Source organism: Macaca fascicularis, chromosome 15, assembly GCF_037993035.2.
Source record: "Macaca fascicularis isolate 582-1 chromosome 15, T2T-MFA8v1.1".
Taxonomy (NCBI): Eukaryota; Metazoa; Chordata; class Mammalia; order Primates; family Cercopithecidae; genus Macaca; species Macaca fascicularis.
In genome coordinates, this window is record NC_088389.1 from 31,286,336 (window position 1) to 31,574,693 (window position 288,358).

Genomic DNA, 288,358 nt, shown 5'->3' on the forward strand with positions numbered 1-288,358 from the left:
TGAGTGTTCTGTTAATTCATCTCACAGAGTTACAACTGTATTTCGTGGATTTCTTTGGTAGCCTTATTTCTGTGGATTCTGAGAACAGGTAATTCGGATCCCTTTGAAGACGATAGGGCCAAAGGAAATATCCTCCATTAACAAAGAGAATGAAGCTTTCTGAGAAACTTCTTTGTGTTCTGAGATATCTTCTCACAGAGTTACACCTTTCATCTCAACAAGCCTTTAGCTAAGACAGTTCTTGTGGAATTGGCAAAGTGATATTTGGAAGCCCTGAGAGGGCTATGGTGAAAAAGGAAATATCCTCAGATGAAATCTGGAAAGAAGATTTCTGAGAAACTGCTTAGTGTTCTGTTAATTCATCTCACCGAGTTACATCTGTATTTCGTGGATCTCTTTGCTAGCCTTATTTCTGTTGAATCCGAGAACAGATATTTCGGATCCCTTGAAGGCTATAGGGCCAAAGGAAATATCCTCCGATAACAAAGAGAAAGAAGCTTTCTGAGAAACTTCTTTGTGTTCTGTGAAATCATCTCACAGAGTTACACCTTTCCCCTCAAGAAGACTTTCGCTAAGATAGTTCTTGTGGAATTGGCAAAGTGATATTTGGAAGGCCATAGAGGGCTATGGTGAAAAAGGAAATATCCTCAGATGAAATCTGGAAAGAAGCTTTCTGAGAAACTGCTTAGTGTTCTGTTAATTCATCTCACAGAGTTACATCTGTATTTCTTTGATCTCTTTGCTAGCCTTATTTCTGTGGCATCTGAGAACAGATATTTCGGATCCCTTTGAAGACCATGGGGCCAAAGGAAATATCCTCCGATAACAAAGAGAAAGAAGCTTTCTGAGAAACTTCTTTGTGTTCTGTGAAATCATCTCACAGAGTTACAGCTTTCCCCTCAAGAAGCCTTTCGCTAAGACAGTTCTTGTGGAATTGGCAAAGTGATATTTGGAAGCCCATAGAGGGCTATGGTGAAAAAGGAAATATCCTCCGATGAAATCTGGAAAGAAGCCTTCTGAGAAACTGCTTAGTGTTCTGTAAATTCATCTCACAGAGTTACATCTGTATTACGTGGATCTCTTTGCTAGCCTTATTTCTGTGGAATTTGAGAACAGATATTTCGGATCCCTTTGAAGACTATGGGGCCAAAGGAAATATCCTCCGATAACAAAGAGAAAGAAGCTTTCTGAGAAACTTCTTTTTGTTCTGTGAAATCATCTCACAGAGTTACAGCTTTCTCCTCAAGAAGCCTTTCGCTAAGACAGTTCTTGTGGAATTGGCAAAGTGATATTTGGAAGCCCATAGAGGGCTATGGTGAAAGAGGAAATATCCTCAGATGAAATCTGGAAAGAAGGTTTCTGAGAATCTGCTTAGTGTTCTGTTAATTCATCTCACAGAGTTACATCTGTATTTCGTGGATCTCTTTGCTAGCCTTATTTCTGTGGAATCTAAGAACAAATATTTCGGATCCCTTTGAAGACTATAGGGCCAAAGGAAATATCCTCCGATAACAAAGAGAAAGAAGCTTACTGAGAAACTTCTTTGTGTTCCGTGAAATCATCTCACGGAGTTTCAGCTTTCCCCTCAAGAAGCCTTTCGCTAAGACAGTTCTTGTGGAATTGGCAAAGTGATATTTGGAAGCCCATAGAGGGCTATGGTGAAAGAGGAAATATCCTCAGATGAAATCTGGAAAGAAGCTTTCTAAGAATCTGCTTAGTGTTCTGTTAATTCATCTCACAGAGTTACATCTGTATTTCGTGGATCTCTTTGCTAGCCTTATTTCTGTGGAATCTGAGAACAGATATTTCGGATCCCTTTGAAGACTATACGGCCAAAGGAAATATCCTCCGATGACAAAGAGAAAGAAGCTTTCTGAGAAACTTCTTTGTGTTCTGTGAAATCATCTCACAGAGTTACAGCTTTCCCCTCAAGAAGCCTTCCGCTAAGACAGTTCTTGTGGAATTGGCAAAGTGATATTTGAAAGCCCATAGAGGGCTATGTTGAGAAAGGAAATATCTTCAGATGAAATCTGGAAAGAAGCTTCTGAGAAACTGCTTAGTGTTCTGTTAATTCATCTCACAGAGTTACATCTGTATTTCGTGGATCTCTTTGCTATCCTTATTTCTGTGGAAACTGAGAACAGATATTTCGGATCCCTTTGAAGACCATAGGGCCAAACGAAATATCCTCCGATAACAAAGAGAAAGAAGCTTTCTGAGAAACTTCTATGTGTTCTGTGAAATCATCTCACAGAGTTACAGATTTCCCCTCAAGAAGCCTTTCGCTAAGACAGTTCTTGTGGAATTGGCAAAGTGATATTTGAAAGCCCATAGAGGGCTACGTTGAGAAAGGAAATATCTTCAGATGAAATCTGGAAAGAAGCTTTCTGAGAAACTGCTTAGTGTTCTGTTAATTCATCTCACAGAGTTACATCTCTATTTCGTGGATCTCTTTGCTATCCTTATTTCTGTGGAATCTGAGAACAGATATTTCGGATCCCTTTGAAGACCATAGGGCCAAACGAAATATCCTCCGATAAAAAAGAGAAAGAAGCTTTCTGAGAAACGTCTTTGTGTTCTGTGAAATCATCTCACAGAGTTACAGCTTTCCCCTCAGGAAGCCTTTCGCTAAGACATTTCTTGTGGAATTGGCAAAGTGATATTTGGAAGCCCATAGAGGGCTATGGTGAAAAAGGAAATATCCTCAGATGAAATCTGGAAAGAAGCTTTCTGAGAAACTGCTTAGTGTTCTGTTAATTCATCTCACAGAGTTACATCTGTATTTCGTGGATCTCTTCCCTAGCCTTATTTCTGTGGTATCTGAGAACAGATATTTCGGATCCCTTTGAAGACCATAGGGCCAAAGGAAATATCGTCCGATAACAAAGAGAAAGAAGCTTTCTGAGAAACTTGTTTGTGTTCTGTGAAATCATCTCACAGAGTTACAGCTTTCCCCTCAAGGAGCCTTTCGCTAAGACAGTTATTGTGGAATTGGCAAAGAGATATTTGGAAGCCCATAGAGGGCTATGTTGAAAAAGGAAATATCCTCCGATGAAATCTGGAAAGAAGCTTTCTGAGAAACTGCTTAGTGTTCTGTTAATTCATCTCACAGAGTTACATCTGTATTTCGGGGATCTCTTTGCTAGCCTTATTTCTGTGGAATCTGAGAACAGATATTTCGGATCCCTTTGAAGACCATAGGGCCAAAAGAAATATCCTCCGATAACAAAGAGAAAGAAGCTTTCTGAGAAACTTCTTTGTGTTCTGTGAAATCAGCTCACAGAGTTACAGCTTTCCCCTCAAGAAGCCTTTCGCTAAGACAGTTTTTGGGGAATAGGCAAAGTGATATTGGGAAGCCCATAGAGGGCAATGGTGAAAAAGGAAATATCCTCAGATGAAATCTGGAAAGAAGCTTTCTGAGAAACTGCTTAGTGTTCTGTTAATTCATCTCACAGAGTTACATCTGTATTTCGTGGATCTCTTTGCTATCCTTATTTCTGTGGAATATGAGAACAGATATTTCGTATCCCTTTGAAGACCATAGGGCCAAACGAAATATCCTCCGATAAAAAAGAGAAAGAAGCTTACTGAGAAACTTCTTTGTGTTCTGTGAAATCATCTCACGGAGTTTCAGCTTTCCCCTCAAGAAGCCTTTCGCTAAGACAGTTCTTGTGGAATTGGCAAAGTGATATTTGGAAGCCCATAGAGGGCTATGGTGAAAGAGGAAATATCCTCAGATGAAATATGGAAAGAAGCTTTCTGAGAATCTGCTTAGTGTTCTGTTAATTCATCTCACAGAGTTACATCTGTATTTCGTGGATCTCTTTGCTAGCCTTATTTCTGTGGAATCTGAGAACAGATATTTCGGATCCCTTTGAAGACTATACGGCCAAAGGAAATATCCTCCGATAACAAAGAGAAAGAAGCTTTCTGAGAAACTTCTCTGTGTTCTGTGAAATCATCTCACAGAGTTACAGCTTTCCCCTCAAGAAGCCTTCCGCTAAGACAGTTCTTGTGGAATTGGCAAAGTGATATTTGAAACCCATAGAGGGCTATGTTGAGAAAGGAAATATCTTCAGATGAAATCTGGAAAGAAGCTTTCTGAGAAACTGCTTAGTGTTCTGTTAATTCACCTCAAAGAGTTACATCTGTATTTCGTGGATCTCTTTGCTATCCTTATTTCTGTGGAAACTGAGAACAGATACTTCGGATCCCTTTGAAGACCATAGGGCCAAACGAAATATCCTCCGATAACAAATAGAAAGAAGCTTTCTGAGAAACTTCTCTGTGTTCTGTGAAATCATCTCACAGAGTTACAGATTTCCCCTCAAGAAGCCTTTCGCTAAGACAGTTCTTGTGGAATTGGCAAAGTGATATTTGAAAGCCCTTAGAGGGCTATGTTGAGAAAGGAAATATCTTCAGATGAAATCTGGAAAGAAGATTTCTGAGAAACTGCTTAGTGTTCTGTTAATTCATCTCACAGAGTTACATCTGTATTTCGTGGATCTCTTCGCTAGCCTTATTTCTGTGGTATCTCAGAACAGATATTTCGGATCCCTTTGAAGACCATAGGGCCAAAGGAAATATCGTCCGATAACAAAGAGAAAGAAGCTTTCTGAGAAACTTCTTTGTGTTCTGTGAAATCATCTCACAGAGTTACAGCTTCCCCTCAAGAAGCCTTTGGCTAAGACAGTTCTTGTGGAATTGGCAAAGTGATATTTGGAAGCCCATAGAGGGGTATGGTGAAAAAGGAAATATCCTCAGATGAAATCTGGAAAGAAGCTTTCTGAGAAACTGGTTAGTGTTCTGCTAATTCATCTCACAGAGTTACATCTGTATTTCGTGGATCTCTTTGCTAGCCTTATTTCTGTGGAATCTGAGAACAGATATTTCAGATCCCTTTGAAGACTATAGGGCCAAAGGAAATATCCTCTGATAACAAAGAGAAAGAAGCTTTCTGCGAAACTTCTTTGTGTTCTGTGAAATCATCTCACAGCGTTACAGCTTTCCCCTCAAGAAGCCTTTAGCTAAGACAGTTCTTCTGGAATTGGGAAAGTGATATTTGGAAGCCCCTAGAGGGCTATGGTGAAAAAGGAAATATCCTCCGATGAAATCTAGAAAGAAGCTTTCTGAGAAACTGCTTAGTGTTCTGTTAATTGATCTCACAGAGTTACATCTGTATTTCGAGGATCTCTTTGCTAGCCTTATTTCTGTGGAATCTGAGAACAGATATTTCGGATCGGTTTGAAGACCATAGGGCCAAAGGAAATATCCTCTGATAACAAACAGAAAGAAGCTTTCGGAGAAACTTCTTTGTGTTCTGTGAAATCATCTCACTGAGTTACAGCTTTCTCCTCAAGAAGCCTTTCGCTAAGACAGTTCTTGTGGAATTGGCAAAGTGATATTTGGAAGCCCATAGAGGGCTATGGGGAAAAAGGATATATCCTCAGATGAAATCTGGAAAGAAGCTTTCTGAGAATCTGCTTATTGTTCTGTTAATTCATCTCACAGAGTTACATCTCTATTTCTTGGATCTCTTTGCTAGCCTTATTTCTGTGGAGTCTGAGGACAGATATTTCGGATCCCTTTGAAGACTATAGGGCCAAAGGAAATATCCTCTGATAACAAAGAGAAAGAAGCTTTCTGAAAAACTTCTTTGTGTTCTGTGAAATCATCTCACAGAGTTACAGCTTTCCCCTCAAGAAGCCTTTCGCTAAGACAGTTCTTGTGGAATTGGCAAAGTGATATTTGGAAGCCCATAGAGGGCTACGGTAAAAAAGGAAATATCCTCAGATGAAATCTGGAAAGAAGCTTTCTGAGAATCTCCTTAATGTTCTGTTAATTCATCTCACAGAGTTACATCTGTATTTCGTGGATCTCTTTGCAAGCCTTATTTCAGTGGAATCTAAGAGCAGATATTTCGGATCCCTTTGAAGACTATAGGGCCAAAGGAAATATCCTCCGATAACAAAGAGAAAGAAGCTTTCTGAGAAACTTCTTTGTGTTCTGTGAAATCATCTCATAGAGTTTCAGATTTCCCCTCAAGAAGCCTTTCGCTAAGACAGTTCTTGTGGAATTGGCAAAGTGATATTTGGAAGCCCATAGAGGGCTATGGTGAAAAAGGAAATATCCTCAGATGAAATCTGGAAAGAAGCTTTCTGAGAATCTGCTTAGTGTTCTGTTAATTCATCTCACAGAGTTACATCTGTATTTCGTGGATCTCTTGCAAGCCTTATTTCTGTGGAATCTGAGAACAGATATTTCGGATCCCTTTGAAGACTATACGGCCAAAGGAAATATCCTCCGATAACAAAGAGAAAGAAGCTTTCTGAGAAACTTCTCTGTGTTCTGTGAAATCATCTCACAGAGTTACAGCTTTCCCCTGAAGAAACCTTTCGCTAAGATAGTTCTTGGGGAATTGGCAAAGTGATATTTGGAAGCCCATAGAGGGCTATGGTGAAAAAGGAAATATCCTCCGATGAAATCTGGAAAGAAGCTTTCAGAGAAACTGCTTAGTGTTCTGTTAATTCATCTCACAGAGTTACATCTGTATTTAGTGGATCTCTTTGCTAGCCTTATTTCTGTGGAATCTGAGAACAGATATTTCGGATCCCTTTGAAGACCATAGAGCCAAACGAAATATCCTCCGATAACAAAGAGAAAGAAGCTTTATGAGAAACTTCTTTGTGTTCTGTGAAATCATCTCACAGAGTTACAGCTTTCCCCTCAAGAAGCCTTTCGCTAAGACAGTTCTTGTGGAATTGGCAAAGTGATATTTGGAAGCCCATAGAGGGCTATGGTGAAAAAGGAAATATCCTCAGATGAAATCTGGAAAGAAGCTTTCTGAGAATCTGCTTAGTGTTCTGTTAATTCATCTCACAGAGTTACATCTGTATTTCGTGGATCTCTTTGCTAGCCTTATTTCTGTGGAATCTAAGAACAGATATTTCGGATCCCTTTGAAGACTATAGGGCCAAAGGAAATATCCTCCGATAACAAAGATAAAGAAGCTTACTGAGAAACTTCTTTGTGTTCCGTGAAATCATCTCACGGAATTTCAGCTTTCCCCTCAAGAAGCCTTTCGCTAAGACAGTTCTTGTGGAATTGGCAAAGTGATATTTGGAAGCCCATAGAGGGCTATGGTGAAAGAGGAAATATCCTCAGATGAAATATGGAAAGAAGCTTTCTGAGAATCTGCTTAGTGTTCTGTTAATTCATCTCACAGAGTTACATCTGTATTTCGTGGATCTCTTTGCTAGCCTTATTTCTGTTGAATCTGAGAACAGATATTTCGGATCCCTTTGAAGACTATACGGCCAAAGGAAATATCCTCCGATAACAAAGAGAAAGAAGCTTTCTGAGAAACTTCTCTGTGTTCTGTGAAATCATCTCACAGAGTTACAGCTTTCCCCTCAAGAAGCCTTCCTCTAAGACAGTTCTTGTGGAATTGGCAAAGTGATATTTGAAAGCCCATAGAGGGCTATGTTGAGAAAGGAAATATCTTCAGATGAAATCTGGAAAGAAGCTTTCTGAGAAACTGCTTAGTGTTCTGTTAATTCATCTCACAGAGTTACATCTGTATTTCGTGGATCTCTTTGCTATCCTTATTTCTGTGGAATCTGAGAACAGATATTTCGGATCCCTTGGAAGACCATAGGGCCAAACGATATATCGTCCGATAAAAAAGAGAAAGAAGCTTTCTGAGAAACGTCTTTGTGTTCTGTGAAATCATCTCACAGAGTTACAGCTTTCCCCTCAGGAAGCCTTTCGCTAAGACAGTTCTTGTGGAATTGGCAAAGTGATATTTGGAAGCCCATAGAGGTCTATGGTGAAAAAGGAAATATCCTCAGATGAAATCTGGAAAGAAGCTTTCTGAGAATCTGCTTAGTGTTCTGTTAATTCATCTCACAGAGTTACATCTGTATTTCGTGGATATCTTCGCTAGCCTTATTTCTGTGGTATCTGAGAACAGATATTTCGTATCCCTTTGAAGACCATAGGGCCAAAGGAAATATCGTCCGATACAAAGAGAAAGAAGCTTTCTGAGAAACTTCTTTGTGTTCTGTGAAATCATCTCACAGAGTTACAGCTTTCCCCTCAAGAAGCCTTTCGCTAAGACAGTTCTTGTGGAATTGGCAAAGTGATATTTGGAAGCCCATAGAGGGCTATGGTGAAAAAGGAAATATCCTCCGATGAAATCTGGAAAGAAGGTTTCTGAGAAACTGCTTAGTGTTCTGTTAATTCATCTCACAGAGTTACATCTGTATTTCGTGGATCTCTTTGCTAGCCTTATTTCTGTGGAATCTGACAACAGATATTTCGGATCCCTTTGAAGACCATAGGGCCAAAAGAAATATCCTCCGATAACAAAGAGAAAGAAGCTTTCTGAGAAACTTCTTTGTGTTCTGTGAAATCATCTCACAGAGTTACAGATTTCCCCTCAAGAAGCCTTTCGCTAAGACAGTTCTTGTGGAATTGGCAAAGTGATATTTGAAAGCCCTTAGAGGGCTATGTTGAGAAAGGAAATATCTTCAGATGAATTCTGGAAAGAAGATTTCTGGGAAACTGCTTAGTGTTCTGTTAATCCATCTCACAGAGTTACATCTGTATTTCGTGGATCTCTTTACTATCCTTATTTCTGTGGAATCTGAGAACAGATATTTCGTATCCCTTTGAAGACCATAAGGCCAAACGAAATATCCTCCGATAAAAAAGAGAAAGAAGCTTTCTGAGAAACGTCTTTGTGTTCTGTGAAATTATCTAACAGTGTTACAGCTTTCCCCTCAGGAAGCCTTTCGCTAAGACAGTTCTTGTGGAATTGGCAAAGTGATATTTGGAAGCCCATAGAGGGCTATGGTGAAAAAGGAAATATCCTCAGATGAAATCTGGAAAGAAGCTTTCTGAGAATCTGCTTAGTGTTCTGTTAATTCATCTCACAGAGTTACATCTGTATTTCGTGGATCTCTTCGCTAGCCTTATTTCTGTGGTATCTGAGAACAGATATTTCGGATCCCTTTGAAGACCATAGGGCCAAAGGAAATATCGTCCGATAACAAAGAGAAAGAAGCTTTCTGAGAAACTTCTTTGTGTTCTGTGAAATCATCTCACAGAGTTACAGCTTTCCCTTCAAGAAGCCTTTGGCTAAGACAGTTCTTGTGGAATTGGCAAAGTGATATTTGGAAGCCCATAGAGGGCTATGGTGAAAAAGGAAATATCCTCCGATGAAATCTGGAAAGAAGGTTTCTGAGAAACTGCTTAGTGTTCTGTTAATTCATCTCACAGAGTTACATCTGTATTTCGTGGATCTCTTTGCTAGCCTTATTTCTGTGGAATCTGACAACAGATATTTCGGATCCCTTTGAAGACCATAGGGCCAAAAGAAATATCCTCCGATAACAATGAGAAAGAAGCTTTCTGAGAAACTTCTTTGTGTTCTGTGAAATCAGCTCACAGAGTTACAGCTTTCCCCTCAAGAAGCCTTTCGCTAAGACAGTTCTTGGGGAATAGGCAAAGTGATATTGGGAAGCCCATAGAGGGCAATGGTGAAAAAGGAAATATCCTCAGATGAAATCTGGAAAGAAGCTTTCTGAGAAACTGCTTAGTGTTCTGTTAATTCATCTCACAGAGTTACATCTGTATTTCGTGGATCTCTTTGCTATCCTTATTTCTGTGGAATATGAGAACAGATATTTCGTATCCCTTTGAAGACCATAGGGCCAAAGGGCATATCCTCCGATAACAAAGAGAAAGAAGCTTACTGAGAAACTTCTTTGTGTTCCGTGAAATCATCTCACGGAGTTTCAGCTTTCCCCTCAAGAAGCCTTTCGCTAAGACAGTTCTTGTGGAATTGGCAAAGTGATATTTGGAAGCCCATAGAGGGGTATGGTGAAAAAGGAAATATCCTCAGATGAAATCTGGAAAGAAGCTTTCTGAGAAACTGCTTAGTGTTCTGCTAATTCATCTCACAGAGTTACATCTGTATTTCGTGGATCTCTTTGCTAGCCTTATTTCTGTGGAATCTGAGAACAGATATTTCAGATCCCTTTGAAGACTATAGGGCCAAAGGAAATATCCTCTGATAACAAAGAGAAAGAAGCTTTCTGCGAAACTTCTTTGTGTTCTGTGAAATCATCTCACAGCGTTACAGCTTTCCCCTCAAGAAGCCTTTAGCTAAGACAGTTCTTCTGGAATTGGGAAAGTGATATTTGGAAGCCCCTAGAGGGCTATGGTGAAAAAGGAAATATCCTCCGATGAAATCTAGAAAGAAGCTTTCTGAGAAACTGCTTAGTGTTCTGTTAATTGATCTCACAGAGTTACATCTGTATTTCGAGGATCTCTTTGCTATCCTTATTTCTGTGGAATCTGAGAACAGATATTTCGGATCGCTTTGAAGACCATAGGGCCAAAGGAAATATCCTCTGATAACAAACAAAAAGAAGCTTTCGGAGAAACTTCTTTGTGTTCTGTGAAATCATCTCACTGAGTTACAGCTTTCTCCTCAAGAAGCCTTTCGCTAAGACAGTTCTTGTGGAATTGGCAAAGTGATATTTGGAAGCCCATAGAGGGCTATGGGGAAAAAGGATATATCCTCAGATGAAATCTGGAAAGAAGCTTTCTGAGAATCTGCTTATTGTTCTGTTAATTCATCTCACAGAGTTGCATCTCTATTTCTTGGATCTCTTTGCTAGCCTTATTTCTGTGGAGTCTGAGGACAGATATTTCGGATCCCTTTGAAGACTATAGGGCCAAAGGAAATATCCTCTGATAACAAAGAGAAAGAAGCTTTCTGAAAAACTTCTTTGTGTTCTGTGAAATCATCTCACAGAGTTACAGCTTTCCCCTCAAGAAGCCTTTCGCTAAGACAGTTCTTGTGGAATTGGCAAAGTGATATTTGGAAGCCCATAGAGGGCTACGGTGAAAAAGGAAATATCCTCAGATGAAATCTGGAAAGAAGCTTTCTGAGAATCTCCTTAGTGTTCTGTTAATTCATCTCACAGAGTTACATCTGTATTTCGTGGATCTCTTTGCTATCCTTATTTCTGTGGAAACTGAGAACACATACTTCGGATCCCTTTGAAGACCATAGGGCCAAAGGAAATATCCTCCGATAACAAAGAGAAAGAAGCTTACTGAAAAACTTCTTTGTGTTCTGTGAAATCATCTCATAGAGTTTCAGATTTCCCCTCAAGAAGCCTTTCGCTAAGACAGTTCTTGTGGAATTGGCAAAGTGATATTTGGAAGCCCATAGAGGGCTATGGTGAAAAAGGAAATATCCTCAGATGAAATCTGGAAAGAAGCTTTCTGAGAATCTGCTTAGTGTTCTGTTAATTCATCTCACAGAGTTACATCTGTATTACATGGATCTCTTGCAAGCCTTATTTCTGTGGAATCTGAGAACAGATATTTCGGATCCCTTTGAAGACTATACGGCCTAAGGAAATATCCTCCGATAACAAAGAGAAAGAAGCTTTCTGAGAAACTTCTCTGTGTTCTGTGAAATCATCTCACAGAGTTACAGCTTTCCCCTGAAGAAACCTTTCGCTAAGATAGTTCTTGGGGAATTGGCAAAGTGATATTTGGAAGCCTATAGAGGGCTATGGTGAAAAAGGAAATATCCTCCGATGAAATCTGGAAAGAAGCTTTCTGAGAAACTGCTTAGTGTTCTGTTAATTCATCTCACAGAGTTACATCTGTATTTAGTGGATCTCTTTGCTAGCCTTATTTCTGTGGAATCTGAGAACAGATATTTCGGATCCCTTTGAAGACCATAGAGCCAAACGAAATATCCTCCGATAACAAAGAGAAAGAAGCTTTATGAGAAACTTCTTTGTGTTCTGTGAAATCATCTCACAGAGTTACAGCTTTCCCCTCAAGAAGCCTTTCGCTAAGACAGTTCTTGTGGAATTGGCAAAGTGATATTTGAAAGCCCATAGAGGGCTATGGTGAAAAAGGAAATATCCTCAGATGAAATCTGGAAAGAAGCTTTCTGAGAATCTGCTTAGTGTTCTGTTAATTCATCTCACAGAGTTACATCTGTATTTCGTGGATCTCTTTGCTAGCCTTATTTCTGTGGAATCTAAGAACAGATATTTCGGATCCCTTTGAAGACTATAGGGCCAAAGGAAATATCCTCCGATAACAAAGAGAAAGAAGCTTTCTGAGAAACTTCTCTGTGTTCTGTGAAATCATCTCACAGAGTTACAGCTTTCCCCTCAAGAAGCCTTCCTCTAAGACAGTTCTTGTGGAATTGGCAAAGTGATATTTGAAAGCCCATAGAGGGCTATGTTGAGAAAGGAAATATCTTCAGATGAAATCTGGAAAGAAGCTTTCTGAGAAACTGCTTAGTGTTCTGTTAATTCATCTCACAGAGTTACATCTGTATTTCGTGGATCTCTTTGCTATCCTTATTTCTGTGGAAACTGAGAACAGATACTTCGGATCCCTTTGAAGACCATAGGGCCAAACGAAATATCCTCCGATAACAAAGAGAAAGAAGCTTTCTGAGAAACTTCTCTGTGTTCTGTGAAATCATCTCACAGAGTTACAGCTTTCCCCTCAAGAAGCCTTTCGCTAAGACAGTTCTTGTGGAATTGGCAAAGTGATATTTGAAAGCCCATAGAGGGCTATGTTGAGAAAGGAAATATCTTCAGATGAAATCTGGAAAGAAGCTTTCTGAGAAACTGCTTAGTGTTCTGTTAATTCATCTCACAGAGTTACATCTGTATTTCGTGGATCTCTTTGCTAGCCTTATTTCTGAGGAATCTGAGAACAGATATTTCGGATCCCTTTGAAGACCATAGGGCCAAACGAAATATCCTCCGATAAAAAAGAGAAAGAAGCTTTCTGAGAAACTTCTTTGTTTTCTGTGAAATCAGCTCACAGAGTTACAGCTTTCCCCTCAAGAAGCCTTTCGCTAAGACAGTTCTTGGGGAATAGGCAAAGTGATATTGGGAAGCCCATAGAGGGCAATGGTGAAAAAGGAAATATCCTCAGATGAAATCTGGAAAGAAGCTGTCTGAGAAACTGCTTAGTGTTCTGTTAATTCATCTCACAGAGTTACATCTGTATTTCGTGGATCTCTTTGCTATCCTTATTTCTGTGGAATCTGAGAACAGATATTTCGTATCCCTTTGAAGAGCATAGGGCCAAACGAAATATCCTCCGATAACAAAGAGAAAGAAGCTTTCTGAGAAAATTCTTTGTGTTCTGTGAAATCATCTCACAGAGTTACAGCTTTCCCCTCAAGAAGACTTTCGCTAAGACACTTCTTGTGGAATTGGCAAAGTGATATTTGGAAGCCCATAGAGGGCTATGGTGAAAAAGGAAATATCCTCAGATGAAATCTGGAAAGAAGCTTTCTGAGAAACTGCTTAGTGTTCTGCTAATTCATCTCACAGAGTTACATCTGTATTTCGTGGATCCCTTTGCTAGCCTTATTTCTGTGGAATCTGAGAACAGATATTTCAGATCCCTTTGAAGACTATAGGGCCAAAGGAAATATCCTCCGATAACAAAGAGAAAGAAGCTTTCTGAGAAAATTCTTTGTGTTCTGTGAAATCATCTCACAGCGTTACAGCTTTCCCCTCAAGAAGCCTTTAGCTTAGACAGTTCTTGTGGAATTGGGAAAGTGATATTTGGAAGCCCCTAGAGGGCTATGGTGAAAAAGGAAATATCCTCCGATGAAATCTAGAAAGAAGCTTTCTGAGAATCTGCTTAGTGTTCTGTTAATTCATCTCACAGAGTTACATCGTATTTCGTGGATCTCTTCGCTAGCCTTATTTCTTTGGAATCTGAGAAGAGATATTTCGGATCCTTTTGAAGAATATAGGGCTAAAGGAAATATCCTCCGATAACAAAGAGAAAGAAGCTTACTGAGAAACTACTTTGTGTTCTGTGAAATCATCTCACAGAGTTTCAGCTTTCCCCTCAAGAAGCCTTTCGCTAAAACAGTTCTTGTGGAATTGCCAAAGTGATATTTGGAAGCCCATAGAGGGCTATGGTGAAAAAGGAAATATCCTCAGATGAAATCTGGAAAGAAGCTTTCTGAGAATCTGCTTAGTGTTCTGTTAATTCATCTCACAGAGTTACATCTGTATTTCGTGGATCTCTTTGCTAGCCTTATTTCTGTGGAATCTGAGCACAGATATTTCGGATCCCTTTGAAGACTTCACGGCCAAAGGAAATATCCTCCGATAACAAAGAGAAAGAAGCTTTCTGAGAAATTTCTCTGTGTTCTGTGAAATAATCTCACAGAGTTACAGTTTTCCCCTCAAGAAGCCTTTCGCTAAGATAGTTCTTGGGGAATTGGCAAAGTGATATTGGGAAGCCCTTAGAGGGCTATGGTGAAAAAGGAAATATCCTCCGAAGAAATCTGGAAAGAAGCTTTCTGAGAAACTGCTTAGTGTTCTGTTAACTCATCTCACAGAGTTACATCTGTATTACGAGGATCTCTTTGCTAGCCTTATTTCTGTGGAATCTGAGAACAGATATTTCGGATCGCTTTGAAGACCATAGGGCCAAAGGAAATATCCTCCGATAACAAACAGAAAGAAGCTTTCTGAGAAACTTCTTTGTGTTCTGTGAAATCATCTCACAGAGTTACAGCCTTCCCCTCAAGAAGCCTTTCGCTAAGACAGTTCTTGTGGAATTGGCAAAGTGATATTTGGAAGCCCATAGAGGGCTATGTTGAAAAAGGAAATATTCTCAGATGAAATCTGGAAGGAAGCTTTCTGTGAAACTGCTTAGTGTTCTGTTAATTCATCTCACAGAGTTACATCTGTATTTCGTGGATCTCTTTGCTAGCCTTACTTCTGTGGAATCTGAGAACAGATATTTCGGATCCCATTGAAGACTATACGGCCAAAGGAAATATCCTCCGATAACAAAGAGAAAGAAGCTTTCTGAGAAACTTCTTTGTGTTCTGTGAAATCATCTCACAGAGTTACAGCTTTCCCCACAAGAAGCCTTTCGATAAGACAGTTCTTGTGGAATTGGCAAAGTGATATTTGGAACCCCTAGAGGGCTATGGTGAAAAAGGAAATATCCTCAGATGAAAACTGGAAGGAAGCTTTCTGAGAAAATGCTGAGTGTTTTGTTAATTCATCTCACAGAGTTACATCTGTATGTCGTGGATCTCTTTGCTAGCCTTCTTTCTGTGGAATCTGAGAACAGATATTTCGGATCCCATTGAAGACTACAGGGCCAAAGGAAATATCCTCCGATAACAAAGAGAAAGAAGCTTTCTGAGAAACTTCTTTGTGTTCTGTGAAATCATCTCACAGAGTTACAGCTTTCCCCTCAAGAAGCCTTTCGCTAAGACAGTTCTTGTGGAATTGGCAAAGTGATATTTGGAACCCCTAGAGGGCTATGGTGAAAAAGGAAATATCCTCAGATGAAAACTGGAAGGAAGCTTTCTGAGAAAATGCTGAGTGTTCTGTTAATTCATCTCACAGAGTTACATCTGTATGTCGTGGATCTCTTTGCTAGCCTTATTTCTGTGGAATCTGAGAACAGATATTTCGGATCCCATTGAAGACAACAGGGCCAAAGGAAATATCCTCCGAAAACAAAGAGAAAGAAGCTTTCTTAGGAACTTCTTTGTGTTCTGTGAAATCATCTCACAGAGTTACAGCTTTCCCCTCAAGAAGCCTTTCGCTAAGACAGTTCTTGTGGAATTGGCAAAGTGATATTTGGAAGCCCATAGAGGGCTATGGTGAAAAAGGAAATATCCTCAGATGAAATCTGGAAAGAAGCTTTCTGAGAAACTGCTTAGTGTTCTGTGAATTCATCTCACAGAGTTACATCTGTATTTCGTGGATCTCTTTGCTAGCCTTATTTCTGTGGAATCTGAGAACAGATATTTCGGATCCCATTGAAGACTATAGGGCCAAAGGAAATATCCTCCGATAACAAAGAGAAAGAAGCTTTCTGAGAAACTTCTTTGTGTTCTGTGAAATCATCTCACAGAGTTACAGCTTTCCCCACAAGAAGCCTTTCGCTAAGACAGTTGTTGTTGAATTGGCAAAGTGATATTTGGAAGCCCATAGAGGGCTATGGTGAAAAAGGAAATATCCTCAGATGAAATCTGGAAAGAAGATTTCTGAGAAACTGCTGAGTGTTCTGTTAATTCATCTCACAGAGTTACATCTGTATTTCGTGGATCTCTTTGCTAACCTTATTTCTGTGGAATCTGAGAACAGATATTTCGGATCCCTTTGAAGACTATAGGGCCAAAGGAAATATCCTCCGATAACAAAGAGAAAGAAGCTTTCTGAGAAACTTCTTTGTGTTCTGTGAAATCATCTCACAGAGTTACAGTTTTCCCCTCAAGAAGCCTTTCGCTAAGACAGTTCTTGTGGAATTGGCAAAGTGATATTTGGAAGCCCATAGAGGGCTACGGTGAAAAAGGAAATATCCTCAGATGAAATCTGGAAAGAAGCTTTCTGTGAAACTGCTTAGTGTTCTGTGAATTCATCTCACAGAGTTACATCTTTATTTCGTGGATCTCTTTTCTAGCCTTATTTCTGTGGAATCTGAGAACAGATATTTCGGATCCCAATGAAGACTATAGGGCCAAAGGAAATATCCTCCGATAACAAAGAGAAAGAAGCTTTCTGAGAAACTTCTTTGTGTTCTGTGAAATCATCTCACAGAGTTACAGCTTTCCCCTCAAGAAGCCTTTCGCTAAGACAGTTCTTGTGGAATTTGCAAAGTGATATTTGTAGCCCATAGAGGGCTATGGTGAAAAAGGAAATATCCTCAGATGAAATCTGGAAAGAAGATTTCTGAGAAACTGCTGAGTGTTCTGTTAATTCATCTCACAGAGTTACATCTGTATTTCGTGGATCTCTTTGCTAGCCTTATTTCTGTGGAATCTGAGAACAGATATTTCGGATCCCTTTGAAGACTATAGGGCCAAAGGAAATATCCTCCGATAACAAAGAGAAAGAAGCTTTCTGAGAAACTTCTTTGTGTTCTGTGAAATCATCTCACAGAGTTACAGCTTTCCCCTCAAGAAGCCTTTCGCTAAGACAGTTCTTGGGGAATTGGCAAAGTGATATTTGGAAGCCCATAGAGGGCTATGGTGAAAAAGGAAATATCCTCACATGAAATCTGGAAAGAAGCTTTCTGAGAAACTGCTTAGTGTTCTGTTAATTCATCTCACAGAGTTACATCCGTATTTCGTGGATCTCTTTGCTAGCCTTATTTCTGTGGAAGCTGAGAACAGATATTTCGGATCCCATTGAAGACTATAGGGCCAAAGGAAATATCCTCCGATAACAAAGAGAAAGAAGCTTTCTGAGAAACTTCTTTGTGTTCTGTGAAATCATCTCACAGAGTTACAGCTTTCCCCTCAAGAAGCCTTTCGCTAAGACAGTTCTTCTGGAATTGGCAAAGTGATATTTGGAAGCCCTTAGAGGGCTATGGTGAAAAAGGAAATATCCTCAGATGAAATCTGGAAAGAAGCTTTCTGAGAAACTGCTTCGTGTTCTGTTAATTCATCTCACAGAGTTACATCTGTATTTCGTGGATCTCTTTGCTTGCCTTATTTCTTTGGAATCTGAGAACAGATATTTCGGATCCCATTGAAGACTATAGGGCCAAAGGAAATATCCTCCGATAACAAAGAGAAAGAAGCTTTCTGAGAAACTTCTTTGTGTTCTGTGAAATCATCTCACAGAGTTACAGCTTTCCCCTCAAGAAGCCTTTCGCTAAGACAGTTCTTGTGGAACTGGCAAAGTGATATTTGGAACCCCTAGAGGGCTATGGTGAAAAAGGAAATATCCTCAGATGAAAACTGGAAGGAAGCTTTCTGAGAAAATGCTGAGTGTTCTGTTAATTCATCTCACAGAGTTACATCTGTATGTCGTGGATCTCTTTGCTAGCCTTATTTCTGTGGAATCTGAGAACAGATATTTCGGATCCCATTGAAGACTACAGGGCCAAAGGAAATATCCTCCGATAACAAAGAGAAAGAAGCTTTCTGAGAAACTTCTTTGTGTTCTGTGAAATCATCTCACAGAGTTACAGCTTTCCCCTCAAGAAGCCTTTCGCTAAGACAGTTCTTGTGGAATTGGCAAAGTGATATTTGGAAGCCCATAGAGGGCTATGGTGAAAAAGAAAATATCCTCAGATGAAATCTGGAAAGAAGCTTTCTGAGAAACTGCTTAGTGTTCTGTTAATTCAACTCACAGAGTTACATCTGTATTTCGTGGAACTCTTTGCTAGCCTTATTTCTGTGGAACCTGAGAACAGATATTTCAGATCTCATTTAAGACTATAGGGCTAAAGGAAATATCCTCCGATAACAAAGAGAAAGAAGCTTTCTGAGAAACTTCTTTGTGTTCTGTGAAATCATCTCACAGAGTTACAGCTTGCCCCTCAAGAAGCCTTTCGCTAAGACAGTTCTTGTTAAATTGGCAAAGTGATATTTGGAAGCCCATAGAGGGCTATGGGGAAAAAGGAAATATCCTCAGATGAAATCTGGAAAGAAGCTTTCCGAGAAACTGCTTAGTGTTCTGTTAATTCATCTCACAGAGTTACATCTGTATTTCGTTGATCTCTTTGCTAGCCTTATTTCTGTGGAATCTGAGAAGAGATATTTCGGATCCCTTTGAAGACTATAGGGCCAAAGGAAATGTCCTCCGATAACAAAGAGAAAGAAGCTTTCTGAGAAACTTCTTTGTGTTCTGTGAAATCATCTCACAGAGTTACAGCTTTCCCCTCAAGAATCCTTTCGCTAAGACAGTTCTTGTGGAATTGGCAAAGTGATATTTGGAAGCCCATAGAGGGCTATGGTGAAAAAGGAAATATCCTCAGCTGAAATCTGGAACGAAGCTTTCTGAGAAACTGATTAGTGTTCTCTTAATTCATCTCACAGAGTTACATCCGTATTTCGTGGATCTCTTTGCTAGTCTTATTTCTGTGGAATCTGAGAACAGATATTTCGGATCCCATTGAAGACTATAGGGCCAAAGGAAATATCCTCCGATAACAAAGAGAAAGAAGCTTTCTGAGAAACTTCTTTGTGTTCTGTGAAATCATCTCACAGAGTTACAGCTTTCCCCTCAAGAAGGCTTTCGCTAAGACAGTTCTTGTGGAATTGGCAAAGTGATATTTGGAAGCCCAAAAAGGGCTATGGTGAAAAAGGAAATATCCTCAGATGAAATCTGGAAGGAAGCTTTCTGAGAAACTGCTGAGTGTTCTGTTAATTCATCTCACAGAGTTACATCTGTATGTCGTGGATCTCTTTGCTAGCCTTATTTCTGTGGAATCTGAGAGCAGATATTTCGGATCCTATTGAAGACTATAGGGCCAAAGGAAATATCCTCCGATAACAAAGAGAAAGAAGCTTTCTGAGAAACTTCTTTGTGTTCTGTAAAATCATCTCACAGAGTTACAGCTTTCCCCTCAAGAAGCCTTTCGCTAAGACAGTTCTCGGGGAATTGGCAAAGTGATATTTGGAAGCCCATAGAGGGCTATGGTGAAAAAGGAAATATCCTCAGATGAAATGTGGAAAGAAGCTTTCTGAGAAAATGCTGAGTGTTCTGTTAATTCATCTCACAGAGTTACATCTGTATTTCGTGGATCTCTTTGCTAGCCTTATTTCTGTGGAATCTGAGAACAGATATTTCGGATCCCTTTGAAGACTATAGGGCCAAAGGAAATATCCTCCGATAACAAAGAGAAAGAAGCTTTCTGAGAAACTTCTTTGTGTTCTGTGAAATCATCTCACAGAGTTACAGCTTTCCCCTCAATAAGCCTTTCGCTAAGACAGTTCTTGTGGAATTGGCAAAGTGATATTTGGAAGCCCATAGAGGGCTATGGTGAAAAAGAAAATATCCTCAGATGAAATCTGGAAAGAAGCTTTCTGAGAAACTGCTTAGTGTTCTGTTAATTCAACTCACAGAGTTACATCTGTATTTCGTGGAACTCTTTGCTAGCCTTATTTCTGTGGAACCTGAGAACAGATATTTCAGATCTCATTTAAGACTATAGGGCTAAAGGAAATATCCTCCGATAACAAAGAGAAAGAAGCTTTCTGAGAAACTTCTTTGTGTTCTGTGAAATCATCTCACAGAGTTACAGCTTGCCCCTCAAGAAGCCTTTCGCTAAGACAGTTCTTGTTAAATTGGCAAAGTGATATTTCGAAGCCCATAGAGGGCTATGGTGAAAAAGGAAATATCCTCAGATGAAATCTGGAAAGAAGCTTTCCGAGAAACTGCTTAGTGTTCTGTTAATTCATCTCACAGAGTTACATCTGTATTTCGTTGATCTCTTTGCTAGCCTTATTTCTGTGGAATCTGAGAACAGATATTTCGGATCCTATTGAAGACTATAGGGCCAAAGGAAATATCCTCCGATAACAAAGAGAAAGAAGCTTTCTGAGAAACTTCTTTGTGTTCTGTGAAATCATCTCACAGAGTTACAGCTTTCCCCTCAAGAAGCCTTTCGCTAAGACAGTTCTTGGGGAATTGGCAAAGTGATATTTGGAAGCCCATAGAGGGCTATGGTGAAAAAGGAAATATCCTCACATGAAATCTGGAAAGAAGCTTTCTGAGAAACTGCTTAGTGTTCTGTTAATTCATCTCACAGAGTTACATCCGTATTTCGTGGATCTCTTTGCTAGCCTTATTTCTGTGGAAGCTGAGAACAGATATTTCGGATCCAATTGAAGACTATAGGGCCAAAGGAAATATCCTCCGATAACAAAGAGAAAGAAGATTTCTGAGAAACTTCTTTGTGTTCTGTGAAATCATCTCACAGAGTTACAGCTTTCCCCTCAAGAAGCCTTTCGCTAAGACAGTTCTTCTGGAATTGGCAAAGTGATATTTGGAAGCCCTTAGAGGGCTAAGGTGAAAAAGGAAATATCCTCAGATGAAATCTGGAAAGAAGCTTTCTGAGAAACTGCTTCGTGTTCTGTTAATTCATCTCACAGAGTTACATCTGTATTTCGTGGATCTCTTTGCTTGCCTTATTTCTTTGGAATCTGAGAACAGATATTTCGGATCCCATTGAAGACTATAGGGCCAAAGGAAATATCCTCCGATAACAAAGAGAAAGAAGCTTTCTGAGAAACTTCTTTGTGTTCTGTGAAATCATCTCACAGAGTTACAGCTTTCCCCTCAAGAAGCCTTTCGCTAAGACAGTTCTTGTGGAATTGGCAAAGTGATATTTGGAACCCCTAGAGGGCTATGGTGAAAAAGGAAATATCCTCAGATGAAAACTGGAAGGAAGCTTTCTGAGAAAATGCTGAGTGTTCTGTTAATTCATCTCACAGAGTTACATCTGTATGTCGTGGATCTCTTTGCTAGCCTTATTTCTGTGGAATCTGAGAACAGATATTTCGGATCCCATTGAAGACTACAGGGCCAAAGGAAATATCCTCCGATAACAAAGAGAAAGAAGCTTTCTGAGAAACTTCTTTGTGTTCTGTGAAATCATCTCACAGAGTTACAGCTTTCCCCTCAAGAAGCCTTTCGCTAAGACAGTTCTTGTGGAATTGGCAAAGTGATATTTGGAAGCCCATAGAGGGCTATGGTGAAAAAGAAAATATCCTCAGATGAAATCTGGAAAGAAGCTTTCTGAGAAACTGCTTAGTGTTCTGTTAATTCAACTCACAGAGTTACATCTGTATTTCGTGGAACTCTTTGCTAGCCTTATTTCTGTGGAACCTGAGAACAGATATTTCAGATCTCATTTAAGACTATAGGGCTAAAGGAAATATCCTCCGATAACAAAGAGAAAGAAGCTTTCTGAGAAACTTCTTTGTGTTCTGTGAAATCATCTCACAGAGTTACAGCTTTCCCCTCAAGAATCCTTTCGCTAAGACAGTTCTTGTGGAATTGGCAAAGTGATATTTGGAAGCCCATAGAGGGCTATGGTGAAAAAGGAAATATCCTCAGATGAAATCTGGAAAGAAGCTTTCTGAGAAACTGCTTAGTGTTCTGTTAATTCATCTCACAGAGTTACATCTGTATTTCGTGGATCTCTTTGCTAGCCTTATTTCTGTGGAATCTGAGAACAGATATTTCGGATCCCATTGAAGACTATAGGGCCAAAGGAAATATCCTCCGATAACAAAGAGAAAGAAGCTTTCTGAGAAACTTCTTTGTGTTCTGTGAAATCATCTCACAGAGTTACAGCTTTCCCCTCAAGAAGCCTTTCGCTAAGACAGTTCTTGTGGAATTGGCAAAGTGATATTTGGAAGCCCTTAGAGGGCTATGGTGAAAAAGGAAATATCCTCAGATGAAATCTGGAAAGAAGCTTTCTGAGAAACTGCTTATTTTTCTGTTAATTCATCTCACAGAGTTACATCTGTATTTCGTGGATCTCTTTGCTAGCCTTATTTCTTTGGAATCTGAGAACAGATAATTCGGATCCCATTGAAGTCTATAGGGCCAAAGGAAATATCCTCCGATAACAAAGAGAAAGAAGCTTTCTGAGAAACTTCTTTGTGTTCTGTGAAATCATCTCACAGAGTTACAGCTTTCCCCTCAACAAGCCTTTCGCTAAGACAGTTCTTGTGGAATTGGCAAAGTGATATTTGGAAGCCCATAGAGGGCTATGGTGAAAAAGGAAATATCCTCAAATGAAATCTGGAAGGAAGCATTCTGAGAAACTGCTGAGTGTTCTGTTAATTCATCTCACAGAGTTACATCTGTATGTCGTGGATCTCTTTGCTAGCCTTATTTCTGTGGAATCTGAGAACAGATATTTCGGATCCTATTGAAGACTATAGGGCCAAAGGAAATATCCTCCGATAACAAAGAGAAAGAAGCTTTCTGAGAAACTTCTTTGTGTTCTGTTAAATCATCTCACACAGTTACAGCTTTCCCCTCAAGAATCCTTTCGCTAAGACAGTTCTCGTGGAATTGGCAAAGTGATATTTGGAAGCCCATAGAGGGCTATGGTGAAAAAGGAAATATCCTCAGATGAAATGTGGAAAGAAGCTATCTGAGAAACTGCTGAGTGTTCTGTTAATTCATCTCACAGAGTTACATCTGTATTTCGTGGATCTCTTTGCTAGACTTATTTCTGTGGAATCTGAGAACAGATATTTCGGATCCCTTTCAAGACTATAGGGCCAAAGGAAATATCCTCCGATAACAAAGAGAAAGAAGCTTTCTGAGAAACTTCTTTGTGTTCTGTGAAATCATCTTACAGAGTTACAGCTTTCCCCTCAAGAAGCCTTTCGCTAAGACAGTTCTTGTGGAATTGGCAAAGTGATATTTGGAAGCCCTTACAGGGCTATGGTGAAAAAGGAAATATCCTCAGATGAAATCTGGAAAGAAGCTTTCTGAGAAACTGCTGAGTGTTCTGTTAATTCATCTCACAGAGTTACATCTGTATTACGTGGGTCTCCTTGCTAGCCTTATTTCTTTGGAATCTGAGAACAGATATTTCGAATTCCTATGAAGACTATAGGGGCAAAGGAAATATCCTCCGATAACAAAGAGAAAAAGGCTTTCTGAGAAACTTCTTTGTGTTCTGTGAAATCATCTCACAGAGTTTCAGCTTTCCACTCAAGAAGCCTTTCGCTAAGACAGTTCTTGTGGAATTGGCAAAGTGATATTTGGAATCCCACAGAGGGCTACGGTGAAAAAGGAAATATCCTCAGATGAAATCTGGAAAGAAGCTTTCTGAGAAACTGCTTAGTGTTCTGTTAATTCATCTCACAGAGTTACATCTGTGTTTCGTGGATCTCTTTGCTAGCCTTATTTCTGTGGAATCTGAGAACAGATATTTCGGATCCATTTGAAGACTATAGGGCCAAAGGAAATATCCTCCGATAACAAAGAGAAAGAAGCTTTCTGAGAAACTTCTTTGTGTTCTGTGAAATCATCTCACAGAGGTACAGCTTTCCCCTCAAGAATCCTTTCGCTAAGACAGTTCGTGTGGAATTGGCAAAGTGATATTTGGAAGCCCATAGAGGGATATGGTGAAAAAGGAAATATCCTCAGATGAAATCTGGAAACAATTTTTCTGAGAAACTGCTTAGTGTTATGTTAATTCATCTCACAGAGTTACATCCGTATTTCGTGGATCTCTTTGCTAGCCGTATTTCTTTGGAATCTGAGAAAAGATATTTCGGATCCCATTGAAGACTATAGGGCCAAAGGAAATATCCTCCGATAACAAAGAGATAGAAGCTTTCTGAGAAACTTCTTTGTGTTCTGTGAAATCATCTCACAGAGTTACAGCTTTCCCCTCAAGAAGCCTTTCGCTAAGACAGTTCTTGTGGAATTGGCAAAGTGATATTTGGAAGCCCTTAGAGGGCTATGGTGAAAAAGGAAATATCCTCAGATGAAATCTGGAAAGAAGCTTTCTGAGAAACTGCTTAGTGTTCTGTTAATTCATCTCACAGAGTTACATCTGTATTTCGTGGATCTCTTTGCTAGCCTTATTTCTTTGGAATCTGAGAACAGATATTTCGGATCCCATTGAAGACTATAGGGCCAAAGGAAATATCCCCCGATAACAAAGAGAAAGAAGCTTTCTGAGAAACTTCTTTGTGTTCTGTGAAATCATCTCACAGAGTTACAGCTTTCCCCTCAAGAAGCCTTTCGCTAAGACAGTTCTTGTGGAATTGGCAAAGTGATATTTGGAAGCCCATAGAGGGTTATGGTGAAAAAGGAAATATCCTCAGATGAAAACTGGAAGGAAGCTTTCTGAGAAAATGCTGAGTGTTCTGTTAATTCATCTCACAGAGTTACATCTGCATGTCGTGGATCTCTTTGCTAGCCTTATTTCTGTGGAATCTGAGAACAGATATTTCGGATCCCATTGAAGACTATAGGGCCAAAGGAAATATCCTCCGATAACAAAGAGAAAGAAGCTTTCTGAGAAACTTCTTTGTGTTCTGTGAAATCATCTCACAGAGTTACAGCTTTCCCCTCAAGAAGCCTTTCGCTAAGACAGTTCTTGTGGAATTGGCAAAGTGATGTTTGGAAGCCCATAGAGGGCTATGGTGAAAAAGGAAATATCCTCAGATGAAATCTGGAAAGAAGATTTCTGAGAAACTGCTTAGTGTTCTGTTAATTCATCTCACAGAGTTACATCTGTATTTCGTGGATCTCTTTGCTAGCCTTATTTCTGTGGAATCTGAGAACAGATATTTCGGATCCCTTTGAAGACTATAGGGCCAAAGGAAATATCCTCCGATAACAAAGAGAAAGAAGCTTTCTGAGAAACTTCTTTGTGTTCTGTGAAATCATCTCACAGAGTTACAGCTTTCCCCTCAAGAAGCCTTTCGCTAAGACAGTTCTTGTGGAATTGGCAAAGTGATATTTGGAAGCCCATAGAGGGCTATGTTGAAAAAGGAAATATTCTCAGATGAAATCTGGAAGGAAGCTTTCTGTGAAACTGCTTAGTGTTCTGTTAATTCATCTCACAGAGTTACATCTGTATTTCGTGGATCTCTTTGCTTGCCTTATTTCTTTGGAATCTGAGAACAGATATTTCGGATCCCATTGAAGACTATAGGGCCAAAGGAAATATCCTCCGATAACAAAGAGAAAGAAGCTTTCTGAGAAACTTCTTTGTGTTCTGTGAAATCATCTCACAGAGTTACAGCTTTCCCCTCAAGAAGCCTTTCGCTAAGACAGTTCTTGTGGAATTGGCAAAGTGATATTTGGAACCCCTAGAGGGCTATGGTGAAAAAGGAAATATCCTCAGATGAAAACTGGAAGGAAGCTTTCTGAGAAAATGCTGAGTGTTCTGTTAATTCATCTCACAGAGTTACATCTGTATGTCGTGGATCTCTTTGCTAGCCTTATTTCTGTGGAATCTGAGAACAGATATTTCGGATCCCATTGAAGACTACAGGGCCAAAGGAAATATCCTCCGATAACAAAGAGAAAGAAGCTTTCTGAGAAACTTCTTTGTGTTCTGTGAAATCATCTCACAGAGGTACAGCTTTCCCCTCAAGAATCCTTTCGCTAAGACAGTTCGTGTGGAATTGGCAAAGTGATATTTGGAAGCCCATAGAGGGATATGGTGAAAAAGGAAATATCCTCAGATGAAATCTGGAAACAATTTTTCTGAGAAACTGCTTAGTGTTATGTTAATTCATCTCACAGAGTTACATCCGTATTTCGTGGATCTCTTTGCTAGCCGTATTTCTTTGGAATCTGAGAAAAGATATTTCGGATCCCATTGAAGACTATAGGGCCAAAGGAAATATCCTCCGATAACAAAGAGATAGAAGCTTTCTGAGAAACTTCTTTGTGTTCTGTGAAATCATCTCACAGAGTTACAGCTTTCCCCTCAAGAAGCCTTTCGCTAAGACAGTTCTTGTGGAATTGGCAAAGTGATATTTGGAAGCCCTTAGAGGGCTATGGTGAAAAAGGAAATATCCTCAGATGAAATCTGGAAAGAAGCTTTCTGAGAAACTGCTTAGTGTTCTGTTAATTCATCTCACAGAGTTACATCTGTATTTCGTGGATCTCTTTGCTAGCCTTATTTCTTTGGAATCTGAGAACAGATATTTCGGATCCCATTGAAGACTATAGGGCCAAAGGAAATATCCCCCGATAACAAAGAGAAAGAAGCTTTCTGAGAAACTTCTTTGTGTTCTGTGAAATCATCTCACAGAGTTACAGCTTTCCCCTCAAGAAGCCTTTCGCTAAGACAGTTCTTGTGGAATTGGCAAAGTGATATTTGGAAGCCCATAGAGGGTTATGGTGAAAAAGGAAATATCCTCAGATGAAAACTGGAAGGAAGCTTTCTGAGAAAATGCTGAGTGTTCTGTTAATTCATCTCACAGAGTTACATCTGCATGTCGTGGATCTCTTTGCTAGCCTTATTTCTGTGGAATCTGAGAACAGATATTTCGGATCCCATTGAAGACTATAGGGCCAAAGGAAATATCCTCCGATAACAAAGAGAAAGAAGCTTTCTGAGAAACTTCTTTGTGTTCTGTGAAATCATCTCACAGAGTTACAGCTTTCCCCTCAAGAAGCCTTTCGCTAAGACAGTTCTTGTGGAATTGGCAAAGTGATGTTTGGAAGCCCATAGAGGGCTATGGTGAAAAAGGAAATATCCTCAGATGAAATCTGGAAAGAAGATTTCTGAGAAACTGCTTAGTGTTCTGTTAATTCATCTCACAGAGTTACATCTGTATTTCGTGGATCTCTTTGCTAGCCTTATTTCTGTGGAATCTGAGAACAGATATTTCGGATCCCTTTGAAGACTATAGGGCCAAAGGAAATATCCTCCGATAACAAAGAGAAAGAAGCTTTCTGAGAAACTTCTTTGTGTTCTGTGAAATCATCTCACAGAGTTACAGCTTTCCCCTCAAGAAGCCTTTCGCTAAGACAGTTCTTGTGGAATTGGCAAAGTGATATTTGGAAGCCCATAGAGGGCTATGTTGAAAAAGGAAATATTCTCAGATGAAATCTGGAAGGAAGCTTTCTGTGAAACTGCTTAGTGTTCTGTTAATTCATCTCACAGAGTTACATCTGTATTTCGTGGATCTCTTTGCTTGCCTTATTTCTTTGGAATCTGAGAACAGATATTTCGGATCCCATTGAAGACTATAGGGCCAAAGGAAATATCCTCCGATAACAAAGAGAAAGAAGCTTTCTGAGAAACTTCTTTGTGTTCTGTGAAATCATCTCACAGAGTTACAGCTTTCCCCTCAAGAAGCCTTTCGCTAAGACAGTTCTTGTGGAATTGGCAAAGTGATATTTGGAACCCCTAGAGGGCTATGGTGAAAAAGGAAATATCCTCAGATGAAAACTGGAAGGAAGCTTTCTGAGAAAATGCTGAGTGTTCTGTTAATTCATCTCACAGAGTTACATCTGTATGTCGTGGATCTCTTTGCTAGCCTTATTTCTGTGGAATCTGAGAACAGATATTTCGGATCCCATTGAAGACTACAGGGCCAAAGGAAATATCCTCCGATAACAAAGAGAAAGAAGCTTTCTGAGAAACTTCTTTGTGTTCTGTGAAATCATCTCACAGAGTTACAGCTTTCCCCTCAAGAAGCCTTTCGCTAAGACAGTTCTTGTGGAATTGGCAAAGTGATATTTGGAAGCCCATAGAGGGCTATGGTGAAAAAGAAAATATCCTCAGATGAAATCTGGAAAGAAGCTTTCTGAGAAACTGCTTAGTGTTCTGTTAATTCAACTCACAGAGTTACATCTGTATTTCGTGGAACTCTTTGCTAGCCTTATTTCTGTGGAACCTGAGAACAGATATTTCAGATCTCATTTAAGACTATAGGGCTAAAGGAAATATCCTCCGATAACAAAGAGAAAGAAGCTTTCTGAGAAACTTCTTTGTGTTCTGTGAAATCATCTCACAGAGTTACAGCTTTCCCCTCAAGAAGCCTTTCGCTAAGACAGTTCTTGTTAAATTGGCAAAGTGATATTTCGAAGCCCATAGAGGGCTATGGTGAAAAAGGAAATATCCTCAGATGAAATCTGGAAAGAAGCTTTCCGAGAAACTGCTTAGTGTTCTGTTAATTCATCTCACAGAGTTACATCTGTATTTCGTTGATCTCTTTGCTAGCCTTATTTCTGTGGAATCTGAGAAGAGATATTTCGGATCCCATTGAAGACTATAGGGCCAAAGGAAATATCCTCCGATAACAAAGAGAAAGAAGCTTTCTGAGAAACTTCTTTGTGTTCTGTGAAATCATCTCACAGAGTTACAGCTTTCCCCTCAAGAAGGCTTTCGCTAAGACAGTTCTTGTGGAATTGGCAAAGTGATATTTGGAAGCCCAAAAAGGGCTATGGTGAAAAAGGAAATATCCTCAGATGAAATCTGGAAAGACGCTTCCTGAGAAACTGCTGAGTGTTCTGTTAATTCATCTCACAGAGTTACATCTGTATGTCGTGGATCTCTTTGCTAGCCTTATTTCTGTGGAATCTGAGAGCAGATATTTCGGATCCTATTGAAGACTATAGGGCCAAAGGAAATATCCTCCGATAACAAAGAGAAAGAAGCTTTCTGAGAAACTTCTTTGTGTTCTGTAAAATCATCTCACAGAGTTACAGCTTTCCCCTCAAGAAGCCTTTCGCTAAGACAGTTCTCGGGGAATTGGCAAAGTGATATTTGGAAGCCCATAGAGGGCTATGGTGAAAAAGGAAATATCCTCAGATGAAATGTGGAAAGAAGCTTTCTGAGAAACTGCTGAGTGTTCTGTTAATTCATATCACAGAGTTACATCTGTATTTCGTGGATCTCTTTGCTAGACTTATTTCTGTGGAATCTGAGAACAGATATTTCGGATCCCTTTGAAGACTATAGGGCCAAAGGAAATATCCTCCGATAACAAAGAGAAAGAAGCTTTCTGAGAAACTTCTTTGTGTTCTGTGAAATCATCTCACAGAGTTACAGCTTTCCCCTCAAGAAGCCTTTCGCTAAGACAGTTCTTGTGGAATTGGCAAAGTGATGTTTGGAAGCCCATAGAGGGCTATGGTGAAAAAGGAAATATCCTCAGATGAAATCTGGAAAGAAGATTTCTGAGAAACTGCTTAGTGTTCTGTTAATTCATCTCACAGAGTTACATCTGTATTTCGTGGATCTCTTTGCTAGCCTTATTTCTGTGGAATCTGAGAACAGATATTTCGGATCCCTTTGAAGACTATAGGGCCAAAGGAAATATCCTCCGATAACAAAGAGAAAGAAGCTTTCTGAGAAACTTCTTTGTGTTCTGTGAAATCATCTCACAGAGTTACAGCTTTCCCCTCAAGAAGCCTTTCGCTAAGACAGTTCTTGTGGAATTGGCAAAGTGATATTTGGAAGCCCATAGAGGGCTATGTTGAAAAAGGAAATATTCTCAGATGAAATCTGGAAGGAAGCTTTCTGTGAAACTGCTTAGTGTTCTGTTAATTCATCTCACAGAGTTACATCTGTATTTCGTGGATCTCTTTGCTTGCCTTATTTCTTTGGAATCTGAGAACAGATATTTCGGATCCCATTGAAGACTATAGGGCCAAAGGAAATATCCTCCGATAACAAAGAGAAAGAAGCTTTCTGAGAAACTTCTTTGTGTTCTGTGAAATCATCTCACAGAGTTACAGCTTTCCCCTCAAGAAGCCTTTCGCTAAGACAGTTCTTGTGGAATTGGCAAAGTGATATTTGGAACCCCTAGAGGGCTATGGTGAAAAAGGAAATATCCTCAGATGAATACTGGAAGGAAGCTTTCTGAGAAAATGCTGAGTGTTCTGTTAATTCATCTCACAGAGTTACATCTGTATGTCGTGGATCTCTTTGCTAGCCTTATTTCTGTGGAATCTGAGAACAGATATTTCGGATCCCATTGAAGACTACAGGGCCAAAGGAAATATCCTCCGATAACAAAGAGAAAGAAGCTTTCTGAGAAACTTCTTTGTGTTCTGTGAAATCATCTCACAGAGTTACAGCTTTCCCCTCAAGAAGCCTTTCGCTAAGACAGTTCTTGTGGAATTGGCAAAGTGATATTTGGAAGCCCATAGAGGGCTATGGTGAAAAAGAAAATATCCTCAGATGAAATCTGGAAAGAAGCTTTCTGAGAAACTGCTTAGTGTTCTGTTAATTCAACTCACAGAGTTACATCTGTATTTCGTGGAACTCTTTGCTAGCCTTATTTCTGTGGAACCTGAGAACAGATATTTCAGATCTCATTTAAGACTATAGGGCTAAAGGAAATATCCTCCGATAACAAAGAGAAAGAAGCTTTCTGAGAAACTTCTTTGTGTTCTGTGAAATCATCTCACAGAGTTACAGCTTTCCCCTCAAGAAGCCTTTCGCTAAGACAGTTCTTGTTAAATTGGCAAAGTGATATTTCGAAGCCCATAGAGGGCTATGGTGAAAAAGGAAATATCCTCAGATGAAATCTGGAAAGAAGCTTTCCGAGAAACTGCTTAGTGTTCTGTTAATTCATCTCACAGAGTTACATCTGTATTTCGTTGATCTCTTTGCTAGCCTTATTTCTGTGGAATCTGAGAAGGGATATTTCGGATCCCTTTGAAGACTATAGGGCCAAAGGAAATGTCCTCCGATAAAAAAGAGAAAGAAGCTTTCTGAGAAACTTCTTTGTGTTCTGTGAAATCATCTCACAGAGTTACAGCTTTCCCCTCAAGAATCCTTTCGCTAAGACAGTTCTTGTGGAATTGGCAAAGTGATATTTGGAAGCCCATAGAGGGCTATGGTGAAAAAGGAAATATCCTCAGCTGAAATCTGGAAAGAAGCTTTCTGAGAAACTGATTAGTGTTCTCTTAATTCATCTCACAGAGTTACATCCGTATTTCGTGGATCTCTTTGCTAGTCTTATTTCTGTGGAATCTGAGAACAGATATTTCGGATCCCATTGAAGACTATAGGGCCAAAGGAAATATCCTCCGATAACAAAGAGAAAGAAGCTTTCTGAGAAACTTCTTTGTGTTCTGTGAAATCATCTCACAGAGTTACAGCTTTCCCCTCAAGAAGGCTTTCGCTAAGACAGTTCTTGTGGAATTGGCAAAGTGATATTTGGAAGCCCAAAAAGGGCTATGGTGAAAAAGGAAATATCCTCAGATGAAATCTGGAAAGACGCTTCCTGAGAAACTGCTGAGTGTTCTGTTAATTCATCTCACAGAGTTACATCTGTATGTCGTGGATCTCTTTACTAGCCTTATTTCTGTGGAATCTGAGAGCAGATATTTCGGATCCTATTGAAGACTATAGGGCCAAAGGAAATATCCTCCGATAACAAAGAGAAAGAAGCTTTCTGAGAAACTTCTTTGTGTTCTGTAAAATCATCTCACAGAGTTACAGCTTTCCCCTCAAGAAGCCTTTCGCTAAGACAGTTCTCGGGGAATTGGCAAAGTGATATTTGGAAGCCCATAGAGGGCTATGGTGAAAAAGGAAATATCCTCAGATGAAATGTGGAAAGAAGCTTTCTGAGAAACTGCTGAGTGTTCTGTTAATTCATATCACAGAGTTACATCTGTATTTCGTGGATCTCTTTGCTAGACTTATTTCTGTGGAATCTGAGAACAGATATTTCGGATCCCTTTGAAGACTATAGGGCCAAAGGAAATATCCTCCGATAACAAAGAGAAAGAAGCTTTCTGAGAAACTTCTTTGTGTTCTGTGAAATCATCGCACAGAGTTACAGCTTTCCCCTCAAGAAGCCTTTCGCTAAGACAGTTCTTGTGGAATTGGCAAAGTGATATTTGGAAGCCCCTAGAGGGCTATGGTGAAAAAGGAAATATCCTCAGATGAAATCTGGAAAGAAGATTTCTGAGAAACTGCTGAGTGTTCTGTTAACTCATCTCACAGAGTTACATCTGTATTTCGTGGATCTCTTTGCTAGCCTTATTTCTGTGGAATCTGAGAACAGATATTTCGGATCCCATTGAAGACTATAGGGCCAAAGGAAATATCCTCCGATAACAAAGAGAAAGAAGCTTTCTGAGAAACTTCTTTGTGTTCTGTGAAATCATCTCACAGAGTTACAGCTTTCCCCTCAAGAAGCCTTTCGCTAAGACAGTTCTTGTGGAATTGTCAAAGTGATATTTGGAAGCCCATAGAGGGCTATGTTGAAAAAGGAAATATTCTCAGATGAAATCTGGAAGGAAGCTTTCTGTGAAACTGCTTAGTGTTCTGTTAATTCATCTCACAGAGTTACATCTGTATTTCGTGGATCTCTTTGCTAGCCTTATTTCTGTGGAATCTGAGAACAGATATTTCGGATCCCATTGAAGACTATAGGGCCAAAGGAAATATCCTCCGATAACAAAGAGAAAGAAGCTTTCTGAGAAACTTCTTTGTGTTCTGTGAAATCATTTCACAGAGTTACAGCTTTCCCCTCAAGAAGCCTTTCGCTAAGACAGTTCTTGTGGAATTGGCAAAGTGATATCTGGAACACCTAGAGGGCTATGGTGAAAAAGGAAATATCCTCAGATGAAATCTGGAAAGAAGCTTTCTGAGAAACTGCTTAGTGTTCTGTTAATTCATCTCACAGAGTTACATCTGTATTTCATGGATCTCTTTGCTAGCCTTATTTCTGTGGAATCTGAGAACAGATATTTCGGATTCCTTTGAAGACTATAGAGCCAAAGGAAATGTCCTCCGATAACAAAGAGAAAGAAGCTTTCTGAGAAACTTCTTTGTGTTCTGTGAAATCATCTCACAGAGTTACAGCTTTCCCCTCAAGAATCCTTTCGCTAAGACAGTTCTTGTGGAATTGGCAAAGTGATATTTGGAAGCCCATAGAGGGCTATGGTGAAAAAGGAAATATCCTCAGATGAAATCTGGAAAGAAGCTTTCTGAGAAACTGCTTAGTGTTCTGTTAATTCATCTCACAGAGTTACATCTGTATTTCGTGGATCTCTTTGCTAGCCTTATTTCTGTGGAATCTGAGAACAGATATTTCGGATCCCATTGAAGACTATAGGGCCAAAGGAAATATCCTCCGATAACAAAGAGAAAGAAGCTTTCTGAGAAACTTCTTTGTGTTCTGTGAAATCATCTCACAGAGTTACAGCTTTCCCCTCAAGAAGCCTTTCGCTAAGACAGTTCTTCTGGAATTGGCAAAGTGATATTTGGAAGCCCTTAGAGGGCTATGGTGAAAAAGGAAATATCCTCAGATGAAATCTGGAAAGAAGCTTTCTGAGAAACTGCTTATTTTTCTGTTAATTCATCTCACAGAGTTACATCTGTATTTCGTGGATCTCTTTGCTAGCCTTATTTCTTTGGAATCTGAGAACAGATAATTCGGATCCCATTGAAGTCTATAGGGCCAAAGGAAATATCCTCCGATAACAAAGAGAAAGAAGCTTTCTGAGAAACTTCTTTGTGTTCTGTGAAATCATCTCACAGAGTTACAGCTTTCCCCTCAACAAGCCTTTCGCTAAGACAGTTCTTGTGGAATTGGCAAAGTGATATTTGGAAGCCCATAGAGGGCTATGGTGAAAAAGGAAATATCCTCAAATGAAATCTGGAAGGAAGCTTTCTGAGAAACTGCTGAGTGTTCTGTTAATTCATCTCACAGAGTTACATCTGTATGTCGTGGATCTCTTTGCTAGCCTTATTTCTGTGGAATCTGAGAACAGATATTTCGGATCCTATTGAAGACTATAGGGCCAAAGGAAATATCCTCCGATAACAAAGAGAAAGAAGCTTTCTGAGAAACTTCTTTGTGTTCTGTTAAATCATCTCACACAGTTACAGCTTTCCCCTCAAGAATCCTTTCGCTAAGACAGTTCTCGTGGAATTGGCAAAGTGATATTTGGAAGCCCATAGAGGGCTATGGTGAAAAAGGAAATATCCTCAGATGAAATGTGGAAAGAAGCTATCTGAGAAACTGCTGAGTGTTCTGTTAATTCATCTCACAGAGTTACATCTGTATTTCGTGGATCTCTTTGCTAGACTTATTTCTGTGGAATCTGAGAACAGATATTTCGGATCCCTTTCAAGACTATAGGGCCAAAGGAAATATCCTCCGATAACAAAGAGAAAGAAGCTTTCTGAGAAACTTCTTTGTGTTCTGTGAAATCATCTTACAGAGTTACAGCTTTCCCCTCAAGAAGCCTTTCGCTAAGACAGTTCTTGTGGAATTGGCAAAGTGATATTTGGAAGCCCTTACAGGGCTATGGTGAAAAAGGAAATATCCTCAGATGAAATCTGGAAAGAAGCTTTCTGAGAAACTGCTGAGTGTTCTGTTAATTCATCTCACAGAGTTACATCTGTATTTCGTGGGTCTCTTTGCTAGCCTTATTTCTTTGGAATCTGAGAACAGATATTTCGAATTCCTATGAAGACTATAGGGGCAAAGGAAATATCCTCCGATAACAAAGAGAAAAAGGCTTTCTGAGAAACTTCTTTGTGTTCTGTGAAATCATCTCACAGAGTTTCAGCTTTCCACTCAAGAAGCCTTTCGCTAAGACAGTTCTTGTGGAATTGGCAAAGTGATATTTGGAATCCCACAGAGGGCTACGGTGAAAAAGGAAATATCCTCAGATGAAATCTGGAAAGAAGCTTTCTGAGAAACTGCTTAGTGTTCTGTTAATTCATCTCACAGAGTTACATCTGTGTTTCGTGGATCTCTTTGCTAGCCTTATTTCTGTGGAATCTGAGAACAGATATTTCGGATCCCTTTGAAGACTATAGGGCCAAAGGAAATATCCTCCGATAACAAAGAGAAAGAAGCTTTCTGAGAAACTTCTTTGTGTTCTGTGAAATCATCTCACAGAGGTACAGCTTTCCCCTCAAGAATCCTTTCGCTAAGACAGTTCGTGTGGAATTGGCAAAGTGATATTTGGAAGCCCATAGAGGGATATGGTGAAAAAGGAAATATCCTCAGATGAAATCTGGAAACAATTTTTCTGAGAAACTGCTTAGTGTTATGTTAATTCATCTCACAGAGTTACATCCGTATTTCGTGGATCTCTTTGCTAGCCGTATTTCTGTGGAATCTGAGAAAAGATATTTCGGATCCCATTGAAGACTATAGGGCCAAAGGAAATATCCTCCGATAACAAAGAGATAGAAGCTTTCTGAGAAACTTCTTTGTGTTCTGTGAAATCATCTCACAGAGTTACAGCTTTCCCCTCTAGAAGCCTTTCGCTAAGACAGTTCTTGTGGAATTGGCAAAGTGATATTTGGAAGCCCTTAGAGGGCTATGGTGAAAAAGGAAATATCCTCAGATGAAATCTGGAAAGAAGCTTTCTGAGAAACTGCTTAGTGTTCTGTTAATTCATCTCACAGAGTTACATCTGTATTTCGTGGATCTCTTTGCTAGCCTTATTTCTTTGGAATCTGAGAACAGATATTTCGGATCCCATTGAAGACTATAGGGCCAAAGGAAATATCCCCCGATAACAAAGAGAAAGAAGCTTTCTGAGAAACTTCTTTGTGTTCTGTGAAATCATCTCACAGAGTTACAGCTTTCCCCTCAAGAAGCCTTTCGCTAAGACAGTTCTTGTGGAATTGGCAAAGTGATATTTGGAAGCCCATAGAGGGTTATGGTGAAAAAGGAAATATCCTCAGATGAAAACTGGAAGGAAGCTTTCTGAGAAAATGCTGAGTGTTCTGTTAATTCATCTCACAGAGTTACATCTGCATGTCGTGGATCTCTTTGCTAGCCTTATTTCTGTGGAATCTGAGAACAGATATTTCGGATCCCATTGAAGACTATAGGGCCAAAGGAAATATCCTCCGATAACAAAGAGAAAGAAGCTTTCTGAGAAACTTCTTTGTGTTCTGTGAAATCATCTCACAGAGTTACAGCTTTCCCCTCAAGAAGCCTTTCGCTAAGACAGTTCTTGTGGAATTGGCAAAGTGATGTTTGGAAGCCCATAGAGGGCTATGGTGAAAAAGGAAATATCCTCAGATGAAATCTGGAAAGAAGATTTCTGAGAAACTGCTTAGTGTTCTGTTAATTCATCTCACAGAGTTACATCTGTATTTCGTGGATCTCTTTGCTAGCCTTATTTCTGTGGAATCTGAGAACAGATATTTCGGATCCCTTTGAAGACTATAGGGCCAAAGGAAATATCCTCCGATAACAAAGAGAAAGAAGCTTTCTGAGAAACTTCTTTGTGTTCTGTGAAATCATCTCACAGAGTTACAGCTTTCCCCTCAAGAAGCCTTTCGCTAAGACAGTTCTTGTGGAATTGGCAAAGTGATATTTGGAAGCCCATAGAGGGCTATGTTGAAAAAGGAAATATTCTCAGATGAAATCTGGAAGGAAGCTTTCTGTGAAACTGCTTAGTGTTCTGTTAATTCATCTCACAGAGTTACATCTGTATTTCGTGGATGTCTTTGCTAGCCTTATTTGTTTGGAATCTGAGAACAGATATTTCGGATCCCATTGAAGACTATAGGGCCAAAGGAAATATCCTCCAATAACAAAGAGAAAGAAGCTTTCTGAGAAACTTCTTTGTGTTCTGTGAAATCATCTCACAGAGTTACAGCTTTCCCCTCAAGAAGCCTTTCGCTAAGACAGTTCTTGTGGAATTGGCAAAGTGATATTTGGAAGCCCTTAGAGGGCTATGGTGAAAAAGTAAATATCCTCAGATGAAATCTGGAAAGAAGCTTTCTGAGAAACTGCTTAGTGTTCTCTTAATTCATCTCACAGAGTTACATCTGTATTTCGTGGATCTCTTTGCTAGCCTTATTTCTTTGGAATCTGAGAACAGATATTTCGGATCCCATTGAAGACTATAGGGCCAAAGGAAATATCCTCCGATAACAAAGAGAAAGAAGCTTTCTGAGAAACTTCTTTGTGTTCTGTGAAATCATATCACAGAGTTACAGCTTTCCCCTCAAGAAGCCTTTCGCTAAGACAGTTCTTGTGGAATTGGCAAAGTGATATTTGGAAGCCCATAGAGGGCTATGGTGAAAAAGGAAATATCCTCAGATGAAATCTGGAAAGAAGCTTTCTGAGAAACTGCTTAGTGTTCTGTTAATTCATCTCACAGAGTTACATCTGTATTTCGTGGATCTCTTTGCTAGCCTTATTTCTGTGGAATCTGAGAACAGATATTTCAGATCCCATTGAAGACTATAGGGCCAAAGGAAATATCTTCCGATAACAAAGAGAAAAAGGCTTTCTGAGAAACTTCTTTGTGTTCTGTGAAATCATCTCACAGAGTTTCAGCTTTCCACTCAAGAAGCCTTTCGCTAAGACAGTTCTTGTGGAATTGGCAAAGTGATATTTGGAATCCCACAGAGGGCTACGGTGAAAAAGGAAATATCCTCAGATGAAATCTGGAATGAAGCTTTCTGAGAAACTGCTTAGTGTTCTGTTAATTCATCTCACAGAGTTACATCTGTGTTTCGTGGATCTCTTTGCTAGCCTTATTTCTGTGGAATCTGAGAACAGATATTTCGGATCCCTTTGAAGACTATAGGGCCAAAGGAAATATCCTCCGATAACAAAGAGAAAGAAGCTTTCTGAGAAACTTCTTTGTGTTCTGTGAAAACATCTCTCAGATTTACAGCTTTCCCCTCAAGAATCCTTTCGCTAAGACAGTTCTTGTGGAATTGGCAAAGTGATATTTGGAAGCCCATAGAGGGATATGGTGAAAAAGGAAATATCCTCAGATGAAATCTGGAAACAATTTTTCTGAGAAACTGCTTAGTTTTATGTTAATTCATCTCACAGAGTTACATCCGTATTTCGTGGATCTCTTTGCTAGCCGTATTTCTGTGGAATCTGAGAACAGATATTTCGGATCCCATTGAAGACTATAGGGCCAAAGATAATATCCTCCGATAACAAAGAGATAGAAGCTTTCTGAGAAACTTCTTTGTGTTCTGTGAAATCATCTCACAGAGTTACAGCTTTCCCCTCAAGAAGCCTTTCGCTAAGACAGTTCTTGTGGAATTGGCAAAGTGATATTTGGAAGCCCTTAGAGGGCTATGGTGAAAAAGGAAATATCCTCAGATGAAATCTGGAAAGAAGCTTTCTGAGAAACTGCTTAGTGTTCTGTTAATTCATCTCACAGAGTTACATCTGTATTTCGTGGATCTCTTTGCTAGCCTTATTTCTTTGGAATCTGAGAACAGATATTTCGGATCCCATTGAAGACTATAGGGCCAAAGGAAATATCCTCCGATAACAAAGACAAAGAAGCTTTCTGAGAAACTTCTTTGTGTTCTGTGAAATCATCTCACAGAGTTACAGTTTTCCCCTCAAGAAGCCTTTCGCTAAGACAGTTCTTGTGGAATTGGCAAAGTGATATTTGGAAGCCCATAGAGGGTTATGGTGAAAAAGGAAATATCCTCAGATGAAAACTGGAAGGAAGCTTTCTGAGAAAATGCTGAGTGTTCTGTTAATTCATCTCACAGAGTTACATCTGCATGTCGTGGATCTCTTTGCTAGCCTTATTTCTGTGGAATCTGAGAACAGATATTTCGGATCCCATTGAAGACTATAGGGCCAAAGGAAATATCCTCCGATAACAAAGAGAAAGAAGCTTTCTGAGAAACTTCTTTGTGTTCTGTGAAATCATCTCACAGAGTTACAGCTTTCCCCTCAAGAAGCCTTTCGCTAAGACAGTTCTTGTGGAATTGGCAAAGTGATATTTGGAAGCCCATAGAGGGCTATGGTGAAAAAGGAAATATCCTCAGATGAAATCTGGAAAGAAGATTTCTGAGAAACTGCTGAGTGTTCTGTTAATTCATCTCACAGAGTTACATCTGTATTTCGTGGATCTCTTTGCTAGCCTTATTTCTGTGGAATCTGAGAACAGATATTTCGGATCCCATTGAAGACTATAGGGCCAAAGGAAATATCCTCCGATAACAAAGAGAAAGAAGCTTTCTGAGAAACTTCTTTGTGTTCTGTGAAATCATCTCACAGAGTTACAGCTTTCCCCTCAAGAAGCCTTTCGCTAAGACAGTTCTTGTGGAATTGGCAAAGTGATATTTGGAAGCCCATAGAGGGCTATGTTGAAAAAGGAAATATTCTCAGATGAAATCTGGAAGGAAGCTTTCTGTGAAACTGCTTAGTGTTCTGTTAATTCATCTCACAGAGTTACATCTGTATTTCGTGGATCTCTTTGCTAGCCTTATTTGTTTGGAATCTGAGAACAGATATTTCGGATCCCATTGAAGACTATAGGGCCAAAGGAAATATCCTCCAATAACAAAGAGAAAGAAGCTTTCTGAGAAACTTCTTTGTGTTCTGTGAAATCATCTCACAGAGTTACAGCTTTCCCCTCAAGAAGCCTTTCGCTAAGACAGTTCTTGTGGAATTGGCAAAGTGATATTTGGAAGCCCTCAGAGGGCTATGGTGAAAAAGTAAATATCCTCAGATGAAATCTGGAAAGAAGCTTTCTGAGAAACTGCTTAGTGTTCTGTTAATTCATCTCACAGAGTTACATCTGTATTTCGTGGATCTCTTTGCTAGCCTTATTTCTTTGGAATCTGAGAACAGATATTTCGGATCCCATTGAAGACTATAGGGCCAAAGGAAATATCCTCCGATAACAAAGAGAAAGAAGCTTTCTGAGAAACTTCTTTGTGTTCTGTGAAATCATCTCACAGAGTTACAGCTTTCCCCTCAAGAAGCCTTTCGCTAAGACAGTTCTTGTGGAATTGGCAAAGTGATATTTGGAAGCCCTTAGAGGGCTATGGTGAAAAAGGAAATATCCTCAGATGAAATCTGGAAGGAAGCTTTCTGAGAAACTGCTGAGTGTTCTGTTACTTCATCTCACAGAGTTACATCCGTATTTCGTGGATCTCTTTGCTAGACTTATTTCTGTGGAATCTGAGAACAGATATTTCGGATCCCTTTGAAGACTATAGGGCCAAAGGAAATATCCTCCGATAACAAAGAGAAAGAAGCTTTCTGAGAAACTTCTTTGTGTTCTGTGAAATCATCTCACAGAGTTACAGCTTTCCCCTCAAGAAGCCTTTCGCTAAGACAGTTCTTGTGGAATTGGCAAAGTGATATTTGGAAGCCCCTAGAGGGCTATGGTGAAAAAGGAAATATCCTCAGATGAAATGTGGAAAGAAGCTTTCTGAGAAACTGCTTAGTGTTCTGTTAATTCATCTCACAGAGTTACATCCGTATTTCGTGGATCTCTTTGCTAGACTTATTTCTGTGGAATCTGATAACAGATATTTCGGATCCCTTTGAAGACTGTAGGGCCAAAGGAAATATCCTCCGATAACAAAGAGAAAGAAGCTTTCTGAGAAACTTCTTTGTGTTCTGTGAAATCATCTCACAGAGTTACAGCTTTCCCCTCAAGAAGCCTTTCGCTAAGACAGTTCTTGTGGAATTGGCAAAGTGATATTTGGAAGCCCATAGAGGGCTATGGTGAAAAAGGAAATATCCTCAGATGAAATCTGGAAAGAAGCTTTCTGAGAAACTGCTTAGTGTTCTGTTAATTCATCTCACAGAGTTACATCTGTATTTCGTGGATCTCTTTGCTAGCCTTATTTCTGTGGAATCTGAGAACAGATATTTCGGATCCCTTTGAAGACGATAGGACCAAAGGAAATATCTTCCGATAACAAAGAGAAAAAAGCTTTCTGAGAAACTTCTTTGTATTCTGTGAAATCATCTCACAGAGTTACAGCTTTCCACTCAAGAAGCCTTTCGCTAAGACAGTTCTTGTGGAATTGGTAAAGTGATATTTGGAATCCCTTAGAGGGCTATGGTGAAAAAGGAAATATCCTCAGATGAAATCTGGAAAGAAGCTTTCTGCGAAACTGCTTAGTTTTCTGTTAATTCATCTCACAGAGTTACATCCGTATTTCGTGGATCTCTTTGCTAGCCTTATTTCCGTGGAATCTGAGAACAGATATTTCGGATCCCATTGAAGACTATAGGGCCAAAGGAAATATCCTCCGATAACAAAGAGAAAGAAGCTTTCTGAGAAACTTCTTTGTGTTCTGAGAAATCATCTCACAGAGTTACAGCTTTCCCCTCAAGAAGCCTTTCGCTAAGACAGTTCTTGTGGAATTGGCAAAGTGATATTTGGAAGCCCATAGAGGGATACGTTGAAAAAGGAAATATCCTCAGATGAAATCTGGAAACAAGCTTTCTGAGAAACTGCTTAGTGTTCTGTTAATTCATCTCACAGAGTTACATCTGTATTTCGTGGATCTCTTTGCTAGCCTTATTTCTTTGGAATCTGAGAACAGATATTTCAGATCTCATTGAAGACTATACGGCCAAAGGTAATATCCTCCGATAACAAAGAGAAAGAAGCTTTCTGAGAAACTTCTTTGTGTTCTGTGAAATCATCTCACAGAGTTACAGCTTTCCCCTCAAGAAGCCTTTCGCTAAGACAGTTCTTGTGGAATTGGCAAAGTGATATTTGGAAGCCCATAGAGGGCTATGGTGAAAAAGGAAATATCCTCAGATGAAATATGGAAAGAAGCTTTCTGAGAAACTGCTTAGTGTTCTGTTAATTCATCTCACAGAGTTACATCTGTATTTCGTGGATCTCTTTGCTAGCCTTATTTCTTTGGAATCTGAGAACAGATATTTCGGATCCCATTGAAGACTATAGGGCCAAAGGAAATATCCTCCGATAACAAAGAGAAAGAAGCTTTCTGAGAAACTTCTTTGTGTTCTGTGAAATCATCTCACAGAGTTACAGCTTTCCCCTCAAGAAGCCTTTCGCGAAGACACTTCTTGTGGAATTGGCAAAGTGATATTTGGAACCCCTAGAGGGCTATGGTGAAAAAGGAAATATCCTCAGATGAAAACTGGAAGGAAGCTTTCTGAGAAAATGCTGAGTGTTCTGTTAATTCATCTCACAGAGTTACATCTGTATGTCGTGGATTTCTTTGCTAGCCTTATTTCTGTGGAATCTGAGAACAGATATTTCGGATCCCATTGAAGACTACAGGGCCAAAGGAAATATCCTCCGATAACAAAGAGAAAGAAGCTTTCTGAGAAACTTCTTTGTGTTCTGTGAAATCATCTCACAGAGTTACAGCTTTCCCCTCAAGAAGCCTTTCGCTAAGACAGTTCTTGTGGAATTGGCAAAGTGATATTTGGAAGCCCATAGAGGGCTATGGTGAAAAAGAAAATATCCTCAGATGAAATCTGGAAAGAAGCTTTCTGAGAAACTGCTTAGTGTTCTGTTATTTCATCTCACAGAGTTACATCTGTATTTCGTGAAACTCTTTGCTAGCCTTATTTCTGTGGAACCTGAGAACAGATATTTCAGATCTCATTTAAGACTATAGGGCCAAAGGAAATATCCTCCGATAACAAAGAGAAAGAAGCTTTCTGTGAAACTTCTTTGTGTTCTGTGAAATCATCTCACAGAGTTACAGCTTTCCCCTCAAGAAGCCTTTCGCTAAGACAGTTCTTGTGGAATTGGCAAAGTGATATTTGGAAGCCCATAGAGGGCTATGGTGAAATAGTAAATATCCTCAGATGAAATGTGGAAAGAAGCTTTCTGAGAAACTGCTTAGTGTTCTGTTAATTCATCTCACAGAGTTACATCTGTATTTCGTGGATCTCTTTGCTAGCCTTATTTCTGTGGAATCTGAGTACAGATATTTCGGATCCCATTGAAGACTATAGGGCCAAAGGAAATATCCTCCGATAACATAGAGAAAGAAGCTTTCTGAGAAACTTCTTTGTGTTCTGTGAAATCATCTCACAGAGTTACAGCTTGCCCCTCAAGAATCCTTTCGCTAAGACAGTTCTTGTTAAATTGGCAAAGTGATATTTGGAAGCCCATAGAGGGCTATGGTGAAAAAGGAAATATCCTCAGATGAAATCTGGAAAGAAGCTTTCTGAGAAACTGCTTAGTGTTCTGTTAATTCATCTCACAGAGTTACATCTGTATTTCGTTGATCTCTTTGCTAGCCTTATTTCTGTGGAATCTGAGAACAGATATTTCGGATCCCTTTGAAGACTATAGGGCCAAAGGAAATGTCCTCCGATAACAAAGAGAAAGAAGCTTTCTGAGAAACTTCTTTGTGTTCTGTGAAATCATCTCACAGAGTTACAGCTTTCCCCTCAAGAATCCTTTCGCTAAGACAGTTCTTGTGGAATTGGCAAAGTGATATTTGGAAGCCCATAGAGGGCTATGGTGAAAAAGGAAATATCCTCAGCTGAAATCTGGAAAGAAGCTTTCTGAGAAACTGATTAGTGTTCTCTTAATTCATCTCACAGAGTTACATCCGTATTTCGTGGATCTCTTTGCTAGTCTTATTTCTGTGGAATCTGAGAACAGATATTTCGGATCCCATTGAAGACTATAGGGCCAAAGGAAATATCCTCCGATAACAAAGAGAAAGAAGCTTTCTGAGAAACTTCTTTGTGTTCTGTGAAATCATCTCACAGAGTTACAGCTTTCCCCTCAAGAAGGCTTTCGCTAAGACAGTTCTTGTGGAATTGGCAAAGTGATATTTGGAAGCCCAAAAAGGGCTATGGTGAAAAAGGAAATATCCTCAGATGAAATCTGGAAGGAAGCTTTCTGAGAAACTGCTGAGTGTTCTGTTAATTCATCTCACAGAGTTACATCTGTATTTCGTGGATCTCTTTGCTAGCCTTATTTCTTTGGAATCTGAGAACAGATATTTCGGATCCCATTGAAGACTATAGGGCCAAAGGAAATATCCTCCGATAACAAAGAGAAAGAAGCTTTCTGAGAAACTTCTTTGTGTTCTGTGAAATCATCTCACAGAGTTACAGCTTTCCCCTCAAGAAGCCTTTCGCTAAGACAGTTCTTGTGGAATTGGCAAAGTGATATTTGGAAGCCCTTAGAGAGCTATGGTGAAAAAGGAAATATCCTCAGATGAAATCTGGAAGGAAGCTTTCTGAGAAACTGCTGAGTGTTCTGTTACTTCATCTCACAGAGTTACATCCGTATTTCGTGGATCTCTTTGCTAGACTTATTTCTGTGGAATCTGAGAACAGATATTTCGGATCCCTTTGAAGACTATAGGGCCAAAGGAAATATCCTCCGATAACAAAGAGAAAGAAGCTTTCTGAGAAACTTCTTTGTGTTCTGTGAAATCATCTCACAGAGTTACAGCTTTCCCCTCAAGAAGCCTTTCGCTAAGACAGTTCTTGTGGAATTGGCAAAGTGATATTTGGAAGCCCCTAGAGGGCTATGGTGAAAAAGGAAATATCCTCAGATGAAATGTGGAAAGAAGCTTTCTGAGAAACTGCTTAGTGTTCTGTTAATTCATCTCACAGAGTTACATCCGTATTTCGTGGATCTCTTTGCTAGACTTATTTCTGTGGAATCTGATAACAGATATTTCGGATCCCTTTGAAGACTGTAGGGCCAAAGGAAATATCCTCCGATAACAAAGAGAAAGAAGCTTTCTGAGAAACTTCTTTGTGTTCTGTGAAATCATCTCACAGAGTTACAGCTTTCCCCTCAAGAAGCCTTTCGCTAAGACAGTTCTTGTGGAATTGGCAAAGTGATATTTGGAAGCCCATAGAGGGCTATGGTGAAAAAGGAAATATCCTCAGATGAAATCTGGAAAGAAGCTTTCTGAGAAACTGCTTAGTGTTCTGTTAATTCATCTCACAGAGTTACATCTGTATTTCGTGGATCTCTTTGCTAGCCTTATTTCTGTGGAATCTGAGAACAGATATTTCGGATCCCATTGAAGACTATAGGGCCAAAGGAAATATCTTCCGATAACAAAGAGAAAAAAGCTTTCTGAGAAACTTCTTTGTATTCTGTGAAATCATCTCACAGAGTTACAGCTTTCCACTCAAGAAGCCTTTCGCTAAGACAGTTCTTGTGGAATTGGTAAAGTGATATTTGGAATCCCTTAGAGGGCTATGGTGAAAAAGGAAATATCCTCAGATGAAATCTGGAAAGAAGCTTTCTGCGAAACTGCTTAGTTTTCTGTTAATTCATCTCACAGAGTTACATCCGTATTTCGTGGATCTCTTTGCTAGCCTTATTTCCGTGGAATCTGAGAACAGATATTTCGGATCCCATTGAAGACTATAGGGCCAAAGGAAATATCCTCCGATAACAAAGAGAAAGAAGCTTTCTGAGAAACTTCTTTGTGTTCTGAGAAATCATCTCACAGAGTTACAGCTTTCCCCTCAAGAAGCCTTTCGCTAAGACAGTTCTTGTGGAATTGGCAAAGTGATATTTGGAAGCCCATAGAGGGATACGTTGAAAAAGGAAATATCCTCAGATGAAATCTGGAAACAAGCTTTCTGAGAAACTGCTTAGTGTTCTGTTAATTCATCTCACAGAGTTACATCTGTATTTCGTGGATCTCTTTGCTAGCCTTATTTCTTTGGAATCTGAGAACAGATATTTCAGATCTCATTGAAGACTATACGGCCAAAGGTAATATCCTCCGATAACAAAGAGAAAGAAGCTTTCTGAGAAACTTCTTTGTGTTCTGTGAAATCATCTCACAGAGTTACAGCTTTCCCCTCAAGAAGCCTTTCGCTAAGACAGTTCTTGTGGAATTGGCAAAGTGATATTTGGAAGCCCATAGAGGGCTATGGTGAAAAAGGAAATATCCTCAGATGAAATATGGAAAGAAGCTTTCTGAGAAACTGCTTAGTGTTCTGTTAATTCATCTCACAGAGTTACATCTGTATTTCGTGGATCTCTTTGCTAGCCTTATTTCTTTGGAATCTGAGAACAGATATTTCGGATCCCATTGAAGACTATAGGGCCAAAGGAAATATCCTCCGATAACAAAGAGAAAGAAGCTTTCTGAGAAACTTCTTTGTGTTCTGTGAAATCATCTCACAGAGTTACAGCTTTCCCCTCAAGAAGCCTTTCGCGAAGACACTTCTTGTGGAATTGGCAAAGTGATATTTGGAACCCCTAGAGGGCTATGGTGAAAAAGGAAATATCCTCAGATGAAAACTGGAAGGAAGCTTTCTGAGAAAATGCTGAGTGTTCTGTTAATTCATCTCACAGAGTTACATCTGTATGTCGTGGATTTCTTTGCTAGCCTTATTTCTGTGGAATCTGAGAACAGATATTTCGGATCCCATTGAAGACTACAGGGCCAAAGGAAATATCCTCCGATAACAAAGAGAAAGAAGCTTTCTGAGAAACTTCTTTGTGTTCTGTGAAATCATCTCACAGAGTTACAGCTTTCCCCTCAAGAAGCCTTTCGCTAAGACAGTTCTTGTGGAATTGGCAAAGTGATATTTGGAAGCCCATAGAGGGCTATGGTGAAAAAGAAAATATCCTCAGATGAAATCTGGAAAGAAGCTTTCTGAGAAACTGCTTAGTGTTCTGTTAATTCATCTCACAGAGTTACATCTGTATTTCGTGAAACTCTTTGCTAGCCTTATTTCTGTGGAACCTGAGAACAGATATTTCAGATCTCATTTAAGACTATAGGGCCAAAGGAAATATCCTCCGATAACAAAGAGAAAGAAGCTTTCTGTGAAACTTCTTTGTGTTCTGTGAAATCATCTCACAGAGTTACAGCTTTCCCCTCAAGAAGCCTTTCGCTAAGACAGTTCTTGTGGAATTGGCAAAGTGATATTTGGAAGCCCATAGAGGGCTATGGTGAAATAGTAAATATCCTCAGATGAAATGTGGAAAGAAGCTTTCTGAGAAACTGCTTAGTGTTCTGTTAATTCATCTCACAGAGTTACATCTGTATTTCGTGGATCTCTTTGCTAGCCTTATTTCTGTGGAATCTGAGTACAGATATTTCGGATCCCATTGAAGACTATAGGGCCAAAGGAAATATCCTCCGATAACATAGAGAAAGAAGCTTTCTGAGAAACTTCTTTGTGTTCTGTGAAATCATCTCACAGAGTTACAGCTTGCCCCTCAAGAATCCTTTCGCTAAGACAGTTCTTGTTAAATTGGCAAAGTGATATTTGGAAGCCCATAGAGGGCTATGGTGAAAAAGGAAATATCCTCAGATGAAATCTGGAAAGAAGCTTTCTGAGAAACTGCTTAGTGTTCTGTTAATTCATCTCACAGAGTTACATCTGTATTTCGTTGATATCTTTGCTAGCCTTATTTCTGTGGAATCTGAGAAGAGATATTTCGGATCCCTTTGAAGACTATAGGGCCAAAGGAAATGTCCTCCGATAACAAAGAGAAAGAAGCTTTCTGAGAAACTTCTTTGTGTTCTGTGAAATCATCTCACAGAGTTACAGCTTTCCCCTCAAGAATCCTTTCGCTAAGACAGTTCTTGTGGAATTGGCAAAGTGATATTTGGAAGCCCATAGAGGGCTATGGTGAAAAAGGAAATATCCTCAGCTGAAATCTGGAAAGAAGCTTTCTGAGAAACTGATTAGTGTTCTCTTAATTCATCTCACAGAGTTACATCCGTATTTCGTGGATCTCTTTGCTAGTCTTATTTCTGTGGAATCTGAGAACAGATATTTCGGATCCCATTGAAGACTATAGGGCCAAAGGAAATATCCTCCGATAACAAAGAGAAAGAAGCTTTCTGAGAAACTTCTTTGTGTTCTGTGAAATCATCTCACAGAGTTACAGCTTTCCCCTCAAGAAGGCTTTCGCTAAGACAGTTCTTGTGGAATTGGCAAAGTGATATTTGGAAGCCCAAAAAGGGCTATGGTGAAAAAGGAAATATCCTCAGATGAAATCTGGAAGGAAGCTTTCTGAGAAACTGCTGAGTGTTCTGTTAATTCATCTCACAGATTTACATCTGTATGTCGTGGATCTCTTTGCTAGCCTTATTTCTGTGGAATCTGAGAGCAGATATTTCGGATCCTATTGAAGACTATAGGGCCAAAGGAAATATCCTCCGATAACAAAGAGAAAGAAGCTTTCTGAGAAACTTCTTTGTGTTCTGTAAAATCATCTCACAGAGTTACAGCTTTCCCCTCAAGAAGCCTTTCGCTAAGACAGCTCTCGTGGAATTGGCAAAGTGATATTTGGAAGCCCATAGAGGGCTATGGTGAAAAAGGAAATATCCTCAGATGAAATGTGGAAAGAAGCTTTCTGAGAATCTGCTGAGTGTTCTGTTAATTCATATCACAGAGTTACATCTGTATTTCGTGGATCTCTTTGCTAGACTTATTGCTGTGGAATCTGAGAACAGATATTTCGGATCCCTTTGAAGACTATAGGGCCAAAGGAAATATCCTCCGATAACAAAGAGAAAGAAGCTTTCTGAGAAACTTCTTTGTGTTCTGTGAAATCATCGCACAGAGTTACAGCTTTCCCCTCAAGAAGCCTTTCGCTAAGACAGTTCTTGTGGAATTGGCAAAGTGATATTTGGAAGCCCATAGAGGGCTATGGTGAAAAAGGAAATATCCTCAGATGAAATCTGGAAAGAAGATTTCTGAGAAACTGCTGAGTGTTCTGTTAACTCATCTCACAGAGTTACATCTGTATTTCGTGGATCTCTTTGCTAGCCTTATTTCTGTGGAATCTGAGAACAGATATTTCGGATCCCATTGAAGACTATAGGGCCAAAGGAAATATCCTACGATAACAAAGAGAAAGAAGCTTTCTGAGAAACTTCTTTGTGTTCTGTGAAATCATCTCACAGAGTTACAGCTTTCCCCTCAAGAAGCCTTACGCTAAGACAGTTCTTGTGGAATTGGCAAAGTGATATTTGGAAGCCCATAGAGGGCTATGTTGAAAAAGGAAATATTCTCAGATTAAATCTGGAAGGAAGCTTTCTGTGAAACTGCTTAGTGTTCTGTTAATTCATCTCACAGAGTTACCTCTGTATTTCGTGGATCTCTTTGCTAGCCTTATTTCTTTGGAATCTGAGAACAGATATTTCTGATCCCATTGAAGACTATAGGGCCAAAGGAAATATCCTCCGATAACAAAGAGAAAGAAGCTTTCTGAGAAACTTCTTTGTGTTCTGTGAAATCATTTCACAGAGTTACAGCTTTCCCCTCAAGAAGCCTTTCGCTAAGACAGTTCTTGTGGAATTGGCAAAGTGATATTTGGAACACCTAGAGGGCTATGGTGAAAAAGGAAATATCCTCAGATGAAATCTGGAAAGAAGCTTTCTGAGAAACTGCTTAGTGTTCTGTTAATTCATCTCACAGAGTTACATCTGTATTTCATGGATCTCTTTGCTAGCCTTATTTCTGTGGAATCTGAGAACAGATATTTCGGATCCCTTTGAAGACTATAGGGCCAAAGGAAATGTCCTCCGATAACAGAGAGAAAGAAGCTTTCTGAGAAACTTCTTTGTGTTCTGTGAAATCATCTCACAGAGTTACAGCTTTCCCCTCAAGAATCCTTTCGCTAAGACAGTTCTTGTGGAATTGGCAAAGTGATATTTGGAAGCCCATAGAGGGCTATGGTGAAAAAGGAAATATCCTCAGATGAAATCTAGAAAGAAGCTTTCTGAGAAACTGCTGAGTGTTTTGTTAATTCATCTCACAGAGTTACATCTGTATGTCGTGGATCTCTTTGCTAGCCTTATTTCTGTGGAATCTGAGAACAGATATTTCGGATCCTATTGAAGACTATAGGGCCAAAGGAAATATCCTCCGATAACAAAGAGAAAGAAGCTTCCTGAGAAACTTCTTTGTGTTCTGTAAAATCATCTCACAGAGTTACAGCTTTCCACTCAAGAATCCTTTCGCTAAGACAGTTCTCGTGGAATTGGCAAAGTGATATTTGGAAGCCCATAGAGGGCTATGTTGAAAAAGGAAATATCCTCAGATGAAATGTGGAAAGAAGCTTTCTGAGAAACTGCTGAGTGTTCTGTTAATTCATCTCACAGAGTTACATCTGTATTTCGTGGATCTCTTTGCTAGACTTATTTCTGTGGAATCTGAGAACAGATATTTCGGATCCCTTTGAAGACTATAGGGCCAAAGGAAATATCCTCCGATAACAAAGAGAAAGAAGCTTTCTGAGAAACTTCTTTGTGTTCTGTGAAATCATCTCACAGAGTTACAGCTTTCCCCTCAAGAAGCCTTTCGCTAAGACAGTTCTTGTGGAATTGGCAAAGTGATATTTGGAAGCCCTTAGAGGGCTATGGTGAAAAAGGAAATATCCTCAGATGAAATCTGGAAAGAAGCTTTCTGAGAAACTGCTTAGTGTTCTGTTAATTCATCTCACAGAGTTACATCTGTATTTCGTGGGTCTCTTTGCTAGCCTTATTTCTTTGGAATCTGAGAACAGATATTTCTGATTCCTATGAAGACAATAGGGGCAAAGGAAATATCCTCCGATAACAAAGAGAAAGAAGCTTTCTGAGAAACTTCTTTGTGTTCTGTGAAATCATCTCACAGAGTTACAGCTTTCGCCTCAAGAAGCCTTTCGCTACGACAGTTCTTGTGGAATTGGCAAAGTGATATTTGGAAGCCCATAGAGCGCTATGGTGAAAAAGGAAATATCCTCAGATGAAATCTGGAGAGAAGCTTTCAGAAACACTGCTGAGTGTTCTGTTAATTAATCTCACATAGTTACATCTGTATTTCGTGGATCTCTTTGCTAGCCTTATTTCTGTGGAATCTGAAAACAGATATTTCCGATCCCTTTGAAGACTATAGGGCCAAAGGAAATATCCTCCTATAACAAAGAGAAAGAAGCTTTCTGAGAAACATCTTTGTGTTCTGTGAAATCATCTCACAGAGTTACAGCTTTCCCCTCAAGAAGCCATTCGCTAAGACAGTTCTTGTGGAATTGGCAAAGTGATATTTGGAAGCCCTTAGAGGGCTATGGTGAAAAAGGAAATATCCTCAGATGAAATCTGGAAAGAAGCTTTCTGAGAAACTGCTTAGTGTTCTGTTAATTCATCTCACAGAGTTATATCTGTATTTCATGGATCTCTTTGCTAGCCTTATTTCTTTGGAATCTGAGAACAGATATTGCGGACCCATTGAAGACTATAGGGCCAAAGGAAATATCCTCCGATAACAAAGAGAAAGAAGCTTTCTGAGAAACTTCTTTGTGTTCTGTGAAATCATCTCACAGAGTTACAGCTTTCCCCTCAAGAAGCCTTTCGCTAAGACAGTTCTTGTGGAATTGGCAAAGTGATATTTGGAAGCCCATAGAGGGCTATGGTGAAAAAGGAAATATCCTCAGATGAAATCTGGAAAGAAGCTTTCAGAGAAACTGCTTAGTGTTCTGTTAATTCATCTCACAGAGTTACATCCGTATTTCGTGGATCTCTTTGCTAGCCTTATTTCTGTGGAATCTGAGAACAGATATTTCGGATCCCTTTGAAGACTATAGGGCCAAAGGAAATATCCTCCGATAACAAAGAGAAAGAAGCTTTCTGAGAAACTTCTTTGTGTTCTGTGAAATCATATCACAGAGTTACAGCTTTCCCCTCAAGAAGCCTTTCGCTAAGACAGTTCTTGTGGAATTGGCAAAGTGATATTTGGAAGCCCTTAGAGGGCTATGGTGAAAAAGGAAATATCCTCAGATTAAATCTGGAAAGAAGCTTTCTGAGAAACTGCTTAGTGTTCTGTTAATTCATCTCACAGAGTTACATCTGTATTTCGTGGATCTCTTTGCTAGCCTTATTTCTGTGGAATCTGAGAACAGATATTTCGGATCCCATTGAAGACTATAGGGCCAAAGGAAATATCTTCCGATAACAAAGAGAAAAAGGCTTTCTGAGAAACTTCTTTGTGGTCTGTGAAATCATCTCACAGAGTTTCAGCTTTCCACTCAAGAAGCCTTTCGCTAAGACAGTTCTTGTGGAATTGGCAAAGTGATATTTGGAATCCCACAGAGGGCTACGGTGAAAAAGGAAATATCCTCAGATGAAATTTGGAAAGAAGCTTTCTGAGAAACTGCTTAGTGTTCTGTTAATTCATCTCACAGAGTTACATCTGTGTTTCGTGGATCTCTTTGCTAGCCTTATTTCTGTGGAATCTGAGAACAGATATTTCGGATCCCTTTGAAGACTATAGGGCCAAAGGAAATATCCTCCGATAACAAAGAGAAAGAAGCTTTCTGAGAAACTTCTTTGTGTTCTGTGAAATCATCTCACAGAGTTACAGCTTTCCCCTCAAGAATCCTTTCGCTAAGACAGTTCTTGTGGAATTGGCAAAGTGATATTTGGAAGCCCATAGAGGGATATGGTGAAAAAGGAAATATCCTCAGATGAAATCTGGAAACAATTTTTCTGAGAAACTGCTTAGTGTTATGTTAATTCATCTCACAGAGTTACATCCGTATTTCGTGGATCTCTTTGCTAGCCGTATTTCTGTGGAATCTGAGAACAGATATTTCGGATCCCATTGAAGACTATAGGGCCAAAGGAAATATCCTCCGATAACAAAGAGATAGAAGCTTTCTGAGAAACTTCTTTGTGTTCTGTGAAATCATCTCACAGAGTTACAGCTTTCCCCTCAAGAAGCCTTTCGCTAAGACAGTTCTTGTGGAATTGGCAAAGTGATATTTGGAAGCCCTTAGAGGGCTATGGTGAAAAAGGAAATATCCTCAGATGAAATCTGGAAAGAAGCTTTCTGAGAAACTGCTTAGTGTTCTGTTAATTCATCTCACAGAGTTACATCTGTATTTCGTGGATCTCTTTGCTAGCCTTATTTCTTTGGAATCTGAGAACAGATATTTCGGATCCCATTGAAGACTATAGGGCCAAAGGAAATATCCTCCGATAACAAAGAGAAAGAAGCTTTCTGAGAAACTTCTTTGTGTTCTGTGAAATCATCTCACAGAGTTACAGCTTGCCCCTCAAGAAGCCTTTCGCTAAGACAGTTCTTGTTAAATTGGCAAAGTGATATTTGGAAGCCCATAGAGGGCTATGGTGAAAAAGGAAATATCCTCAGATGAAATCTGGAAAGAAGCTTTCTGAGAAACTGCTTAGTGTTCTGTTAATTCATCTCACAGAGTTACATCTGTATTTCGTTGATCTCTTTGCTAGCCTTATTTCTGTGGAATCTGAGAAGAGATATTTCGGATCCCTTTGAAGACTATAGGGCCAAAGGAAATGTCCTCCGATAACAAAGAGAAAGAAGCTTTCTGAGAAACTTCTTTGTGTTCTGTGAAATCATCTCACAGAGTTACAGCTTTCCCCTCAAGAATCCTTTCGCTAAGACAGTTCTTGTGGAATTGGCAAAGTGATATTTGGAAGCCCATAGAGGGCTATGGTGAAAAAGGAAATATCCTCAGCTGAAATCTGGAAAGAAGCTTTCTGAGAAACTGATTAGTGTTCTCTTAATTCATCTCACAGAGTTACATCCGTATTTCGTGGATCTCTTTGCTAGTCTTATTTCTGTGGAATCTGAGAACAGATATTTCGGATCCCATTGAAGACTATAGGGCCAAAGGAAATATCCTCCGATAACAAAGAGAAAGAAGCTTTCTGAGAAACTTCTTTGTGTTCTGTGAAATCATCTCACAGAGTTACAGCTTTCCCCTCAAGAAGGCTTTCGCTAAGACAGTTCTTGTGGAATTGGCAAAGTGATATTTGGAAGCCCAAGAAGGGCTATGGTGAAAAAGGAAATATCCTCAGATGAAATCTGGAAGGAAGCTTTCTGAGAAACTGCTGAGTGTTCTGTTAATTCATCTCACAGAGTTACATCTGTATGTCGTGGATCTCTTTGCTAGCCTTATTTCTGTGGAATCTGAGAGCAGATATTTCGGATCCTATTGAAGACTATAGGGCCAAAGGAAATATCCTCCGATAACAAAGAGAAAGAAGCTTTCTGAGAAACTTCTTTGTGTTCTGTAAAATCATCTCACAGAGTTACAGCTTTCCCCTCAAGAAGCCTTTCGCTAAGACAGCTCTCGTGGAATTGGCAAAGTGATATTTGGAAGCCCATAGAGGGCTATGGTGAAAAAGGAAATATCCTCAGATGAAATGTGGAAAGAAGCTTTCTGAGAATCTGCTGAGTGTTCTGTTAATTCATATCACAGAGTTACATCTGTATTTCGTGGATCTCTTTGCTAGACTTATTTCTGTGGAATCTGAGAACAGATATTTCGGATCCCTTTGAAGACTATAGGGCCAAAGGAAATATCCTCCGATAACAAAGAGAAAGAAGCTTTCTGAGAAACTTCTTTGTTTTCTGTGAAATCATCGCACAGAGTTACAGCTTTCCCCTCAAGAAGCCTTTCGCTAAGACAGTTCTTGTGGAATTGGCAAAGTGATATTTGGAAGCCCATAGAGGGCTATGGTGAAAAAGGAAATATCCTCAGATGAAATCTGGAAAGAAGATTTCTGAGAAACTGCTGAGTGTTCTGTTAACTCATCTCACAGAGTTACATCTGTATTTCGTGGATCTCTTTGCTAGCCTTATTTCTGTGGAATCTGAGAACAGATATTTCGGATCCCATTGAAGACTATAGGGCCAAAGGAAATATCCTACGATAACAAAGAGAAAGAAGCTTTCTGAGAAACTTCTTTGTGTTCTGTGAAATCATCTCACAGAGTTACAGCTTTCCCCTCAAGAAGCCTTTCGCTAAGACAGTTCTTGTGGAATTGGCAAAGTGATATTTGGAAGCCCATAGAGGGCTATGTTGAAAAAGGAAATATTCTCAGATGAAATCTGGAAGGAAGATTTCTGTGAAACTGCTTAGTGTTCTGTTAATTCATCTCACAGAGTTACCTCTGTATTTCGTGGATCTCTTTGCTAGCCTTATTTCTTTGGAATCTGAGAACAGATATTTCTGATCCCATTGAAGACTATAGGGCCAAAGGAAATATCCTCCGATAACAAAGAGAAAGAAGCTTTCTGAGAAACTTCTTTGTGTTCTGTGAAATCATTTCACAGAGTTACAGCTTTCCCCTTAAGAAGCCTTTCGCTAAGACAGTTCTTGTGGAATTGGCAAAGTGATATTTGGAACACCTAGAGGGCTATGGTGAAAAAGGAAATATCCTCAGATGAAATCTGGAAAGAAGCTTTCTGAGAAACTGCTTAGTGTTCTGTTAATTCATCTCACAGAGTTACATCTGTATTTCGTGGGTCTCTTTGCTAGCCTTATTTCTTTGGAATCTGAGAACAGATATTTCGGATTCCTATGAAGACTATAGGGGCAAAGGAAATATCCTCCGATAACAAAGAGAAAGAAGCTTTCTGAGAAACTTCTTTGTGTTCTGTGAAATCATCTCACAGAGTTACAGCTTTCGCCTCAAGAAGCCTTTCGCTACGACAGTTCTTGTGGAATTGGCAAAGTGATATTTGGAAGCCCATAGAGCGCTATGGTGAAAAAGGAAATATCCTCAGATGAAATCTGGAGAGAAGCTTTCAGAAACACTGCTGAGTGTTCTGTTAATTAATCTCACATAGTTACATCTGTATTTCGTGGATCTCTTTGCTAGCCTTATTTCTGTGGAATCTGAGAACAGATATTTCCGATCCCTTTGAAGACTATAGGGCCAAAGGAAATATCCTCCTATAACAAAGAGAAAGAAGCTTTCTGAGAAACATCTTTGTGTTCTGTGAAATCATCTCACAGAGTTACAGCTTTCCCCTCAAGAAGCCATTCGCTAAGACAGTTCTTGTGGAATTGGCAAAGTGATATTTGGAAGCCCTTAGAGGGCTATGGTGAAAAAGGAAATATCCTCAGATGAAATCTGGAAAGAAGCTTTCTGAGAAACTGCTTAGTGTTCTGTTAATTCATCTCACAGAGTTATATCTGTATTTCATGGATCTCTTTGCTAGCCTTATTTCTTTGGAATCTGAGAACAGATATTGCGGACCCATTGAAGACTATAGGGCCAAAGGAAATATCCTCCGATAACAAAGAGAAAGAAGCTTTCTGAGAAACTTCTTTGTGTTCTGTGAAATCATCTCACAGAGTTACAGCTTTCCCCTCAAGAAGCCTTTCGCTAAGACAGTTCTTGTGGAATTGGCAAAGTGATATTTGGAAGCCCATAGAGGGCTATGGTGAAAAAGGAAATATCCTCAGATGAAATCTGGAAAGAAGCTTTCAGAGAAACTGCTTAGTGTTCTGTTAATTCATCTCACAGAGTTACATCCGTATTTCGTGGATCTCTTTGCTAGCCTTATTTCTGTGGAATCTGAGAACAGATATTTCGGATCCCTTTGAAGACTATAGGGCCAAAGGAAATATCCTCCGATAACAAAGAGAAAGAAGCTTTCTGAGAAACTTCTTTGTGTTCTGTGAAATCATATCACAGAGTTACAGCTTTCCCCTCAAGAAGCCTTTCGCTAAGACAGTTCTTGTGGAATTGGCAAAGTGATATTTGGAAGCCCTTAGAGGGCTATGGTGAAAAAGGAAATATCCTCAGATTAAATCTGGAAAGAAGCTTTCTGAGAAACTGCTTAGTGTTCTGTTAATTCATCTCACAGAGTTACATCTGTATTTCGTGGATCTCTTTGCTAGCCTTATTTCTGTGGAATCTGAGAACAGATATTTCGGATCCCATTGAAGACTATAGGGCCAAAGGAAATATCTTCCGATAACAAAGAGAAAAAGGCTTTCTGAGAAACTTCTTTGTGGTCTGTGAAATCATCTCACAGAGTTTCAGCTTTCCACTCAAGAAGCCTTTCGCTAAGACAGTTCTTGTGGAATTGGCAAAGTGATATTTGGAATCCCACAGAGGGCTACGGTGAAAAAGGAAATATCCTCAGATGAAATCTGGAAAGAAGCTTTCTGAGAAACTGCTTAGTGTTCTGTTAATTCATCTCACAGAGTTACATCTGTGTTTCGTGGATCTCTTTGCTAGCCTTATTTCTGTGGAATCTGAGAACAGATATTTCGGATCCCTTTGAAGACTATAGGGCCAAAGGAAATATCCTCCGATAACAAAGAGAAAGAAGCTTTCTGAGAAACTTCTTTGTGTTCTGTGAAATCATCTCACAGAGTTACAGCTTTCCCCTCAAGAATCCTTTCGCTACGACAGTTCTTGTGGAATTGGCAAAGTGATATTTGGAAGCCCATAGAGGGATATGGTGAAAAAGGAAATATCCTCAGATGAAATCTGGAAACAATTTTTCTGAGAAACTGCTTAGTGTTATGTTAATTCATCTCACAGAGTTACATCCGTATTTCGTGGATCTCTTTGCTAGCCGTATTTCTGTGGAATCTGAGAACAGATATTTCGGATCCCATTGAAGACTATAGGGCCAAAGGAAATATCCTCCGATAACAAAGAGATAGAAGCTTTCTGAGAAACTTCTTTGTGTTCTGTGAAATCATCTCACAGAGTTACAGCTTTCCCCTCAAGAAGCCTTTCGCTAAGACAGTTCTTGTGGAATTGGCAAAGTGATATTTGGAAGCCCTTAGAGGGCTATGGTGAAAAAGGAAATATCCTCAGATGAAATCTGGAAAGAAGCTTTCTGAGAAACTGCTTAGTGTTCTGTTAATTCATCTCACAGAGTTACATCTGTATTTCGTGGATCTCTTTGCTAGCCTTATTTCTTTGGAATCTGAGAACAGATATTTCGGATCCCATTGAAGACTATAGGGCCAAAGGAAATATCCTCCGATAACAAAGAGAAAGAAGCTTTCTGAGAAACTTCTTTGTGTTCTGTGAAATCATCTCACAGAGTTACAGCTTTCCCCTCAAGAAGCCTTTCGCTAAGACAGTTCTTGTGGAATTGGCAAAGTGATATTTGGAAGCCCATAGAGGGTTATGGTGAAAAAGGAAATATCCTCAGATGAAAACTGGAAGGAAGCTTTCTGAGAAAATGCTGAGTGTTCTGTTAATTCATCTCACAGAGTTACATCTACATGTCGTGGATCTCTTTGCTAGCCTTATTTCTGTGGAATCTGAGAACAGATATTTCGGATCCCATTGAAGACTATAGGGCCAAAGGAAATATCCTCCGATAACAAAGAGAAAGAAGCTTTCTGAGAAACTTCTTTGTGTTCTGTGAAATCATCTCACAGAGTTACAGCTTTCCCCTCAAGAAGCCTTTCGCTAAGACAGTTCTTGTGGAATTGGCAAAGTGATATTTGGAAGCCCCTAGAGGGCTATGGTGAAAAAGTAAATATCCTCAGATGAAATCTGGAAAGAAGTTTTCTGAGAAACTGCTTAGTGTTCTGTTAATTCATCTCACAGAGTTACATCTGTATTTCGTGGATCTCTTTGCTAGCCTTATTTCTTTGGAATCTGAGAACAGATATTTCGGATCCCTTTGAAGACTATAGGGCCAAAGGAAATATCCTCCAATAACAAAGAGAAAGAAGCTTTCTGAGAAACTTCTTTGTGTTCTGTGAAATCATCTCACAGAGTTACAGCTTTCCCCTCAAGAAGCCTTTCGCTAAGACAGTTCTTGTGGAATTGGCAAAGTGATATTTGGAAGCCCTTAGAGGGCTATGGTGAAAAAGGAAATATCCTCAGATGAAATGTGGAAAGAAGCTTTCTGAGAAACTGCTTAGTGTTCTGTTAATTCATCTCACAGAGTTACATCCGTATTTCGTGGATCTCTTTGCTAGACTTATTTCTGTGGAATCTGAGAACAGATATTTCGGATCCCTTTGAAGACTGTAGGGCCAAAGGAAATATCCTCCGATAACAAAGAGAAAGAAGCTTTCTGAGAAACTTCTTTGTGTTCTGTGAAATCATCTCACAGAGTTACAGCTTTCCCCTCAAGAAGCCTTTCGCTAAGACAGTTCTTGTGGAATTGGCAAAGTGATATTTGGACGCCCTTAGAGGGCTATGGTGAAAAAGGAAATATCCTCAGATGAAATCTGGAAAGAAGCTTTCTGAGAAACTGCTTAGTGTTCTGTTAATTCATCTCACAGAGTAACATCTGTATTTCGTGGATCTCTTTGCTAGCCTTATTTCTGTAGAATCTGAGAACAGATATTTCGGATCCCATTGAAGACTATAGGGCCAAAGGAAATATCTTCCGATAACAAAGAGAAAAAAGCTTTCTGAGAAACTTCTTTGTATTCTGTGAAATCATCTCACAGAGTTACAGCTTTCCACTCAAGAAGCCTTTCGCTAAGACAGTTCTTGTGGAATTGGTAAAGTGATATTTGGAATCCCATAGAGGGCTATGGTGAAAAAGGAAATATCCTCAGATGAAATCTGGAAAGAAGCTTTCTGAGAAACTGCTTAGTTTTCTGTTAATTCATCTCACAGAGTTACATCTGTGTTTCGTGGATCTCTTTGCTAGCCTTATTTCTGTGGAATCTGAGAACAGATATTTCGGATCCCTTTGAAGACTATAGGGCCAAAGGAAATATCCTCCGATAACAAAGAGAAAGAAGCTTCCTGAGAAACTTCTTTGTGTTCTGTGAAATCATCTCACAGAGTTACAGCTTTCCCCTCAAGAATCCTTTCGCTAAGACAGTTCTTGTGGAATTGGCAAAGTGATATTTGGAAGCCCATAGAGGGATATGGTGAAAAAGGAAATATCCTCAGATGAAATCTGGAAACAAGCTTTTTGAGAAACTGCTTAGTGTTCTGTTAATTCATCTCACAGAGTTACATCCGTATTTCGTGGATCTCTTTGCTAGCCTTATTTCTGTGGAATCTGAGAACAGATATTTCGGATCCCATTGAAGACTATACTGCCAAAGGAAATATCCTCCGATAACAAAGAGAAAGAAGCTTTCTGAGAAACTTCTTTGTGTTCTGAGAAATCATCTCACAGAGTTACAGCTTTCCCCTCAAGAATCCTTTCGCTAAGACAGTTCTTGTGGAATTGGCAAAGTGATATTTGGAAGCCCATAGAGGGATATGGTGAAAAAGGAAATATCCTCAGATGAAATCTGGAAACAAGCTTTTTGAGAAACTGCTTAGTGTTCTGTTAATTCATCTCATAGAGTTACATCCGTATTTCGTGGATCTCTTTGCTAGCCTTATTTCTGTGGAATCTGAGAACAGATATTTCGGATCCCATTGAAGACTATAGGGCCAAAGGAAATATCCTCCGATAACAAAGAGAAAGAAGCTTTCTGAGAAACTTCTTTGTGTTCTGAGAAATCATCTCACAGAGTTACAGCTTTCCCCTCAAGAAGCCTTTCGCTAAGACAGTTCTTGTGGAATTGGCAAAGTGATATTTGGAAGCCCATAGAGGGATATGGTGAAAAAGGAAATATCCTCAGATGAAATCTGGAAACAAGCTTTCTGAGAAACTGCTTAGTGTTCTGTTAATTCATCTCACAGAGTTACATCCGTGTTTCGTGGATCTCTTTGCTAGCCTTATTTCTGTGGAATCTGAGAACAGATATTTCGGATCCCATTGAAGACTATAGGGCCAAAGGAAATATCCTCCGATAACAAAGAGAAAGAAGCTTTCTGAGAAACTTCTTTGTGTTCTTTGAAATCATCTCACAGAGTTACAGCTTTCCCCTCAAGAAGCCTTTCGCTAAGACAGTTCTTGTGGAATTGGCAAAGTGATATTTGGAAGCCCTTAGAGGGCTATGGTGAAAAAGGAAATATCCTCAGATGAAATCTGGAAAGAAGCTTTCTGAGAAACTGCTTAGTGTTCGGTTAATTCATCTCACAGAGTTACATCTGTATTTCGTGGATCTCTTTGCTAGCCTTATTTCTTTGGAATCTGAGAACAGATATTTCGGATCCCATTGAAGACTATAGGGCCAAAGGAAATATCCTCCGATAACAAAGAGAAAGAAGCTTTCTGAGAAACTTCTTTGTGTTCTGTGAAATCATCTCACAGAGTTACAGCTTTCCCCTCAAGAAGCCTTTCGCTAAGACAGTTCTTGTGGAATTGGCAAAGTGATATTTGGAAGCCCTTAGAGGGCTATGGTGAAAAAGGAAATATTCTCAGATGAAATCTGGAAAGAAGCTTTCTGAGAAACTGCTTAGTGTTCTGTTAATTCATCTCACAGAGTTACATCTGTATTTCGTGGATCTCTTTGCTAGCCTTATTTCTTTGGAATCTGAGAACAGATATTTCGGATCCCATTGAAGACTATAGGGCCAAAGGAAATATCCTCCGATAACAAAGAGAAAGAAGCTTTCTGAGAAACTTCTTTGTGTTCTGTGAAATCAGGTCACAGAGTTACAGCTTTCCCCTCAAGAAGCCTTTCGCTAAGACAGTTCTTGTGGAATTGGCAAAGTGATATTTGGAAGCCCATAGAGGGCTATGGTGAAAAAGGAAATATCCTCAGATGAAATCTGGAAGGAAGCTATCTGAGAAACTGCTGAGTGTTCTGTTAATTCATCTCACAGAGTTACATCCGTATTTCGTGGATCTCTTTGCTAGACTTATTTCTGTGGAATCTGAGAACAGATATTTCGGATCCCTTTGAAGACTGTAGGGCCAAAGGAAATATCCTCCGATAACAAAGAGAAAGAAGCTTTCTGAGAAACTTCTTTGTGTTCTGTGAAATCATCTCACAGAGTTACAGCTTTCCCCTCAAGAAGCCTTTCGCTAAAACAGTTCTTGTGGAATTGGCAAAGTGATATTTGGAAGCCCTTAGAGGGATATGGTGAAAAAGGAAATATCCTCAGATGAAATCTGGAAAGAAGCTTTCTGAGAAACTGCTTAGTGTTCTGTTAATTCATCTCACAGAGTTACATCTGTATTTCGTGGATCTCTTTGCTAGCCTTATTTCTGTGGAATCTGAGAACAGATATTTCGGATCCCATTGAAGACTATAGTGCCAAAGGAAATATCTTCCGATAACAAAGAGAAAAAAGCTTTCTGAGAAACTTCTCTGTATTCTGTGAAATCATCTCACAGAGTTACAGCTTTCCACTCAAGAAGCCTTTCGCTAAGACAGTTCTTGTGGAATTGGTAAAGTGATATTTGGAATCCCATAGAGGGCTATGGTGAAAAAGGAAATATCCGCAGATGAAATCTGGAAAGAAGCTTTCTGAGAAACTGCTTAGTTTTCTGTTAATTCATCTCACAGAGTTACATCTGTGTTTCGTGGATCTCTTTGCTAGCCTTATTTCTGTGGAATCTGAGAACAGATATTTCGGATCCCTTTGAAGACTATAGGGCCAAAGGAAATATCCTCCGATAACAAAGAGAAAGAAGCTTTCTGAGAAACTTCTTTGTGTTCTGTGAAATCATCTCACAGAGTTACAGCTTTCCCCTCAAGAAGCCTTTCGCTAAGACAGTTCTTGTGGAATTGGCAAAGTGAGATTTGGAAGCCCATACAGGGATATGGTGAAAAAGGAAATATCCTCAGATGAAATCTGGAAAGAAGCTTTCTGAAGAACTGCTTAGTGTTCTGTTAATTCATCTCACAGAGTTACATCCGTATTTCGTGGATCTCTTGGCTAGCCTTATTTCTGTGGAATCTGAGAACAGATATTTCGGATCCCATTGAAGACTATAGGGCCAAAGGAAATATACTCCGATAACAAAGAGAAAGAAGCTTTCTGAGAAACTTCTTTGTGTTCTGTGAAATCATCTCACAGAGTTACAGCTTTCCCCTCAAGAAGACTTTCGCTAAGACAGTTCTTGTGGAATTGGCAAAGTGATATTTGGAAGCCCATAGAGGGATATGGTGAAAAAGGAAATATCCTCAGATGAAATCTGGAAACAAGCTTTCTGAGAAACTGCTTAGTGTTCTGTTAATTCATCTCACAGAGTTACATCCGTGTTTCGTGGATCTCTTTGCTAGCCTTATTTCTGTGGAATCTGAGAACAGATATTTCGGATCCCATTGAAGACTATAGGGCCAAAGGAAATATCCTCCGATAACAAAGAGAAAGAAGCTTTCTGAGAAACTTCTTTGTGTTCTGTGAAATCATCTCACAGAGTTACAGCTTTCCCCTCAAGAAGCCTTTCGCTAAGACAGTTCTTGTGGAATTGGCAAAGTGATATTTGGAAGCCCTTAGAGGGCTATGGTGAAAAAGGAAATATCCTCAGATGAAAACTGGAAAGAAGCTTTCTGAGAAACTGCTTAGTGTTCTGTTAATTCATCTCACAGAGTTACATCTGTATTTCGTGGATCTCTTTGCTAGCCTTATTTCTGTGGAATCTGAGAACAGATATTTCGGATCCCATTGAAGACTATAGGGCCAAAGGAAATATCCTCCGATAACAAAGAGAAAGAAGCTTTCTGAGAAACTTCTTTGTGTTCTGTGAAATCATCTCACAGAGTTACAGCTTTCCCCTCAAGAAGCCTTTCGCTAAGAAAGTTCTTGTGGAATTGGCAAAGTGATATTTGGAAGCCATTAGAGGGCTTTGGTGAAAAAGGAAATATTCTCAGATGAAATCTGGAAAGAAGCTTTCTGAGAAACTGCTTAGTGTTCTGTTAATTCATCTCACAGAGTTACATCTGTATTTCGTGGATCTCTTTGCTAGCCTTATTTCTTTGGAATCTGAGAACAGATATTTCGGATCCCATTGAAGACTATAGGGCCAAAGGAAATATCCTCCGATAACAAAGAGAAAGAAGCTTTCTGAAAAACTTCTTTGTGTTCTGTGAAATCATGTCACAGAGTTACAGCTTTCCCCTCAAGAAGCTTTTCGCTAAGACAGTTCTTGTGGAATTGGCAAAGTGATATTTGGAAGCCCATAGAGGGCTATGGTGAAAAAGGAAATATCCTCAGATGAAATCTGGAAGGAAGCTATCTGAGAAACTGCTGAGTGTTCTGATAATTCATCTCACAGAGTTACATCCGTATTTCGTGGATCTCTTTGCTAGACTTATTTCTGTGGAAGCTGAGAACAGATATTTCGGATCCCTTTGAAGACTATAGGGCCAAAGGAAATATCCTCCGATAAAAAAGAGAAAGAAGCTTTCTGAGAAACTTCTTTGTGTTCTGTGAAATCATCTCACAGAGTTACAGCTTTCCCCTCAAGAAGCCTTTCGCTAAGAGAGTTCTTGTGGAATTGGCAAAGTGATATTTGGAAGCCCATAGAGGGCTATGGTGAAAAAGGAAATATCCTCAGATGAAATCTGGAAAGAAGCTTTCTGACAAACTGCTTAGTGTTCTGTTAATTCATCTCACAGAGTTACATCCGTATTTCGTGGATCTCTTTGCTAGACTTATTTCTGTGGAATCTGAGAACAGATATTTCGGATCCCTTTGAAGACTATAGGGCCAAAGGAAATATCCTCCGATAACAAAGAGAAAGAAGCTTTCTGAGAAACTTCTTTTTGTTCTGTGAAATCATCTCACAGAGTTACAGCTTTCCCCTCAAGAAGCCTTTCGCTAAGACAGTTCTTGTGGAATTGGCAAAGTGATATTTGGAAGCCCATAGAGGGCTATGGTGAAAAAGGAAATATCCTCAGATGAAATCTGGAAAGAAGCTTTCTGAGAAACTGCTGAGTGTTCTGTTAATTTTTCTCACAGAGTTACATCTGTATTTCGTGGATCTCTTTGCTAGCCTTATTTCTGTGGAACCTGAGAACAGATATTTCAGATCTCATTTAAGACTATAGGGCCAAAGGAAATATCCTCCGATAACAAAGAGAAAGAAGCTTTCTGAGAAACTTCTTTGTGTTCTGTGAAATCATCTCACAGAGTTACAGCTTTCCCCTCAAGAAGCCTTTCGCTAAGACAGTTCTTGTGGAATTGGCAAAGTGATATTTGGAAGCCCATAGAGGGCTATGGTGAAAAAGGAAATATCCTCAGATGAAATCTGGAAGGAAGCTATCTGAGAAACTGCTGAGTGTTCTGTTAATTCATCTCACAGAGTTACATCCGTATTTCGTGGATCTCTTTGCTAGACTTATTTCTGTGGAATCTGAGAACAGATATTTCGGATCCCTTTGAAGACTATAGGGCCAAAGGAAATATCCTCCGATAAAAAAGAGAAAGAAGCTTTCCGAGAAACTTCTTTGTGTTCTGTGAAATCATCTCACAGAGTTACAGCTTTCCCCTCAAGAAGCCTTTCGCTAAGACAGTTCTTGTGGAATTGGCAAAGTGATATTTGGAAGCCCATAGAGGGCTATGGTGAAAAAGGAAATATCCTCAGATGAAATCTGGAAAGAAGCTTTCTGAGAAACTGCTTAGTGTTCTGTTAATTCATCTCACAGAGTTACATCCGTATTTCGTGGATCTCTTTGCTAGACTTATTTCTGTGGAATCTGAGAACAGATATTTCGGATCCCTTTGAAGACTATAGGGCCAAAGGAAATATCCTCCGATAACAAAGAGAAAGAAGCTTTCTGAGAAACTTCTTTGTGTTCTGTGAAATCATCTCACAGAGTTACAGCTTTCCCCTCAAGAAGCCTTTCGCTAAGACAGTTCTTGTGAATTGGCAAAGTGATATTTGGAAGCCCATAGAGGGCTATGGTGAAATAGGAAATATCCTCAGATGAAATCTGGAAAGAAGCTTTCTGAGAAACTGCTGAGCGTTCTGTTAATTCATCTCACAGAGTTACATCTGTATTTCGTGGATCTCTTTGCTAGCCTTATTTCTGTGGAACCTGAGAACAGATATTTCAGATCTCATTTAAGACTATAGGGCCAAAGGAAATATCCTCCGATAACAAAGAGAAAGAAGCTTTCTGAGAAACTTCTTTGTGTTCTGTGAAATCATCTCACAGAGTTACAGCTTTCCCCTCAAGAAGCCTTTCGCTAAGACAGTTCTTGTGGAATTGGCAAAGTGATATTTGGAAGCCCATAGAGGGCTATGGTGAAAAAGGAAATATCCTCAGATGAAATCTGGAAAGAAGATTTCTGAGAAACTGCTGAGTGTTCTGTTAATTCATCTCACAGAGTTACATCTGTATTTCTTGGATCTCTTTGCTATCCTTATTTCTGTGGAATCTGAGAACAGATATTTCGGATCCCTTTGAAGACTATAGGGCCAAAGGAAATATCCTCCGATAACAAAGAGAAAGAAGCGTTCTGAGAAACTTCTTTGTGTTCTGTGAAATCATCTCACAGAGTTACAGCTTTCCCCTCAAGAATCCTTTCGCTAAGACAGTTCTTGTGGAATTGGCAAAGTGATATTTGGAAGCCCATAGAGGGATATGGTGAAAAAGGAAATATCCTCAGATGAAATCTGGAAACAAGCTTTCTGAGAAACTGCTTAGTGTTCTGTTAATTCATCTCACCGAGTTACATCCGTATTTCGTGGATTTCTTTGCTAGCCTTATTTCTGTGGAATCTGAGAACAGATATTTCGGATCCCATTGAAGACTATAGGGCCAAAGGAAATATCCTCCGATAACAAAGAGAAAGAAGCTTTCTGAGAAACTTCTTTGTGTTCCGTGAAATCATCTCACAGAGTTACAGCTTTCCCCTCAAGAAGCCTTTCGCTAAGACAGTTCTTGTGGAATTGGCCAAGTGATATTTGGAAGCCCTTAGAGGGCTATGGTGAAAAAGGAAATATCCTCAGATGAAAACTGGAAGGAAGCTTTCTGAGAAAATGCTGAGTGTTCTGTTAATTCATCTCACAGAGTTACATCTGTATGTCGTGGATCTCTTTGCTAGCCTTATTTCTGTGGAATCTGAGAACAGATATTTCGGATCCCATTGAAGACTACAGGGCCAAAGGAAATATCCTCCGATGACAAAGAGAAAGAAGCTTTCTGAGAAACTTCTTTGTGTTCTGTGAAATCATCTCACAGAGTTACAGCTTTCCCTTCAAGAAGCCTTTCGCTAAGACAGTTCTTGTGGAATTGGCAAAGTGATATTTGGAAGCCCATAGAGGGCTATGGTGAAAAAGGAAATATCCTCAGATGAAATCTGGAAAGAAGCTTTCTGAGAAACTGCTTAGTGTTCTGTTAATTCATCTCACAGAGTTACATCCGTATTTCGTGGATCTCTTTGATAGACTTATTTCTGTGGAATCTGAGAACAGATATTTCGGATCCCTTTGAAGACTACAGGGCCAAAGGAAATATCCTCCGATAACAAAGAGAAAGAAGCTTTCTGAGAAACTTCTTTGTGTTCTGTGAAATCATCTCACAGAGTTACAGCTTTCCCCTCAAGAAGCCTTTCGCTAAGACAGTTCTTGTGGAATTGGCAAAGTGATATTTGGAAGCCCATAGAGGGCTATGGTGAAAAAGGAAATATCCTCAGATGAAATCTGGAAAGAAGCTTTCTGAGAAACTGCTTAGTGTTCTGTTAATTCATCTCACAGAGTTACATCCGTATTTCGTGGATCTCTTTGCTAGACTTATTTCTGTGGAATCTGAGAACAGATATTTCGGATCCCTTTGAAGACTATAGGGCCAAAGGAAATATCCTCCGATAACAAAGAGAAAGAAGCTTTCTGAGAAACTTCTTTGTGTTCTGTGAAATCATCTCACAGAGTTACAGCTTTCCCCTCAAGAAGCCTTTCGCTAAGACAGTTCTTGTGAATTGGCAAAGTGATATTTGGAAGCCCATAGAGGGCTATGGTGAAAAAGGAAATATCCTCAGATGAAATCTGGAAAGAAGCTTTCTGAGAAACTGCTGAGCGTTGTGTTAATTCATCTCACAGAGTTACATCTGTATTTCGTGGATCTCTTTGCTAGCCTTATTTCTGTGGAACCTGAGAACAGATATTTCAGATCTCATTTAAGACTATAGGGCCAAAGGAAATATCCTCCGATAACAAAGAGAAAGAAGCTTTCTGAGAAACTTCTTTGTGTTCTGTGAAATCATCTCACAGAGTTACAGCTTTCCCCTCAAGAAGCCTTTCGCTAAGACAGTTCTTGTGGAATTGGCAAAGTGATATTTGGAAGCCCATAGAGGGCTATGGTGAAAAAGGAAATATCCTCAGATGAAATCTGGAAAGAAGCTTTCTGAGAAACTGCTTAGTGTTCTGTTAATTCATCTCACAGAGTTACATCTGTATTTCGTGGATCTCTTTGCTAGCCTTATTTCTGTGGAATCTGAGAACAGATATTTCGGATCCCATTGAAGACTATAGGGCCAAAGGAAATATCCTCCGATAACAAAGAGAAAGAAGCTTTCTGAGAAACTTCTTTGTGTTCTGTGAAATCATCTCACAGAGTTACAGCTTTCCCCTCAAGAAGCCTTTCGCTAAGACAGTTCTTGTTGAATTGGCAAAGTGATATTTGGAAGCCCATAGAGGGCTATGGTGAAAAAGGAAATATCCTCAGATGAAATCTGGAAAGAAGCTTTATGAGAAACTGCTTAGTGTTCTGTGAATTCATCTCACAGAGTTACATCTGTATTTCGTGGATCTCTTTGCTAGCCTTATTTCTGTGGAATCTGAGAACAGATATTTCGGATCCCTTTGAAGACTATAGGGACAAAGGAAATATCCTCCGATAACAAAGAGAAAGAAGCGTTCTGAGAAACTTCTTTGTGTTCTGTGAAATCATCTCACAGAGTTACAGCTTTCCCCTCAAGAATCCTTTCGCTAAGACAGTTCTTGTGGAATTGGCAAAGTGATATTTGGAAGCCCATAGAGGGATATGGTGAAAAAGGAAATATCCTCAGATGAAATCTGGAAACAAGCTTTCTGAGAAACTGCTTAGTGTTCTGTTAATTCATCTCACAGAGTTACATCTGTATTTCGTGGATTTCTTTGCTAGCCTTATTTCTGTGGAATCTGAGAACAGATATTTCGGATCCCATTGAAGACTATAGGGCCAAAGGAAATATCCTCCAATAACAAAGAGAAAGAAGCTTTCTGAGAAACTTCTTTGTGTTCCGTGAAATCATCTCACAGAGTTACAGCTTTCCCCTCAAGAAGCCTTTCGCTAAGACAGTTCTTGTGGAATTGGCCAAGTGATATTTGGAAGCCCTTAGAGGGCTATGGTGAAAAAGGAAATATCCTCAGATGAAAACTGGAAGGAAGCTTTCTGAGAAAATGCTGAGTGTTCTGTTAATTCATCTCACAGAGTTACATCTGTATGTCGTGGATCTCTTTGCTAGCCTTATTTCTGTGGAATCTGAGAACAGATATTTCGGATCCCATTGAAGACTACAGGGCCAAAGGAAATATCCTCCGATGACAAAGAGAAAGAAGCTTTCTGAGAAACTTCTTTGTGTTCTGTGAAATCATCTCACAGAGTTACAGCTTTCCCCTCATGAAGCCTTTCGCTAAGACAGTTCTTGTGGAATTGGCAAAGTGATATTTGGAAGCCCATAGAGGGCTATGGTGAAAAAGGAAATATCCTCAGATGAAATCTGGAAAGAAGCTTTATGAGAAACTGCTGAGCGTTCTGTTAATTCATCTCACAGAGTTACATCTGTATTTCGTGGATCTCTTTGCTAGCCTTATTTCTGTGGAACCTGAGAACAGATATTTCAGATCTCATTTAAGACTATAGGGCCAAAGGAAATATCCTCCGATAACAAAGAGAAAGAAGGTTTCTGAGAAACTTCTTTGTGTTCTGTGAAATCATCTCACAGAGTTACAGCTTTCCCCTCAAGAAGCCTTTCGCTAAGACAGTTCTTGTGGAATTGGCAAAGTGATATTTGGAAGCCCATAGAGGGCTATGGTGAAAAAGGAAATATCCTCAGATGAAATCTGGAAAGAAGCTTTCTGAGAAACTGCTTAGTGTTCTGTTAATTCATCTCACAGAGTTACATCTGTATTTCGTGGATCTCTTTGCTAGCCTTATTTCTGTGGAATCTGAGAACAGATATTTCGGATCCCATTGAAGACTATAGGGCCAAAGGAAATATCCTCCGATAACAAAGAGAAAGAAGCTTTCTGAGAAACTTCTTTGTGTTCTGTGAAATCATCTCACAGAGTTACAGCTTTCCCCTCAAGAAGCCTTTCGCTAAGACAGTTCTTGTTGAATTGGCAAAGTCATATTTGGAAGCCCATAGAGGGCTATGGTGAAAAAGGAAATATCCTCAGATGAAATCTGGAAAGAAGATTTCTGAGAAACTGCTGAGTGTTCTGTTAACTCATCTCACAGAGTTACATCTGTATTTCGTGGATCTCTTTGCTAGCCTTATTTCTGTGGAATCTGAGAACAGATATTTCGGATCCCTTTGAAGACTATAGGGCCAAAGGAAATATCCTCCGATAACAAAGAGAAAGAAGCGTTCTGAGAAACTTCTTTGTGTTCTGTGAAATCATCTCACAGAGTTACAGCTTTCCCCTCAAGAATCCTTTCGCTAAGACAGTTCTTGTGGAATTGGCAAAGTGATATTTGGAAGCCCATAGAGGGATATGGTGAAAAAGGAAATATCCTCAGATGAAATCTGGAAACAACCTTTCTGAGAAACTGCTTAGTGTTCTGTTAATTCATCTCACAGAGTTACATCTGTATTTCGTGGATCTCTTTGCTAGCCTTATTTCTGTGGAACCTGAGAACAGATATTTCAGATCTCATTTAAGACTATAGGGCCAAAGGAAATATCCTCCGATAACAAAGAGAAAGAAGCTTTCTGAGAAACTTCTTTGTGTTCTGTGAAATCATCTCACAGAGTTACAGCTTTCCCCTCAAGAAGCCTTTCGCTAAGACAGTTCTTGTGGAATTGGCAAAGTGATATTTGGAAGCCCATAGAGGGCTATGGTGAAAAAGGAAATATCCTCAGATGAAATCTGGAAAGAAGCTTTCTGAGAAACTGCTTAGTGTTCTGTTAATTCATCTCACAGAGTTACATCTGTATTTCGTGGATCTCTTTGCTAGCCTTATTTCTGTGGAATCTGAGAACAGATATTTCCGATCCCTTTGAAGACTATAGGGCCAAAGGAAATGTCCTCCGATAACAAAGAGAAAGAAGCTTTCTGAGAAACTTCTTTGTGTTCTGTGAAATCATCTCACAGAGTTACAGCTTTCCCCTCAAGAAGCCTTTCGCTAAGACAGTTCTTGTGGAATTGGCAAAGTGATATTTGGAAGCCCATAGAGGGCTATGTTGAAAAAGGAAATATTCTCAGATGAAATCTGGAAGGAAGCTTTCTGTGAAACTGCTTAGTGTTCTGTTAATTCATCTCACAGAGTTACATCTGTATTTCGTGGATCTCTTTGCTGGCCTTATTTCTTTGGAATCTGAGAACAGATATTTCTGATCCCATTGAAGACTATAGGGCCAAAGGAAATATCCTCCGATAACAAAGAGAAAGAAGCTTTCTGAGAAACTTCTTTGTGTTCTGTGAAATCATCTCACAGAGTTACAGCTTTCCCCTCAAGAAGCCTTTCGCTAAGACAGTTCTTGTGGAATTGGCAAAGTGATATTTGGAAGCCCTTAGAGGGCTATGGTGAAAAAGGAAATATCCTTAGATGAAATCTGGAAAGAAGCTTTCTGAGAAACTGCTTAGTGTTCTGTTAATTCATCTCACAGAGTTACATCTGTATTTCGTGGATCTCTTTGCTAGCCTTATTTCTGTGGAATCTGAGAACAGATATTTCGGATCCCTTTGAAGACTATAGGGCCAAAGGAAATATCCTCCGATAACAAAGAGAAAGAAGCTTTCTGAGAAACTTCTTTGTGTTCTGTGAAATCATCTCACAGAGTTACAGCTTTCCGCTCAAGAATCCTTTCGCTAAGACAGTTCTTGTGGAATTGGCAAAGTGATATTTGGAAGCCCATAGAGGGCTATGGTGAAAAAGGAAATATCCTCAGATGAAATCTGGAAACAAGCTTTCTGAGAAACTGCTTAGTGTTCTGTTAATTCATCTTACAGAGTTACATCCGTATTTCGTGGATCTCTTTGCTAGCTTTATTTCTGTGGAATCTGAGAACAGATATTTCGGATCCCATTGAAGACTATAGGACCAAAGGAAATATCCTCCGATAACAAAGAGAAAGAAGCTTTCTGAGAAACTTCTTTGTGTTCTGTGAAATCATCTCACAGAGTTACAGCTTTCCCCTCAAGAAGCCTTTCGCTAAGACAGTTCTTGTGGAATTGGCAAAGTGATATTTGGAAGCCCTTAGAGGGCTATGGTGAAAAAGGAAATATCCTCAGATGAAATCCGGAAAGAAGCTTTCTGAGAAACTGCTTAGTGTTCTGTTAATTCATCTCACAGAGTTACATCTGTATTTCGTGGATGTCTTTGCTAGCCTTATTTCTTTGGAATCTGAGAACAGATATTTCGGATCCCTTTGAAGACTATAGGGCCAAAGGAAATATCCTCCGATAACAAAGAGAAAGAAGCTTTCTGAGAAACTTCTTTGTGTTCTGTGAAATCATCTCACAGAGTTACAGCTTTCCCCTCAAGAAGCCTTTCGCTAAGACAGTTCTTGTGGAATTGGCAAAGTGATATTTGGAAGCCCATAAAGGGCTATGGTGAAAAAGGAAATATCCTCAGATGAAATCTGGAAAGAAGCTTTCTGAGAAACTGCTTAGTGTTCTGTTAATTCATCTCACAGAGTTACATCTGTATTTCGTGGATCTCTTTGCTAGCCTTATTTCTGTGGAATCTGAGAACAGATATTTCGGATCCCATTGAAGACTATAGGGCCAAAGGAAATATCCTCCGATAACAAAGAGAAAGAAGCTTTCTGAGAAACTTCTTTGTGTTCTGTGAAATCATCTCACAGAGTTACAGCTTTCCCCTCAAGAAGCCTTTCGCTAAGACAGTTCTTGTTGAATTGGCAAAGTGATATTTGGAAGCCCATAGAGGGCTATGGTGAAAAAGGAAATATCCTCAGATGAAATCTGGAAAGAAGATTTCTGAGAAACTGCTGAGTGTTCTGTTAACTCATCTCACAGAGTTACATCTGTATTTCGTGGATCTCTTTGCTAGCCTTATTTCTGTGGAATCTGAGAACAGATATTTCGGATCCCTTTGAAGACTATAGGGCCAAAGGAAATATCCTCCGATAACAAAGAGAAAGAAGCGTTCTGAGAAACTTCTTTGTGTTCTGTGAAATCATCTCACAGAGTTACAGCTTTCCCCTCAAGAATCCTTTCGCTAAGACAGTTCTTGTGGAATTGGCAAAGTGATATTTGGAAGCCCATAGAGGGATATGGTGAAAAAGGAAATATCCTCAGATGAAATCTGGAAACAACCTTTCTGAGAAACTGCTTAGTGTTCTGTTAATTCATCTCACAGAGTTACATCTGTATTTCGTGGATCTCTTTGCTAGCCTTATTTCTGTGGAACCTGAGAACAGATATTTCAGATCTCATTTAAGACTATAGGGCCAAAGGAAATATCCTCCGATAACAAAGAGAAAGAAGCTTTCTGAGAAACTTCTTTGTGTTCTGTGAAATCATCTCACAGAGTTACAGCTTTCCCCTCAAGAAGCCTTTCGCTAAGACAGTTCTTGTGGAATTGGCAAAGTGATATTTGGAAGCCCATAGAGGGCTATGGTGAAAAAGGAAATATCCTCAGATGAAATCTGGAAAGAAGCTTTCTGAGAAACTGCTTAGTGTTCTGTTAATTCATCTCACAGAGTTACATCTGTATTTCGTGGATCTCTTTGCTAGCCTTATTTCTGTGGAATCTGAGAATAGATATTTCCGATCCCTTTGAAGACTATAGGGCCAAAGGAAATGTCCTCCGATAACAAAGAGAAAGAAGCTTTCTGAGAAACTTCTTTGTGTTCTGTGAAATCATCTCACAGAGTTACAGCTTTCCCCTCAAGAAGCCTTTCGCTAAGACAGTTCTTGTGGAATTGGCAAAGTGATATTTGGAACCCCTAGAGGGCTATGGTGAAAAAGGAAATATCCTCAGATGAAATCTGGAAAGAAGCTTTCTGAGAAACTGCTTAGTGTTCTGTTAATTCATCTCACAGAGTTACATCTGTATTTCGTGGATCTCTTTGCTAGCCTTATTTCTGTGGAATCTGAGAACAGATATTTCCGATCCCTTTGAAGACTATAGGGCCAAAGGAAATGTCCTCCGATAACAAAGAGAAAGAAGCTTTCTGAGAAACTTCTTTGTGTTCTGTGAAATCATCTCACAGAGTTACAGCTTTCCCCTCAAGAAGCCTTTCGCTAAGACAGTTCTTGTGGAATTGGCAAAGTGATATTTGGAAGCCCATAGAGGGCTATGTTGAAAAAGGAAATATTCTCAGATGAAATCTGGAAGGAAGCTTTCTGTGAAACTGCTTAGTGTTCTGTTAATTCATCTCACAGAGTTATATCTGTATTTCGTGGATCTCTTTGCTGGCCTTATTTCTTTGGAATCTGAGAACAGATATTTCTGATCCCATTGAAGACTATAGGGCCAAAGGAAATATCCTCCGATAACAAAGAGAAAGAAGCTTTCTGAGAAACTTCTTTGTGTTCTGTGAAATCATCTCACAGAGTTACAGCTTTCCCCTCAAGAAGCCTTTCGCTAAGACAGTTCTTGTGGAATTGGCAAAGTGATATTTGGAAGCCCTTAGAGGGCTATGGTGAAAAAGGAAATATCCTTAGATGAAATCTGGAAAGAAGCTTTCTGAGAAACTGCTTAGTGTTCTGTTAATTCATCTCACAGAGTTACATCTGTATTTCGTGGATCTCTTTGCTAGCCTTATTTCTGTGGAATCTGAGAACAGATATTTCGGATCCCTTTGAAGACTATAGGGCCAAAGGAAATATCCTCCGATAACAAAGAGAAAGAAGCTTTCTGAGAAACTTCTTTGTGTTCTGTGAAATCATCTCACAGAGTTACAGCTTTCCGCTCAAGAATCCTTTCGCTAAGACAGTTCTTGTGGAATTGGCAAAGTGATATTTGGAAGCCCATAGAGGGCTATGGTGAAAAAGGAAATATCCTCAGATGAAATCTGGAAACAAGCTTTCTGAGAAACTGCTTAGTGTTCTGTTAATTCATCTTACAGAGTTACATCCGTATTTCGTGGATCTCTTTGCTAGCTTTATTTCTGTGGAATCTGAGAACAGATATTTCGGATCCCATTGAAGACTATAGGGCCAAAGGAAATATCCTCCGATAACAAAGAGAAAGAAGCTTTCTGAGAAACTTCTTTGTGTTCTGTGAAATCATCTCACAGAGTTACAGCTTTCCCCTCAAGAAGCCTTTCGCTAAGACAGTTCTTGTGGAATTGGCAAAGTGTTATTTGGAAGCCCTTAGAGGGCTATGGTGAAAAAGGAAATATCCTCAGATGAAATCCGGAAAGAAGCTTTCTGAGAAACTGCTTAGTGTTCTGTTAATTCATCTCACAGAGTTACATCTGTATTTCGTGGATGTCTTTGCTAGCCTTATTTCTTTGGAATCTGAGAACAGATATTTCGGATCCCTTTGAAGACTATAGGGCCAAAGGAAATATCCTCCGATAACAAAGAGAAAGAAGCTTTCTGAGAAACTTCTTTGTGTTCTGTGAAATCATCTCACAGAGTTACAGCTTTCCCCTCAAGAAGCCTTTCGCTAAGACAGTTCTTGTGGAATTGGCAAAGTGATATTTGGAAGCCCATAGAGGGCTATGGTGAAAAAGGAAATATCCTCAGATGAAATCTGGAAAGAAGCTTTCTGAGAAACTGCTTAGTGTTCTGTTAATTCATCTCACAGAGTTACATCTGTATTTCGTGGATCTCTTTGCTAGCCTTATTTCTGTGGAATCTGAGAACAGATATTTCGGATCCCATTGAAGACTATAGGGCCAAAGGAAATATCCTCCGATAACAAAGAGAAAGAAGCTTTCTGAGAAACTTCTTTGTGTTCTGTGAAATCATCTCACAGAGTTACAGCTTTCCCCTCAAGAAGCCTTTCGCTAAGACAGTTCTTGTGGAATTGGCAAAGTGATATTTGGAAGCCCATAGAGGGCTATGGTGAAAAAGGAAATATCCTCAGATGAAATCTGGAAAGAAGCTTTCTGAGAAACTGCTTAGTGTTCTGTTAATTCATCTCACAGAGTTACATCTGTATTTCGTGGATCTCTTTGCTAGCCTTATTTCTGTGGAATCTGAGAATAGATATTTCCGATCCCTTTGAAGACTATAGGGCCAAAGGAAATGTCCTCCGATAACAAAGAGAAAGAAGCTTTCTGAGAAACTTCTTTGTGTTCTGTGAAATCATCTCACAGAGTTACAGCTTTCCCCTCAAGAAGCCTTTCGCTAAGACAGTTCTTGTGGAATTGGCAAAGTGATATTTGGAAGCCCTTAGAGGGCTATGGTGAAAAAGGAAATATCCTTAGATGAAATCTGGAAAGAAGCTTTCTGAGAAACTGCTTAGTGTTCTGTTAATTCATCTCACAGAGTTACATCTGTATTTCGTGGATCTCTTTGCTAGCCTTATTTCTGTGGAATCTGAGAACAGATATTTCGGATCCCTTTGAAGACTATAGGGCCAAAGGAAATATCCTCCGATAACAAAGAGAAAGAAGCTTTCTGAGAAACTTCTTTGTGTTCTGTGAAATCATCTCACAGAGTTACAGCTTTCCGCTCAAGAATCCTTTCGCTAAGACAGTTCTTGTGGAATTGGCAAAGTGATATTTGGAAGCCCATAGAGGGCTATGGTGAAAAAGGAAATATCCTCAGATGAAATCTGGAAACAAGCTTTCTGAGAAACTGCTTAGTGTTCTGTTAATTCATCTTACAGAGTTACATCCGTATTTCGTGGATCTCTTTGCTAGCTTTATTTCTGTGGAATCTGAGAACAGATATTTCGGATCCCATTGAAGACTATAGGGCCAAAGGAAATATCCTCCGATAACAAAGAGAAAGAAGCTTTCTGAGAAACTTCTTTGTGTTCTGTGAAATCATCTCACAGAGTTACAGCTTTCCCCTCAAGAAGCCTTTCGCTAAGACAGTTCTTGTGGAATTGGCAAAGTGTTATTTGGAAGCCCTTAGAGGGCTATGGTGAAAAAGGAAATATCCTCAGATGAAATCCGGAAAGAAGCTTTCTGAGAAACTGCTTAGTGTTCTGTTAATTCATCTCACAGAGTTACATCTGTATTTCGTGGATGTCTTTGCTAGCCTTATTTCTTTGGAATCTGAGAACAGATATTTCGGATCCCTTTGAAGACTATAGGGCCAAAGGAAATATCCTCCGATAACAAAGAGAAAGAAGCTTTCTGAGAAACTTCTTTGTGTTCTGTGAAATCATCTCACAGAGTTACAGCTTTCCCCTCAAGAAGCCTTTCGCTAAGACAGTTCTTGTGGAATTGGCAAAGTGATATTTGGAAGCCCATAGAGGGCTATGGTGAAAAAGGAAATATCCTCAGATGAAATCTGGAAAGAAGCTTTCTGAGAAACTGCTTAGTGTTCTGTTAATTCATCTCACAGAGTTACATCTGTATTTCGTGGATCTCTTTGCTAGCCTTATTTCTGTGGAATCTGAGAACAGATATTTCGGATCCCATTGAAGACTATAGGGCCAAAGGAAATATCCTCCGATAACAAAGAGAAAGAAGCTTTCTGAGAAACTTCTTTGTGTTCTGTGAAATCATCTCACAGAGTTACAGCTTTCCCCTCAAGAAGCCTTTCGCTAAGACAGTTCTTGTGGAATTGGCAAAGTGATATTTGGAAGCCCATAGAGGGCTATGGTGAAAAAGGAAATATCCTCAGATGAAATCTGGAAAGAAGCTTTCTGAGAAACTGCTTAGTGTTCTGTTAATTCATCTCACAGAGTTACATCTGTATTTCGTGGATCTCTTTGCTAGCCTTATTTCTGTGGAATCTGAGAATAGATATTTCCGATCCCTTTGAAGACTATAGGGCCAAAGGAAATGTCCTCCGATAACAAAGAGAAAGAAGCTTTCTGAGAAACTTCTTTGTGTTCTGTGAAATCATCTCACAGAGTTACAGCTTTCCCCTCAAGAAGCCTTTCGCTAAGACAGTTCTTGTGGAATTGGCAAAGTGATATTTGGAGCCCCTAGAGGGCTATGGTGAAAAAGGAAATATCCTCAGATGAAATCTGGAAAGAAGCTTTCTGAGAAACTGCTTAGTGTTCTGTTAATTCACCTCACAGAGTTACATCTGTATTTCGTGGATCTCTTTGCTAGCCTTATTTCTGTGGAATCTGAGAACAGATATTTCCGATCCCTTTGAAGACTATAGGGCCAAAGGAAATGTCCTCCGATAACAAAGAGAAAGAAGCTTTCTGAGAAACTTCTTTGTGTTCTGTGAAATCATCTCACAGAGTTACAGCTTTCCCCTCAAGAAGCCTTTCGCTAAGACAGTTCTTGTGGAATTGGCAAAGTGATATTTGGAAGCCCATAGAGGGCTATGGTGAAAAAGGAAATATCCTCAGATGAAATCTGGAAAGAAGCTTTCTGAGAAACTGCTTAGTGTTCTGTTAATTCATCTCACAGAGTTACATCTGTATTTCGTGGATCTCTTTGCTAGCCTTATTTCTGTGGAATCTGAGAACAGATATTTCGGATCCCATTGAAGACTATAGGGCCAAAGGAAATATCCTCCGATAACAAAGAGAAAGAAGCTTTCTGAGAAACTTCTTTGTGTTCTGTGAAATCATCTCACAGAGTTACAGCTTTCCCCTCAAGAAGCCTTTCGCTAAGACAGTTCTTGTGGAATTGGCAAAGTGATATTTGGAACCCCTAGAGGGCTATGGTGAAAGAGGAAATATCCTCAGATGAAAACTGGAAGGAAGCTTTCTGAGAAAATGCTGAGTGTTCTGTTAATTCATCTCACAGAGTTACATCTGTATGTCGTGGATCTCTTTGCTAGCCTTATTTCTGTGGAATCTGAGAACAGATATTTCGGATCCCATTGAAGACTACAGGGCCAAAGGAAATATCCTCCGATAACAAAGAGAAAGAAGCTTTCTGAGAAACTTCTTTGTGTTCTGTGAAATCATCTCACAGAGTTACAGCTTTCCCCTCAAGAAGCCTTTCGCTAAGACAGTTCTTGTGGAATTGGCAAAGTGATATTTGGAATCCCCTAGAGGGCTACGGTGAAAAAGGAAATATTATCAGATGAAATCTGGAAAGAAGCTTTCTGAGAAACTGCTGAGTGTTCTGTTAATTCATCTCACAGAGTTACATCTGTATTTCGTGGATCTCTTTGCTAGCCTTATTTCTGTGGAACCTGAGAACAGATATTTCAGATCTCATTTAAGACTATAGGGCCAAAGGAAATATCCTCCGATAACAAAGAGAAAGAAGCTTTCTGAGAAACTTCTTTGTGTTCTGTGAAATCATCTCACAGAGTTACAGCTTTCCCCTCAAGAAGCCTTTCGCTAAGACAGTTCTTGTGGAATTGGCAAAGTGATATTTGGAAGCCCATAGAGGGCTATGGTGAAAAAGGAAATATCCTCAGATGAAATCTGGAAAGAAGCTTTCTGAGAAACTGCTTAGTGTTCTGTTAATTCATCTCACAGAGTTACATCTGTATTTCGTGGATCTCTTTGCTAGCCTTATTTCTGTGGAATCTGAGAACAGATATTTCGGATCCCATTGAAGACTATAGGGCCAAAGGAAATATCCTCCGATAACAAAGAGAAAGAAGCTTTCTGAGAAACTTCTTTGTGTTCTGTGAAATCATCTCACAGAGTTACAGCTTTCCCCTCAAGAAGCCTTTCGCTAAGACAGTTCTTCTGGAATTGGCAAAGTGATATTTGGAAGCCCTTAGAGGGCTATGGTGAAAAAGGAAATATTCTCAGATGAAATCTGGAAAGAAGCTTTCTGAGAAACTGCTTAGTGTTCTGTTCATTCATCTCACAGAGTTACATCTGTATTTCGTGGATCTCTTTGCTAGCCTTATTTCTTTGGAATCTGAGAACAGATATTTCGGATCCCATTGAACACTATAGGGCCAAAGGAAATATCCTCCGATAACAAAGAGAAAGAAGCTTTCTGAGAAACTTCTTTGTGTTCTGTGAAATCATCTCACAGAGTTACAGCTTTCCCTTCAAGAAGCCTTTCGCTAAGACAGTTCTTGTGGAATTGGCAAAGTGATATTTGGAACCCCTAGAGGGCTATGGTGAAAAAGGAAATATCCTCAGATGAAAACTGGAAGGAAGCTTTCTGAGAAAATGCTGAGTGTTCTGTTAATTCACCTCACAGAGTTACATCAGTATGTCGTGGATCTCTTTGCTAGCCTTATTTCTGTGGAATCTGAGAACAGATATTTCGGATCCCATTGAAGACTACAGGGCCAAAGGAAATATCCTCCGATAACAAAGAGAAAGAAGCTTTCTGAGAAACTTCTTTGTGTTCTGTGAAATCATCTCACAGAGTTACAGCTTTCCCCTCAAGAAGCCTTTCGCTAAGACAGTTCTTGTGGAATTGGCAAAGTGATATTTGGAAGCCCATAGAGGGCTATGGTGAAAAAGGAAATATCCTCAGATGAAATCTGGAAAGAAGCTTTCTGAGAAACTGCTTAGTGTTCTGTTAATTCATCTCACAGAGTTACATCTGTATTTCGTGGATCTCTTTGCTAGCCTTATTTCTGTGGAACCTGAGAACAGATATTTCAGATCTCATTTAAGACTATAGGGCCAAAGGAAATATCCTCCGATAACAAAGAGAAAGAAGCTTTCTGAGAAACTTCTTTGTGTTCTGTGAAATCATCTCACAGAGTTACAGCTTTCCCCTCAAGAAGCCTTTCGCTAAGACAGTTCTTGTGGAATTGGCAAAGTGATATTTGGAAACCCATAGAGGGCTATGGTGAAAAAGGAAATATCCTCAGATGAAATCTGGAAAGAAGCTTTCTGAGAAACTGCTTAGTTTTCTGTTAATTCATCTCACAGAGTTACATCTGTGTTTCGTGGATCTCTTTGCTAGCCTTATTTCTGTGGAATCTGAGAACAGATATTTCGGATCCCTTTGAAGACGATAGGACCAAAGGAAATATCCTCCGATAACAAAGAGAAAGAAGCTTTCTGAGAAACTTCTTTGTGTTCTGTGAAATCATCTCACAGAGTTACAGCTTTCCCCTCTAGAATCCTTTCGCTAAGACAGTTCTTGTGGAATTGGCAAAGTGATATTTGGAAGCCCATAGAGGGATATGGTGAAAAAGGAAATATCCTCAGATGAAATCTGGAAACAAGCTTTCTGAGAAACTGCTTAGTGTTCTGTTAATTCATCTCACAGAGTTACATCCGTATTTCGTGGATCTCTTTGATAGCCTTATTTCTGTGGAATCTGAGAACAGATATTTCGGATCCCTTTGAAGACTATAGGGCCAAAGGAAATATCCTCCGATAACAAAGAGAAAGAAGCTTTCTGAGAAACTTCTTTGTGTTCTGTGAAATCATCTCACAGAGTTACAGCTTTCCCCTCAAGAAGCCTTTCGCTAAGACAGTTCTTGTGGAATTGGCAAAGTGATATTTGGAAGCCCATAGAGGGATATGGTGAAAAAGGAAATATCCTCAGATGAAATCTGGAAACAAGCTTTCTGAGAAACTGCTTAGTGTTGTGTTAATTCACCTCACAGAGTTACATCCGTATTTCGTGGATCTCTTTGCTAGACTTATTTCTGTGGAACCTGAGAACAGATATTTCGGATCCCTTTGAAGACTATAGGGCCAAAGGAAATATCCTCCGATAACAAAGAGAAAGAAGCTTTCTGAGAAACTTCTTTGTGTTCTGTGAAATCATCTCACAGAGTTACAGCTTTCCCCTCAAGAAGCCTTTCGCTAAGACAGTTCTTGTGGAATTGGCAAAGTGATATTTGGAAGCCCATAGAGGGCTATGGTGAAAAAGGAAATATCCTCAGATGAAATCTGGAAAGAAGCTTTCTGAGAAACTGCTGAGTGTTCTGTTAATTCATCTCACAGAGTTACATCTGTATTTCGTGGATCTCTTTGCTAGCCTTATTTCTGTGGAACCTGAGAACAGATATTTCAGATCTCATTTAAGACTATAGGGCCAAAGGAAATATCCTCCGATAACAAAGAGAAAGAAGCTTTCTGAGAAACTTCTTTTTGTTCTGTGAAATCATCTCACAGAGTTACAGCTTTCCCCTCAAGAAGCCTTTCGCTAAGACAGTTCTTGTGGAATTGGCAAAGTGATATTTGGAAGCCCATAGAGGGCTATGGTGAAAAAGGAAATATCCTCAGATGAAATCTGGAAAGAAGCTTTCTGAGAAACTGCTTAGTGTTCTGTTAATTCATCTCACAGAGTTACATCTGTATTTCGTGGATCTCTTTGCTAGCCTTATTTCTGTGGAATCTGAGAACAGATATTTCGGATCCCATTGAAGACTATAGGGCCAAAGGAAATATCCTCCGATAACAAAGAGAAAGAAGCTTTCTGAGAAACTTCTTTGTGTTCCGTGAAATCATCTCACAGAGTTACAGCTTTCCCCTCAAGAAGCCTTTCGCTAAGACAGTTCTTGTGGAATTGGCCAAGTGATATTTGGAAGCCCTTAGAGGGCTATGGTGAAAAAGGAAATATCCTCAGATGAAAACTGGAAGGAAGCTTTCTGAGAAAATGCTGAGTGTTCTGTTAATTCATCTCACAGGGTTACATCTGTATGTCGTGGATCTCTTTGCTAGCATTATTTCTGTGGAATCTGAGAACAGATATTTCGGATCCCATTGAAGACTACAGGGCCAAAGGAAATATCCTCCGATAACAAAGAGAAAGAAGCTTTCTGAGAAACTTCTTTGTGTTCTGTGAAATCATCTCACAGAGTTACAGCTTTCCCCTCAAGAAGCCTTTCGCTAAGACAGTTCTTGTGGAATTGGCAAAGTGATATTTGGAAGCCCATAGAGGGCTATGGTGAAAAAGGAAATATCCTCAGATGAAATCTGGAAAGAAGCTTTCTGAGAAACTCCTTAGTGTTCTGTTAATTCATCTCACAGAGTTACATCTGTATTTCGTGGATCTCTTTGCTAGCCTTATTTCTGTGGAACCTGAGAACAGATATTTCAGATCTCATTTAAGACTATAGGGCCAAAGGAAATATCCTCCGATAACAAAGAGAAAGAAGCTTTCTGAGAAACTTCTTTGTGTTCTGTGAAATCATCTCACAGAGTTACAGCTTTCCCCTCAAGAAGCCTTTCGCTAAGACAGTTCTTGTGGAATTGGCAAAGTGATATTTGGAAGCCCATAGAGGGCTATGGTGAAAAAGGAAATATCCTCAGATGAAATCTGGAAAGAAGCTTTCTGAGAAACTGCTTAGTGTTCTGTTAATTCATCTCACCGAGTTACATCTGTATTTCGTGGATCTCTTTACTAGCCTTATTTCTGTGGAATCTGAGAACAGATATTTTGGATCCCATTGAAGACTATAGGGCCAAAGGAAATATCCTCCGATAACAAAGAGAAAGAAGCTTTCTGAGAAAGTTCTTTGTGTTCTGTGAAATCATCTCACAGAGTTACAGCTTTCCCCTCAAGAATCCTTTCGCTAAGACAGTTCTTGTGGAATTGGCAAAGTGATATTTGGAAGCCCATAGAGGGATATGGTGAAAAAGGAAATATCCTCAGATGAAATCTGGAAACAAGCTTTCTGAGAAACTGCTTAGTGTTCTGTTAATTCATCTCACAGAGTTACATCCGTATTTCGTGGATCTCTTTGCTAGCCTCATTTCTGTGGAATCTGAGAAGAGATATTTCGGATCCCATTGAAGACTATAGGGCCAAAGGAAATATCCTCCGATAACAAAGAGAAAGAAGCTTTCTGAGAAACTTCTTTGTGTTCCGTGAAATCATCTCACAGAGTTACAGCTTTCCCCTCAAGAAGCCTTTCGCTAAGACAGTTCTTGTGGAATTGGCAAAGTGATATTTGGAAGCACATAGAGGGCTATGGTGAAAAAGGAAATATCCTCAGATGAAAACTGGAAGGAAGCTTTCTGAGAAAATGCTGAGTGTTCTGTTAATTCATCTCACAGAGTTACATCTGTATGTCGTGAATCTCTTTGCTAGCCTTATTTCTGTGGAATCTGAGAACAGATATTTCGGATCCCATTGAAGACTACAAGGCCAAAGGAAATATCCTCCGATAACAAAGAGAAAGAAGCTTTCTGAGAAACTTCTTTGTGTTCTGTGAAATCATCTCACAGAGTTACAGCTTTCCCCTCAAGAAGCCTTTCGCTAAGACAGTTCTTGTGGAATTGGCAAAGTGATATTTGGAAGCCCATAGAGGGCTATGGTGAAAAAGGAAATATCCTCCGATGAAATCTGGAAAGAAGCTTTCTGAGAAACTGCTGAGTGTTCTGTTAATTCATCTCACAGAGTTACATCTGTATTTCGTGGATCTCTTTGCTAGCCTTATTTCTGTGGAACCTGAGAACAGATATTTCAGATCTCATTTAAGACTATAGGGCCAAAGGAAATATCCTCCGATAACAAAGAGAAAGAAGCTTTCTGAGAAACTTCTTTTTGTTCTGTGAAATCATCTCACAGAGTTACAGCTTTCCCCTCAAGAAGCCTTTCGCTAAGACAGTTCTTGTGGAATTGGCAAAGTGATATTTGGAAGCCCATAGAGGGCTATGGTGAAAAAGGAAATATCCTCAGATGAAATCTGGAAAGAAGCTTTCTGAGAAACTGCTTAGTGTTCTGTTAATTCATCTCACAGAGTTACATCTGTATTTCGTGGATCTCTTTGCTAGCCTTATTTCTGTGGAATCTGAGAACAGATATTTCGGATCCCATTGAAGACTATAGGGCCAAAGGAAATATCCTCCGATAACAAAGAGAAAGAAGCTTTCTGAGAAACTTCTTTGTGTTCCGTGAAATCATCTCACAGAGTTACAGCTTTCCCCTCAAGAAGCCTTTCGCTAAGACAGTTCTTGTGGAATTGGCCAAGTGATATTTGGAAGCCCTTAGAGGGCTATGGTGAAAAAGGAAATATCCTCAGATGAAAACTGGAAGGAAGCTTTCTGAGAAAATGCTGAGTGTTCTGTTAATTCATCTCACAGGGTTACATCTGTATGTCGTGGATCTCTTTGCTAGCATTATTTCTGTGGAATCTGAGAACAGATATTTCGGATCCCATTGAAGACTACAGGGCCAAAGGAAATATCCTCCGATAACAAAGAGAAAGAAGCTTTCTGAGAAACTTCTTTGTGTTCTGTGAAATCATCTCACAGAGTTACAGCTTTCCCCTCAAGAAGCCTTTCGCTAAGACAGTTCTTGTGGAATTGGCAAAGTGATATTTGGAAGCCCATAGAGGGCTATGGTGAAAAAGGAAATATCCTCAGATGAAATCTGGAAAGAAGCTTTCTGAGAAACTCCTTAGTGTTCTGTTAATTCATCTCACAGAGTTACATCTGTATTTCGTGGATCTCTTTGCTAGCCTTATTTCTGTGGAACCTGAGAACAGATATTTCAGATCTCATTTAAGACTATAGGGCCAAAGGAAATATCCTCCGATAACAAAGAGAAAGAAGCTTTCTGAGAAACTTCTTTGTGTTCTGTGAAATCATCTCACAGAGTTACAGCTTTCCCCTCAAGAAGCCTTTCGCTAAGACAGTTCTTGTGGAATTGGCAAAGTGATATTTGGAAGCCCATAGAGGGCTATGGTGAAAAAGGAAATATCCTCAGATGAAATCTGGAAAGAAGCTTTCTGAGAAACTGCTTAGTGTTCTGTTAATTCATCTCACCGAGTTACATCTGTATTTCGTGGATCTCTTTACTAGCCTTATTTCTGTGGAATCTGAGAACAGATATTTTGGATCCCATTGAAGACTATAGGGCCAAAGGAAATATCCTCCGATAACAAAGAGAAAGAAGCTTTCTGAGAAAGTTCTTTGTGTTCTGTGAAATCATCTCACAGAGTTACAGCTTTCCCCTCAAGAATCCTTTCGCTAAGACAGTTCTTGTGGAATTGGCAAAGTGATATTTGGAAGCCCATAGAGGGATATGGTGAAAAAGGAAATATCCTCAGATGAAATCTGGAAACAAGCTTTCTGAGAAACTGCTTAGTGTTCTGTTAATTCATCTCACAGAGTTACATCCGTATTTCGTGGATCTCTTTGCTAGCCTCATTTCTGTGGAATCTGAGAAGAGATATTTCGGATCCCATTGAAGACTATAGGGCCAAAGGAAATATCCTCCGATAACAAAGAGAAAGAAGCTTTCTGAGAAACTTCTTTGTGTTCCGTGAAATCATCTCACAGAGTTACAGCTTTCCCCTCAAGAAGCCTTTCGCTAAGACAGTTCTTGTGGAATTGGCAAAGTGATATTTGGAAGCACATAGAGGGCTATGGTGAAAAAGGAAATATCCTCAGATGAAAACTGGAAGGAAGCTTTCTGAGAAAATGCTGAGTGTTCTGTTAATTCATCTCACAGAGTTACATCTGTATGTCGTGAATCTCTTTGCTAGCCTTATTTCTGTGGAATCTGAGAACAGATATTTCGGATCCCATTGAAGACTACAAGGCCAAAGGAAATATCCTCCGATAACAAAGAGAAAGAAGCTTTCTGAGAAACTTCTTTGTGTTCTGTGAAATCATCTCACAGAGTTACAGCTTTCCCCTCAAGAAGCCTTTCGCTAAGACAGTTCTTGTGGAATTGGCAAAGTGATATTTGGAAGCCCATAGAGGGCTATGGTGAAAAAGGAAATATCCTCCGATGAAATCTGGAAAGAAGCTTTCTGAGAAACTGCTGAGTGTTCTGTTAATTCATCTCACAGAGTTACATCTGTATTTCGTGGATCTCTTTGCTAGCCTTATTTCTGTGGAATCTGAGAACAGATATTTCAGATCTCATTTAAGACTATACGGCTAAAGGAAATATCCTCCGATAACAAAGAGAAAGAAGCTTTCTGAGAAACTTCTTTGTGTTCTGTGAAATCATCTCACAGAGTTACAGCTTTCCCCTCAAGAAGCCTTTCGCTAAGACAGTTCTTGTGGAATTGGCAAAGTGATATTTGGAAGCCCATAGAGGGCTATGGTGAAAAAGGAAATATCCTCAGATGAAATCTGGAAAGAAGCTTTCTGAGAAACTGCTTAGTGTTCTGTTAATTCATCTCACAGAGTTACATCTGTATTTCGTGGATCTCTATGCTAGCCTTATTTCTTTGGAATCTGAGAACAGATATTTCGGATCCCATTGAAGACTATAGGGCCAAAGGAAATATCCTCCGATAACAAAGAGAAAGAAGCTTTCTGAGAAACTTCTTTGTGTTCTGTGAAATCATCTCACAGAGTTACAGCTTTCCCCTCAAGAAGCCTTTCGCTAAGACAGTTCTTGTGGAATTGGCAAAGTGATATTTGGAACCCTTAGAGGGCTATGGTGAAAAAGGAAATATCCTCAGATGAAAACTGGAAGGAAGCTTTCTGAGAAAATGCTGAGTGCTCTGTTAATTCATCTCACAGAGTTACATCTGTATGTCGTGGATCTCTTTGCTAGCCTTATTTCTGTGGAATCTGAGAACAGATATTTCGGATCCCATTGAAGACTACAGGGCCAAAGGAAATATCCTCCGATAACAAAGAGAAAGAAGCTTTCTGAGAAACTTCTTTGTGTTCTGTGAAGTCATCTCACAGAGTTACAGCTTTCCCCTCAAGAAGCCTTTCGCTAAGACAGTTCTTGTGGAATTGGCAAAGTGATATTTGGAAGCCCATAGAGGGCTATGGTGAAAAAGGAAATATCCTCAGATGAAATCTGGAAAGAAGCTTTCTGAGAAACTGCTGAGTGTTCTGTTAATACATCTCACAGAGTTACATCTGTATTTCGTGGATCTCTTTGCTAGCCTTATTTCTGTGGAATCTGAGAACAGATATTTCAGATCTCATTTAAGACTACAGGGCCAAAGGAAATATCCTCCGATAACAAAGAGAAAGAAGCTTTCTGAGAAACTTCTTTGTGTTCTGTGAAATCATCTCACAGAGTTACAGCTTTCCCCTCAAGAAGCCTTTCGCTAAGACAGTTCTTGTGGAATTGGCAAAGTGATATTTGGAAGCCCATAGAGGGCTATGGTGAAAAAGGAAATATCCTCAGATGAAATCTGGAAAGAAGCTTTCTGAGAAACTGCTTAGTGTTCTGTTAATTCATCTCACAGAGTTACATCTGTATTTCGTGGATCTCTTTGCTAGCCTTATTTCTGTGGAATCTGAGAACAGATATTTTGGATCCCATTGAAGACTATAGGGCCAAAGGAAATATCCTCCGATAACAAAGAGAAAGAAGCTTTCTGAGAAACTTCTTTGTGTTCTGTGAAATCATCTCACAGAGTTACAGCTTTCCCCTCAAGAAGCCTTTCGCTAAGACAGTTCTTCTGGAATTGGCAAAGTGATATTTGGAAGCCCTTAGAGGGCTATGGTTTAAAAGGAAATATTCTCAGATGAAATCTGGAAAGAAGCTTTCTGAGAAACTGCTTAGTGTTCTGTTCATTCATCTCACAGAGTTACATCTGTATTTCGTGGATCTCTTTGCTAGCCTTATTTCTTTGGAATCTGAGAACAGATATTTCGGATCCCATTGAACACTATAGGGCCAAAGGAAATATCCTCCGATAACAAAGAGAAAGAAGCTTTCTGAGAAACTTCTTTGTGTTCTGTGAAATCATCTCACAGAGTTACAGCTTTCCCTTCAAGAAGCCTTTCGCTAAGACAGTTCTTGTGGAATTGGCAAAGTGATATTTGGAACCCCTAGAGGGCTATGGTGAAAAAGGAAATATCCTCAGATGAAAACTGGAAGGAAGCTTTCTGAGAAAATGCTGAGTGTTCTGTTAATTCACCTCACAGAGTTACATCAGTATGTCGTGGATCTCTTTGCTAGCCTTATTTCTGTGGAATCTGAGAACAGATATTTCGGATCCCTTTGAAGACTACAGGGCCAAAGGAAATATCCTCCGATAACAAAGAGAAAGAAGCTTTCTGAGAAACTTCTTTGTGTTCTGTGAAATCATCTCACAGAGTTACAGCTTTCCCCTCAAGAAGCCTTTCGCTAAGACAGTTCTTGTGGAATTGGCAAAGTGATATTTGGAAGCCCATAGAGGGCTATGGTGAAAAAGGAAATATCCTCAGATGAAATCTGGAAAGAAGCTTTCTGAGAAACTGCTTAGTGTTCTGTTAATTCATCTCACAGAGTTACATCTGTATTTCGTGGATCTCTTTGCTAGCCTTATTTCTGTGGAACCTGAGAACAGATATTTCAGATCTCATTTAAGACTATAGGGCCAAAGGAAATATCCTCCGATAACAAAGAGAAAGAAGCTTTCTGAGAAACTTCTTTGTGTTCTGTGAAATCATCTCACAGAGTTACAGCTTTCCCCTCAAGAAGCCTTTCGCTAAGACAGTTCTTGTGGAATTGGCAAAGTGATATTTGGAAGCCCATAGAGGGCTATGGTGAAAAAGGAAATATCCTCAGATGAAATCTGGAAAGAAGCTTTCTGAGAAACTGCTTAGTTTTCTGTTAATTCATCTCACAGAGTTACATCTGTGTTTCGTGGATCTCTTTGCTAGCCTTATTTCTGTGGAATCTGAGAACAGATATTTCGGATCCCTTTGAAGACGATAGGACCAAAGGAAATATCCTCCGATAACAAAGAGAAAGAAGCTTTCTGAGAAACTTCTTTGTGTTCTGTGAAATCATCTCACAGAGTTACAGCTTTCCCCTCTAGAATCCTTTCGCTAAGACAGTTCTTGTGGAATTGGCAAAGTGATATTTGGAAGCCCATAGAGGGATATGGTGAAAAAGGAAATATCCTCAGATGAAATCTGGAAACAAGCTTTCTGAGAAACTGCTTAGTGTTCTGTTAATTCATCTCACAGAGTTACATCCGTATTTCGTGGATCTCTTTGATAGCCTTATTTCTGTGGAATCTGAGAACAGATATTTCGGATCCCTTTGAAGACTATAGGGCCAAAGGAAATATCCTCCGATAACAAAGAGAAAGAAGCTTTCTGAGAAACTTCTTTGTGTTCTGTGAAATCATCTCACAGAGTTACAGCTTTCCCCTCAAGAAGCCTTTCGCTAAGACAGTTCTTGTGGAATTGGCAAAGTGATATTTGGAAGCCCATAGAGGGATATGGTGAAAAAGGAAATATCCTCAGATGAAATCTGGAAACAAGCTTTCTGAGAAACTCCTTAGTGTTCTGTTAATTCATCTCACAGAGTTACATCCGTGTTTCGTGGATCTCTTTGCTAGCCTTATTTCTGTGGAATCTGAGAACAGATATTTCGGATCCCATTGAAGACTATAGGGCCAAAGGAAATATCCTCCGATAACAAAGAGAAAGAAGCTTTCTGAGAAACTTCTTTGTGTTCTGTGAAATCATCTCACAGAGTTACAGCTTTCCCCTCAAGAAGCCTTTCGCTAAGACAGTTCTTGTGGAATTGGCAAAGTGATATTTGGAAGCCCATAGAGGGCTATGGTGAAAAAGGAAATATCCTCAGATGAAATCTGGAAGGAAGCTATCTGAGAAACTGCTGAGTGTTCTGTTAATTCATCTCACAGAGTTACATCCGTATTTCGTGGATCTCTTTGCTAGACTTATTTCTGTGGAATCTGAGAACAGATATTTCGGATCCCTTTGAAGACTATAGGGGCAAAGGAAATATCCTCCGATAAAAAAGAGAAAGAAGCTTTCTGAGACACTTCTTTGTGTTCTGTGAAATCATCTCACAGAGTTACAGCTTTCCCCTCAAGAAGCCTTTTGCTAAGACAGTTCTTGTGGAATTGGCAAAGTGATATTTGGAAGCCCATAGAGGGCTATGGTGAAAAAGGAAATATCCTCAGATGAAATCTGGAAAGAAGCTTTCTGAGAAACTGCTTAGTGTTCTGTTAATTCATCTCACAGAGTTACATCTGTATTTCGTGGATCTCTTTGCTAGCCTTATTTCTGTGGAATCTGAGAACAGATATTTTGGATCCCATTGAAGACTATAGGGCCAAAGGAAATATCCTCCGATAACAAAGAGAAAGAAGCTTTCTGAGAAACTTCTTTGTGTTCTGTGAAATCATCTCACAGAGTTACAGCTTTCCCCTCAAGAAGCCTTTCGCTAAGACAGTTCTTCTGGAATTGGCAAAGTGATATTTGGAAGCCCTTAGAGGGCTATGGTGAAAAAGGAAATATTCTCAGATGAAATCTGGAAAGAAGCTTTCTGAGAAACTGCTTAGTGTTCTGTTCATTCATCTCACAGAGTTACATCTGTATTTCGTGGATCTCTTTGCTAGCCTTATTTCTTTGGAATCTGAGAACAGATATTTCGGATCCCATTGAACACTATAGGGCCAAAGGAAATATCCTCCGATAACAAAGAGAAAGAAGCTTTCTGAGAAACTTCTTTGTGTTCTGTGAAATCATCTCACAGAGTTACAGCTTTCCCTTCAAGAAGCCTTTCGCTAAGACAGTTCTTGTGGAATTGGCAAAGTGATATTTGGAACCCCTAGAGGGCTATGGTGAAAAAGGAAATATCCTCAGATGAAAACTGGAAGGAAGCTTTCTGAGAAAATGCTGAGTGTTCTGTTAATTCACCTCACAGAGTTACATCAGTATGTCGTGGATCTCTTTGCTAGCCTTATTTCTGTGGAATCTGAGAACAGATATTTCGGATCCCATTGAAGACTACAGGGCCAAAGGAAATATCCTCCGATAACAAAGAGAAAGAAGCTTTCTGAGAAACTTCTTTGTGTTCTGTGAAATCATCTCACAGAGTTACAGCTTTCCCCTCAAGAAGCCTTTCGCTAAGACAGTTCTTGTGGAATTGGCAAAGTGATATTTGGAAGCCCATAGAGGGCTATGGTGAAAAAGGAAATATCCTCAGATGAAATCTGGAAAGAAGCTTTCTGAGAAACTGCTTAGTGTTCTGTTAATTCATCTCACAGAGTTACATCTGTATTTCGTGGATCTCTTTGCTAGCCTTATTTCTGTGGAACCTGAGAACAGATATTTCAGATCTCATTTAAGACTATAGGGCCAAAGGAAATATCCTCCGATAACAAAGAGAAAGAAGCTTTCTGAGAAACTTCTTTGTGTTCTGTGAAATCATCTCACAGAGTTACAGCTTTCCCCTCAAGAAGCCTTTCGCTAAGACAGTTCTTGTGGAATTGGCAAAGTGATATTTGGAAGCCCATAGAGGGCTATGGTGAAAAAGGAAATATCCTCAGATGAAATCTGGAAAGAAGCTTTCTGAGAAACTGCTTAGTTTTCTGTTAATTCATCTCACAGAGTTACATCTGTGTTTCGTGGATCTCTTTGCTAGCCTTATTTCTGTGGAATCTGAGAACAGATATTTCGGATCCCTTTGAAGACGATAGGACCAAAGGAAATATCCTCCGATAACAAAGAGAAAGAAGCTTTCTGAGAAACTTCTTTGTGTTCTGTGAAATCATCTCACAGAGTTACAGCTTTCCCCTCTAGAATCCTTTCGCTAAGACAGTTCTTGTGGAATTGGCAAAGTGATATTTGGAAGACCATAGAGGGATATGGTGAAAAAGGAAATATCCTCAGATGAAATCTGGAAACAAGCTTTCTGAGAAACTGCTTAGTGTTCTGTTAATTCATCTCACAGAGTTACATCCGTATTTCGTGGATCTCTTTGATAGCCTTATTTCTGTGGAATCTGAGAACAGATATTTCGGATCCCTTTGAAGACTATAGGGCCAAAGGAAATATCCTCCGATAACAAAGAGAAAGAAGCTTTCTGAGAAACTTCTTTGTGTTCTGTGAAATCATCTCACAGAGTTACAGCTTTCCCCTCAAGAAGCCTTTCGCTAAGACAGTTCTTGTGGAATTGGCAAAGTGATATTTGGAAGCCCATAGAGGGATATGGTGAAAAAGGAAATATCCTCAGATGAAATCTGGAAACAAGCTTTCTGAGAAACTCCTTAGTGTTCTGTTAATTCATCTCACAGAGTTACATCCGTGTTTCGTGGATCTCTTTGCTAGCCTTATTTCTGTGGAATCTGAGAACAGATATTTCGGATCCCATTGAAGACTATAGGGCCAAAGGAAATATCCTCCGATAACAAAGAGAAAGAAGCTTTCTGAGAAACTTCTTTGTGTTCTGTGAAATCATCTCACAGAGTTACAGCTTTCCCCTCAAGAAGCCTTTCGCTAAGACAGTTCTTGTGGAATTGGCAAAGTGATATTTGGAAGCCCATAGAGGGCTATGGTGAAAAAGGAAATATCCTCAGATGAAATCTGGAAGGAAGCTATCTGAGAAACTGCTGAGTGTTCTGTTAATTCATCTCACAGAGTTACATCTGTATTTCGTGGATCTCTTTACTAGCCTTATTTCTGTGGAATCTGAGAACAGATATTTTGGATCCCATTGAAGACTATAGGGCCAAAGGAAATATCCTCCGATAACAAAGAGAAAGAAGCTTTCTGAGAAACTTCTTTGTGTTCTGTGAAATCATCTCACAGAGTTACAGCTTTCCCCTCAAGAATCCTTTCGCTAAGACAGTTCTTGTGGAATTGGCAAAGTGATATTTGGAAGCCCATAGAGGGATATGGTGAAAAAGGAAATATCCTCAGATGAAATCTGGAAACAAGCTTTCTGAGAAACTGCTTAGTGTTCTGTTAATTCAACTCACAGAGTTACATCCGTATTTCGTGGATCTCTTTGCTAGCCTCATTTCTGTGGAATCTGAGAAGAGATATTTCGGATCCCATTGAAGACTATAGGGCCAAAGAAATATCCTCCGATAACAAAGAGAAAGAAGCTTTCTGAGAAACTTCTTTGTGTTCCGTGAAATCATCTCACAGAGTTACAGCTTTCCCCTCAAGAAGCCTTTCGCTAAGACAGTTCTTGTGGAATTGGCAAAGTGATATTTGGAAGCACATAGAGGGCTATGGTGAAAAAGGAAATATCCTCAGATGAAAACTGGAAGGAAGCTTTCTGAGAAAATGCTGAGTGTTCTGTTAATTCATCTCACAGAGTTACATCTGTATGTCGTGAATCTCTTTGCTAGCCTTATTTCTGTGGAATCTGAGAACAGATATTTCGGATCCCATTGAAGACTACAAGGCCAAAGGAAATATCCTCCGATAACAAAGAGAAAGAAGCTTTCTGAGAAACTTCTTTGTGTTCTGTGAAATCATCTCACAGAGTTACAGCTTTCCCCTCAAGAAGCCTTTCGCTAAGACAGTTCTTGTGGAATTGGCAAAGTGATATTTGGAAGCCCATAGAGGGCTATGGTGAAAAAGGAAATATCCTCCGATGAAATCTGGAAAGAAGCTTTCTGAGAAACTGCTGAGTGTTCTGTTAATTCATCTCACAGAGTTACATCTGTATTTCGTGGATCTCTTTGCTAGCCTTATTTCTGTGGAACCTGAGAACAGATATTTCAGATCTCATTTAAGACTATACGGCTAAAGGAAATATCCTCCGATAACAAAGAGAAAGAAGCTTTCTGAGAAACTTCTTTGTGTTCTGTGAAATCATCTCACAGAGTTACAGCTTTCCCCTCAAGAAGCCTTTCGCTAAGACAGTTCTTGTGGAATTGGCAAAGTGATATTTGGAAGCCCATAGAGGGCTATGGTGAAAAAGGAAATATCCTCAGATGAAATCTGGAAAGAAGCTTTCTGAGAAACTGCTTAGTGTTCTGTTAATTCATCTCACAGAGTTACATCTGTATTTCGTGGATCTCTATGCTAGCCTTATTTCTTTGGAATCTGAGAACAGATATTTCGGATCCCATTGAAGACTATAGGGCCAAAGGAAATATCCTCCGATAACAAAGAGAAAGAAGCTTTCTGAGAAACTTCTTTGTGTTCTGTGAAATCATCTCACAGAGTTACAGCTTTCCCCTCAAGAAGCCTTTCGCTAAGACAGTTCTTGTGGAATTGGCAAAGTGATATTTGGAACCCTTAGAGGGCTATGGTGAAAAAGGAAATATCCTCAGATGAAAACTGGAAGGAAGCTTTCTGAGAAAATGCTGAGTGTTCTGTTAATTCATCTCACAGAGTTACATCTGTATGTCGTGGATCTCTTTGCTAGCCTTATTTCTGTGGAATCTGAGAACAGATATTTCGGATCCCATTGAAGACTACAGGGCCAAAGGAAATATCCTCCGATAACAAAGAGAAAGAAGCTTTCTGAGAAACTTCTTTGTGTTCTGTGAAATCATCTCACAGAGTTACAGCTTTCCCCTCAAGAAGCCTTTCGCTAAGACAGTTCTTGTGGAATTGGCAAAGTGATATTTGGAAGCCCATAGAGGGCTATGGTGAAAAAGGAAATATCCTCAGATGAAATCTGGAAAGAAGCTTTCTGAGAAACTCCTTAGTGTTCTGTTAATTCATCTCACAGAGTTACATCTGTATTTCGTGGATCTCTTTGCTAGCCTCATATCTGTGGAATCTGAGAAGAGATATTTCGGATCCCATTGAAGACTATAGGGCCAAAGGAAATATCCTCCGATAACAAAGAGAAAGAAGCTTTCTGAGAAACTTCTTTGTGTTCTGTGAAATCATCTCACAGAGTTACAGCTTTCCCCTCAAGAAGCCTTTCGCTAAGACAGTTCTTGTGGAATTGGCAAAGTGATATTTGGAAGCCCATAGAGGGCTATGGTGAAAAAGGAAATATCCTCAGATGAAATCTGGAAAGAAGCTTTCTGAGAAACTGCTTAGTGTTCTCTTAATTCATCTCACAGAGTTACATCTGTATTTCGTGGATCTCTATGCTAGCCTTATTTCTTTGGAATCTGAGAACAGATATTTCGGATCCCATTGAAGACTATAGGGCCAAAGGAAATATCCTCCGATAACAAAGAGAAAGAAGCTTTCTGAGAAACTTCTTTGTGTTCTGTGAAATCATCTCACAGAGTTACAGCTTTCCCCTCAAGAAGCCTTTCGCTAAGACAGTTCTTGTGGAATTGGCAAAGTGATATTTGGAACCCTTAGAGGGCTATGGTGAAAAAGGAAATATCCTCAGATGAAAACTGGAAGGAAGCTTTCTGAGAAAATGCTGAGTGTTCTGTTAATTCATCTCACAGAGTTACATCTGTATGTCGTGGATCTCTTTGCTAGCCTTATTTCTGTGGAATCTGAGAACAGATATTTCGGATCCCATTGAAGACTACAGGGCCAAAGGAAATATCCTCCGATAACAAAGAGAAAGAAGCTTTCTGAGAAACTTCTTTGTGTTCTGTGAAATCATCTCACAGAGTTACAGCTTTCCCCTCAAGAAGCCTTTCGCTAAGACAGTTCTTGTGGAATTGGCAAAGTGATATTTGGAAGCCCATAGAGGGCTATGGTGAAAAAGGAAATATCCTCAGATGAAATCTGGAAAGAAGCTTTCTGAGAAACTCCTTAGTGTTCTGTTAATTCATCTCACAGAGTTACATCTGTATTTCGTGGATCTCTTTGCTAGCCTCATTTCTGTGGAATCTGAGAAGAGATATTTCGGATCCCATTGAAGACTATAGGGCCAAAGGAAATATCCTCCGATAACAAAGAGAAAGAAGCTTTCTGAGAAACTTCTTTGTGTTCTGTGAAATCATCTCACAGAGTTACAGCTTTCCCCTCAAGAAGCCTTTCGCTAAGACAGTTCTTGTGGAATTGGCAAAGTGATATTTGGAAGCCCATAGAGGGCTATGGTGAAAAAGGAAATATCCTCAGATGAAATCTGGAAAGAAGCTTTCTGAGAAACTGCTTAGTGTTCTCTTAATTCATCTCACAGAGTTACATCTGTATTTCGTGGATCTCTATGCTAGCCTTATTTCTTTGGAATCTGAGAACAGATATTTCGGATCCCATTGAAGACTATAGGGCCAAAGGAAATATCCTCCGATAACAAAGAGAAAGAAGCTTTCTGAGAAACTTCTTTGTGTTCTGTGAAATCATCTCACAGAGTTACAGCTTTCCCCTCAAGAAGCCTTTCGCTAAGACAGTTCTTGTGGAATTGGCAAAGTGATATTTGGAACCCTTAGAGGGCTATGGTGAAAAAGGAAATATCCTCAGATGAAAACTGGAAGGAAGCTTTCTGAGAAAATGCTGAGTGTTCTGTTAATTCATCTCACAGAGTTACATCTGTATGTCGTGGATCTCTTTGCTAGCCTTATTTCTGTGGAATCTGAGAACAGATATTTCGGATCCCATTGAAGACTACAGGGCCAAAGGAAATATCCTCCGATAACAAAGAGAAAGAAGCTTTCTGAGAAACTTCTTTGTGTTCTGTGAAATCATCTCACAGAGTTACAGCTTTCCCCTCAAGAAGCCTTTCGCTAAGACAGTTCTTGTGGAATTGGCAAAGTGATATTTGGAAGCCCATAGAGGGCTATGGTGAAAAAGGAAATATCCTCAGATGAAATCTGGAAAGAAGCTTTCTGAGAAACTGCTTAGTGTTCTGTTAATTCATCTCACAGAGTTACATCTGTATTTCGTGGATCTCTACGCTAGCCTTATTTCTGTGGAACCTGAGAACAGATATTTCAGATCTCATTTAAGACTATAGGGCCAAAGGAAATATCCTCCGATAACAAAGAGAAAGAAGCTTTCTGAGAAACTTCTTTGTGTTCTGTGAAATCATCTCACAGAGTTACAGCTTTCCCCTCAAGAAGCCTTTCGCTAAGACAGTTCTTGTGGAATTGGCAAAGTGATATTTGGAAGCCCATAGAGGGCTATGGTGAAAAAGGAAATATCCTCAGATGAAATCTGGAAAGAAGATTTCGGAGAAACTGCTGAGTGTTCTGTTAACTCATCTCACAGAGTTACATCTGTATTTCGTGGATCTCTTTGCTAGCCTTATTTCTGTGGAATCTGAGAACAGATATTTCGGATCCCATTGAAGACTATAGGGCCAAAGGAAATATCCTCCGATAACAAAGAGAAAGAAGCTTTCTGAGAAACTTCTTTGTGTTCTGTGAAATCATCTCACAGAGTTACAGCTTTCCCCTCAAGAAGCCTTTCGCTAAGACAGTTCTTGTGGAATTGGCAAAGTGATATTTGGAAGCCCATAGAGGGCTATGGTGAAAAAGGAAATATCCTCAGATGAAATCTGGAAGGAAGCTTTCTGAGAAACTGCTGAGTGTTCTGTTAATTCATCTCACAGAGTTACATCTGTATGTCGTGGATCTCTTTGCTAGCCCTATTTCTGTGGAATCTGAGAACAGATATTTCGGATCCTATTGAAGACTATAGGGCCAAAGGAAATATCCTCCGATAACAAAGAGAAAGAAGCTTTCTGAGAAACTTCTTTGTGTTCTGTAAAATCATCTCACAGAGTTACAGCTTTCCCCTCAAGAAGCCTTTCGCTAAGACAGTTCTCGTGGAATTGGCAAAGTGATATTTGGAAGCCCATAGAGGGCTACGGTGAAAAAGGAAATATCCTCCGATGAAATCTGGAAAGAAGCTTTCTGAGAAACTGCTTAGTGTTCTGTTAATTCATCTCACAGAGTTACATCTGTATTTAGTGGATCTCTTTGCTAGCCTTATTTCTGTGGAATCTGAGAACAGATATTTTGGATCCCATTGAAGACTATAGGGCCAAAGGAAATATCCTCCGATAACAAAGAGAAAGAAGCTTTCTGAGAAACTTCTTTGTGTTCTGTGAAATCATCTCACAGAGTTACAGCTTTCCCCTCAAGAAGCCTTTCGCTAAGACAGTTCTTGTTGAATTGGCAAAGTGATATTTGGAAGCCCATAGAGGGCTACGGTGAAAAAGGAAATATCCTCAGATGAAATCTGGAAAGAAGATTTCTGGAAACTGCTGAGTGTTCTGTTAACTCATCTCACAGAGTTACATCTGTATTTCGTGGATCTCTTTGCTAGCCTTATTTCTGTGGAATCTGAGAACAGATATTTCGGATCCCATTGAAGACTATAGGGCCAAAGGAAATATCCTCCGATAACAAAGAGAAAGACGCTTTCTAAGAAACTTCTTTGTGTTCTGTGAAATCATCTCACAGAGTTACAGCTTTCCCCTCAAGAAGCCTTTCGCTAAGACAGTTCTTGTGGAATTGGCAAAGTGATATTTGGAAGCCCATAGAGGGCTATGGTGAAAAAGGAAATATTCTCAGATGAAATCTGGAAGGAAGCTTTCTGTGAAACTGCTTAGTGTTCTGTTAATTCATCTCACAGAGTTACATCTGTATTTCGTTTATCTCTTTGCTAGCCTTATTTCTTTGGAATCTGAGAACAGATATTTCGGATCCCATTGAAGACTATAGGGCCAAAGGAAATATCCTCCGATAACAAAGAGAAAGAAGCTTTCTGAGAAACTTCTTTGTGTTCTGTGAAATCATCTCACAGAGTTACAGCTTTCCCCTCAAGAAGCCTTTCGCTAAGACAGTTCTGGTGGAATTGGCAAAGTGATATTTGGAACCCCTAGAGGGCTATGGTGAAAAAGGAAATATCCTCAGATGAAATCTGGAAAGAAGCTTTCTGAGAAACTGCTTAGTGTTCTGTTAATTCATCTCACCGAGTTACATCTGTATTTCGTGGATCTCTTTGCTAGCCTTATTTCTGTGGAATCTGAGAACAGATATTTCGGATCCCTTTGAAGACTATAGGGCCAAAGGAAATGTCCTCCGATAACAAAGAGAAAGAAGCTTTCTGAGAAACTTCTTTGTGTTCTGTGAAATCATCTCACAGAGTTACAGCTTTCCCGTCAAGAAGCCTTTCGCTAAAACCGTTCTTGTGGAATTGGCAAAGTGATATTTGGAAGCCCATAGAGGGCTATGGTGAAAAAGGAAATATCCTCAGATGAAATCTGGAAAGAAGCTTTCTGAGAAACTGCTTAGTGTTCTGTTAATTCATCTCACAGAGTTACATCTGTATTTCGTGGATCTCTTTACTAGCCTTATTTCTGTGGAATCTGAGAACAGATATTTTGGATCCCATTGAAGACTATAGGGCCAAAGGAAATATCCTCCGATAACAAACAGAAAGAAGCTTTCTGAGAAACTTCTTTGTGTTCTGTGAAATCATCTCACAGAGTTACAGCTTTCCCCTCAAGAATCCTTTCGCTAAGACAGTTCTTGTGGAATTGGCAAAGTGATATTTGGAAGCCCATAGAGGGATATGGTGAAAAAGGAAATATCCTCAGATGAAATCTGGAAACAAGCTTTCTGAGAAACTGCTTAGTGTTCTGTTAATTCATCTCACAGAGTTACATCCGTATTTCGTGGATCTCTTTGCTAGCCTCATTTCTGTGGAATCTGAGAACAGATATTTCGGATCCCATTGAAGACTATAGGGCCAAAGGAAATATCCTCCGATAACAAAGAGAAAGAAGCTTTCTGAGAAACTTCTTTGTGTTCCGTGAAATCATCTCACAGAGTTACAGCTTTCCCCTCAAGAAGCCTTTCGCTAAGACAGTTCTTGTGGAATTGGCAAAGTGATATTTGGTAGCCCATAGAGGGCTATGGTGAAAAAGGAAATATCCTCAGATGAAAACTGGAAGGAAGCTTTCTGAGAAAATGCTGAGTGTTCTGTTAATTCATCTCACAGAGTTACATCTGTATGTCGTGAATCTCTTTGCTAGCCTTATTTCTGTGGAATCTGAGAACAGATATTTCGGATCCCATTGAAGACTACAGGGCCAAAGGAAATATCCTCCGATAACAAAGAGAAAGAAGCTTTCTGAGAAACTTCTTTGTGTTCTGTGAAATCATCTCACAGAGTTACAGCTTTCCCCTCAAGAAGCCTTTCGCTAAGACAGTTCTTGTGGAATTGGCAAAGTGATATTTGGAAGCCCATAGAGGGCTATGGTGAAAAAGGAAATATCCTCAGATGAAATCTGGAAGGAAGCTTTCTGAGAAACTGCTGAGTGTTCTGTTAATTCATCTCACAGAGTTACATCTGTATGTCGTGGATCTCTTTGGAGCCCTATTTCTGTGGAATCTGAGAACAGATATTTCGGATCCTATTGAAGACTATAGGGCCAAAGGAAATATCCTCCGATAACAAAGAGAAAGAAGCTTTCTGAGAAACTTCTTTGTGTTCTGTAAAATCATCTCACAGAGTTACAGCTTTCCCCTCAAGAAGCCTTTCGCTAAGACAGTTCTCGTGGAATTGGCAAAGTGATATTTGGAAGCCCATAGAGGGCTATGGTCAAAAAGGAAATATCCTCCGATGAAATCTGGAAAGAAGCTTTCTGAGAAACTGCTTAGTGTTCTGTTAATTCATCTCACAGAGTTACATCTGTATTTCGTGGATCTCTTTGCTAGCCTTATTTCTGTGGAATCTGAGAACAGATATTTCGGATCCCTTTGAAGACTATAGGGCCAAAGGAAATGTCCTCCGATAACAAAGAGAAAGAAGCTTTCTGAGAAACTTCTTTGTGTTCTGTGAAATCATCTCACAGAGTTACAGCTTTCCCCTCAAGAAGCCTTTCGCTAAGACAGTTCTTGTATAATTGGCAAAGTGATATTTGGAAGCCCATAGAGGGCTATGTTGAAAAAGGAAATATTCTCAGATGAAATCTGGAAGGAAGCTTTCTGTGAAACTGCTTAGTGTTCTGTTAATTCATCTCACAGAGTTACATCTGTATTTCGTGGATCTCTTTGCTAGCCTTATTTCTTTGGAATCTGAGAACAGATATTTCGGATCCCATTGAAGACTATAGGGCCAAAGGAAATATCCTCCGATAACAAAGAGAAAGAAGCTTTCTGAGAAACTTCTTTGTGTTCTGTGAAATCATCTCACAGAGTTACAGCTTTCCCCTCAAGAAGCCTTTCGCTAAGACAGTTCTTGTGGAATTGGCAAAGTGATATTTGGAACCCCTAGAGGGCTATGTTGAAAAAGGAAATATCCTCAGATGAAAACTGGAAGGAAGCTTTCTGAGAAAATGCTGAGGGTTCTTTTAATTCATCTCATAGAGTTACATCTGTATGTCGTGGATCTCTTTGCTAGCCTTATTTCTGTGGAATCTGAGAACAGATATTTCGGATCCCATTGAAGACTACAGGGCCAAAGGAAATATCCTCCGATAACAAAGAGAAAGAAGCTTTCTGAGAAACTTCTTTGTGTTCTGTGAAATCATCTCACAGAGTTACAGCTTTCCCCTCAAGAAGCCTTTCGCTAAGACAGTTCTTGTTGAATTGTCAAAGTGATATTTGGAAGCCCATAGAGGGCTATGGTGAAAAAGGAAATATCCTCAGATGAAATCTGGAAAGAAGATTTCTGAGAAACTGCTGAGTGTTCTGTTAACTCATCTCACAGAGTTACATCTGTATTTCGTGGATCTCTTTGCTAGCCTTATTTCTGTGGAATCTGAGAACAGATATTTCGGATCCCATTGAAGACTATAGGGCCAAAGGAAATATCCTCCGATAACAAAGAGAAAGAAGCTTTCTAAGAAACTTCTTTGTGTTCTGTGAAATCATCTCACAGAGTTACAGCTTTCCCCTCAAGAAGCCTTTCGCTAAGACAGTTCTTGTGGAATTGGCAAAGTGATATTTGGAAGCCCATAGAGGGCTATGTTGAAAAAGGAAATATTCTCAGATGAAATCTGGAAGGAAGCTTTCTGTGAAACTGCTTAGTGTTCTGTTAATTCATCTCACAGAGTTACATCTGTATTTCGTGGATCTCTTTGCTAGCCTTATTTCTTTGGAATCTGAGAACAGATATTTCGGATCCCATTGAAGACTATAGGGCCAAAGGAAATATCCTCCGATAACAAAGAGAAAGAAGCTTTCTGAAAAACTTCTTTGTGTTCTGTGAAATCATCTCACAGAGTTACAGCTTTCCCCTCAAGAAGCCTTTCGCTAAGACAGTTCTGGTGGAATTGGCAAAGTGATATTTGGAACCCCTAGAGAGCTATGGTGAAAAAGGAAATATCCTCAGATGAAATCTGGAAAGAAGCTTTCTGAGAAACTGCTTAGTGTTCTGTTAATTCATCTCACAGAGTTACATCTGTATTTCGTGGATCTCTTTGCTAGCCTTATTTCTGTGGAATCTGAGAACAGATATTTCGGATCCCTTTGAAGACTATAGGTCCAAAGGAAATGTCCTCCGATAACAAAGAGAAAGAAGCTTTCTGAGAAACTTCTTTGTGTTCTGTGAAATCATCTCACAGAGTTACAGCTTTCCCCTCAAGAAGCCTTTCGCTAAGACAGTTCTTGTGGAATTGGCAAAGTGATATTTGGAAGCCCATAGAGGGCTATGTTGAAAAAGGAAATATTCTCAGATGAAATCTGGAAGGAAGCTTTCTGTGAAACTGCTTAGTGTTCTGTTAATTCATCTCACAGAGTTACATCTGTATTTCGTGGATCTCTTTGCTAGCCTTATTTCTTTGGAATCTGAGAACAGATATTTCAGATCCCATTGAAGACTATAGGGCCAAAGGAAATATCCTCCGATAACAAAGAGAAATAAGCTTTCTGAGAAACTTCTTTGTGTTCTGTGAAATCATCTCACAGAGTTACAGCTTTCCCCTCAAGAAGCCTTTCGCTAAGACAGTTCTTGTGGAATTGGCAAAGTGATATTTGGAACCCCTAGAGGGCTATGGTGAAAAAGGAAATATCCTCAGATGAAAACTGGAAGGAAGCTTTCTGAGAAAATGCTGAGTGTTCTGTTAATTCATCTCACAGAGTTACATCTGTATGTCGTGGATCTCTTTGCTAGCCTTATTTCTGTGGAACCTGAGAACAGATATTTCAGATCTCATTTAAGACTATACGGCCAAAGGAAATATCCTCCGATAACAAAGAGAAAGAAGCTTTCTGAGAAACTTCTTTGTGTTCTGTGAAATCATCTCACAGAGTTACAGCTTTCCCCTCAAGAAGCCTTTCGCTAAGACAGTTCTTGTGGAATTGGCAAAGTGATATTTGAAAGCCCATAGAGGGCTATGGTGAAAAAGGAAATATCCTCAGATGAAATCTGGAAAGAAGATTTCTGAGAAACTGCTGAGTGTTCTGTTAACTCATCTCACAGAGTTACATCTGTATTTCGTGGATCTCTTTGCTAGCCTTATTTCTGTGGAATCTGAGAACAGATATTTCGGATCCCATTGAAGACTATAGGGCCAAAGGAAATATCCTCCGATAACAAAGAGAAAGAAGCTTTCTGAGAAACTTCTTTGTGTTCTGTGAAATCATCTCACAGAGTTACAGCTTTCCCCTCAAGAAGCCTTTCGCTAAGACAGTTCTTGTGGAATTGGCAAAGTGATATTTGGAAGCCCATAGAGGGCTATGGTGAAAAAGGAAATATCCTCAGATGAAATCTGGAAGGAAGCTTTCTGAGAAACTGCTGAGTGTTCTGTTAATTCATCTCACAGAGTTACATCTGTATGTCGTGGATCTCTTTGGAGCCCTATTTCTGTGGAATCTGAGAACAGATATTTCGGATCCTATTGAAGACTATAGGGCCAAAGGAAATATCCTCCGATAACAAAGAGAAAGAAGCTTTCTGAGAAACTTCTTTGTGTTCTGTAAAATCATCTCACAGAGTTACAGCTTTCCCCTCAAGAAGCCTTTCGCTAAGACAGTTCTCGTGGAATTGGCAAAGTGATATTTGGAAGCCCATAGAGGGCTATGGTCAAAAAGGAAATATCCTCCGATGAAATCTGGAAAGAAGCTTTCTGAGAAACTGCTTAGTGTTCTGTTAATTCATCTCACAGAGTTACATCTGTATTTCGTGGATCTCTTTGCTAGCCTTATTTCTGTGGAATCTGAGAACAGATATTTCGGATCCCTTTGAAGACTATAGGGCCAAAGGAAATGTCCTCCGATAACAAAGAGAAAGAAGCTTTCTGAGAAACTTCTTTGTGTTCTGTGAAATCATCTCACAGAGTTACAGCTTTCCCCTCAAGAAGCCTTTCGCTAAGACAGTTCTTGTGGAATTGGCAAAGTGATATTTGGAACCCCTAGAGGGCTATGTTGAAAAAGGAAATATCCTCAGATGAAAACTGGAAGGAAGCTTTCTGAGAAAATGCTGAGTGTTCTTTTAATTCATATCACAGAGTTACATCTGTATGTCGTGGATCTCTTTGCTAGCCTTATTTCTGTGGAATCTGAGAACAGATATTTCGGATCCCATTGAAGACTACAGGGCCAAAGGAAATATCCTCCGATAACAAAGAGAAAGAAGCTTTCTGAGAAACTTCTTTGTGTTCTGTGAAATCATCTCACAGAGTTACAGCTTTCCCCTCAAGAAGCCTTTCGCTAAGACAGTTCTTGTGGAATTGGCAAAGTGATATTTGGAAGCCCATAGAGGGCTATGGTGAAAAAGGAAATATCCTCAGATGAAATCTGGAAAGAAGCTTTCTGAGAAACGGCTGAGTGTTCTGTTAATATATCTCACAGAGTTACATCTGTATTTCGTGGATCTCTTTGCTAGCCTTATTTCTGTGGAACCTGAGAACAGATATTTCAGATCTCATTTAAGACTACAGGGCCAAAGGAAATATCCTCCGATAACAAAGAGAAAGAAGCTTTCTGAGAAACTACTTTGTGTTCTGTGAAATCATCTCACAGAGTTACAGCTTTCCCCTCAAGAAGCCTTTCGCTAAGACAGTTCTGGTGGAATTGGCAAAGTGATATTTGGAACCCCTAGAGGGCTATGGTGAAAAAGGAAATATCCTCAGATGAAATCTGGAAAGAAGCTTTCTGAGAAACTGCTTAGTGTTCTGTTAATTCATCTCACAGAGTTACATCTGTATTTCGTGGATCTCTTTGCTAGCCTTATTTCTGTGGAATCTGAGAACAGATATTTCGGATCCCTTTGAAGACTATAGGTCCAAAGGAAATGTCCTCCGATAACAAAGAGAAAGAAGCTTTGTGAGAAACTTCTTTGTGTTCTGTGAAATCATCTCACAGAGTTACAGCTTTCCCCTCAAGAAGCCTTTCGCTAAGACAGTTCTTGTGGAATTGGCAAAGTGATATTTGGAAGCCCATAGAGGGCTATGTTGAAAAAGGAAATATTCTCAGATGAAATCTGGAAGGAAGCTTTCTGTGAAACTGCTTAGTGTTCTGTTAATTCATCTCACAGAGTTACATCTGTATTTCGTGGATCTCTTTGCTAGCCTTATTTCTTTGGAATCTGAGAACAGATATTTCAGATCCCATTGAAGACTATAGGGCCAAAGGAAATATCCTCCGATAACAAAGAGAAAGAAGCTTTCTGAGAAACTTCTTTGTGTTCTGTGAAATCATCTCACAGAGTTACAGCTTTCCCCTCAAGAAGCCTTTCGCTAAGACAGTTCTTGTGGAATTGGCAAAGTGATATTTGGAAGCCCATAGAGGGCTATGGTGAAAAAGGAAATATCCTCAGATGAAATCTGGAAGGAAGCTTTCTGAGAAACTGCTGAGTGTTCTGTTAATTCATCTCACAGAGTTACATCTGTATGTCGTGGATCTCTTTGGAGCCCTATTTCTGTGGAATCTGAGAACAGATATTTCGGATCCTATTGAAGACTATAGGGCCAAAGGAAATATCCTCCGATAACAAAGAGAAAGAAGCTTTCTGAGAAACTTCTTTGTGTTCTGTAAAATCATCTCACAGAGTTACAGCTTTCCCCTCAAGAAGCCTTTCGCTAAGACAGTTCTCGTGGAATTGGCAAAGTGATATTTGGAAGCCCATAGAGGGCTATGGTCAAAAAGGAAATATCCTCCGATGAAATCTGGAAAGAAGCTTTCTGAGAATCTGCTTAGTGTTCTGTTAATTCATCTCACAGAGTTACATCTGTATTTCGTGGATCTCTTTGCTAGCCTTATTTCTGTGGAATCTGAGAACAGATATTTCGGATCCCTTTGAACACTATAGGGCCAAAGGAAATGTCCTCCGATAACAAAGAGAAAGAAGCTTTCTGAGAAACTTCTTTGTGTTCTGTGAAATCATCTCACAGAGTTACAGCTTTCCCCTCAAGAAGCCTTTCGCTAAGACAGTTCTTGTGGAATTGGCAAAGTGATATTTGGAAGCCCATAGAGGGCTATTTTGAAAAAGGAAATATTCTCAGATGAAATCTGGAAGGAAGCTTTCTGTGAAACTGCTTAGTGTTCTGTTAATTCATCTCACAGAGTTACATCTGTATTTCGTGGATCTCTTTGCTAGCCTTATTTCTTTGGAATCTGAGAACAGATATTTCGGATCCCATTGAAGACTATAGGGCCAAAGGAAATATCCTCCGATAACAAAGAGAAAGAAGCTTTCTGAGAAACTTCTTTGTGTTCTGTGAAATCATCTCACAGAGTTACAGCTTTCCCCTCAAGAAGCCTTTCGCTAAGACAGTTCTTGTGGAATTGGCAAAGTGATATTTGGAACCCCTAGAGGGCTATGTTGAAAAAGGAAATATCCTCAGATGAAAACTGGAAGGTAGCTTTCTGAGAAAATGCTGAGTGTTCTTTTAATTCATCTCACAGAGTTACATGTGTATGTCGTGGATCTCTTTGCTAGCCTTATTTCTGTGGAATCTGAGAACAGATATTTCGGATCCCATTGAAGACTACAGGGCCAAAGGAAATATCCTCCGATAACAAAGAGAAAGAAGCTTTCTGAGAAACTTCTTTGTGTTCTGTGAAATCATCTCACAGAGTTACAGCTTTCCCTTCAAGAAGCCTTTCGCTAAGACAGTTCTTGTGGAATTGGCAAAGTGATATTTGGAAGCCCATAGAGGGCTATGGTGAAAAAGGAAATATCCTCAGATGAAATCTGGAAAGAAGCTTTCTGAGAAACGGCTGAGTGTTCTGTTAATATATCTCACAGAGTTACATCTGTATTTCGTGGATCTCTTTGCTAGCCTTATTTCTTTGGAACCTGAGAACAGATATTTCAGATCTCATTTAAGACTACAGGGCCAAAGGAAATATCCTCCGATAACAAAGAGAAAGAAGCTTTCTGAGAAACTTCTTTGTGTTCTGTGAAATCATCTCACAGAGTTACAGCTTTCCCCTCAAGAAGCCTTTCGCTAAGACAGTTCTTGTGGAATTGGCAAAGTGATATTTGGAAGCCCCTAGAGGGCTATGGTGAAAAAGGAAATATCCTCAGATGAAATCTGGAAAGAAGCTTTCTGAGAAACTGCTGAGTGTTCTGTTAACTCATCTCACAGAGTTACATCTGTATTTCGTGGATCTCTTTGCTAGCCTTATTTCTGTGGAATCTGAGAACAGATATTTCGGATCCCATTGAAGACTATAGGGCCAAAGGAAATATCCTCCGATAACAAAGAGAAAGAAGCTTTCTGAGAAACTTCTTTGTGGTCTGTGAAATCATCTCACAGAGTTACAGCTTTCCCCTCAAGAAGCCTTTCGCTAAGACAGTTCTTGTGGAATTGGCAAAGTGATATTTGGAAGCCCATAGAGGGCTATGTTGAAAAAGGAAATATTCTCAGATGAAATCTGGAAGGAAGCTTTCTGTGAAACTGCTTAGTGTTCTGTTAATTCATCTCACAGAGTTACATCTGTATTTCGTGGATCTCTTTGCTAGCCTTATTTCTTTGGAATCTGAGAACAGATATTTCGGATCCCATTGAAGACTATAGGGCCAAAGGAAATATCCTCCGATAACAAAGAGAAAGAAGCTTTCTGAGAAACTTCTTTGTGTTCTGTGAAATCATCTCACAGAGTTACAGCTTTCCCCTCAAGAAGCCTTTCGCTAAGACAGTTCTTGTGGAATTGGCAAAGTGATATTTGGAAGCCGATAGAGGGCTATGGTGAAAAAGGAAATATCCTCAGATGAAAACTGGAAGGAAGCTTTCTGAGAAACTGCTTAGTGTTCTGTTAATTCATCTCACAGAGTTACATCTGTATGTCGTGGATCTCTTTGCTAGCCTTATTTCTGTGGAATCTGAGAACAGATATTTCGGATCCCTTTGAAGACTATAGGGCCAAAGGAAATATCCTCCGATAACAAAGAGAAAGAAGCTTTCTGAGAAACTTCTTTGTGTTCTGTGAAATCATCTCACAGAGTTACAGCTTTCCCTTCAAGAAGCCTTTCGCTAAGACAGTTCTTGTGGAATTGGCAAAGTGATATTTGGAAGCTCATAGAGGGCTATGGTGAAAAAGGAAATATCCTCAGATGAAATCTGGAAAGAAGCTTTCTGAGAAACTGCTGAGTGTTCTGTTAATACATCTCACAGAGTTACATTTGTATTTCGTGGATCTCTTTGCTAGCCTTATTTCTGTGGAACCTGAGAACAGATATTTCAGATCTCATTTAAGACTACAGGGCCAAAGGAAATATCCTCCGATAACAAAGAGAAAGAAGCTTTCTGAGAAACTTCTTTGTGTTCTGTGAAATCATCTCACAGAGTTACAGCTTTCAACTCAAGAAGCCTTTCGCTAAGACAGTTCTTGTGGAATTGGCAAAGTGATATTTGGAAGCCCATAGAGGGCTATGTTGAAAAAGGAAATATTCTCAGATGAAATCTGGAAGGAAGCTTTCTGTGAAACTGCTTAGTGTTCTGTTAATTCATCTCACAGAGTTACATCTGTATTTCGTGGATCTCTTTGCTAGCCTTATTTCTTTGGAATCTGAGAACAGATATATCGGATCCCATTGAAGACTATAGGGCCAAAGGAAATATCCTCCGATAACAAAGAGAAAGAAGCTTTCTGAGAAACTTCTTTGTGTTCTGTGAAATCATCTCACAGAGTTACAGCTTTCCCCTCAAGAAGCCTTTCGCTAAGACAGTTCTGGTGGAATTGGCAAAGTGATATTTGGAACCCCTAGAGGGCTATGGTGAAAAAGGAAATATCCTCAGATGAAATCTGGAAAGAAGCTTTCTGAGAAACTGCTTAGTGTTCTGTTAATTCATCTCACAGAGTTACATCTGTATTTCGTGGATCTCTTTGCTAGCCTTATTTCTGTGGAATCTGAGAACAGATATTTCGGATCCCTTTGAAGACTATAGGGCCAAAGGAAATGTCCTCCGATAACAAAGAGAAAGAAGCTTTCTGAGAAACTTCTTTGTGTTCTGTGAAATCATCTCACAGAGTTACAGCTTTCCCCTCAAGAAGCCTTTCGCTAAGACAGTTCTTGTGGAATTGGCAAAGTGATATTTGGAAGCCCATAGAGGGCTATGTTGAAAAAGGAAATATTCTCAGATGAAATCTGGAAGGAAGCTTTCTGTGAAACTGCTTAGTGTTCTGTTAATTCATCTCACAGAGTTACATCTGTATTTCGTGGATCTCTTTGCTAGCCTTATTTCTTTGGAATCTGAGAACAGATATTTCTGATCCCATTGAAGACTATAGGGCCAAAGGAAATATCCTCCGATAACAAAGAGAAAGAAGCTTTCTGAGAAACTTCTTTGTGTTCTGTGAAATCATCTCACAGAGTTACAGCTTTCCCCTCAAGAAGCCTTTCGCTAAGACAGTTCTTGTGGAAATAGCAGAGTGATATTTGGAAGCCCATAGAGGGCTATGGAGAAAAAGGAAATATCCTCAGATGAAATCTGGAAAGAAGCTTTCTGAGTAACTGCTTAGTGTTCTCTTAATTCATCTTAGCGAGTTACATCTGTATTTCGTGGATCTCTTTGCTAGCCTTGTTTCTCTGGAATCTGAGAACAGGTATTTCGGATCCCTTTGAAGACTATAGGGCCAAAGGAAATATCCTCCGATAACAAAGAGAAAGAAGCTTTCTGAGAAACTTCTTTGTGTTCTGTGAAATCATCTCACAGAGTTACAGCTTTTCCCTCTAGAAGCCTTTCACTAAGACAGTTCTTGTGGAATTGGCAAAGTGATATTTGGATGCCCATAGAGGGCTATGGTGAAGAAGGAAATATCCTCAGATGAAATCTGTAAAGAAGCTTTCTGAGAAATTGCTTAGTGTTCTGTTAATTCATCTCACAGAGTTACATCTGTATTTCCTGGATCTCTTTGCTAGCCTTACTTCTGTGGAATCTGACAACAGATATTTCGGATCCCTTTGAAGACTACAGGGCCAAAGGAAATATCCTCCGATAACAAAGAGAAAGAAGCTTTCTGAGAAACTTCTTTGTGTTCTGTGAAATCATCTCACAGAGTTACAGCTTTCCCCTCAAGAAGCCTTTCGCTAAGACAGTTCTTGTGGAATTGGCAAAGTGATATTTGGAAGCCCATAGAGGTCTATGGTGAAAAAGGAAATATGCTCAGATGAAATCTGGAAAGAAGCTTTCTGAGAAACTGCTTAGTGTTTTGTTAATTCATCCCACAGAGTTACATCTGTATTTCGTGGATCTCTTTGCTAGCCTTATTTCTCTGGAATCTGAGAACAGATATTTCTGATCCCTTTGAAGACTATAGGGCCAAAGGAAATATCCTCCGATAACAAAGAGAAAGAAGCTTTCTGAGAAACTTCTTTGTGTTCTGTGAAATCATCTCACAGAGTTACAGCTTTCCCCTCAAGAAGTCATTCGTTAAGACAGTTCTTGTGGAATTGGCAAAGTGATATTTGGAAGCCCATAGAGGGCTATGGTGAAAAACGAAATATCCTCAGATGAAATCTTTAAAGAAGCTTTCTGAGAAACTGCTTAGTGTTCTGTTAATTCATCTCACAGAGTTACATCTGTATTTCGTGGATCTCTTTGCTAGCCTTATTTCTGTGGAATCTGAGAACAGATATTTCGGATCCCTTTGAAGACTATAGGGCCAAAGGAAATATCCAAAGATAACAGAGAGAAAGAAGCTTTCTGAGAAACTTATTTGTGTTCTGTGAAGTCATCTCACAGAGTTATATCTTTTCCCTCTAGAAGCCTTTCGATAAGACAGTACTTGAGGAATTGGCAAAGTGATATTTGGATGCCCCTAGAGGGCTACGGTGAAAAACGAAATATCCTCAGATGAAATCTGGAAAGAAGCTTTCTGAGAAATTGCTTAGTGTTCTGTTAATTCATCTCACCGAGTTACATCTGTATTTCGTGAATCTCTTTGCTAGCCTTATTTCTGTGGAATCTGAGAAGAGATATTTCGGATCCCTTTGGAGACTATAGGGCCAAAGGAAATATCCTCCGATAACAAAGAGAAAGAAGCTTTCTGAGCAACTTCTTTGTGTTCTGTGAAATCATCTCAAAGAGTTACAGCATTCCCCTCCAGAAGCCTTTCGATAAGACAGTTCTTGTGGAATTGGCAAAGTGATATTTGGAAGCCCTTAGAGGGCTATGGTGAAAAAGGAAATATCCTCAGATGAAATCTGGAAAGAAGCTTTCTGAGAAACTGCTTAGTGTTCTGTTAATTCATCTCACAGAGTTACATCTTTGTTGCGTGGATGTCTTTGCTAGAATTATTTCTGTGGAATCTGAGAACCGATATTTCGGATCCCTTTGAAGACTATAGGGCCAAAGGAAATATCCTCCGATAACAAAGAGAAAGAAGCTTTCTGAGAAACTTCTTTGTGTTCTGTGAAATCATCTCACAGAGTTACAGCTTTCCCCTCAAGAAGTCATTCGTTAAGACAGTTCTTGTGGAATTGGCAAAGTGATATTTGGAAGCCCATAGAGGGCTATGGTGAAAAACGAAATATCCTCAGATGAAATCTTTAAAGAAGCTTTCTGAGAAACTGCTTAGTGTTCTGTTAATTCATCTCACAGAGTTACATCTGTATTTCGTGGATCTCTTTGCTAGCCTTATTTCTGTGGAATCTGAGAACAGATATTTCGGATCCCTTTGAAGACTATAGGGCCAAAGGAAATATCCAAAGATAACAGAGAGAAAGAAGCTTTCTGAGAAACTTCTTTGTGTTCTGTGAAGTCATCTCACAGAGTTACATCTTTTCCCTCTAGAAGCCTTTCGATAAGACAGTACTTGAGGAATTGGCAAAGTGATATTTGGATGCCCCTAGAGGGCTACGGTGAAAAACGAAATATCCTCAGATGAAATCTGGAAAGAAGCTTTCTGAGAAATTGCTTAGTGTTCTGTTAATTCATCTCACCGAGTTACATCTGTATTTCGTGGATCTCTTTGCTAGCCTTATTTCTGTGGAATCTGAGAACAGATATTTCGGATCCCTTTGAAGACTATAGGGCCAAAGGAAATATCCAAAGATAACAGAGAGAAAGAAGCTTTCTGAGAAACTTCTTTGTGTTCTGTGAAATCATCTCACAGAGTTAGGGCTTTCCCCTCAAGAAACCTTTCGCTAAGACAGTTCTTGTGGAATAGGCAAAGTGATATTTGGAAGCCCATAGAGGGCTATGGTGAAAAAGGAAATATCCTCAGATGAAATCTGGAAAGAAGCTTTCTGGGTAACTGCTTAGTGTTCTCTTAATTCATCTTAGCGAGTTACATCTGTATTTCGTGGATCTCTTTGCTAGCCTTGTTTCTCTGGAATCTGAGAACAGGTATTTCGGATCCCTTTGAAGACTATAGGGCCAAAGGAAATATCCTCCGATAACAAAGAGAAAGAAGCTTTCTGAGAAACTTCTTTGTGTTCTGTGAAATCATCTCACAGAGTTACAGCTTTTCCCTCTAGAAGCCTTTCACTAAGACAGTTCTTGTGGAATTGGCAAAGTGATATTTGGAAGCCCATAGAGGGCTATGGTGAAGAAGGAAATATCCTCAGATGAAATCTGTAAAGAAGCTTTCTGAGAAATTGCTTAGTGTTCTGTTAATTCATCTCACAGAGTTACATCTGTATTTCCTGGATCTCTTTGCTAGCCTTACTTCTGTGGAATCTGACAACAGATATTTCGGATCCCTTTGAAGACTACAGGGCCAAAGGAAATATCCTCCGATAACAAAGAGAAAGAAGCTTTCTGAGAAACTTCTTTGTGTTCTGTGAAATCATCTCACAGAGTTACAGCTTTCCCCTCAAGAAGCCTTTCGCTAAGACAGTTCTTGTGGAATTGGCAAAGTGATATTTGGAAGCCCATAGAGGTCTATGGTGAAAAACGAAATATCCTCAGACGAAATCTGGAAAGAAGCTTTCTGAGAAACTGCTTAGTGTTCTGTTAATTCATCTCACAGAGTTACATCTGTATTTCGTGGATCTCTTTGCTAGCCTTATTTCTGTGGAATCTGAGAACAGATATTTCGGATCCCTTTGAAGACTATACGGCCAAAGGAAATATCCTCCGATAACAAAGAGAAAGAAGCTTTCTGAGAAACTTCTTTGTGTTCTGTGAAATCATCTCACAGAGTTACAGCTTTCCCTCAACAAGCCTTTCGCTAAGACAGTTCTTGTGGAATTGGCAAAGTGATATTTGGAAGCCCATAGAGGGCTATGGTGAAAAACGAAATATCCTGAGATGAAATCTGGAAAGAAGCTTTCTGAGAAACTACTTAGTGTTCTGTTAATTCATCTCACAGAGTTAAATCTGTATTTCGTGGATCTCTTTGCTAGCCTTATTTCTGTGGAATCTGAGAACAGATATTTCGGATCCCTTTGAAGAATATAGGGCCAAAGGAAATATCCTCCAATAACAAAGAGAAAGAAGCTTTCTGAGAAACTTCTTTGTGTTCTGTGAAATCATCTCACAGAGTTAGGGCTTTCCCCTCAAGAAGCCTTTCGCTAAGACAGTTCTTGTGGAATTGGCAAAGTGATATTTGGATGCCCTTAGAGGACTATGGTGAAAAAGGAAATATTCTGAGATGAAATCTGGAAAGAAGCTTTCTGAGAAACTGCTTAGTGTTCTGTGAATTCATCTCACCGAGTTACATCTGTATTTCGTGGATGTCTTTGCTAGCCTTATTTCTGTGGAATCTGAGAACAGATATTTCGGATCCCTTTGAAGACTACAGGGCCAAAGGAAATATCCTCCGATAACAAAGAGAAAGAAGCTTTCTGAGAAACTTCTTTGTGTTCTGTGAAATCATCTCACAGAGTTACAGCTTTCCCCTCAAGAAGTCATTTGCTAAGACAGTTCTTGTGGAATTGGCAAAGTGATATTTGGAAGCCCATAGAGGTCTATGGAGAAAAAGGAAATATCCTCAGATGAAATCTGGAAAGAAGCTTTCTGAGAAACTGCTTAGTGTTCTCTTAATTCATCTCAGCGTGTTACATCTGTATTTCGTGGATCTCTTTGCTAGCCTTATTTCTGTGGAATCTGAGAACAGATATTTCGGATCCCTTTGAAGACTATAGGGCCAAAGGAAATATCCTCCGATAACAAAGAGAAAGAAGCTTTCTGAGAAACTTCTTTGTGTTCTGTGAAATCATCTCACAGAGTTACAGCTTTCCCCTCAACAAGCCTTTCGCTAAGACAGTTCTTGTGGAAATAGCAGAGTGATATTTGGAAGCCCATAGAGGGCTATAGTGAAAAAGGAAATATCCCCCGATGAAATCTGGAAAGAAGCTTTCTGAGAAACTGCTTAGTGTTCTGTTAATTCATCTCACAGAGTTACATCTGTATTTCGTGGATCTCTTTGCTAGCCTTATTTCTGTGGAATCTGAGAACAGATATTTCGGATCCCTTTGCAGACTACAGGGCCAAAGGAAATATCCTCCGATAACAAAGAGAAAGAAGCTTTCTGAGTAACTTCTTTGTGTTCGGTGAAATCATCTCACAGAGTTACAGCTTTCCCCTCAAGAAGCCTTTCGCTAAGACAGTTCTTGTGGAAATAGCAGAGTGATATTTGGAAGCCCATAGAGGGCTATGGTGAAAACGGAAATATTCCCCGATGAAATCTGGAAAGAAGCTTTGTGAGAAACTGCTTAGAGTTCTTTTAATTCATCTCACAGAGTTACATCTGTATTTCGTGGATCTCTTTGCTAGCCTTATTTCTGTGGAATCTGAGAAAAGATATTTCGGATCCCTTTGGAGACTATAGGGCCAAAGGAAATATCCTCTGATAACAAAGAGAAAGAAGCTTTCTGAGCAACTTCTTTGTGTTCTGTGAAATCATCTCACAGAGTTGCATCATTCCCCTCCAGAAGCCTTTCGCTAAGACAGTTCTTGTGGAATTGGCAAAGTGATATTTGGAAGCCCTTAGAGGGCTATGGTGAAAAAGGAAATATCCTCAGATGAAATCTGGAAAGAAGCTTTCTGAGAAACTGCTTAGTGTTCTGTTAATTCATCTCACAGAGTTACATCTGTATTTCGTGGATGTCTTTGCTAGCCTTATTTCTGTGGAATCTGAGAACCGATATTTCGGATCCCTTTGAAGACTATAGGGCCAAAGGAAATATCCTCCGATAACAAAGAGCAAGAAGCTTTCTGAGAAACTTCTTTGTGTTCTGTGAAATCATCTCACAGAGTTATAGCTTTCCCCTCAAGAAGTCATTCGTTAAGACTGTTCTTGTGGAATTGGCAAAGTGATATTTGGAAGCCCATAGAGGGCTATGGTGAGAAACGAAATATCCTCAGATGAAATCTTTAAAGAAGCTTTCTGAGAAACTGCTTAGTGTTCTGTTAATTCATCTCACAGAGTTACATCTGTATTTCGTGGATCTCTTTGCTAGCCTTATTTCTGTGGAATCTGAGAACGACATTTCGGATCCCTTTGAAGACTATAGGGCCAAAGGAAATATCCAAAGATAACAGAGAGAAAGAAGCTTTCTGAGAAACTTCTTTGTGTTCTGTGAAGTCATCTCACAGAGTTACATCTTTTCCCTCTAGAAGCCTTTCGATAAGACAGTTCTTGTGGAATTGGCAAAGTGATATTTGGATGCCCCTAAAGGGCTATGGTGAAAAAGGAAATATCCTCAGATGAAATCTGGAAAGAAGCTTTCTGAGAAACTGCTTAGTGTTCTGTTAATTCATCTCACAGAGTTACATCTGTATTTCGTGGATCTCTTTGCTAGCCTTATTTCTGTGGAATCTGAGAACAGATATTTCGGATACCTTTGAAGACTCTAGGGCCAAAGGAAATATCCTCCGATAAGAAAGAGAAAGAAACTTTCTGAGAAACTTCTTTGTTGTTCTGTGAAATCATCTCACAGAGTTACAGCTTTCCCCTCAAGAAGCCTTTCGCTAAGACAGTTCTTGTGGAATTGGCAAAGTGATATTTGGAAGCCCCTAGAGGGCGGTGGTGAAAAAGGAAATATCCTCAGATTAAATATGGAAAGAAGCTTTCTGAGAAACTGCTTAGTGTTCTGTTAACTCATCTCACAGAGTTACATCTGTATTTCGTGGATCTCTTTGCTAGCCTTATTTCTGTGGAATCTGAGAACAGATATTTCGGATACCTTTGGAGACCATAGGGCCAAAGGAAATATCCTCCGATAACAAAGAGAAAGTAGCTTTCTGAGAAACTTCTTTGTGTTCTGTGAAATCATCTCACAGAGTTACAGCTTTTCCCTCAAGAAGCCTTTCGCTAAGACAGTTCTGGTGGAAATGGCAAAGTGATATTTGGAAGCCCATAGAGGGCTATGGTGAAAAACGAAATATCCTCAGATGAAATCTGGAAAGAAGCTTTCTGAGAAAGTGCTTAGTATTCTGTTAATTCATCTCACAGAGTTACATCTGTATTTCGTGGATCTCTTTGCTAGCCTTATTTCTGTGGAATCTGAGAACAGATATTTCGGATCCCTTTGAAGACTATAGGGCCAAAGGAAATATCCTCCGATAACAAAGAGCAAGAAGCTTTCTGAGAAACTTCTTTGAGTTCTGTGAAATCATCTCACAGAGTTACAGCTTTCCCCTCAAGAAGCCTTTCGCTAAGACAGTTCTTGTGGAATTGGCCAAGTGATATTTGGAAGCCCATAGAGGGCTATGGTGAAAAACGAAATATCCTCACATGAAATCTGGAAAGAAGCATTCTGAAGAACTGCTTAGTGTTCTGTTAATTCATCTCACAGAGTTACATCTGTATTTCGTGGATCTCTTTGCTAGCCTTATTTCTGTGGAATCTGAGAGCAGATATTTCGGATCCCTCTGAAGACTATAGGGCCAATGGAAATATCCAATGATAACAAAGAGAAAGAAGCTTTCTTAGAAACTTCTTTGTGTTCTGTGAAATCATCTCACAGAGTTACAGCCTCCCCTCAAGAAGCCTTTCGCTAAGACAGTTCTTGTGGAATTGGCAAAGTGATATTTGGAAGCCCTTAGAGGGCTATGGTGAAAAAGGAAATATCCTCAGATGAAATCTGGAAAGAAGCTTTCTGAGAAACTGCTGAGTGTTCTGTTAATTCATCTCACAGAGTTACATCTGTATTTCGTTGATGTCTTTGCTAGCCTTATTTCTGTGGAATCTGAGAACAGATATTTCGGATCCCTTTGAAGACTATAGGGTCAAAGTAAATATCCAACGATAACAGAGAGAAAGAAGCTTTCTGAGAAACTTCTTTGTGTTCTGTGAAATCATCTCACAGAGTTACAGCTTTCCCCTCAAGAAGCCTTTCGCTAAAACAGTTCTTGTGGAATTGGCAAAGTGATATTTGGAAGCACATAGAGGGCTATGGTGAAAAACGAAATATCCTCACATGAAATCTGGAAAGAAGCATTCTGAAGAACTGCTTAGTGTTCTGTTAATTCATCTCACAGAGTTACATCTGTATGTCGTGGATCTCTTTGCTAGCCTTATTTCTGTGGAATCTGAGAAGAGATATTTCGGATCCCTTTGGAGACTATAGGGCCAAAGGAAATATCCTCCGATAACAAAGAGAAAGAAGCTTTCTGAGCAACTTCTTTGTGTTCTGTGAAATCATCTCACAGAGTTACAGCATTCCCCTCCAGAAACCTTTCGCTAAGACAGTTCTTGTGGAATTGGCAAAGTGATATTTGGAAGCCCTTAGAGGGCTATGGTGAAAAAGGAAATATCCTCAGATGAAATCTGGAAAGAAGCTTTCTGTGAAACTGCTTAGTGTTCTGTTAATTCATCTCACAGAGTTACATCTGTATTTCGTGGATGTCTTTGCCAGCCTTATTTCTGTGGAATCTGAGAACAGATATTTCGGATCCCTTTGAAGACTATAGGGCCAAAGGAAATATCCTCCGATAACAAAGAGAAAGAAGCTTTCTGAGAAACTTCTTTGTGTTCTGTGAAATCATCTCACAGAGTTACAGCTTTCCCCTCAACAAGCCTTTCGCTAAGACAGTTCTTGTGGAAATAGCAGAGTGATATTTGGAAGCCCATAGAGGGCTATGGTGAAAAAGGAAATATCCCCCGATGAAATCTGGAAAGAAGCTTTCTGAGAAACTGCTTAGTGTTCTGTTAATTCATCTCACAGAGTTACATCTGTATTTCGTGGATCTCTTTGCTAGCCTTATTTCTGTGGAATCTGAGAACAGATATTTCGGATCCCTTTGCAGACTACAGGGCCAAAGGAAATATCCTCCGATAACAAAGAGAAAGAAGCTTTCTGATAAACTTCTATGTGTTCTGTAAAATCATCTCACAGAGTTACAGCTTTTCCCTCTAGAAGCCTTTCACTAAGACAGTTCTTGTGGAATTGGCAAAGTGATATTTGGATGCCCATAGAGGGCTAAGGTGAAGAAGGAAATATCCTCAGATGAAATCTGGAAAGAAGCTTTCTGAGAAATTGCTTAGTGTTCCGTTAATTCATCTCACCGAGTTACATCTGTATTTCGTGGATCTCTTTGCTAGCCTTATTTCTGTGGAATCTGAGAACAGATATTTCGGATCCCTTTGAAGACTATAGGGCCAAAGGAAATATCCTCCGATAACAAAGAGAAAGAAGCTTTCTGAGAAACTTCTTTGTGTTCTGTGAAATCATCTCACAGAGTTACAGCTTTCCCCTCAACAAGCCTTTCGCTAACACAGTTCTTGTGGAAATAGCAGAGTGATATTTGGAAGCCCATAGAGGGTATAGTGAAAAAGGAAATATCCCCCGATGAAATCTGGAAAGAAGCTTTCTGAGAAACTGCTTAGTGTTCTGTTAATTCATCTCACAGACTTACATCTGTATTTCGTGGATCTCTTTGCTAGCCTTATTTCTGTGGAATCTGAGAACAGATATTTCGGATCCCTTTGCAGACTACAGGGCCAAAGGAAATATCCTCCGATAACAAAGAGAAAGAAGCTTTCTGAGTAACTTCTTTGTGTTCGGTGAAATCATCTCACAGAGTTACAGCTTTTCCCTCAACAAGCCTTTCGCTAAGACAGTTCTTGTGGAAATAGCAGAGTGATATTTGGAAGCCCATAGAGGGCTATGGTGAAAAAGGAAATATCCCCCGATGAAATCTGGAAAGAAGCTTTGTGAGAAACTGCTTAGAGTGCTTTTAATTCATCTCACAGAGTTACATCTGTATTTCGTGGATCTCTTTGCTAGCCTTATTTCTGTGAAATCTGAGAAGAGTTATTTCGGATCCCTTTGGAGACTATAGGGCCAAAGGAAATATCCTCCGATAACAAAGAGAAAGAAGCTTTCTGAGCAACTTCTTTGTGTTCTGTGAAATCATCTCACAGAGTTACAGCATTCCCCTACAGAAGCCTTTCGCTAAGACAGTTCTTGTGGAATTGGCAAAGTGATATTTGGAAGCCCTTAGAGGGCTATGGTGAAAAAGGAAATATCCTCAGATGAAATCTGGAAAGAAGCTTTCTGAGAAACTGCTTAGTGTTCTGTTAATTCATCTCACAGAGTTACATCTGTATTTCGTGGATGTCTTTGCTAGCCTTATTTCTGTGGAATCTGAGAACCGATATTTCGGATCTCTTTGAAGACTATAGGGTCAAAGGAAATATCCTCCGATAACAAAGAGCAAGAAGCTTTCTGAGAAACTTCTTTGTGTTCTGTGAAATCATCTCACAGAGTTACAGCTTTCCCCTCAAGAAGTCATTCGCTAAGACAGTTCTTGTGGAATTGGCAAAGTGATATTTGGAAGCCCATAGAGGGCTATGGTGAAAAACGAAATATCCTCATATGAAATCTTTAAAGAAGCTTTCTGAGAAACTGCTTAGTGTTCTGTTAATTCATCTAACAGAGTTACATCTGTATTTCGTGGATCTCTTTGCTAGCCTTATTTCTGTGGAATCTGAGAAAAGATATTTCGGATCCCTTTGAAGACTATAGGGCCAAAGGAAATATCCAAAGATAACAGAGAGAAAGAAGCTTTCTGAGAAACTTCTTTGTGTTCTGTGAAGTCATCTCACAGAGGTACTGCTTACCCCTCAACAAGCCTTTCGATAAGACAGTTATTGTGGAATTGGCAAAGTGATATTGGGAAGCCCTTAGAGGGCTATGGTGAAAAAGGAAATATTCTCAGTGGAAATCTGGAAAGAAGCATTCTGAGAAACTGCTTAGTGTTCTGTTAATTCATCTCACAGAGTTACATCTGTATTTCGTGGATCTCTTTGCTAGCCTTATTTCTGTGGAATCTGAGAACAGATATTTCGGATCCCTTTGAAGACTATAGGGCCAAAGGAAATATCCTGAGATAACAAAGAGATAGAAGCTTTCTGAGAAACTTCTTTGTGTTCTGTGAAATCATCTCACAGAGTTACAGCTTTCCCCTCAAGAAGCCTTTCGCTAAGACAGTTCTTGTGGAATTGGCAAAGTGATATATGGAAGCCCATAGAGGGCTATGGTGAAAAAGGAAATATCCTCCGATGAAATCTGGAAAGAAGCTTTCTGAGAAACTGCTTAGTGTTCTGTTAATTCATCTCACCGAGTTACATCTGTATTTCCTGGATCTCTTTGCTAGCCTTATTTCTGTGGAATCTGAGAACAGATATTTCGGATCCCTTTGAAGACTATAGGGCCAAAGGAAATATCCTGTGATAACAAAGAGAAAGAAGCTTTCTGAGAAACTTCTTTGTGTTCTGTGAAATCATCTCACAGAGTTACAGCTTTCCCTTCAAGAAGCCTTTTGCTAAGACAGTTCTTGTGGAATTGGCAAAGTGATATTGGGAAGCCCATAGTGGGCTATGGTGAAAAAGGAAATATCCTCAGACGAAATCTGGAAAGAAGCTTTCTGAGAAACTGCTTAGTGTTCTGTTAATTCATGTCACAGAGTTACATCTGTATTTCGTGGATCTATTTGCTAGCCTTATTTCTTTGGAATCTGAGAACAGATATTTCGGATCCCTTTGAAGACTATAGGGCGAAAGGAAATATCCTCCGATAACATAGAGAAAGAAGTCTTCTGAGAAACTTCTTTGTGTTTTGTGAAATCATCTCACAGAGTTACAGCTTTCCCCTCAAGAAGCCTTTCGCTAAGACAGTTCTTGTGGAATTGGCAAAGTGATATTTGGAAGCCCATAGAGGGCTATGGTGAAAAAGTAAATATACTCAGACGAAATCTGGAAAGAAGCTTTCTGAGAAACTGCTTAGTTTTCTGTTAATTCATCTCACAGAGTTACATCTGTATTTCGTGGATCTCTTTGCTAGCCTTATTTCTGTGGAATCTGAGAACACATATTTCGGATCCCTTTGGAGACTATAGGGCCAAAGGAAATATCCTCCGATAACAAAGAGAAAGAAGCTTTCTGAGAAACTTCTTTGTGTTCTGTGAAATCATCTCACAGATTTACAGCTTTTCCCTCTAGAAGCCTTTCGCTAAGAGAGTTCTTGTGGAATTGGCAAAGTGATATTTGGAAGCCCCTAGAGGGCGTTGGTGAAAAAGGAAATATCCTCAGATGAAATCTGGAAAGAAGCTTTCTGAGAAACTGCTTAGTGTTCTGTTAATTCATCTCACAGAGTTACATCTGTATTTCGTGGATCTCATTGCTAGCCTTATTTCTGTGGAATCTGAGATCAGATATTTCGGATCCCTTTGAAGACTATAGGGCCAAAGGAAATATCCTCCGATAACAAAGAGAAAGAAGCTTTCTGAGAAACTTCTTTGTGTTCTGTGAAATCACCTCACAGAGTTACTGCTTACCCCTCAACAAGACTTTCGCTAAGCCAGTTCTTGTGGAATAGGCAAAGTTATATTGGGAAGCCCATAGAGGGCTATGGTGAAAAAGGAAATATTCTCAGTTGAAATCTGAAAAGAAGCATTCTGAGAAACTGCTTAGTGTTCTGTTAATTCATCTCATAGAGTTACAACTGTATTTCGTGGATATCTTTGCTAGCCTTATTTCTGTGGTATCTGAGAACAGATATTTCGGATCCCTTTGAAGACTATAGGGCCAAAGGAAATATCCTCCGATAACAAAGAGAAAGAAGCTTTCTGAGAAACTTCTTTGTGTTCTGTGAAATCATCTCACAGAGTTACAGCTTTCCCCTCAAGAAGCCTTTCGCTAAGACAGTTCTTGAGGAATTGGCAAAGTGATATTGGGAAGCCCTTAGAGGGCTATGTTGAAAAAGGAAATATCCTCAGACGAAATCTGGAAAGAAGCTTTCTGAGAAAGTGCTTAGTGTTCTGTTAATTCATCTCACCGAGTTACATCTGTATTTCCTGGATCTCTTTGCTAGCCTTATTTCTGTGGAACCTGAGAACAGATATTTCGGATCCCGTTGAAGACTATCGGGCCAAAGGAAATATCCTCTGATAACAAAGAGAAAGAAGCTTTCTGAGAAACTTCTTTGTGTTCTGTGAAATCATCTCACAGAGCTAGAGCTTTCCCTTCAGGAAGCCTTTTGCTAAGACAGTTCTTGTGGAATTGGCAAAGTGATATTCGGAAGCCCATAGAGGGCTATGGTGAAAAAGGAAATATCCTCAGATGAAATCTGGAAAGAAGCTTTCTGAGAAACTGCTTAGTGTTCTGTTAATTCATCTCACAGAGTTACATCTGTATTTCGTGGATCTCTTTGCTAGCCTTATTTCTGTGGAATCTGAGAACAGATATTTCGGATCCCTTTGAAGACTATAGGGTCAAAGGAAATATCCTCCGATAACAAAGAGAAAGAAGCTTTCTGAGTAACTTCTTTGTGTTCTGTGAAATCATATCACAGAGTTACAGCTTTCCCCTCAACAAGCCTTTCGCTAAGACAGTTCTTGTGGAAATAGCAGAGTGATATTTGGAAGCCCATAGAGGGCTATGGCGAAAAAGGAAATATCCCCCGATGAAATCTGGAAAGAAGCTTTGTGAGAAACTGCTTAGAGTTCTTTTAATTCATCTCACAGAGTTACATCTGTATTTCGTGGATCTCTTTGCTAGCCTTATTTCTGTGGAATCTGAGAAGAGATATTTCGGATCCCTTTGGAGACTATAGGGCCAAAGGAAATATCCTCCGATAACAAAGAGAAAGAAGCTTTCTGAGCAACTTCTTTGTGTTCTGTGAAATCATCTCACAGAGTTACAGCATTCCCCTCCAGAAACCTTTCGGTAAGACAGTTCTTGTGGAATTGGCAAAGTGATATTTGGAAGCCCTTAGAGGGCTATGGTGAAAAAGGAAATATCCTCAGATGAAATCTGGAAAGAAGCTTTCTGTGAAACTGCTTAGTGTTCTGTTAATTCATCTCACAGAGTTACATCTGTATTTCGTGGATGTCTTTGCTAGCCTTATTTCTGTGGAATCTGAGAACAGATATTTCGGATCCCTTTGAAGACTATAGGGCCAAAGGAAATATCCTCCGATAACAAAGAGAAAGAAGCTTTCTGAGAAACTTCTTTGTGTTCTGTGAAATCATCTCACAGAGTTACAGCTTTCCCCTCAACAAGCCTTTCGCTAAGACAGTTCTTGTGGAAATAGCAGAGTGATATTTGGAAGCCCATAGAGGGCTATGGTGAAAAAGGAAATATCCCCCGATGAAATCTGGAAAGAAGCTTTCTGAGAAACTGCTTAGTGTTCTGTTAATTCATCTCACAGAGTTACATCTGTATTTCGTGGATCTCTTTGCTAGCCTTATTTCTGTGGAATCTGAGAACAGATATTTCGGATCCCTTTGCAGACTACAGGGCCAAAGGAAATATCCTCCGATAACAAAGAGAAAGAAGCTTTCTGATAAACTTCTATGTGTTCTGTGAAATCATCTCACAGAGTTACAGCTTTTCCCTCTAGAAGCCTTTCACTAAGACAGTTCTTGTGGAATTGGCAAAGTGATATTTGGATGCCCATAGAGGGCTAAGGTGAAGAAGGAAATATCCTCAGATGAAATCTGGAAAGAAGCTTTCTGAGAAATTGCTTAGTGTTCCGTTAATTCATCTCACCGAGTTACATCTGTATTTCGTGGATCTCTTTGCTAGCCTTATTTCTGTGGAATCTGAGAACAGATATTTCGGATCCCTTTGAAGACTATAGGGCCAAAGGAAATATCCTCCGATAACAAAGAGAAAGAAGCTTTCTGAGAAACTTCTTTGTGTTCTGTGAAATCATCTCACAGAGTTACAGCTTTCCCCTCAACAAGCCTTTCGCTAACACAGTTCTTGTGGAAATAGCAGAGTGATATTTGGAAGCCCATAGAGGGTATAGTGAAAAAGGAAATATCCCCCGATGAAATCTGGAAAGAAGCTTTCTGAGAAACTGCTTAGTGTTCTGTTAATTCATCTCACCGACTTACATCTGTATTTCGTGGATCTCTTTGCTAGCCTTATTTCTGTGGAATCTGAGAACAGATATTTCGGATCCCTTTGCAGACTACAGGGCCAAAGGAAATATCCTCCGATAACAAAGAGAAAGAAGCTTTCTGAGTAACTTCTTTGTGTTCGGTGAAATCATCTCACAGAGTTACAGCTTTCCCCTCAACAAGCCTTTCGCTAAGACAGTTCTTGTGGAAATAGCAGAGTGATATTTGGAAGCCCATAGAGGGCTATGGTGAAAAAGGAAATATCCCCCGATGAAATCTGGAAAGAAGCTTTGTGAGAAACTGCTTAGAGTGCTTTTAATTCATCTCACAGAGTTACATCTGTATTTCGTGGATCTCTTTGCTAGCCTTATTTCTGTGAAATCTGAGAAGAGATATTTCGGATCCCTTTGGAGACTATAGGGCCAAAGGAAATATCCTCCGATAACAAAGAGAAAGAAGCTTTCTGAGCAACTTCTTTGTGTTCTGTGAAATCATCTCACAGAGTTACAGCATTCCCCTACAGAAGCCTTTCGCTAAGACAGTTCTTGTGGAATTGGCAAAGTGATATTTGGAAGCCCTTAGAGGGCTATGGTGAAAAAGGAAATATCCTCAGATGAAATCTGGAAAGAAGCTTTCTGAGAAACTGCTTAGTGTTCTGTTAATTCATCTCACAGAGTTACATCTGTATTTCGTGGATGTCTTTGCTAGCCTTATTTCTGTGGAATCTGAGAACCGATATTTCGGATCTCTTTGAAGACTATAGGGTCAAAGGAAATATCCTCCGATAACAAAGAGCAAGAAGCTTTCTGAGAAACTTCTTTGTGTTCTGTGAAATCATCTCACAGAGTTACAGCTTTCCCCTCAAGAAGTCATTCGCTAAGACAGTTCTTGTGGAATTGGCAAAGTGATATTTGGAAGCCCATAGAGGGCTATGGTGAAAAACGAAATATCCTCATATGAAATCTTTAAAGAAGCTTTCTGAGAAACTGCTTAGTGTTCTGTTAATTCATCTAACAGAGTTACATCTGTATTTCGTGGATCTCTTTGCTAGCCTTATTTCTGTGGAATCTGAGAAAAGATATTTCGGATCCCTTTGAAGACTATAGGGCCAAAGGAAATATCCAAAGATAACAGAGAGAAAGAAGCTTTCTGAGAAACTTCTTTGTGTTCTGTGAAGTCATCTCACAGAGTTACTGCTTACCCCTCAACAAGCCTTTCGATAAGACAGTTCTTGTGGAATTGGCAAAGTGATATATGGAAGCCCATAGAGGGCTATGGTGAAAAAGGAAATATCCTCCGATGAAATCTGGAAAGAAGCTTTCTGAGAAACTGCTTAGTGTTCTGTTAATTCATCTCACCGAGTTACATCTGTATTTCCTGGATCTCTTTGCTAGCCTTATTTCTGTGGAATCTGAGAACAGATATTTCGGATCCCTTTGAAGACTATAGGGCCAAAGGAAATATCCTGTGATAACAAAGAGAAAGAAGCTTTCTGAGAAACTTCTTTGTGTTCTGTGAAATCATCTCACAGAGTTACAGCTTTCCCTTCAAGAAGCCTTTTGCTAAGACAGTTCTTGTGGAATTGGCAAAGTGATATTGGGAAGCCCATAGTGGGCTATGGTGAAAAAGGAAATATCCTCAGACGAAATCTGGAAAGAAGCTTTCTGAGAAACTGCTTAGTGTTCTGTTAATTCATCTCACAGAGTTACATCTGTATTTCGTGGATCTATTTGCTAGCCTTATTTCTTTGGAATCTGAGAACAGATATTTCGGATCCCTTTGAAGACTATATGGCGAAAGGAAATATCCTCCGATAACATAGAGAAAGAAGTCTTCTGAGAAACTTCTTTGTGTTTTGTGAAATCATCTCACAGAGTTACAGCTTTCCCCTCAAGAAGCCTTTCGCTAAGACAGTTCTTGTGGAATTGGCAAAGTGATATTTGGAAGCCCATAGAGGGCTATGGTGAAAAAGGAAATATACTCAGACGAAATCTGGAAAGAAGCTTTCTGAGAAACTGCTTAGTTTTCTGTTAATTCATCTCACAGAGTTACATCTGTATTCCCTGGATCTCTTTGCTAGCCTTATTTCTGTGGAATCTGAGAACACATATTTCGGATCCCTTTGGAGACTATAGGGCCAAAGGAAATATCCTCCGATAACAAAGAGAAAGAAGCTTTCTGAGAAACTTCTTTGTGTTCTGTGAAATCATCTCACAGAGTTACAGCTTTTCCCTCTAGAAGCCTTTCGCTAAGAGAGTTCTTGTGGAATTGGCAAAGTGATATTTGGAAGCCCCTAGAGGGCGTTGGTGAAAAAGGAAATATCCTCAGATGAAATCTGGAAAGAAGCTTTCTGAGAAACTGCTTAGTGTTCTGTTAATTCATCTCACAGAGTTACATCTGTATTTCGTGGATCTCATTGCTAGCCTTATTTCTGTGGAATCTGAGATCAGATATTTCGGATCCCTTTGAAGACTATAGGGCCAAAGGAAATATCCTCCGATAACAAAGAGAAAGAAGCTTTCTGAGAAACTTCTTTGTGTTCTGTGAAATCATCTCACAGAGTTACTGCTTACCCCTCAACAAGACTTTCGCTAAGCCAGTTCTTGTGGAATAGGCAAAGTTATATTGGGAAGCCCATAGAGGGCTATGGTGAAAAAGGAAATATTCTCAGTTGAAATCTGAAAAGAAGCATTCTGAGAAACTGCTTAGTGTTCTGTTAATTCATCTCATAGAGTTACAACTGTATTTCGTGGATATCTTTGCTAGCCTTATTTCTGTGGTATCTGAGAACAGATATTTCGGATCCCTTTGAAGACTATAGGGCCAAAGGAAATATCCTCCGATAACAAAGAGAAAGAAGCTTTCTGAGAAACTTCTTTGTGTTCTGTGAAATCATCTCACAGAGTTACAGCTTTCCCCTCAAGAAGCCTTTCGCTAAGACAGTTCTTGAGGAATTGGCAAAGTGATATTGGGAAGCCCTTAGAGGGCTATGTTGAAAAAGGAAATATCCTCAGACGAAATCTGGAAAGAAGCTTTCTGAGAAAGTGCTTAGTGTTCTGTTAATTCATCTCACCGAGTTACATCTGTATTTCCTGGATCTCTTTGCTAGCCTTATTTCTGTGGAACCTGAGAACAGATATTTCGGATCCCGTTGAAGACTATCGGGCCAAAGGAAATATCCTCTGATAACAAAGAGAAAGAAGCTTTCTGAGAAACTTCTTTGTGTTCTGTGAAATCATCTCACAGAGCTAGAGCTTTCCCTTCAAGAAGCCTTTTGCTAAGACAGTTCTTGTGGAATTGGCAAAGTGATATTCGGAAGCCCATAGAGGGCTATGGTGAAAAAGGAAATATCCTCAGATGAAATCTGGAAAGAAGCTTTCTGAGAAACTGCTTAGTGTTCTGTTAATTCATCTCACAGAGTTACATCTGTATTTCGTGGATCTCTTTGCTAGCCTTATTTCTGTGGAATCTGAGAACAGATATTTCGGATCCCTTTGAAGACTATAGGGCCAAAGGAAATAACCTCCGATAACAAAGAGAAAGAAGCTTTCTGAGAAACTTCTTTGTGTTCTGTGAAGTCATCTCACAGAGTTACAGCTTTCCCCTCAACAAGCTTTTCGCTAAGACAGTTCTTGTGGAAATAGCAGAGTGATATTTGGAAGCCCATAGAGGGCGTTGGTGAAAAAGGAAATAACCTCAGATTAAATCTGGAAAGAAGCTTTCTGAGAAACTGCTTAGTGTTCTATTAATTCATCTCACCGAGTTACATCTGTATTTCGTGGATCTCTTTGCTAGCCTTATTTCTCTGGAATCTGAGAACAGATATTTCGGATCCCTTTGGAGACTATAGGGCCAAAGGAAATATCCTCCGATAACAAAGAGAAAGAAGCTTTCTGAGAAACTTCTTTGTGTTCTGTGAAATCATCTCACAGAGTTACAGCTTTTGCCTCAAGAAGCCTTTCGCTAAGACAGTTCTTGTGGAATTGGCAAAGTGATATTTGGAAGCCCATAGAGGTCTATGGTGAAAAACGAAATATCCTCAGATGAAATCTGGAAAGAAGCTTTCTGAGAAACTGCTTAGTGTTCTGTTAATTCATCTCACAGAGTTACATCTGTATTTCGTGGATCTCTTTGCTAGCCTTATTTCTGTGGAATCTGAGAACAGATATTTCGGATCCCTTTGAAGAATATAGGGACAAAGGAAATATCCTCCGATAACAAAGAGAAAGAAGCTTTCTGAGAAACTTCTTTGTGTTCTGTGAAATCATCTCACAGAGTTAGGGCTTTCCCCTCAAGAAGCCTTTCGCTAAGACAGTTCTTGTGGAATTGGCAAAGTGATATTTTAAGCCCATAGAGGGCTATGGTGAAAAAGGAAATATCCTCAGATGAAATCTGGAAAGAAGCTTTCTGAGTAACTGCTTAGTTTTCTCTTAATTCATCTCAGCGAGTTACATCTGTATTTCGTGGATCTCTTTGCTAGCCTTATTTCTCTGGAATCTGAGAACAGATATTTCGGATCCCTTTGAAGACTATAGGGCCAAAGGAAATATCCTCCGATAACAAAGAGAAAGAAGCTTTCTGAGAAACTTCTTTGTGTTCTGTGAAATCATCTCACAGAGTTACAGCTTTCCCCTCAACAAGCCTTTCGCTAACACAGTTCTTGTGGAAATAGCAGAGTGATATTTGGAAGCCCATAGAGGGCTATAGTGAAAAAGCAAATATCCCCCGATGAAATCTGGAAAGAAGCTTTCTGAGAAACTGCTTAGTGTTCTGTTAATTCATCTCACAGAGTTACATCTGTATTTCGTGGATCTCTTTGCTAGCCTTATTTCTGTGGAATCTGAGAACAGATATTTCGGATCCCTTTGAAGACTATAGGGTCAAAGGAAATATCCTCCGATAACAAAGAGAAAGAAGCTTTCTGAGTAACTTCTTTGTGTTCTGTGAAATCATATCACAGAGTTACAGCTTTTCCCTCAACAAGCCTTTCGCTAAGACAGTTCTTGTGGAAATAGCAGAGTGATATTTGGAAGCCCATAGAGGGCTATGGCGAAAAAGGAAATATCCCCCGACGAAATCTGGAAAGAAGCTTTGTGAGAAACTGCTTAGAGTTCTTTTAATTCATCTCACAGAGTTACATCTGTATTTCGTGGATCTCTTTGCTAGCCTTATTTCTGTGGAATCTGAGAAGAGATATTTCGGATCCCTTTGGAGACTATAGGGCCAAAGGAAATATCCTCCGATAACAAAGAGAAAGAAGCTTTCTGAGCAACTTCTTTGTGTTCTGTGAAATCATCTCACAGAGTTACAGCATTCCCCTCCAGAAACCTTTCGCTAAGACAGTTCTTGTGGAATTGGCAAAGTGATATTTGGAAGCCCTTAGAGGGCTATGGTGAAAAAGGAAATATCCTCAGATGAAATCTGGAAAGAAGCTTTCTGTGAAACTGCTTAGTGTTCTGTTAATTCATCTCACAGAGTTACATGTGTATTTCGTGGATTTCTTTGCTAGCCTTATTTCTGTGGAATCTGAGAACAGATATTTCGGATCCCTTTGAAGACTATAGGGCCAAAGGAAATATCCTCCGATAACAAAGAGCAAGAAGCTTTCTGAGAAACTTCTCTGTGTTCTGTGAAATCATCTCACAGAGTTACAGCATTCCCTTCAAGAAGTCATTCGCTAAGACAGTTCTTGTGGAATTGGCAAAGTGATATTTGGAAGCCCATAGAGGGCTATGGTGAAAAAGGAAATATCCTCAGATGAAATCTGGAAAGAAGCTTTCTGAGAAACTGCTTAGTGTTCTGTTAATTCATCTTACAGAATTACATCTGTATTTCGTGGATCTCTTTGCCAGCCTTATTTCTGTGGAATCTGAGAACAGATATTTCGGATCCCTTTGAAGACTATAGGGCCAAAGGAAATATCCAAAGATAACAGAGAGAAAGAAGCTTACTGAGAAACTTCTTTGTGTTCTGTGAAATCATCTCACAGAGTTACAGCTTTCCCCTCAAGAAGCCTCTCGCTAAGATAGTTCTTGTGGAATTGGCAAAGTGATATTTGGAAGCCCATAGAGGGCGTTGGTGAAAAAGGAAATAACCTCAGATTAAATCTGGAAAGAAGCTTTCTGAGAAACTGCTTAGTGTTCTATTAATTCATCTCACCGAGTTACATCTGTATTTCGTGGATCTATTTGCTAGCCTTATTTCTCTGGAATCTGAGAACAGATATTTCGGATCCCTTTGGAGACTATAGGGCCAAAGGAAATATCCTCCAATAACAAAGAGAAAGAAGCTTTCTGAGAAACTTCTTTGTGTTCTGTGAAATCATCTCACAGAGTTACAGCTTTTGCCTCAAGAAGCCTTTCGCTAAGACAGTTCTTGTGGAATTGGCAAAGTGATATTTGGAAGCCCATAGAGGTCTATGGTGAAAAACGAAATATCCTCAGATGAAATCTGGAAAGAAGCTTTCTGAGAAACTGCTTAGTGTTCTGTTAATTCATCTCACAGAGTTACATCTGTATTTCCTGGATCTCTTTGCTAGCCTTATTTCTGTGGAATCTGAGAACAGATATTTCGGATCCCTTTGAAGAATATAGGGACAAAGGAAATATCCTCCGATAACAAAGAGAAAGAAGCTTTCTGAGAAACTTCTTTGTGTTCTGTGAAATCATCTCACAGAGTTAGGGCTTTCCCCTCAAGAAGCCTTTCGCTAAGACAGTTCTTGTGGAATTGGCAAAGTGATATTTTAAGCCCATAGAGGGCTATGGTGAAAAAGGAAATATCCTCAGATGAAATCTGGAAAGAAGCTTTCTGAGTAACTGCTTAGTTTTCTCTTAATTCATCTCAGCGAGTTACATCTGTATTTCGTGGATCTCTTTGCTAGCCTTATTTCTCTGGAATCTGAGAACAGATATTTCGGATCCCTTTGAAGACTATAGGGCCAAAGGAAATATCCTCCGATAACAAAGAGAAAGAAGCTTTCTGAGAAACTTCTTTGTGTTCTGTGAAATCATCTCACAGAGTTACAGCTTTCCCCTCAACAAGCCTTTCGCTAACACAGTTCTTGTGGAAATAGCAGAGTGATATTTGGAAGCCCATAGAGGGCTATAGTGAAAAAGCAAATATCCCCCGATGAAATCTGGAAAGAAGCTTTCTGAGAAACTGCTTAGTGTTCTGTTAATTCATCTCACAGAGTTACATCTGTATTTCGTGGATCTCTTTGCTAGCCTTATTTCTGTGGAATCTGAGAACAGATATTTCGGATCCCTTTGAAGACTATAGGGTCAAAGGAAATATCCTCCGATAACAAAGAGAAAGAAGCTTTCTGAGTAACTTCTTTGTGTTCTGTGAAATCATATCACAGAGTTACAGCTTTTCCCTCAACAAGCCTTTCGCTAAGACAGTTCTTGTGGAAATAGCAGAGTGATATTTGGAAGCCCATAGAGGGCTATGGCGAAAAAGGAAATATCCCCCGACGAAATCTGGAAAGAAGCTTTGTGAGAAACTGCTTAGAGTTCTTTTAATTCATCTCACAGAGTTACATCTGTATTTCGTGGATCTCTTTGCTAGCCTTATTTCTGTGGAATCTGAGAAGAGATATTTCGGATCCCTTTGGAGACTATAGGGCCAAAGGAAATATCCTCCGATAACAAAGAGAAAGAAGCTTTCTGAGCAACTTCTTTGTGTTCTGTGAAATCATCTCACAGAGTTACAGCATTCCCCTCCAGAAACCTTTCGCTAAGACAGTTCTTGTGGAATTGGCAAAGTGATATTTGGAAGCCCTTAGAGGGCTATGGTGAAAAAGGAAATATCCTCAGATGAAATCTGGAAAGAAGCTTTCTGTGAAACTGCTTAGTGTTCTGTTAATTCATCTCACAGAGTTACATGTGTATTTCGTGGATTTCTTTGCTAGCCTTATTTCTGTGGAATCTGAGAACAGATATTTCGGATCCCTTTGAAGACTATAGGGCCAAAGGAAATATCCTCCGATAACAAAGAGCAAGAAGCTTTCTGAGAAACTTCTCTGTGTTCTGTGAAATCATCTCACAGAGTTACAGCATTCCCTTCAAGAAGTCATTCGCTAAGACAGTTCTTGTGGAATTGGCAAAGTGATATTTGGAAGCCCATAGAGGGCTATGGTGAAAAAGGAAATATCCTCAGATGAAATCTGGAAAGAAGCTTTCTGAGAAACTGCTTAGTGTTCTGTTAATTCATCTTACAGAATTACATCTGTATTTCGTGGATCTCTTTGCCAGCCTTATTTCTGTGGAATCTGAGAACAGATATTTCGGATCCCTTTGAAGACTATAGGGCCAAAGGAAATATCCAAAGATAACAGAGAGAAAGAAGCTTACTGAGAAACTTCTTTGTGTTCTGTGAAATCATCTCACAGAGTTACAGCTTTCCCCTCAAGAAGCCTCTCGCTAAGATAGTTCTTGTGGAATTGGCAAAGTGATATTTGGAAGCCCTTAGAGGTCTATGGAGAAAAAGGAAATATCCTCAGATGAAATCTGGAAAGAAGCTTTCTGAGAAACTGCTTAGTGTTCTCATAATTCATCTCAGCGAGTTACATCTGTATTTCGTGGATCTCTTTGCTAGCCTTATTTCTCTGGAATCTGAGAACAGATATTTCGGATCCCTTTGAAGACTATAGGGCCAAAGGAAATATCCTCCGATAACAAAGAGAAAGAAGCTTTCTGAGAAACTTCTTTGTGTTCTGTGAAATCATCTCACAGAGTTACAGCTTTCCCCTCAACAAGCCTTTCGCTAAGACAGTTCTTGTGGAAATAGCAGAGTGATATTTGGAAGCCCATAGAGGGCTATGGTGAAAAAGGAAATATCCCCCGATGAAATCTGGAAAGAAGCTTTCTGAGAAACTGCTTAGTGTTCTGTTAATTCATCTCACAGAGTTACATCTGTATTTCGTGGATCTCTTTGCTAGTCTTATTTCTGTGGAATCTGAGAACAGATATTTCGGATCCCTTTGCAGACTACAGGGCCAAAGGAAATATCCTCCGATAACAAAGAGAAAGAAGCTTTCTGATAAACTTCTATGTGTTCTGTGAAATCATCTCACAGAGTTACAGCTTTTCCCTCTAGAAGCCTTTCACTAAGACAGTTCTTGTGGAATTGGCAAAGTGATATTTGGATGCCCATAGAGGGCTAAGGTGAAGAAGGAAATATCCTCAGATGAAATCTGGAAAGAAGCTTTCTGAGAAATTGCTTAGTGTTTCGTTAATTCATCTCACCGAGTTACATCTGTATTTCGTGGATCTCTTTGCTAGCCTTATTTCTGTGGAATCTGAGAACAGATATTTCGGATCCCTTTGAAGACTATAGGGCCAAAGGAAATATCCTCCGATAACAAAGAGAAAGAAGCTTTCTGAGAAACTTCTTTGTGTTCTGTGAAATCATCTCACAGAGTTACAGCTTTCCCCTCAACAAGCCTTTCGCTTACACAGTTCTTGTGGAAATAGCAGAGTGATATTTGGAAGCCCCTAGAGGGCGTTGGTGAAAAAGGAAATATCCCCCGATGAAATCTGGAAAGAAGCTTTCTGAGAAACTGCTTAGTGTTCTGTTAATTCATCTCACAGAGTTACATCTGTATTTCGTGGATCTCTTTGCTAGCCTTATTTCTGTGGAATCTGAGAACAGATATTTCGGATCCCTTTGCAGACTACAGGGCCAAAGGAAATATCCTCCGATAACAAAGAGAAAGAAGCTTTCTGATAAACTTCTATGTGTTCTGTGAAATCATCTCACAGAGTTACAGCTTTTCCCTCTAGAAGCCTTTCACTAAGACAGTTCTTGTGGAATTGGCAAAGTGATATTTGGATGCCCATAGAGGGCTACGGTGAAGAAGGAAATATCCTCAGATGAAATCTGGAAAGAAGCTTTCTGAGAAATTGCTTAGTGTTTCGTTAATTCATCTCACCGAGTTACATCTGTATTTCGTGGATCTCTTTGCTAGCCTTATTTCTGTGGAATCTGAGAACAGATATTTCGGATCCCTTTGAAGACTATAGGGCCAAAGGAAATATCCTCCGATAACAAAGAGAAAGAAGCTTTCTGAGAAACTTCTTTGTGTTCTGTGAAATCATCTCACAGAGTTACAGCTTTCCCCTCAACAAGCCTTTCGCTAACACAGTTCTTGTGGAAATAGCAGAGTGATATTTGGAAGCCCATAGAGGGCTATAGTGAAAAAGGAAATATCCCCCGATGAAATCTGGAAAGAAGCTTTCTGAGAAACTGCTTAGTGTTCTGTTAATTCATCTCACAGACTTACATCTGTATTTCGTGGATCTCTTTGCTAGCCTTATTTCTGTGGAATCTGACAACAGATATTTCGGATCCCTTTGCAGACTACAGGGCCAAAGGAAATATCCTCCGATAACAAAGAGAAAGAAGCTTTCTGAGTAACTTCTTTGTGTTCGGTGAAATCATCTCACAGAGTTACAGCTTTCCCCTCAACAAGCCTTTCGCTAAGACAGTTCTTGTGGAAATAGCAGAGTGATATTTGGAAGCCCATAAAGGGCTATGGTGAAAAAGGAAATATCCCCCGATGAAATCTGGAAAGAAGCTTTGTGAGAAACTGCTTAGAGTGCTTTTAATTCATCGCACAGAGTTACATCTGTATTTCGTGGATCTCTTTGCTAGCCTTATTTCTGTGAAATCTGAGAAGAGATATTTCGGATCCCTTTGGAGACTATAGGGCCAAAGGAAATATCCTCCGATACCAAAAGAAAGAAGCTTTCTGAGCAACTTCTTTGTGTTCTGTGAAATCATCTCACAGAGTTACAGCTTTCCCCTCAAGAAGTCATTCGCTAAGACAGTTCTTGTGGAATTGGCAAAGTGATATTTGGAAGCCCATAGAGGGCTATGGTGAAAAACGAAATATCCTCAGATGAAATCTTTAAAGAAGCTTTCTGAGAAACTGCTTAGTGTTCTGTTAATTCATCTCACAGAGTTACATCTGTATTTCGTGGATGTCTTTGCTAGCCTTATTTCTGTGGAATCTGAGAACCGATATTTCGGATCCCTTTGAAGACTATAGGGCCAAAGGAAATATCCTCCGATAACAAAGAGCAAGAAGCTTTCTGAGAAACGTCTTTGTGTTCTGTGAAATCATCTCACAGAGTTACAGCTTTCCCCTCAAGAAGTCATTCGCTAAGACAGTTCTTGTGGAATTGGCAAAGTGATATTTGGAAGCCCATAGAGGGCTATGGTGAAAAACGAAATATCCTCAGATGAAATCTTTAAAGAAGCTTTCTGAGAAACTGCTTAGTGTTCTGGTAATTCATCTAACAGAGTTACATCTGTATTTCGTGGATCTCTTTGCTAGCCTTATTTCTGTGGAATCTGAGAAAAGATATTTCGGATCCCTTTGAAGACTATAGGGCCAAAGGAAATATCCAAAGATAACAGAGAGAAAGAAGCTTTCTGAGAAACTTCTTTGTGTTCTGTGAAGTCATCTCACAGAGTTACTGCTTACCCCTCAACAAGCCTTTCGATAAGACAGTTATTGTGGAATTGGCAAAGTGATATTGGGAAGCCCTTAGAGGGCTATGGTGAAAAAGGAAATATTCTCAGTGGAAATCTGGAAAGAAGCATTCTGAGAAACTGCTTAGTGTTCTGTTAATTCATCTCACAGAGTTACATCTGTATTTCGTGGATCTCTTTGCTAGCCTTATTTCTGTGGAATCTGAGAACAGATATTTCGGATCCCTTTGAAGACTATAGGGCCAAAGGAAATATCCTGTGATAACAAAGAGATAGAAGCTTTCTGAGAAACTTCTTTGTGTTCTGTGAAATCATCTCACAGAGTTACAGCTTTCCCCTCAAGAAGCCTTTCGCTAAGACAGTTCTTGTGGAATTGGCAAAGTGATATATGGAAGCCCATAGAGGGCTATGGTGAAAAAGGAAATATCCTCCGATGAAATCTGGAAAGAAGCTTTCTGAGAAACTGCTTAGTGTTCTGTTAATTCATCTCACCGAGTTACATCTGTATTTCCTGGATCTCTTTGCTAGCCTTATTTCTGTGGAATCTGAGAACAGATATTTCGGATCCCTTTGAAGACTATAGGGCCAAAGGAAATATCCTGTGATAACAAAGAGAAAGAAGCTTTCTGAGAAACTTCTTTGTGTTCTGTGAAATCATCTCACAGAGTTAGAGCTTTCCCTTCAAGAAGCCTTTTGCTAAGACAGTTCTTGTGGAATTGGCAAAGTGATATTGGGAAGCCCATAGAGGGCTATGGTGAAAAAGGAAATATCCTCAGACGAAATCTGGAAAGAAGCTTTCTGAGAAACTGCTTAGTGTTCTGTTAATTCATCTCACAGAGTTACATCTGTATTTCGTGGATCTATTTGCTAGCCTTATTTCTTTGGAATCTGAGAACAGATATTTCGGATCCCTTTGAAGACTATAGGGCGAAAGGAAATATCCTCCGATAACATAGAGAAAGAAGTCTTCTGAGAAACTTCTTTGTGTTTTGTGAAATCATCTCACAGAGTTACAGCTTTCCCCTCAAGAAGCCTTTCGCTAAGACAGTTCTTGTGGAATTGGCAAAGTGATATTTGGAAGCCCATAGAGGGCTATGGTGAAAAAGGAAATATACTCAGACGAAATCTGGAAAGAAGCTTTCTGAGAAACTGCTTAGTGTTCTGTTAATTCATCTCACAGAGTTACATCTGTATTTCCTGGATCTCTTTGCTAGCCTTATTTCTGTGGAATCTGAGAACACATATTTCGGATCCCTTTGGAGACTATAGGGCCAAAGGAAATATCCTCCGATAACAAAGAGAAAGAAGCTTTCTGAGAAACTTCTTTGTGTTCTGTGAAATCATCTTACAGAGTTACAGCTTTTCCCTCTAGAAGCCTTTCGCTAAGACAGTTCTTGTGGAATTGGCAAAGTGATATTTGGAAGCCCCTAGAGGGCGTTGGTGAAAAAGGAAATATCCTCAGATGAAATCTGGAAAGAAGCTTTCTGAGAAACTGCTTAGTGTTCTGTTAATTCATCTCCCAGAGTTACATCTGTATTTCGTGGATCTCATTGCTAGCCTTATTTCTGTGGAATCTGAGATCAGATATTTCGGATCCCTTTGAAGACTATAGGGCCAAAGGAAATATCCTCCGATAACAAAGAGAAAGAAGCTTTCTGAGAAACTTCTTTGTGTTCTGTGAAATCATCTCACAGAGTTACTGCTTACCCCTCAACAAGACTTTCGCTAAGCCAGTTCTTGTGGAATAGGCAAAGTTATATTGGGAAGCCCATAGAGGGCTATGGTGAAAAAGGAAATATTCTCAGTTGAAATCTGAAAAGAAGCATTCTGAGAAACTGCTTAGTGTTCTGTTAATTCATCTCATAGAGTTACATCTGTATTTCGTGGATCTCTTTGCTAGCCTTATTTCTGCGGAATCTGAGAACAGATATTTAGGATCCCTTTGAAGACTATAGGGCCAAAGGAAATATCCACCGATAACAAAGAGAAAGAAGCTTTCTGAGAAACTTCTTTGTGTTCTGTGAAATCATATCACAGAGTTACAGCTTTCCCCCCAAGAAGCCTTTCCCTAAGACAGTTCTTGTGGAATTGGCAAAGTGATATTGGGAAGCCCATAGAGGGCTAAGGTGAAAAAGGAAATATCCTCAGATGAAATCTGGAAAGAAGCTTTCTGAGAAACTGCTTAGTGTTCTGTTAATTCATCTCACAGAGTTACATCTGTATTTCGTGGATCTCTTTGCTAGCCTTATTTCTGTGGAATCTGAGAACAGATATTTCGGATCACTTTGAAGACTACAGGGCCAAAGGAAATATCCTGTGATAACAAAGAGAAAGAAGCTTTCTGAGGAACTTCTTTGTGTTCGGTGAAATCATCTCACAGAGTTACAGCTTTCCCCACAAGAAGCCTTTCGCTAAGACAGTTGTTGTGGAATTGGCAAAGTGATATTTGGAAGCCCATAGAGGGCTATGGTGAAAAAGGAAATATCCTCCGATGAAATCTGGAAAGAAGCTTTCTGAGAAAGTGCTGACTGTTGTGTTAATTCATCTCACCGAGTTACATCTGTATTTCGTGGATCTATTTGCTAGCCTTATTTCTGTGGAATCTGAGAACAGATATTTCGGATCCCTTTGAAGACTCTAGGGCCAAAGGAAATACCTTACGATAACAAAGAGAAAGAAGCTTTCTGAGAAACTTCTTTGTGTTCTTTGAAACCATCTCACAGAGTTACAGCTTTAGACTCAAGAAGACTTTCGCTAAGACAGTTCCTGTGGAATTGGCAAAGTGATATTGAGAAGCCCATAGAGGGCTATGGTGAAAAAGGAAATATCCTCAGATGAAATCTGGAAAGAAGCTTTCTGAGAAACTGCTTAGTGTTCTGTTAATTCATCTCACAGAGTTACAACTGTATTTCGTGGATCTCTTTGCTAGCCTTATTTCTGTGGTATCTGAGAACAGATATTTCGGATCCCTTTGAAGACTATAGGGCCAAAGGAAATATCCTCCGATAACAAAGAGAAAGAAGCTTTCTGAGAAACTTCTTTTTGTTCTGTGAAATCATCTCACAGAGTTACAGCTTTCCCCTCAAGAAGCCTTTAGCTAAGACAGTTCTTGAGGAATTGGCAAAGTGATATTGGGAAGCCCTTAGAGGGCTATGTTGAAAAAGGAAATATCCTCAGACGAAATCTGGAAAGAAGCTTTCTGAGAAAGTGCTTAGTGTTCTGTTAATTCATCTCACCGAGTTACATCTGTATTTCCTGGATCTCTTTGCTAGCCTTATTTCTGTGGAATCTGAGAACAGATATTTCGGATCCCGTTGAAGACTATCGCGCTAAAGGAAATATCCTCTGATAACAAAGAGAAAGAAGCTTTCTGAGAAACTTCTTTGTGTTCTGTGAAATCATCTCACAGAGCTAGAGCTTTCCCTTCAAGAAGCCTTTTGCTAAGACAGTTCTTGTGGAATTGGCAAAGTGATATTCGGAAGCCCATAGAGGGCTATGGTGAAAAAGGAAATATCCTCAGACGAAATCTGGAAAGAAGCTTTCTGAGAAACTGCTTAGTGTTCTGTTAATTCATCTCACAGAGTTACATCTGTATTTCGTGGATCTCTTTGCTAGCCTTATTTCTGTGGAATCTGAGAACAGATATTTCGGATCCCTTTGAAGACTATAGGGCCAAAGGAAATATCCTCCGATAACAAAGAGAAAGAAGCCTTCTGAGAAACTTCTTTGTGTTTTGTGAAATCATCTCACAGAGTTACAGCTTTCCCCTCAAGAAGCCTTTCGCTAAGACAGTTCTTGTCTAATTGGCAAAGTGATATTTGGAAGCCCATAGAGGGCTATGGTGAAAAAGGAAATATACTCAGACGAAATCTGGAAAGAAGCTTTCTGAGAAACTGCTTAGTGTTCTGTTAATTCATCTCACCGAGTTACATCTGTATTTCCTGGATCTCTTTGCTAGCCTTATTTCTGTGGAATCTGAGAACCGATATATCGGATCCCTTTGAAGACTATAGGACCAAAGGAAATATCCTCCGATAACAAAGAGAAAGAAGCTTTCAGAGAAACTTCTTTGTGTTCTGTGAAATCATCTCACAGTGTTACAGCTTTCCCCTCAAGAAGCCTTTTGCTAAGACAGTTCTTGTGGAATTGGCAAAGTGATGTTTGGAAGCCCATAGAGGGCTATGGTGAAAAAGGAAATACCCTCAGACGAAATCTGGAAAGAAGCTTTCTGATTAACTGCTTAGTGTTCTGTTAATTCATCTCACAGAGTTACATCTGTATTTCGTGGATCTCTTTGCAAGCCTTATTTCTGTGGAATCTGAGAACAGATATTTCGGATCCCTTTGAAGACTATAGGGCCAAAGGAAATATCCTGTGATAACAAAGAGAAAGAAGCTTTCTGAGAAACTTCTTTGTGTTCTGTGAAATCATCTCACAGAGTTAGAGCTTTCCCTTCAAGAAGCCTTTTGCTAAGACAGTTCTTGTGGAATTGGCAAAGTGATATTGGGAAGCCCATAGAGGGCTATGGTGAAAAAGGAAATATCCTCAGACGAAATCTGGAAAGAAGCTTTCTGAGAAACTGCTTAGTGTTCTGATAATTCATCTCACAGAGTTACATCTGTATTTCGTGGATCTCTTTGCTAGCCTTATTTCTGTGGAATCTGAGAACAGATATTTTGGATCCCTTTGAAGACTATAGGGCCAAAGGAAATATCCTCCGATAACAAAGAGAAAGAAGCCTTCTGAGAAACTTCTTTGTGTTTTGTGAAATCCTCTCACAGAGTTACAGCTTTCCCCTAAAGAAGCCTTTCGCTAAGACAGTTCTTGTGGAATTGGCAAAGTGATATTTGGAAGCCCATAGAGGGTTATGGTGAAAAAGGAAATATACTCAGACGAAATCTGGAAAGAAGCTTTCTGAGAAACTGCTTAGTGTTCTGTTAATTCATCTCAGAGAGTTACATCTGTATTTCCTGGATCTCTTTGCTGGCCTTATTTCTGTGGAAACTGAGAACAGATATTTCGGATCCCGTTGAAGACCTTAGGGCCAAAGGAAATATCCTCCGATAACAAAGAGAAAGAAGCTTTCTGAGTAACTTCTTTGTGTTCTGTGAAATCATATCACAGAGTTACAGCTTTCCCCTCAACAAGCCTTTCGCTAAGACAGTTCTTGTGGAAATAGCAGAGTGATATTTGGAAGCCCATAGAGGGCTATGGCGAAAAAGGAAATATCCCCCGATGAAATCTGGAAAGAAGCTTTGTGAGAAACTGCTTAGAGTTCTTTTAATTCATCTCACAGAGTTACATCTGTATTTCGTGGATCTCTTTGCTAGCCTTATTTCTGTGGAATCTGAGAAGAGATATTTCGGATCCCTTTGGAGACTATAGGGCCAAAGGAAATATCCTCCGATAACAAAGAGAAAGAAGCTTTCTGAGCAACTTCTTTGTGTTCTGTGAAATCATCTCACAGAGTTACAGCATTCCCCTACAGAAACCTTTCGCTAAGACAGTTCTTGTGGAATTGGCAAAGTGATATTTGGAAGCCCTTAGAGGGCTATGGTGAAAAAGGAAATATCCTCAGATGAAATCTGGAAAGAAGCTTTCTGTGAAACTGCTTAGTGTTCTGTTAATTCATCTCACAGAGTTACATCTGTATTTCGTGGATGTCTTTACTAGCCTTATTTCTGTGGAATCTGAGAACAGATATTTCGGATCCCTTTGAAGACTATAGGGCCAAAGGAAATATCCTCCGATAACAAAGAGAAAGAAGCTTTCTGAGAAACTTCTTTGTGTTCTGTGAAATCATCTCACAGAGTTACAGCATTCCCCTCAAGAAGTCATTCGCTAAGACAGTTCTTGTGGAATTGGCAAAGTGATATTTGGAAGCCCATAGAGGGCTATGGTGAAAAAGGAAATATCCTCAGATGAAATCTGGAAAGAAGCTTTCTGAGAAACTGCTTAGTGTTCTGTTAATTCATCTCACAGAATTACATCTGTATTTCGTGGATCTCTTTGCTAGCCTTATTTCTGTGGAATCTGAGAACAGATATTTCGGATCCCTTTGAAGACTATAGGGCCAAAGGAAATATCCAAAGATAACAGAGAGAAAGAAGCTTACTGAGAAACTTCTTTGTGTTCTGTGAAATCATCTCACAGAGTTACAGCTTTCCCCTCAAGAAGCCTCTCGCTAAGATAGTTCTTGTGGAATTGGCAAAGTGATATTTGGAAGCCCTTAGAGGTCTATGGAGAAAAAGGAAATATCCTCAGATGAAATCTGGAAAGAAGCTTTCTGAGAAACTGCTTAGTGTTCTCTTAATTCATCTCAGCGAGTTACATCTGTATTTCGTGGATCTCTTTGCTAGCCTTATTTCTCTGGAATCTGAGAACAGATATTTCGGATCCCTTTGAAGACTATAGGGCCAAAGGAAATATCCTCCGATAACAAAGAGAAAGAAGCTTTCTGAGAAACTTCTTTGTGTTCTGTGAAATCATCTCACAGAGTTACAGCTTTCCCCTCAACAAGCCTTTCGCTAAGACAGTTCTTGTGGAAATAGCAGAGTGATATTTGGAAGCCCATAGAGGGCTATGGTGAAAAAGGAAATATCCCCCGATGAAATCTGGAAAGAAGCTTTCTGAGAGACTGCTTAGTGTTCTGTTAATTCATCTCACAGAGTTACATCTGTATTTCGTGGATCTCTTTGCTAGCCTTATTTCTGTGGAATCTGAGAACAGATATTTCGGATCCCTTTGCAGACTACAGGGCCAAAGGAAATATCCTCCGATAACAAAGAGAAAGAAGCTTTCTGATAAACTTCTATGTGTTCTGTGAAATCATCTCACAGAGTTACAGCTTTTCCCTCTAGAAGCCTTTCACTAAGACAGTTCTTGTGGAATTGGCAAAGTGATATTTGGATGCCCATAGAGGGCTAAGGTGAAGAAGGAAATATCCTCAGATGAAATCTGGAAAGAAGCTTTCTGAGAAATTGCTTAGTGTTTCGTTAATTCATCTCACCGAGTTACATCTGTATTTCGTGGATCTCTTTGCTAGCCTTATTTCTGTGGAATCTGAGAACAGATATTTCGGATCCCTTTGAAGACTATAGGGCCAAAGGAAATATCCTCCGATAACAAAGAGAAAGAAGCTTTCTGAGAAACTTCTTTGTGTTCTGTGAAATCATCTCACAGAGTTACAGCTTTCCCCTCAACAAGCCTTTCGCTAACACAGTTCTTGTGGAAATAGCAGAGTGATATTTGGAAGCTCATAGAGGGCTATAGTGAAAAAGGAAATATCCCCCGATGAAATCTGGAAAGAAGCTTTCTGAGAAACTGCTTAGTGTTCTGTTAATTCATCTCACAGACTTACATCTGTATTTCGTGGATCTCTTTGCTAGCCTTATTTCTGTGGAATCTGAGAACAGATATTTCGTATCCCTTTGCAGACTACAGGGCCAAAGGAAATATCCTCCGATAACAAAGAGAAAGAAGCTTTCTGAGTAACTTCTTTGTGTTCGGTGAAATCATCTCACAGAGTTACAGCTTTCCCCTCAACAAGCCTTTCGCTAAGACAGTTCTTGTGGAAATAGCAGAGTGATATTTCGAAGCCCATAAAGGGCTATGGTGAAAAAGGAAATATCCCCCGATGAAATCTGGAAAGAAGCTTTGTGAGAAACTGCTTAGAGTGCTTTTAATTCATCTCACAGAGTTACATCTGTATTTCGTGGATCTGTTTGCTAGCCTTATTTCTGTGAAATCTGAGAAGAGATATTTCGGATCCCTTTGGAGACTATAGGGCCAAAGGAAATATCCTCCGATAACAAACCGAAAGAAGCTTTCTGAGCAACTTCTTTGTGTTCTGTGAAATCATCTCACAGAGTTACAGCATTCCCCTACAGAAGCCTTTCGCTAAGACAGTTCTTGTGGAATTGGCAAAGTGATATTTGGAAGCCCTTAGAGGGCTATGGTGAAAAAGGAAATATCCTCAGATGAAATCTGGAAAGAAGCTTTCTGAGAAACTGCTTAGTGTTCTGTTAATTCATCTCACAGAGTTACATCTGTATTTCGTGGATCTCTTTGCTAGCCTTATTTCTGTGGAATCTGAGAACAGATATTTCGGATCCCTTTGAAGACTATAGGGCCAAAGGAAATATCCTGTGATAACAAAGAGATAGAAGCTTTCTGAGAAACTTCTTTGTGTTCTGTGAAATCATCTCACAGAGGTACAGCTTTCCCCTCAAGAAGCCTTTCGCTAAGACAGTTCTTGTGGAATTGGCAAAGTGATATATGGAAGCCCATAGAGGGCTATGGTGAAAAAGGAAATATCCTCCGATGAAATCTGGAAAGAAGCTTTCTGAGAAACTGCTTAGTGTTCTGTTAATTCATCTCACCGAGTTACATCTGTATTTCCTGGATCTCTTTGCTAGCATTATTTCTGTGGAATCTGAGAACAGATATTTCGGATCCCTTTGAAGACTATAGGGCCAAAGGAAATATCCTGTGATAACAAAGAGAAAGAAGCTTTCAGATAAACTTCTTTGTGTTATGTGAAATCATCTCACAGAGTTAGAGCTTTCCCTTCAAGAAGCCTTTTGCTAAGACAGTTCTTGTGGAATTGGCAAAGTGATATTGGGAAGCCCATAGAGGGCTATGGTGAAAAAGGAAATATCCTCAGACGAAATCTGGAAAGAAGCTTTCTGAGAAACTGCTTAGTGTTCTGTTAATTCATCTCACAGAGTTACATCTGTATTTCGTGGATCTATTTGCTAGCCTTATTTCTTTGGAATCTGAGAACAGATATTTCGGATCCCTTTGAAGACTATAGGGCGAAAGGAAATATCCTCCGATAACATAGAGAAAGAAGTCTTCTGAGAAACTTCTTTGTGTTTTGTGAAATTATCTCACAGAGTTACAGCATTCCCCTCAAGAAGCCTTTCGCTAAGACAGTTCTTGTGGAATTGGCAAAGTGATATTTGGAAGCCCATAGAGGGCTATGGTGAAAAAGGAAATATACTCAGACGAAATCTGGAAAGAAGCTTTCTGAGAAAGTGCTGACTGTTGTGTTAATTCATCTCACCGAGTTACATCTGTATTTCGTGGATCTATTTGCTAGCCTTATTTCTGTGGAATCTGAGAACAGATATTTCGGATCCCTTTGAAGACTCTAGGGCCAAAGGAAATACCTTACGATAACAAAGAGAAAGAAGCTTTCTGAGAAACTTCTTTGTGTTCTGTGAAACCATCTCACAGAGTTACAGCTTTAGCCTCAAGAAGCCTTTCGCTAAGACAGTTCCTGTGGAATTGGCAAAGTGATATTGAGAAGCCCATAGAGGGCTATGGTGAAAAAGGAAATATCCTCAGATGAAATCTGGAAAGAAGCTTTCTGAGAAACTGCTTAGTGTTCTGTTAATTCATCTCACAGAGTTACAACTGTATTTCGTGGATCTCTTTGCTACCCTTATTTCTGTGGTATCTGAGAACAGATATTTCGGATCCCTTTGAAGACTATATGGCCAAAGGAAATATCCTCCGATAACAAAGAGAAAGAAGCTTTCTGAGAAACTTCTTTGTGTTCTGTGAAATCATCTCACAGAGTTACAACTTTCCCCTCAAGAAGCCTTTCGCTAAGACAGTTCTTGAGGAATTGGCAAAGTGATATTGGGAAGCCCTTAGAGGGCTATGTTGAAAAAGGAAATATCCTCAGACGAAATCTGGAAAGAAGCTTTCTGAGAAAGTGCTTAGTGTTCTGTTAATTCATCTCACCGAGTTACATCTGTATTTCCTGGATCTCTTTGCTAGCCTTATTTCTGTGGAATCTCAGAACAGATATTTCGGATCCCGTTGAAGACTATCGGGCTAAAGGAAATATCCTCTGATAACAAAGAGAAAGAAGCTTTCTGAGAAACTTCTTTGTGTTCTGTGAAATCATCTCACAGAGCTAGAGCTTTCCCTTCAAGAAGCCTTTTGCTAAGACAGTTCTTGTGGAATTGGCAAAGTGATATTCGGAAGCCCATAGAGGGCTACGGTGAAAAAGGAAATATCCTCAGACGAAATCTGGAAAGAAGCTTTCTGAGAAACTGCTTAGTGTTCTGTTAATTCATCTCACAGAGTTACATCTGTATTTCGTGGATCTCTTTGCTAGCCTTATTTCTGTGGAATCTGAGAACAGATATTTCGGATCCCTTTGAAGACTATAGGGCCAAAGGAAATATCCTCCGATAACAAAGAGAAAGAAGCCTTCTGAGAAACTTCTTTTTGTTTTGTGAAATCATCTCACAGAGTTACAGCTTTCCCCTCAAGAAGCCTTTCGCTAAGACAGTTCTTGTCTAATTGGCAAAGTGATATTTGGAAGCCCATAGAGGGCTATGGTGAAAAAGGAAATATACTCAGACGAAATCTGGAAAGAAGCTTTCTGAGAAACTGCTTAGTGTTCTGTTAATTCATCTCACAGAGTTACATCTGTATTTCCTGGATCTCTTTGCTAGCCTTATTTCTGCGGAATCTGAGAACAGATATTTCGGATTCCTTTGAAGACTATAGGGCCAAAGGAAATATCCACCGATAACAAAGAGAAAGAAGCTTTCTGAGAAACTTTTTTGTGTCCTCTGAAATCATATCACAGAGTTACAGCTTTCCCCCCAAGAAGCCTTTCCCTAAGACAGTTCTTGTGGAATTGGCAAAGTGATATTTGGAAGCGGGTAGAGGGCTATGATGAAAAAGGAAATATCCTCAGATGAAATCTGGAAAGAAGCTTTCTGAGAAACTGCTTAGTGTTCTGTTAATTCATCTCACAGAGTTACATCTGTATTTCGTGGATCTCTTTGCTAGCCTTATTTCTGTGGAATCTGAGAACAGATATTTCGGATCCCTTTGAAGACTACAGGGACAAAGGAAATATCCACCGATAACAAAGAGAAAGAAGCTTTCTGAGAAACTTCTTTGTGTTCGGTGAAATCATCTCACAGAGTTACAGCTTTCCCCTCAAGAAGCCTTTCGCTAAGACAGTTCTTGTGGAATTGGCAAAGTGATATTTGGAAGCCCATAGAGGGCTATGGTGAAAAAGGAAATATCCTCCGATGAAATCTGGAAAGAAGCTTTCTGAGAAAGTGCTGACTGTTGTGTTAATTCATCTCACCGAGTTACATCTGTATTTCGTGGATCTATTTGCTAGCCTTATTTCTGTGGAATCTGAGAACAGATATTTCGGATCCCTTTGAAGACTCTAGGGCCAAAGGAAATACCTTCCGATAACAAAGAGAAAGAAGCTTTCTGAGAAACTTCTTTGTGTTCTGTGAAACCATATCACAGAGTTACAGCTTTCCCCTCAAGAAGCCTTTCGCTAAGACAGTTCTTGTGGAATTGGCAAAGTGATATTGGGAAGCCCTTAGAGGGCTATGGTGAAAAAGGAAATATCCTCAGACGAAATCTGGAAAGAAGCTTTCTGAGAAACTGCTTAGTGTTCTGTTAATTCATCTCACAGTTACATCAGTATTTCGTGAATCTCTTTGCTAGCCGTATTTCTGTGGAATCTGAGAACAGATATTTCGGATCCCTTTGAAGACTATAGGGCCAAAGGAAATATCCTCCGATAACAAAGAGAAAGAAGCTTTCTGAGAAACTTCTTTGTGTTCTGTGAAATCATCTCACAGAGTTACAGCTTTCCCCTCAAGAAGGCTTTCGCTAAGACAGTTCTTGTGGAATTGGCAAAGTGATATTTGGAAGCCCATAGTGGGCTATGGTGAAAAAGGAAATATCCTCCGATGAAATCTGGGAAGAAGCTTTCTGAGAAACTGCTTAGTGTTCTGTTAATTCATCTCACAGAGTTACATCTGTATTTCGTGGATATCTTTGCTAGCCATATTTCTGTGGAATCTGAAAACAGATATTTCGGATCCCTTTAGACTACAGGGTAAAAGGAAATATCCTCCGATAACAAAGAGAAAGAAGCTATCTGAGAAACTTCTTTGTGTTCCGTGAAATCATCTCACAGATTTAGAGCTTTCTCCTCAAGAAGCCTTTTGGTAAGACAGTTCTTGTGGAATTGGCAAAGTGATATTTGGATGCCCATAGAGGGCTATGGTGAAAAAGGAAATATCCTCAGACGAAATCTGGAAAGAAGCTTTCTGAGAAACTGCTCAGTGTTCTGTTAATTCATCTCACAGAGTTACATCTGTCTTTCGTGGATTTCTTTGCTAGCCTTATTTCTGTGGAATCTGAGAACAGATATTTCGGATCCCTGTGAAGACTACAGGGCCAAAGGAAATATCCTCCGATAACACAGACAAAGAAGCTTTCTGAGAAACTTCTTTGTGTTCTGTGAAATCATCTCACAGAGTTACTGCTTACCCCTCAACAAGCCTTTCGCTAAGCCAGTTCTTGTGGAATTGGCAAAGTGATATTGGGAAGCCCTTAGAGGGCTATGGTGAAAAAGGAAATATTCTCAGTTGAAAACTGGAAAGAGGCATTCTGAGAAACTGCTTAGTGATCTGTTAATTCATCTCATAGAGTTACATCTGTATTTCGTGGATCTCTTTGCTAGCCTTATTTCTGTGGAATCTGAGAACTGATATTTCGGATCCCTTTGAAGACTATAGGGCCAAAGGAAATATCCACCGATAACAAAGAGAAAGAAGCTTTCTGAGAAACTTCTTTGTGTTCTGTGAAATCATCTCACAGAGTTACAGCTTTCCCCCCAAGAAGCCTTTCGCTAAGACAGTTCTTGTGGAATTGGCAAAGTGATATTTCAATGCCCATAGAGGGCTGTGGTGAAAAAGGAATTATCCTCAGATGAAATCTGGAAAGAAGCTTTCTGAGAAACTGCTTAGTGTTCTGTTAATTCATCTCACAGAGTTACATCTGTATTTCGTGGATGTCTTTGCTAGCCTTATTTCTGGGGAAAGTGAGAACAGATATTTCTGATCCCTTTGGAGACTATAGGGCCAAAGGAAATATCCTCCGATAACAAAGAGAAAGAAGCTTTCTGAGAAACTTCTTTGTGTTCTGTGTAATCATCCCAGAGAGTAACAGCTTTCCCATCAAGAAGCCTTTCGCAAAGACAGTTCTTGTGGAATTGGCAAAGTGATATTTGGAAGCCCATAGAGGGCTATGGTGAAAAAGGAAATATCCTCAGATGAAATCTGGAAAGAACCTTTCTGAGAAACTGCTTAGTGTTCTGTTAATTCATCTCACAGAGTTACATCTGTATTTCCTGGATCTCTTTGCTAGCCTTATTTCTGTGGAATCTGAGAATCGATATATCGGATCCCTTTGAAGACTATAGGACCAAAGGAAATATCCTCCGATAACAAAGAGAAAGAAGCTTTCTGAGAAACTTCTTTGTGTTCTGTGAAATCATCTCACAGTGTTACAGCTTTCCCCTCAAGAAGCCTTTTGGTAAGACAGTTCTTGTGGAATTGGCAAAGTGATGTTTGGAAGCCCATAGAGGGCTATGGTGAAAAAGGAAATACCCTCAGACGAAATCTGGAAAGAAGCTTTCTGATTAACTGCTTAGTGTTGTGTTAATTCATCTCACAGAGTTACATCTGTATTTCGTGGATCTCTTTGCAAGCCTTATTTCTGTGGAATCTGAGAACAGATATTTCGGATCCCTTTGAAGACTATAGGGCCAAAGGAAATATCCTGTGATAACAAAGAGAAAGAAGCTTTCTGAGAAACTTCTTTGTGTTCTGTGAAATCATCTCACAGAGTTAGAGCTTTCCCTTCAAGAAGCCTTTTGCTAAGACAGTTCTTGTGGAATTGGCAAAGTGATATTGGGAAGCCCATAGAGGGCTATGGTGAAAAAGGAAATATCCTCAGACGAAATCTGGAAAGAAGCTTTCTGAGAAACTGCTTAGTGTTCTGTTAATTCATCTCACAGAGTTACATCTGTATTTCGTGGATCTCTTTGCTAGCCTTATTTCTGTGGAATCTGAGAACAGATATTTCGGATCCCTTTGAAGACTATAGGGCCAAAGGAAATATCCTCCGATAACAAAGAGAAAGAAGCCTTCTGAGAAACTTCTTTGTGTTTTGTGAAATCCTCTCACAGAGTTACAGCTTTCCCCTAAAGAAGCCTTTCGCTAAGACAGTTCTTGTGGAATTGGCAAAGTGATATTTGGAAGCCCATAGAGGGCTATGGTGAAAAAGGAAATATACTCAGACGAAATCTGGAAAGAAGCTTTCTGAGAAACTGCTTAGTGTTCTGTTAATTCATCTCACAGAGTTACATCTGTATTTCCTGGATCTCTTTGCTAGCCTTATTTCTGTGGAATCTGAGAACCGATATATCGGATCCCATTGAAGACTATATGACCAAAGGAAATATCCTCCGATAACAAAGAGAAAGAACCTTTCTGAGAAACTTCTTTGTGTTCTGTGAAATCATCTCACAGTGTTACAGCTTTCCCCTCAAGAAGCCTTTTGCTAAGACAGTTCCTGTGGAATTGGCAAAGTGATGTTTGGAAGCCCATAGAGGGCTATGGTGAAAAAGGAAATACCCTCAGACGAAATCTGGAAAGAAGCTTTCTGATTAACTGCTTAGTGTTCTGTTAATTCATCTCACAGGGTTACATCTGTATTTCGTGGATCTCTTTGCAAGCCTTATTTCTGTGGAATCTGAGAACAGATATTTCGGATCCCTTTGAAGACTATAGGGCCAAAGGAAATATCCTGTGATAACAAAGAGAAAGAAGCTTTCTGAGAAACTTCTTTGTGTTCTGTGAAATCATCTCACAGAGTTACAGCTTTCCCTTCAAGAAGCCTTTTGCTAAGACAGTTCTTGTGGAATTGGCAAAGTGATATTGGGAAGCCCCTAGAGGGCTATGGTGAAAAAGGAAATATCCTCAGACGAAATCTGGAAAGAAGCTTTCTGAGAAACTGCTTAGTGTTCTGTTAATTCATCTCACAGAGTTACATCTGTATTTCGTGGATCTCTTTGCTAACCTTATTTCTGTGGAATCTGAGAACAGATATTTCGGATCCCTTTGAAGACTATAGGGCCAAAGGAAATATCCTCCGATAACAAAGAGAAAGAAGCCTTCTGAGAAACTTCTTTGTGTTTTGTGAAATCAACTCACAGAGTTACAGCTTTCCCCTAAAGAAGCCTTTCGCTAAGACAGTTCTTGTGGAATTGGCAAAGTGATATTTGGAAGCCCATAGAGGGCTATGGTGAAAAAGGAAATTTACTCAGACGAAATCTGGAAAGAAGCTTTCTGAGAAACTGCTTAGTGTTCTGTTAATTCATCTCAGAGAGTTACATCTGTATTTCCTGGATCTCTTTGCTGGCCTTATTTCTGTGGAATCTGAGAACAGATATTTCGGATCCCGTTGAAGACCTTAGGGCCAAAGGAAATATCCTCCGATAACAAAGAGAAAGAAGCTTTCTGAGAAACTTCTTTGTGTTCTGTGAAATCATATCACAGAGTTACAGCTTTCCGCCCGAGAAACCTTTCCCTAAGACAGTTCTTGTGGAATTGGCAAAGTGATATTGGGAAGCCCAAAGAGGGCTATGGTGAAAAAGAAAATATCCTCAGATGAAATCTGGAAAGAAGCTTTCTGAGAAACTGCTTAGTGTCCTGTTATTTCATCTCACAGAGTTACATCTGTATTTCGTGGATCTATTTGCTAGCCTTATTTCTGTGGAATCTGAGAACAGATATTTCGGATCCCTTTGAAGACTATAGGGCCAAAGGAAATATTCTCCGATAACAAAGAGAAAGAAGCTTTCTGAGAAACTTCTTTGTGTTCTGTGAAATTATCTCACAGAGTTACAGCTTTCCCCTCAAGAAGCCATTCGCTAAGACAGTTCTTGTGGAATTGGCAAAGTGATATTTCGATGCCCATAGAGGGCTGTGGTGAAAAAGGAAATATCCTCAGATGAAATCTGGAAAGAAGCTTTCTGAGAAACTGCTTAGTGTTCTGTTAATTCATCTCACCGAGTTACATCTGTATTTCGTGGATCTCTTTGCTAGCCTTATTTCTGTGGAATCTGAGAACAGATATTTCGGATCCCTTTGAAGACTATTGGGACAAAGGAAATATCCTGCGATGACAAAGACAAAGAAGCTTTCTGAGAAACTTCTTTGTGTTCTGTGAAATCATCTCACAGAGTTACAGCTTTCCCCTCGAGAAGACTTTCGCTAAGACAGTTGTTGTGGAATTGGCAAAGTGGTATTTGGAAGCCCATAGAGGGCTATGGTGAAAAAGGAAATATCATCAGATGAAATCTGGAAAGAAGCTTTCTGAGAAACTGCTTAGTGTTCTGTTAATTCATCTCACCGAGTTACATCTGTATTTCGTGGATATCTTTGCTAGCCTTATTTCTGTGGAATCTGAGAACAGATATTTCGGATCCCTTTGAAGACTATAGGGTAAAAGAAAATATCCTCCGATAACAAAGAGAAAGAAGCTTTCTGAGAAACTTCTTTGTGTTCTGTGAAATCATCTCACAGAGTTACAGCTTTCCCCTCAAGAAGGCTTTCGCTAAGACAGTTCTTGTGGAATTGGCAAAGTGATATTTGGAAGCCCATAGAGGGCTATGGTGAAAAAGGAAATATCCTCAGATGAAATCTGGAAAGAAGCTTTCTGAGAAACTGCTTAGTGTTCTGTTAATTCAAATTACAGAGTTACATCTGAATTTCCTGGATCTCTTTGCTAGCCTTATTTCTGTGGAATCTGAGAACAGATATTTCGGATCCCTTTGAAGACTATAGGGCCAAAGGAAATATCCTGTGATAACAAAGAGAAAGAAGCTTTCTGAGAAACTTCTTTGTGTTCTGTGAAACCATCTCACAGAGTTACAGCTTTCCCCTCAAGAAGCCTTTCGCTAAGACAGTTCTTGTGGAATTGGCAAAGTGATATTGGGAAGCCAATAGAGGGCAATGGTGAAAAAGGAAATATCCTCAGATGAAATCTGGAAAGAAGCTTTCTGAGAAACTGCTTAGTGTTCTGTTAATTCATCTCACAGAGTTACAACTGTATTTCGTGGATCTCTTTCCTAGCCTTATTTCTGTGGTATCTGAGAATAGATATTTCGGATAACTTTAAAGACTATAGGGCCAAAGGAAATATCCTCCGATAACAAAGAGAAAGAAGCTTTCTGAGAAACTTCTCTGTGTTCTGTGAAATCATCTCACAGAGTTACAGCTTTCCCCTCAAGAAGCCTTTCGCTAAGACAGTTCTTGTGGAATTGGCAAAGTGATATTGGGAAGCTCATAGAGGGCTATGGTGAAAAAGGAAATATCCTCAGAAGAAATCTGGAAAGAAGCTTTCTGAGAAACTGCTTAGTGTTCTGTTAATTCATCTCACAGAGTTACATCAGTATTTCGTGGATCTCTTTGCTAGCCTTATATCTGTGGTATCTGAGAACAGGTATTTCGGATCCCTTTGAAGATTACAGGGCCAAAGGAAATATCCTCCGATAACACAGACAAAGAAGCTTTCTGAGAATCTTCTTTGTGTTCTGTGAAATCATCTCACAGAGTTACTGCTTACCCCTCAACAAGCCTTTCGCTAAGCCAGTTCTTGTGGAATTGGCAAAGTGATATTGGGAAGCCCTTAGAGGGCTATGGTGAAAAAGGAAATATTCTCAGTTGAAATCTGGAAAGAAGCATTCTGAGAAACTGCTTAGTGTTCTGTTAATTCATCTCATAGAGTTACATCTGTATTTCGTGGATCTCTTTGCTAGCCTTATTTCTGTGGAATCGGAGAACAGATATTTCGGATCCCTTTGAAGTCTATAGGGCCAAAGGAAATATCCTGCGATGACAAAGAGAAAGAAGCTTTCTGAGAAACTTCTTTGTGTTCTGTGAAATCATCTCACAGAGTTACAGCTTCCCCTCGAGAAGCCTTTCGCTTATATAGTTCTTGTGGAATTGGCAAAGTGGTATTTGGAAGCCCATAGAGGGCTATGGTGAAAAAGGAAATATCCTCCGATGAAATCTGGAAAGAAGCTTTCTGAGAAACTGCTTAGTGTTCTGTTAATTCATCTCACAGAGTTACATCTGTATTTCGTGGATCTCTTTGCTAGCCTTATTTCTGTGGAATCTGAGAACAGATATTTCGGATCCCTTTGAAGACTATAGGGCCAAAGGAAATATCCTCCGATAACAAAGAGAAAGAAGCTTTCTGAGAAACTTCTTTGTGTTCTGTGAAATCATCTCACAGAGTTACAGCTTTCCCCTCAAGAAGCCATTCGCTAAGACAGTTCTTGTTTAATTGGCAAAGTGATATTTCGATGCCCATAGAGGGCTGTGGTGAAAAAGGAAATATCCTCAGATGAAATCTGGAAAGAAGCTTTCTGAGAAACTGCTTAGTGTTCTGTTAATTCATCTCACCGAGTTGCATCTGTATTTCGTGGATCTCTTTGCTAGCCTTATTTCTGTGGAATCTGAGAACAGATATTTCGGATCCCTTTGAAGACTATTGGGACAAAGGAAATATCCTGCGATGACAAAGACAAAGAAGCTTTCTGAGAAACTTCTTTGTGTTCTGTGAAATCATCTCACAGAGTTACAGCTTTCCCCTCGAGAAGACTTTCGCTAAGACAGTTGTTGTGGAATTGGCAAAGTGGTATTTGGAAGCCCATAGAGGGCTATGGTGAAAAAGGAAATATCCTCAGATGAAATCTGGAAAGAAGCTTTCTGAGAAACTGCTTAGTGTTGTTAATTCATCTCACCGAGTTACATCTGTATTTCGTGGATATCTTTGCTAGCCTTATTTCTGTGGAATCGGAGAACAGATATTTCGGATAACTTTGAAGACTATAGGGTAAAAGAAAATATCCTCCGATAACAAAGAGAAAGAAGCTTTCTGAGAAACTTCTTTGTGTTCTGTGAAATCATCTCACAGAGTTACAGCTTTCCCCTCAAGAAGGCTTTCGCTAAGACAGTTCTTGTGGAATTGGCAAAGTGATATTTGGAAGCCCATAGAGGGATATGGTGAAAAAGGAAATATCCTCAGATGAAATCTGGAAAGAAGCTTTCTGAGAAACTGCTTAGTGTTCTGTTAATTCATCTTACAGAGTTACATCTGAATTTCCTGGATCTCTTTGCTAGCCTTATTTCTCTGGAATCTGAGAACAGATATTTCGGATCCCTTTGAAGACTACAGGGCCAAAGGAAATATCCTCCGATAACACAGACAAAGAAGCTTTCTGAGAAACTTCTTTGTGTTCTGTGAAATCATCTCACAGAATTACTGATTACCCCTCAACAAGCCTTTCGCTAAGGCAGTTCTTGTGGAATTGGCAAAGTGATATTGGGAAGCCCTTAGAGGGCTACGGTGAAAAAGGAAATATTCTCAGTTGAAATCTGAAAAGAAGCATTCTGAGAAACTGCTTAGTGTTCTGTTAATTCATCTCATAGAGTTACAACTGTATTTCGTGGATATCTTTGCTAGCCTTATTTCTGCGGAATCTGAGAACAGATATTTCGGATCCCTTTGAAGACTATAGGGCCAAAGGAATATATCCACCGATAACAAAGAGAAAGAAGCTTTCTGAGAAACTTCTTTGTGTTCTGTGAAATCATATCACAGAGTTACAGCTTTCCCCCCAAGAAGCCTTTCCCTAAGACAGTTCTTGTGGAATTGGCAAAGTGATATTGGGAAGCCCATAGAGGGCTATGGTGAAAAAGAAAATATCCTCAGATGAAATCTGGAAAGAAGCTTTCTGAGAAACTGCTTAGTGTTCTGTTAATTCACCTCACAGAGTTACATCTGTATTTCGTGGATCTCTTTTCTAGCCTTATTTCTCTGGAATCTGAGAACAGATATTTCGGATCCCTTTGAAGACTATAGGGCCAAAGGAAATATCCTGTGATAACAAAGAAAAAGAAGCTTTCTGAGAAACTTCATTGTGTTCGGTGAAATCATCTCACAGAGTTAGAGCTTTCCCCTCAAGAAGCCTTTCGCTAAGACAGTTGTTGTGGAATTGGCAAAGTGATATTTGGAAGCCCATAGAGGGCTATGGTGAAAAAGGAAATATCCTCCGATGAAATGTGGAAGGAAGCTTTCTGAGAAAGTGCTGACTGTTGTGTTAATTCATCTCACCGAGTTACATCTGTATTTCGTGGATCTATTTGCTAGCCTTATTTCTGTGGAATCTGAGAACAGATATTTCGGATCCCTTTGAAGGCTCTAGGGCCAAAGGAAATACCTTCCGATAACAAAGAGAAAGAAGCTTTCTGAGAAACTTCTTTGTGTTCTGTGAAACCACCTCACAGAGTTACAGCTTTCCCCTCAAGAAGCCTTTCGCTAAGACAGTTCTTGTGGAATTGGCAAAGTGATATTGGGAAGCCCATAGAGGGCTATGGTGAAAAAGGAAATATCCTCCGATGAAATCTGGAAAGAAGGTTTCTGAGAAACTGCTTAGTGTTCTGTTAATTCATCTCACAGAGTTACATCTGTATTTCGTGGATCTCTTTGCTAGCCTTATTTCTGTGGAATCTGAGAACAGATACTTCGGATCCCTTTGAAGACTATAGGGCCAAAGGAAATATCCTCCGATAACAAAGAGAAAGAAGCTTTCTGAGAAACTTCTTTGTGTTCTGTGAAATCATCTCACAGAGTTACAGCTTTCCCCTCAAGAAGCCATTCGCTAAGACAGTTCTTGTGGAATTGGCAAAGTGATATTTCGATGCCCATAGAGGGCTGTGGTGAAAAAGGAAATATCCTCAGATGAAATCTGGAAAGAAGCTTTCTGAGAAACTGCTTAGTGTTCTGTTAATTCATCTCACCGAGTTACATCTGTATTTCGTGGATCTCTTTGCTAGCCTTATTTCTGTGGAATCTGAGAACAGATATTTCGGATCCCTTTGAAGACTATTGGGACAAAGGAAATATCCTGCGATGACAAAGACAAAGAAGCTTTCTGAGAAACTTCTTTGTGTTCTGTTAAATCATCTCACAGAGTTACAGCTTTCCACTCGAGAAGACTTTTGCTAAGACAGTTGTTGTGGAATAGGCAAAGTGGTATTTGGAAGCCCATAGAGGGCTATGGTGAAAAAGGAAATATCCTCAGATGAAATCTGGAAAGAAGCTTTCTGAGAAACTGCTTAGTGTTCTGTTAATTCATCTTACAGAGTTACATCTGAATTTCCTGGATCTCTTTGCTAGCCTTATTTCTCTGGAATCTGAGAACAGATATTTCGGATCCCTTTGAAGACTACAGGGCCAAAGGAAATATCCTCCGATAACACAGACAAAGAAGCTTTCTGAGAAACTTCTTTGTGTTCTGTGAAATCATCTCACAGAATTACTGCTTACCCCTCAACAAGCCTTTCGCTAAGCCAGTTCTTGTGGAATTGGCAAAGTGATATTGGGAAGCCCTTAGAGGGCGTTGGTGAAAAAGGAAATATTCTCAGTTGAAATCTGGAAAGAAGCATTCTGAGAAACTGCTTAGTGTTCTGTTAATTCATCTCATAGAGTTACATCTGTATTTCGTGGATCTCTTTGCTAGCCTTATTTCTGTGGAATCTGAGAACAGATATTTCGGATCCCTTTGAAGACTATAGGGCCAAAGGAAATATCCTGTGATAACAAAGAGAAAGAAGCTTTCTGAGAAACTTCTTTGTGTTCTGTGAAACCATCTCACAGAGTTACAGCTTTCCCCTCAAGAAGCCTTTCGCTAAGACAGTTCTTGTGGAATTGTCAAAGTGATATTGGGAAGCCCATAGAGGGCTATGGTGAAAAAGGAAATATCCTCAGATGAAATCTGGAAAGAAGCTTTCTGAGAAACTGCTTAGTGTTCTGTTAATTCATCTCACAGAGTTACAACTGTTTTTTGTGGATCTCTTTCCTAGCCTTATTTCTGTGGTATCTGAGAACAGATATTTCGGATAACTTTGAAGACTATAGGGCCAAAGGAAATATCCTCCGATAACAAAGAGAAAGAAGCTTTCTGAGAAACTTCTTTGTGTTCTGTGAAATCATCTCACAGAGTTACAGCTTTCCCCTCAAGAAGCCTTTCGCTAAGTCAGTTCTTGTGGAATTGGCAAAGTGATATTGGGAAGCCCATAGAAGGCTATGGTGAAAAAGGAAATATCCTCAGACGAAATCTGGAAAGAAGCTTTCTGAGAAACTGCTTAGTGTTCTGTTAATTCATCTCACAGAGTTACATCAGTATTTCGTGAATCTCTTTGCTAGCCTTATTTCTGTGGAATCAGAGAACAGATATTTCGGATCCCTTTGAAGACTATAGGGCCAAAGGAAATATCCTCCGATAACACAGACAAAGAAGCTTTCTGAGAATCTTCTTTGTGTTCCGTGAAATCATCTCACAGAGTTAGAGCTTTCCCCTCAAGAAGCCTTTTGCTAAGACAGTTCTTGTGGAATTGGCAAAGTGATATTTGGAAGCCCATAGAGGGCTATGGTGAAAAAGGAAATATCCTCAGACGAAATCTGGAAAGAAGCTTTCTGAGAAACTGCTTAGTGTTCTGTTAATTCATCTCACAGTGTTACATCAGTATTTCGTGGATCTCTTTGCTAGCCTTATTTCCGTGGAATCTGAGAACAGATATTTCGGATCCCTTTGAAGACTACAGGGCCAAAGGAAATATCCTCCGATAACAAAGAGAAAGAAGATTTCTGAGAAACTTCTTTGTGTTCCGTGAAATCATCTCACAGAGTTAGAGCTTTCCCCTCAAGAACCCTTTCGCTAAGACAGTTCTTGTGGAATTGGCAAAGTGATATTGGGAAGCCCATAGAGGGCTATGGTGAAAAATGAAATATCCTCAGACGAAATCTGGAAAGAAGCTTTCTGAGAAACTGCTTAGTGTTCTGTTAATTCATCTCACAGAGTTACATCAGTATTTCGTGGATCTCTTTGCTAGCCTTATTTTTGTGGTATCTGAGAACAGATATTTCGGATAGGTTTGAAGACTACAGGGCCAAAGGAAATATCCCCCGATAACACAGACAAAGAAGCTTTCTGAGAATCCTCTTCGTGTTCTGTGAAATCATCTCACAGAGTTACTGCTTACCCCTCAACAAGCCTTTCGCTAAGCCAGTTCTTGTGGAATTGGCAAAGTGATATTGGGAAACCCTTAGAGGGCTATGGTGAAAAAGGAAATATTCTCAGTTGAAATCTGTAAAGAAGCATTCTGAGAAACTGCTTAGTGTTCTGTTAATTCATCTCATAGAGTTACATCTGTATTTCGTGGATCTCTTTGCTAGCCTTATTTCTGTGGAATCGGAGAACAGATATTTCGGATCCCTTTGAAGACTATAGGGCCAAATGAAATATCCTCCGATAACAAAGAGAAAGAAGCTTTTTGAGAAACTTCTTTGTGTTCTTTGAAATCATCTCACAGAGTTGCAGCTTTCCCCTCAAGAAGCCTTTTGCTAAGACAGTTCTTGTGGAATTGGCAAAGTGATATTTGGAAGCCCATAGAGGGCTACGGTGAAAAAGGAAATATCCTCAGACGAAATCTGGAAAGAAGCTTTCTGAGAAACTGCTTAGTGTTCTGTTAATTCATCTCACAGAGTTACATCTGTATTTCGTGGATCTCTTTGCAAGCCTTATTTCTGTGGAATCTGAGAACAGATATTTTGGATCCCTTTGAAGACTATAGGGCCAAAGGAAATATCCTCCGATGAAAAAGACAAAGAAGCTTTCCGAGAAATTTCTTTGTGTTCTGTGAAATCATCTCACAGAGTTACAGCTTTCCCCTCAACTATACTTTCACTAAGCCAGTTCTTGTGGAATTGGCAAAGTGATATTGGGAAGCCGATAGAGGGCTATGGTGAAAAAGGAAATATCCTCAGATGAAATCTGGAAAGAAGCTTTCTGAGAAACTGCTTAGTGTTCTGTTAATTGATCTCACAGAGTTACATCTGTATTTCGTGGATCTCTTTGCTAGCCTTATTTCTGGGGAATCTGAGAACAGATATTTCGGATCCCTTTGAAGACTATAGGGCCAAAGGAAATATCCTCCGATAACAAAGAGAAAGAAGCTTTCTGAGAAACTTCTTTGTGTTCTGTGTAATCATCTCAGAGAGTTACAGCTTTCCCCTCAAGAAGCCTTTCGCAAAGACAGTTCTTGTGGAATTGGCAAAGTGATATTAGGAAGCCCATGGAGGGCTATGGTGAAAAAGGAAATATCCTCAGATGAAATCTGGAAAGAAGCTTTCTGAGAAAATGCTTAGTGTTCTGTTAATTCATCTCACAGAGTTACATCTGTATTTCGTGGATGTCTTTGCTAGCCTTATTTCTGGGGAAAGTGAGAACAGATGTTTCTGATCCCTTTGGAGACTATAGGGCCAAAGGAAATATCCTCCGATAACAAAGAGAAAGAAGCTTTCTGAGAAACTTCTTTGTGTTCTGTGTAATCATCTCAGAGAGTTACAGCTTTCCCCTCAAGAAGCCTTGCGCTAAGACAGTTCTTGTGGAATTGGCAAAGTGATATTTGGAAGCCCATAGAGGGCTATGGTGAAAAAGGAAATATCCTCAGATGAAATCTGGAAAGAACCTTTCTGAGAAACTGCTTAGTGTTTTGTTAATTCATCTCACAGAGTTACATCTGTATTTCCTGGATCTCTTTGCTACCCTTATTTCTGTGGAATCTGAGTACAGATATATCGGATCCCTTTGAAGACTATAGGGCCAAATGAAATATCCTCCGATAACAAAGAGAAAGAAGCTTTGTGAGAAACTTCTTTGTGTTCTTTGAAATCATCTCACAGAGTTGCAGCTTTCCCCTCAAGAAGCCTTTTGCTAAGACAGTTCTTGTGGAATTGGCAAAGTGATATTTGGAAGCCCATAGAGGGCTACGGTGAAAAAGGAAATATCCTCAGACGAAATCTGGAAAGAAGCTTTCTGAGAAACTGCTTAGTTTTCTGTTAATTCATCTCACAGAGTTACATCTGTATCTCGTGGATGTCTTTGCTAGCCTTATTTCTGGGGAAAGTGAGAACAGATATTTCTGATCCCTTTGCAGACTATAGGGCCAAAGGAAATATCCTCCGATAACAAAGAGAAAGAAGCTTTCTGAGAAACTTCTTTGTGTTCTGTGAAATCATCTCACAGAGTTAGAGCTTTCTTTCAAGGAGCCTTTTGCTAAGACAGTTCTTGTGAAATTGGCAAAGTGATATTGGGAAGCCCATAGAGGGCTATGGTGAAAAAGGAAATATCCTCAGACGAAATCTGGAAAGAATCTTTCTGAGAAACTGCTTAGTGTTCTGTTAATTCATCTCACAGACTTACATCTGTATTTCGTGGATCTCTTTGCTAGCCTTATTTCTGTGGAATCTGAGAACAGATATTTCGGATCCCTTTGAAGACTATAGGGCCAAAGGAAATATCCTCCGATAACAAAGAGAAAGAAGCCTTCTGAGAAACTTCTTTGTGTTTTGTGAATTCATCTCACAGAGATACAGCTTTCCCCTCAACAAGCCTTTCGCTAAGACAGTTCTTGTGGAATTGGCAAAGTGATATTGGGAAGCCTATAGAGGGCTATGGTGAAAAAGGAAATATCCTCCGATGAAATCTGGAAAGAAGCTTCCTGAGAAACTGGTTACTGTTCTGTTAATTCATCTCACCGAGTTACATCTGTATTTCCTGGATCTCTTTGCTAGCCTTATTTATGTGCAATCTGAGAACAGATATTTCGGATCCCTTTGAAGACTATAGGGCCAAAGGAAATATCCTCCGATAACAAAGAGAAAGAAGCTTTCTGAGAAACTTCTTTGTGTTCTGCGAAATCATCTCAGAGAGTTACAGGTTTCCCTTCAAGAAGCCTTTCGCTAAGACAGTTCTTGTGGAATTGGCAAAGTGATATTTGGAAGCCCATAGAGGGCTATGGTGAAAAAGGAAATATACTCAGACGAAATCTGGAAAGAAGCTTTCTGAGAAACTGCTTAGTGTTCTGTTAATTCATCTCACAGAGTTACGTCTGTATTTCCTGGATCTCTTTGCTAGCCCTATTTCTGTGGAATCTGAGAACAGATATTTTGGATCCCTTTGGAGACTATAGGGCCAAAGGAAATATCCTCCGATAACAAAGAGAAAGAAGCTGTCTGAGAAACTTCTTTGTGTTCTGAGAAATCATCTCACAGAGATACAGCTTTCCCCTCAACAAGCCTTTCAGTAAGACAGTTCTTGTGGAATTGGTAAAGTGATATTTGGAAGCCCATAGAGGGCTATGGTGAAAAAGGAAATATCCTCAGTTGAAATCTGGAAAGAAGATTTCTGAGAAACTGCTTAGAGTTCTGTTAATTCATCTCACAGAGTTACATCAGTATTTCGTGGATCTCTTTTCTAGCCTTATTTCTGTCGTATCGGAGAACAGATATTTCGGATAGCTTTGAAGACTACAGGGCCAAAGGAAATATCCCCAGATAACACAGACAAAGAAGCTTTCTGAGAATCCTCTTTGTGTTCTGTGAAATCATCTCACAGAGTTACTGCTTACCACTCAACAAGCCTTTCGCTAAGCCAGTTCTTGTGGAATTGGCAAAGTGATATTGGGAAGCCCTTAGAGGGCTATGGTGAAAAAGGAAATATTCTCAGTTGAAATCTGGAAAGAAGCATTCTGAGAAACTGCTAAGTGTTCTGTTAATTGATCTCATAGAGTTACATCTGTATTTCGTGGATCTCTTTGCAAGCCTTATTTCTGTGGAATCGGAGAACAGATATTTCGGATCCCTTTGAAGACTATAGGGCCAAAGGAAATATCCTGCGATGACAAAGAGAAAGAAGCTTTCTGAGAAACTTCTTTGTGTTCTGTGAAATCATCTCACAGAGTTACAGCTTTCCCCTCGAGAAGCCTTTCGCTAAGACAGTTCTTGTGGAATTGGCAAAGTGATATTTGGATGACCATAGAGGGCTATGGTGAAAAAGGAAATATCCTCAGACGAAATCTGGAAAGAAGCTTTCTGAGAAACTGCTCAGAGTTCTGTTAATTCATCTCACAGAGTTACATCTGTATTTCGTGGATCTCTTTGCTAGCCTTATTTCTGTGGAATCTGAGAACAGATATTTCGGATCCCTTTGAAGACTACAGGGCCAAAGGAAATATCCTCCAATAACACAGACAAAGAAGCTTTCTGAGAAACTTCTTTGTGTTCTGTGAAATCATCTCACAGAGTTACTGCTTACCCCTCAACAAGCCTTTCGCTAAGCCAGTTCTTGTGGAATTGGCAAAGTGATATTGGGAAGCCCTTAGAGGGCTATAGTGAAAAAGGAAATATTCTCAGTTGAAATCTGGAAAGAAGCGTTCTTAGAAACTGCTTAGTGTTCTGTCAATTCATCTCATAGAGCTACATCTGTATTTCTGGATCTCTTTGCTAGCCTTATTTCTGTGGAATCTGAGAACAGATATTTCGGATCCCTTTGAAGACTATAGGGCCAAAGGAAATGTCCTCCGATAACAAAGAGAAAGAAGCTTTCTGAGAAACTTCTTTGTGTTCTGTGAAATCATCTCACAGAGTTACAGCTTTCCCCTCAAGAAGCTATTCGATAAGACAGTTCTTGTGGAATTGGCAAAGTGATATTTCGATGCTCATAGAGAGCTGTGATGAAAAAGGAAATATCCTCAGATGAAATCTGGAAAGAAGCTTTCTGAGAAACTGCTTAGTGTTCTGTTAATTCATCTCACCGAGTTACATCTGTATTTCGTGGATCTCTTTGCTAGCCTTATTTCTGTGGAATCTGAGAACAGATATTTCGGATCCCTTTGAAGACTATTGGGACAAAGGAAATATCCTGCGGTGAGAAAGACAAAGAAGCTTTCTGAGAAACTTCTTTGTGTTCTGTGAAATCATCTCACAGAGGTACAGCATTCCCCTCGAGAAGCCTTTCGCTAAGACAGTTCTTGTGGAATTGGCAAAGTGGTATTTGGAAGCACATAGAGGGCTACGGTGAAAAAGGAATTATCCTCAGATGAAATCTGGAAAGAAGCTTTCTGAGAAACTGCTTAGTGTTCTGTTAATTCATCTCACCGAGTTACATCTGTATTTCGTGGATATCTTTGCTAGCCTTATTTCTGTGGAATCTGAGAACAGATATTTCGGATCCCTTTGAAGACTATAGGGTAAAAGAAAATATCCTCCGATAACAAAGAGAAAGAAGCTTTCTGAGAAACTTCTTTGTGTTCTGTGAAATCATCTCACAGAGTTACAGCTTTCCCCTCAAGAAGGCTTTCGCTAAGACAGTTCTTGTGGAATTGGCAAAGTGATATTTGGAAGCCCATAGAGGGCTATGGTGAAAAAGGAAATATCCTCATATGAAATCTGGAAAGAAGCTTTCTGAGAAACTGCTTAGTGTTCTGTTAATTCATCTCACAGAGTTACATCTGTATTTCGTGGATGTCTTTTCTAGCCTTATTTCTGGGGATAGTGAGAACAGATATTTCTGATCCCTTTGGAGACTATAGGGCCAAAGGAAATATCCTCCGATAACAAAGAGAAAGAAGCTTTCTGAGAAACTTCTTTGTGTTCTGTGTAATCATCTCAGAGAGTTACAGCTTTCCCCTCAAGACGCCTTTCGCAAAGACAGTTCTTGTGGAATTGGCAAAGTGATATTTGGAAGCCCATAGAGGGCTATGGTGAAAAAGGAAATATCCTCAGATGAAATCTGGAAAGAACCTTTCTGAGAAACTGCTTAGTGTTTTGTTAATTCATCTCACAGAGTTACATCTGTATTTCCTGGATCTCATTGCTACCCTCATTTCTGTGGAATCTGAGAACAGATATATCGGATCCCTTTGAAGACTATAGGGCCAAAGGAAATATCCTCCGATAACAAAGAGAAAGAAGCTTTCTGAGAAACTGCTTTGTGTTCTTTGAAATCATCTCACAGAGTTGCAGCTTTCCCCTCTAGAAGCCTTTTGCTAAGACAGTTCTTGTGGAATTGGCAAAGTGATATTTGGAAGCCCATAGAGGGCCATGGTGAAAAAGGAAATATCCTCAGACGAAATCTGGAAAGAAGCTTTCTGAGAAACTGCTTAGTGTTCTGTTAATTCATCTCACAGAGTCACATCTGTATTTCGTGGATCTCTTTGCAAGCCTTATTTCTGTGGAATCTGAGAACAGATATTTCGGATCCCTTTGAAGACTATAGGGCTAAAGGAAATATCCTGTGATAACAAAGGAAAGAAGCTTTCTGAGAAACTTCTTTGTGTTCTGTGAAATCGTCTCACAGAGTTACAGCTTTCCCCTCGAGAAGCCTTTCGTTAAGACAGTTCTTGTGGAATTGGCAAAGTGGTATTTGGAAGCACATAGAGGGCTACGGTGAAAAAGGAAATATCCTCAGATGAAATCTGGAAAGAAGCTTTCTGTGAAACTGCTTAGTGTTCGGTTAATTCAACTCACCGAGTTACATCTGTATTTCGTGGATATCTTTGCTAGCCTTATTTCTGTGGATTCTGAGAACAGATATTTCGGATCCCTTTGAAGACTATAGAGTAAAAGAAAATATCCTCCGATAACAAAGAGAAAGAAGCTTTCTGAGAAACTTCTTTGTGTTCTGTGAAATCATCTCACAGAGTTACAGCTTTCCCCTCAAGAAGGGTTTCGCTAAGACAGTTCTTGTGGAATTGGCAAAGTGATATTTGGAAGCCCATAGAGGGCTATGGTGAAAAAGGAAATATCCTCAGATGAAATCTGGAAAGAAGCTTTCTGAGAAACTGCTTAGTGTTCTGTTAATTCATCTCACAGAGTTACATCTGTATTTCGTGGATGTCTTTGCTAGCCTTATTTCTGGGGAAAGTGAGAACAGATATTTCTGATCCCTTTGGAGACTATAGGGCCAAAGGAAATATCCTCCGATAACAAAGAGAAAGAAGCTTGCTGAGAAACTTCTTTGTGTTCTGTGTAATCATCTCAGAGAGTTACAGCTTTCCCCTCAAGAAGCCTTTCGCAAAGACAGTTCTTGTGGAATTGGCAAAGTGATATTTGGAAGCCCATAGAGGGCTATGGTGAAAAAGGAAATATCCTCAGATGAAATCTGGAAAGAAGCTTTCTGAGAAACTGCTTAGTGTTCTGTTAATTCATCTCACACAGTTACATCTGTATTTCGTGGATCTCTTTGCTACCTTATTTCTGTGGAATCTGAGAACAGATATTTCGGATCCCTTTGAAGACTATAGGGCCAAAGGAAATATCCTCCGATAACAAAGAGAAAGAAGCTTTCTGAGAAACTTCTTTGTGTTCTGTGAAATCATCTCAGAGAGTTACAGCTTTCCCCTCAACAAGCCTTTCGCTACGACACTTCTTGTGGAATTGCCAAAGTGATATTGAATAACCCATAGAGAGGTAAGGTGAAAAAGGAAATATCCTCAGATGAAATCTGGAAAGAAGCTTTCTGAGAAACTGCTTAGTGTTCTGTTAATTCATCTCACAGAGTTACATCTGTATTTCGTGGATGTCTTTGCTAGCCTTATTTCTGGGGAAAGTGAGAACAGATATTTCTGATCCCTTTGCAGACTATAGGGCCAAAGGAAATATCCTCCGATAACAAAGAGAAAGAAGCTTTCTGAGAAACTTCTTTTTGTTCTGTGTAATCATCTCAGAGAGTTACAGCTTTCCCCTCAAGAAGCCATTCGCTAAGACAGTTCTTGTGGAATTGGCAAAGTGATATTTGGAAGCCCCTAGAGGGCGTTGGTGAAAAAGGAAATATCCTCAGATGAAATCTGGGAAGAAGCTTTCTGAGAAACTGCTTAGTGTTCTGTTAATTCATCTCAAAGAGTTACATCTGTAATTCGTGGATCTCTTTGCTAGCCTTATTTCTGTGGAATCTGAGAACAGATATTTCGGATCCCTTTGAAGACTATACGGCCAAAGGAAATATCCTCCGATAACAAAGAGTAAGAAGCTTTCTGAGAAACTTCTTTGTGTTCTGTGAAATCATCTTCCAGAGTTACAGCTTTCCCCTCAAGAAGCCTCTCGCTAAGCCAGTTCTTGTGGAATTGGCAAAGTGATATTTGGAAGCCCGTAGAGGGCTATGGTGAAAAAGGAAGTATCCTCAGATGAAATCTGGAAAGAAGCTATCTGAGAAACTTCTTAGTGTTCTGTTAATTCATCTCACCGAGTTACATCTGTATTTCGTGGATCTCTTTGCTAGCCTTATTTCTGTGGAATCTGAGAACAGATATTTCGGATCCCTTTGAAGACTCTAGGGCCAAAGGAAATATCCTGTGATAACAAAGACAAAGAAGCTTTCTGAGAAACTTCTTTGTGTTCTGTGAAATCATCTCACAGAGTTACAGCTTTCCCCTCAAGAAGGCTTTCGCTAAGACAGTTCTTGTGGAATTGGCAAAGTGATATTTGGAAGCCCATAGAGGGCTATGGTGAAAAAGGAATTATCCTCCGATGAAATCTGGAAAGAAGCTTTCTGAGAAACTGCTTAGTGTTCTGTTAATTCATCTCACCGAGTTACATCTGTATTTCCTGGATCTCTTTGCTAGCCTTATTTCTGTGGAATCTGAGAACAGATATTTCGGATCCCTTTGAAGACTATAGGGCCAAAGGAAATATCCTCTGATAACAAAGAGAAAGAAGCTTTCTGAGAAACTTCTTTGTGTTCTGTGAAATCATCTCACAGAGTTAGAGCTTTCTTTCAAGAAGCCTTTTGCTAAGACAGTTCTTGTGGAATTGGCAAAGTGATATTGGGAAGCCCATAGAGGGCTGTGGTGAAAAAGGAAATATCCTCAGACGAAATCTGGAAAGAAGCTATCTGAGAAACTTCTTAGTGTTCTGTTAATTCATCTCACCGAGTTACATCTGTATTTCGTGGATCTCTTTGCTAGCCTTATTTCTGTGGAATCTGAGAACAGATATTTCGGATCCCTTTGAAGACTCTAGGGCCAAAGGAAATATCCTGTGATAACAAAGACAAAGAAGCTTTCTGAGAAACTTCTTTGTGTTCTGTGAAATCATCTCACAGAGTTACAGCTTTCCCCTCAAGAAGCCTTTCGCTAAGACAGTTCTTGTGGAATTGGCAAAGTGATATTTGGAAGCCCATAGAGGGCTATGGTGAAAAAGGAATTATCCTCCGATGAAATCTGGAAAGAAGCTTTCTGAGAAACTGCTTAGAGTTCTGTTAATTCATCTCACAGAGTTACATCAGTATTTCGTGGATCTCTTTTGTAGCCTTATTTCTGTGGTATCGGAGAACAGATATTTCGGATAGCTTTGAAGACTACAGGGCCAAAGGAAATATCCCCAGATAACACAGACAAAGAAGCTTTCTGAGAATCCTCTTTGTGTTCTGTGAAATCATCTCACAGAGTTACTGCTTACCACTCAACAAGCCTTTCGCTAAGCCAGTTCTTGTGGAATTGGCAAAGTGATATTGGGAAGCCCTTAGAGGGCTATGGTGAAAAAGGAAATATTCTCAGTTGAAATCTGGAAAGAAGCATTCTGAGAAACTGCTTAGTGTTCTGTTAATTGATCTCATAGAGTTACATCTGTATTTCGTGGATCTCTTTGCAAGCCTTATTTCTGTGGAATCGGAGAACAGATATTTCGGATCCCTTTGAAGACTATAGGGCCAAAAGAAATATCCTGCGATGACAAAGAGAAAGAAGCTTTCTGAGAAACTTCTTTGTGTTCTGCGAAATCATCTCACAGAGTTACAGCTTTCCCCTCGAGAAGACTTTCGCTAAGACAGTTCTTGTGGAATTGGCAAAGTGATATTTGGATGACCATAGAGGGCTATGGTGAAAAAGGAAATATCCTCAGACGAAATCTGGAAAGAAGCTTTCTGAGAAACTGCTCAGAGTTCTGTTAATTCATCTCACAGAGTTACATCTGTATTTCGTGGATCTCTTTGCTAGCCTTATTTCTGTGGAATCTGAGAACAGATATTTCGGATCCCTTTGAAGACTACAGGGCCAAAGGAAATATCCTCCGATAACACAGACAAAGAAGCTTTCTGAGAAACTTCTTTGTGTTCTGTGAAATCATCTCACAGAGTTACTGCTTACCCCTCAACAAGCCTTTCGCTAAGCCAGTTCTTGTGGAATTGGCAAAGTGATATTGGGAAGCCCTTAGAGGGCTATAGTGAAAAAGGAAATATTCTCAGTTGAAATCTGGAAAGAAGCGTTCTTAGAAACTCCTTAGTGTTCTGTTAATTCATCTCATAGAGCTACATCTGTATTTCTGGATCTCTTTGCTAGCCTTATTTCTGTGGAATCTGAGAACAGATATTTCGGATCCCTTTGAAGACTATAGGGCCAAAGGAAATGTCCTCCGATAACAAAGAGAAAGAAGCTTTCTGAGAAACTTCTTTGTGTTCTGTGAAATCATCTCACAGAGTTACAGCTTTCCCCTCAAGAAGCCATTCGCTAAGACAGTTCTTGTGGAATTGGCAAAGTGATATTTCGATGCTCATAGAGGGCTGTGATGAAAAAGGAAATATCCTCAGATGAAATCTGGAAAGAAGCTTTCTGAGAAACTGCTTAGTGTTCTGTTAATTCATCTCACCGAGTTACATCTGTATTTCGTGGATCTCTTTGCTAGCCTTATTTCTGTGGAATCTGAGAACAGATATTTCGGATCCCTTTGAAGACTATTGGGACAAAGGAAATATCCTGCGGTGAGAAAGACAAAGAAGCTTTCTGAGAAACTTCTTTGTGTTCTGTGAAATCATCTCACAGAGGTACAGCATTCCCCTCGAGAAGCCTTTCGCTAAGACAGTTCTTGTGGAATTGGCAAAGTGGTATTTGGAAGCACATAGAGGGCTACGGTGAAAAAGGAATTATCCTCAGATGAAATCTGGAAAGAAGTTTTCTGAGAAACTGCTTAGTGTTCTGTTAATTCATCTCACCGAGTTACATCTGTATTTCGTGGATATCTTTGCTAGCCTTATTTCTGTGGAATCTGAGAACAGATATTTCGGATCCCTTTGAAGACTATAGGGTAAAAGAAAATATCCTCCGATAACAAAGAGAAAGAAGCTTTCTGAGAAACTTCTTTGTGTTCTGTGAAATCATCTCACAGAGTTACAGCTTTCCCCTCAAGAAGGCTTTCGCTAAGACAGTTCTTGTGGAATTGCCAAAGTGATATTTGGAAGCCCATAGAGGGCTATGGTGAAAAAGGAAATATCCTCATATAAAATCTGGAAAGAAGCTTTCTGAGAAACTGCTTAGTGTTCTGTTAATTCATCTCACAGAGTTACATCTGTATTTCGTGGATCTCTTTGCAAGCCTTATTTCTGTGGAATCTGAGAACAGATATTTCGGATCCCTTTGAAGACTATAGGGCTAAAGGAAATATCCTGTGATAACAAAGGGAAAGAAGCTTTCTGAGAAACTTCTTTGTGTTCTGTGAAATCATCTCACAGAGTTACAGCTTTCCCCTCAACAAGCCTTTCGCTAAGACAGTTCTTGTGAAATTGGCAATGTGATATTGGGAAGCCGATAGAGGGCTATGGTGAAAAAGGAAATATCCTCAGATGAAATCTGGAAAGAAGCTTTCTGAGAAACTGCTTAGTGTTCTGTTAATTGATCTCACAGAGTTACATCTGTATTTCGTGGATCTCTTTGCTAGCCTTATTTCTGGGGAATCTGAGAACAGATATTTCGGATCCCTTTGAAGACTATAGGGCCAAAGTAAATATCCTCCGATAACAAAGAGAAAGAAGCTTTCTGAGAAACTTCTTTGTGTTCTGTGTAATCATCTCAGAGAGTTACAGCTTTCCCCTCAAGAAGCCTTTCGCAAAGACAGTTCTTGTGGAATTGGCAAAGTGATATTAGGAAGCCCATGGAGGGCTATGGTGAAAAAGGAAATATCCTCAGATGAAATCTGGAAAGAAGCTTTCTTTGAAAATGCTTAGTGTTCTGTTAATTCATCTCACAGAGTTACATCTGTATTTCGTGGATCTCTTTGCTAGCCTTATTTCTGTGGAATCTGAGAACAGATATTTCGGATCCCTTTGAAGACTATAGGGCCAAAGGAAATGTCCTCCGATAACAAAGAGAAAGAAGCTTTCTGAGAAACTTCTTTGTGTTCTGTGAAATCATCTCACAGAGTTACAGCTTTCCCCTCAAGAAGCCATTCGCTAAGACAGTTCTTGTGGAATTGGGAAAGTGATATTTCGATGCCCATAGAGGGCTGTGGTGAAAAAGGAAATATCCTCAGATGAAATCTGGAAAGAAGCTTTCTGAGAAACTGCTTAGTGTTCTGTTAATTCATCTCACAGAGTTACATCTGTATTTCGTGGATCTCTTTGCTACCCTTATTTCTGCGGAATCTGAGAACAGATATTTCGGATCCCTTTGAAGACTATTGGGACAAAGGAAATATCCTGCGATGACAAAGACAAAGAAGCTTTCTGAGAAACTTCTTTGTGTTCTGTGAAATCATCTCACAGAGGTACAGCTTTCCCCTGGAGAAGCCTTTCGCTAAGACAGTTCTTGTGGAATTGGCAAAGTGGTATTTGGAAGCACATAGAGGGCTACGGTAAAAAAGGAAATATCCTCAGATGAAATCTGGAAAGAAGCTTTCTGTGAAACTGCTTAGTGTTCGGTTAATTCATCTCACCGAGTTACATCTGTATTTCGTGGATATCTTTGCTAGCCTTATTTCTGTGGATTCTGAGAACAGATATTTCGGATCCCTTTGAAGACTATAGGGTAAAAGAAAATATCCTCCGATAACAAAGAGAAAGAAGCTTTCTGAGAAACTTCTTTGTGTTCTGTGAAATCATCTCACAGAGTTACAGCTTTCCCCTCAAGAAGGGTTTCGCTAAGACAGTTCTTGTGGAATTGGCAAAGTGATATTTGGAAGCCCATAGAGGGCTATGGTAAAAAAGGAAATATCCTCAGATGAAATCTGGAAAGAAGCTTTCTGAGAAACTGCTTAGTGTTCTGTTAATTCATCTCACAGAGTTACATCTGTATTTCGTGGATGTCTTTGCTAGCCTTATTTCTGGGGAAAGTGAGAACAGATATTTCTGATCCCTTTGGAGACTATAGGGCCAAAGGAAATATCCTCCGAAAACAAAGAGAAAGAAGCTTTCTGAGAAACTTCTTTGTGTTCTGTGTAATCATCTCAGAGAGTTACAGCTTTCCCCTCAAGAAGCCTTTCGCAAAGACAGTTCTTGTGGAATTGGCAAAGTGATATTTGGAAGCCCATAGAGGGCTATGGTGAAAAAGGAATTATCCTCCGATGAAATCTGGAAAGAAGCTTTCTGAGAAACTGCTTAGTGTTCTGTTAATTCATCTCACCGAGTTACATCTGTATTTCCTGGATCTCTTTGCTAGCCTTATTTCTGTGGAATCTGAGAACAGATATTTCGGATCCCTTTGAAGACTATAGGGCCAAAGGAAATATCCTCTGATAACAAGGAGAAAGAAGCTTTCTGAGAAACTTCTTTGTGTTCTGTGAAATCATCTCACAGAGTTAGAGCTTTCTTTCAAGAAGCCTTTTGCTAAGACAGTTCTTGTGGAATTGGCAAAGTGATATTGGGAAGCCCATAAAGGGCTATGGTGAAAAAGGAAATATCCTCAGACGAAATCTGGAAAGAAGCTATCTGAGAAACTTCTTAGTGTTCTGTTAATTCATCTCACCGAGTTACATCTGTATTTCGTGGATCTCTTTGCTAGCCTTATTTCTGTGGAATCTGAGAACAGATATTTCGGATCCCTTTGAAGACTCTAGGGCCAAAGGAAATATCCTGTGATAACAAAGACAAAGAAGCTTTCTGAGAAACTTCTTTGTGTTCTGTGAAATCATCTCACAGAGTTACAGCTTTCCCCTCAAGAAGCCTTTCGCTAAGACAGTTCTTGTGGAATTGGCAAAGTGATATTTGGAAGCCCATAGAGGGCTATGGTGAAAAAGGAATTATCCTCCGATGAAATCTGGAAAGAAGCTTTCTGAGAAACTGCTTAGAGTTCTGTTAATTCATCTCACAGAGTTACATCAGTATTTCGTGGATCTCTTTTCTAGCCTTATTTCTGTGGTATCGGAGAACAGATATTTCGGATAGCTTTGAAGACTACAGGGCCAAAGGAAATATCCCCAGATAACACAGACAAAGAAGCTTTCTGAGAATCCTCTTTGTGTTCTGTGAAATCATCTCACAGAGTTACTGCTTACCACTCAACAAGCCTTTCGCTAAGCCAGTTCTTGTGGAATTGGCAAAGTGATATTGGGAAGCCCTTAGAGGGCTATGGTGAAAAAGGAAATATTCTCAGTTGAAATCTGGAAAGAAGCATTCTGAGAAACTGCTTAGTGTTCTGTTAATTGATCTCATAGAGTTACATCTGTATTTCGTGGATCTCTTTGCAAGCCTTATTTCTGTGGAATCGGAGAACAGATATTTCGGATCCCTTTGAAGACTATAGGGCCAAAGGAAATATCCTGCGATGACAAAGAGAAAGAAGCTTTCTGAGAAACTTCTTTGTGTTCTGCGAAATCATCTCACAGAGTTACAGCTTTCCCCTCGAGAAGACTTTCGCTAAGACAGTTCTTGTGGAATTGGCAAAGTGATATTTGGATGACCATAGAGGGCTATGGTGAAAAAGGAAATATCCTCAGACGAAATCTGGAAAGAAGCTTTCTGAGAAACTGCTCAGAGTTCTGTTAATTCATCTCACAGAGTTATATCTGTATTTCGTGGATCTCTTTGCTAGCCTTATTTCTGTGGAATCTGAGAACAGATATTTCGGATCCCTTTGAAGACTACAGGGCCAAAGGAAATATCCTCCGATAACACAGACAAAGAAGCTTTCTGAGAAACTTCTTTGTGTTCTGTGAAATCATCTCACAGAGTTACTGCTTTCCCCTCAACAAGCCTTTCGCTAAGCCAGTTCTTGTGGAATTGGCAAAGTGATATTGGGAAGCCCTTAGAGGGCTATAGTGAAAAAGGAAATATTCTCAGTTGAAATCTGGAAAGAAGCGTTCTTAGAAACTCCTTAGTGTTCTGTTAATTCATCTCATAGAGCTACATCTGTATTTCTGGATCTCTTTGCTAGCCTTATTTCTGTGGAATCTGAGAACAGATATTTCGGATCCCTTTGAAGACTATAGGGCCAAAGGAAATGTCCTCCGATAACAAAGAGAAAGAAGCTTTCTGAGAAACTTCTTTGTGTTCTGTGAAATCATCTCACAGAGTTACAGCTTTCCCCTCAAGAAGCCATTTGCTAAGACAGTTCTTGTGGAATTGGCAAAGTGATATTTCGATGCTCATAGAGGGCTGTGATGAAAAAGGAAATATCCTCAGATGAAATCTGGAAAGAAGCTTTCTGAGAAACTGCTTAGTGTTCTGTTAATTCATCTCACCGAGTTACATCTGTATTTCGTGGATCTCTTTGCTAGCCTTATTTCTGTGGAATCTGAGAACAGATATTTCGGATCCCTTTGAAGACTATTGGGACAAAGGAAATATCCTGCGGTGAGAAAGACAAAGAAGCTTTCTGAGAAACTTCTTTGTGTTCTGTGAAATCATCTCACAGAGGTACAGCATTCCCCTCGAGAAGCCTTTCGCTAAGACAGTTCTTGTGGAATTGGCAAAGTGGTATTTGGAAGCACATAGAGGGCTACGGTGAAAAAGGAATTATCCTCAGATGAAATGTGGAAAGAAGTTTTCTGAGAAACTGCTTAGTGTTCTGTTAATTCATCTCACCGAGTTACATCTGTATTTCGTGGATATCTTTGCTAGCCTTATTTCTGTGGAATCTGAGAACAGATATTTCGGATCCCTTTGAAGACTATAGGATAAAAGAAAATATCCTCCGATAACAAAGAGAAAGAAGCTTTCTGAGAAACTTCTTTGTGTTCTGTGAAATCATCTCACAGAGTTACAGCTTTCCCCTCAAGAAGGCTTTCGCTAAGACAGTTCTTGTGGAATTGGCAAAGTGATATTTGGAAGCCCATAGAGGGCTATGGTGAAAAAGGAAATATCCTCATATGAAATCTGGAAAGAAGCTTTCTGAGAAACTGCTTAGTGTTCTGTTAATTCATCTCACAGAGTTACATCTGTATTTCGTGGATCTCTTTGCAAGCCTTATTTCTGTGGAATCTGAGAACAGATATTTCGGATCCCTTTGAAGACTATAGGGCTAAAGGAAATATCCTGTGATAACAAAGGGAAAGAAGCTTTCTGAGAAACTTCTTTGTGTTCTGTGAAATCATCTCACAGAGTTACAGCTTTCCCCTCAACAAGCCTTTCGCTAAGACAGTTCTTGTGAAATTGGCAAAGTGATATTGGGAAGCCGATAGAGGGCTATGGTGAAAAAGGAAATATCCTCAGATGAAATCTGGAAAGAAGCTTTCTGAGAAACTGCTTAGTGTTCTGTTAATTGATCTCACAGAGTTACATCTGTATTTCGTGGATCTCTTTGCTAGCCTTATTTCTGGGGAATCTGAGAACAGATATTTCGGATCCCTTTGAAGACTATAGGGCCAAAGGAAATATCCTCCGATAACAAAGAGAAAGAAGCTTTCTGAGAAACTTCTTTGTGTTCTGTGTAATCATCTCAGAGAGTTACAGCTTTCCCCTCAAGAAGCCTTTCGCAAAGACAGTTCTTGTGGAATTGGCAAAGTGATATTAGGAAGCCCATGGAGGGCTATGGTGAAAAAGGAAATATCCTCAGATGAAATCTGGAAAGAAGCTTTCTTTGAAAATGCTTAGTGTTCTGTTAATTCATCTCACAGAGTTACATCTGTATTTCGTGGATCTCTTTGCTAGCCTTATTTCTGTGGAATCTGAGAACAGATATTTCGGATCCCTTTGAAGACTATAGGGCCAAAGGAAATGTCCTCCGATAACAAAGAGAAAGAAGCTTTCTGAGAAACTTCTTTGTGTTCTGTGAAATCATCTCACAGAGTTACAGCTTTCCCCTCAAGAAGCCATTCGCTAAGACAGTTCTTGTGGAATTGGGAAAGTGATATTTCGATGCCCATAGAGGGCTGTGGTGAAAAAGGAAATATCCTCAGATGAAATCTGGAAAGAAGCTTTCTGAGAAACTGCTTAGTGTTCTGTTAATTCATCTCACAGAGTTACATCTGTATTTCGTGGATCTCTTTGCTAGCCTTATTTCTGCGGAATCTGAGAACAGATATTTCGGATCCCTTTGAAGACTATTGAGACAAAGGAAATATCCTGCGATGACAAAGACAAAGAAGCTTTCTGAGAAACTTCTTTGTGTTCTGTGAAATCATCTCACAGAGGTACAGCTTTCCCCTCGAGAAGCCTTTCGCTAAGACAGTTCTTGTGGAATTGGCAAAGTGGTATTTGGAAGCACATAGAGGGCTACGGTAAAAAAGGAAATATCCTCAGATGAAATCTGGAAAGAAGCTTTCTGTGAAACTGCTTAGTGTTCGGTTAATTCATCTCACCGAGTTACATCTGTATTTCGTGGATATCTTTGCTAGCCTTATTTCTGTGGATTCTGAGAACAGATATTTCGGATCCCTTTGAAGACTATAGGGTAAAAGAAAATATCCTCCGATAACAAAGAGAAAGAAGCTTTCTGAGAAACTTCTTTGTGTTCTGTGAAATCATCTCACAGAGTTACAGCTTTCCCCTCAAGAAGGGTTTCGCTAAGACAGTTCTTGTGGAATTGGCAAAGTGATATTTGGAAGCCCATAGAGGGCTATGGTGAAAAAGGAAATATCCTCAGATTAAATCTGGAAAGAAGCTTTCTGAGAAACTGCTTAGTGTTCTGTTAATTCATCTCACAGAGTTACATCTGTATTTCGTGGATGTCTTTGCTAGCCTTATTTCTGGGGAAAGTGAGAACAGATATTTCTGATCCCTTTGGAGACTATAGGGCCAAAGGAAATATCCTCCGAAAACAAAGAGAAAGAAGCTTTCTGAGAAACTTCTTTGTGTTCTGTGCAATCATCTCAGAGAGTTACAGCTTTCCCCTCAAGAAGCCTTTCGCAAAGACATTTCTTGTGGAATTGGCAAAGTGATATTTGGAAGCCCATAGAGGGCTACGTTGAAAAAGGAAATATCCTCAGATGAAATCTGGAAAGAACCTTTCTGAGAAACTGCTTAGTGTTTTGTTAATTCATCTCACAGAGTTACATCTGTATTTCCTGGATCTCTTTGCTACCCTCATTTCTGTGGAATCTGAGAACAGATATATCGGATCCCTTTGAAGACTATAGGGCCAAAGGAAATATCCTCCGATAACAAAGAGAAAGAAGCTTTCTGAGAAACTTCTTTGTGTTCTTTGAAATCATCTCACAGAGTTGCAGCTTTCCCCTCAAGAAGCCTTTTGCTAAGACAGTTCTTGTGGAATTGGCAAAGTGATATTTGGAAGCCCATAGAGGGCTATGGTGAAAAAGGAAATAACCTCAGACGAAATCTGGAAAGAAGCTTTCTGAGAAACTGCTTAGTGTTCTGTTAATTCATCTCACAGAGTTACATCTGTATTTCGTGGATCTCTTTGCAAGCCTTATTTCTGTGGAATCTGAGAACAGATATTTCGGATCCCTTTGAAGACTATAGGGCTAAAGGAAATATCCTGTGATAACAAAGGGAAGGAAGCTTTCTGAGAAACTTCTTTGTGTTCTGTGAAATCATCTCTCAGAGTTACAGCTTTCCCCTCAACAAGTCTTTCGCTAAGACAGTTCTTGTGAAATTGGCAAAGTGATATTGGGAAGCCGATAGAGGGCTATGGTGAAAAAGGAAATATCCTCAGATGAAATCTGGAAAGAAGCTTTCTGAGAAACTGCTTAGTGTTCTGTTAATTGATCTCACAGAGTTACATCTGTATTTCGTGGATCTCTTTGCTAGCCTTATTTCTGGGGAATCTGAGAACAGATATTTCGGATCCCTTTGAAGACTATAGGGCCAAAGGAAATATCCTCCGATAACAAAGTGAAAGAAGCTTTCTGAGAAACTTCTTTGTGTTCTGTGTAATCATCTCAGAGAGTTACAGCTTTCCCCTCAAGAAGCCTTTCGCAAAGACAGTTCTTGTGGAATTGGCAAAGTGATATTAGGAAGCCCATGGAGGGCTATGGTGAAAAAGGAAATACCCTCAGATGAAATCTGGAAAGAAGCTTTCTGAGAAAATGCTTAGTGTTCTGTTAATTCATCTCACCGAGTTACATCTGTATTTCGTGGATCTCTTTGCTAGCCTTATTTCTGTGGAATCTGAGAAGAGATATTTCGGATCCCTTTGGAGACTATAGGGCCAAAGGAAATATCCTCCGATAACAAAGAGAAAGAAGCTTTCTGAGAAACTTCTTTGTGTTCTGTGAAATCATCTCACAGAGTTACAGCTTTCCCCTCAAGAAGCCTTTCGCTAAGACAGTTCTTGTGGAATTGGCAAAGTTATATTTGGAAGCCCATAGAGGGCTATCGTGAAAAAGGAAATATCCTCAGATGAAATCTGGAAAGAAGCTTTCTGAGAAACTGCTTAGTGTTCTGTTAATTCATCTCACAGAGTTACATCTGTATTTCGTGGATCTCTTTGCAAGCCTTATTTCTGTGGAATCTGAGAACAGATATTTCGGATCCCTTTGAAGACTATAGGTCCAAAGGAAATATCCTCCGATAACAAAGAGAAGGAAGCCTTCTGAGAAACTTCTTTGTGTTTTGTGAAATCATCTCACAGAGTTACAGGTTTCCCCGGAAGAAGCCTTTCGCTAAGACAGTTCTTGTGGAATTGGCAAAGTGATATTTGGAAGCCCATAGAAGGCTATGGTGAAAAAGGAAATATCCTCACACGAAATCTGGAAAGAAGCTTTCTGAGAAACTGCTTAGTGTTCTGTTAATTCATCTCACAGAGTTACATCTGTATTTCGTGGATGTCTTTGCTAGCCTTATTTCTGGGGAAAGTGAGAACAGATATTTCTGATCCCTTTGGAGACTATAGGGCCAAAGGAAATATCCTCCGATAACAAAGAGAAAGAAGCTTTCTGAGAAACTTCTTTGTGTTCTGTGTAATCATCTCAGAGAGTTACAGCTTTCCCCTCAAGAAGCCTTTCGCAAAGACAGTTCTTGTGGAATTGGCAAAGTGATATTAGGAAGCCCATAGAGGGCTATGGTGAAAAAGGAAATATCCTCAGATGAAATCTGGAAAGAACCTGTCTGAGAAACTGCTTAGTGTTCTGTTAATTCATCTCACAGAGTTACATCTGTATTTCCTGGATCTCTTTGCTACCCTTATTTCTGTGGAATCTGAGAACAGATATATCGGATCCCTTTTAAGACTATAGGGCCAAAGGAAATATCCTCCGATAACAAAGAGAAAGAAGCTTTCTGAGAAACTTCTTTGTGTTCTGTGAAATCATCTCACAGAATTACAGCTTTCCCCTCAAGAAGCCTTTCGCTAAAACAGTTCTTGTGGAATTGGCAAAGTGATATTTGGAAGCCCGTAGAGGGCTATGTTGAAAAAGGAAATATCCTGAGATGAAATCTGGAAAGAACCTTTCTGAGAAACTGCTTAGTGTTCTGTTAATTCATCTCATAGAGTTACATCTGTATTTCCTGGATCTCTTTGCTAGCCTTATTTCTGTGGAATCTGAGAACAGATATTTCGGATCCCTTTGAAGACTATAGGGCCAAAGGAAATATCCTCCGATAACAAAGAGAAAGAAGCCTTCTGAGAAACTTCTTTGTGTTTTGTGAAATCATCTCACAGGGTTAGAGCTTTCCCCTCAAGAAGCCTTTTGCTAAGACAGTTCTTGTGGAATTGGCAAAGTGATATTTGGAAGCACATAGAGGGCTATGGTGAAAAAGGAAATATCCTCAGACGAAATCTGGAAAGAAGCTTTCTGAGAAACTGCTCAGTGTTCTGTTAATTCATCTCACAGAGTTACATCTGTATGTCGTGGATCTCTTTGCTAGCCTTATTTCTGTGGGATCTGAGAACAGATATTTCGGATCCCTTTGAAGACTATAGGGCCAAAGGAAATATCCTCCGATAACAAAGAGAAAGAAGCCTTCTGAGAAACTTCTTTGTGTTTTGTGAAATCATCTCACAGAGTTACAGCTTTCCCCTGAAGAAGCCTTTCGCTAAGACAGTTCTTGTGGAATTGGCAAAGTGATATTTGGAAGCCCATAGTGGGCTATGGTGAAAAAGGAAATATACTCAGACGAAATCTGGAAAGAAGCTTTCTGAGAAACTGCTTAGTGTTCTGTTAATTCATCTCACAGAGTTACATCTGTATTTCCTGGATCTCTTTGCTAGCCTTATTTCTGTGGAATCTGAGAACACATATTTCGGATCCCTTTGGAGACTATAGGGCCAAAGGAAATATCCTCCGATAACAAAGAGAAAGAAGCTTTCTGAGAAACTTCTTTGTGTTCTGAGAAATCATCTCACAGAGATACAGCTTTCCCCTCAACAAGCCTTTCGCTAAGACAGTTCTTGTGGAATTGGCAAAGTGATATTTGGAAGCCCATAGAGGGCTATGGTGAAAAAGGAAATATCCTCAGATGAAATCTGGAAAGAAGCTTTCTGAGAAACTGCTTAGTGTTCTGTTAATTCATCTCACCGAGTTACATCTGTATTTCCTGGATCTCTTTGCTACCCTTATTTCTGTGGAATCTGAGAACAGATATTTCGGATCCCTTTGAAGACTATAGGACCAAAGGAAATATCCTCTGATAAAAAAGAGAAAGAAGCTTTCTGAGAAACTTCTTTGTGTTCTGTGAAATCATCTCACAGAGTTAGAGCTTTCTTTCAAGAAGCCTTTTGCTAAGACAGTTCTTGTGGAATTGGCAAAGTGATATTGGGAAGCCCATAGAGGGCTATGGTGAAAAAGGAAATATCCTCAGACGAAATCCGGAAAGAATCTTTCTGAGAAACTGCTTAGTGTTCTGTTAATTCATCTCACAGAGTTACATCTGTATTTCGTGGAACTCTTTGCTAGCCTTATTTCTGTGGAATCTGAGAACAGATATTTCGGATCCCTTTGAAGACTATAGGGCCAAAGGAAATATCCTCCGATAACAAAGAGAAAGAAGCCTTCTGAGAAACTTCTTTGTGTTTTGTGAATTCATCTCACAGAGATACAGCTTTCCCCTCAACAAGCCTTTCGCTAAGACAGTTCTTGTGGAATTGGCAAAGTGATATTGGGAAGCCTATAGAGGGCTATGGTGAAAAAGGAAATATCCTCCGATGAAATCTGGAAAGAACCTTTCTGAGAAACTGCTTAGTGTTTTGTTAATTCATCTCACAGAGTTACATCTGTATTTCCTGGATCTCTTTGCTACCCTCATTTCTGTGGAATCTGAGAACAGATATATCGGATCCCTTTGAAGACTATAGGGCCAAAGGAAATATCCTCCGATAACAAAGAGAAAGAAGCTTTCTGAGAAACTTCTTTGTGTTCTTTGAAATCATCTCACAGAGTTGCAGCTTTCCCCTCAAGAAGCCTTTTGCTAAGACAGTTCTTGTGGAATTGGCAAAGTGATATTTGGAAGCCCATAGAGGGCTATGGTGAAAAAGGAAATAACCTCAGACGAAATCTGGAAAGAAGCTTTCTGAGAAACTGCTTAGTGTTCTGTTAATTCATCTCACAGAGTTACATCTGTATTTCGTGGATCTCTTTGCAAGCCTTATTTCTGTGGAATCTGAGAACAGATATTTCGGATCCCTTTGAAGACTATAGGGCTAAAGGAAATATCCTGTGATAACAAAGGGAAGGAAGCTTTCTGAGAAACTTCTTTGTGTTCTGTGAAATCATCTCTCAGAGTTACAGCTTTCCCCTCAACAAGTCTTTCGCTAAGACAGTTCTTGTGAAATTGGCAAAGTGATATTGGGAAGCCGATAGAGGGCTATGGTGAAAAAGGAAATATCCTCAGATGAAATCTGGAAAGAAGCTTTCTGAGAAACTGCTTAGTGTTCTGTTAATTGATCTCACAGAGTTACATCTGTATTTCGTGGATCTCTTTGCTAGCCTTATTTCTGGGGAATCTGAGAACAGATATTTCGGATCCCTTTGAAGACTATAGGGCCAAAGGAAATATCCTCCGATAACAAAGTGAAAGAAGCTTTCTGAGAAACTTCTTTGTGTTCTGTGTAATCATCTCAGAGAGTTACAGCTTTCCCCTCAAGAAGCCTTTCGCAAAGACAGTTCTTGTGGAATTGGCAAAGTGATATTAGGAAGCCCATGGAGGGCTATGGTGAAAAAGGAAATACCCTCAGATGAAATCTGGAAAGAAGCTTTCTGAGAAAATGCTTAGTGTTCTGTTAATTCATCTCACCGAGTTACATCTGTATTTCGTGGATCTCTTTGCTAGCCTTATTTCTGTGGAATCTGAGAAGAGATATTTCGGATCCCTTTGGAGACTATAGGGCCAAAGGAAATATCCTCCGATAACAAAGAGAAAGAAGCTTTCTGAGAAACTTCTTTGTGTTCTGTGAAATCATCTCACAGAGTTACAGCTTTCCCCTCAAGAAGCCTTTCGCTAAGACAGTTCTTGTGGAATTGGCAAAGTTATATTTGGAAGCCCATAGAGGGCTATCGTGAAAAAGGAAATATCCTCAGATGAAATCTGGAAAGAAGCTTTCTGAGAAACTGCTTAGTGTTCTGTTAATTCATCTCACAGAGTTACATCTGTATTTCGTGGATCTCTTTGCAAGCCTTATTTCTGTGGAATCTGAGAACAGATATTTCGGATCCCTTTGAAGACTATAGGTCCAAAGGAAATATCCTCCGATAACAAAGAGAAGGAAGCCTTCTGAGAAACTTCTTTGTGTTTTGTGAAATCATCTCACAGAGTTACAGGTTTCCCCGGAAGAAGCCTTTCGCTAAGACAGTTCTTGTGGAATTGGCAAAGTGATATTTGGAAGCCCATAGAAGGCTATGGTGAAAAAGGAAATATCCTCACACGAAATCTGGAAAGAAGCTTTCTGAGAAACTGCTTAGTGTTCTGTTAATTCATCTCACAGAGTTACATCTGTATTTCGTGGATGTCTTTGCTAGCCTTATTTCTGGGGAAAGTGAGAACAGATATTTCTGATCCCTTTGGAGACTATAGGGCCAAAGGAAATATCCTCCGATAACAAAGAGAAAGAAGCTTTCTGAGAAACTTCTTTGTGTTCTGTGTAATCATCTCAGAGAGTTACAGCTTTCCCCTCAAGAAGCCTTTCGCAAAGACAGTTCTTGTGGAATTGGCAAAGTGATATTAGGAAGCCCATAGAGGGCTATGGTGAAAAAGGAAATATCCTCAGATGAAATCTGGAAAGAACCTGTCTGAGAAACTGCTTAGTGTTCTGTTAATTCATCTCACAGAGTTACATCTGTATTTCCTGGATCTCTTTGCTACCCTTATTTCTGTGGAATCTGAGAACAGATATATCGGATCCCTTTTAAGACTATAGGGCCAAAGGAAATATCCTCCGATAACAAAGAGAAAGAAGCTTTCTGAGAAACTTCTTTGTGTTCTGTGAAATCATCTCACAGAATTACAGCTTTCCCCTCAAGAAGCCTTTCGCTAAAACAGTTCTTGTGGAATTGGCAAAGTGATATTTGGAAGCCCGTAGAGGGCTATGTTGAAAAAGGAAATATCCTGAGATGAAATCTGGAAAGAACCTTTCTGAGAAACTGCTTAGTGTTCTGTTAATTCATCTCATAGAGTTACATCTGTATTTCCTGGATCTCTTTGCTAGCCTTATTTCTGTGGAATCTGAGAACAGATATTTCGGATCCCTTTGAAGACTATAGGGCCAAAGGAAATATCCTCCGATAACAAAGAGAAAGAAGCCTTCTGAGAAACTTCTTTGTGTTTTGTGAAATCATCTCACAGGGTTAGAGCTTTCCCCTCAAGAAGCCTTTTGCTAAGACAGTTCTTGTGGAATTGGCAAAGTGATATTTGGAAGCACATAGAGGGCTATGGTGAAAAAGGAAATATCCTCAGACGAAATCTGGAAAGAAGCTTTCTGAGAAACTGCTCAGTGTTCTGTTAATTCATCTCACAGAGTTACATCTGTATGTCGTGGATCTCTTTGCTAGCCTTATTTCTGTGGGATCTGAGAACAGATATTTCGGATCCCTTTGAAGACTATAGGGCCAAAGGAAATATCCTCCGATAACAAAGAGAAAGAAGCCTTCTGAGAAACTTCTTTGTGTTTTGTGAAATCATCTCACAGAGTTACAGCTTTCCCCTGAAGAAGCCTTTCGCTAAGACAGTTCTTGTGGAATTGGCAAAGTGATATTTGGAAGCCCATAGTGGGCTATGGTGAAAAAGGAAATATACTCAGACGAAATCTGGAAAGAAGCTTTCTGAGAAACTGCTTAGTGTTCTGTTAATTCATCTCACAGAGTTACATCTGTATTTCCTGGATCTCTTTGCTAGCCTTATTTCTGTGGAATCTGAGAACACATATTTCGGATCCCTTTGGAGACTATAGGGCCAAAGGAAATATCCTCCGATAACAAAGAGAAAGAAGCTTTCTGAGAAACTTCTTTGTGTTCTGAGAAATCATCTCACAGAGATACAGCTTTCCCCTCAACAAGCCTTTCGCTAAGACAGTTCTTGTGGAATTGGCAAAGTGATATTTGGAAGCCCATAGAGGGCTATGGTGAAAAAGGAAATATCCTCAGATGAAATCTGGAAAGAAGCTTTCTGAGAAACTGCTTAGTGTTCTGTTAATTCATCTCACCGAGTTACATCTGTATTTCCTGGATCTCTTTGCTACCCTTATTTCTGTGGAATCTGAGAACAGATATTTCGGATCCCTTTGAAGACTATAGGACCAAAGGAAATATCCTCTGATAAAAAAGAGAAAGAAGCTTTCTGAGAAACTTCTTTGTGTTCTGTGAAATCATCTCACAGAGTTAGAGCTTTCTTTCAAGAAGCCTTTTGCTAAGACAGTTCTTGTGGAATTGGCAAAGTGATATTGGGAAGCCCATAGAGGGCTATGGTGAAAAAGGAAATATCCTCAGACGAAATCCGGAAAGAATCTTTCTGAGAAACTGCTTAGTGTTCTGTTAATTCATCTCACAGAGTTACATCTGTATTTCGTGGAACTCTTTGCTAGCCTTATTTCTGTGGAATCTGAGAACAGATATTTCGGATCCCTTTGAAGACTATAGGGCCAAAGGAAATATCCTCCGATAACAAAGAGAAAGAAGCCTTCTGAGAAACTTCTTTGTTTTTTGTGAATTCATCTCACAGAGATACAGCTTTCCCCTCAACAAGCCTTTCGCTAAGACAGTTCTTGTGGAATTGGCAAAGTGATATTGGGAAGCCTATAGAGGGCTATGGTGAAAAAGGAAATATCCTCCGATGAAATCTGGAAAGAAGCTTTCTGAGAAACTGCTTACTGTTCTGTTAATTCATCTCACCGAGTTACATCTGTATTTCCTGGATCTCTTTGCTAGCCTTATTTCTGTGGAATCTGAGAACAGATATTTCGGATCCCTTTGAAGACTATAGGGCCAAAGGAAATATCCTCCGATAACAAAGAGAAAGAAGCTTTCTGAGAAACTTCTTTGTGTTCTGCGAAATCATCTCAGAGAGTTACAGGTTTCCCTTCAAGAAGCCTTTCGCTAAGACAGTTCTTGTGGAATTGGCAAAGTGATATTTGGAAGCCCATAGAGGGCTATGGTGAAAAAGGAAATATACTCAGACGAAATCTGGAAAGAAGCTTTCTGAGAAACTGCTTAGTGTTCTGTTAATTCATCTCACAGAGTTACGTCTGTATTTCCTGGATCTCTTTGCTAGCCCTATTTCTGTGGAATCTGAGAACAGATATTTTGGATCCCTTTGGAGACTATAGGGCCAAAGGAAATATCCTCCGATAACAAAGAGAAAGAAGCTGTCTGAGAAACTTCTTTGTGTTCTGAGAAATCATCTCACAGAGATACAGCTTTCCCCTCAACAAGCCTTTCAGTAAGACAGTTCTTGTGGAATTGGTAAAGTGATATTTGGAAGCCCATAGCGGGCTATGGTGAAAAAGGAAATATCCTCAGATGAAATCTGGAAAGAAGCTTTCTGAGAAACTGCTTAGTGTTCTGTTAATTCATCTCACAGAGTTACATCTGTATTTCGTGGATCTCTTTGCAAGCCTTATTTCTGTGGAATCTGAGAACAGATATTTCGGATCCCTTTGAAGACTATAGGGCCAAAGGAAATATCCTGTGAAAACAAAGAGAAAGAAGCTTTCTGAGAAACTTCTTTGTGTTCTGTGAAATCATCTCACAGAGTTACAGCTTTCGCTCAAAAAGCCTTTCGCTAAGACAGTTCTTGTGAAATTGGCAAAGTGATATTGTGAAGCCCATAGAGGGCTATGGTGAAAAAGGAAATATCCTGAGATGAAATCTGGAAAGCACCTTTCTGAGAAACTGCTTACTGTTCTGTTAATTCATCTCACAGATTTACATCTGTATTTCCTGTATCTCTTTGCTAGCCTTATTTCTGTGGAATCTGAGAACAGATATTTCGGATCCCTTTGAACACTATAAGGCCAAAGGAAATATCCTCCGATTACAAAGACAAAGAAGCGTTCTGAGAAACTTCTTTGTGTTCTGTGATATCATCTCAGAGAGTTACAGCTTTCCCCTCAACAAGACTTTCACTAAGCCAGTTCTTGTGGAATTGGCAAAGTGATATTTGGAAGCCCATAGAGGGCTAAGGTGAAAAAGGAAATGTCCTCAGATGAAATCTGGAAAGAAGCTTTCTGAGAAACTGCTTAGTGTTCTGTTAATTCATCTCACAGAGTTACATCTGTATTTCGTGGATGTCTTTGCTAGCCTTATTTCTGGGGAAAGTGAGAACAGATATTTCTCATCCCTTTGGAGACTATAGGGCCAAAGGAAATATCCTCCGATAACAAAGAGAAAGAAGCTTTCTGAGAAACTTCTTTGTGTTCTGTGTAATCATCTCAGAGAGTTACAGCTTTCCCCTCAAGAAGCCTTTCGCAAAGACAGTTCTTGTGGAATTGGCAAAGTGATATTAGGAAGCCCATAGAGGGCTATGGTGAAAAAGGAAATATCCTCAGATGAAATCTGGAAAGAACCTGTCTGAGAAACTGCTTAGTGTTCTGTTAATTCATCTCACAGAGTTACATCTGTATTTCCTGGATCTCTTTGCTACCCTTATTTCTGTGGAATCTGAGAACAGATATATCGGATCCCTTTTAAGACTATAGGGCCAAAGGAAATATCCTCCGATAACAAAGAGAAAGAAGCTTTCTGAGAAACTTCTTTGTGTTCTGTGAAATCATCTCAGAGAATTACAGCTTTCCCCTCAAGAAGCCTTTCGCTAAAACAGTTCTTGTGGAATTGGCAAAGTGATATTTGGAAGCCCGTAGAGGGCTATGTTGATAAAGGAAATATCCTGAGATGAAATCTGGAAAGAACCTTTCTGAGAAACTGCTTAGTGTTCTGTTAATTCATCTCATAGAGTTACATCTGTATTTCCTGGATCTCTTTGCTAGCCTTATTTCTGTGGAATCTGAGAACAGATATTTCGGATCCCTTTGAAGACTATAGGGCCAAAGGAAATATCCTCCGATAACAAAGAGAAAGAAGCCTTCTGAGAAACTTCTTTGTGTTTTGTGAAATCATCTCACAGAGTTAGAGCTTTCCCCTCAAGAAGCCTTTTGCTAAGACAGTTCTTGTGGAATTGGCAAAGTGATATTTGGAAGCACATAGAGGGCTATGGTGAAAAAGGAAATATCCTCAGACGAAATCTGGAAAGAAGCTTTCTGAGAAACTGCTCAGTGTTCTGTTAATTCATCTCACAGAGTTACATCTGTATGTCGTGGATCTCTTTGCTAGCCTTATTTCTGTGGGATCTGAGAACAGATATTTCGGATCCCTTTGAAGACTATAGGGCCAAAGGAAATATCCTCCGATAACAAAGAGAAAGAAGCCTTCTGAGAAACTTCTTTGTGTTTTGTGAAATCATCTCACAGAGTTACAGCTTTCCCCTGAAGAAGCCTTTCGCTAAGACAGTTCTTGTGGAATTGGCAAAGTGATATTTGGAAGCCCATAGTGGGCTATGGTGAAAAAGGAAATATACTCAGACGAAATCTGGAAAGAAGCTTTCTGAGAAACTGCTTAGTGTTCTGTTAATTCATCTCACAGAGTTACATCTGTATTTCCTGGATCTCTTTGCTAGCCTTATTTCTGTGGAATCAGAGAACACATATTTCGGATCCCTTTGGAGACTATAGGGCCAAAGGAAATATCCTCCGATAACAAAGAGAAAGAAGCTTTCTGAGAAACTTCTTTGTGTTCTGAGAAATCATCTCACAGAGATACAGCTTTCCCCTCAACAAGCCTTTCGCTAAGACAGTTCTTGTGGAATTGGCAAAGTGATATTGGGAACCCCATAGAGGGCTAAGGTGAAAAAGGAAATATCCTCAGTTGAAATCTGGAAAGAAGATTTCTGAGAAACTGCTTAGAGTTCTGTTAATTCATCTCACAGAGTTACATCTGTATTTCGTGGATCTCTTTGCTAGCCTTATTTCTGTGGAATCTGAGAAGAGATATTTCGGATCCCTATGGAGAATATAGGGCCAAAGGAAATATCCTCCGATAACAAAGAGAAAGAAGCTTTCTGAGAAACTTCTTTGTGTTCTGTGAAATCATCTCAGAGAGTTACAGCTTTCCCCTCAAGAAGCCTTTCGCTAAGAGAGTTCTTGTGGAATTGGCAAAGTGATATTTGGAAGCCCATAGAGGGCTACGGTGAAAAAGGAAATATCCTCAGATGAAATCTGGAAAGAACCTTTCTGAGAAACTGCTTAGTGTTCTCTTAATTCATCTCACAGAGTTACAACTGTATTTCCTGGATCTCTTTGCTAGCCTTATTTCTGTGGAATCTGAGAACAGATATTTCGGATCCCATTGAAGACTATAGGGCCAAAGGAAATATCCTCCGATAACAAAGAGAAAGAAGCTTTCTGAGAAACTTCTTTGTGTTCTGTGAAATCATCTCACAGAGTTACAGCTTTCCCCTCCAGAAGCCTTTTGCTAAGACAGTTCTTGTGGAATTTGCAAAGTGATATTTCGAAGCCCATAGAGGGCTATGGTGAAAAAGGAAATATCCTCAGATGAAATCAGGAAAGAAGCTTTCTGAGAAACTGCTTAGTGTTCTGTTAATTCATCCCACAGAGTTACATCTGTATTTCGTGGATCTCTTTGCAAGCCTTATTTCTGTGGAATCTGAGAGCAGATATTTCGGATCCCTTTGAAGACTATAGGGCCAAAGGAAATATCCTGTGATAACAAAGAAAAGAAGCTTTCTGAGAAACTTCTTTGTGTTCTGTGAAATCATCTCACAGAGTTACAGCTTTCCCCTGAAGAAGCCTTTCGCTAAGACAGTTCTTGTGGAATTGTCAAAGTGATATTGGGAATCCCCTAGAGGGCTATGGTGAAAAAGGAAATATCCTCCGATGAAATCTGGAAAGAACCTTTCTGAGAAACTGCTTAGTGTTCTGTTAATTCATCTCATAGAGTTACATCTGTATTTCCTGGATCTCTTTGCTAGCCTTATTTCTGTGGAATCTGAGAACAGATATTTCGGATCCCTTTGAAGACTATAGGGCCAAAGGAAATATCCTCCGATAACAAAGAGAAAGAAGCTTTCTGAGAAACTTCTTTGTGTTCTGTGAAATCATCTCACAGAGTTACAGCTTTCCCCTCCAGAAGCCTTTTGCTAAGACAGTTCTTGTGGAATTGGCAAAGTGATATTTCGAAGCCCATAGAGGGCTATGGTGAAAAAGGAAATATCCTCAGAAGAAATCTGGAAAGAAGCTTTCTGAGAAACTGCTTAGTGTTCTGTTAATTCATCACACAGAGTTACATCTGTATTTCGTGGATCACTTTGCAAGCCTTATTTATGTGGAATCTGAGAACAGATATTTCGGATCCCTTTGAAGACTATAGGGCCAAAGGAAATATCCTGTGATAACAAAGAAAAGAAGCTTTCTGAGAAACTTCTTTGTGTTCTGTGAAATCATCTCACAGAGTTACAGCTTTCCCCTGAAAAAGCCTTTCGCTAAGACAGTTCTTGTGGAATTGTCAAAGTGATATTGGGAAGCCCCTAGAAGGCTATGGTGAAAAAGGAAATATCCTCAGATGAAATCTGTAAAGAACCTTTCTGAGAAACTCCTTAGTGTTCTGTTAATTCATCTCACAGAGTTACATCTGTATTTCGTGGATCTCTTTGCTAGCATTTTTTTCTGGGGAATCTGAGCACAGATATTTCGGATCCCTTTGGAGACTATAGGCCAAAGGAAATATCCTCCGATAACAAAGAGAAAGAAGCTTTCTGAGAAACTTTTTTGTGTTCTGTGAAACCATCTCTCAGAGTTACAGCTTTCCCCTCAAGAAGCCTTTCGCTAAGACAGTTCTTGTGGAATTGGCAAAGTGATATTTGGAAGCCCATAGAGGGCGTTGTTGAAAAAGGAAATATCCTCAGATGAAATCTGGAAAGAAGCTCTCTGAGAAACTGCTTAGTGTTCTGTTAATTCATCTCACAGGGTTACATCTGTATTTCGTGGATCTCTTTGCTAGCCTTATTTCTGTGGAATCTGAGAACAGATATTTCGGATCCCTTTGAAGGCTATACGGCCAAAGGAAATACCCTCCGATAACAAAGAGAAAGAAACTTTCTGAGAAACTTCTTTGTGTTCTGTGAAATCATCTCACAGAGTTACTGCTTTCCCCTCAAGAAGCCTCTCGCTAAGACAGTTCTTGCGGAATTGGCAAAGTGATATTTGGAAGCCCATAGAGGGCGTTGGTGAAAAAGGTAATATCCTCCGATGAAATCTGGAAAGAAGCTTTCTGAGAAACTGCTTACTGTTCTGTTAATTCATCTCACCGAGTTACATCTGTATTTCGTGGATCTCTTTGCTAGCCTTATTTCTGTGGAATCTGAGAACAGATATTTTGGATCCCTTTGAAGACTATAGGGCCAAAGGAAATATCCTCCGATAACAAAGAGAAAGAAGCTTTCTGAGAACCTTCTTTGTGTTCTGTGAAATCATCTCACAGAGTTACAGCTTTCCCCACAAGAAGCCTTTCGCTAAGACAGTTCTTGTGGAATTGGCAAAGTGATATTTGGAAGCCCATAGAGGGCTATGGTGAAAATGGAAATATCCTCAGATGAAATCTGGAAAGAAGCTTTCTGAGAAACTGCTTACTGTTCTGTTAATTCATCTCACCGAGTTACATCTGTATTTCCTGGATCTCTTTGCGAGCCTTATTTCTGTGGAATCTGAGAACAGATATTTCGGATCCCTTTGAAGACTATAGCGCGAAAGTAAATATCCTCCGATAACAAAGAGAAAGAAGCTTTCTGAGAAACTTCTTAGTGTTCTGCGAAATCATCTCAGAGAGTTACAGGTTTCCCCTCAAGACGCCTTTCGCTAAGACAGTTCTTGTGGAATTGGCAAAGTGATATTTGGAAGCCCATAGAGGGCTATGGTGAAAAGGGAAATATACTCAGACGAAATCTGGAAAGAAGCTTTCTGATAAACTGCTTAGTGTTCTGTTAATTCATCTCACAGAGTTACATCTGTATTTCCTGGATCTCTTTGCTAGCCCTATTTCTGTGGAATCTGAGAACAGATAATTTGGATCCCTTTGGAGACTATAGGGCCAAAGGAAATATCCTCCGATAACAAAGAGAAAGAAGCTGTCTGAGAAACTTCTTTGTGTCCTGAGAAATCATCTCACAGAGATACAGCTTTCCCCTCAACAAGCCTTTCAGTAAGACAGTTCTTGTGGAATTGGCAAAGTGATATTTGGAAGCCCATAGAGGGCTATGGTGAAAAAGGAAATATCCTCAGTTGAAATCTGGAAAGAAGCTTTCTGAGAAACTGCTTAGAGTTCTGTTAATTCGTCTCACAGAATTACATCTGTATTTCGTGGATCTCTTTGCTAGCCTTATTTCTGTGGAATCTGAGAAGAGATATTTCGGATCCCTATGGAGACTATAGGGCCAAAGGAAATATCCTCCGATAACAAAGAGAAAGAAGCTTTCTGAGAAACTTCTTTGTGTTCTGTGAAATCATCTCAGAGAGTTACAGCTTTCCCCTCAAGAAGCCTTTCGCTAAGACCGTTCTTGTGGAATTGGCAAAGTGATATTTGGAAGCCCATAGAGGGCTATGGTGAAAAAGGAAATATCCTCAGACGAAATCTGGAAAGAACCTTTCTGAGAAACTGCTTACTGTTCTGTTAATTCATCTCACAGAGTTACATCTGTATTTCCTGGATCTCTTTGCTAGCCTTATTTCTGTGGAATCTGAGAACAGATATTTCGGATCCCTTTGAAGACTATAGGGCCAAAGGAAATATCCTGCGATAACAAAGAGAAAGAAGCTTTCTGAGAAACTTCTTTGTGTTCTGTGAAATCATCTCACAGAGTTACAGCTTTCCCCTCAAGAAGCCTTTTGCTAAGACAGTTCTTGTGGAATTGGCAAAGTGATATTTGGAAGCCCATAGAGGGCTATGGTGAAAAAGGAAATATCCTTAGACGAAATCTGGAAAGAAGCTTTCTGAGAAACTGCTTAGTGTTCTGTTAATTTATCTCATAGACTTACATCTGTATTTCGTGGATCTCTTTGCAAGCCTTATTTCGGTGGAATCTGAGAACAGATATTTCAGATCCCTTTGAAGACTATAGGGCCAAAGGAAATATCCTGTGATAACAAAGAGAAAGAAGCTTTCTGAGAAACTTCTTTGTGTTCTGTGAAATCATCTCACAGAGTTACAGCTTTCCTCTCAACAAGACTTTCACTAAGCCAGTTCTTGTGGAATTGGCAAAGTGATATTGGGAAGCCCATAGAAGGCTATGGTGAAAAAGGAAATATCCTCAGACGAAATCTGGAAAGAAGCTTTCTGAGAAACTGCTTACTGTTCTGTTAATTCATCTCACCGAGTTACATCTGTATTTCCTGGATCTCTTTGCTAGCCTTATTTCTGTGGAATCTGAGAACAGATATTTCGGATCCCTTTGAAGACGATAGGGCCAAAGGAAATATCCTCCGATAACAAAGAGAAAGAAGCTTTCTGAGTAACTTCTTTGTGTTCTGTGAAATCATCTCACAGAGTTAGAGCTTTCCCCTCAAGCAGCCTTTTGCTAAGACAGTTCTTGTGGAATTGGCAAAGTGATATTTGGAAGCCCATTGAGGGCTATGGTGAAAAAGGAAATATCCTCAGATGAAATCTGGAAAGAAGCTTTCTGAGAAACTGCTTAGAGTTCTGTTAATTCATCTCACAGAGTTACATCTGTATTTCGTGGATCGCTTTGCTAGCCTTATTTCTGTGGAATCTGAGAACAGATACTTCGGATCCCTTTGAAGACTATAGGGCCAAAGGAAATATCCTCCGATTACAAAGACAAAGAAGCGTTCTGAGAAACTTCTTTGTGTTCTGTGATATCATCTCAGAGAGTTACAGCTTTCCCCTCAACAAGACTTTCACTAAGCCAGTTCTTGTGGAATTGGCAAAGTGATATTTGGAAGCCCATAGAGGACTAAGGTGAAAAAGGAAATATCCTCAGATGAAATCTGGAAAGAAGCTTTCTGAGAAACTTCTTTGTGTTCTGTGAAATCATCTCACAGAGTTACAGCTTTCCCCTCAACTAGACTTTCACTAAGCCAGTTCTTTTGGAATTGTTAAAGTGATATTGGGAAGCCCATAGAGGGCTATGGTGAAAAAGGAAATATCCTCAGATGAAATCTGGAAAGAAGCTTTCTGAGAAACTGCTTAGTGTTCTGTGAATTCATCTCACACAGTTACATCTGTATTTCGTGGATCTCTTTGCTACCTTATTTCTGTGGAATCTGAGAACAGATATTGCGGATCCCTTTGAAGACTATAGGGCCAAAGGAAATATCCTCCGATAACAAAGAGAAAGAAGCTTTCTGAGAAACTTCGTTGTGTTCTGTGAAATCATCTCAGAGAGTTACAGCTTTCCCCTCAACAAGCCTTTCGCTAAGACAGTTCTTGTGGAATTGGCAAAGTGATATTTAGAAGCCCATAGAGGGGTAAGGTGAAAAAGGAAATATCCTCAGACGAAATCTGGAAAGAAGCTTTCTGAGAAACTGCTCAGTGTTCTGTTAATTCATCTCACAGAATTACATCTGTATGTCGTGGATCTCTTTGCTAGCCTTATTTCTGTGGGATCTGAGAACAGATATTTCGGATCCCTTTGAAGACTATAGGGCCAAAGGAAATATCCTCCGATAACAAAGAGAAAGAAGCCTTCTGAGAAACTTCTTTGTGTTTTGTGAAATCATCTCACAGAGTTACAGCTTTCCCCTGAAGAAGCCTTTCGCTAAGACAGTTCTTGTGGAATTGGCAAAGTGATATTTGGAAGCCCATAGAGGGCTATGGTGAAAAAGGAAATATACTCAGACGAAATCTGGAAAGAAGCTTTCTGAGAAACTGCTTAGTGTTCTGTTAATTCATCTCACAGAGTTACATCTGTATTTCCTGGATCTCTTTGCTAGCCTTATTTCTGTGGAATCTGAGAACACATATTTCGGATCCCTTTGGAGACTATAGGGCCAAAAGAAATATCCTCCGATAACAAAGAGAAAGAAGCTTTCTGAGAAACTTCTTTGTGTTCTGTGAAATCATCTCACAGAATTACAGCTTTCCCCTCAAGAAGCCTTTCGCTAAAACAGTTCTTGTGGAATTGGCAAAGTGATATTTGGAAGCCCGTAGAGGGCTATGTTGAAAAAGGAAATATCCTGAGATGAAATCTGGAAAGAACCTTTCTGAGAAACTGCTTAGTGTTCTGTTAATTCATCTCATAGAGTTACATCTGTATTTCCTGGATCTCTTTGCTAGCCTTATTTCTGTGGAATCTGAGAACAGATATTTCGGATCCCTTTGAAGACTATAGGGCCAAAGGAAATATCCTCCGATAACAAAGAGAAAGAAGCCTTCTGAGAAACTTCTTTGTGTTTTGTGAAATCATCTCACAGGGTTAGAGCTTTCCCCTCAAGAAGCCTTTTGCTAAGACAGTTCTTGTGGAATTGGCAAAGTGATATTTGGAAGCACATAGAGGGCTATGGTGAAAAAGGAAATATCCTCAGACGAAATCTGGAAAGAAGCTTTCTGAGAAACTGCTCAGTGTTCTGTTAATTCATCTCACAGAGTTACATCTGTATGTCGTGGATCTCTTTGCTAGCCTTATTTCTGTGGGATCTGAGAACAGATATTTCGGATCCCTTTGAAGACTATAGGGCCAAAGGAAATATCCTCCGATAACAAAGAGAAAGAAGCCTTCTGAGAAACTTCTTTGTGTTTTGTGAAATCATCTCACAGAGTTACAGCTTTCCCCTGAAGAAGCCTTTCGCTAAGACAGTTCTTGTGGAATTGGCAAAGTGATATTTGGAAGCCCATAGTGGGCTATGGTGAAAAAGGAAATATACTCAGACGAAATCTGGAAAGAAGCTTTCTGAGAAACTGCTTAGTGTTCTGTTAATTCATCTCACAGAGTTACATCTGTATTTCCTGGATCTCTTTGCTAGCCTTATTTCTGTGGAATCTGAGAACACATATTTCGGATCCCTTTGGAGACTATAGGGCCAAAGGAAATATCCTCCGATAACAAAGAGAAAGAAGCTTTCTGAGAAACTTCTTTGTGTTCTGAGAAATCATCTCACAGAGATACAGCTTTCCCCTCAACAAGCCTTTCGCTAAGACAGTTCTTGTGGAATTGGCAAAGTGATATTTGGAAGCCCATAGAGGGCTATGGTGAAAAAGGAAATATCCTCAGATGAAATCTGGAAAGAAGCTTTCTGAGAAACTGCTTAGTGTTCTGTTAATTCATCTCACCGAGTTACATCTGTATTTCCTGGATCTCTTTGCTACCCTTATTTCTGTGGAATCTGAGAACAGATATTTCGGATCCCTTTGAAGACTATAGGGCCAAAGGAAATATCCTCTGATAACAAAGAGAAAGAAGCTTTCTGAGAAACTTCTTTGTGTTCTGTGAAATCATCTCACAGAGTTAGAGCTTTCTTTCAAGAAGCCTTTTGCTAAGACAGTTCTTGTGGAATTGGCAAAGTGATATTGGGAAGCCCATAGAGGGCTATGGTGAAAAAGGAAATATCCTCAGACGAAATCTGGAAAGAATCTTTCTGAGAAACTGCTTAGTGTTCTGTTAATTCATCTCACAGAGTTACATCTGTATTTCGTGGATCTCTTTGCTAGCCTTATTTCTGTGGAATCTGAGAACAGATATTTCGGATCCCTTTGAAGACTATAGGGCCAAAGGAAATATCCTCCGATAACAAAGAGAAAGAAGCCTTCTGAGAAACTTCTTTGTGTTTTGTGAATTCATCTCACAGAGATACAGCTTTCCCCTCAACAAGCCTTTCGCTAAGACAGTTCTTGTGGAATTGGCAAAGTGATATTGGGAAGCCTATAGAGGGCTATGGTGAAAAAGGAAATATCCTCCGATGAAATCTGGAAAGAAGCTTTCTGAGAAACTGCTTACTGTTCTGTTAATTCATCTCACCGAGTTACATCTGTATTTCCTGGATCTCTTTGCTAGCCTTATTTCTGTGGAATCTGAGAACAGATATTTCGGATCCCTATGAAGACTATAGGGCCAAAGGAAATATCCTCCGATAACAAAGACAAAGAAGCCTTCTGAGAAACTTCTTTGTGTTTTGTGAAATCATCTCACAGAGTTACAGCTTTCCCCTGAAGAAGCCTTTCGCTAAGACAGTTCTTGTGGAATTGGCAAAGTGATATTTGGAAGCCCATAGTGGGCTATGGTGAAAAAGGAAATATACTCAGACGAAATCTGGAAAGAAGCTTTCTGAGAAACTGCTTAGTGTTCTGTTAATTCATCTCACAGAGTTACATCTGTATTTCCTGGATCTCTTTGCTAGCCTTATTTCTGTGGAATCTGAGAACACATATTTCGGATCCCTTTGGAGACTATAGGGCCAAAGGAAATATCCTCCGATAACAAAGAGAAAGAAGCTTTCTGAGAAACTTCTTTGTGTTCTGAGAAATCATCTCACAGAGATACAGCTTTCCCCTCAACAAGCCTTTCGCTAAGACAGTTCTTGTGGAATTGGCAAAGTGATATTTGGAAGCCCATAGAGGGCTATGGTGAAAAAGGAAATATCCTCAGATGAAATCTGGAAAGAAGCTTTCTGAGAAACTGCTTAGTGTTCTGTTAATTCATCTCACCGAGTTACATCTGTATTTCCTGGATCTCTTTGCTACCCTTATTTCTGTGGAATCTGAGAACAGATATTTCGGATCCCTTTGAAGACTATAGGGCCAAAGGAAATATCCTCTGATAACAAAGAGAAAGAAGCTTTCTGAGAAACTTCTTTGTGTTCTGTGAAATCATCTCACAGAGTTAGAGCTTTCTTTCAAGAAGCCTTTTGCTAAGACAGTTCTTGTGGAATTGGCAAAGTGATATTGGGAAGCCCATAGAGGGCTATGGTGAAAAAGGAAATATCCTCAGACGAAATCTGGAAAGAATCTTTCTGAGAAACTGCTTAGTGTTCTGTTAATTCATCTCACAGAGTTACATCTGTATTTCGTGGATCTCTTTGCTAGCCTTATTTCTGTGGAATCTGAGAACAGATATTTCGGATCCCTTTGAAGACTATAGGGCCAAAGGAAATATCCTCCGATAACAAAGAGAAAGAAGCTTTCTGAGAAACTTCTTTGTGTTCTGCGAAATCATCTCAGAGAGTTACAGGTTTCCCTTCAAGAAGCCTTTCGCTAAGACAGTTCTTGTGGAATTGGCAAAGTGATATTTGGAAGCCCATAGAGGGCTATGGTGAAAAAGGAAATATACTCAGACGAAATCTGGAAAGAAGCTTTCTGAGAAACTGCTTAGTGTTCTGTTAATTCATCTCACAGAGTTACGTCTGTATTTCCTGGATCTCTTTGCTAGCCCTATTTCTGTGGAATCTGAGAACAGATATTTTGGATCCCTTTGGAGACTATAGGGCCAAAGGAAATATCCTCCGATAACAAAGAGAAAGAAGCTGTCTGAGAAACTTCTTTGAGTTCTGAGAAATCATCTCACAGAGATACAGCTTTCCCCTCAACAAGCCTTTCAGTAAGACAGTTCTTGTGGAATTGGTAAAGTGATATTTGGAAGCCCATAGCGGGCTATGGTGAAAAAGGAAATATCCTCAGATGAAATCTGGAAAGAAGCTTTCTGAGAAACTGCTTAGTGTTCTGTTAATTCATCTCACAGAGTTACATCTGTATTTCGTGGATCTCTTTGCAAGCCTTATTTCTGTGGAATCTGAGAACAGATATTTCGGATCCCTTTGAAGACTATAGGGCCAAAGGAAATATCCTGTGAAAACAAAGAGAAAGAAGCTTTCTGAGAAACTTCTTTGTGTTCTGTGAAATCATCTCACAGAGTTACAGCTTTCCCCTCAAAAAGCCTTTCGCTAAGACAGTTCTTGTGAAATTGGCAAAGTGATATTGTGAAGCCCATAGAGGGCTATGGTGAAAAAGGAAATATCCTGAGATGAAATCTGGAAAGCACCTTTCTGAGAAACTGCTTACTGTTCTGTTAATTCATCTCACAGAGTTACATCTGTATTTCCTGTATCTCTTTGCTAGCCTTATTTCTGTGGAATCTGAGAACAGATATTTCGGATCCCTTTGAACACTATAAGGCCAAAGGAAATATCCTCCGATTACAAAGACAAAGAAGCGTTCTGAGAAACTTCTTTGTGTTCTGTGATATCATCTCAGAGAGTTACAGCTTTCCCCTCAACAAGACTTTCACTAAGCCAGTTCTTGTGGAATTGGCAAAGTGATATTTGGAAGCCCATAGAGGGCTAAGGTGAAAAAGGAAATATCCTCAGATGAAATCTGGAAAGAAGCTTTCTGAGAAACTGCTTAGTGTTCTGTTAATTCATCTCACAGAGTTACATCTGTATTTCGTGGATGTCTTTGCTAGCCTTATTTCTGGGGAAAGTGAGAACAGATATTTCTGATCCCTTTGGAGACTATAGGGCCAAAGGAAATATCCTCCGATAACAAAGAGAAAGAAGCTTTCTGAGAAACTTCTTTGTGTTCTGTGTAATCATCTCAGAGAGTTACAGCTTTCCCCTCAAGAAGCCTTTCGCAAAGACAGTTCTTGTGGAATTGGCAAAGTGATATTAGGAAGCCCATAGAGGGCTATGGTGAAAAAGGAAATATCCTCAGATGAAATCTGGAAAAAACCTGTCTGAGAAACTGCTTAGTGTTCTGTTAATTCATCTCACAGAGTTACATCTGTATTTCCTGGATCTCTTTGCTACCCTTATTTCTGTGGAATCTGAGAACAGATATATCGGATCCCTTTTAAGACTATAGGGCCAAAGGAAATATCCTCCGATAACAAAGAGAAAGAAGCTTTCTGAGAAACTTCTTTGTGTTCTGTGAAATCATCTCACAGAATTACAACTTTCCCCTCAAGAAGCCTTTCGCTAAAACAGTTCTTGTGGAATTGGCAAAGTGATATTTGGAAGCCCGTAGAGGGCTATGTTGATAAAGGAAATATCCTGAGATGAAATCTGGAAAGAACCTTTCTGAGAAACTGCTTAGTGTTCTGTTAATTCATCTCATAGAGTTACATCTGTATTTCCTGGATCTCTTTGCTAGCCTTATTTCTGTGGGATCTGAGAACAGATATTTCGGATCCCTTTGAAGACTATAGGGCCAAAGGAAATATCCTCCGATAACAAAGAGAAAGAAGCCTTCTGAGAAACTTCTTTGTGTTTTGTGAAATCATCTCACAGAGTTACAGCTTTCCCCTGAAGAAGCCTTTCGCTAAGACAGTTCTTGTGGAATTGGCAAAGTGATATTTGGAAGCCCATAGTGGGCTATGGTGAAAAAGGAAGTATACTCAGACGAAATCTGGAAAGAAGCTTTCTGAGAAACTGCTTAGTGTTCTGTTAATTCATCTCACAGAGTTACATCTGTATTTCGTGGATCTCTTTGCAAGCCTTATTTCTGTGGAATCTGAGAACAGATATTTCGGATCCCTTTGAAGACTATAGGGCCAAAGGAAATATCCTGTGATAACAAAGAAAAGAAGCTTTCTGAGAAACTTCTTTGTGTTCTGTGAAATCATCTCACAGATTTACAGCTTTCCCCTGAAGAAGCCTTTCGCTAAGACAGTTCTTGTGGAATTGTCAAAGTGATATTGGGAAGCCCCTAGAGGGCTATGGTGAAAAAGGAAATATCCTCCGATGAAATCTGGAAAGAACCTTTCTGAGAAACTTCATAGTGTTCTGTTAATTCATCTCACAGAGTTACATCTGTATTTCGTGGATCTCTTTGCTAGCATTATTTCTGGGGAATCTGAGCACAGATATTTCGGATCCCTTTGGAGACTATAGGCCAAAGGAAATATCCTCCGATAACAAAGAGAAAGAAGCTTTCTGAGAAACTTCTTTTTGTTCTGTGAAATCATCTCAGAGAGTTACAGCTTTCCCCTCAAGAAGCATTTCGCTAAGACAGTTCTTGTGGAATTGGCAAAGTGATATTTGGAAGCCCATAGAGGGCTATGGTGAAAAAGGAAATATCCTTAGATGAAATCTGGAAAGAACCTTTCTGAGAAACTGCTTAGTGTTCTGTTAATTCATCTCATAGAGTTACATCTGTATTTCCTGGATCTCTTTGCTAGCCTTATTTCTGTGGAATCTGAGAACAGATATTTCGGATCCCTTTGAAGACTATAGGGCCAAAGGAAATATCCTCCGATAACAAAGAGAAAGAAGCTTTCTGAGAAACTTCTTTGTGTTCTGTGAAATCATCTCACAGAGTTACAGCTTTCCCCTCCAGAAGCCTTTTGCTAAGACAGTTCTTGTGGAATTGGCAAAGTGATATTTCGAAGCCCATAGAGGGCTATGGTGAAAAAGGAAATATCCTCAGAAGAAATCTGGAAAGAAGCTTTCTGAGAAACTGCTTAGTGTTCTGTTAATTCATCACACAGAGTTACATCTGTATTTCGTGGATCACTTTGCAAGCCTTATTTATGTGGAATCTGAGAACAGATATTTCGGATCCCTTTGAAGACTATAGGGCCAAAGGAAATATCCTGTGATAACAAAGAAAAGAAGCTTTCTGAGAAACTTCTTTGTGTTCTGTGAAATCATCTCACAGAGTTACAGCTTTCCCCTGAAAAAGCCTTTCGCTAAGACAGTTCTTGTGGAATTGTCAAAGTGATATTGGGAAGCCCCTAGAGGGCTATGGTGAAAAAGGAAATATCCTCAGATGAAATCTGGAAAGAACCTTTCTGAGAAACTCCTTAGTGTTCTGTTAATTCATCTCACAGAGTTACATCTGTATTTCGTGGATCTCTTTGCTAGCATTTTTTTCTGGGGAATCTGAGCACAGATATTTCGGATCCCTTTGGAGACTATAGGCCAAAGGAAATATCCTCCGATAACAAAGAGAAAGAAGCTTTCTGAGAAACTTTTTTGTGTTCTGTGAAACCATCTCTCAGAGTTACAGCTTTCCCCTCAAGAAGCCTTTCGCTAAGACAGTTCTTGTGGAATTGGCAAAGTGATATTTGGAAGCCCATAGAGGGCGTTGTTGAAAAAGGAAATATCCTCAGATGAAATCTGGAAAGAAGCTCTCTGAGAAACTGCTTAGTGTTCTGTTAATTCATCTCACAGAGTTACATCTGTATTTCGTGGATCTCTTTGCTAGCCTTATTTCTGTGGAATCTGAGAACAGATATTTCGGATCCCTTTGAAGGCTATACGGCCAAAGGAAATATCCTCCGATAACAAAGAGAAAGAAACTTTCTGAGAAACTTCTTTGTGTTCTGTGAAATCATCTCACAGAGATACTGCTTTCCCCTCAAGAAGCCTCTCGCTAAGACAGTTCTTGCGGAATTGGCAAAGTGATATTTGGAAGCCCATAGAGGGCGTTGGTGAAAAAGGAAATATCCTCCGATGAAATCTGGAAAGAAGCTTTCTGAGAAACTGCTTACTGTTCTGTTAATTCATCTCACCGAGTTACATCTGTATTTCGTGGATCTCTTTGCTAGCCTTATTTCTGTGGAATCTGAGAACAGATATTTTGGATCCCTTTGAAGACTATAGGGCCAAAGGAAATATCCTCCGATAACAAAGAGAAAGAAGCTTTCTGAGAACCTTCTTTGTGTTCTGTGAAATCATCTCACAGAGTTACAGCTTTCCCCACAAGAAGCCTTTCGCTAAGACAGTTCTTGTGGAATTGGCAAAGTGATATTTGGAAGCCCATAGAGGGCTATGGTGAAAAAGGAAATATCCTCAGATGAAATCTGGAAAGAAGCTTTCTGAGAAACTGCTTACTGTTCTGTTAATTCATCTCACCGAGTTACATCTGTATTTCCTGGATCTCTTTGCGAGCCTTATTTCTGTGGAATCTGAGAACAGATATTTCGGATCCCTTTGAAGACTATAGCGCCAAAGTAAATATCCTCCGATAACAATGAGAAAGAAGCTTTCTGAGAAACTTCTTTGTGTTCTGCGAAATCATCTCAGAGAGTTACAGGTTTCCCCTCAAGAAGCCTTTCGCTAAGACAGTTCTTGTGGAATTGGCAAAGTGATATTTGGAAGCCCATAGAGGGCTATGGTGAAAAGGGAAATATACTCAGACGAAATCTGGAAAGAAGCTTTCTGATAAACTGCTTAGTGTTCTGTTAATTCATCTCACAGAGTTACATCTGTATTTCGTGGATCTCTTTGCTAGCCCTATTTCTGTGGAATCTGAGAACAGATAATTTGGATCCCTTTGGAGACTATAGGGCCAAAGGAAATATCCTCCGATAACAAAGAGAAAGAAGCTGTCTGAGAAACTTCTTTGTGTCCTGAGAAATCATCTCACAGAGATACAGCTTTCCCCTCAACAAGCCTTTCAGTAATACAGTTCTTGTGGAATTGGCAAAGTGATATTTGGAAGCCCATAGAGGGCTATGGTGAAAAAGGAAATATCCTCAGTTGAAATCTGGAAAGAAGCTTTCTGAGAAACTGCTTAGAGTTCTGTTAATTCGTCTCACAGAATTACATCTGTATTTCGTGGATCACTTTGCTAGCCTTATTTCTGTGGAATCTGAGAAGAGATATTTCGGATCCCTATGGAGACTATAGGGCCAAAGGAAATATCCTCCGATAACAAAGAGAAGGAAGCTTTCTGAGAAACTTCTTTGTGTTCTGTGAAATCATCTCAGAGAGTTACAGCTTTCCCCTCAAGAAGCCTTTCGCTAAGACCGTTCTTGTGGAATTGGCAAAGTGATATTTGGAAGCCCATAGAGGGCTATGGTGAAAAAGGAAATATCCTCAGACGAAATCTGGAAAGAACCTTTCTGAGAAACTGCTTAGTCTTCTGTTAATTCATCTCACAGAGTTACATCTGTATTTCCTGGATCTCTTTGCTAGCCTTATTTCTGTGGAATCTGAGAACAGATATTTCGGATCCCTTTGAAGACTATAGGGCCAAAGGAAATATCCTCCGATAAGAAAGAGAAAGAAGCTTTCTGAGAAACTTCTTTGTGTTCTGTGAAATCATCTCACAGAGTTACAGCTTTCCCCTCAAGAAGCCTTTTGCTAAGACAGTTCTTGTGGAATTGGCAAAGTGATATTTGGAAGCCCATAGAGGGCTATGGTGAAAAAGGAAATATCCTTAGACGAAATCTGGAAAGAAGCTTTCTGAGAAACTGCTTAGTGTTCTGTTAATTTATCTCATAGACTTACATCTGTATTTCGTGGATCTCTTTGCAAGCCTTATTTCGGTGGAATCTGAGAACAGATATTTCAGATCCCTTTGAAGACTATAGGGCCAAAGGAAATATCCTGTGATAACAAAGAGAAAGAAGCTTTCTGAGAAACTTCTTTGTGTTCTGTGAAATCATCTCACAGAGTTACAGCTTTCCTCTCAACAAGACTTTCACTAAGCCAGTTCTTGTGGAATTGGCAAAGTGATATTGGGAAGCCCATAGAAGGCTATGGTGAAAAAGGAAATATCCTCAGACGAAATCTGGAAAGAAGCTTTCTGAGAAACTGCTTACTGTTCTGTTAATTCATCTCACCGAGTTACATCTGTATTTCCTGGATCTCTTTGCTAGCCTTATTTCTGTGGAATCTGAGAACAGATATTTCGGATCCCTTTGAAGACGATAGGGCCAAAGGAAATATCCTCCGATAACAAAGAGAAAGAAGCTTTCTGAGTAACTTCTTTGTGTTCTGTGAAATCATCTCACAGAGTTAGAGCTTTCCCCTCAAGCAGCCTTTTGCTAAGACAGTTCTTGTGGAATTGGCAAAGTGATATTTGGAAGCCCATTGAGGGCTATGGTGAAAAAGGAAATATCCTCAGATGAAATCTGGAAAGAAGCTTTCTGAGAAACTGCTTAGAGTTCTGTTAATTCATCTCACAGAGTTACATCTGTATTTCGTGGATCGCTTTGCTAGCCTTATTTCTGTGGAATCTGAGAACAGATATTTCGGATCCCTTTGAAGACTATAGGGCCAAAGGAAATATCCTCCGATTACAAAGACAAAGAAGCGTTCTGAGAAACTTCTTTGTGTTCTGTGATATCATCTCAGAGAGTTACAGCTTTCCCCTCAACAAGACTTTCACTAAGCCAGTTCTTGTGGAATTGGCAAAGTGATATTTGGAAGCCCATAGAGGACTAAGGTGAAAAAGGAAATATCCTCAGATGAAATCTGGAAAGAAGCTTTCTGAGAAACTGCTTAGTGTTCTGTTAATTCATCTCACAGAGTTACATCTGTATTTCGTGGATGTCTTTGCTAGCCTTATTTCTGGGGAAAGTGAGAACAGATATTTCTGATCCCTTTGGAGACTATAGGGCCAAAGGAAATATCCTCCGATAACAAAGAGAAAGAAGCTTTCTGAGAAACTTCTTTGTGTTCTGTGTAATCATCTCAGAGAGTTACAGCTTTCCCCTCAAGAAGCCTTTCGCAAAGACAGTTCTTGTGGAATTGGCAAAGTGATATTAGGAAGCCCATAGAGGGCTATGGTGAAAAAGGAAATATCCTCAGATGAAATCTGGAAAGAAGCTTTCTGAGAAACTGCTTAGTGTTCTGTTAATTCATCTCACAGAGTTACATCTGTATTTCCTGGATCTCTTTGCTACCCTTATTTCTGTGGAATCTGAGAACAGATATATCGGATCCCTTTTAAGACTATAGGGCCAAAGGAAATATCCTCCGATAACAAAGAGAAAGAAGCTTTCTGAGAAACTTCTTTGTGTTCTGTGAAATCATCTCACAGAATTACAGCTTTCCCCTCAAGAAGCCTTTCGCTAAAACAGTTCTTGTGGAATTGGCAAAGTGATATTTGGAAGCCCGTAGAGGGCTATGTTGAAAAAGGAAATATCCTGAGATGAAATCTGGAAAGAACCTTTCTGAGAAACTGCTTAGTGTTCTGTTAATTCATCTCATAGAGTTACATCTGTATTTCCTCGATCTCTTTGCTAGCCTTATTTCTGTGGAATCTGAGAACAGATATTTTGGATCCCTTTGAAGACTATAGGGCCAAAGGAAATATCCTCCGATAACAAAGACAAAGAAGCTTTCTGAGAAACTTCTTTGTGTTCTGTGAAATCATCTCACAGAGTTACAGCTTTCCCCTCAACTAGACTTTCACTAAGCCAGTTCTTTTGGAATTGTTAAAGTGATATTGGGAAGCCCATAGAGGGCTATGGTGAAAAAGGAAATATCCTCAGATGAAATCTGGAAAGAAGCTTTCTGAGAAACTGCTTAGTGTTCTGTGAATTCATCTCACACAGTTACATCTGTATTTCGTGGATCTCTTTGCTACCTTATTTCTGTGGAATCTGAGAACACATATTGCGGATCCCTTTGAAGACTATAGGTCCAAAGGAAATATCCTCCGATAACAAAGAGAAAGAAGCTTTCTGAGAAACTTCGTTGTGTTCTGTGAAATCATCTCAGAGAGTTACAGCTTTCCCCTCAACAAGCCTTTCGCTAAGACAGTTCTTGTGGAATTGGCAAAGTGATATTTAGAAGCCCATAGAGGGGTAAGGTGAAAAAGGAAATATCCTCAGACGAAATCTGGAAAGAAGCTTTCTGAGAAACTGCTCAGTGTTCTGTTAATTCATCTCACAGAATTACATCTGTATGTCGTGGATGTCTTTGCTAGCCTTATTTCTGTGGGATCTGAGAACAGATATTTCGGATCCCTTTGAAGACTATAGGGCCAAAGGAAATATCCTCCGATAACAAAGAGAAAGAAGCCTTCTGAGAAACTTCTTTGTGTTTTGTGAAATCATCTCACAGAGTTACAGCTTTCCCCTGAAGAAGCCTTTCGCTAAGACAGTTCTTGTGGAATTGGCAAAGTGATATTTGGAAGCCCATAGAGGGCTATGGTGAAAAAGGAAATATACTCAGACGAAATCTGGAAAGAAGCTTTCTGAGAAACTGCTTAGTGTTCTGTTAATTCATCTCACAGAGTTACATCTGTATTTCCTGGATCTCTTTGCTAGCCTTATTTCTGTGGAAACTGAGAACACATATTTCGGATCCCTTTGGAGACTATAGGGCCAAAGGAAATATCCTCCGATAACAAAGAGAAAGAAGCTTTCTGAGAAACTTCTTTGTGTTCTGAGAAATCATCTCACAGAGATACAACTTTCCCCTCAACAAGCCTTTCGCTAAGACAGTTCTTGTGGAATTGGCAAAGTGATATTGGGAACCCCATAGAGGGCTATGGTGAAAAAGGAAATATCCTCAGTTGAAATCTGGAAAGAAGCTTTCTGAGAAACTGCTTAGAGTTCTGTTAATTCACCTCACAGAGTTACATCTGTATTTCGTGGATCTCTTTGCTAGCCTTATTTCTGTGGAATCTGAGAAGAGATATTTCGGATCCCTATGGAGAATATAGGGCGAAAGGAAATATCCTCCGATAACAAAGAGAAAGAAGCTTTCTGAGAAACTTCTTTGTGTTCTGTGTAATCATCTCAGAGAGTTACAGCTTTCCCCTCAAGAAGCCTTTCGCTAAGAGAGTTCTTGTGGAATTGGCAAAGTGATATTTGGAAGCCCATAGAGGGCTACGGTGAAAAAGGAAATATCCTCAGATGAAATCTGGAAAGAACCTTTCTGAGAAACGGCTTAGTGTTCTACTAATTCATCTCACAGAGTTACAACTGTATTTCCTGGATCTCTTTGCTAGCCTTATTTCTGTGGAATCTGAGAACAGATATTTCGGATCCCATTGAAGACTATAGGGCCAAAGGAAATATCCTCCGATAACAAAGAGAAAGAAGCTTTCTGAGAAACTTCTTTGTGTTCTGTGAAATCATCTCACAGAGTTACAGCTTTCCCCTCCAGAAGCCTTTTGCTAAGACAGTTCTTGTGGAATTGGCAAAGTGATATTTCGAAGCCCATAGAGGGCTATGGTGAAAAAGGAAATATCCTCAGATGAAATCTGGAAAGAAGCTTTCTGAGAAACTGCTTAGTGTTCTGTTAATTCATCCCACAGAGTTACATCTGTATTTCGTGGATCTCTTTGCAAGCCTTATTTCTGTGGAATCTGAGAACAGATATTTCGGATCCCTTTGAAGACTATAGGGCCAAAGGAAATATCCTGTGATAACAAAGAAAAGAAGCTTTCTGAGAAACTTCTTTGTGTTCTGTGAAATCATCTCACAGAGTTACAGCTTTCCCCTGAAGAAGCCTTTCGCTAAGACAGTTCTTGTGGAATTGTCAAAGTGATATTGGGAAGCCCCTAGAGGGCTATGGTGAAAAAGGAAATATCCTCCGATGAAATCTGGAAAGAACCTTTCTGAGAAACTCCATAGTGTTCTGTTAATTCATCTCACAGAGTTACATCTGTATTTCGTGGATCTCTTTGCTAGCATTATTTCTGGGGAATCTGAGCACAGATATTTCGGATCCCTTTGGAGACTATAGGCCAAAGGAAATATCCTCCGATAACAAAGAGAAAGAAGCTTTCTGAGAAACTTCGTTTTGTTCTGTGAAATCATCTCAGAGAGTTACAGCTTTCCCCTCAAGAAGCATTTCGCTAAGACAGTTCTTGTGGAATTGGCAAAGTGATATTTGGAAGCCCATAGAGGGCTATGGTGAAAAAGGAAATATCCTTAGATGAAATCTGGAAAGAACCTTTCTGAGAAACTGCTTAGTGTTCTGTTAATTCATCTCATAGAGTTACATCTGTATTTCCTGGATCTCTTTGCTAGCCTTATTTCTGTGGAATCTGAGAACAGATATTTCGGATCCCTTTGAAGACTATAGGGCCAAAGGAAATATCCTCCGATAACAAAGAGAAAGAAGCTTTCTGAGAAACTTCTTTGTGTTCTGTGAAATCATCTCACAGAGTTACAGCTTTCCCCTCCAGAAGCCTTTTGCTAAGACAGTTCTTGTGGAATTGGCAAAGTGATATTTCGAAGCCCATAGAGGGCTATGGTGAAAAAGGAAATATCCTCAGAAGAAATCTGGAAAGAAGCTTTCTGAGAAACTGCTTAGTGTTCTGTTAATTCATCTCACAGAGTTACATCTGTATTTCGTGGATCACTTTGCAAGCCTTATTTATGTGGAATCTGAGAACAGATATTTCGGATCCCTTAGAAGACTATAGGGCCAAAGGAAATATCCTGTGATAACAAAGAAAAGAAGCTTTCTGAGAAACTTCTTTGTGTTCTGTGAAATCATCTCACAGAGTTACAGCTTTCCCCTGAACAAGCCTTTCGCTAAGACAGTTCTTGTGGAATTGTCAAAGTGATATTGGGATGCCCCTAGAGGGCTATGGTGAAAAAGGAAATATCCTCAGATGAAATCTGGAAAGAACCTTTCTGAGAAACTCCTTAGTGTTCTGTTAATTCATCTCACAGAGTTACATCTGTATTTCGTGGATCTCTTTGCTAGCATTTTTTTCTGGGGAATCTGAGCACAGATATTTCGGATCCCTTTGGAGACTATAGGCCAAAGGAAATATCCTCCGATAACAAAGAGAAAGAAGCTTTCTGAGAAACGTTTTTGTGTTCTGTGAAACCATCTCTCAGAGTTACAGCTTTCCCCTCAAGAAGCCTTTCGCTAAGACAGTTCTTGTGGAATTGGCAAACTGATATTTGGAAGCCCATAGAGGGCGTTGTTGAAAAAGGAAATATCCTCAGATGAAATCTGGAAAGAAGCTCTCTGAGAAACTGCTTAGTGTTCTGTTAATTCATCTCACAGAGTTACATCTGTATTTCGTGGATCTCTTTGCTAGCCTTATTTCTGTGGAATCTGAGAACAGATATTTCGGATCCCTTTGAAGGCTATACGGCCAAAGGAAATATCCTCCGATAACAAAGAGAAAGAAACTTTCTGAGAAACTTCTTTGTGTTCTGTGAAATCATCTCACAGAGTTACTGCTTTCCCCTCAAGAAGCCTCTCGCTAAGACAGTTCTTGCGGAATTGGCAAAGTGATATTTGGAAGCCCATAGAGGGCGTTGGTGAAAAAGGAAATATCCTCCGATGAAATCTGGAAAGAAGCTTTCTGAGAAACTGCTTACTGTTCTGTTAATTCATCTCACCGAGTTACATCTGTATTTCGTGGATCTCTTTGCTAGCCTTATTTCTGTGGAATCTGAGAACAGATATTTGGGATCCCTTTGAAGACTATAGGGCCAAAGGAAATATCCTCCGATAACAAAGAGAAAGAAGCTTTCTGAGAAACTTCTTTGTGTTCTGTGAAATCATCTCACAGAGTTACAGCTTTCCCCACAAGAAGCCTTTCGCTAAGACAGTTCTTGTGGAATTGGCAAAGTGATATTTGGAAGCCCATAGAGGGCTATGGTGAAAAAGGAAATATCCTCAGATGAAATCTGGAAAGAAGCTTTCTGAGAAACTGCTTACTGTTCTGTTAATTCATCTCACCGAGTTACATCTGTATTTCCTGGATCTCTTTGCGAGCCTTATTTCTGTGGAATCTGAGAACAGATATTTCGGATCCCTTTGAAGACTATAGGGCCAAAGGAAATATCCTCCGATAACAAAGAGAAAGAAGCTTTCTGAGAAACTTCTTTGTGTTCTGCGAAATCATCTCAGAGAGTTACAGGTTTCCCCTCAAGAAGCCTTTCGCTAAGACAGTTCTTGTGGAATTGGCAAAGTGATATTTGGAAGCCCATAGAGGGCTATGGCGAAAAAGGAAATATACTCAGACGAAATCTGGAAAGAAGCTTTCTGAGAAACTGCTTAGTGTTCTGTTAATTCATCTCACAGAGTTACATCTGTATTTCCTGGATCTCTTTGCTAGCCCTATTTCTGTGGAATCTGAGAACAGATATTTTGGATCCCTTTGGAGACTATAGGGCCAAAGGAAATATCCTCCGATAACAAAGAGAAAGAAGCTGTCTGAGAAACTTCTTTGTGTCCTGAGAAATCATCTCACAGAGATACAGCTTTCCCCTCAACAAGCCTTTCAGTAAGACAGTTCTTGTGGAATTGGCAAAGTGATATTTGGAAGCCCATAGAGGGCTATGGTGAAAAAGGAAATATCCTCAGTTGAAATCTGGAAAGAAGCTTTCTGAGAAACTGCTTAGAGTTCTGTTAATTCGTCTCACAGAATTACATCTGTATTTCTGGATCTCTTTGCTAGCCTTATTTCTGTGGAATCTGAGAAGAGATATTTCGGATGCTATGGAGACTATAGGGCCAAAGGAAATATCCTCCGATAACAAAGAGAAAGAAGCTTTCTGAGAAACTTCTTTGTGTTCTGTGAAATCATCTCAGAGAGTTACAGCTTTCCCCTCAAGAAGCCTTTCGCTAAGACCGTTCTTGTGGAATTGGCAAAGTGATATTTGGAAGCCCATAGAGGGCTATGGTGAAAAAGGAAATATCCTCAGAGGAAATCTGGAAAGAACCTTTCTGAGAAACTGCTTAGTCTTCTGTTAATTCATCTCACAGAGTTACATCTGTATTTCCTGGATTTCTTTGCTAGCCTTATTTCTGTGGAATCTGAGAACAGATATTTCGGATCCCTTTGAAGACTATAGGGCCAAAGGAAATATCCTCCGATAACAAAGAGAAAGAAGCTTTCTGAGAAACTTCTTTGTGTTCTGTGAAATCATCTCACAGAGTTACAGCTTTCCCCTCAAGAAGCCTTTTGCTAAGACAGTTCTTGTGGAATTGGCAAAGTCATATTTGGAAGCCCATAGAGGGCTATGGTGAAAAAGGAAATATCCTCAGACGAAATCTGGAAAGAAGCTTTCTGAGAAACTGCTTAGTGTTCTGTTAATTCATCTCATAGACTTACATCTGTATTTCGTGGATCTCTTTGCAAGCCTTATTTCGGTGGAATCTGAGAACAGATATTTCAGATCCCTTTGAAGACTATAGGGCCAAAGGAAATATCCTGTGATAACAAAGAGAAAGAAGCTTTCTGAGAAACTTCTTTGTGTTCTGTGAAATCATCTCACAGAGTTACAGCTTTCCTCTCAACAAGACTTTCACTAAGCCAGTTCTTGTGGAATTGGCAAAGTGATATTGGGAAGCCCATAGAAGGCTATGGTGAAAAAGGAAATATCCTCAGTTGAAATCTGGAAAGAAGCTTTCTGAGAAACTGCTTAGTGTTCTGTTAATTCATCTCAAACAGTTACATCTGTATTTCGTGGATCTCTTTGCTAGCCTTATTTCTGTGGAATCTGAGAACAGATATTTCGGACCCCTTGGAAGACTATAGGGCCAAAGGAAATATCCTCCGATAACAAAGAGAAAGAAGCTTTCTGAGAAACTTCTTTGTGTTCTGAGAAATCATCTCACAGAGTTACAGCTTTCCCCTCAATAAGTCTTTCGCTAAGACAGTTCTAGTGGAATTGGCAAAGTGATATTTGGAAGCCCCTAGAGGGCGTTGGTGAAAAAGGAAATATCCTCAGATGAAATCTGGAAAGAAGCTTTCTGAGAAACTGCTTAGTGTTCTGTTAATTCATCTCACAGAGTTTCATCTGTATTTCGTGGATCTCTTTGCGAGCCTTATTTCTGTGGAATCTGAGAACAGATATTTCGGATCCCTTTGGAGACTATAGGGCCAAAGGAAATATCCTCCGATAACAAAGAGAAAGAAGCTTTCTGAGAAACTTCTTTGTGTTCTGTGAAATCATCTCACAGAGTTACAACTTTCCCCTCAAGAATCCTTTCGCTAAAACAGTTCTTGTGGAATTGGCAAAGTTATATTTGGAAGCCCATAGAGGGCTATCGTGAAAAAGGAAATATCCTCAGATGAAATCTGGAAAGAAGCTTTCTGAGAAACTGCTTGGTGTTCTGTTAATTCATCTCACAGAGTTACATCTGTATTTCGTGGATCTCTTTGCTAGCCTTATTTCTGTGGAATCTGAGAACAGATATTTCGGATCCCTTTGAAGACTATAGGGCCAAAGGAAATATCCTCAGATAACAAAGAGAAAGAAGCTTTCTGAGAAACTTCTTTGTGTTCTGTGAAATCATCTCACAGAGTTACAGCTTTCCCCTCAATAAGTCTTTCACTAAGACAGTTCTAGTGGAATTGGCAAAGTGATATTTGGAAGCCCCTAGAGGGCGTTGGTGAAAAAGGAAATATCCTCAGATGAAATCTGGAAAGAATCTTTCTGAGAAACTGCTTAGTGTTCTGTTAATTCATCTCACAGAGTTTCATCTGTATTTCGTGGATCTCTTTGCAAGCCTTATTTCTGTGGAATCTGAGAACAGATATTTCGGATCCCTTTGGAGACTCTAGGGCCAAAGGAAATATCCTCCGATAACAAAGAGAAAGAAGCTTTCTGAGAAACTTCTTTGTGTTCTGTGAAATCATCTCACAGGGTTACAGCTTTCCCCTCAAGAAGCCTCTCGCTAAGACAGTTCTTGTGGAATTGGCAAAGTGATATTTGGAAGCCCATAGAGGGCTATGATGAAAAAGGAAGTATCCTCAGATGAAATCTGGAAAGAAGCTTTCTGGGAAACTGCTTACTGTTCTGTTAATTCATCTCACCGAGTTACATCTGTATTTCCTGGATCTCTTTGCTAGCCTTATTTCTGTGGAATCTGAGAACAGATATTTCGGATCCCTTTGAAGACGATAGGGCCAAAGGAAATATCCTCCGATAACAAAGAGAAAGAAGCTTTCTGAGAAACTTCTTTGTGTTCTGTGAAATCATCTCACAGAGTTACAGCTTTCCCCTCAAGCAGCCTTTTGCTAAGACAGTTCTTGTGGAATTGGCAAAGTGATATTTGGAAGCCCATAGAGGGCTATGGTGAAAAAGGAAATATCCTCAGACGAAATCTGGAAAGAAGCTTTCTGAGAAACTGCTTAGTGTTCTGTTAATTCATCTCACAGAGTTACATCTGTATTTCGTGGATCGCTTTGCTAGCCTTATTTCTGTGGAATCTGAGAACAGATATTTCGGATCCCTTTGAAGACTATAGGGCCAAAGGAAATATCCTCCGATAACAAAGAGAAAGAAGCCTTCTGAGAAACTTCTTTGTGTTCTGTGAAATCATCTCAGAGAGTTACAGCTTTCCCCTCAAGAAGCCTTTCGCTAAGACACTTCTTGTGGAATTGGCAAAGTGATATTTGGAAGCCCATAGTGGGCTATGGTGAAAAAGGAAATATACTCAGACGAAATCTGGAAAGAAGCTTTCTGAGAAACTGCTTAGTGTTCTGTTAATTCATCACACAGAGTTACATCTGTATTTCCTGGATCTCTTTGCTAGCCTTATTTCTGTGGAATCTCAGAACAGATATTTCGGATCCCTTTGGAGACTATAGGGCCAAAGGAAATATCCTCCGATAACAAAGAGAAAGAAGCTTTCTGAGAAACTTCTTTGTGTTCTGTGAAATCATCTCACAGAGTTACAGCTTTCCCCTCAAGAAGCCTCTCGCTAAGACAGTTCTTGTGGAATTGGCAAAGTGATATTTGGAAGCCCTTAGAGGGCTATGGTGAAAAAGGAAATTTCCTCCGATGAAATCTGGAAAGAAGCTTTCTGAGAAAGCTCTTAGTGTACTGTTAATTCATCCCACCAAGTTACATCAGTATTTCGTGGATCTCTTTGCTAGCCTTATTTCTGTGGAATCTGAGAACAGATATTTCGGATCCCTTTGAAGACTATAGGGCCAAAGGAAATATCCTCTGATAACAAAGAGAAAGAAGCTTTCTGAGAAACTTCTTTGTGTTCGGTGAAGTCATCTCACAGAGATACAGCTATCCCCTCAAGAAGCCTTTCGCTAAGACAGTTCTTGTGGAATTGGCAAAGTGATATTTGGATGCCCATGGAAGGCTATGGTGAAAAAGGAAATATCCTCAGATGAAATCTGGAAAGAAGCTTTCTGAGAAACTGCTTAGTCTTCTGTTAATTCATCTCACAGAGTTACATCTGCATTTCCTGGATCTCTTTGCTTGCCTTATTTCTGTGGAATCTGAGAACAGATATTTCGGATCCCTTTGGAGACTATAGGGCCAGAGGAAATATCCTCCGCTAACAAAGAGAAAGAAGCTTTCTGAGAAACTTCTTTGTGTTCTGTGAAACCATCTCACAGAGTTACAGCTTTCCCCTCAAGAAGCCTTTCGCTAAGACAGTTCTTGTGGAATTGGCAAAGTGATATTTGGAAGCCCATAGAGGGCGTTGTTGAAAAAGGAAATATCCTCAGATGAAATCTGGAAAGAAGCTTTCTGAGAAACTGCTTAGTGTTCTGTTAATTCATCTCACAGAGTTACATCTGTATTTCGTGGATCTCTTTGCTAGCCTTATTTCTGTGGAATCTGAGAACAGATATTTCGGATCCCTTTGAAGGCTATAGGACCAAAGGAAATATCCTCCGATAACAAAGAGAAAGAAGCTTTCTGAGAAACTTCTTTGTGTTCTGTGAAATCATCTCACAGAGTTACTGGTTTCCCCTCAAGAAGCCTCTCGCTAAGACAGTTCTTGCGAAATTGGCAAAGTGATATTTGGAAGCCCATAGAGGGCTATGGTGAAAAAGGAAATATCCTCCGATGAAATCTGGAAAGAAGCTTTCTGAGAAACTGCTTACTGTTCTGTTAATTCATCTCACCGAGTTACATCTGTATTTCGTGGATCTCTTTGCTAGCCTTATTTCTGTGGAATCTGAGAACAGATATTTGGGATCCCTTTGAAGACTATAGGGCCAAAGGAAATATCCTCCGATAACAAAGAGAAAGAAGCTTTCTGAGAAACTTCTTTGTGTTCTGTGAAATCATGTCACAGAGTTAGAGCTTTCCCCTCAAGAAGCCTTTCGCTAAGACAGTTCTTGTGGAATTGGCAAAGTGATATTTGGAAGCCCATAGAGGGCTACGGTGAAAAAGGAAATATACTCAGACGAAATCTGGAAAGAAGCTTTCTGAGAAACTGCTTAGTGTTCTGTTAATTCATCTCACAGAGTTACATCTGTATTTCCTGGATCTCTTTGCTAGCCTTATTTCTGTGGAATCTGAGAACAGATATTTCGGATCCCTTTGTAGACTATAGGGCCAAAGGAAATATCCTCCGATAACAAAGAGAAAGAAGCTTTCTGAGAAACTTTTTTGTGTTCTGTGAAATCATCTCACAGAGTTACAGCTTTCCCCTCAAGAAGCCTCTCGCTAAGACAGTTCTTGTGGAATTGGCAAAGTGATATTTGGAAGCCCTTAGAGGGCTATGGTGAAAAAGGAAATATCCTCCGATGAAATCTGGAAAGAAGCTTTCTGAGAAAGTTCTTAGTGTTCTGTTAATTCATCTCACCATGTTACATCAGTATTTCGTGGATCTCTTTGCTAGCCTTTTTTCTGTGGAATCTGAGAACAGATATTTCAGATCCCTTTGAAGACTATAGGGCCAAAGGAAATATCCTCCGATAACAAAGAGAAAGAAGCTTTCTGAGAAACTTCTTTGTGTTCTGTGAAATCATCTCACAGAGTTACAGCTTTCCCCTCAAGAAGCCTTTCGCTAAGACAGTTCTTGTGGAATTGGCAAAGTGATATTTGGATGCCCATGGAGGGCTATGTTGAAAAAGGAAATATCCTCAGATGAAATCTGGAAAGAAGCTTTCTGAGAAACTGCTTAGTCTTCTGTTAATTCATCTCACAGAGTTACATCTGTATTTCGTGGATCTCTTTGCCAGCCTTATTTCTGTGGAATCTGAGAACAGATATTTCGGATCCCTTTGAAGACTATAGGGCCAAAGGAAATATCCTCCGATAACAAAGAGAAAGAAGCCTTCTGAGAAACTTCTTTGTGTTCTGTGAAATCATCTCAGAGAGTTACAGCTTTCCCTTCAACAAGCCTTTCGCTAAGACACTTCTTGTGGAATTGGCAAAGTGATATTTGGAAGCCCATAGTGGGCTATGGTGAAAAAGGAAATATACTCAGACGAAATCTGGAAAGAAGCTTTCTGAGAAACTGCTTAGTGTTCTGTTAATTCATCACACAGAGTTACATCTGTATTTCCTGGATCTCTTTGCTAGCCTTATTTCTGTGGAATCTCAGAACAGATATTTCGGATCCCTTTGGAGACTATAGGGCCAAAGGAAATATCCTCCGATAACAAAGAGAAAGAAGCTTTCCGAGAAACTTCTTTGTGTTCTGTGAAATCATCTCACAGAGTTACAGCTTTCCCCTCAAGAAGCCTTTCGCTAAGACAGTTCTTGTGGAATTGGCAAAGTTATATTTGGAAGCCCATAGAGGGCTATCGTGAAAAAGGAAATATCCTCAGATGAAATCTGGAAAGAAGCTTTCTGAGAAACTGCTTAGTGTTCTGTTAATTCATCTCACAGAGTTACATCTGTATTTCGTGGATCTCTTTGCTAGTCTTATTTCTGTGGAATCTGAGAACAGATATTTCGGATCCCTTTGAAGACTATAGGGCCAAAGGAAATATCCTGTGATAACAAAGACAAAGAAGCTTTCTGAGAAACTTCTTTGTGTTCTGTGAAATCATCTCACAGAGTTACAGCTTTCCCCTCAAGAAGCCTTTCGCTAAGACAGTTCTTGTAGAATTGGCAAAGTGATATTAGGAAGCCCATAGAGGGCTATGGTGAAAAAGGAAATATCCTCCGATGAAATCTGGAAAGAAGCTTTCTGAGAACCTGCTTAGTGTTCTGTTAATTCATCTCACAGATTTACATCTGTATTTCCTGAATCTCTTTGCTAGCCTTATTTCTGTGGAATCTGAGAACAGATATTTCGGATCCCTTTGAAGACTATAGGGCCAAAGGAAATATCCTGTGATAACAAAGACAAAGAAGCTTTCTGAGAAACTTCTTTGTGTTCTGTGAAATCATCTCACAGAGTTACAGCTTTCCCCTCAAGAAGACTTTCGCTAAGACAGTTCTTCTGGAATTGGCAAAGTGATATTTGGAAGCCCATAGAGCGCTATGGTGAAAAAGGAAATATCCTCAGATGAAATCTGGAAAGAACCTTTCTGAGAAACTGCTTAGTGTTCTGTTAATTCATCTTACAGAGTTACAGTTATATTTCCTGGATCTCTTTGCTAGCCTTATTTCTGTGGAATCTGAGAACAGATATTTCGGATCCCTTTGAAGACTATAGGGCCAAAGGAAATATCCTCCGATAACAAAGAGAAAGAAGCTTTCTGAGAAACTTCTTTGTGTTCTGTGAAATCATCTCACAGAGTTACAGCTTTCCCCTCCAGAAGCCTTTTGCTAAGACAGTTCTTGTGGAATTGGCAAAGTGATATTTCGAAGCCCATAGAGGGCTATGGTGAAGAAGGAAATATCCTCAGACGAAATCTGGAAAGAAGCTTTCTGAGAAACTGCTTAGTGTTCTGTTAATTCATCTCACAGAGTTACATCTGTATTTCGTGGATCTCTTTGCAAGCCTTATTTCTGTGGAATCTGAGAACAGATATTTCGGATCCCTTTGAAGACTATAGGGCCAAAGCAAATATCCTGTGATAACAAAGAAAAGAAGCTTTCTGAGAAACTTCTTTGTGTTCTGTGAAATCATCTCACAGAGTTACAGCTTTCCCCTGAACAAGCCTTTCGCTAAGACAGTTCTTGTGGAATTGTGAAAGTGATATTGGGAAGCCCCTAGAGGGCTATGGTGAAAAAGGAAATATCCTCAGATGAAATCTGGAAAGAGCCTTTCTGAGAAACTCCTTAGTGTTCTGTTAATTCATCTCACAGAGTTACATCTGTATTTCGTGGATCTCTTTGCTAGCATTTTTTCTGGGGAATCTGAGCACAGATATTTCGGATCCCTTTGGAGACTATAGGCCAAAGGAAATATCCTCCGATAACAAAGAGAAAGAAGCTTTCTGAGAAACTTCTTTGTGTTCTGTGAAGTCATCTCACAGAGTTACAGCTATCCCCTCAAGAAGCCTTTCGCTAAGACAGTTCTTGTGGAATTGGCAAAGTGATATTTGGATGCCCATGGAAGGCTATGGTGAAAAAGGAAATATCCTCAGATGAAATCTGGAAAGAAGCTTTCTGAGAAACTGCTTAGTCTTCTGTTAATTCATCTTACAGAGTTACATCTGTATTTCGTGGATCTCTTTGCTAGCCTTATTTCTGTGGAATCTGAAAACAGATACTTCGGATCGCTTTGAAGACTATAGGGCCAAAGGAAATATCCTCCGATAACAAAGAGAAAGAAGCTTTCTGAGAAACTTCTTTGTATTCTGTGAAATCATCTCACAGAGTTACAGGTTTCCCCTCAAGAAGCCTTTCGCTAAGACAGTTCTTGTAGAATTGGCAAAGTGATATTTGGAAGCCCATAGAGGGCTATGGTGAAAAAGGAAATATCCTCCGATGAAATCTGGAAAGAAGCTTTCTGAGAACCTGCTTACTGTTCTGTTAATTCATCTCACAGATTTACATCTGTATTTCCTGGATCTCTTTGCTAGCCTTATTTCTGTGGAATCTGAGAACAGATATTTCGGATCCCTTTGAAGACTATAGGGCCAAAGGAAATATCCTGTGATAACAAAGACAAAGAAGCTTTCTGAGAAACTTCTTTGTGTTCTGTGAAATCATCTCACAGAGTTACAGCTTTCCCCTCAAGAAGCCTTTCGCTAAGACAGTTCTTGTGGAATTGGCAAAGTGATATTTGGAATCCCATAGAGCGCTATGGTGAAAAAGGAAATATCCTCAGATGAAATCTGGAAAGAACCTTTCTGAGAAACTGCTTAGTGTTCTGTTAATTCATCAACAGAGTTACAGCTATATTTCCTGGATCTCTTTGCTAGCCTTATTTCTGTGGAATCTGAGAACAGATATTTCGGATCCCTTTGAAGACTATAGGGCCAAAGGAAATATCCTCCGATAACAAAGAGAAAGAAGCTTTCTGAGAAACTTCTTTGTGTTCTGTGAAATCATCTCACAGAGTTACAGCTTTCCCCTCCAGAAGCCTTTTGCTAAGACAGTTCTTGTGGAATTGGCAAAGTGATATTTCGAAGCCCATAGAGGGCTATGGTGAAGAAGGAAATATCCTCAGACGAAATCTGGAAAGAAGCTTTCTGAGAAACTGCTTAGTGTTCTGTTTATTCATCTCACAGAGTTACATCTGTATTTCGTGGATCTCTTTGCAAGCCTTATTTCTGTGGAATCTGAGAACAGATATTTCGGATCCCTTTGAAGACTATAGGGGGAAAGCAAATATTCTGTGATAACAAAGAAAAGAAGCTTTCTGAGAAACTTCTTTGTGTTCTGTGAAATCATCTCACAGAGTTACAGCTTTCCCCTGAACAAGCCTTTCGCTAAGACAGTTCTTGTGGAATTGTGAAAGTGATATTGGGAAGCCCCTAGAGGGCTATGGTGAAAAAGGAAATATCCTCAGATGAAATCTGGAAAGAGCCTTTCTGAGAAACTCCTTAGTGTTCTGTTAATTCATCTCACAGAGTTACATCTGTATTTCGTGGATCTCTTTGCTAGCATTTTTTCTGGGGAATCTGAGCACAGATATTTCGGATCCCTTTGGAGACTATAGGCCAAAGGAAATATCCTCCGATAACAAAGAGAAAGAAGCTTTCTGAGAAACTTTTTTGTGTTCTGTGAAACCATCTCACAGAGTTACAGCTTTCCCCTCAAGAAGTCTTTCGCTAAGACAGTTCTTGTGGAATTGGCAAAGTGATATTTGGAAGCCCATAGAGGGCTATGGTGTAAAAGGAAATATCCTCCGATGAAATCTGGAAAGAAGCTTTCTGAGAAACTGCTTAGTGTTCTGTTAATTCATCTCACAGAGTTACATCTGTATTTCGTGGATCTCTTTGCTAGCCTTATTTGTGTGGAATCTGAGAACAGATATTTTAGATCCCTTTGAAGACTATAGGGCCAAAGGAAATATCCTCCGATAACAAAGAGAAAGAAGCTTTCTGAGAAACTTCTTTGTGTTCTGTGAAATCATCTCACAGAGTTACAGCTTTCCCCTCAAGAAGCCTCTCGCTAAGACAGTTCTTGTGGAATTGGCAAAGTGATATTTGGAAGCCCTTAGAGGGCTATGGTGAAAAAGGAAATATCCTCCGATGAAATCTGGAAAGAAGCTTTCTGAGAAAGCTCTTAGTGTACTGTTAATTCATCCCACCAAGTTACATCAGTATTTCGTGGATCTCTTTGCTAGCCTTATTTCTGTGGAATCTGAGAACAGATATTTCGGATCCCTTTGAAGACTATAGGGCCAAAGGAAATATCCTCTGATAACAAAGAGAAAGAAGCTTTCTGAGAAACTTCTTTGTGTTCGGTGAAGTCATCTCACAGAGATACAGCTATCCCCTCAAGAAGCCTTTCGCTAAGACAGTTCTTGTGGAATTGGAAAAGTGATATTTGGATGCCCATGGAAGGCTATGGTGAAAAAGGGAATATCCTCAGATGAAATCTGGAAAGAAGCTTTCTGAGAAACTGCTTAGTCTTCTGTTAATTCATCTCACAGAGTTACATCTGCATTTCCTGGATCTCTTTGCTTGCCTTATTTCTGTGGAATCTGAGAACAGATATTTCGGATCCCTTTGGAGACTATAGGGCCAGAGGAAATATCCTCCGCTAACAAAGAGAAAGAAGCTTTCTGAGAAACTTCTTTGTGTTCTGTGAAACCATCTCACAGAGTTACAGCTTTCCCCTCAAGAAGCCTTTCGCTAAGACAGTTCTTGTGGAATTGGCAAAGTGATATTTGGAAGCCCATAGAGGGCGTTGTTGAAAAAGGAAATATCCTCAGATGAAATCTGGAAAGAAGCTTTCTGAGAAACTGCTTAGTGTTCTGTTAATTCATCTCACAGAGTTACATCTGTATTTCGTGGATCTCTTTGCTAGCCTTATTTCTGTGGAATCTGAGAACAGATATTTCGGATCCCTTTGAAGGCTATAGGACCAAAGGAAATATCCTCCGATAACAAAGAGAAAGAAGCTTTCTGAGAAACTTCTTTGTGTTCTGTGAAATCATCTCACAGAGTTACTGGTTTCCCCTCAAGAAGCCTCTCGCTAAGACAGTTCTTGCGAAATTGGCAAAGTGATATTTGGAAGCCCATAGAGGGCTATGGTGAAAAAGGAAATATCCTCCGATGAAATCTGGAAAGAAGCTTTCTGAGAAACTGCTTACTGTTCTGTTAATTCATCTCACCGAGTTACATCTGTATTTCGTGGATCTCTTTGCTAGCCTTATTTCTGTGGAATCTGAGAACAGATATTTGGGATCCCTTTGAAGACTATAGGGCCAAAGGAAATATCCTCCGATAACAAAGAGAAAGAAGCTTTCTGAGAAACTTCTTTGTGTTCTGTGAAATCATGTCACAGAGTTAGAGCTTTCCCCTCAAGAAGCCTTTCGCTAAGACAGTTCTTGTGGAATTGGCAAAGTGATATTTGGAAGCCCATAGAGGGCTACGGTGAAAAAGGAAATATACTCAGACGAAATCTGGAAAGAAGCTTTCTGAGAAACTGCTTAGTGTTCTGTTAATTCATCTCACAGAGTTACATCTGTATTTCCTGGATCTCTTTGCTAGCCTTATTTCTGTGGAATCTGAGAACAGATATTTCGGATCCCTTTGTAGACTATAGGGCCAAAGGAAATATCCTCCGATAACAAAGAGAAAGAAGCTTTCTGAGAAACTTTTTTGTGTTCTGTGAAATCATCTCACAGAGTTACAGCTTTCCCCTCAAGAAGCCTCTCGCTAAGACAGTTCTTGTGGAATTGGCAAAGTGATATTTGGAAGCCCTTAGAGGGCTATGGTGAAAAAGGAAATATCCTCCGATGAAATCTGGAAAGAAGCTTTCTGAGAAAGTTCTTAGTGTTCTGTTAATTCATCTCACCATGTTACATCAGTATTTCGTGGATCTCTTTGCTAGCCTTTTTTCTGTGGAATCTGAGAACAGATATTTCAGATCCCTTTGAAGACTATAGGGCCAAAGGAAATATCCTCCGATAACAAAGAGAAAGAAGCTTTCTGAGAAACTTCTTTGTGTTCTGTGAAATCATCTCACAGAGTTACAGCTTTCCCCTCAAGAAGCCTTTCGCTAAGACAGTTCTTGTGGAATTGGCAAAGTGATATTTGGATGCCCATGGAGGGCTATGTTGAAAAAGGAAATATCCTCAGATGAAATCTGGAAAGAAGCTTTCTGAGAAACTGCTTAGTCTTCTGTTAATTCATCTCACAGAGTTACATCTGTATTTCGTGGATCTCTTTGCCAGCATTATTTCTGTGGAATCTGAGAACAGATATTTCGGATCCCTTTGAAGACTATAGGGCCAAAGGAAATATCCTCCGATAACAAAGAGAAAGAAGCCTTCTGAGAAACTTCTTTGTGTTCTGTGAAATCATCTCAGAGAGTTACAGCTTTCCCTTCAACAAGCCTTTCGCTAAGACACTTCTTGTGGAATTGGCAAAGTGATATTTGGAAGCCCATAGTGGGCTATGGTGAAAAAGGAAATATCCTCAGATGAAATCTGGAAAGAAGCTTTCTGAGAAACTGCTTAGTGTTCTGTTAATTCATCTCACAGAGTTACATCTGTATTTCGTGGATCTCTTTGCTAGTCTTATTTCTGTGGAATCTGAGAACAGATATTTCGGATCCCTTTGAAGACTATAGGGCCAAAGGAAATATCCTGTGATAACAAAGACAAAGAAGCTTTCTGAGAAACTTCTTTGTGTTCTGTGAAATCATCTCACAGAGTTACAGCTTTCCCCTCAAGAAGCCTTTCGCTAAGACAGTTCTTGTAGAATTGGCAAAGTGATATTAGGAAGCCCATAGAGGGCTATGGTGAAAAAGGAAATATCCTCCGATGAAATCTGGAAAGAAGCTTTCTGAGAACCTGCTTAGTGTTCTGTTAATTCATCTCACAGATTTACATCTGTATTTCCTGAATCTCTTTGCTAGCCTTATTTCTGTGGAATCTGAGAACAGATATTTCGGATCCCTTTGAAGACTATAGGGCCAAAGGAAATATCCTGTGATAACAAAGACGAAGAAGCTTTCTGAGAAACTTCTTTGTGTTCTGTGAAATCATCTCACAGAGTTACAGCTTTCCCCTCAAGAAGACTTTCGCTAAGACAGTTCTTCTGGAATTGGCAAAGTGATATTTGGAAGCCCATAGAGCGCTATGGTGAAAAAGGAAATATCCTCAGATGAAATCTGGAAAGAACCTTTCTGAGAAACTGCTTAGTGTTCTGTTAATTCATCTTACAGAGTTACAGTTATATTTCCTGGATCTCTTTGCTAGCCTTATTTCTGTGGAATCTGAGAACAGATATTTCGGATCCCTTTGAAGACTATAGGGCCAAAGGAAATATCCTCCGATAACAAAGAGAAAGAAGCTTTCTGAGAAACTTCTTTGTGTTCTGTGAAATCATCTCACAGAGTTACAGCTTTCCCCTCCAGAAGCCTTTTGCTAAGACAGTTCTTGTGGAATTGGCAAAGTGATATTTCGAAGCCCATAGAGGGCTATGGTGAAGAAGGAAATATCCTCAGACGAAATCTGGAAAGAAGCTTTCTGAGAAACTGCTTAGTGTTCTGTTAATTCATCTCACAGAGTTACATCTGTATTTCGTGGATCTCTTTGCAAGCCTTATTTCTGTGGAATCTGAGAACAGATATTTCGGATCCCTTTGAAGACTATAGGGCCAAAGCAAATATCCTGTGATAACAAAGAAAAGAAGCTTTCTGAGAAACTTCTTTGTGTTCTGTGAAATCATCTCACAGAGTTACAGCTTTCCCCTGAACAAGCCTTTCGCTAAGACAGTTCTTGTGGAATTGTGAAAGTGATATTGGGAAGCCCCTAGAGGGCTATGGTGAAAAAGGAAATATCCTCAGATGAAATCTGTAAAGAGCCTTTCTGAGAAACTCCTTAGTGTTCTGTTAATTCATCTCACAGAGTTACATCTGTATTTCGTGGATCTCTTTGCTAGCATTTTTTCTGGGGAATCTGAGCACAGATATTTCGGATCCCTTTGGAGACTATAGGCCAAAGGAAATATCCTCCGATAACAAAGAGAAAGAAGCTTTCTGAGAAACTTCTTTGTGTTCTGTGAAGTCATCTCACAGAGTTACAGCTATCCCCTCAAGAAGCCTTTTGCTAAGACAGTTTTTGTGGAATTTGCAAAGTGATATTTGGAAGCCCATAGAGGGCTGTGGTGAAAAAGGAAATATCCTCAGTCGAAATCTGGAAGGAAGCTTTCTGAGAAACTGATTAGTGTTCTGTTAATTCATCTCACAGAGTTACATCTGTATTTCCTGGATCTCTTTGCTAGCCTTATTTCTGTGGAATCTGAGAACAGATATTTCGGATCCCTTTGGAGACTATAGGGCCAAAGGAAATATCCTCCGATAACAAAGAGAAAGAAGCTGTCTGAGAAACTTCTTTGTGTTCTGTGAAATCATCTCACAGAGTTACAGCTTTCCCCTCAAGAAGCCTCTCGCTAAGACAGTTCTTGTGGAATTGGCAAAGTGATATTGGGAAGCCCATAGAGGGCTCTGGTGATAAAGGAAATATCCTCCGTTGAAATCTGGAAAGAAGCTTTCTGAGAAAGTTCTTAGGGTTCTGTTAATTCATCTCACAGAGTTACATCTGTATTTCGTGGATCTCTTTGCTAGCCTTATTTCTGTGGAATCTGAGAACAGATATTTCGGATCCCTTTGGAGACTATAGTGCTAAAGGAAATATCCTCCGATAACAAAGAGAAAGAAGCTTTCTGAGAACCTTCTTTGTGTTCTGTGAAATCATCTCACAGAGTTACAGCTTTCCCCACAAGAAGCCTTTCGCTAAGACAGTTCTTGTGGAATTGGCAAAGTGATATTTGGAAGCCCTTAGAGGGCTATGGTGAAAAAGGAAATATCCTCCGATGAAATCTGGAAAGAAGCTTTCTGAGAAAGTTCTTAGTGTTCTGTTAATTCATCTCACCATGTTACATCAGTATTTCGTGGATCTCTTTGCTAGCCTTTTTTCTGTGGAATCTGAGAACAGATATTTCAGATCCCTTTGAAGACTATAGGGCCAAAGGAAATATCCTCCGATAACAAAGAGAAAGAAGCTTTCTGAGAAACTTCTTTGTGTTCTGTGAAATCATCTCACAGAGTTACAGCTTTCCCCTCAAGAAGCCTTTCGCTAAGACAGTTCTTGTGGAATTGGCAAAGTGATATTTGGATGCCCATGGAGGGCTATGTTGAAAAAGGAAATATCCTCAGATGAAATCTGGAAAGAAGCTTTCTGAGAAACTGCTTAGTCTTCTGTTAATTCATCTCACAGAGTTACATCTGTATTTCGTGGATCTCTTTGCCAGCATTATTTCTGTGGAATCTGAGAACAGATATTTCGGATCCCTTTGAAGACTATAGGGCCAAAGGAAATATCCTCCGATAACAAAGAGAAAGAAGCCTTCTGAGAAACTTCTTTGTGTTCTGTGAAATCATCTCAGAGAGTTACAGCTTTCCCTTCAACAAGCCTTTCGCTAAGACACTTCTTGTGGAATTGGCAAAGTGATATTTGGAAGCCCATAGTGGGCTATGGTGAAAAAGGAAATATCCTCAGATGAAATCTGGAAAGAAGCTTTCTGAGAAACTGCTTAGTGTTCTGTTAATTCATCTCACAGAGTTACATCTGTATTTCGTGGATCTCTTTGCTAGTCTTATTTCTGTGGAATCTGAGAACAGATATTTCGGATCCCTTTGAAGACTATAGGGCCAAAGGAAATATCCTGTGATAACAAAGACAAAGAAGCTTTCTGAGAAACTTCTTTGTGTTCTGTGAAATCATCTCACAGAGTTACAGCTTTCCCCTCAAGAAGCCTTTCGCTAAGACAGTTCTTGTAGAATTGGCAAAGTGATATTAGGAAGCCCATAGAGGGCTATGGTGAAAAAGGAAATATCCTCCGATGAAATCTGGAAAGAAGCTTTCTGAGAACCTGCTTAGTGTTCTGTTAATTCATCTCACAGATTTACATCTGTATTTCCTGAATCTCTTTGCTAGCCTTATTTCTGTGGAATCTGAGAACAGATATTTCGGATCCCTTTGAAGACTATAGGGCCAAAGGAAATATCCTGTGATAACAAAGACGAAGAAGCTTTCTGAGAAACTTCTTTGTGTTCTGTGAAATCATCTCACAGAGTTACAGCTTTCCCCTCAAGAAGACTTTCGCTAAGACAGTTCTTCTGGAATTGGCAAAGTGATATTTGGAAGCCCATAGAGCGCTATGGTGAAAAAGGAAATATCCTCAGATGAAATCTGGAAAGAACCTTTCTGAGAAACTGCTTAGTGTTCTGTTAATTCATCTTACAGAGTTACAGTTATATTTCCTGGATCTCTTTGCTAGCCTTATTTCTGTGGAATCTGAGAACAGATATTTCGGATCCCTTTGAAGACTATAGGGCCAAAGGAAATATCCTCCGATAACAAAGAGAAAGAAGCTTTCTGAGAAACTTCTTTGTGTTCTGTGAAATCATCTCACAGAGTTACAGCTTTCCCCTCCAGAAGCCTTTTGCTAAGACAGTTCTTGTGGAATTGGCAAAGTGATATTTCGAAGCCCATAGAGGGCTATGGTGAAGAAGGAAATATCCTCAGACGAAATCTGGAAAGAAGCTTTCTGAGAAACTGCTTAGTGTTCTGTTAATTCATCTCACAGAGTTACATCTGTATTTCGTGGATCTCTTTGCAAGCCTTATTTCTGTGGAATCTGAGAACAGATATTTCGGATCCCTTTGAAGACTATAGGGCCAAAGCAAATATCCTGTGATAACAAAGAAAAGAAGCTTTCTGAGAAACTTCTTTGTGTTCTGTGAAATCATCTCACAGAGTTACAGCTTTCCCCTGAACAAGCCTTTCGCTAAGACAGTTCTTGTGGAATTGTGAAAGTGATATTGGGAAGCCCCTAGAGGGCTATGGTGAAAAAGGAAATATCCTCAGATGAAATCTGTAAAGAGCCTTTCTGAGAAACTCCTTAGTGTTCTGTTAATTCATCTCACAGAGTTACATCTGTATTTCGTGGATCTCTTTGCTAGCATTTTTTCTGGGGAATCTGAGCACAGATATTTCGGATCCCTTTGGAGACTATAGGCCAAAGGAAATATCCTCCGATAACAAAGAGAAAGAAGCTTTCTGAGAAACTTCTTTGTGTTCTGTGAAGTCATCTCACAGAGTTACAGCTATCCCCTCAAGAAGCCTTTTGCTAAGACAGTTTTTGTGGAATTTGCAAAGTGATATTTGGAAGCCCATAGAGGGCTGTGGTGAAAAAGGAAATATCCTCAGTCGAAATCTGGAAGGAAGCTTTCTGAGAAACTGATTAGTGTTCTGTTAATTCATCTCACAGAGTTACATCTGTATTTCCTGGATCTCTTTGCTAGCCTTATTTCTGTGGAATCTGAGAACAGATATTTCGGATCCCTTTGGAGACTATAGGGCCAAAGGAAATATCCTCCGATAACAAAGAGAAAGAAGCTGTCTGAGAAACTTCTTTGTGTTCTGTGAAATCATCTCACAGAGTTACAGCTTTCCCCTCAAGAAGCCTCTCGCTAAGACAGTTCTTGTGGAATTGGCAAAGTGATATTGGGAAGCCCATAGAGGGCTCTGGTGATAAAGGAAATATCCTCCGTTGAAATCTGGAAAGAAGCTTTCTGAGAAAGTTCTTAGGGTTCTGTTAATTCATCTCACAGAGTTACATCTGTATTTCGTGGATCTCTTTGCTAGCCTTATTTCTGTGGAATCTGAGAACAGATATTTCGGATCCCTTTGGAGACTATAGTGCTAAAGGAAATATCCTCCGATAACAAAGAGAAAGAAGCTTTCTGAGAACCTTCTTTGTGTTCTGTGAAATCATCTCACAGAGTTACAGCTTTCCCCACAAGAAGCCTTTCGCTAAGACAGTTCTTGTGGAATTGGCAAAGTGATATTTGGAAGCCCATAGAGGGCTATGGTGAAAAAGGAAATATCCTCAGATGAAATATGGAAAGAAGCTTTCTGAGAAACTGCTTACTGTTCTGTTAATTCATCTCACCGAGTTACATCTGTATTTCCTGGATCTCTTTGCGAGCCTTATTTCTGTGGAATCTGAGAACAGATATTTCGGATCCCTTTGAAGACTATAGGGCCAAAGGAAATATCCTCCGATAACAAAGAGAAAGAAGCTTTCTCAGAAACTTCTTTGTGTTCTGCGAAATCATCTCAGAGAGTTACAGGTTTCCCCTCAAGAAGCCTTTCGCTAAGACAGTTCTTGTGGAATTGGCAAAGTGATATTTGGAAGCCCATAGAGGGCAATGGTGAAAAAGGAAATATACTCAGACGAAATCTGGAAAGAAGCTTTCTGAGAAACTGCTTAGTGTTCTGTTAATTCATCTCACAGAGTTACATCTGTATTTCCTGGATCTCTTTGCTAGCCCTATTTCTGTGGAATCTGAGAACAGATATTTTGGATCCCTTTGGAGATTATAGGGCCAAAGGAAATATCCTCCGATAACAAAGAGAAAGAAGCTGTCTGAGAAACTTCTTTGTGTCCTGAGAAATCATCTCACAGAGATACAGCTTTCCCCTCAACAAGCCTTTCAGTAAGACAGTTCTTGTGGAATTGGCAAAGTAATATTTGGAAGCCCATAGAGGGCTATGGTGAAAAAGGAAATATCCTCAGTTGAAATCTGGAAAGAAGCTTTCTGAGAAACTGCTTAGAGTTCTGTTAATTCGTCTCACAGAATTACATCTGTATTTCGTGGATCTCTTTGCTAGCCTTATTTCTGTGGAATCTGAGAAGAGATATTTCGGATCCCTATGGAGACTATAGGGCCAAAGGAAATATCCTCCGATAACAAAGAGAAAGAAGCTTTCTGAGAAACTTCTTTGTGTTCTGTGAAATCATCTCAGAGAGTTACAGCTTTCCCCTCAAGAAGCCTTTCGCTAAGACCGTTCTTGTGGAATTGGCAAAGTGATATTTGGAAGCCCATAGAGGGCAATGGTGAAAAAGGAAATATACTCAGACGAAATCTGGAAAGAACCTTTCTGAGAAACTGCTTAGCCTTCTGTTAATTCATCTCACAGAGTTACATCTGTATTTCCTGGATCTCTTTGTTAGCCTTATTTCTGTGGAATCTGAGAACAGATATTTCGGATCCCTTTGAAGACTATAGGGCCAAAGGAAATATCCTCCGATAACAAAGAGAAAGAAGCTTTCTGAGAAACTTCTTTGTGTTCTGTGAAATCACCTCACAGAGTTACAGCTTTCCCCTCAAGAAGCCTTTTGCTAAGACAGTTCTTGTGCAATTGGCAAAGTGATATTTGGAAGCCCATAGAGGGCTATGGTGAAAAAGGAAATATCCTCAGACGAAATCTGGAAAGAAGCTTTCTGAGAAACTGCTTAGTGTTCTGTTAATTCATCTCACAGAGTTACATCTGTATTTCGTGGATCGCTTTGCTAGCCTTATTTCTGTGGAATCTGAGAACAGATATTTCGGATCCCTTTGAAGACTATAGGGCCAAAGGAAATATCCTCCGATAACAAAGAGAAAGAAGCCTTCTGAGAAACTTCTTTGTGTTCTGTGAAATCATCTCAGAGAGTTACAGCTTTCCCCTCAAGAAGCCTTTCGCTAAGACACTTCTTGTGGAATTGGCAAGGTGATATTTGGAAGCCCATAGTGGGCTATGGTGAAAAAGGAAATATACTCAGACGAAATCTGGAAAGAAGCTTTCTGAGAAACTGCTTAGTGTTCTGTTAATTCATCACACAGAGTTACATCTGTATTTCCTGGATCTCTTTGCTAGCCTTATTTCTGTGGAATCTCAGAACAGATATTTCGGATCCCTTTGGAGACTATAGGGCCAAAGGAAATATCCTCCGATAACAAAGAGAAAGAAGCTTTCTGAGAAACTTCTTTGTGTTCTGTGAAATCATCTCACAGAGTTACAGCTTTCCCCTCAAGAAGCCTTTCGCTAAGACAGTTCTTGTGGAATTGGCAAACTTATATTTGGAAGCCCATAGAGGGCTATCGTGAAAAAGGAAATATCCTCAGATGAAATCTGGAAAGAAGCTTTCTGAGAAACTGCTTAGTGTTCTGTTAATTCATCTCACAGAGTTACATCTGTATTTCGTGGATCTCTTTGCTAGCCTTATTTCTGTGGAATCTGAGAACAGATATTTCGGATCCCTTTGAAGACTATAGGGCCAAAGGAAATATCCTGTGATAACAAAGACAAAGAAGCTTTCTGAGAAACTTCTTTGTGTTCTGTGAAATCATCTCACAGAGTTACAGGTTTCCCCTCAAGAAGCCTTTCGCTAAGACAGTTCTTGTAGAATTGGCAAAGTGATATTTGGAAGCCCATAGAGGGCTATGGTGAAAAAGGAAATATCCTCCGATGAAATCTGGAAAGAAGCTTTCTGAGAACCTGCTTACTGTTCTGTTAATTCATCTCACAGATTTACATCTGTATTTCCTGGATTTCTTTGCTAGCCTTATTTCTGTGGAATCTGAGAACAGATATTTCGGATCCCTTTGAAGACTATAGGGCCAAAGGAAATATCCTGTGATAACAAAGACAAAGAAGCTTTCTGAGAAACTTCTTTGTGTTCTGTGAAATCATCTCACAGAGTTACAGCTTTCCCCTCAAGAATCCTTTCGCTAAGACAGTTCTTGTGGAATTGGCAAAGTGATATTTGGAAGCCCATAGAGCGCTATGGTGAAAAAGGAAATATCCTCAGATGAAATCTGGAAAGAACCTTTCTGAGAAACTGCTTAGTGTTCTGTTAATTCATCAACAGAGTTACAGCTATATTTCCTGGATCTCTTTGCTAGCCTTATTTCTGTGGAATCTGAGAACAGATATTTCGGATCCCTTTGAAGACTATAGGGCCAAAGGAAATATCCTCCGATAACAAAGAGAAAGAAGCTTTCTGAGAAACTTCTTTGTGTTCTGTGAAATCATCTCACAGAGTTACAGCTTTCCCCTCCAGAAGCCTTTTGCTAAGACAGTTCTTGTGGAATTGGCAAAGTGATATTTCGAAGCCCATAGAGGGCTATGGTGAAGAAGGAAATATCCTCAGACGAAATCTGGAAAGAAGCTTTCTGAGAAACTGCTTAGTGTTCTGTTAATTCATCTCACCGAGTTACATCTGTATTTCGTGGATCTCTTTGCAAGCCTTATTTCTGTGGAATCTGAGAACAGATATTTCGGATCCCTTTGAAGACTATAGGGCCAAAGCAAATATTCTGTGATAACAAAGAAAAGAAGCTTTCTGAGAAACTTCTTTGTGTTCTGTGAAATCATCTCACAGAGTTACAGCTTTCCCCTGAACAAGCCTTTCGCTAAGACAGTTCTTGTGGAATTGTGAAAGTGATATTGGGAAGCCCCTAGAGGGCTATGGTGAAAAAGGAAATATCCTCAGATGAAATCTGGAAAGAGCCTTTCTGAGAAACTCCTTAGTGTTCTGTTAATTCATCTCACAGAGTTACATCTGTATTTCGTGGATCTCTTTGCTAGCATTTTTTCTGGGGAATCTGAGCACAGATATTTCGGATCCCTTTGGAGACTATAGGCCAAAGGAAATATCCTCCGATAACAAAGAGAAAGAAGCTTTCTGAGAAACTTTTTTGTGTTCTGTGAAACCATCTCACAGAGTTACAGCTTTCCCCTCAAGAAGTCTTTCGCTAAGACAGTTCTTGTGGAATTGGCAAAGTGATATTTGGAAGCCCATAGAGGGCTATGGTGTAAAAGGAAATATCCTCCGAAGAAATCTGGAAAGAAGCTTTCTGAGAAACTGCTTAGTGTTCTGTTAATTCATCTCACAGAGTTACATCTGTATTTCGTGGATCTCTTTGCTAGCCTTATTTGTGTGGAATCTGAGAACAGATATTTCAGATCCCTTTGAAGACTATAGGGCCAAAGGAAATATCCTCCGATAACAAAGAGAAAGAAGCTTTCTGAGAAACTTCTTTGTGTTCTGTGAAATCATCTCACAGAGTTACAGCTTTCCCCTCAAGAAGCCTCTCGCTAAGACAGTTCTTGTGGAATTGGCAAAGTGATATTTGGAAGCCCTTAGAGGGCTATGGTGAAAAAGGAAATATCCTCCGATGAAATCTGGAAAGAAGCTTTCTGAGAAAGCTCTTAGTGTACTGTTAATTCATCCCACTAAGTTACATCAGTATTTCGTGGATCTCTTTGCTAGCCTTATTTCTGTGGAATCTGAGAACAGATATTTCGGATCCCTTTGAAGACTATAGGGCCAAAGGAAATATCCTCTGATAACAAAGAGAAAGAAGATTTCTGAGAAACTTCTTTGTGTTCTGTGAAGTCATCTCACAGAGTTACAGCTATCCCCTCAAGAAGCCTTTCGCTAAGACAGTTCTTGTGGAATTGGCAAAGTGATATTTGGATGCCCATGTAAGGCTATGGTGAAAAAGGAAATATCCTCAGATGAAATCTGGAAAGAAGCTTTCTGAGAAACTGCTTAGTCTTCTGTTAATTCATCTCACAGAGTTACATCTGCATTTCCTGGATCTCTTTGCTTGCCTTATTTCTGTGGAATCTGAGAACAGATATTTCGGATCCCTTTGGAGACTATAGGGCCAGAGGAAATATCCTCCGCTAACAAAGAGAAAGAAGCTTTCTGAGAAACTTCTTTGTGTTCTGTGAAACCATCTCACAGAGTTACAGCTTTCCCCTCAAGAAGCCTTTCGCTAAGACAGTTCTTGTGGAATTGGCAAAGTGATATTTGGAAGCCCATAGAGGGCGTTGTTGAAAAAGGAAATATCCTCAGATGAAATCTGGAAAGAAGCTTTCTGAGAAACTGCTTAGTGTTCTGTTAATTCATCTCACAGAGTTACATCTGTATTTCGTGGATCTCTTTGCTAGCCTTATTTCTGTGGAATCTGAGAACAGATATTTCGGATCCCTTTGAAGACTATAGGACCAAAGGAAATATCCTCCGATAACAAAGAGAAAGAAGCTTTCTGAGAAACTTCTTTGTGTTCTGTGAAATCATGTCACAGAGTTAGAGCTTTCCCCTCAAGAAGCCTTTCGCTAAGACAGTTCTTGTGGAATTGGCAAAGTGATATTTGGAAGCCCATAGAGGGCTACGGTGAAAAAGGAAATATACTCAGACGAAATCTGGAAAGAAGCTTTCTGAGAAACTGCTTAGTGTTCTGTTAATTCATCTCACAGAGTTACATCTGTATTTCCTGGATCTCTTTGCTAGCCTTATTTCTGTGGAATCTGAGAACAGATATTTCGGATCCCTTTGTAGACTATAGGGCCAAAGGAAATATCCTCCGATAACAAAGAGAAAGAAGCTTTCTGAGAAACTTTTTTGTGTTCTGTGAAATCATCTCACAGAGTTACAGCTTTCCCCTCAAGAAGCCTCTCGCTAAGACAGTTCTTGTGGAATTGGCAAAGTGATATTTGGAAGCCCTTAGAGGGCTATGGTGAAAAAGGAAATATCCTCCGATGAAATCTGGAAAGAAGCTTTCTGAGAAAGTTCTTAGTGTTCTGTTAATTCATCTCACCATGTTACATCAGTATTTCGTGGATCTCTTTGCTAGCCTTTTTTCTGTGGAATCTGAGAACAGATATTTCGGATCCCTTTGAAGACTATAGGGCCAAAGGAAATATCCTCCGATAACAAAGAGAAAGAAGCTTTCTGAGAAACTTCTTTGTGTTCTGTGAAATCATCTCACAGAGTTACAGCTTTCCCCTCAAGAAGCCTTTCGCTAAGACAGTTCTTGTGGAATTGGCAAAGTGATATTTGGATGCCCATGGAGGGCTATGTTGAAAAAGGAAATATCCTCAGATGAAATCTGGAAAGAAGCTTTCTGAGAAACTGCTTAGTCTTCTGTTAATTCATCTCACAGAGTTACATCTGTATTTCGTGGATCTCTTTGCCAGCCTTATTTCTGTGGAATCTGAGAACAGATATTTCGGATCCCTTTGAAGACTATAGGGCCAAAGGAAATATCCTCCGATAACAAAGAGAAAGAAGCCTTCTGAGAAACTTCTTTGTGTTCTGTGAAATCATCTCAGAGAGTTACAGCTTTCCCTTCAACAAGCCTTTCGCTAAGACACTTCTTGTGGAATTGGCAAAGTGATATTTGGAAGCCCATAGTGGGCTATGGTGAAAAAGGAAATATACTCAGACGAAATCTGGAAAGAAGCTTTCTGAGAAACTGCTTAGTGTTCTGTTAATTCATCACACAGAGTTACATCTGTATTTCCTGGATCTCTTTGCTAGCCTTATTTCTGTGGAATCTCAGAACAGATATTTCGGATCCCTTTGGAGACTATAGGGCCAAAGGAAATATCCTCCGATAACAAAGAGAAAGAAGCTTTCCGAGAAACTTCTTTGTGTTCTGTGAAATCATCTCACAGAGTTACAGCTTTCCCCTCAAGAAGCCTTTCGCTAAGACAGTTCTTGTGGAATTGGCAAAGTTATATTTGGAAGCCCATAGAGGGCTATCGTGAAAAAGGAAATATCCTCAGATGAAATGTGGAAAGAAGTTTTCTGAGAAACTGCTTAGTGTACTGTTAATTCATCTCACAGAGTTACATCTGTATTTCGTGGATCTCTTTGCTAGTCTTATTTCTGTGGAATCTGAGAACAGATATTTCGGATCCCTTTGAAGACTATAGGGCCAAAGGAAATATCCTGTGATTACAAAGACAAAGAAGCTTTCTGAGAAACTTCTTTGTGTTCTGTGAAATCATCTCACAGAGTTACAGCTTTCCCCTCAAGAAGCCTTTCGCTAAGACAGTTCTTGTAGAATTGGCAAAGTGATATTTGGAAGCCCATTGAGGGCTATGGTGAAAAAGGAAATATCCTCCGATGAAATCTGGAAAGAAGCTTTCTGAGAACCTGCTTAGTATTCTGTTAATTCATCTCACAGATTTACATCTGTATTTCCTGAATCTCTTTGCTAGCCTTATTTCTGTGGAATCTGAGAACAGATATTTCGGATCCCTTTGAAGACTATAGGGCCAAAGGAAATATCCTGTGATAACAAAGACAAAGAAGCTTTCTGAGAAACTTCTTTGTGTTCTGTGAAATCAACTCACAGAGTTACAGCTTTCCCCTCAAGAAGACTTTCGCTAAGACAGTTCTTGTGGAATTGGCAAAGTGATATTTGGAACCCCAAAGAGGGCTATGGTGAAAAAGGAAATATACTCAGACGAAATCTGGAAAGAAGCTTTCTGAGAAACTGCTTAGTGTTCTGTTAATTCATCTCACAGAGTTACATCTGCATTTCCTGGATCTCTTTGCTAGCGTTATTTCTGTGGAATCTGAGAACAGATATTTCGGATCCCTTTGGAGACTATAGGGCCAAAGGAAATATACTCCGATAACAAAGAGAAAGAAGCTTTCTGAGAAACTTCTTTGTGTTCTGTGAAATCATCTCACAGAGTTACAGCTTTCCCCTCAAGAAGCCTCTCTCTAAGACAGTTCTTGTGGAATTGGCAAAGTGATATTTGGAAGCCCTTAGAGGGCTATGGTGAAAAAGGAAATATCCTCCGATGAAATCTGGAAAGAAGCTTTCTGAGAAAGTTCTTAGTGTTCTGTTAATTCATCTCACCATGTTACATCAGTATTTCGTGGATCTCTTTGCTAGCCTTATTTCTGTGGAATCTGAGAACAGATATTTCGGATCCCTTTGAAGACTATAGGGCCAAAGGAAATATCCTCCGATAACAAAGAGAAAGAAGCTTTCTGAGAAACTTCTTTGTATTCTGTGAAATCATCTCAGAGAGTTACAGCTTTCCCCTCAAGAAGCCTTTCGCTAAGACAGTTCTTGTGGAATTGGCAAAGTGATATTTGGAAGCCCCTAGAGGGCTATGGTGAAAAAGAAAATATCCTCAGATGAAATCTGGAAAGAACCTTTCTTAGAAACTGCTTAGTGTTCTGTTAATTCATCTCACAGAGTTACATCTGTATTTCCTGGATCTCTTTGCTAGCCTTATTTCTGTGGAATCTGAGAACAGATATTTCGGATCCCTTTGAAGACTATAGGGCCAAAGGAAATATCCTCCGATAACACAGACAAAGAAGCTTTCTGAGAAACTTCTTTGTGTTCTGTGAAATCATCTCACAGAGTTACAGCTTTCCCCACAAGAAGCCTTTTGCTAAAACAGTTCTTGTGGAATTGGCAAAGTGATATTTGGAAGCCCATAGAGGGCTATGGTGAAAAAGGAAATATTCTCAGACGAAATCTGGAAAGAAGCTTTCTGAGAAACTGCTTAGTGTTCTGTTAATTCATCTCACAGAGTTACATCTGTATTTCGTGGATCTCTTTGCTAGCCTTATTTCTGTGGAATCTGAGAACAGATATTTCGGATCCCTTTGAAGACTATAGGGCCAAAGGAAATATCCTCCGATAAGAAAGAGAAAGAAGCCTTCTGAGAAAATTCTTTGTGTTCTCTGAAATCATCTCACAGAGTTACAGCTTTCCCCTCAAGAAGCCTTTCGCTAAGACAGTTCTTGTGGAATTGGCAAAGTGATATTTGGAACCCCAAAGAGGGCTATGGTGAAAAAGGAAATATACTCAGTCGAAATCTGGAAAGAAGCTTTCTGAGAAACTGCTTAGTGTTCTCTTAATTCATCTCACAGAGTTACATCTGCATTTCCTGGATCTCTTTGCTAGCGTTATTTCTGTGGAATCTGAGAACAGATATTTCGGATCCCTTTGAAGACTATAGGGCCAAAGGAAATATCCTATGATAACAAAGAGAAAGAAGCTTTCTGAGAAACTTCTTTGTGTTCCGTGAAATCATCTCACACAGTTACAGCTTTCCCCTCAAGAAGCCTTTCGCTAAGAATGTTCTTGTGGAATTGGCAAAGTGATATTTGGATGCCCATGGAGGGCTAAGGTGAAAAAGGAAATATCCTCCGATGAAATCTGGAAAGAAGCTTTCGGAGAAACTGCTTAGTCTTCTGTTAATTCATCTCACAGAGTTACATCTGTATTTCGTGGATCTCTTTGCTAGCCTTATTTCTGTGGAATCTGAGAACAGATATTTCGGATCCCTTTGAAGACTATAGGGCCAAAGGAAATATCCTCCGATAACAAAGAGAAAGAAGCTTTCTGAGAAACTTCTTTGTATTCTGTGAAATCATCTCAGAGAGTTACAGCTTTCCCCTCAAGAAGCCTTTCGCTGAGACAGTTCTTGTGGAATTGGCAAAGTGATATTTGGAAGCCCCTAGAGGGCTATGGTGAAAAAGAAAATATCCTCAGATGAAATCTGGAAAGAACCTTTCTGAGAAACTGCTTAGTGTTCTGTTAATTCATCTCACAGAGTTACATCTGTATTTCCTGGATCTCTTTGCTAGCCTTATTTCTGTGGAATCTGAGAACAGATATTTCGGATCCCTTTGAAGTCTATAGGGCCAAAGGAAATATCCTCCGATAACACAGACAAAGAAGCTTTCTGAGAAACTTCTTTGTCTTCTGTGAAATCATCTCACAGAGTTACAGCTTTCCCCACAAGAAGCCTTTTGCTAAGACAGTTCTTGTGGAATTGGCAAAGTGATATTTGGAAGCCCATAGAGGGCTATGGTGAAAAAGGAAATATCCTCCGATGAAATCTGGAAAGAAGCTTTCTGAGAAAGTTCTTAGTGTTCTGTTAATTCATCTCACAGAGTTACATCTGTATTTCGTAGATCTATTTGCTAGCCTTATTTCTGTGGAATCTGAGAACAGATATTTCGGATCCCTTTGAAGACTATAGGGCCAAAGGAAATATCCTCCGATAACAAAGAGAAAGAAGCCTTCTGAGAAACTTCTTTGTGTTCTGCGAAATCATCTCACAGAGTTACAGCGTTCCCCTCAAGAAGCCTTTCGCTAAGACAGTTCTTGTGGAATTGGCAAAGTGATATTTGGAAGCCCATAGAGGGCTATGTTGAAAAAGGAAATATACTCAGACGAAATCTGGAAAGAAGCTTTCTGAGAAACTGCTTAGTGTTCTGTTAATTCATCTCACAGAGTTACATCTGTATTTCCTGGATCTCTTTGCTAGCCTTATTTCTGTGGAATCTGAGAACAGATATTTCGGATCCCTTTGGATACTATAGGGCCAAAGGAAATATCCTCCGATAACAAAGAGAAAGAAGCTTTCTGTGAAACTTCTTTGTGTTCTGTGAAATCATCTCACAGAGATACAGCCTTCCCCTCAACAAGCCTTTCGCTACGACAGTTCTTGTGGAATTGGCAAAGTGATATTGGGAAGCCCATAGAGGGCTCTGGTGATAAAGGAAATATCCTCCGTAGAAATCTGGAAAGAAGCTTTCTGAGAAACTGCTTAGGGTTCTGTTAATTCATCTCACAGAGTTACATCTGTATTTCGTGGATCTCTTTGCTAGCCTTATTTCTGTGGAATCTGAGAACAGATATTTCGGATCCCTTTGGAGACTATAGTGCTAAAGGAAATATCCTCCGATAACAAAGAGAAAGAAGCTTTCTGAGAAACTTCTTTGTGTTCTGTGAAATCATCTCAGAGAGTTACAGGTTTCCCCTCAAGAAGCCTTTCGCTAAGACAGTTCTTGTGGAATTGGCAAAGTGATATTTGGAAGCCCATAGAGGGCTATCTTGAAAAAGGAAATATCCTCAGATGAAATCTGGAAAGAACCTTTCTGAGAAACCGCTTAGTGTTCTGTTAATTCATCTCACAGAGTAACATCTGTATGTCCTGGATCTCTTTGCTAGCCTTATTTCTGTGGAATGTGAGAACAGATATTTCGGATTCCTTTGAAGCCGATAGGGGCAAAGGAAATATCCTCCGATAACAAAGCGAAAGAAGTTTCTGAGAAACTTCTTTGTGTTCTGTGAAATCATCTCACAGAGGTACAGCTTTCCCCTCAAGAAGCCTTTTGCTAAGACAGTTCTTGTGGAATTGGCAAAGTGATATTTGGAAGCCCATAGAGGGCTATGGTGAAAAAGGAAATATCCTCAGACGAAATCTGGAAAGAAGCTTTCTGAGAAACTGCTTAGTGTTCTGTTAATTCATCTCACAGAGTTACATCTGTATTTCGTGGATCTCTTTGCTAGCCTTATTTCTGTGGAATCTGAGAACAGATATTTCGGATCCCTTTGAAGACTATAGGGCCAAAGGAAATATCTTCCGATTACAAAGAGAAAGAAGCCTTCTGAGAAACTTCTTTGTGTTCTGTGAAATCATCTCACAGAGTTACAGCTTTCCCCTCAAGAAGCCTTTCGCTAAGACAGTTCTTGTGGAATTGGCAAAGTGATATTTGGAAGCCCATAGTGGGCTATGGTGAAAAAGGAAATATACTCAGACGAAATCTGGAAAGAAGCTTTCTGAGAAACTGCTTAGTGTTCTGTTAATTCACCTCACAGAGTTACATCTGTATTTCCTGGATCTCTTTGCTAGCCTTATTTCTGTGGAAGCTGAGAACAGATATTTCGGATCCCTTTGAAGACTATAGGGCCAAAGGAAATATCCTCTGATAACAAAGAGAAAGAAGCTTTCTGAGAAACTTCTTTGTGTTCTGTGAAATCATCTCACACAGTTACAGCTTTCCCCTCAAGAAGCCTTTCGCTAAGACAGTTCTTGTGGAATTTGCAAAGTGATATTTGGATGCCCATGGAGGGCTATGGTGAAAAAGGAAATATCCTCCGATGAAATCTGGAAAGAAGCTTTCGGAGAAACTGCTTAGTCTTCTGTTAATTCATCTCACAGAGTTACATCTGCATTTCGTGGATCTCTTTGCTAGCCTTATTTCTGTGGAATCTGAGAACAGATATTTCGGATCCCTTTGAAGACTATAGGGCCAAAGGAAATATCCTCCGATAACAAAGAGAAAGAAGCTTTCTGAGAAACTTCTTTGTATTCTGTGAAATCATCTCAGAGAGTTACAGCTTTCCCCTCAAGAAGCCTTTCGCTAAGACAGTTCTTGTGGAATTGGCAAAGTGATATTTGGAAGCCCCTAGAGGGCTATGGTGAAAAAGAAAATATCCTCAGATGAAATCTGGAAAGAACCTTTCTGAGAAACTGCTTAGTGTTCTGTTAATTCATCTCACAGAGTTACATCTGCATTTCCTGGATCTCTTTGCTAGCGTTATTTCTGTGGAATCTGAGAACAGATATTTCGGATCCCTTTGAAGACTATAGGGCCAAAGGAAATATCCTCCGATAACAAAGAGAAAGAAACTTTCTGAGAAACTTCTTTGTGTTCCGTGAAATCATCTCACACAGTTACAGCTTTCCCCTCAAGAAGCCTTTCGCTAAGAATGTTCTTGTGGAATTGGCAAAGTGATATTTGGATGCCCATGGAGGGCTATGGTGAAAAAGGAAATATCCTCCGATGAAATCTGGAAAGAAGCTTTCGGAGAAACTGCTTAGTCTTCTGTTAATTCACCTCACAGAGTTACATCTGTATTTCCTGGATCTCTTTGCTAGCCTTATTTCTGTGGAATCTGAGAACAGATATTTCGGATCCCTTTGAAGTCTATAGGGCCAAAGGAAATATCCTCCGATAACACAGACAAAGAAGCTTTCTGAGAAACTTCTTTGTCTTCTGTGAAATCATCTCACAGAGTTACAGCTTTCCCCACAAGAAGCCTTTTGCTAAGACAGTTCTTGTGGAATTGGCAAAGTGATATTTGGAAGCCCATAGAGGGCTATGGTGAAAAAGGAAATATTCTCAGACGACATCTGGAAAGAAGCTTTCTGAGAAACTGCTTAGTGTTCTGTTAATTCATCTCACAGAGTTACATCTGTATTTCGTGGATCTCTTTGCTAGCCTTATTTCTGTGGAATCTGAGAACAGATATTTCGGATCCCTTTGAAGACTATAGGGCAAAAGGAAATATCCTCCGATAACAAAGAGAAAGAAGCCTTCTGAGAAACTTCTTTGTGTTCTGTGAAATCATCTCACAGAGTTACAGCTTTCCCCTCAAGAAGCCTTTCGCTAAGACAGTTCTTGTGGAATTGGCAAAGTGATAATTGGAACCCCAAAGAGGGCTATGGTGAAAAAGGAAATATACTCAGACGAAATCTGGAAAGAAGCTTTCTGAGAAACTGCTTAGTGTTCTGTTAATTCATCTCACAGAGTTACATCTGCATTTCCTGGATCTCTTTGCTAGCGTTATTTCTGTGGAATCTGAGAACAGATATTTCGGATCCCTTTGAAGACTATAGGGTCAAAGGAAATATCCTGTGATAACAAAGAGAAAGAAGCTTTCTGAGAAACTTCTTTGTGTTCTGTGAAATCATCTCACAGAGTTACAGCTTTCCCCTCAAGAAGCCTTTCACTAAGACAGTTCTTGTGGAATTGGCAAAGTGATATTTGGAAGCCCATAGAGGGCTATGTTGAAAAAGGAAATATCCTCAGACGAAATCTGGAAAGAAGCTTTCTGAGAAACTGCTTAGTGTTCTGTTAATTCATCCCACAGAGTTACATCTGTATTTCGTGGATCTCTTTGCAAGCCTTATTTCTGTGAAATCTGAGAACAGATATTTCGGATCCCTTTGAAGACTATAGGGCCAAAGGAAATATCCTGTGATAACAAAGAAAAGAAGCTTTCTCAGAAACTTCTTTGTGTTCTGTGAAATCATCTCACAGAGTTACAGCTTTCCCCTGAACAAGCCTTTCGCTAACACAGTTCTCGTGGAATTGTCAAAGTGATATTGGGAAGCCCCTAGAGGGCTATGGTGAAAAGGGAAATATCCTCAGATGAAATCTGGAAAGAAACTTTCTGAGAAACTCCTTAGTGTTCTGTTAATTCATCTCACAGAGTTACATCTGTATTTCGTGGATCTCCTTGCTAGCATTATTTCTGGGGAATCTGAGCACAGATATTTCGGATCCCTTTGGAGACTATAGGCCAAAGGAAATATCCTCCGATAACAAAGAGAAAGAAGCTTTCTGAGAAACTTCTTTGTGTTCTGTGAAATCATCTCAGAGAGTTACAGCTTTCCCCTCAAGAAGCCTTTCGCTAAGACAGTTCTTGTGGAATTGGCAAAGTGATATTTGGAAGCCCATAGAGCGCTATGGTGAAAAAGGAAATATCCTCAGATGAAATCTGGAAAGAAGCTTTCTGAGAAACTGCTTAGTGTTCTGTTAATTCATCTCACAGAGTTACATCTGTATTTCGTGGATCTCTTTGCTAGCCTTATTTCTGTGGAATCTGAGAACAGATATTTCAGATCCCTTTGAAGACTATAGGGCCAAAGGAAATATCCTCCGATAACAAAGAGAAAGAAGCTTTCTGAGAAACTTCTTTGTGTTCTGTGAAATCATCTCACAGAGTTACAGCTTTCCCCTCCAGAAGCCTTTTGCTAAGACAGTTCTTGTGGAATTGGCAAAGTGATATTTCGAAGCCCATAGAGGGCTATGGTGAAAAAGGAAATATCCTCAGACGAAATCTGGAAAGAAGGTTTCTGAGAAACTGCTTAGTGTTCTGTTAATTCATCTCACAGAGTTACATCTGTATTTCGTGGATCTCTTTGCAAGCTTTATTTCTGTGGAATCTGAGAACAGATATTTCGGATCCCTTTGAAGACTATAGGGCCAAAGGAAATATCCTGTGATAACAAAGAAAAGAAGCTTTCTGAGAAACGTCTTTGTGTTCTGTGAAATCATCTCACAGAGTTACAGCTTTCCCCTGAACAAGCCTTTCGCTAAGACAGTTCTTGTGGAATTGTCAAAGTCATATTGGGAAGCCCCTAGAGGGCTATGGTGAAAAAGGAAATATCCTCAGATGAAATCTGGAAAGAACCTTTCTGAGAAACTCCTTAGTGTTCTGTTAATTCATCTCACAGAGTTACATCTGTATTTCGTGGATCTCTTTGCTAGCATTATTTCTGGGGAATCTAAGCACAGATATTTCGGATCCCTTTGGAGACTATAGGCCAAAGGAAATATCCTCCGATAACAAAGAGAAAGAAGCTTTCTGAGAAACTTCTTTGTGTTCTGTGAAATCATCTCAGAGAGTTACAGCTTTCCCCTCAAGAAGCCTTTCGCTAAGACAGTTCTTGTGGAATTGGCAAAGTGATATTTGGAAGCACATAGAGCGCTATGGTGAAAAAGGAAATATCCTCAGATGAAATCTGGAAAGAAGCTTTCTGAGAAACTGCTTAGTGTTCTGTTAATTCATCTCACAGAGTTACATCTGCATTTCCTGGATCTCTTTGCTAGCCTTATTTCTGTGGAATCTGAGAACAGATATTTCAGATCCCTTTGAAGACTATAGGGCCAAAGGAAATATCCTCCGATAACAAAGAGAAAGAAGCTTTCTGAGAAACTTCTTTGTGTTCTGTGAAATCATCTCACAGAGTTACAGCTTTCCCCTCCAGAAGCCTTTTGCTAAGACAGTTCTTGTGGAATTGGCAAAGTGATATTTCGAAGCCCATAGAGGGCTATGGTGAAAAAGGAAATATCCTCAGACGAAATCTGGAAAGAAGGTTTCTGAGAAACTGCTTAGTGTTCTGTTAATTCATCTCACAGAGTTACATCTGTATTTCGTGGATCTCTTTGCAAGCCTTATTTCTGTGGAATCTGAGAACAGATATTTCGGATCCCTTTGAAGACTATAGGGCCAAAGGAAATATCCTGTGATAACAAAGAAAAGAAGCTTTCTGAGAAACTTCTTTGTGTTCTGTGAAATCATCTCACAGAGTTACAGCTTTCCCCTGAACAAGCGTTTCGCTAAGACAGTTCTTGTGGAATTGTCAAAGTCATATTGGGAAGCCCCTAGAGGGCTATGGTGAAAAAGGAAATATCCTCAGATGAAATCTGGAAAGAACCTTTCTGAGAAACTCCTTAGTGTTCTGTTAATTCATCTCACAGAGTTACATCTGTATTTCCTGGATCTCTTTGCTAGCATTTTTTCAGGGGAATCTGAGCACAGATATTTCGGATCCCTTTGGAGACTATAGGCCAAAGGAAATATCCTCCGATAAGAAAGAGAAAGAAGCTTTCTGAGAAACTTTTTTGTGTTCTGTGAAACCATCTCACAGAGTTACAGCTTTCCCCTCAAGAAGCCTTTCGCTAAGACAGTTCTTGTGGAATTGGCAAAGTGATATTTGGAAGCCCATAGAGGGCGTTGTTGAAAAAGGAAATATCCTCAGATGAAATCTGGAAAGAAGCTTTCTGAGAAACTGCTTAGTGTTCTGTTAATTCATCTCACAGAGTTACATCTGTATTTCGTGGATCTCTTTGCTAGCCTTATTTCTGTGGAATCTGAGAACAGATATTTCGGATCCCTTTGAAGACTATACGGCCAAAGGAAATATCCTCCAATAACAAAGAGAAAGAAGCTTTCTGAGAAACTTCTTTGTGTTCTGTGAAATCATTTCACAGAGTTACTGCTTTCCCCTCAAGAAGCCTCTCGCTAAGACAGTTCTTGCGGAATTGGCAAAGTGATATTTGGAAGCCCATAGAGGGCTATGGTGAAAAAGGAAATATCCTCCGATGAAATCTGGAAAGAAGCTTTCTGAGAAACTGCTTAGTGTTCTGTTAATTCATCTAACCGAGTTACATCTGTATTTCGTGGATCTCTTTGCTAGCCTTATTTCTGTGGAATCTGAGAACAGATATTTGGGATCCCTTTGAAGACTGTAGGGCCAAAGGAAATATCCTCCGATAACAAAGAGAAAGAAGCTTTCTGAGAACCTTCTTTGTGTTCTGTGAAATCATATCACAGAGTTAGAGCTTTCCCCTCAAGAAGCCTTTTGCTAAGACAGTTCTTGTGGAATTGGCAAAGTGATATTTGGAAGCCCATAGAGGGCTATGGTGAAAAAGGAAATATCCTCCGATGAAATCTGGAAAGAAGCTTTCGGAGAAACTGCTTAGTCTTCTGTTAATTCATCTCACAGAGTTACATCTGTATTTCGTGGATCTCTTTGCTAGCCTTTTTTCTGTGGAATCTGAGAACAGATATTTCGGATCCCTTTGAAGAATATAGGGCCAAAGGAAATATCCTCCGATAACAAAGAGAAAGAAGCTTTCTGAGAAACTTCTTTGTGTTCTGTGAAATCATCTCAGAGAGTTACAGCTTTCCCCTCAAGAAGCCTTTCGCTAAGACAGTTCTTGTGGAATTGGCAAAGTGATATTTGGAACCCCAAAGAGGGCTATGGTGAAAAAGGAAATATACTCAGACGAAATCTGGAAAGAAGCTTTCTGAGAAACTGCTTAGTGTTCTGTTAATTCATCTCACAGAGTTACATCTGCATTTCCTGGATCTCTTTGCTAGCGTTATTTCTGTGGAATCTGAGAACAGATATTTCGGATCCCTTCGGAGACTATAGGGCCAAAGGAAATATACTCCGATAACAAAGAGAAAGAAGCTTTCTGAGAAACTTCTTTGTATTCTGTGAAATCATCTCACAGAGTTACAGCTTTCCCCTCAAGAAGCCTCTCGCTAAGACAGTTCTTGTGGAATTGGCAAAGTGATATTTGGAAGCCCTTAGAGGGCTATGGTGAAAAAGGAAATATCCTCCGATGAAATCTGGAAAGAAGCTTTCTGAGAAAGTTCTTAGTGTTCTGTTAATTCATCTCACCATGTTACATCAGTATTTCGTGGATCTCTTTGCTAGCCTTATTTCTGTGGAATCTGAGAACAGATATTTCGGATCCCTTTGAAGTTTATAGGGCCAAAGGAAATATCCTCCGATAACAAAGAGAAAGAAGCTTTCTGAGAAACTTCTTTGTGTTCTGTGAAATCATCTCACAGAGTTACAGCTTTCCCCTCAAGAAGCCTTTCGCTAAGACAGTTCTTGTGGAATTGGCAAAGTAATATTTGGATGCCCATGGAGGGCTATGGTGAAAAAGGAAATATCCTCAGATGAAATCTGGAAAGAAGCTTTCTGAGAAACTGCTTAGCCTTCTGTTAATTCATCTCACAGAGTTACATCTGTATTTCGTGGATCTCTTTGCTAGCCTTATTTCTGTGGAATCTGAGGAGAGATACTTCGGATCGCTTTGAAGACTATAGGGCCAAAGGAAATATCCTCCGATAACAAAGATAAAGAAGCCTTCTGAGAAACTTCTTTGTGTTCTGCGAAATCATCTCACAGACTTACAGCTTTCCCCTCAAGAAGCGTTTCGCTAAGAGAGTTCTTGTGGAATTGGCAAAGTGATATTTGGAAGCCCATAGAGGGCTATGGTGAAAAAGGAAATACACTCAGACGAAATCTGGAAAGAAGCTTTCTGAGAAACTGCTTAGTGTTCTGTTAATTCATCTCACAGAGTTACATCTGTATTTCGTGGATCTCTTTGCTAGCCTTATTTCTGTGGAATCTGAGAACAGATATTTCGGATCCCTTTGAAGACTATAGGGCCAAAGGAAATATCCTCCGATAACAAAGAAAAAGAAGCTTTCTGAGAAACTTCTTTGTGTTCTGTGAAATCATCTCACAGAGTTACTGCTTTCCCCTCAAGAAGCCTCTCGCTAAGACAGTTCTTGCGGAATTGGCAAAGTGATATTTGGACGCCCATAGAGGGCTATGGTGAAAAAGGAAATATCCTCCGATGAAATCTGGAAAGAAGCTTTCTGAGAAACTGCTTACTGTTCTGTTAATTCATCTCACCGAGTTACATCTGTATTTCGTGGATCTCTTTGCTAGCCTTATTTCTGTGGAATCTGAGAACAGATATTTGGGATCCCTTTGAAGACTATAGGGCCAAAGGAAATATCCTCCGATAACAAAGAGAAAGAAGCTTTCTGAGAACCTTCTTTGTGTTCTGTGAAATCATCTCACGGAGTTAGAGCTTTCCCCTCAAGAAGCCTTTCGCTATGACAGTTCTTGTGGAATTGGCAAAGTGATATTTGGAAGCCCATAGAGGGCTACGGTGAAAAAGGAAATATACTCAGACGAAATCTGGAAAGAAGCTTTCTGAGAAACTGCTTAGTGTTCTGTTAATTCATCTCACAGAGTTACATCTGTATTTCCTGGATCTCTTTGCTAGCCTTATTTCTGTGGAATATGAGAACAGATATTTCGGATTCCTTTGGAGACTATAGGGCCAAAGGAAATATCCTCCGATAACAAAGAGAAAGAAGCTGTCTGAGAAACTTCTTTGTGTTCTGTGAAATCATCTCACAGAGTTACAGCTTTCCCCTCAAGAAGCCTCTCGCTAAGACAGTTCTTGTGGAATTGGCAAAGTGATATTTGGAAGCCCTTAGAGGGCTATGGTGAAAAAGGAAATATCCTCCGATGAAATCTGGAAAGAACCTTTCTGAGAAACTCCTTAGTGTTCTGTTAATTCATCTCACAGAGTTACATCTGTATTTCCTGGATCTCTTTGCTAGCATTTTTTCAGGGGAATCTGAGCACAGATATTTCGGATCCCTTTGGAGACTATAGGCCAAAGGAAATATCCTCCGATAAGAAAGAGAAAGAAGCTTTCTGAGAAACTTTTTTGTGTTCTGTGAAACCATCTCACAGAGTTACAGCTTTCCCCTCAAGAAGCCTTTCGCTAAGATAGTTCTTTTGGAATTGGCAAAGTGATATTTGGAAGCCCATAGAGGGCGTTGTTGAAAAAGGAAATATCCTCAGATGAAATCTGGAAAGAAGCTTTCTGAGAAACTGCTTAGTGTTCTGTTAATTCATCTCACAGAGTTACATCTGTATTTCGTGGATCTCTTTGCTAGCCTTATTTCTGTGGAATCTGAGAACAGATATTTCGGATCCCTTTGAAGACTATACGGCCAAAGGAAATATCCTCCAATAACAAAGAGAAAGAAGCTTTCTGAGAAACTTCTTTGTGTTCTGTGAAATCATTTCACAGAGTTACTGCTTTCCCCTCAAGAAGCCTCTCGCTAAGACAGTTCTTGCGGAATTGGCAAAGTGATATTTGGAAGCCCATAGAGGGCTATGGTGAAAAAGGAAATATCCTCCGATGAAATCTGGAAAGAAGCTTTCTGGGAAACTGCTTAGTGTTCTGTTAATTCATCTAACCGAGTTACATCTGTATTTCGTGGATCTCTTTGCTAGCCTTATTTCTGTGGAATCTGAGAACAGATATTTGGGATCCCTTTGAAGACTGTAGGGCCAAAGGAAATATCCTCCGATAACAAAGAGAAAGAAGCTTTCTGAGAACCTTCTTTGTGTTCTGTGAAATCATATCACAGAGTTAGAGCTTTCCCCTCAAGAAGCCTTTTGCTAAGACAGTTCTTGTGGAATTGGCAAAGTGATATTTGGAAGCCCATAGAGGGCTATGGTGAAAAAGGAAATATCCTCAGATGAAATCTGGAAAGAAGCTTTCTGAGAAACTGATTAGTGTTCTGTTAATTCATCTCACAGAGTTACATCTGTATTTCGTGGATCTCTTTGCTAGCCTTATTTCTGTGGAATCTGAGAACAGATATTTCGGATCCCTTTGAAGACTACAGGGCCAAAGGAAATATCCTCCGATAACAAAGAGAAAGAAGCCTTCTGAGAAACTTCTTTGTGTTCTGTGAAATCATCTCACAGAGTTACAGCTTTCCCCTCAAGAAGCCTTTCGCTAAGACAGTTCTTGTGGAATTGGCAAGGTGATATTTGGAAGCCCATAGAGGGCTATGGTGAAAAAGGAAATATACTCAGACGAAATCTGGAAAGAAGCTTTCTGAGAAACTGCTTAGTGTTCTGTTAATTCATCTCACAGAGTTACGTCTGTATTTCCTGGATCTCTTTGCTAGCCTTATTTCTGTGGAATCTGAGAACAGATATTTCGGATACCTTTGGAGACTATAGGGCCAAAGGAAATATCCTCCGATAACAAAGAGAAAGAAGCTTTCTGAGAAACTTCTTTGTGTTCTGTGAAATCATCTCACACAGTTACAGCTTTCCCCTCAAGAAGCCTTTCGCTAAGACTGTTCTTGTGGAATTGGCAAAGTGATATTTGGATGCCCATGGAGGGCTATGGTGAAAAAGGAAATATCCTCCGATGAAATCTGGAAAGAAGCTTTCGGAGAAACTGCTTAGTCTTCTGTTAATTCATCTCACAGAGTTACATCTGTATTTCGTGGATCTCTTTGCTAGCCTTATTTCTGTGGAATCTGAGAACAGATATTTCGGATCCCTTTGAAGACTATAGGGCCAAAGGAAATATCCTCCGATAACAAAGAGAAAGAAGCTTTCTGAGAAACTTCTTTGTATTCTGTGAAATCATCTCAGAGAGTTACAGCTTTCCCCTCAAGAAGCCTTTCGCTAAGACAGTTCTTGTGGAATTGGCAAAGTGATATTTGGAAGCCCCTAGAGGGCTATGGTGAAAAAGAAAATATCCTCAGATGAAATCTGGAAAGAACCTTTCTGAGAAACTGCTTAATGTTCTGTTAATTCATCTCACAGAGTTACATCTGTATTTCCTGGATCTCTTTGCTAGCCTTATTTCTGTGGAATCTGAGAACAGATATTTCGGATCCCTTTGAAGACTATAGGGCCAAAGGAAATATCCTCCGATAACACAGACAAAGAAGCTTTCTGAGAAACTTCTTTGTCTTCTGTGAAATCATCTCACAGAGTTACAGCTTTCCCCTCAAGAAGTCTTTCGCTAAGACAGTTCTTGTGGAATTGGCAAAGTGATATTTGGAACCCCAAAGAGGGCTATGGTGAAAAAGGAAATATACTCAGACGAAATCTGGAAAGAAGCTTTCTGAGAAACTGCTTAGTGTTCTGTTAATTCATCTCACAGAGTTACATCTGCATTTCCTGGATCTCTTTGCTAGCGTTATTTCTGTGGAATCTGAGAACAGATATTTCGGATCCCTTCGGAGACTATAGGGCCAAAGGAAATATACTCCGATAACAAAGAGAAAGAAGCTTTCTGAGAAACTTCTTTGTATTCTGTGAAATCATCTCACAGAGTTACAGCTTTCCCCTCAAGAAGCCTCTCGCTAAGACAGTTCTTGTGGAATTGGCAAAGTGATATTTGGAAGCCCTTAGAGGGCTATGGTGAAAAAGGAAATATCCTCCGATGAAATCTGGAAAGAAGCTTTCTGAGAAAGTTCTTAGTGTTCTGTTAATTCATCTCACCATGTTACATCAGTATTTCGTGGATCTCTTTGCTAGCCTTATTTCTGTGGAATCTGAGAACAGATATTTCGGATCCCTTTGAAGTTTATAGGGCCAAAGGAAATATCCTCCGATAACAAAGAGAAAGAAGCTTTCTGAGAAACTTCTTTGTGTTCTGTGAAATCATCTCACAGAGTTACAGCTTTCCCCTCCAGAAGCCTTTCGCTAAGACAGTTCTTGTGGAATTGGCAAAGTAATATTTGGATGCCCATGGAGGGCTATGGTGAAAAAGGAAATATCCTCAGATGAAATCTGGAAAGAAGCTTTCTGAGAAACTGCTTAGTCTTCTGTTAATTCATCTCACAGAGTTACATCTGTATTTCGTGGATCTCTTTGCTAGCCTTATTTCTGTGGAATCTGAGGAGAGATACTTCGGATCGCTTTGAAGACTATAGGGCCAAAGGAAATATCCTCCGATAACAAAGATAAAGAAGCCTTCTGAGAAACTTCTTTGTGTTCTGCGAAATCATCTCACAGACTTACAGCTTTCCCCTCAAGAAGCGTTTCGCTAAGAGAGTTCTTGTGGAATTGGCAAAGTGATATTTGGAAGCCCATAGAGGGCTATGGTGAAAAAGGAAATACACTCAGACGAAATCTGGAAAGAAGCTTTCTGAGAAACTGCTTAGTGTTCTGTTAATTCATCTCACAGAGTTACATCTGTATTTCGTGGATCTCTTTGCTAGCCTTATTTCTGTGGAATCTGAGAACAGATATTTCGGATCCCTTTGAAGACTATAGGGCCAAAGGAAATATCCTCCGATAACAAAGAAAAAGAAGCTTTCTGAGAAACTTCTTTGTGTTCTGTGAAATCATCTCACAGAGTTACTGCTTTCCCCTCAAGAAGCCTCTCGCTAAGACAGTTCTTGCGGAATTGGCAAAGTGATATTTGGACGCCCATAGAGGGCTATGGTGAAAAAGGAAATATCCTCCGATGAAATCTGGAAAGAAGCTTTCTGAGAAACTGCTTACTGTTCTGTTAATTCATCTCACCGAGTTACATCTGTATTTCGTGGATCTCTTTGCTAGCCTTATTTCTGTGGAATCTGAGAACAGATATTTGGGATCCCTTTGAAGACTATAGGGCCAAAGGAAATATCCTCCGATAACAAAGAGAAAGAAGCTTTCTGAGAACCTTCTTTGTGTTCTGTGAAATCATCTCACAGAGTTAGAGCTTTCCCCTCAAGAAGTCTTTCGCTATGACAGTTCTTGTGGAATTGGCAAAGTGATATTTGGAAGCCCATAGAGGGCTACGGTGAAAAAGGAAATATACTCAGACGAAATCTGGAAAGAAGCTTTCTGAGAAACTGCTTAGTGTTCTGTTAATTCATCTCACAGAGTTACATCTGTATTTCCTGGATCTCTTTGCTAGCCTTATTTCTGTGGAATATGAGAACAGATATTTCGGATTCCTTTGGAGACTATAGGGCCAAAGGAAATATCCTCCGATAACAAAGAGAAAGAAGCTGTCTGAGAAACTTCTTTGTGTTCTGTGAAATCATCTCACAGAGTTACAGCTTTCCCCTCAAGAAGCCTCTCGCTAAGACAGTTCTTGTGGAATTGGCAAAGTGATATTTGGAAGCCCTTAGAGGGCTATGGTGAAAAAGGAAATATCCTCCGATGAAATCTGGAAAGAACCTTTCTGAGAAACTCCTTAGTGTTCTGTTAATTCATCTCACAGAGTTACATCTGTATTTCCTGGATCTCTTTGCTAGCATTTTTTCAGGGGAATCTGAGCACAGATATTTCGGATCCCTTTGGAGACTATAGGCCAAAGGAAATATCCTCCGATAAGAAAGAGAAAGAAGCTTTCTGAGAAACTTTTTTGTGTTCTGTGAAACCATCTCACAGAGTTACAGCTTTCCCCTCAAGAAGCCTTTCGCTAAGATAGTTCTTTTGGAATTGGCAAAGTGATATTTGGAAGCCCATAGAGGGCGTTGTTGAAAAAGGAAATATCCTCAGATGAAATCTGGAAAGAAGCTTTCTGAGAAACTGCTTAGTGTTCTGTTAATTCATCTCACAGAGTTACATCTGTATATCGTGGATCTCTTTGCTAGCCTTATTTCTGTGGAATCTGAGAACAGATATTTCGGATCCCTTTGAAGACTATACGGCCAAAGGAAATATCCTCCAATAACAAAGAGAAAGAAGCTTTCTGAGAAACTTCTTTGTGTTCTGTGAAATCATTTCACAGAGTTACTGCTTTCCCCTCAAGAAGCCTCTCGCTAAGACAGTTCTTGCGGAATTGGCAAAGTGATATTTGGAAGCCCATAGAGGGCTATGGTGAAAAAGGAAATATCCTCCGATGAAATCTGGAAAGAAGCTTTCTGGGAAACTGCTTAGTGTTCTGTTAATTCATCTAACCGAGTTACATCTGTATTTCGTGGATCTCTTTGCTAGCCTTATTTCTGTGGAATCTGAGAACAGATATTTGGGATCCCTTTGAAGACTGTAGGGCCAAAGGAAATATCCTCCGATAACAAAGAGAAAGAAGCTTTCTGAGAACCTTCTTTGTGTTCTGTGAAATCATATCACAGAGTTAGAGCTTTCCCCTCAAGAAGCCTTTTGCTAAGACAGTTCTTGTGGAATTGGCAAAGTGATATTTGGAAGCCCATAGAGGGCTATGGTGAAAAAGGAAATATCCTCAGATGAAATCTGGAAAGAAGCTTTCTGAGAAACTGATTAGTGTTCTGTTAATTCATCTCACAGAGTTACATCTGTATTTCGTGGATCTCTTTGCTAGCCTTATTTCTGTGGAATCTGAGAACAGATATTTCGGATCCCTTTGAAGACTACAGGGCCAAAGGAAATATCCTCCGATAACAAAGAGAAAGAAGCCTTCTGAGAAACTTCTTTGTGTTCTGTGAAATCATCTCACAGAGTTACAGCTTTCCCCTCAAGAAGCCTTTCGCTAAGACAGTTCTTGTGGAATTGGCAAGGTGATATTTGGAAGCCCATAGAGGGCTATGGTGAAAAAGGAAATATACTCAGACGAAATCTGGAAAGAAGCTTTCTGAGAAACTGCTTAGTGTTCTGTTAATTCATCTCACAGAGTTACGTCTGTATTTCCTGGATCTCTTTGCTAGCCTTATTTCTGTGGAATCTGAGAACAGATATTTCGGATACCTTTGGAGACTATAGGGCCAAAGGAAATATCCTCCGATAACAAAGAGAAAGAAGCTTTCTGAGAAACTTCTTTGTGTTCTGTGAAATCATCTCACACAGTTACAGCTTTCCCCTCAAGAAGCCTTTCGCTAAGACTGTTCTTGTGGAATTGGCAAAGTGATATTTGGATGCCCATGGAGGGCTATGGTGAAAAAGGAAATATCCTCCGATGAAATCTGGAAAGAAGCTTTCGGAGAAACTGCTTAGTCTTCTGTTAATTCATCTCACAGAGTTACATCTGTATTTCGTGGATCTCTTTGCTAGCCTTATTTCTGTGGAATCTGAGAACAGATATTTCGGATCCCTTTGAAGACTATAGGGCCAAAGGAAATATCCTCCGATAACAAAGAGAAAGAAGCTTTCTGAGAAACTTCTTTGTATTCTGTGAAATCATCTCAGAGAGTTACAGCTTTCCCCTCAAGAAGCCTTTCGCTAAGACAGTTCTTGTGGAATTGGCAAAGTGATATTTGGAAGCCCCTAGAGGGCTATGGTGAAAAAGAAAATATCCTCAGATGAAATCTGGAAAGAAGCTTTCTGAGAAACTGCTTAGTCTTCTGTTAATTCATCTCACAGAGTTACATCTGTATTTCGTGGATCTCTTTGCTAGCCTTATTTCTGTGGAATCTGAGGAGAGATACTTCGGATCGCTTTGAAGACTATAGGGCCAAAGGAAATATCCTCCGATAACAAAGATAAAGAAGCCTTCTGAGAAACTTCTTTGTGTTCTGCGAAATCATCTCACAGACTTACAGCTTTCCCCTCAAGAAGCGTTTCGCTAAGAGAGTTCTTGTGGAATTGGCAAAGTGATATTTGGAAGCCCATAGAGGGCTATGGTGAAAAAGGAAATACACTCAGACGAAATCTGGAAAGAAGCTTTCTGAGAAACTGCTTAGTGTTCTGTTAATTCATCTCACAGAGTTACATCTGTATTTCGTGGATCTCTTTGCTAGCCTTATTTCTGTGGAATGTGAGAACAGATATTTCGGATCCCTTTGAAGACTATAGGGCCAAAGGAAATATCCTCCGATAACAAAGAAAAAGAAGCTTTCTGAGAAACTTCTTTGTGTTCTGTGAAATCATCTCACAGAGTTACTGCTTTCCCCTCAAGAAGCCTCTCGCTAAGACAGTTCTTGCGGAATTGGCAAAGTGATATTTGGACGCCCATAGAGGGCTAAGGTGAAAAAGGAAATATCCTCCGATGAAATCTGGAAAGAAGCTTTCTGAGAAACTGCTTACTGTTCTGTTAATTCATCTCACCGAGTTACATCTGTATTTCGTGGATCTCTTTGCTAGCCTTATTTCTGTGGAATCTGAGAACAGATATTTGGGATCCCTTTGAAGACTATAGGGCCAAAGGAAATATCCTCCGATAACAAAGAGAAAGAAGCTTTCTGAGAACCTTCTTTGTGTTCTGTGAAATCATCTCACAGAGTTAGAGCTTTCCCCTCAAGAAGCCTTTCGCTATGACAGTTCTTGTGGAATTGGCAAAGTGATATTTGGAAGCCCATAGAGGGCTACGGTGAAAAAGGAAATATACTCAGACGAAATCTGGAAAGAAGCTTTCTGAGAAACTGCTTAGTGTTCTGTTAATTCATCTCACAGAGTTACATCTGTATTTCCTGGATCTCTTTGCTAGCCTTATTTCTGTGGAATATGAGAACAGATATTTCGGATTCCTTTGGAGACTATAGGGCCAAAGGAAATATCCTCCGATAACAAAGAGAAAGAAGCTGTCTGAGAAACTTCTTTGTGTTCTGTGAAATCATCTCACAGAGTTACAGCTTTCCCCTCAAGAAGCCTCTCGCTAAGACAGTTCTTGTGGAATTGGCAAAGTGATATTTGGAAGCCCTTAGAGGGCTATGGTGAAAAAGGAAATATCCTCCGATGAAATCTGGAAAGAACCTTTCTGAGAAACTCCTTAGTGTTCTGTTAATTCATCTCACAGAGTTACATCTGTATTTCCTGGATCTCTTTGCTAGCATTTTTTCAGGGGAATCTGAGCACAGATATTTCGGATCCCTTTGGAGACTATAGGCCAAAGGAAATATCCTCCGATAAGAAAGAGAAAGAAGCTTTCTGAGAAACTTTTTTGTGTTCTGTGAAACCATCTCACAGAGTTACAGCTTTCCCCTCAAGAAGCCTTTCGCTAAGATAGTTCTTTTGGAATTGGCAAAGTGATATTTGGAAGCCCATAGAGGGCGTTGTTGAAAAAGGAAATATCCTCAGATGAAATCTGGAAAGAAGCTTTCTGAGAAACTGCTTAGTGTTCTGTTAATTCATCTCACAGAGTTACATCTGTATTTCGTGGATCTCTTTGCTAGCCTTATTTCTGTGGAATCTGAGAACAGATATTTCGGATCCCTTTGAAGACTATACGGCCAAAGGAAATATCCTCCAATAACAAAGAGAAAGAAGCTTTCTGAGAAACTTCTTTGTGTTCTGTGAAATCATTTCACAGAGTTACTGCTTTCCCCTCAAGAAGCCTCTCGCTAAGACAGTTCTTGCGGAATTGGCAAAGTGATATTTGGAAGCCCATAGAGGGCTATGGTGAAAAAGGAAATATCCTCCGATGAAATCTGGAAAGAAGCTTTCTGGGAAACTGCTTAGTGTTCTGTTAATTCATCTAACCGAGTTACATCTGTATTTCGTGGATCTCTTTGCTAGCCTTATTTCTGTGGAATCTGAGAACAGATATTTGGGATCCCTTTGAAGACTGTAGGGCCAAAGGAAATATCCTCCGATAACAAAGAGAAAGAAGCTTTCTGAGAACCTTCTTTGTGTTCTGTGAAATCATATCACAGAGTTAGAGCTTTCCCCTCAAGAAGCCTTTTGCTAAGACAGTTCTTGTGGAATTGGCAAAGTGATATTTGGAAGCCCATAGAGGGCTATGGTGAAAAAGGAAATATCCTCAGATGAAATCTGGAAAGAAGCTTTCTGAGAAACTGATTAGTGTTCTGTTAATTCATCTCACAGAGTTACATCTGTATTTCGTGGATCTCTTTGCTAGCCTTATTTCTGTGGAATCTGAGAACAGATATTTCGGATCCCTTTGAAGACTACAGGGCCAAAGGAAATATCCTCCGATAACAAAGAGAAAGAAGCCTTCTGAGAAACTTCTTTGTGTTCTGTGAAATCATCTCACAGAGTTACAGCTTTCCCCTCAAGAAGCCTTTCGCTAAGACAGTTCTTGTGGAATTGGCAAGGTGATATTTGGAAGCCCATAGAGGGCTATGGTGAAAAAGGAAATATACTCAGACGAAATCTGGAAAGAAGCTTTCTGAGAAACTGCTTAGTGTTCTGTTAATTCATCTCACAGAGTTACGTCTGTATTTCCTGGATCTCTTTGCTAGCCTTATTTCTGTGGAATCTGAGAACAGATATTTCGGATACCTTTGGAGACTATAGGGCCAAAGGAAATATCCTCCGATAACAAAGAGAAAGAAGCTTTCTGAGAAACTTCTTTGTGTTCTGTGAAATCATCTCACACAGTTACAGCTTTCCCCTCAAGAAGCCTTTCGCTAAGACTGTTCTTGTGGAATTGGCAAAGTGATATTTGGATGCCCATGGAGGGCTATGGTGAAAAAGGAAATATCCTCCGATGAAATCTGGAAAGAAGCTTTCGGAGAAACTGCTTAGTCTTCTGTTAATTCATCTCACAGAGTTACATCTGTATTTCGTGGATCTCTTTGCTAGCCTTATTTCTGTGGAATCTGAGAACAGATATTTCGGATCCCTTTGAAGACTATAGGGCCAAAGGAAATATCCTCCGATAACAAAGAGAAAGAAGCTTTCTGAGAAACTTCTTTGTATTCTGTGAAATCATCTCAGAGAGTTACAGCTTTCCCCTCAAGAAGCCTTTCGCTAAGACAGTTCTTGTGGAATTGGCAAAGTGATATTTGGAAGCCCCTAGAGGGCTATGGTGAAAAAGAAAATATCCTCAGATGAAATCTGGAAAGAACCTTTCTGAGAAACTGCTTAATGTTCTGTTAATTCATCTCACAGAGTTACATCTGTATTTCCTGGATCTCTTTGCTAGCCTTATTTCTGTGGAATCTGAGAACAGATATTTCGGATCCCTTTGAAGACTATAGGGCCAAAGGAAATATCCTCCGATTACACAGACAAAGAAGCTTTCTGAGAAACTTCTTTGTCTTCTGTGAAATCATCTCACAGAGTTACAGCTTTCCCCTCAAGAAGGCTTTCGCTAAGACAGTTCTTGTGGAATTGGCAAAGTGATATTTGGAACCCCAAAGAGGGCTATGGTGAAAAAGGAAATATACTCAGACGAAATCTGGAAAGAAGCTTTCTGAGAAACTGCTTAGTGTTCTGTTAATTCATCTCACAGAGTTACATCTGCATTTCCTGGATCTCTTTGCTAGCGTTATTTCTGTGGAATCTGAGAACAGATATTTCGGATCCCTTCGGAGACTATAGGGCCAAAGGAAATATACTCCGATAACAAAGAGAAAGAAGCTTTCTGAGAAACTTCTTTGTATTCTGTGAAATCATCTCACAGAGTTACAGCTTTCCCCTCAAGAAGCCTCTCGCTAAGACAGTTCTTGTGGAATTGGCAAAGTGATATTTGGAAGCCCTTAGAGGGCTATGGTGAAAAAGGAAATATCCTCCGATGAAATCTGGAAAGAAGCTTTCTGAGAAAGTTCTTAGTGTTCTGTTAATTCATCTCACCATGTTACATCAGTATTTCGTGGATCTCTTTGCTAGCCTTATTTCTGTGGAATCTGAGAACAGATATTTCGGATCCCTTTGAAGTTTATAGGGCCAAAGGAAATATCCTCCGATAACAAAGAGAAAGAAGCTTTCTGAGAAACTTCTTTGTGTTCTGTGAAATCATCTCACAGAGTTACAGCTTTCCCCTCAAGAAGCCTTTCGCTAAGACAGTTCTTGTGGAATTGGCAAAGTAATATTTGGATGCCCATGGAGGGCTATGGTGAAAAAGGAAATATCCTCAGATGAAATCTGGAAAGAAGCTTTCTGAGAAACTGCTTAGTCTTCTGTTAATTCATCTCACAGAGTTACATCTGTATTTCGTGGATCTCTTTGCTAGCCTTATTTCTGTGGAATCTGAGGAGAGATACTTCGGATCGCTTTGAAGACTATAGGGCCAAAGGAAATATCCTCCGATAACAAAGATAAAGAAGCCTTCTGAGAAACTTCTTTGTGTTCTGCGAAATCATCTCACAGACTTACAGCTTTCCCCTCAAGAAGCGTTTCGCTAAGAGAGTTCTTGTGGAATTGGCAAAGTGATATTTGGAAGCCCATAGAGGGCTATGGTGAAAAAGGAAATACACTCAGACGAAATCTGGAAAGAAGCTTTCTGAGAAACTGCTTAGTGTTCTGTTAATTCATCTCACAGAGTTACATCTGTATTTCGTGGATCTCTTTGCTAGCCTTATTTCTGTGGAATCTGAGAACAGATATTTCGGATCCCTTTGAAGACTATAGGGCCAAAGGAAATATCCTCCGATAACAAAGAAAAAGAAGCTTTCTGAGAAACTTCTTTGTGTTCTGTGAAATCATCTCACAGAGTTACTGCTTTCCCCTCAAGAAGCCTCTCGCTAAGACAGTTCTTGCGGAATTGGCAAAGTGATATTTGGACGCCCATAGAGGGCTATGGTGAAAAAGGAAATATCCTCCGATGAAATCTGGAAAGAAGCTTTCTGAGAAACTGCTTACTGTTCTGTTAATTCATCTCACCGAGTTACATCTGTATTTCGTGGATCTCTTTGCTAGCCTTATTTCTGTGGAATCTGAGAACAGATATTTGGGATCCCTTTGAAGACTATAGGGCCAAAGGAAATATCCTCCGATAACAAAGAGAAAGAAGCTTTCTGAGAACCTTCTTTGTGTTCTGTGAAATCATCTCACAGAGTTAGAGCTTTCCCCTCAAGAAGCCTTTCGCTATGACAGTTCTTGTGGAATTGGCAAAGTGATATTTGGAAGCCCATAGAGGGCTACGGTGAAAAAGGAAATATACTCAGACGAAATCTGGAAAGAAGCTTTCTGAGAAACTGCTTAGTGTTCTGTTAATTCATCTCACAGAGTTACATCTGTATTTCCTGGATCTCTTTGCTAGCCTTATTTCTGTGGAATATGAGAACAGATATTTCGGATTCCTTTGGAGACTATAGGGCCAAAGGAAATATCCTCCGATAACAAAGAGAAAGAAGCTGTCTGAGAAACTTCTTTGTGTTCTGTGAAATCATCTCACAGAGTTACAGCTTTCCCCTCAAGAAGCCTCTCGCTAAGACAGTTCTTGTGGAATTGGCAAAGTGATATTTGGAAGCCCTTAGAGGGCTATGGTGAAAAAGGAAATATCCTCCGATGAAATCTGGAAAGAACCTTTCTGAGAAACTCCTTAGTGTTCTGTTAATTCATCTCACAGAGTTACATCTGTATTTCCTGGATCTCTTTGCTAGCATTTTTTCAGGGGAATCTGAGCACAGATATTTCGGATCCCTTTGGAGACTATAGGCCAAAGGAAATATCCTCCGATAAGAAAGAGAAAGAAGCTTTCTGAGAAACTTTTTTGTGTTCTGTGAAACCATCTCACAGAGTTACAGCTTTCCCCTCAAGAAGCCTTTCGCTAAGATAGTTCTTTTGGAATTGGCAAAGTGATATTTGGAAGCCCATAGAGGGCGTTGTTGAAAAAGGAAATATCCTCAGATGAAATCTGGAAAGAAGCTTTCTGAGAAACTGCTTAGTGTTCTGTTAATTCATCTCACAGAGTTACATCTGTATTTCGTGGATCTCTTTGCTAGCCTTATTTCTGTGGAATCTGAGAACAGATATTTCGGATCCCTTTGAAGACTATACGGCCAAAGGAAATATCCTCCAATAACAAAGAGAAAGAAGCTTTCTGAGAAACTTCTTTGTGTTCTGTGAAATCATTTCACAGAGTTACTGCTTTCCCCTCAAGAAGCCTCTCGCTAAGACAGTTCTTGCGGAATTGGCAAAGTGATATTTGGAAGCCCATAGAGGGCTATGGTGAAAAAGGAAATATCCTCCGATGAAATCTGGAAAGAAGCTTTCTGGGAAACTGCTTAGTGTTCTGTTAATTCATCTAACCGAGTTACATCTGTATTTCGTGGATCTCTTTGCTAGCCTTATTTCTGTGGAATCTGAGAACAGATATTTGGGATCCCTTTGAAGACTGTAGGGCCAAAGGAAATATCCTCCGATAACAAAGAGAAAGAAGCTTTCTGAGAACCTTCTTTGTGTTCTGTGAAATCATATCACAGAGTTAGAGCTTTCCCCTCAAGAAGCCTTTTGCTAAGACAGTTCTTGTGGAATTGGCAAAGTGATATTTGGAAGCCCATAGAGGGCTATGGTGAAAAAGGAAATATCCTCAGATGAAATCTGGAAAGAAGCTTTCTGAGAAACTGATTAGTGTTCTGTTAATTCATCTCACAGAGTTACATCTGTATTTCGTGGATCTCTTTGCTAGCCTTATTTCTGTGGAATCTGAGAACAGATATTTCAGATCCCTTTGAAGACTACAGGGCCAAAGGAAATATCCTCCGATAACAAAGAGAAAGAAGCCTTCTGAGAAACTTCTTTGTGTTCTGTGAAATCATCTCACAGAGTTACAGCTTTCCCCTCAAGAAGCCTTTCGCTAAGACAGTTCTTGTGGAATTGGCAAGGTGATATTTGGAAGCCCATAGAGGGCTATGGTGAAAAAGGAAATATACTCAGACGAAATCTGGAAAGAAGCTTTCTGAGAAACTGCTTAGTGTTCTGTTAATTCATCTCACAGAGTTACGTCTGTATTTCCTGGATCTCTTTGCTAGCCTTATTTCTGTGGAATCTGAGAACAGATATTTCGGATACCTTTGGAGACTATAGGGCCAAAGGAAATATCCTCCGATAACAAAAAGAAAGAAGCTTTCTGAGAAACTTCTTTGTGTTCTGTGAAATCATCTCACACAGTTACAGCTTTCCCCTCAAGAAGCCTTTCGCTAAGACTGTTCTTGTGGAATTGGCAAAGTGATATTTGGATGCCCATGGAGGGCTATGGTGAAAAAGGAAATATCCTCCGATGAAATCTGGAAAGAAGCTTTCGGAGAAACTGCTTAGTCTTCTGTTAATTCATCTCACAGAGTTACATCTGTATTTCGTGGATCTCTTTGCTAGCCTTATTTCTGTGGAATGTGAGAACAGATATTTCGGATCCCTTTGAAGACTATAGGGCCAAAGGAAATATCCTCCGATAACAAAGAGAAAGAAGCTTTCTGAGAAACTTCTTTGTATTCTGTGAAATCATCTCAGAGAGTTACAGCTTTCCCCTCAAGAAGCCTTTCGCTAAGACAGTTCTTGTGGAATTGGCAAAGTGATATTTGGAAGCCCCTAGAGGGCTATGGTGAAAAAGAAAATATCCTCAGATGAAATCTGGAAAGAACCTTTCTGAGAAACTGCTTAATGTTCTGTTAATTCATCTCACAGAGTTACATCTGTATTTCCTGGATCTCTTTGCTAGCCTTATTTCTGTGGAATCTGAGAACAGATATTTCGGATCCCTTTGAAGACTATAGGGCCAAAGGAAATATCCTCCGATAACACAGACAAAGAAGCTTTCTGAGAAACTTCTTTGTCTTCTGTGAAATCATCTCACAGAGTTACAGCTTTCCCCTCAAGAAGTCTTTCGCTAAGACAGTTCTTGTGGAATTGGCAAAGTGATATTTGGAACCCCAAAGAGGGCTATGGTGAAAAAGGAAATATACTCAGACGAAATCTGGAAAGAAGCTTTCTGAGAAACTGCTTAGTGTTCTGTTAATTCATCTCACAGAGTTACATCTGCATTTCCTGGATCTCTTTGCTAGCGTTATTTCTGTGGAATCTGAGAACAGATATTTCGGATCCCTTTGGAGACTATAGGGCCAAAGGAAATATACTCCGATAACAAAGAGAAAGAAGCTTTCTGAGAAACTTCTTTGTGTTCTGTGAAATCATCTCACAGAGTTACAGCTTTCCCCTCAAGAAGCCTCTCGCTAAGACAGTTCTTGTGTAATTGGCAAAGTGATATTTGGAAGCCCTTAGAGGGCTATGGTGAAAAAGGAAATATCCTCCGATGAAATCTGGAAAGAAGCTTTCTGAGAAAGTTCTTAGTGTTCTGTTAATTCATCTCACCATGTTACATCAGTATTTCGTGGATCTCTTTGCTAGCCTTATTTCTGTGGAATCTGAGAACAGATAATTCGGATCCCTTTGAAGACTATAGGGCCAAAGGAAATATCCTCCGATAACAAAGAGAAAGAAGCTTTCTGAGAAACTTCTTTGTGTTCTGTGAAATCATCTCACAGATTTACAGCTTTCCCCTCAAGAAGCCTTTCGCTAAGACAGTTCTTGTGGAATTGGCAAAGTAATATTTGGATGCCCATGGAGGGCTATGGTGAAAAAGGAAATATCCTCAGATGAAATCTGGAAAGAAGCTTTCTGAGAAACTGCTTAGTCTTCTGTTAATTCATCTCACAGAGTTACATCTGTATTTCGTGGATCTCTTTGCTAGCCTTATTTCTGGGGAATCTGAGAAGAGATACTTCGGATCGCTTTGAAGACTATAGGGCCAAAGGAAATATCCTCCGATAACAAAGATAAAGAAGCCTTCTGAGAAACTTCTTTGTGTTCTGCGAAATCATCTCACAGACTTACAGCTTTCCCCTCAAGAAGCGTTTCGCTAAGAGAGTTCTTGTGGAATTGGCAAAGTGATATTTGGAAGCCCATAGAGGGCTATGGTGAAAAAGGAAATACACTCAGACGAAATCTGGAAAGAAGCTTTCTGAGAAACTGCTTAGTGTTCTGTTAATTCATCTCACAGAGTTACATCTGTATTTCGTGGATCTCTTTGCTAGCCTTATTTCTGTGGAATCTGAGAACAGATATTTCGGATCCCTTTGAAGACTATAGGGCCAAAGGAAATATCTTCCGATTACAAAGAGAAAGAAGCCTTCTGAGAAACTTCTTTGTGTTCTGTGAAATCATCTCACAGAGTTACAGCTTTCCCCTCAAGAAGCCTTTCGCTAAGACAGTTCTTGTGGAATTGGCAAAGTGATATTTGGAAGCCCATAGTGGGCTATGGTGAAAAAGGAAATATACTCAGACGAAAGCTGGAAAGAAGCTTTCTGAGAAACTGCTTAGTGTTCTGTTAATTCATCTCACAGAGTTACATCTGTATTTCCTGGATCTCTTTGCTAGCCTTATTTCTGTGGAATCTGAGAACAGATATTTCGGATCCCTTTGAAGACTATAGGGCCAAAGGAAATATCCTCTGATAACAAAGAGAAAGAAGCTTTCTGAGAAACTTCTTTGTGTTCTGTGAAATCATCTCACACAGTTACAGCTTTCCCCTCAAGAAGCCTTTCGCTAAGACAGTTCTTGTGGAATTGGCAAAGTGATATTTGGATGCCCATGGAGGGCTATGGTGAAAAAGGAAATATCCTCCGATGAAATCTGGAAAGAAGCTTTCGGAGAAACTGCTTAGTCTTCTGTTAATTCATCTCACAGAGTTACATCTGTATTTCGTGGATCTCTTTGCTAGCCTTATTTCTGTGGAATCTGAGAACAGATATTTCGGATCCCTTTGAAGACTATAGGGCCAAAGGAAATATCCTCCGATAACAAAGAGAAAGAAGCTTTCTGAGAAACTTCTTTGTATTCTGTGAAATCATCTCAGAGAGTTACAGCTTTCCCCTCAAGAAGCCTTTCGCTAAGACAGTTCTTGTGGAATTGGCAAAGTGATATTTGGAAGCCCCTAGAGGGCTATGGTGAAAAAGAAAATATCCTCAGATGAAATCTGGAAAGAACCTTTCTTAGAAACTGCTTAGTGTTCTGTTAATTCATCTCACAGAGTTACATCTGTATTTCCTGGATCTCTTTGCTAGCCTTATTTCTGTGGAATCTGAGAACAGATATTTCGGATCCCTTTGAAGACTATAGGGCCAAAGGAAATATCCTCCGATAACACAGACAAAGAAGCTTTCTGAGAAACTTCTTTGTCTTCTGTGAAATCATCTCACAGAGTTACAGCTTTCCCCACAAGAAGCCTTTTGCTAAGACAGTTCTTGTGGAATTGGCAAAGTGATATTTGGAAGCCCATAGAGGGCTATGGTGAAAAAGGAAATATTCTCAGACGAAATCTGGAAAGAAGCTTTCTGAGAAAGTGCTTAGTGTTCTGTTAATTCATCTCACAGAGTTACATCTGTATTTCGTGGATCTCTTTGCTAGCATTATTTCTGGGGAATCTGAGCACAGATATTTCGGATCCCTTTGGAGACTATAGGCCAAAGGAAATATCCTCCGATAACAAAGAGAAAGAAGCTTTCTGAGAAACTTCTTTGTGTTCTGTGAAATCATCTCAGAGAGTTACAGCTTTCCCCTCAAGAAGCCTTTCGCTAAGACAGTTCTTGTGGAATTGGCAAAGTGATATTTGGAAGCCCATAGAGCGCTCTGGTGAAAAAGGAAATATCCTCAGATGAAATCTGGAAAGAAGCTTTCTGAGAAACTGCTTAGTGTTCTGTTAATTCATCTCACAGAGTTTCATCTGTATTTCCTGGATCTCTTTGCTAGCCTTATTTCTGTGGAATCTGAGAACAGATATTTCAGATCCCTTTGAAGACTATAGGGCCAAAGGAAATATCCTCCGATAACAAAGAGAAAGAAGCTTTCTGAGAAACTTCTTTGTGTTCTGTGAAATCATCTCACAGAGTTACAGCTTTCCCCTCCAGAAGCCTTTTGCTAAGACAGTTCTTGTGGAATTGGCAAAGTGATATTTCGAAGCCCATAGAGGGCTATGGTGAAAAAGGAAATATCCTCAGACGAAATCTGGAAAGAAGGTTTCTGAGAAACTGCTTAGTGTTCTGTTAATTCATCTCACAGAGTTACATCTGTATTTCGTGGATCTCTTTGCAAGCCTTATTTCTGTGGAATCTGAGAACAGATATTTCGGATCCCTTTGAAGACTATAGGGCCAAAGGAAATATCCTGTGATAACAAAGAAAAGAAGCTTTCTGAGAAACTTCTTTGTGTTCTGTGAAATCATCTCACAGAGTTACAGCTTTCCCCTGAACAAGCCTTTCGCTAAGACAGTTCTTGTGGAATTGTCAAAGTCATATTGGGAAGCCCCTAGAGGGCTATGGTGAAAAAGGAAATATCCTCAGATGAAATCTGGAAAGAACCTTTCTGAGAAACTCCTTAGTGTTCTGTTAATTCATCTCACAGAGTTACATCTGTATTTCCTGGATCTCTTTGCTAGCATTTTTTCAGGGGAATCTGAGCACAGATATTTCGGATCCCTTTGGAGACTATAGGCCAAAGGAAATATCCTCCGATAAGAAAGAGAAAGAAGCTTTCTGAGAAACTTTTTTGTGTTCTGTGAAACCATCTCACAGAGTTACAGCTTTCCCCTCAAGAAGCCTTTCGCTAAGACAGTTCTTGTGGAATTGGCAAAGTGATATTTGGAAGCCCATAGAGGGCGTTGTTGAAAAAGGAAATATCCTCAGATGAAATCTGGAAAGAAGCTTTCTGAGAAACTGCTTAGTGTTCTGTTAATTCATCTCACAGAGTTACATCTGTATTTCGTGGATCTCTTTGCTAGCCTTATTTCTGTGGAATCTGAGAACAGATATTTCGGATCCCTTTGAAGACTATACGGCCAAAGGAAATATCCTCCAATAACAAAGAGAAAGAAGCTTTCTGAGAAACTTCTTTGTGTTCTGTGAAATCATTTCACAGAGTTACTGCTTTCCCCTCAAGAAGCCTCTCGCTAAGACAGTTCTTGCGGAATTGGCAAAGTGATATTTGGAAGCCCATAGAGGGCTATGGTGAAAAAGGAAATATCCTCCGATGAAATCTGGAAAGAAGCTTTCTGAGAAACTGCTTACTGTTCTGTTAATTCATCTAACCGAGTTACATCTGTATTTCGTGGATCTCTTTGCTAGCCTTATTTCTGTGGAATCTGAGAACAGATATTTGGGATCCCTTTGAAGACTGTAGGGCCAAAGGAAATATCCTCCGATAACAAAGAGAAAGAAGCTTTCTGAGAACCTTCTTTGTGTTCTGTGAAATCATATCACAGAGTTAGAGCTTTCCCCTCAAGAAGACTTTTGCTAAGACAGTTCTTGTGGAATTGGCAAAGTGATATTTGGACGCCCATAGAGGGCTATGGTGAAAAAGGAAATATCCTCAGACGAAATCTGGAAAGAAGCTTTCTGAGAAACTGATTAGTGTTCTGTTAATTCATCTCACAGAGTTACATCTCTATTTCGTGGATCTCTTTGCTAGCCTTATTTCTGTGGAATCTGAGAACAGATATTTCGGATCCCTTTGAAGACTACAGGGCCAAAGGAAATATCCTCCGATACAAAGAGAAAGAAGCCTTCTGAGAAACTTCTTTGTGTTCTGTGAAATCATCTCACAGAGTTACAGCTTTCCCCTCAAGAAGCCTTTCGCTAAGACAGTTCTTGTGGAATTGGCAAAGTGATATTTGGAAGCCCATAGAGGGCTAAGGGGAAAAAGGAAATATACTCAGACGAAATCTGGAAAGAAGCTTTCTGAGAAACTGCTTAGTGTTCTGTTAATTCATCTCACAGAGTTACGTCTGTATTTCCTGGATCTCTTTGCTAGCCTTATTTCTGTGGAATCTGAGAACAGATATTTCGGATACCTTTGGAGACTATAGGGCCAAAGGAAATATCCTCCGATAACAAAGTGAAAGAAGCTTTCTGAGAAACTTCTTTGTGTTCTGTGAAATCATCTCACAGAGTTACAGCTTTCCCCTCAAGAAGCCTCTCGCTAAGACAGTTCTTGTGGAATTGGAAAAGTGATATTTGGAAGCCCTTAGAGGGCTATGGTGAAAAAGGAAATATCCTCCGATGAAATCTGGAAAGAAGCTTTCTGAGAAAGTTCTTAGTGTACTGTTAATTCATCTCACCAAGTTACATCAGTATTTCGTGGATCTCTTTGCTAGCCTTATTTCTGTGGAATCTGAGAACAGATATTTCGGATCCCTTTGAAGATTATAGGGCCAAAGGAAATATCCTCTGATAACAAAGAGAAAGAAGCTTTCTGAGAAACTTCTTTGTGTTCTGCGAAATCATCTCACAGAGTTACAGCTTTCCCCTCAAGAAGCGTTTCGCTAAGACAGTTCTTGTGGAATTGGCAAAGTGATATTTGGAAGCCCATAGAGGGCTATGGTGAAAAAGGAAATATACTGAGACGAAATCTGGAAAGAAGCTTTCTGAGAAACTGCTTAGTGTTCTGTTAATTCATCTCACAGAGTTACATCTGTATTTCCTGGATCTCTTTGCTAGCCTTATTTCTGTGGAATCTGAGAACTGATATTTCGGATCCCTTTGGAGACTATAGGGCCAAAGGAAATATCCTCCAATAACAAAGAGAAAGAAGCTTTCTGAGAAACTTCTTTGTGTTCTGTGAAATCATCTCACAGAGATACAGCTTTCCCCTCAACAAGCCTTTCGCTAAGACAGTTCTTGTGGAATTGTCAAAGTGATATTGGGAAGCCCCTAGAGGGCTATGGTGAAAAAGGAAATATCCTCAGATGAAATCTGGAAAGAACCTTTCTGAGAAACTCCTTAGTGTTCTGTTAATTCATCTCACAGAGTTACATCTGTATTTCGTGGATCTCTTTGCTAGCATTTTTTCTGGGGAATCTGAGCACAGATATTTCGGATCCCTTTGGAGACTATAGGCCAAAGGAAATATCCTCCGATAAGAAAGAGAAAGAAGCTTTCTGAGAAACTTTTTTGTGTTCTGTGAAACCATCTCACAGAGTTACAGCTTTCCCCTCAAGAAGCCTTTCGCTAAGACAGTTCTTGTGGAATTGGCAAAGTGATATTTGGAAGCCCATAGAGGGCGTTGTTGAAAAAGGAAATATCCTCAGATGAAATCTGGAAAGAAGCTTTCTGAGAAACTGCTTAGTGTTCTGTTAATTCATCTCACAGAGTTACATCTGTATTTCGTGGATCTCTTTGCTAGCCTTATTTCTGTCGAATCTGAGAACAGATATTTCGGATCCCTTTGGAGACTATAGGGCCAAAGGAAATATCCTCCGATAACAAAGAGAAAGAAGCTTTCTGAGAAACTTCTTTGTGTTCTGTGAAATCATCTCACAGAGTTACAGCTTTCCCCTCAAGAAGCCTTTCGCTAAGACAGTTCTTGTGGAATTGGCAAAGTGATATTTGGAAGCCCTTAGAGGGCTATGGTGAAAAAGGAAATATCCTCCGATGAAATCTGGAAAGAAGCTTTCTGAGAAAGTTCTTAGTGTACTGTTAATTCATCTCACCAAGTTACATCAGTATTTCGTGGATCTCTTTGCTAGCCTTATTTCTGTGGAATCTGAGAACAGATATTTCGGATCCCTTTGAAGACTATAGGGCCAAAGGAAATATCCTCTGATAACAAAGAGAAAGAAGCTTTCTGAGAAACTTCTTTGTGTTCTGCGAAATCATCTCACAGAGTTACAGCTTTCCCCTCAAGAAGCGTTTCGCTAAGACAGTTCTTGTGGAATTGGCAAAGTGATATTTGGAAGCCCATAGAGGGCTATGGTGAAAAAGGAAATGTACTCATACGAAATCTGGAAAGAAGCTTTCTGAGAAACTGCTTAGTGTTCTGTTAATTCATCTCACAGAGTTACATCTGTATTTCCTGGATCTCTTTGCTAGCCTTATTTCTGTGGAATCTGAGAACTGATATTTCGGATCCCTTTGGAGACTATAGGGCCAAAGGAAATATCCTCCAATAACAAAGAGAAAGAAGCTTTCTGAGAAACTTCTTTGTGTTCTGTGAAATCATCTCACAGAGATACAGCTTTCCCCTCAACAAGCCTTTCGCTAAGACAGTTCTTGTGGAATTGTCAAAGTAATATTGGGAAGCCCCTAGAGGGCTATGGTGAAAAAGGAAATATCCTCAGATGAAATCTGGAAAGAACCTTTTTTGAGAAACTCCTTAGTGTTCTGTTAATTCATCTCACAGAGTTACATCTGTATTTCGTGGATCTCTTTGCTAGCATTTTTTCTGGGGAATCTGAGCACAGATATTTCGGATCCCTTTGGAGACTATAGGCCAAAGGAAATATCCTCCGATAAGAAAGAGAAAGAAGCTTTCTGAGAAACTTTTTTGTGTTCTGTGAAACCATCTCACAGAGTTACAGCTTTCTCCTCAAGAAGAATTTCGCTAAGACAGTTCTTGTGGAATTGGCAAAGTGATATTTGGAAGCCCATAGAGGGCGTTGTTGAAAAAGGAAATATCCTCAGATGAAATCTGGAAAGAACCTTTCTGAGAAACTCCTTAGTGTTCTGTTAATTCATCTCACAGAGTTACATCTGTATTTCGTGGATCTCTTTGCTAGCATTTTTTCTGGGGAATCTGAGCACAGATATTTCGGATCCCTTTGGAGACTATAGGCCAAAGGAAATATCCTCCGATAAGAAAGAGAAAGAAGCTTTCTGAGAAACTTTTTTGTGTTCTGTGAAACCATCTCACAGAGTTACAGCTTTCCCCTCAAGAAGCCTTTCGCTAAAACAGTTCTTGTGGAATTGGCAAAGTGATATTTGGAAGCCCATAGAGGGCGTTGTTGAAAAAGGAAATATCCTCAGATGAAATCTGGAAAGAAGCTTTCTGAGAAACTGCTTAGTGTTCTGTTAATTCATCTCACAGAGTTACATCTGTATTTCGTGGATCTCTTTGCTAGCCTTATTTCTGTGGAATCTGAGAACAGATATTTCGGATCCCTTTGGAGACTATAGGGCCAAAGGAAATATCCTCCGATAACAAAGAGAAAGAAGCTTTCTGAGAAACTTCTTTGTGTTCTGTGAAATCATCTCACAGAGTTACAGCTTTCCCCTCAAGAAGCCTTTCGCTAAGACAGTTCTTGTGGAATTGGCAAAGTGATATTTGGAAGCCCTTAGAGGGCTATGGTGAAAAAGGAAATATCCTCCGATGAAATCTGGAAAGAAGCTTTCTGAGAAAGTTCTTAGTGTACTGTTAATTCATCTCACCAAGTTACATCAGTATTTCGTGGATCTCTTTGCTAGCCTTATTTCTGTGGAATCTGAGAACAGATATTTCGGATCCCTTTGAAGACTATAGGGCCAAAGGAAATATCCTCTGATAACAAAGAGAAAGAAGCTTTCTGAGAAACTTCTTTGTGTTCTGCGAAATCATCTCACAGAGTTACAGCTTTCCCCTCAAGAAGCGTTTCGCTAAGACAGTTCTTGTGGAATTGGCAAAGTGATATTTGGAAGCCCATAGAGGGCTATGGTGAAAAAGGAAATATACTCAGACGAAATCTGGAAAGAAGCTTTCTGAGAAACTGGTTAGTGTTCTGTTAATTCATCTCACAGAGTTACATCTGTATTTCCTGGATCTCTTTGCTAGCCTTATTTCTGTGGAATCTGAGAACTGATATTTCGGATCACTTTGGAGACTATAGGGCCAAAGGAAATATCCTCCAATAACAAAGAGAAAGAAGCTTTCTGAGAAACTTCTTTGTGTTCTGTGAAATCATCTCACAGAGATACAGCTTTCCCCTCAACAAGCCTTTCGCTAAGACAGTTCTTGTGGAATTGTCAAAGTGATATTGGGAAGCCCCTAGAGGGCTATGGTGAAAAAGGAAATATCCTCAGATGAAATCTGGAAAGAACCTTTCTGAGAAACTCCTTAGTGTTCTGTTAATTCATCTCACAGAGTTACATCTGTATTTCGTGGATCTCTTTGCTAGCATTTTTTCTGGGGAATCTGAGCACAGATATTTCGGATCCCTTTGGAGACTATAGGCCAAAGGAAATATCCTCCGATAAGAAAGAGAAAGAAGCTTTCTGAGAAACTTTTTTGTGTTCTGTGAAACCATCTCACAGAGTTACAGCTTTCCCCTCAAGAAGAATTTCGCTAAGACAGTTCTTGTGGAATTGGCAAAGTGATATTTGGAAGCCCATAGAGGGCGTTGTTGAAAAAGGAAATATCCTCAGATGAAATCTGGAAAGAAGCTTTCTGAGAAACTGCTTAGTGTTCTGTTAATTCATCTCACAGAGTTACATCTGTATTTCCTGGATCTCTTTGCTAGCCTTATTTCTGTGGAATCTGAGAACAGATATTTCAGATCCCTTTGAAGACTATAGGGCCAAAGGAAATATCCTCCGATAACAAAGAGAAAGAAGCTTTCTGAGAAACTTCTTTGTGTTCTGTGAAATCATCTCACAGAGTTACAGCTTTCCCCTCCAGAAGCCTTTTGCTAAGACAGTTCTTGTGGAATTGGCAAAGTGATATTTCGAAGCCCATAGAGGGCTATGGTGAAAAAGGAAATATCCTCAGACGAAATCTGGAAAGAAGGTTTCTGAGAAACTGCTTAGTGTTCTGTTAATTCATCTCACAGAGTTACATCTGTATTTCGTGGATCTCTTTGCAAGCCTTATTTCTGTGGAATCTGAGAACAGATATTTCGGATCGCTTTGAAGACTATAGGGCCAAAGGAAATATCCTGTGATAACAAAGAAAAGAAGCTTTCTGAGAAAATTCTTTGTGTTCTGTGAAATCATCTCACAGAGTTACAGCTTTCCCCTGAACAAGCCTTTCGCTAAGACAGTTCTTGTGGAATTGTCAAAGTCATATTGGGAAGCCCCTAGAGGGCTATGGTGAAAAAGGAAATATCCTCAGATGAAATCTGGAAAGAACCTTTCTGAGAAACTCCTTAGTGTTCTGTTAATTCATCTCACAGAGTTACATCTGTATTTCCTGGATCTCTTTGCTAGCATTTTTTCAGGGGAATCTGAGCACAGATATTTCGGATCCCTTTGGAGACTATAGGCCAAAGGAAATATCCTCCGATAAGAAAGAGAAAGAAGCTTTCTGAGAAACTTTTTTGTGTTCTGTGAAACCATCTCACAGAGTTACAGCTTTCCCCTCAAGAAGCCTTTCGCTAAGACAGTTCTTGTGGAATTGGCAAAGTGATATTTGGAAGCCCATAGAGGGCGTTGTTGAAAAAGGAAATATCCTCAGATGAAATCTGGAAAGAAGCTTTCTGACAAACTGCTTAGTGTTCTGTTAATTCATCTCACAGAGTTACATCTGTATTTCGTGGATCTCTTTGCTAGCCTTATTTCTGTGGAATCTGAGAACAGATATTTCGGATCCCTTTGAAGAGTATAGGGCCAAAGGAAATATCCTCCAATAACAAAGAGAAAGAAGCTTTCTGAGAAACTTCTTTGTGTTCTGTGAAATCATTTCACAGAGTTACTGCTTTCCCCTCAAGAAGCCTCTCGCTAAGACAGTTCTTGCGGAATTGGCAAAGTGATATTTGGAAGCCCATAGAGGGCTATGGTGAAAAAGGAAATATCCTCCGATGAAATCTGGAAAGAAGCTTTCTGAGAAACTGCTTACTGTTCTGTTAATTCATCTAACCGAGTTACATCTGTATTTCGTGGATCTCTTTGCTAGCCTTATTTCTGTGGAATCTGAGAACAGATATTTGGGATCCCTTTGAAGACTGTAGGGCCAAAGGAAATATCCTCCGATAACAAAGAGAAAGAAGCTTTCTGAGAACCTTCTTTGTGTTCTGTGAAATCATATCACAGAGTTAGAGCTTTCCCCTCAAGAAGCCTTTTGCTAAGACAGTTCTTGTGGAATTGGCAAAGTGATATTTGGAAGCCCATAGAGGGCTATGGTGAAAAAGGAAATATCCTCAGACGAAATCTGGAAAGAAGCTTTCTGAGAAACTGATTAGTGTTCTGTTAATTCATCTCACAGAGTTACATCTCTATTTCGTGGATCTCTTTGCTAGCCTTATTTCTGTGGAATCTGAGAACAGATATTTCGGATCCCTTTGAAGACTACAGGGCCAAAGGAAATATCCTCCGATAACAAAGAGAAAGAAGCCTTCTGAGAAACTTCTTTGTGTTCTGTGAAATCATCTCACAGAGTTACAGCTTTCCCCTCAAGAAGCCTTTCGCTAAGATAGTTCTTGTGGAATTGGCAAAGTGATATTTGGAAGCCCCTAGAGGGCTATGGTGAAAAAGGAAATATACTCAGACGAAATCTGGAAAGAAGCTTTCTGAGAAACTGCTTAGTGTTCTGTTAATTCATCTCACAGAGTTACGTCTGTATTTCCTGGATCTCTTTGCTAGCCTTATTTCTGTGGAATCTGAGAACAGATATTTCGGATACCTTTGGAGACTATAGGGCCAAAGGAAATATCCTCCGATAACAAAGTGAAAGAAGCTTTCTGAGAAACTTCTTTGTGTTCTGTGAAATCATCTCACAGAGTTACAGCTTTCCCCTCAAGAAGCCTCTCGCTAAGACAGTTCTTGTGGAATTGGCAAAGTGATATTTGGAAGCCCTTAGAGGGCTATGGTGAAAAAGGAAATATCCTCCGATGAAATCTGGAAAGAAGCTTTCTGAGAAAGTTCTTAGTGTACTGTTAATTCATCTCACCAAGTTACATCAGTATTTCGTGGATCTCTTTGCTAGCCTTATTTCTGTGGAATCTGAGAACAGATATTTCGGATCCCTTTGAAGACTATAGGGCCAAAGGAAATATCCTCTGATAACAAAGAGAAAGAAGCTTTCTGAGAAACTTCTTTGTGTTCTGCGAAATCATCTCACAGAGTTACAGCTTTCCCCTCAAGAAGCGTTTCGCTAAGACAGTTCTTGTGGAATTGGCAAAGTGATATTTGGAAGCCCATAGAGGGCTATGGTGAAAAAGGAAATATACTGAGACGAAATCTGGAAAGAAGCTTTCTGAGAAACTGCTTAGTGTTCTGTTAATTCATCTCACAGAGTTACATCTGTATTTCCTGGATCTCTTTGCTAGCCTTATTTCTGTGGAATCTGAGAACTGATATTTCGGATCCCTTTGGAGACTATAGGGCCAAAGGAAATATCCTCCAATAACAAAGAGAAAGAAGCTTTCTGAGAAACTTCTTTGTGTTCTGTGAAATCATCTCACAGAGATACAGCTTTCCCCTCAACAAGCCTTTCGCTAAGACAGTTCTTGTGGAATTGTCAAAGTGATATTGGGAAGCCCCTAGAGGGCTATGGTGAAAAAGGAAATATCCTCAGATGAAATCTGGAAAGAACCTTTCTGAGAAACTCCTTAGTGTTCTGTTAATTCATCTCACAGAGTTACATCTGTATTTCGTGGATCTCTTTGCTAGCATTTTTTCTGGGGAATCTGAGCACAGATATTTCGGATCCCTTTGGAGACTATAGGCCAAAGGAAATATCCTCCGATAAGAAAGAGAAAGAAGCTTTCTGAGAAACTTTTTTGTGTTCTGTGAAACCATCTCACAGAGTTACAGCTTTCCCCTCAAGAAGCCTTTCGCTAAGACAGTTCTTGTGGAATTGGCAAAGTGATATTTGGAAGCCCATAGAGGGCGTTGTTGAAAAAGGAAATATCCTCAGATGAAATCTGGAAAGAAGCTTTCTGAGAAACTGCTTAGTGTTCTGTTAATTCATCTCACAGATTTACATCTGTATTTCGTGGATCTCTTTGCTAGCCTTATTTCTGTGGAATCTGAGAACAGATATTTCGGATCCCTTTGGAGACTATAGGGCCAAAGGAAATATCCTCCGATAACAAAGAGAAAGAAGCTTTCTGAGAAACTTCTTTGTGTTCTGTGAAATCATCTCACAGAGTTACAGCTTTCCCCTCAAGAAGCCTTTCGCTAAGACAGTTCTTGTGGAATTGGCAAAGTGATATTTGGAAGCCCTTAGAGGGCTATGGTGAAAAAGGAAATATCCTCCGATGAAATCTGGAAAGAAGCTTTCTGAGAAAGTTCTTAGTGTACTGTTAATTCATCTCACCAAGTTACATAAGTATTTCGTGGATCTCTTTGCTAGCCTTATTTCTGTGGAATCTGAGAACAGATATTTCGGATCCCTTTGAAGACTATAGGGCCAAAGGAAATATCCTCTGATAACAAAGAGAAAGAAGCTTTCTGAGAAACGTCTTTGTGTTCTGCGAAATCATCTCACAGAGTTACAGCTTTCCCCTCAAGAAGCGTTTCGCTAAGACAGTTCTTGTGGAATAGGCAAAGTGATATTTGGAAGCCCATAGAGGGCTATGGTGAAAAAGGAAATATACTCAGACGAAATCTGGAAAGAAACTTTCTGAGAAACTGCTTAGTGTTCTGTTAATTCATCTCACAGAGTTACATCTGTATTTCCTGGATCTCTTTGCTAGCCTTATTTCTGTGGAATCTGAGAACTGATATTTCGGATCCCTTTGGAGACTATAGGGCCAAAGGAAATATTCTCCAATAACAAAGAGAAAGAAGCTTTCTGAGAAACTTCTTTGTGTTCTGTGAAATCATCTCACAGAGATACAGCTTTCCCCTCAACAAGCCTTTCGCTAAGACAGTTCTTGTGGAATTGTCAAAGTGATATTGGGAAGCCCCTAGAGGGCTATGGTGAAAAAGGAAATATCCTCAGATGAAATCTGGAAAGAACCTTTCTGAGAAACTCCTTAGTGTTCTGTTAATTCATCTCACAGAGTTACATCTGTATTTCGTGGATCTCTTTGCTAGCATTTTTTCTGGGGAATCTGAGCACAGATATTTCGGATCCCTTTGGAGACTATAGGCCAAAGGAAATATCCTCCGATAAGAAAGAGAAAGAAGCTTTCTGAGAAACTTTTTTGTGTTCTGTGAAACCATCTCACAGAGTTACAGCTTTCCCCTCAAGAAGAATTTCGCTAAGACAGTTCTTGTGGAATTGGCAAAGTGATATTTGGAAGCCCATAGAGGGCGTTGTTGAAAAAGGAAATATCCTCAGATGAAATCTGGAAAGAAGCTTTCTGAGAAAGTTCTTAGTGTTCTGTTAATTCATCTCACAGTGTTACATCAGTATTTCGTGGGTCTCTTTGCTAGCCTTTTTTCTGTGGAATCTGAGAACAGATATTTCGGATCCCTTTGAAGACTATAGGGCCAAAGGAAATATCCTCCGATAACAAAGAGAAAGAAGCTTTCTGAGAAACTTCTTTGTGTTCTGTGAAATCATCTCACAGAGTTACAGCTTTCCCCTCAAGAAGCCTTTCGCTAAGACAGTTCTTGTGGAATTGGCAAAGTGATATTTGGATGCCCATGGAGGGCTATGGTGAAAAAGGAAATATCCTCAGATGAAATCTGGAAAGAAGCTTTCTGAGAAACTGCTTAGTCTTCTGTTAATTCATCTCACAGAGTTACATCTGTATTTCGTGGATCTCTTTGCTAGCCTTATTTCTGTGGAATCTGAGAACATATACCTCGGATCGCTTTGAAGACTATAGGGCCAAAGGAAATATAATCCGATAACAGAGACAAAGAAGCTTTCTGAGAAACTTCTTTGTATTCTGTGAAATCATCTCACAGAGTTACAGCTTTCCCCTCAAGAAGCCTATTGCTAAGACAGTTTTTGTGGAATTGTCAAAGTGATATTTGGAAGCCCATAGAGGGCTATGGTGAAAAAGGAAATATCCTCAGACGAAATCTGGAAAGAAGCTTTCTGAGAAACTGCTTAGTGTTCTGTTAATTCATCTCACAGAATTACATCTGTATTTCGTAGATCTCTCTGCTAGCCTTATTTCTGTGGAATCTGAGAACAGATATTTCGGATCCCTTTGAAGACTATAGGGCCAAAGGAAATATCCTCCGATAACAAAGAGAAAGAAGCCTTCTGAGAAACTTCTTTGTGTTCTGCGAAATCATCTCACAGAGTTACAGCTTTCCCCTCAAGAAGCGTTTCGCTAAGATAGTTCTTGTGGAAATGGCAAAGTGATATTTGGAAGCCCATAGAGGGCTATGGTGAAAAAGGAAATATACTCAGACGAAATCTGGAAAGAAGCTTTCTGAGAAACTGCTTAGTGTTCCGTTAATTCATCTCACAGAGTTACATCTGTATTTCCTGGATCTCTTTGCTAGCCTTATTTCTGTTCAATCTGAGAACAGATATTTCGGATCCCTTTGGAGACTATAGGGCCAAAGGAAATATCCTCCGATAACAAAGAGAAAGAAGTTTCTGAGAAACTTCTTTGTGTTCTGTGAAATCATCTCACAGAGATACAGCTTTCCCCTCAACAAGCCTTTCGCTAAGACAGTTCTTGTGGAATTGGCAAAGTGATATTGGGAAGCCCATAGAGGGCTATGGTGATAAAGGAAATATCCTCCGTTGAAATCTGGAAAGAAGCTTTCTGAGAAACTGCTTAGAGTTCTGTTAATTCATCTCACAGAGTTACATCTGTATTTCGTGGATCTCTTTGCTAGCCTTATTTCTGTGGAATCTGAGAACAGATATTTCGGATCCCTTTGGAGACTATAGTGCTAAAGGAAATATCCCCCGAAAACAAAGAGAAAGAAACTTTCTGAGAAACTTCTTTGTGTTCTGTGAAATCATCTCAGAGAGTTACAGGTTTCCCCTCAAGAAGCCTTTCGCTAAGACAGTTCTTGTGGAATTGGCAAAGTGTTATTTGGAAGCCCATAGAGGGCTCTGGTGAAAAAGGAACTATCCTCAGACGAAATCTGGAAAGAAGCTTTCTGAGAAACTGCTTAGTCTTCTGTTAATTCATCTCACAGAGTTACATCTGTATTTCGTGGATCTCTTTGCTAGCCTTATTTCTTTGGAATCCGAGAACAGATATTTCGGATCCCTTTGAAGACTATAGGGCCAAAGGAAATATCCTCCGATAACAAAGAGAAAGAAGCTTCCTGAGAAACTTCTTTGGGTTCTGTGAAATCATCTCACAGAGTTACAGCTTTCCCCTCAAGAAGCCTTTCGCTAAGACAGTTCTTGTGGAATTGGCAAAGTGATATTGGGAAGCCCATAGAGTGCTATGGTGAAAAAGGAAATATCCTCAGACGAAATCTGGAAAGAAGCTTTCTGAGAAACTGCTTATTGTTCTGTTAATTCATTTCACCGAGTTACATCTGTATTTCGTGGATCTCTTTGCTAGCCTCATTTTTGTGGAATCTGAGAACAGATATTTCGGAGCCCTTTGTAGACTATAGGGCCAAAGGAAATATCCTCCGATAACAAAGAGAAAGAAGCTTTCTGAGAAACTTCTTTGTGTTCTGTGAAATTATCTCACAGAGTTCCAGCTTTCCCCTCAAAAAGCCTTTCGCTAAGCCAGTTCTTGTGGAATTTGCAAAGTGATATTGGGAAGCCCATAGAGGGCTATGGTGAAAAAGGAAATATCCTCAGTTGAAATGTGGAAAGAAGCTTTCTGTGAAACTGCTGAGTGTTCTGTTAATTCATCTCACAGAGTTACATCTGTATATCCTGGATCTCTTTGATAGCCTTATTTCTGTGGAATCTGAGAACAGATATTTCGGATCCCTTTGAAGACTATAGGGCCAAAGGAAATATCCTCCGATAACAAAGACAAAGAAGCTTTCTGAGAAACTTCTTTGTGTTCTGTGAAATCATCTCACAGAGTTACAGCTTTCCCCTCAAGAAGCCTTTCGCTAAGCCAGTTCTTGTGGAATTGGCAAAGTGATATTGGGAAGCCCATAGAGGGCTATGGTGAAAAAGGAAATATCCTCAGCTGAAATCTGGAAAGAAGCTTTCTGAGAAACTGCTTAGTGTTCTGTTAATTCATCTCACATAGTTACATCTGTATTTCGTGGATCTCTTTGCTAGCCTTATTTCTGTGGAATCTGAGAACAGATATTTCGGATCCCTTTGAAGACTATAGGGCCAAAGGAAATATCCTCCGATAATAAAGAGAAAGAAGCTTTCTGAGAAACTTCTTTGTGTTCTGTGAAATCATCTCACAGAGTTACAGCTTTCCCTAGAAGAAGCCTTTCGCTAAGACAGTTCTTGTGGAATTGGCAAAGTGATACTGGGAAGCCCATAGAGGGCTATGGTGAAAAAGGAAATATCCTAAGACGATATCTGGAAAGAAGCTTTCTGAGAAACTGCTTAGTGTTCTGTTAATTTATATCACAGAGTTACATATGTATTTCGTGGATCTCTTTGCTAGGCTTATTTCTGTGGAATCTGAGAACAGATATTTCGGATCCCTTTGAAGACTATAGGGCCAAAGGAAATATCCTCCGATAACAAAGACAAAGAAGCTTTCTGAGAAACTTCTTTGTGTTCTGTGAAATTATTGCACACAGTTAAAGCTTTCCCCTCAAGAAGCCTTTCGCTAAGACAGTTCTTGTGGAATTGGCAAAGTGATATTTGGAAGGCCATAGAGGTCTATGGTGAAAAAGGAAATATCCTCAGATGAAATCTGGAAAGAAGCTTTCTGAGAAACTGCTTAGTGTTCTGTTAATTCATCTCACAGAGTTACATCTGTATTTCGTGGATCTCTTTGCTAGCCTTATTTCTGTGGAATCTGAGAACAGATATTTCGGATCCCTTTGAAGACAACAGGGCCAAAGGAAATATCCTCCGATAACAAAGAGAAAGAAGCTTTCTGAGAAACTTCTTTCTGTTCTGTGAAATCATCTCACAGAGTTACAGCTTTCCCCTCAAGAAGCCTTTCGCGAAGACAGTTCTTGTGTAATTGGCAAAGTGATATTTGCAAGCCCATAGAGAGCTATGGTGAAAAAGGAAATATCCTCAGATTAAATCTGGAAAGAACCTTTCTGAGAAACTCCTTAGTGATCTGTTAATTAATCTCACAGAGTTACCTCTGTATTTCCTGGATCTCTTTGCTAGCCTTATTTCTGTGAAATCTGAGAACAGATATTTCGGATCCCTTTCAAGACTATAGGGCAAAAGGAAATATCCTCCGATAACAAAGAGAAAGAAGCTTTCTGAGAAACTTCTTTGTGTTCTGTGAAATCATCTCACAGAGTTACAGCTTTCCCCTCAAGAAGCCTTTTGCTAAGACAGTTCTTGTGGAATTGGCAAAGTGATACTGGGAAGCCCATAGAGGGCTATGGTGAAAAAGGAAATATCCTCAGATGAAATCTGGAAAGAAGCTTTCTGAGAAACTGCTTAGTGTTCTGTTAATTCATCTCACATAGTTACATCTGTATTTCGTGGATCTCTTTGCTAGCCTTATTTCTGTGGTATCTGAGAACAGACATTTCGGATCCCTTTGAGGACTATAGGGCCAAAGGAAATATCCTCTGATAACAAAGAGAAAGAAGCTTACTGAGAAACTTCTTTGTGTTCTGTGAAATCATCTCACAGAGTTACAGCTTTCCCTAGGAGAAGCCTTTCGCTAAGATAGTTCTTGTGGAATTGGCAAAGTGATACTGGGAAGCCCATAGAGGGCTATGGTGAAAAAGGAAATATCCTCAGACGATATCTGAAAAGAAGCTTTCTGAGAAACTGCTTAGTGTTCTGTTAATTCATCTCACAGAGCTACATCTGTATTTCCTGGATCTCTTTGCTAGCATTATTTCTGTGGAATCTGAGAACAGATATTTCGGATCCCTTTGAAGAGTATAGGGCCAAAGGAAATATCCTCCGATAACAAAGAGAAAGAAGCTTTCTGAGAAACTTCTTTGTGTTCTGTGAAATCATCTCACAGAGTTACAGCATTCCCCTCAAGAAGCCTTTCGCTAAGACAGTTCTTGTGGAATTGGCAAAGTGATATTGGGAAGCCTATAGAGGGCTAAGCTGAAAAAGGAAATATCCTCAGATGAAATCTGGAAAGAAGCTTTCTGAGGAACTGCTTAGTGTTCTGTTAATTCATCTCACAGAGTTACATCTGTATTTCGTGGATCTCTTTGCTAGCCTTATTTCTGTGGAATCTGAGAAGAGATATTTCGGATCCCTTTGGAGACTATAGGGCCAAAGGAAATATCCTCCGATAACAAAGAGAAAGAAGCTTTCTGAGAAACTTCTTTGTGTTCTGTGAAATCATCTCAGAGAGTTACAGCTTTCCCCTAAAGAAGACTTTCGCTAAGACAGTTCTTTTGGAATTGGCAAAGTGATATTTGGAAGCCCATAGAGGGCTATGGAGAAAAAGGAAATATCCTCAGATGAAATCTGGAAAGAACCTTTCTGAGAAACTGATTAGTGTTCTGTTAATTCATCTCACAGAGTTACATATGTATTTCCTGGATCTCTTTGCTACCCTTATTTCTGTGGAATCTGAGAACAGATATTTCGTATCCCTTTGAAGACGTTAGGGCCAAAGGAAATATCCTCCGATAACAAAGAGAAAGAAGCTTTCTGAGAAACTTCTTTGTGTTCTGTGAAAACATCTCACAGAGTTACAGCTTTCCCTTCAACAAGCCTTTCGCTAAGCCAGTTCTTGTGGAATAGGCAAAGTGATATTTGGAAGCCCATAGAGGGCTATGATGAAAAAGGAAATATCCTCAGTTGAAATCTGGAAAGAAGCTTTCTGAGAAACTGCTTAGTGTTCTGGTAATTCATCTGACATAGTTACATCGGTATTTCGTGGATCTCTTTGCTAGCCTTATTTCTGTGGAGTCTGAGAACTGATATTTCGGATCCCTTTGAAGACTATAGGGCCAAAGGAAATATCCTCCGATAACAAAGAGAAAGAAGCTTTCTGAGAAACTTCTTTGTGTTCTGTGAAATCATCTCACAGAGTTACAGCTTTCCCTAGAAGAAGGCTTTCGCTAAGACAGTTCTTGTGGAACTGGCAAAGTGATACTGGGAAGCCCTTAGAGGGCTATGGTGAAAAAGGAAATATCCTCAGACGATATCTGGAAAGAAGCTTTCTGAGAAACTGCTTAGTGTTCTGTTAATTTATCTCACAGAGTTACATCTGTATTTCGTGGATCTCTTTGCTAGCCTTATTTCTGTGGAATCTGACAACAGATATTTCGGATCCCTTTGGAGAATAAAGGGCCAAAGGAAATATCCTCCGATAACAAAGAGAAAGAAGCTTTCTGAGAAACTTCTTTGTGTTCTGTGAAATCATCTCACAGAGATACAGCTTTCCTCTCAAGAAGCCTTTCGCTAAGACAGTTCTTGTGGAATTGTCAAAGTGAAATTTGGAAGCCCATAGAGGGCTATGGTGAAAAAGGAAATATCCCCAGATGAAATCTGGAAAGAAGCTTCCTGAGAAACTGCTTAGTGTTCTGTTAATTCATCTGACATAGTTACATCTGTATTTCGTGGATCTCTTTGCTAGCCTTATTTCTGTGGAATCTGAGAACAGATATTTCGGATCCCTTTGAAGACTATAGGGCCAAAGTAAATATCCTCCGATAAGAAAGAGAAAGAAGCTTTCTGAGAAACTTCTTTGTGTTCTGTGAAATCATCTCACAGAGTTACAGCTTTCCCTAGAAGAAGGCTTTCGCTAAGACAGTTCTTGTGGAATTGGCAAAGTGATATTGGGAAGCCCTTAGAGGGCTATGGTGAAAAAGGAAATATCCTCAGATGAAATCTGGAAAGAAGCTTTCTGAGAAACTGCTTAGTGTTCTGTTAATTCATCTCACAGAGTTACATCTGTATTTCGTGGATCTCTTTGCTAGCCTTATTTGTGTGGATTCTGAGAACAGATATTTCGGATCCCTCGGAGACTAAAGGGCCAAAGGAATTATCCTCCTATAACAAAGAGAAAGAAGCTTTCTGAGAAACTACTTTGTGTTCTGTGAAATCATCTCACAGAGTTACAGATTTCCCCTCAAGAAGCCTTTCGCTAAGACAGTTCTTGTGGAATTGGCAAAGTGATATTGGGAAGTCCATAGAGGGCTATGGTGAAAAAGGAAATATCCTCACATGAAATCTGGAAAGAAGCTTTCTGAGAAACTGCGTAGTGTTCTGTTAATTCATCTCACAGAGTTTTTTCTGTATTTCGTGGATCTCTTTGCTAGCCTTATTTCTGTGGAATCTGAGAACAGATATTTCGGATTCCTTTGAAGACTATAGGGCAAAAGGAAATATCCTCCGAAAACAAAGAGAAAGAAGCTTTCTGAGAAACTTCTTTGTGTTCTGTGAAATCATCTCACAGAGTTACAGCTTTCCCCTCAAGAAGCCTTTCGGTAAGACAGTTCTTGTGGAATTGGCAAAGTGATATGGGGAAGCCCATAGAGGGCTATGGTGAAAAAGGAAATATCCTCAGATCAAATCTGTAAAGAAGCTTTCTGAGAAACTGCTTAGTGTTTTCTTAATTCATCGCACAGAGTTACATCTGTATTTCGTGGATCTCTTTGCTAGCCTTATTTCTGTGAAATCTGAGATCAGATATTTCGGATCCCTTTGAAGACTATAGGGCCAAAGGAAATATCCTCCGACAACACAAAGAAAGAATCTTTCTGAGAAACTTTTTGTGTTCTGTGAAATCATCTCACAGAGTTACAGCTTTCCCCTCAAGAAGCCTTTCGCTAAGCCAGTTCTTGTGGAATTGGCAAAGTGATATTTGGAAGCCCATAGAGGGCTATGCTGAAAAAGGAAATATCCTCAGTTGAAATCTGGAAAGAAGCTTTCTGAGAAACTGCTTAGTGTTCTGTTAATTCATCTCACAGAGTTACATCTGTATTTCGTGGATCTCTTTGCTAGCCTTGTTTCTGTGGAATCTGAGAACAGATATTTCGGTTCCTTTGAAGGCGATAGGGCCAAAGGAAATATTTTCCGATAACAAACAGAAAGAAGCTTTCTGAGAAAGTTCTTTGTGTTCTGTGAAATCATCTCACAGAGTTACAGCTTTACCCTCAAGAAGCCTTTCGCTAAGACAGTTCTTGTGGAATTGGCAAAGTGATATTTGGAAGCCCTTAGAGGGCTATGGTGAAAAAGGATATATCCTCAGATGAAATCTGGAAAGAAGCTTTCTGAGAAACTGCTTAGTGTTCTGTTAGTTCATCTCACAGAGTTACATCTGTATTTCTTGGATCTCTTTGCTAGCCTTATTTCTGTGAAATCTGAGAAGAGATATTTCGGATCCCTTTGAAGACTAAAGGGCCAAAGGAAATATGCTCCGATAACAAAGACAAAGAAGCTTTCTGAGAAACTTCTTTGTGTTCTGTGAAATCATCTCACAGAGTTACAGCTCCTCCTCAAGAAGCCTTTCGCTAAGACAGTTCTTTTGGAATTGGCAAAGTGATATTTGGAAGCCCCAAGAGGGCTATGATGAAAAAGGAAATATCCTCAGATGAAATCTGGAAAGAAGCTTTCTGAGAAACTGCTTAGTGTTCTGTTAATTCATCTCACAGAGTTACATCTGTATTTCGTGGATCTCTTTGCTAGCCTTATTTCTGGGAAATTTGAGAATAGATATTTCGGATCCCTTAGGAGACTATAGGGCCAAAGGAAATATCCTCCGATAACAAAGAGAAAGAAGCTTTCTGGGAAACTTCTTTGTGTTCTGTGAAATCATCTCAAAGAGTTACAACTTTCCCCTCTAGAAGCCTTTCGCTAAGACAGTTCTTGTGGAATTGGCAAAGTGATATTTGGGAGCCCTAAGAGGGCTATGGTGAACAAGGAAATATCCTCAGACGAAATGTGGTAAGAAGCTTTCTGAGAACCTGCTTAGTGTTCTGTTAATTCATCTCACAGAGTTACATCTGTATTTCGTGGATCTCTTTGCTAGCCTTATTTCTGTGGAATCTGAGAACAGATATTTCGTATCCCTTTGAAGACTATAGGGCCTAAGGAAATATCCTCCGAATACAAAGAGAAAGAAGCTTTCTGAGAAACTTCTTTGTGTTCTGTGAAATCATCTCAAAGAGTTACAGCTTTCTCCTCAAGAAGCCTTTCGCTAAGACAGTTCTTGTGGAAATGTCAAAGTGATATTGGGAAGCCCTTAGAGGTCTATGGTGAAAAAGGAAATGTCCTCAGACGAAATCTGGAAAGAAGCTTTCTGAAAAACTGCTTAGTGTTCTGTTAATTCATCTCACAGTGTTACATCTGTATTTCGTGGATCTCTTTGCTAGCCTTATTTCTGTGGAATCTGAGAATAGATATTTCGGATCGCTTTGAAGACTATAGGGCCAAAGGAAATATCCTCCGATAACAAAGACAAAGAAGCTTTCTGAGAATCTTCTTTGTGTTCTCTGAAATCATCTCAAAGAGTTACAGCTTTCCCCTCAACAAGCCTTTCGCTAAGCCAGTTCTTGTGGAATTGGCAAAGTGATATTGGGAAGCCCACAGAGGGCTATGGTGAAAAAGGAAATATCCTCAGTTGAAATCTGGAAAGAAGCTTTCTGAGAAACTGCTTAGTGTTCTGTTAATTCATCTCACAGAGTTACATCTGTATTTCCTGGATCTCTTTGCTAGCCTTATTTCTGTGAAATCTGAGAACAGATATTTCGGATCCCTTTGAAGACTATAGGGCCAAAGGAAATATCCTCCGATAACAAAGAGAAAGAAGCTTTCTGAGAATCTTCTTTGTGTTCTGTGAAATCATCTCACAGAGTTACAGCTTTCCCCTCAAGAATCCTTTCACTAAGACAGTTCTTGTGGAATTGGCAAAGTGATATGGGGAAGCCCATAGAGGGCTATGGTGAAAAAGGAAATATCCTCAGACGAAATCTGGAAAGAAGCTTTCTGAGGAACTGCTTAGTGTTCTGTTAATTCACCTCACAGTGTTATATCTGTATTTCGTGGATCTCTTTGCTAGCCTTATTTCTGTGGAATCTGAGAACAGATATTTCGGGTCGCTTTGAAGACTATAGGGCCAAAGGAACTATCCTCCGATAACAAACAGAAAGAAGCTTTCTGAGAAACTTCTTTGTGTTCTGTGAAATCATCTAACAGAAGTACAGCTTTCCATAGAGGAAGCCATTCGCTAAGACAGATCTTGTGGAATTGGCAAAGTGATGTGGGGAAGCCCATAGAGGTCTATGGTGAAAAATTAAATATCCTCAGACGAAATCTGGAAAGAAGCTTTCTGAGAAAATGCTTAGTGTTCTGTTAATTTATCAAACAGAGTTACATCTGTATTTCGTGGATCTCTTCGCTAGCCTTATTTCTGTGGAATTTGAGAACAGATATTTCGGATCCCTTTGGAGATTATAGGGCCAAAGGAAATATCCTCCGATAACAAAGAGAAAGAAGCTTTCTGGGAAACTTCTTTGTGTTCTGTGAAATCATCTCACAGAGTTACAGCTTTCCCCTCTAGAAGCGTTTCGCTAAGACAGTTCTTGTGGAATTGGCAAAGTGATATTTGGAAGCCCTTAGAGGTCTATGGTGAAAAAGGAAATATCCTCAGATGAAATCTGGAAAGAAGCTTTCTGAGAACGTGCTTAGTGTTCTGTTAATGCATCTCACAGAGTTACATCTGTATTTCGTGGATCTCTTTGCTAGCCTTATTTCTGTGGAATCTGAGAACAGATATTTCGGATCCCTTTGAAGACTATAGGGCCAAAAGAAATATCCTCCGATAACAAAGAGAAAGAAGCTTTCTGAGTAACTTCTTTGTGTTCTGTGAAATCACCTCACAGAAGTACAGCTTTCCATGGAAGAAGCCATTCGCTAAGACAGTTCTTGAGGAATTGGCAAAGTGATATGGGGAATCCCATAGAGGGCTATGGCGAAAAAGGAAATATCCTCAGGTGAAATCTGGAAAGAAGCTGTCTGAGAAAATGCTTAGTGTTCTGTTAATTCATCTCAAAGAGTTACATCTGTATTTCGTGGATCTCTTTGCTAGCCTTATTTCTGTGGAATCTGAGAACAGATATTTCGGATCCCTTTGAAGACTATAGGGCGAAAGGAAAAATCCTCCGATAACAAACAGAAAGAAGCTTTCTGAGAAACTTCTTTGTGTTCTGTGAAATCATCTCACAGAGTTACAGCTTTCCCCTCAAGAAGCCTTTCGCTAAGATAGTTCTTGTGGAATTGGCAAAGTTATATTGGGAAGCACATAGAGGGCTAAGGTGAAAAAGGAAATATCCTCAGATGTAATCTGGAAAGAAGCTTTTTGAGAAACTGCTTAGTGTTCTGTTAATTCATCTCACAGAGTTACATCTGTATTTCGTGGATCTCTTTGCTAGCCTTATTTCTGTGGAATTTTAGAACAGATATTTCAGATCCCTTTGGAGACTATAGGGCCAAAGGAAATATCCTCTGATAACAAAGAGAAAGAGGCTTTCTGGGAAACTTCTTTGTGTTCTGTGAAATCATCTCACAGAGTTACAGCTTTCCCCTCTAGAAGCCTTTAGCTAAGACAGTTCTTGTGGAATTCGCAAAGTGATATTTGGAAGCCCAAAGAGGGCTATGGTGAAAAAGGAAATATCCTCAGATGAAATCTGGAAAGAAGCTTTCTGAGAAACTGCTTAGTGTTCTGTTAATTCATCTCACAGAGTTACATCTGTATTTCGTGGATCTCTTTGCTAGCCTTATTTCTGTGGAATCTGAGAATTGATATTTCGGATCCCTTTGGAGACTATAGGGCCAAAGGAAATATCCTCCGATAACAAAGAGAAAGAAGCTTTCTGAGAAACTTCTTTGTGTTCTATGAAATCATCTCACAGAGTTACAGCTTTCCCCTCAAGAAGCCTTTCGCTAAGACAGTTCTTGCGAAATTGGAAAAGTGATATTTGGAAGCCCAAAGAGGGCTATGGTGAAAAAGGAAATATCCTCAGACGAAATCTGGAAAGAAACTTTCTGAGAAACTGCTTAGTGTTCTGATAATTCATCTCACAGAGTTACATCTGTATTTCCTGGATCTCTTTGAGAGCCTTATTTCTGTGGAATCTGAGAACAGATATTTCGGATCCCTTTGAAGACTATAGGGCCAAAGGAAATATCCTCCGATAACAAAGAGAAAGAAGCTTTCTGAGAAACTTCTTTGTGTTCTGTGAAATCAT